This window comes from Microcaecilia unicolor, chromosome 11 (assembly GCF_901765095.1).
Source record: "Microcaecilia unicolor chromosome 11, aMicUni1.1, whole genome shotgun sequence".
NCBI lineage: Eukaryota > Metazoa > Chordata > Amphibia > Gymnophiona > Siphonopidae > Microcaecilia > Microcaecilia unicolor.
In genome coordinates, this window is record NC_044041.1 from 12175969 (window position 1) to 12421850 (window position 245882).

A 245882-nucleotide genomic window follows, 5' to 3' on the forward strand; every position below is an offset into this window, starting at 1 on the left:
CCACACGGTGCCTAAACTGGCTAGTCTAAACAAACACAGAGCACTAGCAAAGCTATACACAGGCTAACAAGCCACACGGTGCCTAAGCTGGCTAGTCTAAACAAACACAGAGCACTAGCAAAGCTATACACAGGCTAACAAGCCACACGGTGCCTAAGCTGGCTAGTCTAAACAAACACAGAGCACTAGCAAAGCTATACACAGGCTAACAAGCCACACGGTGCCTAAGCTATCTAGTCAAACATAGAAACTCACACAGAGCAAACACTGAAACAGTGTACAGAGCACTCTATACACCACGGCCCTAAATGAAATGCAAAGGCCAGGGCTGTAGTCTCTAAGTGATTAATAAAGCCCTTCCACACCAGAGGCACAGTTGCAGCAATCACCTTGCATCCAAACAGAGGCTTGACACACAGAGCAGTCAGCCCAGCGGGAGCCATCTTGGATGCTGGCATAGAGGAGTCGGCGGCAGCCATCTTGGAAAAGGCATAGCCCACACAGGTGAGGTTCAGTAGGGCAATCAGCACACAGAGCCAGAGAGAAAAAGAGACAGACACAGAGACAAGCAGAAGCCAGCACAGCCACTGACTCCCAGAAACAGGGTAAGTCTGAGGGTGGTCACGGCCACAGACGTAACATCTGCCCAGCAATAGCCCCGCCTTCCAACCACCAGCCCCGCCTCCCGATCTTGACTAAGCTCCTGAGGATCCATTCCTTCAGCACAAGATTCCTTTATGCTTATCCCACGCATGTTTGAATTCCGTTACCGTTTTCATTTCCACCACCTTCCGCGGGAGGGCATTCCAAGCATCCACTACTCTCCCCGTGAAAAAAATACTTCCTGACATTTTTCTTGAGTCTGCCGTCCTTCAATCTCATTTCATGTCCTCTCATTCTACCGCCTTCGTATCTCCGGAAAAGGTTCGTTTGCGGATTAATGCAGCAAATAACTAAATAACTGGATGGCAACCAAAAACAACCAACATTTTGCTTACTAGACTATTTGATATAGTAACAAAAATTCCCAGTTTGTATCTGAGGTTTAGTTCAGAATATTGGGCCCTTTGTTGAATGTGGACCTTTGTTCATTCGTGGTGGACAGGCTGGGAGGTTTCACTCAGTGGCGTAGCCAGGGGGGGTGCCAGGGGAGTGGCCGCTCCCCCAAATGGAGTTCTGCCAGCTCCGGCGCCTATTTTTTCCTCAATGTGTTGCACTGAAAATGTGCGCCAGCGCCGGCAGAAGGTCCGCTCTCGCTCCCCCCACGCCGTCAACCTGGCTCTGCTTATTCTGGCAAGAAATTGAAAGCAATTTAAGGACCCCTTTTACCAAGCTGTGGCAAAAGGGGGCCCTGCGCTGGCATTGATGCGTGCTTTTTGATGCACGCTGAGGCCCCCTTTTGCCGTAACAGGTAACATGTAGGTCTTTCTTTTCTTCAGGAAATGGCCTTGTGGCAAGTGAATCACGTGCTGCGCAGCCATTTCAGGGTGAAGCTCTTACCGCCACCCATTGAGGTGGCGGTAAGGGCTCCCGTGCTAACCCGGCAGTAACCGGGCAGCGCGTGGCACTGCACGATTACCGCTGGGTATACACTGGCACTACAAAAATGTAAAAATTTTGTATCGCCGGATATGACGGCACGCTGGGGGTGGGAACGCTGCTACAGGTAGTCCAGCAGTACTTCCTTTTTAGTGAGCGTTAAGCCCGTGTTGGGCCCCTAAGATTCTAAGGGGGTCTTTTACTAAGCCTTGCTAGTGTTTTTAGCTCTCAGTAGAAATCAGTTGGCGGTAAACACCGAGCTGCCCATTATATTCCTGTGGACATTGCAGCATTTACTGCCAGCTGATCTCTACCACAAGCTAAAAATGCTACCTTGGCTTAGGAACAGACCTCCTAACAGTGGTTTATAAAGCACTACATGGTGAGCTACTTATCTCTCTTGCAACTACTCTGAGACATACATAAGAACATAAGAGTAGCCATACTGGGTCAGACCAATGGTCCATCTAGCCCAGTATCCTGTTTTCCAAACAGTGGCCAAGCCAAGTCACAAGTACCTGGCAGAAACCCAAATTGTGGCAACATTCCATGTAGAACCCCAAAGAATAGCAAGATTCTGGAATGCTAAAGAGTGACAAGATTCCATGCAGAATATCAAAGAGTAGCAACATTCCATGGAGAACCCCAAAGAATCGCAAGATTCTGGAATCCTAAAGAGTGAAAAGATTCCATTCAGAATCTCAGAGTAGCAACATTCCATACTACAAATCCTTGGGCAAGCAGTTGCTTCTCATGTCTGCCTCAATAGCAGACTATGGACTTTTCCTCCAGCAACTTGTCCAATCCTTTTTTTAAACCCAGATATGCTAACCACTGTTACCACATCCTCCGGCAAAGAGTTCCAGAGCTCAACTGTTCGTTGAGTGAAAAAATATTTCCTCCTATTTGTTTTATAAGTATTTCCATGTAACTTCCTTGAGTGTCCCCTAGTCTTTGTACTTTTGGAACAAAAAAAAAAATCGATTTACATCTATTCGTTCTACACCACTCAGGATTTTGTAGACCTCAATCATATCTCCCCTCAGCTGTCTCTTTTCCAAGCTGAAGAGCCTGTAGTGGAAGTGACTTTATTGTCCAGCCAGGTTCTTATGTTGCTCACAGAAGGGTCTTCTTGAAGTTGCCATCTTTTTAACAAATATGTCTTGAAGAGTCTTGGTTCTCTCTGTTTTATGTGGCTCCACCAGCGTTGTGGATCTCATTACCGCCAACTGTGTTCAGATCATTTTCTAATTATTTGGTCTTTAGAAGATCATTGAAGACTTTTTCTTTTTTTGGAAGGTTTTCCATGATATTCTATGATTATTATCCTACGGGGCTGTTTCACAGAGTGGTGGTAAGCCCAATGCAGGCTTACCACTTACTCTTCTGGGACTACCTCCGGCCGAACACAGCCACCGACAGTAGTCTCGCCCTGAGCATGTGCCATTTCTAGGGGAAAAAGAAAATCCCTGGAAATGGCTTGCATGGCGGTAACACGGCATTGCCGCGTTCTGCCCGGTTACTGCCAGGTTAGCACAGGAGCCCGGCACCCTGACATAATAGACCATGACAAAAAAAAACCCGACCAAAAAACCCTAACAAAACAGACTAAAACCAAAACAGACCATGACAAAAAAAACCCCAAGACAAAATAGACTCTACACAAAACAGGGCAGGGAAACCTCCTTAATCAAACTGGATTATCTTGTCAAGCAGATTTATGATTCTCACTAGATACCAAGTGTGGATAGTGAAGTCAAGTGACAAGCCGTGGACTTTCTCAGTAAATCTATTTCATCAGACCCTTTTGTCAGGAGTCTATTTTGTCAGGGACTTTTATGTCGGGAACTTTTTTTGTTTGGAACTTTTTTGTCTGGTTTCTTTTGACCGGTTTCTTTTGACAGGGTGCCCAGGAGCCCTTATTGTCAACTCAATGGGTGGCAGTAAGGGCTTCCCGTCATATGGCCACATGATAAGAGTTCTCTTACCACATGGCCACATATGTCTGTGGGCTTTTTACCCGCTGTGGTAAAAAGGGTCCTGGCGCATGGGAAAAATGGCCCCGACGCTAGCGCAGGACCCTTTTTTCCGCAGCTTGATAAAAGGATCCCTTCATTTTTTGAATATTTTGTTTATTGAGAAGATTATGATATTTTATAATTTTGATATATTATTTGTTGATATTTTGCTTATACATTTTTTATGTATGTAGATTTTTGTTGCTGGTATTGTTTTTTGTTTGTTTGTTTTTTTAATTATTGTGTATGCTTAATTTGTAATCCACCTAGAATGTTAAGATAGAGTAGACTTAAATAAAATAAATAAATACATTTCCCATTTCAGGGAGTCTTTACTGAAGCTTAGCTTGAGTTATTTGCAGCAGGGCCCATTTTATTCCTATGGGCACTGCTGCAGATAACTCGAGCTAAGTTTTAGTAAAAGACCCCTTCAGACAACTCCCATCTTGGGTTTACTGTGAGGCTTCAGCCCTTTCAGCCTGTTACAGGGCCATGATTTAGCTTCCGTTGAATTAGAATTAGAATATTTATTTATATCGACTGTAGGTATAAGCTAAATCCAAATCTCTGTAGCATAGTGATTCTGAAATCTTTTCAGGATGCAAATGGATCTCTGCATATTCATTGTGAATATCCTGAAAATCTGCCTTTGAGAACCACTGCTATAGGGATTTGGATTTCGCTTGTGTCTCACCACACTATATAGATCTGGTTAAGAGCATAAGCATTGCCATACTGCGACAGACAGACCGAAGGTCCATCAAACCCAGTATCCTGTTTCCAACAGCGGCCAGTCCAGGTCACAAGTACCTGGCAAGATCCCAGAACAGTAAAACAGATTTTATGCTGTTTATCCTAGAAATAAGCAGTGGATTTTCCCCAAGTCCATCCTAATAATGGCTATGGACTTTTCGTCTAGGAAATGGGTGGAGATAAATCGCTTGTTTACTCTTCCCAGAAATACTAGTTGGGTCGAGTTGGGAGATAAGCACATAGGTTATAAAATATATACGTATCCTGCAAACCTAGGCAGAAATTTATGCCTGCCATAGATTTACTAGATGGCTTCAGGTCGTAGAGGACAGATTGAGCCAGTCCGGGTTTTACTTCCATTGCTTTCAATGGAAGTAAAACCTGCAGGGGAGCAGATGAAACTGTGTGGGAGCTTTCAGGAAAAGCACCTAGGTCAGGGGTGGGCAACCTTGTTCCTCCAGGGCAAAAACCCTGTCCTGTTTTCTGGGTTTCTCCAATGAGCCTGCATGAGAGTGGAGGAGTGGCCTAGTGGTTAGAGCACCGGTCTTGCAATCCAGAGGTGGCCAGTTCAAAACCCACTGCTGCTCCTTGTGATCTTGGGCAAGTCACTTAACCCTCCATTGCCTCAGGTACAAACTTAGATTGTGAGCCCTCCTGGGACAGAGAAATACCCAGAGTACCTGAATGTAACTCCCCTTGAGCTACTACTGAAAGGTGTGAGCAAAATCTAAATAGATGGAATGTTGCTACTATTGGAGATTCTAGATGGAATGTTGCTACTATTGAGATTCTGTTGCTACTATTTGAGATTCTACATGGAATGTTGCTATTCCACTCGCAACATTCCATGTAGAAGTCGGCCCTTGCAGATCACCAATGTGGCCGCGCAGGCTTCTGTGTCTGTAAGTCTGACGTCCTGCACGCAGGACGTCAGACTCACAGAAACAGAAGCCTGCGCGGCCGAATTGCTGATCTGTAAGGGCAGGCTTCTACGTGGAATGTTGCTAGTGGAGGAGTAGCCTAGTGGTTAGTGCACCAGTCCTGAAATCCAGAGGTGGCTGGTTCAAATCCCACTGCTGCTCCTTGTGATCTTGGGTAAGTCACTTAACCCTCCATTGCCTCAGGTACAAACTTAGATTGTGAACCCTCCTGGGACAGAGAAATATCCAGAGTACCTGAATGTAACTCACCTTGAGCTACTACTGAAAAAGGTGTGAGCAAAATCTAAATAAATAAATGAGATGTATTTGCATGGGCTGCCTCTTTTGCATGCCAATCGATCTCCTGCATATTCACTGGGGATTCCTTGAAAACATGACTGAGTTGCGGCCCTCCGGGACTGAGGTTGCCCACTCCTGACCTTTGCTGCGTAGGTTGTCTTTATATAGACACAACAAACACTCCTTATTATAGAATTACCCTCCACAACAGTAGAATTAAGCATTTTATATTTTCCTTTCAGTGTACTGAAAGATCGAATAACAGAACATCTGCGAACTCGCCAGACACATTTCACATCATTAGTTAAGCCACTGTGCCAAATCTGGCCAAAATGAGCTCATAGCAAAACTCAGATTATTCTCCAGAGAGGAAAGTGGAGAGCTTTTTTCGCGCAATAGTCCCCAAAAAGAAGGAAGTGCCTGCCAGGTTTTCTATGTGTGAGCTGCAAAGGGCCTGGTCCTGCAGATCCCTTACACAAGCAGAAAGGAAAGGCAGGGCAGACGAATCTGCTTCTGGCGCCTGAAAGGATTCAAGTCACTGAACCCACCGTTGCCCCAAGTACAAAAACTTGTGAACCCCCTAGGGACAGAGAAAGCACCTGCTTATAACAGACCACAGTGCTGACCGGGGTGACACTTCTGTAGAGAACAGAATTGTGGGCAGGCATGAGACCACTGCCTCCTGCCTGGCATGTCTCCCCCCCCCCCCCCCCCCCCCCCCCAGCCAATCGAGGGAGCCTCTTAATGCTCTTCCCTCCCCCCCCCCCCCCCCCCCACCAACTTTTAAAGCCTTTATTTCTTTATCGGCAGTGAGCAGCAACTCCGACCCGTTACTTATGCTGGCCCCGAGCCTTCCCTTTGACTTGGTCCCGCCTATGTGGAAACAGGAAGTTGTGTCAGAGGGAAGGCTCGAGGCCTGCGTGAGCAGCGGATGTGAGTCACTGTGCGCTGCAGACAAAGCAATGAAGGCTTTACAAGTTGAGGGGGTTGGGAGGTTGGGTTGAGGGGAAGGAGAGATGCCGGGAATCCTCAGCTGGCGGGGCCCGGGGATCCCTGGCAGCCACCTCACAGTTGTGCCACTGCAGAGTGGGCCTGAACCTAAAGTGGGTGGGCCTGTGCCCACCCATGGCCATGCCACTGCCTGTATTAAAGACTTGTTGGTGAGAATACTAAAAAGAATTAAAGAATTACTGGTAGTAAATGGTGGCAGATGAAGACCTACAAAGCCTATTCAGTCTGCCCAGAAAGACAACCAGTGTAGTATCTGTGACTTCGTCTTTAGGGTTGTAACTAGTGCCTGGGTACTGAACAAGTGAGTAAGGGGTAGGAGTTAAAAGCAGCATAAAAAAAGTTGTCTTTTAGCCTAGATTTGAAGACGGCCAGAGATGGAGCTTGACGTACCGGCTCAGGAAGTCTATTCCAGGCATATGGTGCAGCAAGATAAAAGGAACGGAGTCTGGAGTTAGCGGTGCAGGAGAAGGGTGCAGATAAGTGAGATTTACTCAATGAACGGACTGGGGAGGAGTGTAGGGAGAGATGAGAGTGGAGAGGTACTGAGGAGCTGCAGAGTGAATGCACTTATAGGTCAATAAGAGGAGTTTGAACTGTATGCGGAAACGGATAGGGAGCCAGTGAAGTGACTTGAGGAGAGGGCTAATGTGAGCATAGCAACACTGGCGGAAAATTGGTCGTGCAGCAGAATTTTGAACAGATCGAAGAGGAGAGAGATAGCTAAGTGGGAGACCTGTGAGAAGCAAGTTGCAATAGTCTAAACTTTGCATATTATGCTGACTCCTTTGTCTTTATTCCACATGTGTAAAGACTTGTTATCCCTAATGGTCCTGTGCTGTTTATCTGTCTTGTCTTTTTTATTTAATTTTAACTTGTTACCTGCCTGGGGTTACCCTGCGACCAGGGGCATAGCCAGACTTCGGCGGTAGGGGGGTCCAGAGCCCGAGGTGAAGGGGCACATTTTAGTCCTCTTCTCCGGTGCGGCCGCGTTGCTGATCTGCAAGGGCAGGCTTCTGTTTCTGTGAGTCTGACATCCTGCCCGCTCTTGCAGATCAGCAACGCGGCTGCGCCGGAGAAGAGGACTTCGGCTGGCGGGGGTTGGGGACCAATGCCAGCAAAGGTACCCGATGGCGGCGGGGGAGGGTTGGCGGCGGGGGAGGGTTGGCGGCGGGAGAGGGGGTTGAAGGGGTTGGCGGCGGGGGGCCAGGGCCAGATGGTGGAGGCTATTATTAAGAATAAAATTGCAGAGCATATACAAAAACATGGACTGATGAGACAAAGTCAGCACGGATTTAGTGAAGGGAAGTCTTGCCTCACCAATCTAATGCATTTTTTTGAGGGGGTAAGCAAACATGTGGACAATGGGGAGCCGGTTGATATTGTATATCCGGATTTTCAGAAGGCGTTTGACAAAGTGCCGCACGAAAGACTCCTGAAGAAATTGCTGAGTCATGGAATCGGAGGTAGGGTATTATTATGGATTAAGAACTGGTTGAAAGATAGGAAGCAGAGAGTAGGATTGCGTGGCCAGTATTCTCAGTGGAGGAGGGTAGTTAGTGGGGTCCCGCAGGGGTCTGTGCTGGGTCCGTTGCTTTTTAATGTATTTATAAATGACCTAGAGATGGGAATAACTAGTGAGGTAATTAAATTCGCCGATGACACAAAATTATTCAGGGTCGTCAAGTCGCAGGAGGAATGTGAACGATTACAGGAGGACCTTGCGAGACTGGGAGAATGGGCGTGCAAGTGGCAGATGAAGTTCAATGTTGACAAGTGCAAAGTGATGCATGTGGGTAAGAGGAACCCGAATTATAGCTACGTCTTGCAAGGTTCCGCGTTAGGAGTTACGGATCAAGAAAGGGATCTGGGTGTCGTCGTCGATGATACGCTGAAACCTTCTGCTCAGTGTGCTGCTGCGGCTAGGAAAGCGAATAGAATGTTGGGTGTTATTAGGAAGGGTATGGAGTCCAGGTGTGCGGATGTTATAATGCCGTTGTATCGCTCCATGGTGCGACCGCACCTGGAGTATTGTGTTCAGTACTGGTCTCCGTATCTCAAAAAAGATATAGTAGAATTGGAAAAGGTACAGCGAAGGGCGACGAAAATGATAGTGGGGATGGGACGACTTTCCTATGAAGAGAGGCTGAGAAGGCTAGGGTTTTCAGCTTGGAGAAGAGACGGCTGAGGGGAGATATGATAGAAGTGTATAAAATAATGAGTGGAATGGATCGGGTGGATGTGAAGCGACTGTTCACGCTATCCAAAAATACTAGGACTAGAGGGCATGAGTTGAAGCTACAGTGTGGTAAATTTAAAACGAATCGGAGAAAATTTTTCTTCACCCAACGTGTAATTAGACTCTGGAATTCGTTGCCGGAGAACGTGGTACGGGCGGTTAGCTTGACGGAGTTTAAAAAGGGGTTAGATAGATTCCTAAAGGACAAGTCCATAGACCGCTATTAAATGGACTTGGAAAAATTCCGCATTTTTAGGTATAACTTGTCTGGAATGTTTTTACGTTTGGGGAGCGTGCCAGGTGCCCTTGACCTGGATTGGCCACTGTCAGTGACAGGATGCTGGGCTAGATGGACCTTTGGTCTTTCCCAGTATGGCACTACTTATGTACTTATGTACTTATATGGGGGCCCATGCCCCCGTGGCCCCATGTAGCTACGCCCCTGCCTGCGACCACTTAGAGGGTCTATTCCCAGCACTGCTCAGGTCCACTTGTACCTGCCATTTGAGCTCTACACTAGCACCCTCCTCCCAACCACTGGGTCCAACCGCCTCTGGGTGAGTCTCCCGCTCTCCAGTTATCCCCCGTGATTTCTAGGTTTGATTTCCAGATTTGGCTTTGAGATTTTCAAATTGAAAGCAAATAATCAAGTTCTGGAATAAACTACTTTACAATTAAGCAGAGAAAAATGGGAGTCTCTGTAACAAAGCCTTGATCTATCAGAAAGAGCCTTCTTAGACTGAGAATATCCCGCATTGCCTCGCTCTACTGACAACTACCAGATCCTTGGACGGTTTCCTTACTTCCTTCACATGAAGTAACAGAATTTATACCAAATTTGCCTGCTTGAGGGTTTTTTGGTATGTTAAGCATTTTTTTTTTTTTTTGAGAAACAATCTTTTGATTAGAACCAGAGTTGCAGTGTTGATGGCTCGGCTAGGTTTCTGAGTAAAAACGTTATCAATAGAAATCAAACAAAATAAAACATGGAAAAGAAAATAAGATGATACCTTTTTTATTGGACATAACTTAATACATTTCATGATTAGCTTTCGAAGGTTGCCCTTCTTCGTCAGATCGGAAATAAGCAAATGTGGTAGCAGATAGTATATATAAGTGAAACATCCAAGCATTACTTTGACAGTAAAATAGATACTATTGGAGATTCTACATGGAATGTTCCTATTCCACTAGCAACATTCCATGTAGAAAGCTGTGCAGGCTTCTGCTTCTGTGAGTCTGACGTCCTGCACGTATGTGCAGGACATCAGACTCACAGAAGCAGAAGCCTGCGCGGCCACATTGCTGATCTACAAGGGCCGACTTCTACATGGAATGTTGCTAGTGGAATAGCAACATTCCATGTAGAATCTATAGAAATCAAACAAAATAAAACATGGAAAAGAAAATAAGATGATACCTTTTTTATTGGACATAACTTAATACATTTCTTGATTAGCTTTCGAAGGTTGCCCTTCTTCCTCAGATCGGAAATAAGCAAATGTGCTAGCTGACAGTGTATATAAGTGAAAACATTCAAGCATTACTATGACAGTCTGACAGGGTGGGAGGATGGGGGTGGGTCGGAGGTATGCATGGGGACATCAAAGCATATCATTGATATTCTAACAGGATGGGTGTGGATAGGTGAGGGGTGGGGTGATCAACAGAGACATACAGCTTTATGGTTTATAATGGGCTAGGAGTAAATGGAGTAAAAACGAGATGAAAGTTGTGTTATAATAAGAAGCAGTAGAACCTGACGTTTTTCAGACATGCAGAGTTCAGACTTTAGAAACTGTTTCGTTGTTTTGCGGTCATGCAGCACCTCTTGATGTCATTAACGTGCTTTGCTTTCAGAAAGGAGAGACGGGACATCTGAGAACCAGGGATTTCGATGGCTGCTTAACTCAAAGCCTCCTCCTGTTACGTTTCTCGTGTTGTCTCTCGTCTGTCTTGACTTTTACTAGACTGTAAAGTAAGCTCGTAAGGAGCGGAGACCTGCCAATTCTGGTAGCGCTGCGCAAACGGTAACAACAAGAAAGATGAAGACTAGACGAGGAAAGAGACAAGAAGGAGGGAGCGGAAAAAAATGGCAACGAGAAAAGCGGAAAGGAGAGCTGTCTCCCAGGTCGGATTCTGGAGTGCAGAAAACCTGAAAGCAGCCGTGTGTCCTGCACAGGGACAGAAAGGGTGGAAGGAGGAGGAGGGGGAGGAGGAGGAGGAGGGGGGGGGGGGGGAAGAAGGAGCTCACTGCAGAAACCCGTGTGATTCTTTGAGTTCTTTAATCCAGTAGAAAAAAGGGGCAGGACTGGAGCTGCCTGCAGGGTTGTCTAGTACTAACAGAGAGTGCACTGCCAGCACAACCCGGGACTCACTGGGAGCATCAGGCAGCGACGGGGCTCTTACCCCTGCGTCCCGGGGGAAGGCTGCAGTGCAGTGCAGCGCGGGGGTGGCTCTCCTGGATGCAGTGCTGCCACTCTTGCATGAAAGTGGGTCAGTGCACGGTGGTGTTTGCCTTGCTGCAGCCGGTGCTCAGTTGATGAGTTTGGGGGGAAGGGGTCCGGACTGTGCAATCGCTGGAGCTCCTCAAGGACATTTATCCACTCCGGCTGCCCTCTGTGCTGGGACAGACCTTGCCGGCCCCCGACGTCAGCAGGTGCTTTTGAACTACCTCTGATAGGTGATTTTGGGCCCCCTGTGGACAGGTGAAATCTGAACCCAGGTGCTTTTGTTTTTCCACCCTACAAGTGGACGATCTTTCAGGACCTCCTGGTCACATCATTTTGTTATCTTGGGCCATTTTGGGATTGCAATGGGGCTCGGTTGCCGAAGGAAGCTCCGGGCTCTCGTGTACCTCTTCTGGCTCCTGCCCATGGCCATCGCAACTTGGAGTCCAGCAGTCCAGTTCCAGTACAGCCCCTCGGGCAAGGAGCATCTCCTGACCAGCAGAAGGTAACAGAACACTTTGTATCGTGTCAAATATATACCTGAGCCTCTTCTGGGGGATCAGTAGGGGGTTGTGGATAGAAACCTGAATGTTAAATGGAAGAATTTGTATGTTAGATGGTGCTGTAGAGGTTGATTAAAGAATTTTGGCACAGAATTAACTGGAAAGGTTGGGTATTGGTGGACCTGGATAATCGCTGCAGAACATCTGATTTGAGACTGGGGAGCTAATTGGAGGATTTGGGCATTGAATGGGATGCTGGTTAGGGATTGTGGGATTGTTGTGGAGCTGCAGCTTGCTGTAACTTCACTCATCAGAGCCCAACAAGGGCAGTGATGATGGGAGACCTTTTTACACTCCTGTGGTCTAAAGTATAAACACCCAGAATTCCCAGGTGGCTGGAGCTTCATTCATACTCATTTCTGCTCTGCTTCTTCCTAGTACAGTTGACCTTGAATACTGCTTTTGGCTCTGGGGCTATACATTACTACTACTACTACTTATCATTTCTATAGCACTACTAGACGTAAGCAGCGCTGTACACTTGAACATGAAGAGACAGTCCCTGCTCAACAGAGCTTACAATCTAATTACGACAAACAGGACAAATAAGGGATAAGGACAAAGAGCAGCAAGATTCCGGAATCCCAAAGAGTAGCAAGATTCCGGAATCCCAAAGACTACTACTACTTATCATTTCTATAGCGCTACTAGACGTACGCAGCGCTGTACACTTGAACATGAAGAGACAGTCCCTGCTCAACAGAGCTTACAATCTAATTACGACAAACAGGACAAATAAGGGATAAGGACAAAGAGCAGCAAGATTCCGGAATCCCAAAGAGTAGCAAGATTCCGGAATCCCAAAGACTACTACTACTTCTACTACTTATCATTTCTATATCGCTACTAGATGTACGCAGCGCTGTACACTTGAACATGAAGAGACAGTCCCTGCTCGACAGAGCTAACAATCTAATTAGGACAGACAAACAGGATAAATAAGGGATAAGGACAAAGAGTAGCAAGATTCTGGAACTCCAAAGAGTAGCGAGATTCCGGAACCCCAAAGACTAGCAACATTCTGTGCAGAATCCCAGAGAGTAGCAAGATTCCGGAACACCAAAGAGTAGCAAGATTCCGGAATCCCAAAGACTACTACTACTTCTACTACTTATCATTTCTATAGCGCTACTAGACATACGCAGCGCTGTACACTTGAACATGAAGAGACAGTCCCTGCTCGACAGAGCTTACAATCTAATTAGGACAGACAAACAGGACAAACAAGAGAAAAGGGAATATTTGCCATCACTAATACAGAAATTACTGCGGTTTAGTAAGTCCCATGGCGAGAGGTGGAAAATGTTTTGTAAAGCTTGGGCACTGGCTCAACCTTTTATGAGCCAGATTACAAAAAAAAAAAAAAAAAAAAAAATGTTTGTGGCTTTTTGCCCTGTCTGCCTTTAGCCCCCTTACAGAAGGGAGCGATCACTTTTTTCTGGGCATCCCCCACTAATAACTTTTCTATTCAGTGTCTTTTTGACACCAAAGTTTCAGGGCATCAGGAATTTCATGGCATATTTTTTTCTGGCTCCACGTGATCCACGATGACACATGCACGGTGGTATAATTTGGCATTAAAGGGACTGTGGGTGATCATTTTGCAAAGGGGCCCCAGTGAAGGTATAATGACTGTAATCTACCCCAGGGGGTGGGGAGGGGAGGAAATTTGATATACTGTGTTTCTGTGGTTACAATCGAAGCAGTTTACTTTATATATTTATTTTATACCTGGGCAGTTGAGGGTTAAATGACATGGTCAGAGTCACAATGAGTTCTAGGGGGAATTGAACCTGGCTTCCTTGGCTCTCAATGGGCTATTTGACTCGGAGGCATAGCCAGACCTTGACTTTTGGGGGGGGGGGGGGGGAAGAGCCCAAAATGGGGTGGCACATTTTGCCCTGCCTCCCCACCACTCCCCACCCATGCCACAACCTCACATATTTGGGCTGGAAGAGGTCCCCAAGCCCCGCAAGCAGAAATCTTCCTGTGGCAGTATTCAGTGCCAGTGGCGTAGCTATGTGGGGCCAGGGGGGCCTGGGCCCCTGTAGATTTGGCCCTGGACCCCCTTACCGACCTGCAAGGCTTCGTTCTGTTTCTGTGAGTCTGACGTCCTGCACGTACAATGTGCAGGACGTCAGAAACAGAACGAAGCCTTCAGAGGAAGAAGAGGACCTCCTCGGCTGGCGGGGGAGGGTTGGCAGCGGGAGGGGTGTCGAGAGGGTCATTGGCAGGGGTCGTCAAAGTTGGCGGTGGCGGGGGGGTCGGCAATAGCGGGGGGGGGGGAGGTCGGTAATGGGGGGGTCGGCACCGGCGGGGGGCTAAAATGTGCCCCCTCACCTCGGGCTCTGGGCCCCCTCCTGCCGAAGTCTCCATGCCATGCTGCCTGCCCTGATTTCCCCCCCTGGCTTGCACATGCTCAATTTCATTAAAACCAAGCATGCGCGCAAGGGAAGGGGGAAGCAGGGCAGACAGCATGATGGCAAATGTTGCTGCAGGAAAGCTTCTGCTGGCAGGGCTTGGGGACCCCTGCCAGCCAAACCAGCAGTCTTTGGGGGCCCCCTGAACCCAATGTGGGGGGGGGGGCAAGCCCCCAAGGCACCCTGTGGTTATGCCACTGATTTGGCTATTCCTGTGCTCCACCGTATGTGGTTGACCCTAATAACCATGTTTTCCAACCTGTCAGGGAGTCCACGAGTATCATGACAGAAATATTTTTTTTTGGGGGGGGGGAAGGGAAGAATTCATGTATTCCATAAAAGCAAGTACCCCACATAATAACATTTTATTTTCTGTTCAGTGCATGCCTAATGCTCAGGATATGATAGGGAGGCCACAAGGAATCTGCTAGTGGTATAATTTGGGGGTACACAAATTCAAGGGGGGGGGTCTACAGAGGTATTTTAAAGGGGAAATCCACATATTTCATGAATATGCATATATAGTGATGTCACCTAATAATCTTTTGGGTTTTGTACCTGATCCACACCAGAGTTCCAGGAGAGTTCAGTAGGGATGTGCATGTTTCCCATAAGTACATAAGTAATGCCACACTGGGAAAAGACCAAGGGTCCATCGAGCCCAGCATCCAGTCCCCGACAGCGGCCAATCCAGGCCAAGGGCACCTGGCAGCTTCCCAAACGTACAAACATTCTATACATATTATTCCTGGAATTGTGGATTTTTCCCAAGTCCATTTAGTAGTGATTTATGGACTTGTCCTTTAGGAAACCGTCTAACCCCTTTTTAAACTCTGCTAAACTAACCGCCTTCACCAAGTTCTCCGGCAACAAATTCCAGAGTTTAATTATGCGTTGGGTAAAGAAATATTTTCTCCGATTTGTTTTAAATTTACTACACTGTAGTTTCATTGCATGCCCCCCTAGTCCTAGTATTTTTGTTTCATGTCATTTTTAACCCAAAGCAGGCAAAATCTACAAATGTTTGAGTTTTTCCCTATATTGTCAATAGTGAACCTTATTGCTCAATAGAGTTCACTATTGACAGCATTATCCTGAAAACCAAATATTTTTTTAAAATCTAAATTAAGAAGAAATCCTCTAAGCCACTTGAGAAACTAAACAAACCAAACATTTGTAGCCCGCACACCCTTGATTTCAGGGGTGGAGGAGTTGCATAAGGATCCACCTATGCGTAGAGAAACAGGAAGATGCCCCTCTATGAAATGTAGGCGAGAACCAACGGGAAGTAGAGCGTGACACAAGACTGTCAAGCCAGGGGAAATCCAATGCAGATTCTTTATTACGCACCAACAAGAATCCCCAAGAAATGCAAGCCCGGATACCAGGGGCCACTTCTTCATCTACCCAACTGCAGAAACACAACTACAAAACCATCTACACGGCAGGATTTAGCTACCTGGGATCCAAATGGTGGAAGTCAATACCAAAAGCCACAAGAAGCATCACTAACTGTCTTCAGTTCAGAAACGAGCTGAAAATCTACCTCTTAAAAAAAATTCTATAGTTAGCTGCATAAGCTACAGCTGTTCCTTCCGTGCCCTAACTGTAAAACGCTATTGTAACTCCACCAAAATGTAAATTCTAAGCCACTTTGAACCGAAACTTGTTTTTGGATAATAGTGGGATACGAGAATGCATAAATAAATAAATAAATAAAGGACTCGACACGGACAGCAATTTCTTTTTGTACGTCCCCTTTGGCGGGATTTCAACGCTGCTTTTGATGGTTATTTTACAGCCCTATATCATTCATAGGTACCTTTCACAGACAAATACATCTGATCAAGTTTTGTGACCCCCCGAGGCAGGTGGCCTTTTTGCCAAAACACAGTCCCATGTGGGGTCCTTCAGTTGTTGGGTCCTAATGAAGAATCTACATTGGATTTCTCCCAGCTTGAGATCTTGTGCAGGGGTGTGGTGGTAAATTTTTAACAACGGGCTCTCTCTCCAGGCGTAACCAGCCCTGCAATTTGGGGGGAGGGCAGGGGTGGACTGGCAGGGGCAATGCATGCCTCTGTCCTCCCCCCCTCACGTGGGCACACTAGGCATACCTTTGCTGGCAGGGATGCCGAGCCCCACCAGCCGATAAATGGACTGCCACTACTACTCGCCAGGGCCACCGAGAGGGGGGGCAGGGGGGCAAACTTCCCAGGGCCCAGGCCTCCAAGGGGGGCCCGGTGCCGGGGTCAGGCCGCCAGCGCTGCACTCCCCGATCTCACCTGCATGCCTCCTCGGCTCCGGGCCCCCTGCATTCAAAGCGGCAGTCGCAGATCGCCTCTCTTCTGGCCTTCCCTCCCTGTGTCCCGCCCTCATGGAAACCGGAAGTTACATCAGACGAGGGCAGGACATAGGGAGGGAAGGCCAGAAAAGATGCGATCTGCGACTGCCGCTTTGAATGAAGGGGGCCTGGAGCCGTGGAGGCAGGCAGGTGAGACCGCGGACTGCAGCGGGCGGGGAGGGGGGAGCAACGGGGGGCGGAGGTGGAGTGGCCTTTCCCTGGGCCCGGCCTAGTCTATCGGCGGCCCTGCTACTCGCTGCTTGTATCTGGCTCTGAGCAGCAAGCTGGGACCTTCTCTCGCATGCACAAGAAGCCCAGCCTGCTGGCCAGAGCTGGAAACAAGGAGCGGGGAGCAGCAGCAGTCTATTTACTTGGCTGGCAGGGCTCAGCATCCCCACCAGCAAAGTCAAAGAGAATTCAGGAGTGGGCACGAGCCAACATTTTGGGATCCAGTTGTTAAAGTAGGCATGGGGGGCCTACTGTAACAATCAGCTCCCCAAATTCTTAAATACTTTAACAAATGGCTCTCCCCCTCCGTGAAAGCCCGCTCCAGCGCACCACTGGTCTTATCTCACTCTCTGCTTCCCATTGGTTCTCGTAAGGATCTACCTAGACATTCACATGAGACTGCACTTGCATTATGGAAAGCAGGTTCCACTAGCACTTCTGGGAGGTTTTTTTTTGCTTAATTTATTTTGGTTTTAGCTTTCTCCCCCTAGCCTTTCTCTACTCCTTCTTTCTAACCTCTTCTCTTCAGTTGTCAGCCTGTGGGTAAAGATGTTCTGCCTGTACATTCCCAGGGGTAAATTCAAGCATTGATTCTATAATGGCAGCTCTGTGCAGAAGTCTCATTATAGAATATTAGTCACACTGGGCTTAGGCCATAGATTTACTCTCATTATAACACTTTTTGTGTGGTATTTCATTACTCACATTTTGCAAGGTTGTTAGCACTCAAAAGGTGGACTGAAACAGGTGTAAAAAGGTGTGATCGAATCAGTGCACTTCCACGTTAATCCAATGTAAAAAAAAGAGATGAGGTCTTCCCAGTGCAGGAAGCTGTGATGAAGCCTGAAGTGTTTAACTCCTGTGTCAAGGGTGCAGTAAAGTTTCCTCACATTTCTGATGCTATTTGAGTCTGTGACACTGTGGGGTCACTGTAGGGTAACATAGTAACATAGTAGATGACGGCAGAAAAAGACCTGCATGGTCCATCCAGTCTGCCCAACAAGATAACTCATATTTGCTGCTTTTTGTGTATACCCTACTTTGATTTGTACCTGTCCTCTTCAGGGCACAGACTGTATAAGTCTGCCCAGCACTATCCCCGCCTCCCAACCACCAGCCCCACCTCCCAACCACCGGCTCTGGCACAGGCACAGACCGTATAAGTCTGCCCAGCCCTATCCTCACCTCCCCAGCCCTGCCTCCCAACCCCGGCTCTGGCACAGACCGTACAAGTCTGTCCAGCACTATCCCCGCCTCCCAACCACCAGTCCCGCTTCCCACCACCGGCTCTGGCACAGACCGTATAAGTCTGCCCAGCCCTATCCCCGCCTCCCAACCACCAGCCCCGCCTCCCGATCTTGACTAAGCTCCTGAGGATCCATTCCTTCGGCACAGGATTCCTTTATGCTTATCCCACGCATGTTTGAATTAGGGTCCCAGACCTGGGGTTCCTGGACATGGGGATCTCAGCCTCTGATTTTCCAATCTTACTTAACACTGGAATTAAGCTGTCCCAACTTTTTTTTGATTGAGAAAAGCACTTAATTGTTCAGGTTGGAGAAAGATACATATCCATATCCACATCCATATCCAGCAGATAGCCAAGACCTGTCGCTTCTTCCTCTTTAACATCAGCAAAATTCGCCCTTTCCTCTCTGAACACACCACCCGAACTCTCGTCCACACTCTCATTACCTCTCACCTTGACTACTGCAACTTACTCCTCACCGGCCTCCCACTTAGCCATCTATCCCCCCTTCAATCTGTTCAGAACTCTGCTGCACGTCTTATCTTCCGTCAGGACCGATATACTCATATCACCCCTCTCCTCAGGTCACTTCACTGGCTTCCGATCAGATACCGCATTCAATTCAAGCTTCTCCTTCTTACCTACAAATGCACTCAATCTGCTGCTCCTCACTACCTCTCTACCCTCATCTCCCCTTACGTTCCCGCCCGTAACCTCCGCTCACAGGACAAATCCCTCCTCTCAGTACCCTTCTCCACCACCGCCAACTCCAGGCTCTGCTAATTCTGCCTCGCCTCACCCTATGCTTGGAATAAACTTCCTGAGCCCTTACTCCAAGCCCCCTCCCTACCCATCTTCAAATCCTTACTCAAAGCCCACCTCTTCAATGTTGCTTTCAGCACCTAGTCTTTATACCTTTCAGGAAATCTAGACTGCCCCAGTTTGACGACCCCTACTTGTCTGATTGTACATTTGTCCTTTAGATTGTAAGCTCTTTGAGCAGGGACTGTCCTTCTATGTTAAATTGTACAGCGCTGCGTAACCCTAGTAGCACTTTAGAAATGTTAAGTTGTAGTAGTAGTATTTAAGCCCTAGGTGTTTTAATACACATTTGCAGGGGTAATTTAAATAGAAAGATGCTCCTACAGTAGGGCTTCTTTCCTAAGGGCTAAAAAAAGCTCTTCTCCTTTCCTGAGTTGTTTTAGTAAAATCCAGATACATCCATATCTTTTTCCCATAAAACAAAGATTGTGATTTCCTAAAGCAGTGGCATAGCTACGTGGGGCCACGGGGGCCTGGGCCCCTGTAGATTTGGACCTGGACCCCCCTGCCGACGACCCTCTCGACCCCCCCCCCCTCCCTCCGTCGCCGGCTACTATTTCTGGCGGGGGACCCCAACCCCCGCCAGCCGAGGTCCTCTTCTTCCGGCACAAGGCTTCGTTCTGTTTCTGAGTCTGACATCCTGCATAGAAACAGAACGAAGCCTTGCGCCGGAAGAAGAGGACCTCGCTGGCTGACCTGCAAGGCTTTGTTCTGTTTCTGTGAGTCTGACGTCCTGCACGTTGTACGTGCAGGACGTCAGACTCACAGAAACAGAATGAAGCCTTGCAGATCAGCCAGCGGCCGTGGATGTGGGATGTGCATTCATTTGAAATAATGTTAATGATATTTCCATGTCTTTGTTTTCTGTCTCTTCTTCTTGGTTTTTTTTTTTGCCTATAACAACTGGAAAAAATACTTGCAAATAGTATATACTAGTTATAATATTGTCATGAAACAAAAAGAAAAAAAACCCTCAATAGAATGAAAATTCCTGTAAACAACACAGGACATTAAACAAAACAAAAATATTTTCTCTGCACACCCTTGGGTTTATCGGTCAAAACCCATAATCAGAAGCCCCCACATATAACCAGGGCTTTTTTTTGAGGGGATACTGAGTACCAGCACCTTTCCGTTGTCTCCTAAAATTGACCCATGATCCTCAAGTTTTAATGAAAGAGCTCAGGCTCTACAACAGTGGCATAGGAAGGGGGGGGGCTGTCCGCCCCGGGTGCACGCCACTGGGGGGTGTCGGCTCCGTGCTGGTGTACTGCCCTCTCTGCCCCGGAACAAGTTACTTCCTGTTCCTGGACAGAGAGAGCAGTGAATCAGCGCGGAGCCGACACACCCCAGCAACGTGCAGTCGGAGCGGATCGGCCCTCCCGCCCGTCCCTCGCCGCAGGTATGCGCTCCGGGGGGGGGGGTGGAGGTATGCGCTCCGGGGGAGGTTATGCGCTCCGGGGGGGGGGGGTGCGCCATGCTGCACCCGGGGGGGGGGGGGGTGGGGGGGTGCACAGCGGCGACCCGCCCCGGGTGTGAGCTCCTCTCGCTATGGCTCTGCTCTACAAGCCAATTCTGCCTTTTCAGATTCTGTGACTGGTTGCAGGGTCCTGGCTATTGTGGGGTGGGTCCCTCAGTGATTATCCCACCCCTGAAGGGTAGCCTGGCATTTGAATACCGGCACCTTTTTTGCTAGAAAACACGCACTGCATTTAACATAGGGGTGGAATAGGTTTACAGAGAGCAGGAAGGTGACAGTGAGTTCACATTAACAGAGTCACAGGAGCACAGGTGGCGGAAAGGCTCCTGAGGGAGGGTCTGTATACAGCAGGTAAGCAAGGATCACCTGTCAAACAGGATTATCTTCAGAGCAAACAGCACAGCAGGTGAACTTCATCAAAGTCTAGAGATAGCAGAATGTGTGAGACAGACTCAGCCTGGGGTAAATAAATGTTGCCATACTAGGACAGACCGAAAGGTCCATTAAGCCCAGTATCCTATTTCCAACACTGGCCAATCCAGGTCGCAAGTACCAAAACAGTACAATACATTTTAAGCTGCTTATCCTAGAAATAAGTAGTGCATTTTCCCAAGTCCATTTTAATAGTGGCTTATGGAGTTTTCTTTTCGGAAGACAGCCAAACCTTTTTTAAACCCTGCTAAGCTAACTGCTTTTACTACACTCTGGCAACAAATTCCAGAGTTTAATTACATGTTGAGTGAAGAAATACTTTCTCTGATTTGTTTTAAATTTACTACTTTGTAGCATCATTGCATGGCCCCCTAGTCTTAGTATTTTTGGAAAAAGTGAACAAGCAATTCACGCAGTGGCATTCTGACCCTAGCTGACACCCGGGGCGGATTACCGATGCGCCCCCCCCCACCCCGGGTGCAGCGCGATCCCCCCCCCCCGGCGAAATGACACCTCTTCCCCCCCCCCCCGGCGAAATGACACCCCCCCGGGTGCACGCCACTGGGAGGGGGGCCGCGGTGCGCGCTTGTTGCCCTGTTTCAGTCCAATTTCGCAATTCACATGTGTTCCCGGGGCAGACTCAGAGGGAGCAGTGAACACATGCGAATTGTGAAATCAGACTGAAACAGGGCAACAGGCGTGTGCCGCGGCACTCCCCCAGCGGCGTGCACCCGGGGCGGACCGCCCCCCCTTGGTACGCCACTGAATTCACGTCTACCCATTCCACTCCACTCATTATTTTATATACTTCTTTTTTAAATCATTTATTTATAATTTTTTCATTTTACAAGGATCACTTGCAAAACAGTAAAACAGAGATGATTGTACATTAAAACGATATTAGAAGAAAAAAACAATCTCAACAAGATAAATGGATTTTATACAATCTTTCTCTTTCTTAGACCACAAAATAAATAGGGAGAGTGAAACAAGACAAGGAGATCAATTTAAGCAACAGCAAACAAAGAAAACGTGGTATTAACCCGATTATCCCCAGTTATTATTTATCTAAATTATTATTCCACATTGATCATCTGGTTGGTTTCTTCAAGACCATAACAGTGCATAGTCCATCAGTTTCATTGGAAACATACTTATTGTCCAATATTAGTGAAAGTAATACACCTGATTTCATTTCTTTTCCCTTTTAAAACCAGAAATTGTTTAACAATACAAACCCTTGAATCTCCAATCCAATTCCCGCTGATTAAAGTAATCCCAGTTTCACAGGCTTCACTCCTTTTGAATTAATATATTAAGAGGAATCATTTCAGAGGAAAAAAAAACATTAGGAGTCATACCCGGAACTCTGGGAAAACAACAATCTCGATATTAATCATCTGTAACAATATTCATTTTGTTCAAATTTTTCTGGTCTTTTATCATTTTCAAATCTTAACCGTTTCCTACTTCAGTAGAACTTCATTTGTGTATATTCTCAAAGGATTCGATTAGATTATCCATGTGGCTCATTAACAAGACTATATCTGAAGCAAAGTCATTCTCTACCACCCTCAGGTCCTGGAGCACCCTCCAGATGACATTCAATGCAACCTCCACGGGAGCCAAAAACTCCAAGCTGATAACTCTTAAGGGTTTAGGAGTAGCACCGCCGACACGGGTTCAGCTGTAAATGACTTTCGTTTCAGCATACACTCCTGACTCACTCCTCCACTCCTTTGGGCATGGTGGTTAAATGATTTTTGAGCGATGAAGTTGTTTCTAGGTCCAAGAGCATCGACGCTCCTTCGTCGGCGCTAATCAAAGGACTCATCAACCCAGTCATCTATGGGCAGCTCGTCACACAGCGGTCCCACACTTGCTGCACAGGGGACAAAACGCTGGTCATCGGCGGCTGACCCCCCATTGTCCCCTTCCTCTGTTAAGGCAACTACAATGCAGAGAGGAAATTTCAAGTGAACAAAAACTGAACTTCAGAGGACAGCTGGGCCGTTGAGTGTACGAGCTTCAGGTCACCATCTTTCCTCTCTCCCTAATTTGGGACACTCTTTGTCTGGTTTCTCCTCAGAGGCCTGTCTGATATGGGTAACCCTTCAGCATAGCCCTCTGAGTCATTGAAACACGGAAGCCCCTCCACCACTTACAAGGTGGTGTCCCTTCGGAGGGGGTTATTTTATATACTTCTATCATATCTCCCCTCAGCTATCTTTTCTCCAAGCTGAAGAGCTTAGCAGAATGTGTGAGACCAACTCAGCCTGGGATATGAGAATGTGTGAGACCGACAGCCTGGGGTAGCAGAATGTGTGAGACCAACTCAGCCTAGAGACAACAGAATGTGTGAGACAGACTTATCCTGGGGTAGCAGAATGTGTGAGACAGGCTAAGCCTAGAGACAACAGAATGTGTGAGACAGACTCATCCTGGGGTAGCAGAATGTGTGAGACCAACTCAGCCTAGAGACAACAGAATGTGTGAGACAGACTCATCCTGGGGTAGCAGAATGTGTGAGACAGGCTAAGCCTAGAGACAACAGAATGTGTGAGACAGATTCAGCCTGGGGTAGCAGAATGTGTGAGACCGACTCAGCCTAGAGACAACAGAATGTGTGAGACAGACTCATCCTGGGGTAGCAGAATGTGTGAGACAGGCTAAGCCTAGAGACAACAGAATGTGTGAGACAGACTCATCCTGGGGTAGCAGAATGTGTGAGACCGACTCAGCCTAGAGACAACAGAATGTGTGCGACAGACTCATCTTGGGGTAGCAGAATGTGTGAGACAGGCTAAGCCTAGAGACAGCAGAATGTGTGAGACAGACTCATCCTGGGGTAGCAGAATGTGTGAGACAGGCTAATCCTAGAGACAGCAGAATGTGTGAGACAGGCTAAGCCTAGAGACAGCAGAATGTGTGAGACAGATTCAGCCTGGGGTAGCAGAATGTGTGAGACAGACTCAGCCTGGGGTAGCAGAATGTGTGAGACCGACTCAGCCTGGGGTAACAGAATGTGTGAGACAGACTAAGCCTAGAGACAGCAGAATGTGTGAGACAGATTCAGCCTGGGGTCCCTACAGACAAAAATCCAGACACTGGTACACATTAGGAACCTTATCACAGACAATACTCTCCCAATTTCCCAGACATTTACACACATTTAAGACACACAAGGCAGATGTAGACAGGACAGGGGGGACGGGTACACATCAACCTGCTACAGTTTTCACCCAGTCTTTGAGGTCTCAGGTGCTTCTATGACTTTTAGTTGGTGGTCCCCCCTATGACATCAGATTTTTTGAGAGATAGCCCAACCCTCCCCCAACACATATTCACGCGTATTCAAGGCATGTAACCCCTTCCTTTCCAGAATCATTTTTACACAAGTGGTCTTAGAAGATCTTCCTTCCCTCCATCTCCAAGAAATCTCTGACTTTAGGGAAACATAAATAGCTTCACAGCCAGGGCCATTTCCCTGACCTGAATTTTAATTGTGAATTAGCATTTCTGGCTCCAGGCAGCAGTTTCCCTGGAGTTCACGATAATGTTGGCTGATGCTAGTTGAAAAATGTGCAAGGGATGCTGTGGACGGGCAGACAGGATAGGTCTAAAGTGTCTTGTCTCCTGTCATGGCCTCTATTTTCCCTTCTATCAATGTTAGGATTCATTCAGCACAGCCCCTAAGATAGGCAGCCGAGACCCCTCGGGCTTAATGGAGTATGTGATAGCAAATAACAACACAAGTCAAGTGATTTCTTAAATGGCATAACTTGGCCGCAGCTTTATTTTAATTACAAACATCATAACCCTGGGTATACCCCAGTGGTGTAGCCACAGGTGGGCCTGGGTGGGCCAGGGCCCACCAACTTAGGGTTCAGGCCCACCCAACAGTAGCACACATTTAGTGGTAACTGGTGGGGATCCCCAGCTCCACCAGCTGAAGACCTCCCCCTGGTGGTAATGAAAATACTACTCTCCTTGATACTGGCACCTGCGCATGCTCAGTCTTCAGCATATGCCTGCTGCAGACTGCCAAGGTGGACGGAAGCATTTTCCCGCCAGCTGAGATATTTTTCTTTTGGTGGTGGTGCGGGGAGGGGGAGGGAGGGGGAGATCACTTGGTGCCCACCCACTTCTTGCCTAGGCCCACCCAAAATCTGTTGTCTGGCTACGCCCCTGGTATACCCAAGCCAATCAACCTTCAGGCTTACTTGCCAACCCAGTCCGCCGCTATTAGCAAGACTGATCGGCTAAATACATAGCTCCTCGCCGCACAGCAAGGGAGCTCAACCGTAAGCGCAGCTATCCCAGCTGCTTAGCTTACTCCTTCAGGCTTGGGTACCCCGCCAAAGCTGCGACATAATACGCATTACATAAGCTTTCTTGTCACTTTCTTTTGGGGAAGGGGGGGGGCTGGGTGCAGTCTGGTGCCCGGGCGTCGTAAGAGGACGTCCGGGCTTCCTTACTGGGGTTAAATACTCTCCCTATTCCCCACCCATCCCAGCGGGGCGCCGTCGCTCGGCGGGAAGAGTTCCCGCTAGACCTTCTCGGCACCCCACTGGGGACCCTCATGCATGCCCCCATCGTGGCACGGCGCCATGTTAGGATCGGCTCCGTGCACCCCGATGGGGACACTACGCCTTAATTTTCTCTGCCAGTAGCCGAGTATGAAGGTAGGAGGATGACTGCAGTTGCAGACGCTTGGGGCCCGATATTCAGCTTTATTTAAGAGGCCACAAGCGATGCCTGGCCAGTTATCTCTGCTGAATATTAGCATTTAGCAGCTACAATGTAGCGCTAACCTACAATGTTGCGCGTTACAAGACGTATGAGGAAAGACTTGCTGACCTGAACACGTATACCCTGGAGGAAAGGAGAAACAGGGGTGATATGATACAGACTTTCAAATATCTGAAAGGTATTAATCCGCAAACAAACCTTTTCCGGAGACGGGAATGCGGTAGAACTAGAGGACATGAAATGAGATTGAAGGGGGGCAGACTCAAGAAAAATGTCAGGAAGTATTTTTTCACGGAGAGAGTGGTGGATGCTTGGAATGCCATCCCGGGGGAGGTGGTGGAGATGAAAACGGTAACGGAATTCAAAAATGCGTGGGATAAGCATAAAGGAATCCTATTCAGAAGGAATGGATCCTCAGGAGCTTAGCGGAGATTGGGTGGCAGAGCTGGCGTTGGGAGGCGGGGCTGGTGGTTGGGAGGTGGGGCTAGTGCTGGGCAGACTTCTACGGTCTGTGCCCTGAAAATGGCAGATACAAATCAAGGTCAGGTATACACATAAAGTAGCACATATAAGTTTATCTTGTTTGACAGACTGGAAAACTCTTTTTATTGGAAAAAACTAAAAACAAATAACATACAAATCAAAACCAAGCCCCTAGCTATACACGGTCCTCCTATCTATGTACACCCCCTCCCCCTCCTCAATAGTACAGTGGAAACTGTTTATTAGAAAGACCAAAGAAAAAAACCGGACATGCAAATCAAACCCCAGGCTCCTAGCTAGACATGGTCTGCCTATCTATGTACACCCCCTCCTCAATAATACAATGGATCAACCCCCCCCCCCCCCCCCGACCCCCCACAACCCCTTCAGACAACTGGCACACAATCCCCTGGGAAGCATGTCCCCTCATGGCGGCTTAAGCCTCACGTGTCTCCACCACCTCGAAGCCACCCCCACCCCTTTTTCCACCCTTTCCCACTTCGCCGCTTCCTGCACCGCCCTTACCACATCCCAGCTGACTACCTCCGCCGGCCGGACCTCCTGGTACAGGGACACCCTGCAGCGCGCCATCCAGAGGCAGTACCGCAATATCACCGAAATCAGAAAGCGTGTTACCGGATCCCCGCGTCCCTCTCCACCCTCTGGGCCATACACCCAGTCCGCATAGCTGTAGTTGCGGAAACTGGGGATCTGCAGCAACGAGGAAACCCGGTCAGAGACCTGGACTGTAAATGGGCACCTCACCAGGAAATGCTCCATCGTCTCTTCAGTTCCAGCACATTCCTCCCGTGGGCACCCTCTATCCCGCACATTGCGATATTTCAAATTTCCTCGGACGTACAGTCTACCGTGAAAGGACAGCCACGCCAGGTCTTTATACTTCACCGGGATGCGGTTCGAAGCAATCAACCGTAACCCCTGCTGCATCCGTGGGGCCGGCGCGTCCCTCAGCGCCAGAGGAGCTGAGAACACCTGCGCCCGTACTCTGTCCATCCAGACCCCCCGTTGTCCTGCCTTCACCTCCCCCACCGTCAGCCCCCACACCCTCACCAATTTCACTAGGGTCTTGCAATAACTCACCCCCCCCGGAGCCCCCCTTCGCAGTGCCACTACCCTCCCCCCCTCCCGCCATAGGTCCCAATATCTCGGCCACCACTGCAGGACACTCCTAGCCCACCCCGGTGGCTCCCGCCCTACCGCCCTCCCCAGATTGAACTGCAGGAACAAAGCGCTGAAAAACAGGACTGGGTTTATCATGCCCACCCCCCCCTCCCTCCTAGGCAGATAGGTAACATTCCGTTTTACCGGATTCGTCCTGTTGCCCCAGAGCAGCCGGAAGAACACCCCATACAAGGCCGTGTACCGGCTCTCCGGCAGCAGGCAGATGTAACTGACGAACAGAAACAAAGGAACTAAGTGTGCCTTGATGAGCTGTACCCGCTCCCCCATGGTCATTTTCCACCCCTTCCATCTATCCACCCTCCCCTTCACTTCTTGGAGACACCTATCCCAGTTGTAGAGCCTATAATCCCCCTTCTCGAAGTATATTCCCAAGACCCGTATACGTTCCACAGCTGTAGGAAACCTACCTCCCAACTCAAATTGCAGCCCCTGATCCCCAACCCACAGGCTATTGGACTTTTGAAAATTGACCTGCGACGCTGTTGCCTGCGAGTATTCCTGGATCAGGTTCTGCAATCTACCTCCCTCCCTCTGGTCCGCTACCCACACTGTAACGTCATCTGCATACGCCACGACCCTTAACTGGTTATTGTCCCCCACCTCCACCCCTTCCAGCCCCTCCGCCCCCCCCTTCTCCAGCCGTCTTATAAAAGGGTCGATGGCGTATGCATACAACAGCGGGCTGAGTGGGCACCCCTGTCGGACCCCTGCCCCTACCTCAAACCCCTGCCCTCTCCACCCGTTAACCAGGGGAAAACACCCCGCATGCCGATAGAGTAGCTGTAATTGCTCTATCCAACCCTTCGGAAACCCATAGCGCTCCAGAATGCTCCATAGGACACCCCACTGCACTCTATCAAACGCTTTTTCCTGGTCGAGTGTTACCAACAGCCTACCATGCCCTCCCACTCTACTGCGTTCTACCCCCTCCCGCACCCACGCTGCAGCTTCCAAGACCCCTCTCCCTTTAACCCCACATGCTTGCGAGGCTGCTAGCAAATCCCCAGACACCTGCCTCATTCTCTGGAATAGTATTCGCGCAAAGATTTTTCGATCCGTATTAAGCAGTGCTATAGGCCGCCAGTTGGCCAGCATCGCCGGGTCCTTCCCCTTACTTAGTAGGATAAGAGCCGCCTCTGTCAAGGAACTAGGCAAGGAACCCTCCAACTGGGCTGCCCCCCATACCCTCACCAGGATCGGCACCAGCTGCTCCTTAAAGGCCTGGTAGAACTCAGTTGTTAGCCCATCCGGCCCCAGCGAGGTCTTCCTGTGGAGCGCCCCGATGGCTTCCTCCACCTCCTGTTCTGTCCACGGGTTCAAGAGGGCCTGAAGCTGGGGTCCCCTGTGACCTATCCCCGGGGTTCCTTCCACATAACACTCCATCTGCTCCATATCAATCTGCTGGGCTGAAAGGAACGCCGCAAAGTGGTCCCTCACTGCCCCCAGAATCCCCTCCTTGGTGTCCTGCAGGACCCCCTGTGCATCCCGCACCCCCTCCATCACCCTGCGCGCCCTCCGCTCCCGGCAGCATGCGAAGGGGTCCGGGCTACACATTTTCCCGAAGTCCCGCTCATACACCAAGGAGGTGTAGCGGTTGTACTGTACCTGCTCCAGGAGTGCTTGGAGATCATGTATTTCTTCCTCCCTCCCCCCTTGTGAAATCAATGTGTCCCTCTTTTTCTTTATTGCCATGCCCAACTTTGTCCTTTCCCTCCCCTCCCTTCTCGCCTGTCTGAGAAAGAATCCCCGCGTTCGTCTTTTCACTGTATCCCACCACTCCCCCAATGACTGAAATGCCCCCTGCACTGACACCTGATCTTCCAAAAACCGGCGGTACTCCTCCCGCACCTGCTCGCTACCTAACCACTTTAAATTTAGTCGCCATAACCCCCTCCCTGGCCTCTGCGCTGCCGCCCCCCCCACCTGAAGGAGGACCATGTGGTGGTCTGAAAAGTCCACGTCCACGGTTCGTGGACCCCCCAGACAAACCCCCTTCTTTACCAGGAATCTATCGATTCTACTTTTACACTGCCCTCGAAAGAACGTGAACCCCTCCTGTTCCTCACAGAAGGCCACATGCGCGTCTACCAGCTCCGCCTCCCGCATGATCCCTGCCAGCCTCACCCCGTCATAGCCCACCTGTACCGATCGTCCCCCACTATCCTTTTTCCGCAATATGGTGTTAAAATCTCCCCCCCAGACTACTTGGCGCGAAGTGTATAGGTAGGGCTTGATCTTCCCAAAGAGGAGCACCCTTTCCTTCTTGCTTTGGGGCCCGTACACATTCACCACCCTCAGTGCTCTATCCTCCCAAATCGCATCCACAACAAGACATCTCCCCACCCCCAGCTCCACCACTCGCTGAATATTCACCCGGTGGGACTTAAATAAGATCCCCACCCCACCATACCTCTCCCCCCGCCAACCCCCACACCGAGGGACCCCACTTCCAGGCCCGCCTTGCCCGCCTGATCACCTCAATGGACCGCAGCCGAGTCTCCTGGAGCAGGAAGCAATCTGCTTGGACCCTCGCGAACCAGTCATACGCTAAACCCTGCTTCTTCGGAGAGGCGATGCTGGCCACATTCAGCGTGGCAAATGTCAACACTAAGCCTGCCATCCTCATTGCGAGTCACGGGTCTGCTCACTCCCAACTTCTTTCCTTATCTCCTGGGATACCCCCTTCTTACCCTGAAGCAGGTCCTCTGCTATGCGGTCTACATCATCCCCTGCCAGATCCCCCTCCCCCCCCCGCAGCCGTCCTGTCTGCACCTTACCCCCCCCTCCCCCTTTCTTCCTTCCTTTCTTCTTTGCTCTATCCGGACCCACCCCCTGATCCCTCCCTCTCCCCTCTTCACCCCCGCCCCCTACCTCCTCCTCCGAGTCCTCCACCTCCCCCAAGTCCTCCAAGTCCTCCAGATCCTCCTCTAGCTCCACTCTGTCCCCCCAAGCCTGCACTTGGGCCTTCACCACCTGCCCGGCCCCCTCAGCTTTCCTCTTACTCCCCTTTCCCCTCCCTCCCTCCCTTCCCTCTTCCTCCTCCCTCACCCCTCCCCCTCCCCCCAGAGCCTTCCCGCCCTTCTTCCTACCACCAGTACCCTCCTCCAGTGCTTCCTCATATTTCCGTTTGCCCTCTCCAATCCCCCTGCCGCCCCCTCTTCCTCCATTAACTCCACCTCTTCTCCTTCCCCCTGTTCTTCCTCCTCCCTCCCAACCTCCCTATCCTCCTCCTCCTCCTCCAACACCTGAAATCTGTTCCTCCCCCTCTTCCCCTGCAGCGACCCCTCCCTGCCCACCCCTACTTTCCCCCCCCCTCCGAACTTCCCTTTCCTCTGTGGCACTTGTACCCACTCCCCTCTCCCCCCTGCTCCACTCCTGACCCAGCCCCCTGCCGCCCCCCCTCCTGCATCCCCTCCTTCTCCCCCCCTTGCCCCTCCCTGCCTATCACCCCCTGCCCTATCCCCTCCTCCATTACCCCCCCTCCCCGTCCCTTCCCCCACATATCCCACTCGTTATGGGCCGCCCTAGGGCAGTTCCGATATGCATGGCCTAACCCGCCGCAGAGGTTGCACCTGATCGCGGTGCAGTCCTCTGTGGCATGCTGATCCCCGCATCTTCCACACTTTACCACTGGGCATGACATGCTGAAGTGCCTAAACGAACCACATCTGAAGCACTGCCGCGGCTGCCCCTTGTAAAAGCACAGTATCCTGTCACGACCGATAAAGGCAGCCGAAGGAATGTGCTGGACCACATGGCTCTCCTGTCTCAATTTGACCAGGGCTCCCCAACCTCCTGCCCAAACCCTGCTTGGATCCGGTAACTTTGTAAGTGGGGATCTCAGCTCCGCGTACCTCTGTAGCCAGTAGGCTAAATCTGCCCCAGAGATAGACTCATTTCTCACGAGCAGGGTGATCTGCACCAGGTCCGGCTTGCTGACTGGAATGGCCCCGAGGTCCCGCCACTCCCCCTTTCCCCTCACCCCCTCGTACCTTTCCCAGAATATTTCCATCCCCCTCTGGGTCATGAAGCTCAAGTCATATTCTGGGATGTTGATGGGGTGTATACACGCGTAAAAGTCCTCGGGTATAAACCCCATCCCCATCACCAGCCTCAAGACCCGATCCCTGGAGGGCATTGCCCCCTCCCCTATCCATTTGAGCTGTACCACATTTCGCCGCTTAGGCAGCTGTCCACCCCCTGTCCCCGCTCCCCCCAACCCCTCCCTGGGCCCTCAAAACCACCCGATCTCCCCCCCTCCCTCCTTCCCCCTCCCTGGACTACTGCCGCAAAGGACTTGGACCCCAGCCCCCACCGCCCCCCCTCCACACTTGTTCCAGCCCTTCCCTCTGCCTCCCCCCCCTTCTGTCCCTCTGCCCCTCCCCTCATCCCTCTCCCTTCCTCAATATCCACCGCCCCCTCCCCCTCCCGTTGTCCCCCGTCCCCTTCCCTCTCAGACAAACATCCAGCAACGTCCATAGTCAGTTCTGCGGCTTGGGCTGCCTCCAACTGATTGTCCTGCCCATCACCACTTCCTGGAACGTCCCTGCTCGTCCCTGCCACTGCAGGCTCCAGCCTCTGGGCTAATCGCCTCCTCTCCTCTGTCTCCTGGCGATACTCTGGCACCTGCCCAGTCAGGTCTGCAGCTGGCGATACCAGACTCCCTGCTCGCTCTGCCCCCGAACTCCCTCCAACCTCCGGCACCAGGGGCGAAGCCTCCGGAACTCCGCCGCTCCCCTTGGCTCCTCGCTCCCAGCCGTCCTGCTGGCAGGTCTGCTCCACCACCCGCTGCACATCTGTTAGACTTGCCATGTCCACTTCTGTAGTCAACGAAAGTCTCTCAACAATCGGGTTACTTCCCTCTTGCTTCTGGTGCAGTCCCTCCTGCGTTCTCCCAATGGCTGGCGCTTCCCGGGGGCATGGCTTGTCTGTTCCTGATTCCGCCACAGGCTGGCTGTTAGCACCCCCCGATTTCACCTCTTGTAATGGACAGCTGGTCAAATGAGCTCCCAGCTGCTGCCCGCTCCTATTCCTCTCTCTCCGACCCCTCTCCTGTAAACCGCCAGCTACTCCATGCTCAGGGAAGACATCCCCTGCTCCCGGACTTCATGGGCGGGGCTTCTCCAGATGCCATGCTGCTTCGGTTTCCACTTCAGTCATTGCAGACCCGGCCAAAAATACCGGAGTCTGCCTCTGCTGACCCTTTTCCAACAGGGCCTCCTTCACGGCAACTGTCTCTGCTGTTTGCACAACTGCAGGTAAGCCCTCTGAGACTTCGACCACCACCTCTGTAGAAAACAGGCTGCTACCTGCGTCTCCCTCTGCTGCCTCCATTATCTGGAGTTTTGAAAAGTTACTGAGTTCTGTCCTCCCCTCCACAGGTAGGATCTCTACTCCAGCCCCCACCTCAGAGCCATGTCCTGCCGCTGCCTCCTTATCCTCTGGCTGCTGGGTAAGTGCTCTAGACTGTGTTGCCAACTGTCTCATGTATTTTAAAGTGGGGTCACCTCTGAACCCAGACAACTCTTTTGAGTCTAATGCTGCTGAAGACACTGAAGCTTGCTGCAACTGTAGTGTTCCTGAACCCCCAGACTGTGGTATTGAAGCCATCCTTTCTCGGTTAACATAGAGCTCCCTCAAAGGATTCACAGAGCCCTTTTTTAAACAGTTCAACAAGTGTTCTTTTTTCCCCAACAACTTTGATATCCGGGCTTCCTCTTTAACATACATTTGTCTGTGCTCCGCTGGGGCAAATTTACACATAGTTCTTGCCATTTTCAGACGTTTTCCTAGCTCCACTACTTCTTTTTCCACCAGCTTAATTCGTCTTACAATATTTACCACACTACTTGCTGGATCATCAGGGTCATAGCTCACTTCAAGGAACTCCTCATCTGACGATCCACTCTCCTCACTCTCACTCTCAGCTGCCTCCAGCAAAGGCTTCTGGCAAACTTCCATCGCCTCTTCCTTCTCCCTTCCTTGGAAGCGCCCTTCTGGGGCCTGTACTATCTTCCTCCCCCCTCCACTGTCTTCTCGCTTACCTTCCGCAAGCTGGGCCATGGAGGGGGAAATGCTCTGGTGGCCTCCACTGGGCTGCTTCTCCCTTCGGTCCACTGGACTCCTTTCCCTTCTCCCGGTAGTCAAACCAGGGAGAGAGCCACTCCTTTCGGCCTTCTGGTCCCGGGCCCCAGGAGGCCCCATAGCCTGGGACTTTCCTGAGGCCTTCTCCCCAGGGACCCTCCTCATCTTTGGGGAGGGAGCTAGGTCTCACTCCCTTTCCACTGGAAGTCAGCAGAGCTCTCTAAAACACCTCCTTCCTCCTCAGCAGACTGGATGGACCATACAGGTCTTTCTCTGCCGTCATCTACTATGTTATGTTACTATGACTTAACCGGCGCTAAATCAGTGATTTACTCTTTCCAAAAACACTAGGACTAGGGGGAATGAAGCTTCAAAGTAGTAATTTTAAAACAAATTGGAGAAAATATTTCTTCACTCAGCAAGGAGATTTGAGCGGCAGCCGGCAGGCAGCGTGTGCGAGCCGAAGGAGCTGCCTGCGATCGAAATCGCTGCTGGGCGGGCCTGCGAGGGTGAGGGTGAGGGAAGATGGGGATGAAAGTTGCGGCACGCCACAGGGGAATGGATGATGATGGGGACCGGAGCCTCCGGAATCGCTGTGCTGCTGGGCGGGCCTGACCCCAAATTGGGTGGGCCCAGGCCCACCCGGGCCCACCCGTGGCTATGCCCCTGGCTGATCTGCAAGGGCAGGCTTCTAAATGGAATGTTGCTAGTGGAGGAGTAGCCTAGTGGTTAGTGCAGTGGACCTTGATCCTGGGGAACTGGGTTGATTCTCACTTAACCCTCCATTGCCCCAGGTACAAATAAGTACCTGTATTTACTACGTAAACCCATTCCCCTTCGCCAGAATCATCCATCACAATGGATGACTTTCAGAAATTAAAGTTTAACTCTTGAGTAACCTTTTCATTTCTGTAACTCCTCTGTGTATATCCCATGACCAACACTGCCACTTCCTCAGGACCTTCTGTTAATAATCCTCTCCTGAAATCTGCATGTTCCCTCCCTACTGAGTGTGTTACATGGCTGCCATCTAATTCCAGGCCAGCAAAACAGGCTGATCCACTATCCCATTGAATGAGGGATTTGTAGCTCTCATTTTCTTTGGAAATTATATCACCCTCCGCTGCAGGGCATATACCACCAGATTCTATATATCGCATCTAGCATTCTGCACCAAAATCCAAGGGTATTCTATAACACCGTGTGTTACTTAATTGGCTTAACAAGTCAAGTCACTGGAATATCAACTAAGTGAATTCTGTATACCATGGCTAAATCTAAACACTGCTTATAGAACACACTTAGGTGAAAATTCATTCTGTTGTGATAAAGTCACATCCAGGATAGTTGGGTTAAGGCAGTTTCAGTCTGAAATACAAGTCCCAGAAGGCATTGCAGGCAAGGAGCCAGGGAGTGAGATGAGGAACCCGGACTGGACTCCTAGCTGCAATAGGGGAAGACATGGGGGTAAGCTGGCAGGATGTGTAGATTGGCTGCCACTAGGGGGAAAGAGAGATAGGAAACCCTGTGTGCAGGAGCTCATCATTAGTCTAATGCTTAACTCAGCTGGTATGGGTGTGGGGGAAGCTAATGGAAGGAGAATGATTGGTTGTGAGAGCAGAAGCCAGGGATTGATTAGGCAGGTGGGAAGGAGTCCCAGGGAGGAGAGAAGCAGTTGCAGGCTGAAAACCCTTGGGTAAGAGAGGTCCCTAAAGTACTGAAGCAGGCTGAAATCCCTTGGGTGTGAGGAAGTCCCAAAAGTATTTGCAGACTGAAAATCCTTGGGTAAGGGAGGTCCCTAAAGTATTGAATTTACTAGTGAAGTTGATGCAGGGTGAAATCCCTTGGGTATGAGGAGTCCCTAAAGTCTTGAACTCTCCTGAAGGTAAAGAGAGTAGAAGGTAGAAACTGCTGCTTGGTGATTTAACTGTGATGATGAACTGAATGAACTGCTTCTATTTGGAATTGAACTACTGTTTATTGTGCACTGGATAAAGAGCCCAGACTGGAGCTGACTGTGAGCCTGTATTGAATCCTGGTATGTGCTGATAGCCTACTGCTTAAAGGGGACTAAGTGCCACACACTTCAATCATTCACCTTCAATCTTAAGCACATATAAGCCACCTGAATGCTGCTGTTGGAACTGTGTATCAGGTCTACTAGAATAAAGTCCTTAAGATTGAAGTTGCTGGTGGACATTTATTTCTTGACTGTACCGGGAGCCTGTGGCTGGAGGAGATTGTTCTATCCTTGGCTGCACTTAGAGGTACCAGGTTATACTGTGTGGATTTTTCAGGCACCATATCTAGAATCTATCCCATAATCCTGAAGGATGGAAGGATATTTTGAAACTTTATGCTACTACTACTAATCATTTCTAGACATACGCAGCACTATATGCATGTACGTTCTCTGTCCCTAGAGGGTTTCCAATCTAAGTTTTGGTACCTGGGGCAACGGAGGATTAAGTGACTTGCCCAAGATTACAGGGAGCTGTAGTGAGACTTGAACCCAGTTCCCCAGGATCAAAGGCCACCGCACTAACCACTAGGCTCCTCCTCCACTCCATAGGGAAATGTATCATTCTTTATAACTTATTCAAAATGTTGGGGGTTGGGGTAGCCCCTTTTTATTTATTTGCTTAGTTTATGCTGTTGTTATTCTGGGTGTTGTTTTTTTTTGTTTAATATATTTTGCTGGTGTTGTTTTTAATGTGTTCCTCCTCCTCTAGCCTCTTCCTCTCATTTCCTCGCTCAAATTCTTCCCCTTCCCTTCCCCCTACTTTCTGGTCGACTTACCTTCATCTACCAACCTCTTTGGGCTACAACAGGATTGCCAATATTTTGGGTGCCGCAGGATTGATCAAAAAGAATTTTCAAGTGCATCTGGATAAGTTGCCTGTACATATTATTACTACTACTACTACTTAACATTTCTAAAGCGCTACTAGGGTTACGCAGCGCTGTACAATTTAACATAGAAGGACAGTCCCTGCTCAAGGAGCTTACAATCTAAAAGACAGGTGTACAATCTAAACAATCTAAAGACAAGTGTAGAGTCCGTCTGATAGGGCATACTATATTTCACGAAAGGTTAGGTGCCGAAAGCAGCATTGAAAAGGTGAGTTTTAAGCAGAGATTTGAAGATGGGTAGGGAGGGGGCTTGGCGTAGGGGTTGAGGAAGATTGTTCCAGGCATAGGGTGAGGCAAGGCAGAATGAGCGGAGCCTGGAGTTGGCAGTGGTGGAGAAAGGAACTGAAAGGAGGGATTTGTCCTGTGAGCGAAGGTTACGGGCGGGAACATAGGGGGAGATGAGGGTAGAGAGGTAGTGAGGGGCAGCAGACCGGGTGCATTTGTAGGTAAAGAGGAGAAGCTTGAATTGTATGCGGTATCTGATCGGAAGCCAGTGAAGTGACCTGAGAAGAGGGGTGATATGAGTATATCGGTTCTGGCGGAATATAAGACGTGCGGCAGTGTTCTGAACAGATTGAAGGGGGGATAGATGGCTAAGTGGTAGGCCGGTGAAGAGTAAGTTGCAGTAGGTAGGTTACATCGTATGAGCTCCAGAAAGAAGCTCTCTTTGGTACTAGGGTGAGCCAGTGGCGTTCCTGGTGGGGGGGGGGTGCGGTCAGCCCCGCCGGGTGCATGCCGCCGGGGGGGGGGGGGGTGCCACGTGCGCCTGTCCTCCGTTGTTCCAATGCTTCTTCTCTGCCCCGGAACAGGTTACTTCCTGTTCCAGGGCAGAGGTGAAGCATGGAACAACGGAGGACAGGCGCGCGCGGCACCCCCCCCCGGAGGCGTGCACCTGGCGGGGGGGGGGGGGGTCCGCGCTGCATCAAGGGGGCGCTGCACCCGGGGGGGGCGGGGCGCATCGGCAATCCGCCCCGGGTGCCAGCCCCCCCAGGAACGCCACTGGGGCGAGCATTAGAGGAAATTTGAGAGCCTGAGATCGTACTCCACATACGCTGGCATAGGAGTGAGGTCCATTCCTGTCATGGTATGTGCATTTGGAGAAAATTGCCCCCCCCCCCAAGACAACCCTGGCAGCCCTGACACTCTCTGCAGCTCAACTGAGTCTGCTACAAGTGCCATGAATGAGCATCTAATGACGTGGACAACCCAACAGCCGGGACTTTTACACCCTTGATGATCCTTCTTCTCCCTTGTCTCCGAGGGTGTCATTATCCCTGTGTTATAGAGAGCCTCTGTTGGCTGTGCAGCTCTGTGTTGGAGGATGAAAAGTGTCAGAGGTTGCAATCCGTCAGCTGATTGGGAGTTGCTGACAGATGCACCTCCACAGTGCAACCCTGGCAGTTCTCTCCTTTCCTGTTTAAAAGAGGGAGGGTCTGCGGTCCTTATTTGATGGCCTCTCTTCTCCTTCTCTTTCTTTTCATTCAGTCCACTCCACTTCTGAAAGCAGGGCTGATCCACAAACAATGAACTTCTGGGGCTCATTGGCCCTTTGGTAAATGCTTTTGTCTGGCTCTGTATTATTCCTTCCAAGTAATTGTCTTCATAAAAGAAACAGAAGCCTCTCTCTTTCATTGGCTGATGTGCTATTCACAGCACAGAGCTCATTATTAGAGGACTGGATGTGAAAGGGAGAGTGGGTCAGACGGACAGAGACGGAGGGACAGAACAGTTCTGAAGACCTGGGAGGAGTCCCTTAACAAAGTGTCCCACCGCCTCTTTCCTGCTAGTAGGTTTGAAAGGACAATGACATTTCAGGGTTTTTCCTGTATCTTCAATAGTGCCCACTAATCATAGCCATATTGCTCCCCAAACAATCTTTTTAAAACCTAGAGCAAAACACAATTTCCGGCATAGGGCAACATTTATTTGGGCTGCCCACCCTTCGTATATTCTTCTTGTTAGCTGCTTTCTGATGGGACCTGAGCAGGATTCGGATTGAGGGAAAAGGAAACAGTTGCTGTCTCTGTTCAAACATATTGCGTTGACGTTTTTTGTAACCATATTGGTGGTAGAAACAACTGGAGTCTTGGTAGGCTGTGATACCCCTTATTGGACTAACCTAAGAATTATCAAAAGGCTGTAGCACCTTTGGAGACTGCTTAGAACCATTTTTTTCAGAAGTGACCGCGGGTGAACTTTTGAGATTTATGCCCACTAGTTTCTCCTTTTCTTCTTCCAGTCCGTTTGGAACCAGGCTGGGGATCTAGAATCACGCTGAGGTTCTGGAGTTGTGTTGGGGTTCTAGAATCATGCTAGGGGTCTAGAATTGTGCTGGAGATCTGGCATCATGAACCTTTGTTTGCACGTACCTGGGGATTTTCTCCCTCTTATAATAGACTCCCGCTTTTCCCAGTCTGGTCTTTGCAACAATGGGCCTGAGGATAGGAGTCATGCAGCCCTATATTGTAGGCTGTAAATTTGGTCATTAGGCGTCCCCCTTAATAATAATCATAGCTGCCCCTCCTCCAAGGACAATGAATGCTGTCTCTGCAGCATCCCCAGCCAGAACTGACCCAAGGTGTAGAGAGCCCGATGTGGATTGAATGGTGGCCCCTCTGCATGGCAGGGAGCCACCAGGCTGATCATATCAGCATGTCCTTGTTTGTGTCCAGTAAAAGTTATCACAGCCAGTGTCGCAAGGCAATTCTCTGGTAACTGAGATTTCCATATGCCAGAAGCATTGCATCCTTCATGGTCCACAACCCCTTTTATGCACCTTGCTCTCTGTCCAGCCTGGCTCTGAAAATGACAATTCTCCTTCCTGCAAAATCACAGATTGTAGCCTGCTCCCAGCAGCGGCCGTTACACATCATTCTCCAGATTTTCTGTCCACAGTGAGCTGAGCATGCATCAGTGCAGGAATGCCAGTGGTGCCTGTCCAGTCCCTATGGAAATGCTGCTACCTACCATACCCCCCACCCCCACCCGCCTGGTCCCTGCTGCCATGAGCACCAATGACACGGCAGAAAAGGGTTCCAGCTATTATTGTACATAGGACCTCGATGCTCAAAGCTCTAGCGCTGAAGCAGAATAGCGCAAAACAATAGCCCTCCAATGCTCAAAGCTAATGGCATTCAAATTATTTGTGCACAGCAAAAGCAAAAGTAAGGGGGAGGAATGTGCTTGATTCACAGTAAGCGCTGCTCTTTGCGCATGCGCCAGACAAACCCAAAAGCAGCGAACCTGATATTGCGCTGGCAGTCAGCACCACTAATTGGTTAACCATACACTGTGCTCAATTAGACACACTTGGTTGTGTTCAGGGCCGTGCCTAGGGTCTCTGGCGCCCCCCTGCAGACTATCAGTTGGCGGCGGCGTGGCGTGGCGCCCCCCCGTGAAAATGATCGCTCACCACTTGCCACACTGACAGGAATTGTCAGCAATATTCTTAGAAATAAATTGCTATACATTGCAAAATAAGATAGCAGATGTAAATTCTCAACGTGGACATATTCCAAACGCTAAAATGAAAATAAAATGATTTTTTTTCTATCTTTGTTGTCTGGTGACTGTTTTTCTGATCATGCTGGCCCAGTATCTGATTCTGCTGCTATCTGTCCTCTTAACTCCGTTTCCAGGGCTTCCTTTCCATTTATTTCTTTCCTTTCCTCCTTTCTTCTTCATTTCTGGTCCTCAGCTTCTGCCTATTTTCTTCATCCATGCGCAGTTTTTCTCCTCTCTTCCTTTTCCCTCATTTCATCTCCTTCATCTCTCTTCCCTCCCCTCTATGTCCAGCAATTTCTCCTCTCTCCCTGAGCCCTGCCCTCCCAATCCATGCCCATCCATGCTCCTCTGTCCCCTGCCCCCTCCATTCATCCTTTTCCAGCAATTCCCCTCTCTCCCTTCCATGACCCCCCCCCTCGCATCCATGCTCCACTCTCTCCCATGTCCCAGCCTGGCCCGCCCTCTTCGCATCCATGCTGTCGTTTCTCCCCTGCCCTCCCGCTCCCATTGTTCAACTGCCCACCCTCTTCTCTCCCCACAACATCCCTTTTCTTTTTTTTTCTTTTTAAATTTACCTCCGTGGCGGTTCTGGCAGTGCAGCGTCAGTGAAGGAGGCGGCGCTCCCGATGTCGCTAGCCTTCCCTTCGCTGTGTTCCGCCTTCTGACATCAGAAGAAGGCGGAACACAGCGAAGGGAAGGCTAGCGACGTCGGGAGCGCCGCCTCCTTCACTGACGCTGCTGGAACCACTACGGAGGTACATTTAAAAAGGAAAAAAAAAAAGAAAAGGGATGTTGGGGGGAGGGCAAGCAAGGTGAGCATGGTGCGGCGGCGCCCCCCAGAGGGAAGCGCCCCCCTGCCATGCTTACCTTGCTTACCGTGTTGGCACGGCCCTGGTTGTGTTACCTATCAGTGCATTCCTTTATGACTTTATATGAATACATATATCTAGTGCAACCATCTGTATTGACTCCTGAGCCAGGCTCTCTGTGGCCGAAACTTGGCCCGCGTCGAGTCGACGATGCCTGTTATTAATATTAGAATAAATTATTGCATTACACCATTTGTTTACTCAGGGCTTTTTTTGAGGGGGTACTTGGGGGTACTGAGTACTGGCACCTTTTCTATTGTCTGCTAAAATTGACCCATGGTCCCCAAGTGTTAATGAAAGATTTCAGGCTCTATATAACAATTCTGCCTTGTCATAGATTCTGTGACTGGTTGCAGGGGGCCTGGCTATTGTAGGGTGGGTCTCTCAGTGATCACCCCATTCCTGACGAGTGGCCTAGCATTTGAGTACCGGCACCTTTTTTGGTAGAAAAGATGCACTGTGTTTACTGGACTTTTGTGTCACCCTTGCTGTTTGTACTTCTGTTCTTGTGTTCCAAGGCTTATTCCTCCCCTCTTTTGCTTGGAAACCCAAAAGCTAAGCACACATTGGTTCTGCACGTCTGCGCCTTTAAATATAAGCTTTTCAATTTTGTTTCACTTGAAAGTCTTATATGTAAGCGCAGAAAACAGGCGCCAATGTGTGCTTTCACTTTCGGGTTTGCTGGGACTCACACGCGTCTGTTTTTCGGTACCGGCTCTTAGAGGCTCGCACGGGCTCCCTTCCGCTTCCAAGACAAATGAAAACCAGCAGATTTAAAGAGAAAAATCACAAGAAATCCTCTTCCCAAACCCCCTCAAAGCCAGCTCCGAGCTGATGTTATTTTTCCAATGGTAAAAGCAGGGTTTGCTTGTGCGCTGTTCTCTGAGTTTTGGGAGGGAATAGCAGGTGGCCTCATTTACACCCATTTGACTATATTTAAATACAATTTGTGCCATCTCTGGTGCGCATGCTGTTTTCTGCGCTAGACCCCTCAACATTCTATGCAGTTTAGTGCCGGTGCTTGTCCAGCGCTATTTGGCTCTAACGCCAGCGTTACGTTTTGAGCATCGAGCCTGTAGATGGCAGGCTGGAGATTGATATAGGGTGGGAGTGGGGATTTATATATTTATTTATTTTTGATATAACACCTTTGCTAACAAGCCGTTCAAAACCCTGCAACACAACGAAACCAAAGCTGGTAATGGACATATAATAACTCTTCCTCTCTACGATTCCCTAATGTGTCTGTACACACGAACCTTATTCTACCACAACATTACTGTATTTGTTCATAACCGGAATTGGCGAATGCCTTTACGGTACTATGTAAGCCACATTGAGCCTGCAAACAGGTGGGAAAATGTGGGATACAAATGTAACATATCTACTATAATAAAACTCACCCTCAACGTTCTGAGGACACTGACGTCAGTGAAGCCAAGCCCTGACTTCCTTCAAAAAGGTTTGAAGGTTCGTGGTGGTGAAGCCACCAAAATCGCTCCGGGCCCCGCCCTCGAGGGCGGAGCAATGGCAGAACAATGAAGGGGTTGGCAGGGAGGGAGGCAGGGAGGCGTGGGGGGGTGGGAAATCGCTCCGGGCCCCGCCCTCGCGTCAAACATCATGACGTTGGGGGCGGAGCAATGGAAGAATAACGAAGGGGTTGGCCAGGGAGGGGGGGGGGGGTGTTGGCGACGAACACCTTGCTAGCACCCGTTTCATTTGATCTGAAACGGGCCTCTTTTACTAGTAAGATAAATAAAATAGAAACGGTTTGCAATGAAGTATAAAAGCACAGAAAATAGAATAAAGAAGGGAACTATAATAATGAATAGGAAAGAGTAGGTGAGACCATCCATACTGGCTACACGGTAACGAGACATTATCACAACAACACAGGGAAGGAGAAAGGAGGGGAGTGGAGAGAGAGTGGAGGGATTAAGGAGAGGATAGGGGTCACTGAACAGCCAGAGACACTGTACTTAATTTGTTGAAGTCAGAAATGCTTGTTGGAAAAGCCAGGTTTTCACCACAGATGAACTTTTTTTTCAAGGATAGTGAGGGGCAAGGAATTTCACAGGGCTGGAGCAGCGAAAAAGAAAGCTTGATGTCTAGTGGATTCAACAGATGCCTGTTTTGGACCAGGTAGGATAAGTCTATGATCATTTAGGGAACGGAGGACGCAGCAGAGTGAATAGGGAATCATGAAGTAGGATGGGTAGGGTGGGAAACCCGTCCTGTGCACATTAAAAGTGAGCATAAGCAATCTGAAGAGAATGCGTCGTTCGATCAGAAGCCAGTGATGAAATCTAAATACTGGGGAGATGTGATCAAAATGGCGAGTGTGGCAAAGGAGCCTCAAGACAGGGTTTTGGATGGATTGCAACGTTTTAAAAAGAGAACGACTACAACCATGATAGACGATGTTACAGTAGTCTAGTTTTGTAGTGAGTATGGAAAGAATAAGAGCGTGAAATAAGTCATGATCAAAATATTGTAGGATGGATCAAAGTTGTCTTAGAAGAAGCCTGATTTGCAAACTTGAGAGGTATGGACAGAAAAAGACAGTCAAGGTATGGGAATGTCTCAACAGGTGTAACCACAGACAGTATTGAAGAGATTTAAAGGGGCAGTGGGTGTGGTGTAGCTTCCTGAGAACCAGCAGGCCACTGCTTTTCACTTCTTAAATACTAATCTGTGATCTGAGAGCCAAGTTGAAACAGCATGAAAGCAATCTTGCAGAGGAGCAATGGAAGGAGAAAAAGGGGTTGTGGGCCAAATTTAAAGAATATTGTCAGCGTACAGATAGCAGGAAACATCAAAGGACTGTAGAGGGCTGAGGAAAAGATTAAATAGAAGTGAGGACAGAATGGAACCTTGAGGAACATCACAAGTCAAGGGTTGAAGAGAAGAGGTAGAGGAAGAGGTGACGACCCGAAAAGAACTGAGAGGAAAGGTCTGAGAGAAAGGAAGAGAACCAGGCTAGGACAGAGCCAAATATACCCAGAGAGGAAAGACGTGAAAGCAGGAGATCATGATTCATGAGATCAACAGCGGCAGAAAGGTCTAATGAAGGACAATAAGGTGTTTATCTATATAGAAATGGATTTCATCAAGGAGGGCTGTCAGTACTGTCTCGATACTAAAGTGTGGTCGAAAGCCAGATTGAGGTGGGTGAAGGGCAAGAGTCTTTTCAACAAAAGATGAAGCCTGAATGAAGACAATTTTTTCCGGAATTTCACATAGGAAACAAAGGTTGGACACTGGACAGTAATGTGCTGGGATCTGAGGATTTCCTTTTTCAGTCTGCGCATCCTCTCACTCTCTATCCCTACCCCCCCCCCCCTTTTCTCAACACCGTCTCAGCACTCTCACTAGTGCCTCCTGTCACCTGGTAATCTGTGACCACCCTGCTCACCAAATCCTAAATCCAGTCCTGGTGGCTTGTAGGACTCAGCTTCCTGGAATAACTTGTTGTACAGCAGAATCACTATTCTTCATTTAGTCTTTATTTATTCATTTATTTTCAGCACTTGATATAACCGATAACCGCCTGCGTCTGGGGTCTAGTGCAGAGACAATCATCAAATGTGTCAATCAGTCAGTAAAAAGGTACAAATCTTTCTGAGATGACGAAGGAGATGCCTGCAACCAGCACAGAGCAAAATGAAACAACAAAAGTATTCCTGCACTGACCAAACTTGTGCTCCACGCAGGTTGTAGGTGTCTCCTTTGCCCAGGACTTCTTTGTCACCTCAATAAGATTGTATGTTTTTACTGACTGATTGACACATTTGATAATCGTCTCTGCACTAAACCACAGATGCAGGCCAGTTATTGCCGAAACACAGCTCGGATTTGGTCTGTTTTAATAAAGTACTGAATCGACACCCCCCTCCCTGTTCTTGAAGGCTCCTTGTACTTTTGGGCTATTTTGCTCCGTTTGGTTCTGCTTTGGATTCCCTCTCCTACGTTTCTTGGATAATTCACTAAAAGAAAAGTCCATAAGCCATTATTCAAATGGACTTGGGAAAATCCACTACTTATTTCTAGGATAAAAACAGCATAAGATCTGTTTTACTGTTCTGGGATATTTTGTGTGTAGACTCGTGCATGCATGTGACTCTCAGTAGTTCTGCACTTTTGCTTTTTGTTCCAGCACACCTCCCCCGTAGTTGTTCTTTAAAAAAAAAGTGTTTAACTAATAACTTAGCGAGGATTTAAATGTGTAGTGCGCTAGTGTCTGTATAAGCCTTTGCACATAGTTGGCTCATGCCCATAGCCAGTTTTGCATGGGGCACCCACAAAATGGTGTGCTAGAGTCAAGGTAACCAGTGCATAAAGCCTGGCACACTTTATCGCATCTGCCCTAGAGTGCTACCCCAAGAGGGGGTTGAGAGCTCCTGAAGTCCAGCCTTTACCAACAGGAGTCCCTCTGGCATGGTCTAGCTTTGCAGGAGTTCTGTCTGGAAGAAAGTTCATAGCTCCTGCAGTTCTAGCGTCAACCAACAGGAGTCCCTCTGGCATGGTCTAGCTTTGCAGGAGTTCTGTCTGGAAGAAAGTTCATAGCTCCTGCAGTTCTAGCGTCTACCAACAGGAGTCACTCTGGCATGGTCTAGCTTTGTAGGCGTTTTGTCTGGAAGAAAGTTCATAGCTCCTGCAGTTCTAGAGTGTACCAACAGGAGTCCCTCTGGCATGGTCTAGCTTTGTAGGCGTTCTGGCTGGAAGATAGCTGTCAGCTCCTACAGTTCTAGCCTTCCATATCTAGGAAACAGTTTAAGAAGGTCAGCCGTGGGGTGTGGGGTAACTCGGAGCTTCTGCAGTTTCTTATCCCCTCCTGGCATGAGCCTCTGTAGAACAGGGTGCTTGAGGTTGTGGTGGAGCAGTGCTGGAGTCAGAAGAAAAGTAATATAGAATTATAGTATTTATCAAATGGCAGCAAACATGGTCTGACTGGTTTGGAACAGTTTGGGTTTTTTTTCTATTTCTGACCCTTGTGGGGACTTGAACACATCTTGTCCTTCTGTGGACGGACGCAGCGACTAGGAGGAATGAACCTCGAGAATAGCATCACAACCCACAAAGAAGTCTGAAATTCCATCACTGGAAAGCAGGAGTTGGTGGCCTGGCACAGAACTCCCACAAGTCACAACGTCTTGGGTCTGTTAAAGAGCAGTGGATGGGCCACTCGGATTCAATCAAAGAGTGTTTTAATCCATTGTGTGGATAAGCAGGGAGGGGGGTCTGCTCAGAGGGCTGGAGGGAGCCCTACATTCCATCCCTGTGCCAGGCTCTGTGTGGGGAGGGGGCATGCCAAACAGGGAAAGCTGTGTTTGGGCAAAAAGAGCAGTATCTCAATAGCAGACAGAATGCAAAATTGAACGGCAATCAGCATTTTATCAAAGAAACTATTGTCCTGGGAGATTGGAACTAAGTGGGGGAGGGGAGGGAGCAGGACCAGCTGATTTGATCACTGTCTGGAAACCTCAGAGCAGATGAAACCCCTGCTACCACTGTGCAAAACTGTGGAAAGGAAGGGAAACTCACATCTGGAGAACTGGGCCAGATGATTATCTGCTGTGTCCAGCTGCAGGAGGAAGCTGGATTAACCCTATGGATACTGGAAGAATAGAACTAGTTCTCTGATGTCAAATTTGATTCTGCGCTGTGCTTGAGTTGTAAATGTTAAGTAGGGAGAAGCTTAGCCGCTGTCGTTTCTTTCTCTATAATATCAGCAAAATTTGCCCTTTCCTTTCTGAGCACACTACCAGAACCCTCGTCCACGCTCTTATCACCTCTCGCTTAGACTATTGCAACTTGCTTCTCACAGGTCTCCCACTTAGCCACCTCTCTCCTCTTCAATCTGTTCAAAATTCTGCTGCATGACTAATATTCCGCCAAGGTCGTTATGCTCATATTAGCCCTCTCCTCAAGTCACTTCACTGGCTTCCTATCCGTTTCCGCATACAGTTCAAACTCCTCTTATTGACCTATAAGTGCATTCACTCTGCAGCTCCTCAGTACCTCTCCACTCTCATCTCTCCCTACATTCCTCCCCAGGAACTCCGTTCACTGGGTAAATCTCTCTTATCTGCACCCTTCTCCTCCACTGCTAACTCCAGACTCCTTTCCTTTTATCTTGCTGCACCATATGCCTGGAATAGACTTCCTGAGCCGGTAGGTCAAGCTCCATCTCTGGCCGTCTTCAAATCTAAGCTAAAAGCCCACTTTTTTGATGCTGCTTTTAACTCCTAACCCTTACTCGTTCAGAACCCTTATTTTATCATCCTCACTTTAATATTCCCTTATCTCTTGTTTGTCCTGTTTGTCTGTCCTAATTAGATTGTAAGCTCTGTCGAGCAGGGACTGTCTCTTCATGTTCAAGTGTACAGCGCTGTGTACATCTAGTAGCGCTATAGAAATGATAAATAGTAGTAGTAGTAGTAGTATTTCTGATTTCTAAGAGCAAAAATGCACCGTTAATTTAGAAGGATACCTTTACAAAGCTACCTGAAGGTCTGGTTTGTCTTCCAGAAGAGAAACACTGATGGAAAAAGCTCTTTTTTTTGTTCAGAGGATCACAATTTTGACCCTTTAACAGGTTAGGAGACTTCATCAATCCTACTTAGTAACATAGTAAGTGACAGATAAAGACCTGAACGGCCCATCCAGTCTGCCCAACAGTCACATTCAATATCAATTCAAGATTTAAATCAACAATGAATGTGATATTATATACTTGATCATGGTCTTTCTTTGGTGTTTCTGGGACATAGACCATAGAAGTCCGCCCAGCTCTGTCCTTATGTTCCAACTATTGGAGTTGCCTTTGAAGTATAAACTTGCACGGGAACGGGGTTCGCGGGATTCCCGCAGGAACAGAAGCAGTTCCTGTGGGGTTCCCGTGGGGATGGAAGCAATTCCTGTGGGGTTCCCGTGGGGACGGAAGCAGTTCCTATGGGGTTCTCGTGGAAGTGTATGCAACACTTCTGCCAGCCTCTCACCTACTGAGTACCAAGTTCTTTGAGTGCTTTTTCCTCCTCCTTGCTTTAACAGCACAGATGTGGAAAGTCTCCATTAAGGAGGTGGTAGAGACACGAATGATGATGGAATTCAAAAAGGTGTGGGATGAACACAGAGGATCTCTAATTAGAAAATGGAAGTTATAAAAAACGTAACCTTAAATGGCTGCATGTGTGTGGATGTGTTGAGTGACGCTTACATGGTGACTTTGGCTGTGGTGAACTAGGGCCAATACCGGGAGACCTGTACGGTTTGTGTCTCATATATGGCAATCTGGTTTTCGATGGGCCAGAAAGGGTTTAGACAGCAGCTTTAGTGGCTGGAACATGAGGACAGTTCTGGACAGACTTTTACGATCTGTGTCCCGCAAATGAGAAGACAAATAGACTGGAGTGGGCTTTGAGGGCAACTCCAGCAGTTGGAACATAAGGATAGGGCCAGGCAGACTTCTATGGTCTGTGTCCCAGAAATGCCACAGAAAGACCATAATCAAGTATATAATATCAGATTCATTGTTGATTTAATCATGAATTGATAATGATTGTGACTATTGGGCAGACTGGATGGACGGTTCAGGTTTTTATCTGCTGTCATTTACTATTAATCCTTTCTGCTTCCAGGCTGATGCGCAGACCTCAGCTCTGACATAAACATGAGCATCAGATGTCACCTGACCTACTGGTGCGTGCATGTGGTGATCTCTTAGCACACAGTGCCAGTGAATCAGAGAAGTCTTATATGTGTGCACCAGAGTGTTCCAGCTTCTGTTCCTTCCTTGCCTGCAGTGCTGCGGCTCAAACCCAGAGACTGAGAGAGCTGACAGGAATTTTTTTTAATGTACCATTAAATTCTTGTGGGAGAGGACAGGCTAAATTCTTGCGGGGATGGGTTAGATTCCCTACGGGGACGGCCGGGGATGGGTTAGATTCCCTAAGGGGACGAATGAGGACGGGTTGGATTCCAGTGGGGACGGGTTGGATTTCTGTCCCCGTGCAACTCTCTACTTCAAAGCCCAATCCAGCCTATCTAAATCCATCTTGTCATTTGCGGGACAAAGACCATAAAAGTCTGCCTGGCACTGTCCTCATGATCCAATCCACTGGAGTTTCCGTTGAAGCTCTCTCCAGCCCACCCTAAACCGGATCATCATATGGGGGACTCAGACCCTACAAGCCAGCCCAGCACCAGCCTTCGTTGATGCAGCCAGAGTTGCCATCTAAGGATACCTTTACAAAGCTACATGAAGGTGTGGTTTGTCGTCCATCTAAGCACCACTTGACATGCAAACACATATGCAACCCTTCAAGTGTCTGTGTTCATCCCATGCCTTTTTGAATTCCACCACAATTTTTTTCCCCACCACCTCCCTCAGGAGGACATTCCAGGCATCCACCATTCTCTCTGTGAGAGAGAATTTTCTGACATTACTCTTAAGTCTACAACCCCGCAACTTGAATTCATGTGCCCCCCCCCCCCCCCCCACCCAACAGCATCTAAGGGAATATGCATTTTATATTTTGGTGAGGCTGTGGAAGTGGGTTAGAGGACACAGACACCCTTCTTGCCTGGTGCCCCTCTGATGAGTCTCCGATGAGATGATGCTCTTATCTGCCTGCAGGGAGCACCCCAATTGGCTCTCCCAGGGTCCCAAGCACCCAATATCCCTGCCGAGCACTGACTCTTACACACAACCAACCAAAAGCACTAGATATACTTTCATTCCAAAACTTACTTTAACTGAGATACCGTATTAAACATTAGTAAAAACAGATTCATCTCTTTGTAATTTAGATTTTTAACATTTGCCAAACCAATGAATTGTTGGAAAGAACTTATACTTAAGAAGGGGTTAAGAATATCTGCTGACTGGGGGCAAAATAACTGAAAATCTAAAAGGTCAGGTTTGACATGGGGAAAAGGCACAGTTAGTTAAAAAATGGGCCAGATCGGAGAACAGAACTAGGATTAATTAACCCCCTTTATGAAGAGATTTACCCAAGAGGGCATACAGCAGGTATAACGACACAAAAATTAGAATTTTGTTAGCAGTATAACAATAGTTAAACCGATGAAATGTAAGTATGAATACAATCAATGTGATAAGCTTGAAGACAGGCAAATTGAAACCTAATAATAGGACTAACATGACGTAGAGGGGCATAATCGAAGGGGACGCCCAAGTTTTGCTGAGGACGTTCCTCGCAAAACATCCTGGTGAAGGGGCGGGGAAACCCGTATTATCGAAACAAGATGGGTGTCCATCTTTCATCTTGATAATACGGTCGGGGACGCCCAAATCTTGACATTTAGGTCATCCTTTGAGATGGTCGTCCCTAGACTTAGTCGTTTCTGATTTTTGGTGACAATGGAAACCGAGGACGCCCATCTCAGAAATGACCAAATACAAACCCTTTGGTCATGGGAGGAACCAGCATTCGTAGTGCACTGATCCCCCTGACATGCCAGGATACCAGCCGGGCACCCTAGGGGGCACTGCAGTGGACTTCAAAAATTACTCCCAGGTACATAGCTCCCTTACCTTGTGTGCTGAGCCCCCCAACCCCCCCTCAAAACCCACTACCCACCACTGTACACCACTACCATAGCCCTTATGGGTGAAGGGGGGCACCTAGATGTGGGTACAGTGGGTTTGTGGTGGGTTTTGGAGGGCTCACATTTACCACCACCAGTGTAACAGGTAGGGGGGGATGGGCCTGGGTCTGCCTGCCTGAAGTGCACTGCACCCACTAAAACTGCTCCAGGGACCTGCGTAATGCTGTCATGGAGCTGGGTATGACATTTGAGGCTGGCATAAAAGATTTTTTAAAATGTTTTTTGAGGGTGGGAGGGAGTTAGTGACCACTGGGGGAGTAAGGGGAGGTCATCTCCAATTCCCTCCGGTGGCCATCTGGTCATTTTGGGCACCTTTTTGTGCCTTGGTCGTAAGAAAAACAGGACCAGGTAAAGTCATCCAAGTGCTCGTCAGGGACGCCCTTTTTTTTTTTTCCATTATCGGTCAAGGACACCCATGTGTTAGGCAGGCCCAAGTCCCGCCTTCGCTACATCTCCGACATGCCCCTGTGAACTTTGTTCGTCCCCTCGCCGGGAAGCAGTTGGGGACGCCCAAAATCGGCTTTCGATTATGCCGATTTGGGCGACCCTGTGAGAAGGACGCCCATCTTCCGATTTGTGTCGAAAGATGGGCGTCCTTCTCTTTCAAAAATAAGCCTGCTAGTATCAGAAATAGATACATTAAAACAGCACAGTAAAGAATCATATAACAGAAATATGATCATTTTTACTAGAATTTGAAGTATACTGTAACGGAAGATTATGCACGAAGGGTTAATGCAGGGGGCAGAGAACTTGGGAATTAGGTTCAATTCCTACTGCAGCTCCTTATGACCCTGTGCAAGCCGCGTAACCTTCCGCTGCCCCAGGTACAAGACAGACTGTGAACCCACTAGGGACAGAGAAAGTGCCTGCATATATTTCTTTTTGTTACATTTGTACCCCGCGCTTTCCCACTCATGGCAGGCTCAATGTGGCTTACATGGGGCAATGGAGGGTTAAGTGACTTGCCCAGAGTCACAAGGAGCTGCCTGTGCCTGAAGTGGGAATCGAACTCAGTTCCTCAGTTCCCCAGGACCAAAGACCACCACCCTAACCACTAGGCCACTCCTCCACTGTTGCTACTATTTGAGATTCTACATGGAATGTTGCTATTCCACTAGCAACATTCCATGTAGAAGTCAGCCCTTGCAGATCACCAATGTGGCCACGCAGGCTTCTACAAGGAATGTTGCTAGTGAAATAGCAATATTCCATGTAGAATCTCCAGTAGTATCTATTTTATTTTTGTTACATTTGTACCCTGCGCTTTCCCACTCATGGCAGGCTCAATGCGGCTTACATGGGGCAATAGAGGGTTAAGTGACTTGCCCAGAGTCACAAGGAGCTGCCTGTGCCTGAAGTGGGAATCGAACTCAGTTCCTCAGGACCAAAGTCCACCACCCTAACCACTAGGCCACTCCTCCACTGTTGCTACTATTTGAGATTCTACATGGAATGTTGCTATTCCACTAGCAACATTCCATGTAGAAGTCAGCCCTTGCAGATCACCAATGTGGCCACGCAGGCTTCTACAAGGAATGTTGCTAGTGAAATAGCAATATTCCATGTAGAATCTCCAGTAGTATCTATTTTATTTTTGTTACATTTGTACCCTGCGCTTTCCCACTCATGGCAGGCTCAATGCGGCTTACATGGGGCAATAGAGGGTTAAGTGACTTGCCCAGAGTCACAAGGAGCTGCCTGTGCCTGAAGTGGGAATCGAACTCAGTTCCTCAGGACCAAAGTCCACCACCCTAACCACTAGGCCACTCCTCCACTGTTGCTACTATTTGAGATTCTACATGGAATGTTGCTATTCCACTAGCAACATTCCATGTAGAAGTCAGCCCTTGCAGATCACCAATGTGGCCACGCAGGCTTCTACAAGGAATGTTGCTAGTGAAATAGCAATATTCCATGTAGAATCTCCAGTAGTATCTATTTTATTTTTGTTACATTTGTACCCTGCGCTTTCCCACTCATGGCAGGCTCAATGCGGCTTACATGGGGCAATAGAGGGTTAAGTGACTTGCCCAGAGTCACAAGGAGCTGCCTGTGCCTGAAGTGGGAATCGAACTCAGTTCCTCAGGACCAAAGTCCACCACCCTAACCACTAGGCCACTCCTCCACTGTTGCTACTATTTGAGATTCTACATGGAATGTTGCTATTCCACTAGCTAGCAACATTCCATGTAGAAGTCGGCAAATCGGCCCTTGCAGATCACCAATGTGGCCGTGCAGGCTTCTACTTCTTTGAGTCTGACGTCCTGCGCTTTCCCACTCATGGCAGGCTCAATGCGGCTTACATGGGGCAATAGAGGGTTAAGTGACTTGCCCAGAGTCACAAGGAGCTGCCTGTGCCTGAAGTGGGAATCGAACTCAGTTCCTCAGGACCAAAGTCCACCACCCTAACCACTAGGCCACTCCTCCACTGTTGCTACTATTTGAGATTCTACATGGAATGTTGCTATTCCACTAGCAACATTCCATGTAGAAGTCGGCCCTTGCAGATCACCAATGTGACCGAGCAGGCTTCTGCTTCTGTGAGTCTGACGTCCTAGTGGAATAGCAACATTCCATGTAGAATCTCCAATACTAGCAACATTCCATGTAGAATCTCCAATAGTATCTATTTTATTTTTGTTACATTTGTACCCCGCGATCAATGTGGCTTACATGGGGCAATGGAGGGTTAAGTGACTTGCCCAGAGTCACAAGGAGCTGCCTGTGCCTGAAGTGGGAATCGAACTCAGTTCCTCAGTTCTCCAGGACCAAAGTCCACCACCCTAACCACTAGGCCACTATAACGTAAAACGCTTTAGTTGTACCACAGAAAAACGGTATATGTATCCCTAGACAAAAGAAACCAGACAAAAAAGTTCCAAACAAAAAAAGTTCCCGACATAAAAGTCCCTGACAAAATAGACTCCCGACAAAAGGGCCTGATGAAATAGATTTATTTTTGAATGGTATGAATTTGAAGGGTACAAAGAAGTGGAGGAGCCATAAATTACTGAGAAAGTCCAGGGCTTGTCACTTGAAAGTCCTGGCACCTGCCTACGGCTTGACTTCACTATCCACACTTGGTATCTAGTGAGAATCATAAATCTGCTTGAAAACATAATCTAGCTTGATTAAGGAGGTTTCCCTTCCCCTGAATCTGGATGTTTTGCAAGGATGTCCAAATCGAAACTTGGACGTCCCTTTCGAAAATGACCCTCCACATCAGTGACGATTTCAGTTGTAGTTTATTATATTTTTTTGTGATGTGTTATTTTTTTCTTAGGGGGTTGTTTTGTGTAGAGTCTATTTTGTCTTGGGCTGTTTTGTTGTGGGTTTTTTTGTATAGGTTTTTTTGTGAGGTTTTTTTTTGTCATGGTCTATTTTGGTTTTAGTCTCTTTTGTTGGGGATTTTTTGTCGGGGTTTTTTTTGTATGGTCTATTATGTCGGGGTGCCCCCTTGACCCTTTCCCTGTAGTCAGATATACACACTAATAAAACACACAGAGAGACACATGCATGTATAGACACACACAGAGGGGTTTCGAAATATTTCACATGTTTAAATGCTGAGATGCCCGTTATATTTCTGTGGATGTCTCAGCATCTAGTGACAGCTGGTTTTTAACACAAGCTAAAAATGCTAGCGCATCTTAGTAAAAGATCCCCCCACCCCAAGTAACTGAACAATTTACTAATGGTGGTTCTATATAGTGGTGATGTACAGCGGTACCTGTTCCCTTGGGACAGTGAACTGTAAAATCTAACCTTTGAAATCTTTTCAAAGTGATATCTCATAGTTTGATATATTATTCCTTACAAGTTAACAGAATATTTCAGTGCATATGAGGCAATTAATACGCCGCAGCAACGCACAAAAGAAAAACATGGCCTCATGGTTGCCACAAGAATTTTTTTCACCAGTCCTGGGCTGGCATAGCCCAACCTGACCTCCCTGCCCCGTCAACTTTCTTCACTGGCGCCCCCCACTCAGGGCTCCCCAGACCCGAACGACCCTCCCACCCCTCCTTTCTGACTTTATAAAAACAAATTCTTTGGGGTCTAGGGCACCCCTACCTATTACCCCTCTCTCCGTTCCCTTGTGTCTAGTAACACTCCTCCCTCCCCCTCCCCTCATGACCTGATCGGATTCTTTTTAGTCACTGGTGTCTAATGGGAACCCTCCCTCCTCCCCCCCCCCCCCCCCCCGACCTCTTGCTCAGGACCTCTCCAGGTTTGTACTGTAAACGAGACAGGAGCGATGCCCACTTGCTCCTGGTTTGGCGCAGTCATTTTTAAAATTGCGATGCCCTGCACCAGGAGGGACCAATCTGCTATATAAGGCAGTAGGTGCTTGAGAACCCCCAGTATTAAGTCAACTCCTCCTTCACTGTTTCAAAGCAGTGTTGAGTTTGGCACCTGAAAAGGTGTCTTCTATATTTCATATATTGCTTCATTGGACACAAAATGTTTATAAAGGATACCCTACGTTCATATTATGAGTGACCAGCAGAAACTTAACCAGCATGGAAAACTTTGTACCATTTAGTCTAGACTGAAAACATATAAACCACTTGTACATTTTTTGCTGATTGCAACGTAATATTTCATGTTGGTTAGAAAGACAAACTCATAATGATATGGTAGTGAAGACCATTCAGCATTTATGTTAGAGAACCTGCTATTTAAAAAAAACTGGATTGTAGGTTGTCTCTGAGGCGTGGAATTGCAGAGGGTCAAAGAAACAGAACTCGTCTCAGACCCAGAGTATGGAAAATATGAACTCAAGAACAACCAACAAGCCCTTGGTGCCATTCAGAGTTATGAATCCTGTTTCTTAATCTTGGCCATTGTTAGAATCGGTTGCCCTATGAAATCCAAAGTAACATTAGGGGGCCCTTTCACTAAGCCAAAATGGACTTGTCATCTGGCTACTGCATGGCTTTTGCAGTAATTTCATATTTGGCACACATCCGATACCAAGTGACATTTGACACACGTAAGATCAATACTGCCCGGTTATTTGTTGCATTTCTATCCCACATTTTCCCACCTATTTGCAGGCTCAATGTGGCTTACATTATGCCGTAGTGGCGATCGCCATTTCCGGAGTGAGAAATACAAAGTTCATACATGATAGAGTAGATTATAGAGTAAGTTAGAAACTTATAAAGTAAGTTAAACAATCAAATATAGAGAGTTCATTTCAGCATGAGAAGTAGAATGGTAGTGCGTTAACATTCATTAGTGATAGAGTGGTTGAAGCAATCATGTGTAGAAAAGTTCGGTATTGTCAAGTTTTGGTAGAGTTTCATTTTATAGTATACAAAGAGGCATATTTTCAAAGCACTTAGCCTTCCAAAGTTCCATAGAAACCTATGGAACTTTGGAAGGCTAAGTGCTTTGAAAATATGCCTCAAAGCCTACAAAAAGAACCCTTAATGACACAAATCACCACCCAACCCACCCAAGTATCAAAATACACCTCTTACACCACCTTCTCTAATCCCTTATACATCTTCTGCTTACTACCGATTGTATCTAAGATCCTGTCATGACTATGTCATAACAACACTCTGTAAGCCACATTGAGCCTGCAAATAGGTGGGATAATGTGGGATACAAATGCCCCACTCTACATGGTAAACCTAGTGGACCTACCGCCCAGAAACGCCACTACCTTCTCATACAGAAGTACACAGCTATGGAACGCACTACCCACAACCTTGAAAACCATGGATAATCTAACCAACTTTTGCAAATCTTTGAAGACACATCTCTTCAACAAAGCTTACAAAAAGAACCCTTAATGACTTAATCCTACCCAACCCACTCAAGGATTAAAATACACCTCTTACACCACCCTATAATCACTTACCTCTCTAATCCCTCATACATCTTCTGAATACTACTGATTGTATCTTAGATCCTGTCATGACTATGTCATAACAACACTCTGTAAGCCACATTGAGCCTGCAAATAGGTGGGATAATGTGGGATACAAATGCCCCACTCTACATGGTAAACCTAGTGGACCTACCGCCCAGAAACGCCAAAAGATCAGCCCGCAAATTCCTCAATTTGAATTTCCCCAGCTGTAAAGGACTCAAATATAAGCAGGCATACGCCACTACCTTCTCATTCAGAAGTACACAGCTATGGAACGCACTACCCACAGCCCTGAAAACCATAGACAATCTAACTAACTTTCACAAATCCTTGAAGACACATCTCTTCAACAAAGCCTACAAAATGAACAATTAATGACACAAATCACCACCCAACTCATTCAAGTATCAAAAATACACCTCCTACACCACCCTATAATCACTTACCTCTCTAATCCCTCATACATCTTCTGAATACTACCGATTGTTTCTTAGATCCTGTCATCACTATGTCATAACAACACTCTGTAAGCCACATTGAGCCTGCAAATAGGTGGGATAATGTGGGATACAAATGCCCCACTCTACATGGTAAACCTAGTGGACCTACTGCCCAGAAACGCCAAAAGATCAGCCCGCAAATTCCTCAATTTGAACTTCCCCAGCTATAAAGGACTCAAATATAAGCAGGCATACGCCACTACCTTCTCATACAGAAGTACACAGCTATGGAACGCACTACCCACAGCCCTGAAAACCATAGACAATCTAACTAACTTTCGCAAATCCTTGAAGACACATCTCTTCAACAAAGCCTACAAAATGAACAATTAATGACACAAATCACCACCCAACTCATTCAAGTATCAAAAATACACCTCCTACACCACCCTATAATCACTTACCTCTCTAATCCCTCATACATCTTCTGAATACTACCGATTGTATCTTAGATCCTGTCATGACTATGTCATAACAACACTCTGTAAGCCACATTGAGCCTGCAAATAGGTGGGAAAATGTGGGGTACAAATGCAATAAATAATAAGAAATAATAGTATTTAGGATGGATCTTTGTGGTATGCCTTTTTGAACAGGTTGGTTTTCAGTAGTTTTCGGAAGATTGTTAAGTCGTGCATTGTTTTTATGACATTTGGCAGTGCGTTCCATATTTGCGTGCTTACGTAGGACAAGCTAGATGCATATGTTGATTTGTATTTAAGTCCTTTGCAACTGGGATAGTGGAGATTCAGGAATGTGCGTGCTGACCGCATGAGACTTTACTGCTAGGTCAATGGTTGGCGGCAAGGCCTCAGACCCAAAATGGACATGCGCCAATTTTGATTTTGCTGCATGTCCATTTTCGGCAAAAATGTTAAAAAGGCATTTTTTTTTACAGGTGTGCTGAAAAATGATTCTGTCAGTGCCCAAAACATGCATCTACACTACCGCAGGCCATTTGTAAAAAGGACCCCTGAGTTTGCACGGCAGTAATTGATTGTATTCAAACTCTGTGCTCTCATATTGCAGATTTTGCATGGTCTCGCCCCTGACTATATGTTGCCCCTTGTTACTTTGCCTTCGCGCAATTCAGTCTTGGGTGCGAGAGACTACCCACGTCTCATTACATATGTGGCCATTTCATACATTGAAATTAGTAAAATATAACAAGCGAAATGGAAATGATTGATAACACCAGCGGGCTTGGGATTTGAGAGAGCATACAGCTACAAGAGATCCAATAGCTTGGTTTTCAACGTTTATCTGATGCATTCACTTTACCATTGTGGCTTGTTAAAAATAAATCTAAATAACAATCTGAAGCTTGTAGAGTATCACTTTGTTTACTAACCAATCAGAAAGTACAAGATTTCTACCATTGACGATGTACTAGAGTTGTCTAAGGAGGAAAAGCCTCCAATAAACGTTGGGACACTCCGTTGGTAATATAATAATCAACTTAAGGGAGGCCAACACTTTCATCAGCGGCTGAAAAACCTCCTGCTTTCATTACTACTAACTCTTCAACGAAGCTGTTAGATTAGGTATGAAAAAAGACTTATCTTTTCAGTCACCCAGTAGTCTGCTGAGACTCTAACCACTGCCCACGGCCCGACTTTGGCCAAGGTTTCGTCTCCTGCTTCAGGGTCCGTCCCTGAACGGAGTGTCCCAACGTTTTTTTAAGGCTTTTCCTCCTTAGATAACCCTAGTACATCGTCAACAATGGTAGATATCTTCTTACTTTCTAATTGGTTGTTAAAAATAAGGCAGGGTAGTCAGGCTCTCCCTTTATTCTCGCTGTTAGGAAAAGTGTCGGAGTTTTGAGCTTCTGGGCATGAGGGCTCTGGGAACAGCAGTCTTGCCCTGGAGCAGGGCTTCCCATATTGTGTTCAGTTTTGGAGGCCGTATCTTCCTAAAGATGTAAAAAGGAAGCGGGTGCAAAGAAAGGCTACAAAAATGGTATGGGATTTGCATTGCAAACCGTACGAGAAAAGGACTTGCTGACCTGAACATGTATACCTTGGAGGAAAGGAGAAACAGGGGTGATATGATACAGACGTTCAAATATTTGAAAGGTATTAATCCGCAAACAAACCTTTTCCGGAGATGGGAAGGCAGTAGAACTAGAGGACATGAATTGAGGTTGAAGGGGGGCAGACTCAGGAGTAATGTTAGGAAGTATTTTTTTCATGGAGAGGGTGGTGGATATGTGGAATGCCCTCCCGTGGGAGGTGGTGGAGATGAAAACGGTAAAGGAATTCAAACGTGCATGGGATAAACACAAAAGAATCCTGTTTAGAAGGAATGGATCCACAGAATCTTAGCGGAGACTAGGTCGCAATGCTGGTAATTTGGAAGCGAAACCCGTGCTGGGCAGACTTCTATGGTCTATGCCCTGATCGTGACTGAATAGATGTGGGTGGGCTGGAATGTAAATTTTAAGGGGTTTCGACTTTAGGTTCAGAGCTTAGTACAAGAACAGTGCTGGGCAGACGTTTATGGTCTGTGGCCTGAGAATGGCAAGGACAAATCAAATTTGGGTATAAAGTATCACGTACCATGTAAAATATCTGTCCTGCGGACCCTACAGCCATTCAGGATTTCAGGTTATCCACAATGACTATGCATGAGTTGAATTAGCATGCTGATGCTTTTGACAGCCAGCATATGCAATGTATATCATGCATATTTTTCGTTATGCTCATATTAGCCCTCTCATCAAGTCACTTCACTGGCTTCCTATCCATTTCCGCATACAGTTCAAACTCCTCTTATTGACCTATAAGTGCATTCACTCTACAGCTCCTCAGTACCTCTCCACTCTCAACTCTCCCTACATTCCTCCCCGGGAACTCCGTTCACTGGGTAAATCTCTCTGATCTGCACCTTTCTCCTCCACCGCTAACTCCAGACTAAACCCATTTGTTCACCTTGTGAAATCATGCTTTGAAGTTCCAAGATATGAATTATATATTACTAGTAAAACATGCCCGTTTCAGGCGCAAATGAAACGGGCGCTAGCAATGCTTTCGTCCCGAACCCCCCCCCTCCTGCTCACCTCTTTGGCGTTCTGAAGGCACTGACCGCCATTGTTGCGGACCTCGTCAATGCACGCCAACGCCACCTTCAATGTGCTGAATTGTTGGTTGTGAAGTCACTGACGCCATTGCTCCGCCCTCGACGTCATCACATTTGACGCGAGGGCGGGGCCCCAACACAGTGATTTCGGTGGCTTCACCACCACAAACCCTTCGAACCGGAAGGAAGTGCCCGGAGGAACTGACAGTGACGTCAATGTCCTCAGAATGTTGAGGGTGAGTTTTATTATATAGGATATTTGGATAGGATATTTAAGTTTTATTGTAAACCATTTGAAAATATATAAAAGTGGTATAGAAGAACTGGAACAGAATTGAAATTCGCTCATGAGTAAACACAGTTGTCCTCATTCCTTTAATACAAGTTGTGACCCTCAGGACCACATTGTGATGTCAGAAATTTGATTTATTGGTCCTGGCTGGCTCACAAGTAAATATGCAAATTTCTTTTCTAACCTGTTCTCCATATTCAAAGAGGAGCATTGCCTCTCCCTGCCTCATCCCCAAGGAATACCTCCCCTCCCTCCCCATCCCCCCCCCCCCTCTCTGGCTGGAAGAAGATACAGTATTTGATCTTGGTAAAAACTGAGTCAAAGTTTCATCGTCAGGTGCTTCTGTGGGTGATAACTTTGAACCCTCATTTTTCTGTTTCCCTCGCCTCCTACTCAGGATTTTTGAATTAACACCGAGTGCTCTGAAGAATTGGTGAGATGCCTGCATTGAGAATGTTTTGCATCTAATCACTGCAGTGCTTAAAGAACATAGTAATATCCAAACAAATCTTTTCCAGAGAAGGCAAAACGGTAAAACTAGAGGACATGAATTGAGGTTGTGGGGTGGTAGACTTAGGAGTAATGTCAGAAAATTTTTTTTCATGGAGAGGCAGTGGCGTACCAAGGGAGGGGGGGCGGTGGGGGCGGTCCACCCCGGGTGCACGCTGCTGGGGGGTGCCGTGGCACGCGCCTGCTCTGAGTTCGCTGACTTCGCGCGTTCGCTGCAGCTCCCCCTGCCCTGGAACAGGTTACTTCCAGGTCAGAGGGAGCTCCAGCGAACGCGCAAAGTCAGGGAACTCTGAGCAGGCGTGCGCTGCGGCACCCCCCCCCCCCAGCGGCGTGCACCCGGGGGGGTTCCGTGCTGCATCGGGGGTGGGGTGCTGCAACCGGGGGGGGGTCCACGCTACATCGGGTGGGATGCTGCATCCGGGGGGGGGGGGGGGGCGGGCGCCGCCCCGGGTGTCCGCCCCCCTAGGAACGCCACTGTGGAGAGGGTAGTTGATGCCTGGAATACCCTCCCGAGAGGTGGAAAAAAATGGTGCCGGAATTCAAAAAGGCATGGGATGAACTACTACTTAACATTTCTAGAGCGCTACCAGGGTTGTGCAGCGCTGTACAAATTAACAAAGATGGACAGTCCCTGCTCAAAGGAGCTTACAATCTAAAGGACGAAATGTCAAGTTGGGGCAGTCTAGATTTCTTGGGTAGAGGTGAGGTGCCGAAGGCAACATTGAAGAGGTGGGCTTTAAGCAGAGATTTGAAGATGGGCAGGGAGGGGGCCTGGCGTATGGGCTCAGGGAGTTTATTCCAAGTATGGGGTGAGGCGAGGCAGAAAGGGCGGAGCCTGGAGTTGGCGGTGGTGGAGAAGGGTACCGAGAGGAGGGATTTGTCTTGAGAGCGGAGGTTACGGGTAGGAACGTAAGGGGAGATGAGGGTAGAGAGGTAAGGAGGGGCTGCAGATCGAGTGCATTTGTAGGTTAGTAGGAGAAGCTTGAACTGTATGCGGTACTTGATCGGAAGCAAGTGAAGTGACTTGAGGAGAGGGGTGATGTGAGTATATCGGTCCAGGCGGAAGATAAGACGTGCAGCAGAGTTCTGGACGCAGAGGATCTCTAATTAGAAAATGAATGGTATAAAAATCAAAACTTAAAGGGTTGCATGTGTGTTTGCACGTCGCATGGCACTTAGATGGTGACTCTGGCTGTGTAGAACGAAGGCCGGTGCTGGGCAAGCGTGTACGGTCTGGGTCCCATATACGGCAGTCCGGTTTAGGATGGGCTGGAGGGAGCTTTGATGGAAACCCCAGTAATCTGGAACCTAAGGACAGGCCTGGGTAGACTTCTACGGTCTATGTCCCAGAAATGCTAAAGAGAAACAATGATCAAGTATTTTATATCGCATTCGTTGTTGGTTTAATCATGACTTGATAATGAATGTGGCTGTTGGGCAAACTGATGGATTGTTCAGGTCTTTATCTGCCGTTACTTACTATGTTGCTATGTAAAATGCATTTCATTATATCCAGAAGCGGAGCCAGGTTGAAGGCGCGGGAGGAGCGAGAGTGGACTTCCGCCGGCACCGGCGCGCATTTTAAACGCAACACATTGAGTAAAAAATAGGCGCCAGCAGCGGCGGAAGTCCGTTTGGGGGAGCGACCGTTCCCCTGGCGCCCCCCCCCCCCAGCTACGCCACTGATTATATCCTTTCATGTGACAGTTGATTGGAACATGTCATTGGTGTTTTTTTTCCCAGTTGCCCTTTGACAAAAAAAGGAAAAGATTTGCCTAATGTTTAGTTTGGAGTTCAGAGTTCGGTAGGTTTGTTAGTCCAGGAGGAAAACTGGATTCTTTGCAGATTGTGGGGTCTTTTATTGGGACCAATATAAAACTTTTCCAAAGATAGTTGTATTTTGCAGCCACTTGGGAACCTCCTTCAGATGCCTGAATGGAAGGTCGGTAGGGTCTTGCAAGGTCATGTCCAACATCATCTTTGAAAAATGATTGTGCTGGTCCAGTAGAGAAACCAAACAGCCTGCAAAGAATTTGGGTTGAAATGGTATCCCTCACAGTGGCATCTACTCCGCACACAATTTATTTATTTGTTACATTTGTACCCCACATTTTCCCACCTGTTTGCAGGCTCAGTGTGGCTTACATGGTGCCGGAGAGGTGTTGGTAGACTCCGGAGTAAACTAATACTAGATTAAGTTATGGTAGGAAAAGGTTCATGTGGTGGGAACCACATGAAGGAGAACAAGATACAGAAGGAATTGTTTGGTGGTCATTACGAACTGTAGTGTTGTGGTGTCGCGTAGTTCAGGCATTTATGTTGGGTCGGGAGCCTTTTGAAACAGGTGAGTTTTTAGTTTTTTCCTGAATTGGAGGTGATCGTACATGGTTTTCACGGCTTTTGGTAGAGCGTTCCACAGTTGTGTGCTGATGTAGGAAAAACTGGATGCGTAAGTAGATTTGTATTTTAGTCCTTTGCAGCTTGGAAAGTTGAGGTTTAGGTAATTTCGAGATGATGCGGTTGTATTTTTGGTTGGTAGGTCGATCAAGTCTGTCATGTATCCCGGTGCTTCGCCATAGATGTTTTTGTGAACCATAGTGCAGATTTTGAAGGCAATGCGTTCTTTGATTGGGAGCCAGTGTAGTTTTTCGCGTAGGGGTGTTGTGCTTTCAAATCATGATTTTCCCGCTCCCCCCGCCGCTGTAGTCCGTGGTCTCACCTGCCTGTCTCCATGGCTCCGGGCCCCCTGCATTCAAGGCGGCAGTCACAGATCACTTCTCTTCTGGCCTTCCCTCCCTGTGTCCCGCCCTCGTCTGATGTAACTTCCGGTTTCCGCGAGGGCGAGACACAGGGAGGGAAGGCCTAAAGAGAGGCGATCTGTGACTGCCGCTTCGAATGCAGGGGGCCCGGAGCTGAGGAGGCAGGCAGGTGAGACCGGGAACTGCAGCACCGGCGGCCTGACCCCAGCACCGGGCCCCCCTTGGAGGGGGGTTCTGTTCCGGTCTCTGTTGCTATTTCTTTGAGAGTCTATCGACCTGCTCGAACCTTGCGTTCATCTGATAAAGTGTTGCTTGGTGTCTCCTCATTTTATCAAACTAGATTGACTGACTGAATATCAGTCATCTATTTTTTATAAGGAAGGTGCTAAACAGTGGAATTTTTTACCTTTTTTTAATTTTATTTTATTTTGAAATTTTTATCATTACAATATTCAATCAAACTTGAATAAAATACACAATACATGTAAAATCTTCATCATGAATAGTATTAAATAAAAAAAATATTATCAAACTATTATCGACCACAACTTCTAGGAAAATTGATCCAAGAAAAGAAATTAGATATAAGCTAATACAACAAAGCTTATTCTCAAGTAAGTTAAACCAAAGACTGCGTCTTGTTCTGTTGACTTACTCCAAGCTACTATACAGTGTTACATTCAGGACTAAATTTTCACAATTACTCCCTCTTTGCTTTTTAGAGAATCCTCAAGCTGTTTGGGTTCAAAAAACTGATATTGTTTCGTTTGATGCAGTATCCTGCAAACACAAGGAAATTTCAACTGAAAGTTTGCACCCAAGGCCACTACCCTAGGATGCAATGAAAGAAATACGTTACGTCTCTTTTGGGTTTCCCTGGATAAATCCGGGAAAACCCTTACTTTTGAACCCAAAAATGTAGAATTCAGATGTCTCAGGGACAGCCTGAGTACTGCATCTCTATCTAACTCCAAAGCAAATGTCACTAACAGGAATTTTTTACCTTTTGAGTTACGCAGTATGACTTAGCTACTTCAATTTCATAAACATTTGAAAGCATTCCTTTGTATGCAAGCTTTTTCTGATGGTTAATGATGATTGGAAGGCGGTAGAACGAGACGACATGAAATGAGATTGAAGGGGGCAGACTCAAAAAAGATGTCAGGAAGTATTTTTTCACGGAGAGGGTGGTGGATGCTTAGAATGCCCTCCCGCGGGAGGTGGTGGAGATGAAAATGGTAACAGAATTCAAACATGCGTGGGATAGGCATAAAGGAATCCTGTGCAGTAGGAATGGATCCTCAGAAGCTTAGCCAAAATTGGGTGGCGGAGCAGGTGGGGGAAGAGAGGTTGGTGGTTGGGAGGCGAGGATAGTGGAGGGCAGACTTATACGGTCTGTGCCAGAGCCAGTGATGGGAGGCGGGAAATACTGCTGGGCAGACTTATACGTTCTGTGCCCTGAAAAAGGCAGGTACAAATCAAGGTAAGGTATACACATATGAGTTTATCTTGTTGGGCAGACTGGATGGACCATGCAGGTCTTTTTCTGCCGTCATCTACTATGTTATGTTACTATGATTGTTTTAATACGTTGAAGGCTACTGACTGACTTTTTTGTGCTGTGTAAGAGTCCATTTGTCATATTGAAAGTCTGTATGTTTTTATGCTTCTTTTTATCATGTATGTAACATTGTGATCCACTAAGAGTTGTAGGATTGTGGGGAATAGAATTTTTTTTTTTTTTAAATACATAAGTGGAAGTAGAAAATACAAATAAATGGTGTACTCTGACCTCTTTCAGGAACTGGTGTTCATACACAGTGACGAGGACCACGTCCTGCCATGTCCAAAACGGCACCTATCTTCAGAGAGTGTACCAGAACTGCCGCTGGCCAATGAGCTGCACTGGAGGCAGGTGAGTACTGTCTGTCCGTTCATCCTCCATCTACCATATCAATTATGTCTCTGTGCAGCTATTTATTCATCTTCTTCTCATTTTTTTATTTTTTTTAACTTACTTTATCAGCAAACAGGAAAAAGTTACAACATATGAAGCCAAAATAAAATCATAAACATTGGGCATTCAAACACTTTACAATTCAAGAGAAAATTAATACTACACAACATTAGTAAGACTAAGGAGGCTAGGGCTTTGCAGCTTGGAGACGAGATGGCTGAGGGGAGACATGATAGAGGTATATAAAATAATGAGTGGAGTGGAACAGGTGGATGTGAAGCGTCTGTTCACGCTTTCCAAAAATACTAGGACTAGGGGGCATGTGATGAAACTACAGTGTAGTCAATTTAAAACAAATCGTAGGAAATTTTTCTTCACCCAACGCGTAATTAAACTCTGGAATTCGTTGCCGGAGAACATGGTGAAGGCGGTTAGCTTGGCAGAGTTTAAAAAGGGGTTAGACGGTTTCCTAAAGGACAAGTCCATAAACCACTACTAAATGGACATGGGAAAAATCCACAATTCCAGGAATAACATGTATAGAATGTTTGTACGTTTGGGAAGCTTGCCAGGTGCCCTTGACCTAGATTGGCCGCTGTCGTGGCCAGGATGCTGGGCTCGATGGACCCTTGGTCTTTCCCAGTGTGGCATTACTTATGTACTTATGACATGATAGAGGTATATAAAATAATGAGTGGAGTGGAACAGGTGGATGTGAAGCGTCTGTTCACACTTTCCAAAAATACTAGAACTAGGGGGCATGCGATGAAACTACTGTGTAGTAAATTTAAAACAAATCGGAGAAAATGTTTCTTCACCCAATGCATAATTAAACTCTGGAATTCGTTGCCGGAGAACGTGGTAAAGGCGGTTAGTTTGGCAGAGTTTAAAAAGGGGTTAGACTGTTTCCTAAAGGACAAGTCCATAAACCACTACTAAATGGACTTGGGAAAAATCCACAATTCCGGGAATAACATGTATAGAATGTTTGTACGTTCGGGAAGCTCGCCAGGTGCCCTTGGCCTGGATTGGCCGCTGTCGTGGACAGGATGCTGGGCTCGATGGACCCCTTGGTCTTTTCCCAGTGTGGCATTACTTATGTACTTATGTAACAATAAGAGCAGGAGTCCCAAGAGTTGCCTCCTGTTGTTTTCAGTTTTCCCTCCCCACCCCCACCCCCAACCCCCCACCTACCAGGGTCCCCGAGGCCAAGTTTTCGTACTGTTGCAATACACTTTCATAGTCTCCCACCTGTATTCCTACGTTTTTCCTATTTAAAATGTTCTTTTTTACCCTTATGAAGAGTGCTTAGTGTAACCTTAGCTTCCTCACCCTACAAACATACTTGACCCATATCCAGAAAGAATTCTCTGCAGGGATGGAAGGGGAGTTTATCCTCCATCTTGCCTGAATTCTGAGTGGCTTCACGTTTTCTTGAAGCGTGTCCCAGCCAAGCATAATTTCAATATTCTTTCAGCCCTGGTTTACTCCACGCTGGTCCCTGACTGAAGGTCAGCTGCCTCCAACACCCCCTCCCCCGAGGCATCTTGAGGGTTTGGGAACCTTTTCCTCATGGAGTAAGATTGTGAGGTCAATGCAGCCATGAGACATAATATGATGACCATATAGACGCACTTCTACCACGCGTTGGCCAAGAGGGGTCAGGACTTACTCGAGCAGTAGCCAAACATGTAATAGGCGAGTAGAGAATGGACCAAATGGACTGCGTTAGCTATTCCTTTTGCTTTCAGTAATGCTGCCTATATAGCAGTCAACCTATGGACACCCCTAGGCTTGTGCCTATTGGATAATCCGATGCCAGAGGATCCATCCTGTCCTGAAAAATCTGTCAATGCCACCGACTTCTCAGGTTCCTTGTTTCTGCTTTGTGTTTGGCACCAGAACTAACACATAGTAGATGATGACGGCAGAAAAAGACCTGCACGGTCCACCCAGTCTGCCCAACAAGATAAACTCACATGTGCCATTTTTTGTGTATACCTTACCTTGATTTGTACCTGTCCTCTTCAGGGCACAGACCGTATAAGTCTGCCCAGCACTATCCCCACCTCCCAACCACCCGCCCCGCCACCCACCACCGGCTCTGGCACAGACCGTATAAGTCCGCCCAGCACTATCCCCACCTCCCAACCACAAGCCCTGCCTCCCACCACTGGTACCAGTATGAATTCACATCATGAAGGAATAAGCTATCAAATGTAATCTTGTGGGCTTTTCTCTTACAGCTACCGAACCATTGTCAGACCAACCTACAAAGTGACCTATAAAACTGTGACAACGCTGGAGTGGAAGTGCTGTCCCGGATTCTCAGGGATCTACTGCGAAGAAGGTAGGGACGGCAGCATTCCTGTCGCTTCACGGCAATTCAATCTACTGTACTGAGCGCGCAGCTGCCAAAGTGCGCCTGGAAATCATTGGAGGGTGTAGAACAGCGGTTCCCAAACCTGGTCCTGAAGGCACCTCATCCAGTCAGTTTTTTGGGATATCCACAATGAATATTCATGAGAGACGTTTGCATGCACTGCCTCTGCTGCATGCAAATCTCTCTCATGAATATTCAGTGTGGATATCCTGAAAACCTGACTGGCTAAGGTGCTTCCAGGGAAGGACTGGTGTAGGACAACTAACTGGATCTGGCCCAGGGAACTCTGGGAGTTAAAAGATGTGGAGGCAGGCCACTTCCGGTGTGCGTAAAGGGCGGCTCATGCAGGGATTCTCAACCCAGTCCTCAGGACACAACGAGCCAGGCAAGTTTGTGTTTTCTTTTCATTTGGAAGACAACAGGTACGTACAGCTTCCCTGAACAGAGGGGCAAGTCAGGTTTTCAGGATATCCACAATGAATATGCATGAGCTAGATTTGAATCCAATGGAGGAGGTGCAAGCACATCTAGCTCATGCATATTCATTGTGGATATCCTGTGAGTCTTGAGGACCAGGTTGAGAACCACTAGGCTAGAGGAATAGACTGTTTCTTCCTAGCCTGCGAGAGGGTTTGAAGAATGAAAGCAACCCCTGACCAGTGGGGAGTGGTTTGCGTTATAAACCACAGGGCAAGTCTTGATGCCCCAGTAGAGAAATGGGTGGACATGGCCGTTGCTGTTAGTCGCCGTCATCTGCAAAGAGCTTTTCTTGTTTTGCTTTCCTACAGGTTAAGGATTCTGCAGGTTATTAAAACTGCTTTGCACAATTTTCCTGCTAATATGTTATCATTGGTATTACTTATTTAGAAGAGGCTCCCTGGGCCATGCAGCACACAGCTGACAGCTCCGAGGGGGCAATGTGAGAAGGGAAGTGGAAGGGCTGAGATCTGGAGATGGTGATGTGAGTCGGGAAGGGGAAGTGGAAAGGCTGAGAGTGGAGAGGGAGCAATGTGAGCAGGGAAGGGCTGAGACCTGAGGGGACAATGTGAGGAGGGAAGGAGGAAGGGGGAAGGGCTAAGAGCTGGAAGGGTGATGTGGAAGGGGAAGGGCGGAGACCTGAGAGGGAGCAATGTGAGGAGGGAAGGGCTGAGACCTGAGGGGGCAATGTGAGGAGGGAAGGAGGAAGGGGGAAGGGCTAAGAGCTGGAAGGGTGATGTGGAAAGGGAAGGGCGGAGACCTGAGAGGGAGCAATGTGAGGAGGGAAGGGCTGAGACCTGAGGGGGCAATGTGAGGAGGGAAGGAGGAAGGGGGAAGGGCTAAGAGCTGGAAGGGTGATGTGGAAGGGGAAGGGCGGAGACCTGAGAGGGGGCAATGTGGGGAGGAGTTAGCAATGGTGAGTGGGGAGATGCTGTAAGGTGGAGATGGGAGAGTGAGGCAATTTTGCTCTTTGCTTCCCCATTCCCACACTTCTACAAGGGTTTCTATGTTTTTACTCGTATTCTGAGGAGGCATTTGATAATTAGGTTTTATACTTTTTATTATTATGGTGAGCAGAAACTAAAATGATGAAAAAGGTGCAGGAATGAAATGGGTTTTATGTGATTTTGTTTTAAAACTCAGAAATAACAAAAACTGCATGTGTACTGCTGTATTTAGGATCTTCCGAACTGTGTTAGACACAGGGAGACCCTGAGTCCACTGATAGAGCAACGAGTGACTTAGTAAAGCCAGGCTGAAATCCTCGGTCAATTGCTGAAGTAGTGGCCCTTCAAGGGCCACACGCTCCAGCACCTCATCGTGTGTTCGCTCTGCATGTAGCACGGTAGCTCATCGGTAGGCCGATGCTCAGAACTCTGGCGCTGTAAGGAACAGCGCAGAAAGAAAACTTCCCAATGGTCAACATTAATAGTATGCAAATTATATATGCGCTGTTAGCGTTGAGCATTGGGAAGTTAAGTGGGAGGAACGAGCCTGGTGCATACGCACAAGAGTGGCTCTTGTGCGCGCACTCAGTCAGAACCAGAGGCTGGAGGTGATGATGGGGATGGTATCACCAGGCAAATATTTAGAATAGAATAGAATATGTATTTATACACCATCTTTATCCAAAAAGGGGATGTGGCCATGGGCATGGGGAGTCAGGGTTATTCCTAGAATTTAAGTGCATAAGTATTCCACACAGGGACAGACCAAAGGTCCATCAAGCCCAGCTTCCTGTTTCCAACAGTGGCCAATCCAGGTCACAAATACCTGGCAAGATCCCGAACATGTTCAATGCATTTTAAGCTGCTTATCCCAGAAATAAGCAGTGGATTTTTCCCAAATCAATTTAATAATGGTCTATGGACTTTTCCTTCAGGAAGCCATCTAGACCTTTTTTTAACCCTGCTAAGCTAACCGCCTTTACCACAGTCTCTGGCAACGAATTCCAGAGTTTAATTACACGTTGGGTGAAGAAACATTTTCTCTGATTTGTTTTAAATGTACTACTTTGTAGCTTCATCGCATGCCCCCTAGTCCTAATATTTTTGGAAAGAGTAGAATAAGGCAGATCTGTGCCTAATTTAAGCACAAAGATTTACACCCGTTCTCAGTTGGTGTGAATCCCAGCTTTAAGCGCTAGTCTATAAATGACACCCAACTCAGAGTGCCGTTTATAGGATAGTGTTTAGCGCTCATTTGGAGAATTTATTCCTACATGTTTATTTTCCAATCTCTGCCTCCGGTTATAACTTTGTGAACCTCTTGTATATGATGTCTCCGTCTTTCTATAGTACGGATTTTTTTTAGTTTAGCTATTATATTATGTCTAAAACCCAGGCGAATTCCAGTACAAAACATACACAATAAAATACAACACACAAAAACCCCACACTCCCTCCTGCTTTGTATAATATTTCTTGCTGCCAAACCACATCCCTTACTCACAATCAAACACTGGCAATAATTGAGTTTTCAAAAGTTTTATAAACTGTGCAGGACCTCAACGCAATCGTAAGATTCCTGGCAGTGCATGCAGCACAAGTTTGCTCTGCCACCAAGAAAGCAGTTGTCCACACCCTGAATGGACAGCTTCAAAGTTGTCTCTGATCTTAATTGTCTGCCTGATGAATCAATGACAAAACTCTGAATTCCACCCTACTTTCTAGTGGCAACCTGTGCAGTTGTTTCAGCACGGCTGTAATAGGTGAATATTTAGAAACTCCCATCACCAGACATAAGGCATTACAGGAATCCACCTGGAGGAGTAGCCTAGTAGTTAGTGCAGTGGACTTTAATCCTGGGGAACTAAGTTTGATTCCCACTGCAGCTCCTTGTGATTCTGGGCAAGTCACTTAACCCTCCATTGCCCCTGGTACAAAATAAGTACCTGAATATACGTAAACCTCTTTGAATGTAGTTGCAAAAACCTCAGAAAGGCGGTATATCAAGTCCCGTTTCCCTTTCCCTATTTGAGATTCTACATGGAATGTTGCTATTCCACTAGCAACATTCCATGCCTGCCCTTGCAAATCAGCAACGTGGCCGCACAGGCTTCTGTGAGTCTGAGGTCCTGCACATATGTGCAGGATGTCAGACTCCCAGAAACAGAAGCCTGTGTGGCCGTGTTGCTGATCTGCTGATCTGCAAGGGCAGGCTTCTACAGGGCATGTTGCCAGTGGAGGAGCAGCCTAGTGGTTAGCGCAGCGGACTCTGATTCTGGGGAACTGGGTTCAATTCCCACTGCAGCTTCTTGTGACTGTGGGCAAGTCACTTAACCCTCCATTGCCCCAGGTACAAAATAAGTACCTGAATATATGTAAACTGCTTTGAAAGTAGTTGCAAAAACCTCAGAAAGGCAGTATATCAAGTCCCATTTCCCTTTCCCTTATGACATCACAATATCAGAAGTGTATTGGGCAATCAAGCCATTGTGACATCACTGATGAGGTTGGCTCTTATTGGTGGAATGAGTGAAGGAGTAGCCTAGTGGTTAGTGCAGTAGACTTTGATCCTGGGGAACTGAGTTCGATTCCCACTGCAGCTCCTTGTGACTCTGGGCAACTCACTGAACCCTCCATTGCCCCTGGTACAAAATAAGTACCTGAATATATGTAAACCGCTTTGAATATAGTTGCAAAAACCACAGAAAGGCAGTATGTCAAGTCCCATTTCCCTTTCCCTTACTCTGCACTATACTCTTAAAAAATCTTAACCTGTTCCGGGGCAGAGGGAGCATGAAAACGAAGAGCCGACAGGTGCGCGGCACCCCCCCAGTGGCGTGCACCCGGGGTGGACCGCCCCCCCCCCCTTGGTACGCCACTGGGCTACAGTCCTAGGTCTCACCACCCCAGATTGCAACATCTGGTCCACGGAAAATTAGAGGTTGTTAAAGCTGCACCTGTGCAGTCCAGCCATGTGCTTCATGCTATGACCTGGGCTTTGATTTCAGACATCTGCTTTCAGGCTTTCCCTGGTGAGCTGAAGGAAGGACATCCCATCCTGTTGGGCAACCACTGAGCTGTGTAAGGAGTCCCTTCCCATTCTAATGCTGGCTGCACTCTTAACACCAGCCAGCTGCAAGCTTCAGGATGCAGGAAACAAAAATTGGAATGGATAATAAAAGCAATTTTCAGAGTCTTTGCTGGCTCTAAAGACTGGCAGTGGTGAGGTAACTGCTCAGCTGCCTGATTTCTCTTTCAAAGGTTCACATCTCATCGCTTAACTGACGGAGGGGGGGGGGGGGGACAGGGGAGCATGACAGGACTGGGAAAGCAATGTTGTTAGGAAGGACAGGGCGAGTGGAATGCAGTCAGCCCTTGAAGAACTGGTGCAACCCCTGATACCCTTCGGCTGAACCAGAGGAACCTGCTTTCTGCCGTATCTCAAAAAAGATATAGTGGAATTAGAAAAGGTTCAAAGAAGAGCAACCAAAATGACAAAGGGGATAGAATTCCTCTCATAAGAGGAAAGGCTAAACAGGTTAGGGCTCTTCGGCTTGGAAAAGAGGCAGCTGAGGGGAGATATGATTGAGGTGTAGAAGTGAAACGATTTTTTACTCTTTCAAAAAGTACAAAGACCAGGGGACACTGAATGAAATTACATGGAAATACTTTTAAAACAAAGAGCAGGAAATACTTTTTCACTCAAGAAATAGTTAAGCTGTGGAACTCGTTGTCGGAGAATGCGGTAACAGCAGTTAGCGTATCTGGGTTTAAAAAAGGTTTGGACAAGTTCTTGGAGGAAAAGTGCATAGCCTGTTATTGAGATAGACATGGGGAAGCCACCGCTTTCCCTGGGATCGGTAGCATGGAATGTTGCTACTATTTGGGGTTCCAGAATCTTGTTACTCTTTAGGATTCTGGAATCTTGCTTTTCTTTGGGGTTCTACATGGAATGTTGCCACTATTTGGGTTCCTGCCAGGTACTTGTGACCTGGATTGGCCACTGTTGGAAGCAGGATACTGGACTAGATGGACCATTGGTCTGACTCAGTATGTTTATTCTTATGTTCTTATCCCTGCCTGTAGCCTCCTCACCAGTTTCTAATATGCAGAAACAAAATCCAGGGCTTCATTTCTAGGGAGTGATGCAGAAAGGTTCATCGTAGAGATGTGTGTGGATGTCAGAGCACCTGGCTATCTGAAAGCTACATTAATTCAAATTTTATGCATGGAAAATTTGCAGCCCATAATGGAGAAAGCATGCCAGATGCATGTGATCAAAGATTTTGCAGTAAGTGTGGTTTCTTGTGCGTATATCCATTGGCAGTGGCGTCGCGGGGGCGGCTGCCACCCGGGGCGGATCGCTGCTGCACCCCCCACCCCCCCCCCCCGGTGCAGACCAACACGACACCCCCCACCGGCGTGGACCAAAGAAGAAATCGCTTCGTCGGCCCTTCCCTCACTCACTGTGTCCCGCCCTCTGATGTAACTTCCTATTTCCTCAAGGGCGGGACACAGTGAGTGAGGGAAGGGCCGACGAAGCGATTTCTTCATTACAGCAGCGCTGCAGATGGATGGAGCTCGTAGGCAGGTGGGGACAGTGTCGGGGGGGAGGCGCTGCGCTGGGGGGTGGACGGATGCACCCCCCCACCCGTTGACCGCCCCCACTGCCCCGCCCTTGCTACGCCACTGTCCATTGGCACCTGTTCTTTTACTCCTAAATATGAACCTTGCAAATATTTCTTGCACAGGAAAGTTTTGTGAGGCTCATATTTAGGAGCAAAAGAACAGGCACCAATGGTGGGCTCTTCCTTTTGGTTTATGATTTATGGTTTACTGAAAATCTCATATACTGTCCTTCCTGAGAGTTACAAGAAAATCACATCAAGGAAAAGAATGTCAATGATTAAGGGCCTCTTTTATCAAACCACACTAGTGATTCCTGGCACGGCAAAGTCGACAAAGCCCATTCACTTGAATATGCTTCGTCTGTATTACCTTGTGGGAATTGCTAGTTCGGTTTGGTAAGGGAAGCCCTAGATGAGTAAAAAGTCAACAGATGACAATAAATCTTCACTTTCCCAGTTGTAAAGGTCTAAAATATAGATTAATACATGCATCCAGCTTTTCATACTTGAGTTCGCAAATGTGGAACACTTTACCACTTGACCTGAAAATAATTCACAACCTAATTAATTTCCGTAAGGCACTGAAGACATATCTCTTTAATATGACATACCATAATGACTCATAATTGGAACCGTAATTCACCATCATTTATTTAATAATCGGATAATTTTCTCCCTATATCGTATTGTCTAATTTCATTATGTAATCCACGTTCAATATGTGATACCAATTGTATGTAATCCATGTTAAATATGTGTTACCTGACTGTTCATTGTATCATCCATGTTCTATATGTATTACCAATTGTATCTGTATTCTGAAATGGCATAAGTCATGACGGAAAAATTGTAAGCTACATTGAGCGTGCAAATAGGTGGGAAAATGTGGGATACAAATGCAACAAATAAATAAAATAAATAAATAAATAAATAAAGAGAAAACAAAACCCCAGGACATAGAGTCAAATTAAATTTACCCATCCAATCCAGTCAGGTCAGTGAATTCACACCACGTCTTCATCGTTCGTCGTTGCATCTCCAAATGCTTTCTGAAACAAATATGTTTCCAATGCAATGCGAAACTTGGGATATGAAAGTTCAAGCCGAGCACTGGAAGGAAGAGCATTCCATAGCGATGGTGCAGTGCAAAAAATGCACGACCTCTACTAGCTTCAAGCATTGCAACCCTAGGAGAAGGAATCTGCAGATGAAGATCATTAAGAAAATGAAGAATCCATGGAGGCACTTGTCTGTTTTCTCTCGTCTGCCTTGGAAACGTGCAGGCTCTTTCTTCTGGTTGCAAACGAAGACAAAAATGGGCAGTTTAAATCTCAAAAAGCATGAGATCCTCTCCGCAAACCGTGCTACACTGCCTTGGACCTGTCCACAAACATTCTTGCATTGTGAATGCATCTAAAGCTCTCTGCATTGCACAGAATGCTTACATGAGCTCATTACCATACATTTTAATACAGCAGGTGGCCATGTCTTCCATGCGAGCTAACTTGCATGCTCAACCCCCTCTGCATTCTGTGCATAGCACGCACACCCACCCACGTGGTAAACACATGGCTAAGCTTTCTGCATTGGCTCCCAGAGTAGCAGATTTTGTGCAGAAGTCGTCCCCTCCTCCCCCCCCCCCCATGAAGAATGTGACACAGGAGCGAGCAGCACTGGCAGCAAGGAGAAAGCAAAAAATTAAATGCTGGGTCCTGTGTGAAAGGAGGCAGCATCGGTCACATGGGTGACAAATAGCGAGGCTTCAGTAGCAGCATCAGCCTATGTGGCTGGAATAAGAAAGCAAGGCAGGCAGGCAGTGGGGTGGTGGTGGGAGGGGGGGCTGGTTATATCCTTAGAGAACAGGCTGGGGTGGGCAGGAAGAGAGAGTGAGCCTGGAGAGCAAAGTGGGGGTAAAGGGTGCAGACAAATCCAGCAAACTGGTGATCTCGCAGGGGCTGTGGAAAATAAGAGAATGGGGGGGGGGAGGGGAGGAGGAGGATAGCAAAAGCTAGGCTGGAGAGAGAGTGGAGGAGTGGCCTAGTGGTTAGGGTGGTGGACTTTGGTCCTGAGGAACTGAGTTTGATTCCCACTTCAGGCACAGGCAGCTCCTTGTGACTCTGGGAAAGTCACTTAACCCTCCATTGCCCCATGTAAGCTGCATTGAGCCTGCCATGAGTGGGAAAGCACAGGGTACAAATGTAACAAAAAAAAAATATGGGGGGGGGGGGGTGTGACAGAGCACAAGAGAGCTGGGTGTGGTGTATGGAAGAGAGAGACTGGTTGAGCTTAAGGAAGTCAAAATGGGAGAGATGGAGCAAGACTTGTAATGAGGGAATTGTGCATAATTCATTTTTAAATTCTGGATTTTGAGTAATCCATTTTTAAATTAGTAACAACCAAAACCAGTAATTATTTTGTGTTATGTGGACAAATAAAACAGGCAGAATGTTGTAGAATTTTAAAATATTGTGCGTAGTTTGTGATTTTGTTTGCAGGAGGGGGGCAGAATTTGTGAACCAGCACTTCCCTCCCCCCATGCTTATGGGTTTCTTTGGATTTAACAGGAGCCACTTTGTCCGTCTCTAACTATAAGCACCTGTTAGGCGTGTCTAAACACCCCTGGCTATGAATGTACTGTTTTGGGCCATTTCATAGTCTCTTTTTGCTTTTGCCAGTCTAGTGCTGTGGGAAGAGATTAGTAACCTAAGGATGTCTTTGTTCATTCTTCCCTGAGATGTGTTTAGACAGTGATGGTTCTATTCTCTAAGGAGGAAGAGACATCCTGAGCATTAGATTCTCTTGTCAGCACACGGTAAATCAGAGGATATCCCCGAAGTGGTTGGAAACCACACACTGAGTAGATGCGACCTGCACATCGCAGGCGCTTTGGAGAGCTCTCTAGAACGCACATCAATTTTGAGTTACCGCCCGGCTACCGCGTGGCCCTTGCGGTAATTTCATTTTTGACACGTGTCTGCGAGGCATGCCAGAAAATATTTTCATTTTCTGGCGCATGGGCGGTAATCGGCATTTTGCGCACGTAGACCATGACCGCTCGGTTACCGCATGAGACCTTACCCGCACGTTCATTTTTGGCAAAAAAGTTTAAAAAGCCATTTTCTACAGGTGCGCTGAAAAATACACGTCTACACTACCGCAGGCCATCTTTCAGTGCGCCTTTGTAAAGGGCCCCAGAGTGACTTTTCCCCCCCAGCTGGCGAGTGTATTATGCCAAAGAAGGGTGTTGCCTGCAAGCACAGGGGTTCCATCCGCTGGAGTGGAGTTTCGACGACAGGCCAGTGCTGGGCAGACTTACTTATTTATTTAGTGCATTTTTACCCCACCTTTTCCCACAGAATGCGGGCTCAAAGTGGCTTACATTAGACTGGAATAAGTAAGCAGAAAAGTAGGCAGAGAGAAGAGAGAAAAAGAATAAAAATTAAGGAGTCCAAAATTAAGTCTTGACTCGCTGAGACACAGGAAGGTAGGTAAGCAGGACTCTACAAGCGGCCACTCGCGATCTTTGTCGAAAACAGCTGACCAGCAAGCTGATCCCACCAGCAGGACACGAAGGCAGCGAAGGTGGGCCAGGAGGAAACAGGGCCCCAGCAACTTGCAGCACACACCAGACAAAGCAGCCGACAGCACAGAGGACGACTCCCCCCCCCCGGTCCAGCAGCAAAGCCATCTGGCAAGCGGCACAGGCCCTCCTGACACCCTCCACTGCAGCCGCGGCACAAACGGTCTCCCCGCCGGTCGTCCAACGAGCCGGCTGTGAAGTAAGACGGACGGCTGCTCCAAGGCAGACTTCTACGGTCTGCGCCCCCAAAATGGCAAGGACAATTCAAGATCAAGTCTGCATATGTAGTATCGCGTATACCGTATGCTATGAGTTTATCTTGTTGGGCAGACTGGATGGACCGTACAGGTTTTATCTGCTGTCATCTGCTATGTTACTATGCGCTGTATTTTCAAAGCACTTAGACTTACGAAGTTGCATGGTAACCTATGAAATTTTGTAAGTCCAAATGCATTGAAAATGAGCTCCTTTGTAACCCTGGAGAAATTTAAAACCACACCCCTACGTGCTCACCTGGGGAAGCACTTAGAATGGACTGTCACAGTCATAGCTCTGGGCAAATGTCCTGGTATTTGCATTTTCTTGCAGAAGGAAGTCACATGAACCTGGCTTGCACTGGCTGCATGCAGCAGGCTTGTGATTATTCTGCCTGAACTGTTGTCTCCTTCTAAATTATATCCAGTTATAGTGGTCACCCACCAATAACAGGGGACAATCTAAAAATCTGTTTTCAATTGGTCTGGGAGATGCAGGGCTACATTGCAAGTAGAGAGGCTGATTTATGGTGACTTTTGCAGAGGGTGTAATGATGAAATAAAAATACTACTGGTTTTCCTAGTCCCAGTTAACATGGTCCAGACAGTAGGGTGTGGTTCTACCAGTGTCTGAATTTATTACAGGGACATACAGAAGAGTCTAGATTTCATCAGCAGACAGTAGTGTGGTTGCCATGTTTCTCAAACTGTTCAATACTCGACTGGCGGTGGTCAGCAGTTGCTTTTACTGGCCCTGGCTGCCTAAATTAGACCAGAGATTCAGTTATAAGGCCATGTCCAGGCATCAGCAATGAATATCCTGAATGACTGGACATGTTCTGGCTACCAGAACTTATGCAGGTCCCAGCTTAATATCATCCAGGACCCACATTAGGGGATCTATCAGGTCCCCATAACTCCCTCCCCCCCCCCCATCCTGCTAGAGGTTGTAGCAGCCATTTTGCAGCTGGAGGTGGCATGGTTAGGAGCGATTAGGGTTCACTCCTACCTACCTAACCTACTCCTAGACCATTAGGGAATCTAAGGTAGACCTTGAGATGCCTAAAAGAGGGTGGGGGGGGGGGGGGCTGTAGGAGGAAAGAGGCACATCAGGAGGGGGGATCAGGAGAGGGTTGTAGAGGGCAATGTTCTTGGGGGTGTTGGGAGAGGCTCATGCTTTGGAAGGGGTCAGAATGGAGGTTTGGTCTAGTGCTAAGTGTTTGGGATTGTTGAGGCTCAGGGGAGACATGATAGAGGTATATAAAATAATGAGTGGAGTGGAACAGGTGGATGTGAAGCTTCTGTTCACGCTTTCCAAAAATACTAGGACTAGGGGGCATGCGATGAAACTTCAGTGTAGCAAATTTAAAACAAATCGGAGAAAATGTTTCTTCACCCAACATATAATTAAACTCTGGAATTCGTTGCCAGAGAACGTGGTGAAGGCGGTTAGCTTAGCAGAGTTTAAAAAGGGGTTAGACGGTTTCCTAAAGGACAAGTCCATAAACCGCTACTAAATGGACTTGGGAAAAATCCACAATTCCAGGAATAGCATGTATAGAATGTTTGTACATTTGGGAAGCTTGCCAGGTGCCCTTGGCCTGGATTGGCTGCTGTTGTGGACAGGATGCTGGGCTTGATGGACCCTTGGTCTTTTCCCAGTGTGGCATTACTTAAGTACTTATGTACCTTCTCCCTGAAGAAGAGGAAATGGGCCACTAGCCAGAACTTAGGACAGCCTTTTGCACAGTCCTATCTGGTCACATATACCTCCTGCCCCAGCCCCTCAAACACCCCTCCACTGGCCAGATTTGATTTGTGGGGTGTAATCCGATATTCAATGCCACTGAATATGAACTATCAGCCCTTTGAGTATGATTTAACTGGTAGGCGCCTTTCCTGCCCAATTACATTGCTTTCAGTATTGACCCAAAGATGAAACATGTAAGTGATACCTTTTTTATGAAACTGACATAATACATTAGTGACTAGCTTTTGAAAACTATAATCCTTTCATCACTGACAGGTCAAAGGCGACTTCTGAGTGTTTTAAATTACTCCAGTGGAAAGGTATCACTACAATGTGTTTGTTTCCAATTATGTTTATATTTGACTGCATTTCACACTATGAATACAAAGCCAATCAGTTAACAACCATGGCTGAGAAGCATCAAGCAGAGGGGATACATTGTAGCAAAACAGTGCAGTAGGAAAGGAAACAGCACCCAATAAGACAATAATACCTTTATTTCTGCATAACTGGTGTAAATAATAAAGACTTCACTTTCATTCAGTAATTGAAATCATACTCTTGCTTAAGAAGCAACCAGCAGTTTTGCCTTCCTTGCTAGGATTTTTCAACCGGACCTAAGGTTCACAGCCTCAAGAGAACTTTTCTAGTCAGGCATTTTATCTTCTGTATGCACTGGGTGATACTCAAATTAAGGGTCTTCCGGAACAGTACCACTACTACTACTTATCATTTCTATAGCGCTACTAGACGTACACGACGCTGTACACTTGAACATGTAAGAGACAGTACCTGCTCCACAGAGCTTACAATCTAATCAAGACAGACAAACAGGACAGATAAGGGATAAAGACAAAGAGTAGCAAGATTCCGGAATCCCAAAGAATAGCAACATTCTGTGCAGAATCCCAAAGAGTAGCAAGATTCCGGAATCCCAAAGACTACTACTCTACTACTACTACTACTTATCATTTCTATAGCGCTACTAGAGGTACGCAGCACTGTACACCAACATGAAGACACAGTCCCTGCTCGACAGAGCTTACAATCTAATCAAGACAGACAAACAGGACAGATAAGGGATAAAGACAAAGAGTAGCAAGATTCTGGAATCCCAAAGAGTAGCAAGATTCTGTGCAGAATCCCAAAGAATAGCAAGATTCTGGAATCCCAAAGAGTAGCAACATTCTGTGTGGAATCCCAAAGAGTAGCAAGATTCCGGAATCTCGAAGACTACTACTCTACTACTACTTATCATTTCTTTAGCGCTACTATACCTTTTTTATTGGACATAACTTAATACATTTCTTGATTAGCTTTTGAAGGTTGCCCTTCTTCGTCAGATCGGAAATAGGCAAATGTTGGTAGATGACAGTATATATAAGTGAAACATCAAAGCATTTCAGTGACAGTCTAACAGGATGGGGGTGGATAGTTGAGATATGCATGGAGACAGGAGGGTGACAAAGAGAGCAGTACAACTTTATGGTTTATAATGAGCTAGAAAACCCAGATCTTTGTTAAGTCCTGTCTGGTGGGTGTCAAAATATTTAATCATTCTGACTTCAAAGGTCTTACGTTCCTGTATTGTTTTAAAGTTACCTTTCAGGATTCTTACTATGAAAACACTGGTACAGTGTTCTGGTTTTATAAAGTGCTGTCCCACTCATTATAAACCATAAAGTTGTACTGCTCTGTTTGTCACCCTCCTCTCTCCATGTATATCTCCCTGTCCCTCCTCCTGTCTCTCACCTATCCACCCCCATCCTGTTAGACTGTCACTGAAATGCTTTGATGTTGCACTTATATATATACTTTCATCTACCAACATTTGCTTATTTCTGATCTGATGAAGAAGGGCAACCTTCGAAAGCTAATCAAGAAATGTATTATGTCCAATAAAAAAGGTATCATCTTATTTTCTTTTCCATGTTTTATTTTGTTTTATTTCTATTGATTACCTTTATTTTTTTTGTATCTGGGGTAATGGACGTATGCTCGCCTCCCCCCCCCCCCCCCCCCCCCCCGACAACTACTACTAGACATATCAACTTCTCTACACTCATCTGCATTTCATATCCTCCAGTCCCATATGCACAGAGCTTTTGTCATGCTCCATGTCTGCCACTTTGCACACAAATACACAGATATACCCCCCTCCCCCGCCTCCTCTACAATTCCAATCTGGCAACATACAGCACAAAAAGACCAAAGAAGACCATGAGAAACAAAGATAAACACAGAGCACAGAACACCCAAGATCAACAACCATCAAGTATGTACAAAGTTCTTAAACACAGAGCTAGCCACAACAAAGACAACGGGCCCTTTGTCTGCAAGGCTGGCTGACCCTACACCCCCCACCATTCGCAACACTTCCTCGCTTTCTGGCAGTCAGTGCTATGCACCTTCTTTACTGCACTAACGATTGGAGAAGATTCCATAATGTATCCATAGTAATATTTTGTCACGTAGCACCTTAAAACACATCTACAGGTGCATTTGTAAGCACAAGTTCCACTATACCCCAACCATGCCAATTTTAATCTCTTTTTGGTTGTACACTGTGTCGGGCAGTAATATAGTATTAAGAAATATGTTACTGGAACCAGCATTATATTACTTTTAAAAGTAACAAGTAATTGTAGCAATTATTTTTGTGCAAATGTAATGAAATAACTCTAATCATTACTTTTCCACTATTGAGTAATATTTATTTTATTCATTCATTCATTCATTCTTGTATCCCACAATTATCCAAAAATGAGTTTCGGTTACATTTAACAATTGTTAGAGATTACATTCAGTGGTGTTCCTTTCGCCACTGTGAAGCCCCCCCTCCCCTGGGTGCAGCACGACATTCCCCTCCCCCAGGTACAGCACCCCCCCCCCCCCCAGCGCATCACCTCTAAGCCTCCCCCTCGGGTGCATTCTTCTTACCTGCTGGGGTGCTGGGAGCAGCCCACATGGCTGTCGGCTCCACTGGTCCCCTGCTCCCCTCCTGCAGTGCGCATCTGGGGCGGACCACCCCCACCGCCCCGCCCTCGGTATGCCACTGATTACATTGATTCAATTCCATTTCCAAGGTTGTAAGATGCTGTTAGTGCGTATGGAATAATCATGGGGTTTCTTGAGAAGATGTGTCTTAGTTCATGTCTTAAATGAAAAGATGCGTTACAGTTAGAGGTTGTGTTGTGTATTGTTGTTCCAGAATGATTAGTGCATATTTTACTCAGAATATAATTATGTCACGATACTTTATCTAGTCACAGTAACTTAACATTACTTTTACTAAACTAGTAACTGTAATATATTAGACTTACAAAGTTACAAGTAACTAGTACATGGAAGGACTCATTTTCAAAACAGAAATTTATTATTATTATTTGTTACATTTGTATCCCACATTTTCCTACCTTTTTGCAGGCTCAATGTGGCTTACATATAACCGTTAACGGCGTTAGCCGATTCCGGTCTGAACAAATACACGGTATGAATGAATACAAAGTGATATTGTGCTAGAATGAGGTATATGTAAGGTAGGAAACAGTTGGGGGGGGGGAACTTGGAGAGGGAAAGGGGGAAGAAGAGTCAGGTAATGTGCTTTACGGTCTTTGGTTATATTGTGTCGCAAGTGACCGGTATTTTTATGTTGGGTCATTGGGGTACGCTCTTCTGAACAAGTCTGTCTTTAGTGCTTTCAGAAAATTTAGGTGGTCGAGCGTGGTTTTTACTGCTTTTGGCAATGAGTTCCATAGTTCTGCACTTAGGTAGGAAAAGCTGGTTGCATAGGTGGATTTGTATTTGAGTCCTTTGCTGCTTGGGTAGTGGAGGTTTAGATGTGATCGTGCATCCAAAGAGTGGTACAAAGTGGCAGATGGACTTTTTTTTTTAATTTTTTTACAAAACCACCTGCTTCAGGGGTCACAATAATTTTATTTACAGCACAGACTCCTGTTACTTACTGGGTGCTGAATCCATAGGCTCAGTGAGAACCGCATTGGAGCACACCGTGGCGAATTACCAGTGTCTTTTTACTCCTCAGTTTCTAACATAGTAAATGACAGCAGATAAAAACCTGTACGGCCCATCCAGTCTGCCCCACAAGATAAACTCATTTTACATGGTATGTGATACTTTATACCCGAGTTTGATTTGTCCTTGCCATTCTCAGGGCACAGACCGTAGAAGTCTGTCCAGCAATGTTCTTGTACTAAACGTTCTGAAGCTAACATCGAAACCCCTTAAAATTTACACTCCAGCCCATCCCTATCTATTCAGTCACGTTCAGGGCGTAGACTGTAAAAGTCTGCTCGGCACCGTTTTTGCTTCCCAATTACCTGCGTCGCCATGTAATCTCCGCTAAGATTCCACGGATCCATTCCTTCTAAACAGGATTCCTTTGTGTTTATCCCACGCATTTTGAATTCCATTACCATTTTCATCTCCACCACCTCCCGCGGGAGTGCATTCCACATATCCACCACCCTCTCCGTGAAAAAATACTTCCTGACATTAGTCCCGAGTCTGCCCCCCCTTCAACCTCAATTCGTGTTCTCATTCTTGTGGAGAAATATTGGATTCAGCACCCAATAAGCAGCAGGAGTCTGTTGCTTAAATAGCTATTGTGAGCCCTGAAGCAGGCGATTTTATCACCGAAACACAGCCCTGTGTTGGGTCAGCAAATTAGAGGGGTGCTTTACTAAAAGACTTTTGTTCTTGGTCCACCCCCTACTCTCTTGTTTATCACATGGAAGTGGAGTACTCATGGTTCCCAGGAATAGACCAGAGACCTTGAGACAAGCGTTGCACAACTTTAAAAAAAAAAGATGGTTTTCAGCAGGGAATAGATTTGTACTTCAAGATAGAAAGACTGTCCTCACTTGATCAGAAATGCAAGTTTAGAATAGACTCATATGCAAACACATATTCAGGCACCTTCACTTTTTCTCCTTGGATTTTGTTTTCTGTTTTGTGGGGGGGGGGGGTGGGGAGGAGTGTGTGTCTCTCTCTCCCTCCTACCCTCTGTATATATTATGGAGGTGGGGGATGGGCCCCATAAGAAACAAGGACTATCCAGAGGAGGGAAGTTTGCAAATCACCCAAGCACTTAGCTGCCCTTCAAAAGAGGGTGTGGCCCCAGGGGAGGGGCTAGAGGACTTCAGTAGGCAGGGAAGAGGAAGGGGGAGGAAGGAAGAGCTCCAGCTGATGGACATGGATGCACCAGATTCAAGCACTGAAGGGAGGCTTGAGGAGGCAGGTGAACAGGACTGGAGAGGAAACCGCCTTAATTTCACAGAGGAAGAGATGGAACCTGAGATAGGTTCCTAAACCTTATTGGAGGGTTTCACTTGCAGAGCTCTGTCCTGACAGCTGTGTATTGTTTTAGTTTCAGTGGCTGTATGGGTGGACCAGCGCACAGACACTGCAAGGTAGGTGGCTGCCCCAGTACAAGACCCAGAGCTGGATTGTTTTTTTGGGTGATTTTTGCTGGAAAAGCGTAGGAAGATAATTTTGGAACTTTATAAGTTGCTAAGGAACTATTAATCTTGGGAAAAAAAAACAATTTTGGAGTTCATACAGAGCTGAAGGTCTGTTAAGCTACAAAAGGAAGGGTAGAGTAGACCCCCAAACTCCATAGGGGTATATGCCCCATCTCCTAGAAGGCCCTGAGAGAAGGGAACTCCCAGACAAGGCCATTTATACGGAGATGGGAGATTAGAATGCTGCAGGGAGAATCTGTCTCCGGAAGCTAAGACTGTGTTTTGTGGGAAATATCTTAATGAACTGTTCAGGTTGGGGGGAAAGTAACTAATTATAGGAGACTGTGTTGGTGGATGGTACAGCTGGGGAAGGGAGGGGTTACAGGGGTGAAGTCTTGGAAGTACTGACCTGGATACTGCAGGGTTGAACTGACTGATAGTGCTTAGGCTGTGTTCTGCAATGAGACATTATAATAAAACTTGTGTTACTCACTACTAAGGACTTGCTTCTTCAAACGTGTTGGGGGTGCAAGGAGATCATCAGCACTCTGGCCAGTCTACCCCAACAATATATTTAATTGTTTGATTGTTACATTCTGTTTCCTCCATTCTTTTACATTTTTAATGTTGTCTATTTTGGTGTCTCCACCTTTCAATAATTTGCTCGTTTTATCCCGACTTCTGTATTCTATCTGACTTTCTCCCCCTTCTATTTCTGCTTTTATCTCTCCAAACAAAGGTGTATTGAGAAACACAGCTGACATGACTTGGCTTGTGAAGGCTGCGCGTGGGGACCTGCCATTCTGCAGAGCCCACTGCGGCTGCTGTTTTGACACAGCCCCTAGCTGTGCGGATGGGGAAGACAGGCCATTGCCAGGGGGATCAAAGAGAGTCTGGCTGCTTGTCTGACCTGCAGGTGTATTTTTAGTGCATTTGCTGGAGGATCAGGGCGTCTTGATCTGGGATCGTGATAATTTCATCTTCTTTATGTATGGACTTGGAGAAATTTAAAACAGAGCTGAAGGGTACAGGGAGGATCCCCCCCCCCCCTTTTCCATACACACACATGGTATTGTTAATTGACAGTATGTGTGCATGGAGGCTCATGGGAGAGTGAGAAAGGATGGTTTTGTTTATTTATTTATTTCTGCCTGTTTAAAACCAGTCCAAAACACTGCGGTTTAAGAACAGTGAAACGAATACGTGAAAAGAGCCTTGAAAAAAAAAATCTAACTAAACAATCAACACTCCTCACTCTGCTCACCTTATCCTGATCCCATAAGCTTCCTTCTTCCACCCCCAATTTCACTCGGACAAATACTTCTTCAACAAGTAAAGACTTCAACCTCTTTTGAAAGTTCAGTTGTCCCTTTTCCTTCCCAAATCACCTGGTTGTCCATTCCAGATGCCTGATACATTGTAACCAAATGTCCTTCACAGTAAGTTCGTCTCCGGATGTTGAATGAATGATCTTTTCTTGGGAGCAGGCGGATTCTAGCCTGTATATGAATGGGCCCAATATTCAAAAAATGCTGAGCCCCCTAAATTTTGTGCTCTATTATCAGCCAAACTCAGGAGCCTTTAGCTGAAAATTCATCTTAGTTTAGGAACTTAAAAGTTATGCTTATAAATTCAGGCCTGCCATTCATTTGCCTAATTTATGACAGAAGGAGGGGGACCACAAGAAGACCATGATTAGCTGACCGAGTGAACTTGCGGGAATGATATTGCCCTTTTTCGCTGGATACATACTATTACTACTACTACTACTACTACTACTTATCACTTCTATAGTGCTACAAGGCATATGCAGCGCTGTACACCATACATGAAAAGACAGTCCCTGCTCAAAGAGCTCACAATCTAAATATGGAATGTTGCTAGTGGAATAGCAACATTCCATGTAGAATCTCCAATAGTAGCAACATTCCATGTAGAATCTCAAGTAATAGCAACATTCCAGAATCTCAAATAGTAACAACATTCCATGTTCCACTGCACTAACCACTAGGCTACTCCTCCACTAGCAACATTCCATGTAGAAGCCTGCCCTTGCAGATCAGCAATGCGGCCGCGCAGGCTTCTGTTTCTGTGAGTCTGACGTCCTGCACGTACGTGCAGGACATCAGACTCACAGAAACAGAAGCCTGCGCGGCCGCATTGCTGATCTGCAAGGGCAGGCTTCTACATTACTACTACTACTTATCACTTCTATAGTGCTACAAGGCATACGCAGCGCTGTACACCATACACAAAAAGACAGTCCCTGCTCAAAGAGCTTACAATCTAGATATTATGCAGCTGGAGGGTATTCATGATCGTTGCAAACTTAGGAGGGAGATGGGCAAAGTCTGGCTTGCCACCTGCCCTACCAAGAATAATCTTGAACTGATAAAGGTGAAGTCATTTTCCACTGAGCCAAAGTTAGGAAACCCTAGAAAATCCATGCACATGCATGGCTTTCACTTGCTATCTTGTTTCACAGGAAATGTCCCAAATACTAAAATTGTCTTATTCAATTTTCAATCTAAAGGCTTTCAGTAAACTTGACACTTGGTTTGGTCTATTTAATCTATTTCATAAAAAAACTCAATTAGTTTAGTAAATTCTGCACTCATAGGCGGTCGGTGGCCCAACTCTTTGGGGAGGCTAAAGGGGGCAGGGTTAGGGGTGGGGCCAGGGGTGGAGCTTAAATCCATAATTGTCTGATAACACACAGAAAAAAAAAAATAAAAGTCATAATTAATACCTTTTATTAAATTTAGATATTAGATATGTATCATATGTCAAAGAATAAAGTGGTTGCTCAAAGCATATTCTAAGCACAATTGCTCAACTGCAAAACACTATGCACAACTTTGTGCAAAAACACACTCAGAACCTTACTGTACCATAAATATTACACTGGGCAGAACCTAATACACCAATATACCACCCATACGGAAAATGCAGACTGTCAACAATATGAAACAAGAGATCATAATATTACAATTCTCATGTAAAGCCACAAAACACCCTAATTCATGTTTAATGTGGGATAAAATGCCATAAATAGGTAAATAAATATAAACTTTTAATGTTGAGCACCTGATTCTCAAAGTGGACATATTCCAAACAATATAATGAAAATAAAATGATCTTTTCTACCTTTGTTGTCTGGTGACTTTTTTCTGATCATGCTGGCCCAGTATCCATTCTGCTGCTATCTGTCCTCAGTGCAGGTCAGGAAGTCATCCTTAAATATCTCCCTGGCAACCCAGGACACCTCCAGCCAACCCCCCCCTGCTTTCCAAGCAGTAAGGTAAACAAACCATAAACCAATTTCTACAACTGCTAGAGGGCTTTCACTGTAGCTCCTGCTGTGAGGATGGAGGTAAATCAACAATTTAAACCCCTCAGAGCACAGTAGGGGAGGCTTAGCCTCTCCAAGCCTCTTATACCGGGCGTCTATGTCTGCACTATGATTGCCTTTCAGGAAAAAAAACTTCATCTAAAGTAGCAGAAAGCAAGGCAGCATTGTCTTCTATTGTAGCTGCTAGGAATATGTGATTTAAAAGTCAACATCATATATTTTGTTCCACCAACACACCTGCCACTCAAATATTTCTCTTCAGTACATAGAACACTGTACATTAAGCGTATAAAGGCTATACTAAAAATTAATTTCCTATACTCCATCTTTTTCATAGAAGGTGAAGTTCATGTTCTAGTCTGCAGCTTTTGACCTAGTAGATCGTTCTCTGCCTCTTTCTTGCCTAGGGGATCTGCACATCACTGGCCAGGCCTTTTCTCTCGATGCAACCTAGCATCCTTCCGGCTATGGCCACCGCTTTGTTACACAGTTTTTTTTTTCGCTTTAAGGTCCTCGAACTAGGGTTCCCATATTTGCAGAGAGAAAAATAAAAATTGTTTCTACCTTTGCTAAAGAAATATTTAATCATAGCTTTTAGTTAATGAACACACAACAAACAGTGACTTACTTACAGTACAGATTTTGACTAAGTCTGAGCCCATGCGTACTTATCAGAAGAGTGCATATCCCTCAACAACTTTGGATGGCTTCTGAGATACGTGTGAAAGGCTTTGCATGACATACCGTATTTTTCGGATTATAAGACGCACTTTTTTCCCCCCAAATTTGGGAGGAAAATGGGGGGTGCGTCTTATAGTCCGAAGGTAGCGAGGTCCGATTTCAGGATCGCCCTCCCCCCGAGTTCGGGATCGCCCTCCCCTACTCACGTCACGCGATGTTCCCTGGTGGTCTAGTGATGTCGGGGCAGGAAAGAGCCCCCTCTTTCCTGCCCAGCGCGCTGCTCTCCGTCCTCCTGTATGCTGCCTGACGGTCTCGGCGAGATTCAAAATGGCCGCCGAGAATTGAAGTCTCGGCGGCCATTTTGAATCTCGCCGAGACCGTCAGGCAACATACAGGAGGATGGAGAGCAGCGCGCTGGGCAGGAAAGAGGGGGCTCTTTCCTGCCCCGACGTCACTAGACCACCAGAGAACATCGCGTGACGTGAGTAGGGGAGGGCGATCCCGAACTCGGACAAGACGCACCGGAGCACCTAGGCTTTAGAGGAGGGAAAAAGGAAAATTTTTTTTTTCCTATTTCCCTCCTCTAAAACCTAGGTGCGTCTTATGGTCCGGTGCGTCTTATAGTCCGAAAAATACGGTATGCATAAAGTTGTAATGCACAAACAAAATTCCTTTGACAGTTTCAACTTGCAAGGGTCAGGGAACAGAGAGCAAATCAGCAATGCCTTTCTGTCTCTTTAACAGCCCCATTGACTAATAGGTCATAAATGGTTTCACTCAGTGGTGTACCAAGGGGGGGGGCGGTGGGGGCGGTCCGCCCCGGGTGCACGCCGCTGGGGGGGTGCCGCGCGCCTGTCGACGCCGCGTGCCCAAGGGCATAGGAGCCGACTTTTCAAAATGATTGGGGGTGCTGAATTTTTTTTTTTTTTACAGGTGGTGCATTCCCCCTCTCCCTCCCTGTCTCTCCCCTCTCCCTCTCCTCCGAGTTCCAGGCTGCCTTCCCTCTCCTCTGAGTTCCAGGCCCCCCTCCCTCCCTCTTCCGTTCCATGCTCCCTCTGCCCCGGAACAGGTTCCTGTTCCGGGGCAGAGGAAGCATGGAACGAGCGAAGCCGACAGGCACGCAGCACCCCCCCCCCCCAGCAGGTAAAAATGCACCCGGGGGGGGTGTCCTTTCGCTGGGGGGGGGTCGCGCTGCACCCGGGGGGGGTGGCGCATCGGCGATCTCCCCCGGGTGTCAGCCACCCTAGGAACGCCACTGGTTTCACTGTTTCACTCATTATGTGGGTAGGTGTATTGGTCATAGGCACATAAAAGAAAAAGAGGACATTTCCCTAAAAATTAAAAATCCTGGAGGACATATCTGAAGAAGCCCAAAAAGAGGGCATGTCCTCTTAAAAGAGGACATATGGAGGCATATTTTCAAAGCACTTAGCCTTCCAAAGATCCATAGAAACCTATGGAACTTTGGAAGGCTAAGTGCTTTGAAAATATGCCTCCATGATGGTAACCCTACCTTGGACACCATCACCCCAAGGTCCCTCTCCCCGTCCGTCCGTGCATATCAGCCTCTCAGCTCCTAGGACATACAGCTCCCTTGGGTTTCTACTCCCCAAATGCATCACTTTGCACTTTATTTTGCGTTAAATTTTAATTGCCAAAATGTTAGACCATTCTTCTAACTTTTGCAGATCCCTTTTCATGTTTTCCACTCCCTTTGGGGTGTCCACTCTGTTACAAATCTTGGTATCATCTGCAAAAAAGCAAACCTTACCTTGTAATCCTTCGGCAATATCACTCTCAATATATATTGAACAGAATTGTCCCCAGCAACAATATTTTTCCCTGACATCTGCGAGAGGAGCAACAGTGGCCCCCAGTGTGACAGCATTGAAAAGGGCGGATCCCCCAGATGCCGAGGAAACTGCAAAATCGAATCTTTCTCTGGAAATGTTTAAGCTCTTTCCATTACGCTAGACTCCATCGGGTCTGTGATTGAGGCACTACAAGGTATCGTTAATTGATGTTTTGATGATCTAAGAAATTTGATTAATGAAACAGAAGGAAAGTGTGATGTCTTCGATAATACTTTATTGGAACATTCTTCCAAGATTCACAATTTGGAAAAAAGTTCTGACCTTTTGATGAAACTAAGTGCAGCCCTTGGTTAAGGATAATAGTAGCATTGCTTTAAACTGGAAGTTTTGGAGAATCATCAAAGAAGGTTCAATTTAAGAATACTAAATTTGCCCAGGAGTCTGGTCATTTCAACTAGGGAAATGCTTAGGAAATAATATGCCTTTGAAGTTTTGAAAGTGACCTCAGAAGCATTCCTTCCAGTTGAGAAGATGCATTATATCCTTCTAAAAAGGTGCTTTCCTTTGAAGAATCTGACCCACAAATGGATACTTTGAGTATGTCACAAATATTACAACCTTCAATTGACTCAGATATAACATCTGCAACTTTAATTGTAGTTGTTACATTAGCTTTGGGTCGAGATATTATGTTGAAATTGAATTTTAGGAACCGAGAAACAGTATTTCAAAGTCTTAAACCCCCAGATATTTATATACTCTTCCTGTTCTAGTTCCATTATGTCATGATTTGATTTGATTTGCTTACTTTATTTTTTGTCTATTAGATTGTAAGCTCTTTGAGCAGGGACTGTCTTTCTTCTATGTTTGTGCAGCACTGCGTATGCCTTGTAGCGCTATAGAAATGCTAAATAGTAGTAGTAGTAATAGTCATCAGAGAGATGTTGTTAGTTTTGCTCAATTTTCCTCTAAGAAAGGTTGTCTTAGAATATCTATTCAAGACAGAAGTCATCCTGATGTCAAATTATCTACAAGCTGTGGTGTAACCTCTGGATCTTTCCCATTTTTAGGATTAAGGCTAAACCCCTAGTCCAAAAAATTAATAAGTGTACTCAATGGACTAAGTGCTGCAAGAGTGGCAACAGGGGAGATTGGTAGGGGGGAAAGGGAAATGGGACTTGATATACTGCCTGTTTGAGGTTTTTGCAACTACATTCAAAGCGGTTTACATATATTCAGGTACTTATTTTGTACCAGGGGCAATGGAGGGTTAAGTGACTTGCCCAGAGTCCCAAGGACCTGCAGTGGGAATCGAACTCAGTTCCCCAGAATCAGAGTCCGCTGCACTAACCACTAGGTTACTCCTCCATTAGCAACATTCCATGTAGAAGCCTGCCCTTGCAGATCAGTAAAGCAGCCGCGCTGGCTTCTGTTTCTGTGAGTCTGACGTCCTGCATGTATGTGCAGGATGTCAGACTCACAGAAACAGAAGCCTGTGTGGCCGCGTTGCTGATCTGCAAGGGCAGGCTTCTGTTTCTGTGAGTCTGACATCCTGCATGTATGTGCAGAACGTCAGACTCACAGAAACAGAAGCCAGTGCGGCTGCGTTACTGATCTGCAAGGGCAGGCTTCTACATGGAATGTTGCTAGTGGAATAGCAACATTCCATCTAGAATCTCAAATAAGGAAAGGGAAATGGGACTTGATATACTGCCTTTCTGTGGTATTTTGCAACTACATTCAAAGTGGTTTACATATATTCATGTACTTATTTTGTACCAGGGGCAGTGGAGGGTTAAGTGACTTGCCCAGAGTCACAAGGGGCTGCAGTGGGAATGGAACTCAGTTCCCCAGGATCAAAGTCCACTGCACTAACCACTAGGCTACTGTATCTTCTCCTCCCATGATTGACCTTCATGCCCTGCTTTAGAAGGTCAGATCTGGAGACAGCAGAAGCTCCTCTGGGAATGCTGGGTAATTAAAACCAGCTTGATAATGGAGCCCCCCCCCCCCCTCCTGCGCCCTGGCACCCTTGTGGTGCATCATAACTGGATTTTAGAAGCAGAAAATCGTTCTCATAGAAGCGCCAAGTATGCAAATTCCAGTGAGAGGTGGGCGGGAATAAAGCAGAGCAGTTGTCCGTGAAAATCTTTTCTGTTTCTCCTTCATAACTTTCTCATCCTTTGATTTGCCCAGTTCAATGTTCATACAATGTGTACATATTGTTATAACATTTTGAAAGCCACATTGAGCCTGCAAATAGGTGGGAAAATGTGGGATACAAGTGCAGCAAATAAATAAATAAATAAATACCAAGAGCCACAGTGCCAAGTGCCCACAGCCTTTTCTCTTCATCTTTGTCTTTCCACAGAAGGAGCATGTATACTTTGCATGCTGGCTGATTTTAATTTTCTTCACATCAAAGTAGGGTATACACAAAAAGCAGCAAATATGAGTTACTAGGAAAAAATGCCCGTTTCTGAGTGCAATGAAACGGGCGCTAGCAAGGGGCCCCCTCCCTCCGTCCCTCGGAGCCACTTGCGTTACTTGTTCGGGGTTCGCATTCGCCTCGCGTTTCGGCCCTCGAGTGTTATAGCTCCGCCCTCGACGTCATGACATTTTGACGTGAGGGCGGTGCAGACACTCCAGGGTACACCGGATATCTCGGGCGCCTCAACTTCCGTGGAGGCTTCAGAACGTTGGGGATGCCTTTTATATGATCTTGTTGGGCAGACTAGATGGACCGTGCAGGTCTTTTTCTGCCGTCATCTACTATGTTACTATGTTCACCATTTTCCTTAGAGTCGCACCATAACAGGTGCCATATTTACCAACAATTCCAAGCTGCTTGGTGCGCTTAGCCATCTTCCTGAAGAGACCCAGCAAAATGGAGTCGAGAAGTAGCCTAATGGTTAGTGCAGTGGGCTTTGATCCTGGTGACCTGGGTTCAATTCCTACTGCAGCTCCTTGTGACCTTGGGCAAGTCACCTAACCTTAGGGTTACCACATGTCCGGATTTACCCGGGCGGGTTTTGCCAATCTTCCCATTTGTCCGGATTTCTGGACAAACGGGCAGATTGCTAGCCTCCCCTCCCCTTACTCACTACTGCCCTGGTGGTCTAGTGACCTTTTCTGCCTTTCGGGGCAGGAAAGAGCCCCCTCTTTCCTGCCTGGAGCGCTGCCCTGCATGAATCCTTCCTGTTCGTGATCTTGGCACCGATTCAAAATGGCCGCCGAGAGTTGAACTGACCTCGCGAGACTTCAACTCTCGGTGGCCATTTTGAATCGGCGCCAAGATCAGCAACAGGAAGGATTCATGCAGGGCAGCGCTCCGGGCAGAAAAGAGGGGGCTCTTTCCTTCCCCAAAGAGGTCACTAGACCACCAGGGCAGTACTAAGTAAGGGGAGGGGGTGACGGGGAGGGGGTGACGGGGAGGGGGTGACGGGGTGTATGACAGGAGGGAGGGGAAATGTGACAGGGGGTGGAGCGAGGGCGTGAAGGGCTGGTGGGGTGTGAAAGGGGGCGGGGCATGTGTCCTCCTTTTTGGGGGACAAAATATAGTAACCCTACCTAACCTTCCATTGCCCCAGGGGCAGAAAAAGTACCTGTATATAATGTGTATAGTGCTGTGTACATCTAGTAGCACTATAGCAATGATTAGTGGTAATGTTACTGCAGTGCCTTAGCGAGGGCGGCTGACACCCGGGGCAGGTCATCGCTGCGCGCACCCCCCCCCCCCCCCCGGTTGCAGCACGGCGCCCCCCCTCGGCGCACACCCTCCCCCTTCCGGAGCACATTCTTACTTGCAAGAGGAAGCGAGGGGCGGGCGAGAGGGCCGATCCGCCCCCGAGTGCACATCGCTGGGAGCTGCGTCGGCTCCGCTGGTTCCTTGCTGTCTCTGCCCCGGAACAGGAAGTAACCTGTTCCGAGGCAGAGGAAGCAGGGAACCAGCGGAGCCGAAACCACCCCAGCGGTGTGCACCCGGAGCGGACCGCCCCACCGCCGCCCCCCTTCCTACGCCACTGTGTTACTGAGAAACTGCAGTTTTGTCCCAGGAACGGAAATCTGTGCAAGAGATAGACAGATGGCAGAAGAGCAGAGCGGAGATTAAGTGCAGAGGAAGACAAATGATAAGCCTGAAAGGGCTGGTGAGAGAGTGACAGAAACTGAGGAACATTAAAAAGAACCCAGACCCACAACATCAAGTTAACCCTTCATATTCAGTCTAAAACGTGGGTCCTGGTCAGAGCGAGCTGCAGCACTGCTGAAGAAAGAGCCATGGAACCTAAGACAGAGTGATAACAACAAATGGAAAATAAAATCATACCATTTTATTGCACTAACATAATACATCTTTTAACTAGGTTTCAAAAGCCAAAGCCTCCTTCCTCAGGTCACGACAATATGGGGCAACTCTAGAACTTGGCACCACATGGAAGCAGCTAGTGTGCATATTCTGTAGTGGTCATGCTTGTGATCACCAGCGTAAATTGGCATAATTGCGCCTACATTTAGGCGTGCCAACTTACCCCAGTCCTATAGCTGGCATAAATATTAGGGCCCTGTTTACTAAGGTGCATTAGCGTTTTTAACGTGCCTACAATTATCACGTGTGCTACGTAGGCGCCTATAGGGATATTATAGGCATGTGCACGGTTAACGCGCATACATGGTTAACACACATTAAAAACGCTAACGTGCCTATAACATGACTTAGTAAACAGGGCCACTCTTTAGCATGTAACTTGTAGTACAGATGTTGGCCCCGCCTATGCTTCTCCCTCAGTAAATTTATTTATTTATTTATTAGGATTTATTTACCGCCTTTTTGAAGGAATTCACTCAAGGCGGTGTACAGTAAGAATAAATCAAACATGAGCAATAGACAATTACAGCAGTAAAAATATTTGAAAACAATACAAAGTATGGCATAGTTCACTACTTACAATGTCAACATAATACGTAATCGAACATTATAATTGGTAGTGAAGGGTAAGGCAAAGTTGTAACATATAGATGGGTAAGAAAGTAGGAAGAATTAGAAAGTAAGGTGACTGATTTGAAGAAAGTTGCACATGGAGGAGTGGATAAACATGTCCCGCTGCAGTATGTGCAGCCCGTGTCACTCCTTGTGTGTGTGAGTGAGACTAACAAGTTAGTTACTTCTTCCTTAAAGGCTTGGTTGAAGAGTCAAGCTTTCACCTGCTTCCTGAAGTAGAGATAGTAAAATGCCCCCCCCCCCCTTTGCATTTGTGCACATATCTTCTAGAATACAGCTGAGATAGCACATAGGATAGAAACGTTTAAATATCTCAAGGGCATTTATGTACAGGAAGAGAGCCTTTTTCAAATGAAGGAGAGCTCTGGAATGAGGGGGCATATGACAAAGTTAAGAGGGAATAGGCTTAGGAGTAACCTAAGGAAGTATAATTTCACAGAAAGGGTGGTGGAGGCGTGGAATGGCCTCCCGGTGGAGGTGGTGGAGTCGAGGACTGTGTCGGAATTTAAAAAGGCATGGGATAAGCATGTGGGATCGCTTAGGAACAGGTAAAATTGGGGGTTACAGAGGATGGTCAGACTGGATGGTCATATGGCCTTTATCTGCCGTCATGTTTCTATGTTTCTAAGTGTGCATGTATGTGCTGGTGTTCTGTAAACATACATGTACATGGGCCTAACTCTAGGTGTCCTGATATAGAAATAGAGGGCCCCTCTTACCGCAGCAGCCCAATGGTAGCGCATCGTCATTTCCCTCAATGGGTGGTGGTAAGGGCTGCCCCCAAAATGGCGGGGCAGCAAGTGCTTGCAGCAAAGAGAGACTTCCCTTTTACCCGCTGCGGTAAAAGGGGGCCTCGGCAGGCATGAAAAATACATGCCAATGCCAGCGCAGGCCCCCTTTTGGAGTGGAGGAGTAGCCTAGTGGTTATTGCAGTGGACTTTGATCCTGGGGAACTGAGTTCAATTCCCACTGCAGCTCCTTGTGACTCTAGGCAAGTCACTTAACCCTCCATTGCCCCTGGTACAAAATAAGTACCTGAATATATGTAAACTGCTTTGAATGTGGTTGCAAAAACCTCAGAAAGGCAGTATATCAAGTCCCATTTCCCTTTCCCCCTTTCCCTTATGACATCACAATATCAGAAGTGAGCCAAGTATCGGGCATTCAAGCCATTGTGACATCACTGATGACGTTGGCTCTTATTGGTGGAATGAGTGGAGGAGTAGCCTAGTGGTTAGTGCAGTGGACTTTGATCCTGGGGAACTGGGTTCGATTCCCACTGCAGCTCCTTGTGACTGTGGGCAAGTCACTTAACCCTCCATTGCCCCTGGTACAAAATAAGTACCTGAATATAAGTAAACCGCTTTGAATGTAGTTGCAAAAACCTCAGAAAGGTGGTATATCAAGTCCCAGTTCCCTTTCCCCTTTTGCCGCAGCTTGCTAAAAGGGGCCCAGAGTGATCAGCTTGATGAAGCAGTGGGCTGAGACCCAGGGAAGCCCAGTTCAGCTCTCACTCTGGCTCCTTGTGGCTTTGGTCAAGTCACAAACTTAGCAGCCTCTTTACTAAGCTGCCTTAGCCACTAAGAAGCACTGAACAGCGGGATGCGGGATGCGCTCAGGCATCCAACCCTAAGTGTCAAATGTACGCGTGCTAACCACGCACTAAAAATATTTTTACATTTTTTTAGGGGGTGTCCAGGGGTACAGAGTGGGCCTTTCTGTGCTAATCAATTAGTGTAGCTACAGTGGCATACCTAGCTTGATTGCCACCTGGGGTGGAGTACCCCCTCCTCCAGGCACGTCACCCCCCACCCTCCCTCCCTCCAAGCAGTAAAGGGGGTACACTGAGCAGTTGCTCAGCTGCCGCTCCTCTGTCCTGGAACAGGAAGTTGACATCATATGGGGCAGGGGACCAGCAGAGCCGTGCAACTACTCAATGCACCCCCTTTACTGCCTGCACCCAGGGTGGACCCGCACCCACTGCCACAGCCTTGGTCCGCCACTGTGTAACTATGTTAGGGGTTAGTGCAGGAATACAGGTGAGTCTGTACCACCTACAAAATGGGGGATCAGTAAGCGCTCACATGCTAATTTTTTTCAATGGTTGTGAGCTAATGGTAACATTAGTACAAGAAATAGAAAAGGCCTGCAGACAGTAAAAATGGCCTTAGCACCTGCGTAAGGGTGGCTGCAGCTTAGTAAAAGGACCACTAGGGCCAGGGAAATACCTACCATACTTGAACGTAACTTGTCTTAAGGTACAACCAGTGCCGTAGCGAGGGCTAATGGCACCCGGGGCGGGTCGCCGCTGCGCACCCCCCCCCCCCCGGGTGCAGCACGGCGCGACCCCCCCCCCCCTCTGCGGTGCACCCCCCCCGGGTGCAGCATGGCGTGACCCCCCCCCCCCCCGGAGCGCAAACCCCTCCCCCCGGACCGCATTCTTACCTGCGGGAGGGCCGATCCGCCCCGAGTACACGTCACTCGGAGCTGTGTCGGCCCCGCTGGTTCCCTGCTCTCTCTGCCCCGGAATAGGAAGTAACCTGTTCCGGGGCAGAGAGAGCAGGGATACCAGCAGGGCCGGCACCCCGAGCGAGTGCACCTCCCGCCCCCCCTTCCTACGCCACTGGGTACAACTGAAAAGTATCAGAACTAAACGCAAGTAAATAAAGTGAAGCATAAAAGCTTTTTCTAATGAAAAGGGGAAAGGGAGAGTCAGGAAGGAAGTTCTGGCCTTTGAAAGCTGCTTAAAAGTGTATTTTTAGTTAAATAGAAAGGTATCCTTTCATTTCCCATGGATTAAGTAACTAGTACACTGCTTTATCCCTGGTACAGAGCGGGCACATCCTGCAGGAACAGAGGCACAGACTTTGGCAGGGAGCAGGTGCTGATTTGACTTATCTTGTTCCCACTTAGGAATGAATGATCCTAATCTCATCTAAAGGGGAACTTATTCACTGCACAAATCCCCACTGGTTGGTTCAAAGCGGCTTACTGCGGAAAAACAGAGAGACAGCAACCCTTGCAGTCACACAAACAAGTCAAACACAGCAACGGCGACCAAGAAAAGGAGCAGCCAACGATGTCCAAAATATTGTGGCTTGATTACAACATCCAAGGGTCGACACGAGTCGTGTTTCAGCCTAAAAAGGCCTTCCTCAGGAGTCTTCTATTGGATGTATGAGGATTCTAAGCCAGTTGTAATGGAATATACGTGTTTTCTGATGCCTTGCTGCTTGCTTCTATCAAATTAATGTATGAACGCTTGAATATACATCCAGTAGAAGAATCCCGAGGAAGGCCTTTTTTAGGTCAAAACATGACGCCTTTTCTTTGTCACCCTCGCTGTGTTTGACTTGTTCAAGGCGGCTTACAACATAAGAGGCCCAGAAGACAGTGTATAGGGAATGACATCAATCACAATACGTTGACCAAAAACAAAATTAATAAAATAACTTCAATTTATCAAAATAAAACGTTCAAAACATATAAAATAAAAAAGTTTGCAGTTTCCTTCGAATCTGAAAATAATTAGATTCAGTTCTGATACATTGTGGTAGATTATTCTATACAGAAATAGCATGGAAGGAAAACATTAAGGACCCCTTTTACTAAACGGCGGTAAGCCCAATGCGGGCCTACCGCTCGCTAAACAGCAGCCCAGCAGTACTGCCCACCCCTAGTGCGCCGTCATATCTGGCAGTACAAAAATACATTTTTTTTGTAGCGCCAGAGTGTACCCAGCGGTAATCGGGCAGTGCCGGGTGCTGCCCAGTTACTGCCAGGTTAACACAGGAGCCCGTATCAGCACCTCAATGGGTGACAGTAAGGGCTCGAGAGGGTAAAACAGCATACAAAATAATACAGAAACAAAAAAGCAACACTGGGCCTTCAGGATTGAGATGATCAAAGTCTCTTGTTTATTAATTGACGGTGGGGGGGTTTTAGACTGACAGTGTTGTCCATGCTGATTACGCTCTCGGAGCAATTGAGACTCTATTCCATATCAAAGGTGCTACACTGTGACAGTACCACCTACAATTTTTGATCAGGATTATCTGACCCCTGAGGCAGATGCCAGTGCGCCGAAACACGGCCCGTGTCGGGTCTATCCGTCAATTAATAAACAAGAGACTTTGATCATCTCAATCCTGAAGGCCCAGTGTTGCTTTTTTGCTTCTTTCTTACTTGCCGCACTGCCATGTCCTGCAGGAAAGAGAGACTTCCCTTTTACCCGCTGCAGTAAAAAGGGGCCTCGACGCATGTGGAAAACACATGCCGATGCCAGCACAGACCCCCTCTTGCCACAGCTTGCTAAAAGGTGCCCTAAATTCAGTGCATTTTATCTAGCGAAAAAGGTGCCAGTACTCAAATGCCAGGCCACCCTTCAGGGGTGGGGTGATCACTAAGGGACCCACCCCACAATAGCCAGACCCCCTACAACCAGTCACAGACTCTATGACAAGGCAGAATTGGTGTGTAGAGCCTGAGCTCTTTCATTAAAACTTGGGGATCATGGGTCAATTTTAGCAGACAATAGAAAAGGTGCCAGTACTCAGTACCCCCAAGTACTCCCTCAAAAAAGCCCTGCCTAAATTTAATTGATGTTTATATCATAACCCTGTAACAATACGTTACCTAAGTAAAAATGTATTAAATACCCAAAGTGAAGAAAAAAAAAACAAACGAGAGAAAAGTTTAATTAAAAGTTCTGGTGAATGAATATGTAAAATATGAAAAACGGTACATGCAATTTTGAAAATAAGTTGAGATTTTAAGGGAAGCCAGTGAAGCCTGAGAAGATACCCAGAAATGCTATCAAATTTCTTTAATCCAAACAAATCAAATGAGCTGATGTATTTTTTATCAGCTGGCGTTTTCTTAGAAGCATGGAATTTAATCCCATATACAATGAATTGCAGTAATCCAATTGGGACAAAACCAACATTTGCACCAAAATGATGCTCATTAACGTAAGATCTTATTAAACATAATTGTCGTAACCGAAAAATAGTTTTCTTCCATAAGTTAGCAACTAGTGGGTCAAAAGTGAGGAAACAATCCAGAATAACACCAAGAACATGTAATATTTTATCCTGAAACAGTGTCATTTCAGAAGGAATAGAGATGGAAGGATTCCGAAACCAGAGAACTTCGGTCTTACTAGCATTTAATTTGAGTAAATTTAGTATTTGCCCAGTTCTGAATTTTATCCGTGCAGCAAGAAACTTTATCAAAAGTGTCTTCTAGCACAGCCCGTACTGAAACCAACATTAATATTTCATCTGCATAAGAAAATAATCTTTCACCATCACCCAGTGGAATCATTTCCAGAGAACTCATAAACAAGTTGAACAAGTTGGTCCCCTGGGAGAGAAGAAGCTGTCAAGGCGCTGACAGGAGGAAGCTGTAAATTCCTTCTGTTTATTAAATCCTTCCTGGCAGGGTCAGCAGACCCATGCTCTTCCCTCCCCCTTCTGTATACGCTGCCCCCCTCCATCCCACCCACCTGTTTTCCAGAGAGAAGAAAACTGATGCCACAGAAGAGTGTTGTATGTGGAGCTTTCTGTTTCCAGGAATGCCTGTGAGAAATGTTTTAGATTCGGAGAGCATTAAGAACATAAGAGTAGCCATACTGGGTCAGACCAATGGCCCATCTAGCCCAGTATCCTGCTTCCAACAGTGGCCAATGCAGGTCACAAGTACCTGGCAGAAACCCAATTAGTAGCAACATTCCATGTAGAATCATAACAAGATTCCAGAATCCTAAAGAGTAACAAGGTTCCGGAACCCCAAATAGTAGCAAGATTCCATGTAGTATCTCAAAGAATAGCAAGATTCCAGAATCCTAAAGAGTAACAAGGTTCCGGAACCCCAAATAGTAGCAAGATTCCATGTAGAATCTCAAACCCCTACGAGAAAAACTGCACTGGCTCCCAATCAAAGAACGAATTGCGTTCAAAATCTGCACTCTGGTTCATAAAATTATCTACGGCGAAGCCCCGGGATACATGATAAACCTCATAGACCTACCAACCAGAAACACAACAAGATCAACACGCTCATAACTTAACCTTCACCACCCAAGCTGCAAAGGACTCTAATACAAATCAACCTATGCATCCAGCATCTCCTATATAAGCACGCAACTATGGAACTCTATAGTCGATGACCTAACTTATATTACAAATCACTTTATCACTCAGAAACCTATATGCAATACCATAATGTATTCCTCTGTTCCATGTATGTATGCACCTTAATGCAATACCATTTGTAAATCTGTAACCGGAAATGGCGATCATTATCAAGGCATAATGTAAGCCACATTGAGCCTGCAAATAGGTGGGAAAATAAATAAAAACTTGTTACCAAACGCCGTGAAAATAACGTATGACCTACCAAACTTCCAGAAAACACTAAAAACTAACTTGTTCAAAAAGGCATACCCTAACGATCCAACTTAAACGCCTGAATCCTGCAACACAACGAAACTAAAATTCGAAATGGACATAACTTAACTCTTCCTCCTTTCGATTCCCTAATGTGTCTGTTACACATGAACTTTACAATACCATAATATCACTCTGTATTTGTCATACCGGAATGGCGATTGCCTCACGGTACTATGTAAGCCACATTGAGCTTGCAAATAGGTGGGAAAATGTGTGATACAAATGCAACAAATAAAAATAATTTTTAAAAAAGAATAGCAAGATTCCAGAATCCTAAAGACTACTACTACTACTTATAATTTCTATAGCGCTACTAGGCTTACGCAGCGCTGTACACTTGAACATGAAGAGACAGTCCCTGCTCAACAGAGCTTACGATCTAATCAAGACAGACAAACAGGACAAATAAGGGAAACACTAAGGTGGGAATGATAAAACAAACATGGGTACTGAACAAGTGAATAGGGGTTAGGAGTTAAAAGCAGCATCAAAAAGGTGGACTTTAAGCCTAGATTTGAAGACGGCCAGAGATGGAGCTTGAGGTACTGGCTCAGGAAGTCTATTCCAGGCATATGGTGCAGCAAGATAAAAGGAACGGAGTCTGGAGTTAGCAGTGGAGGAGAAGGGTGCAGATAAGAGAGATTTACCCAGTGAAGGGAGTGGAGTGTAGGGAGAGATAAGAGTGGAGAGGTGTTGAGGAGCAGCAGAGTGAATGCACTTGTAAGTCAATAAGAGGAGTTTGATCTGTATGCGGAAACGGATAGGGAGCCAATGAAATGACTTGAGGAGAGGGCTAATATGAGCATATCGACACTGGTAGAACACGTCTATCTTTTTTTTTTTTTTTCCGAAAATACTGTTTTGAACAAGGTTTTGTGATTTGGGCGTTTTGTTTTTTGGTCCATTTTCTAAAAAAAAAAAAAAAAACAACAAAAAACGTCCAAGTACAAAATGCACAAAATCAAGCCATTATGAAGTAGGAGGAGCCAGCATTTTTAGTAGACTGGTCCCCTGACATCCCGGGAAGGCAATAGGGCACCCTATGGGACGCTTCAGTGGATTTCATAAAATGCTCCCAGGTACACCTCACCATTGCTCCCTTACCTTGTCTGCTGAGCCCCCCAAAACCCACTACCCCCAACTGTACCATAGCCTTTACAGGTGAAGGGATGCCTATATGTGGGTACAGTAGGTTTGGGTGAGTTTTGGAGGGCTCACAGTTTCCTCCACAAGTGTAACAGGTAGGGGGAGGTAGGAGCCTGGGTCCATCTGTCTGCAGTGCACTACACCCAACAGTAGACTACTCCAGGGACCTGCATGCTGTTCTAATCTGAGGATGGCACAGAGGCTGGCAAGTAATGTTTTTAATCACATTTTAGGGGGGGAGGGTAGGAGGGAGGTTAGTGACCACTGGGGGAGTAAGGGGAGGTCATTCCTGATTCCTTTCAGTGGTCATCTGGTCATTTAGGACACCTTTTTGTGCCTTATTTGTTATAAAAACAGGTCTAGCTCAAAACATCTTACTTTTAGTCCTGGATGGTTTGGTTTTGTTCCATTATGGCTGAAAAACATCCAAGTGTTAGGAACACCCAGATCCTGCCCTTAACGTGCCCCTGACACACCCCCTTGTGATTTAAACACACTTCTGACAGACTTCATAGAAAAATGTCTAAAAATTGGTTTTGAAAATACCAATTTGGACGTTTTTGTGAGGAAAAACGCCCAAATGCAGTTTTATGCCACTTTTTTTCTCTTTTGAAAATGAGCTCCACAGTGTCACATTGCTGGAAAGCTTGTGGGGGGGGGGGGGGGGGGGGGGGGGGGGTGGGGGGGGGGGGGGGTTGTGTGAGGTTTCAGAATAATGGTACATGTGTATTTTCCTTTTCAAAATTGCCGAAGACAAATGTCCCCCTCAGAAATTTGCACCTAGTTTTGGAAGAATACAAATGGCCTTGCTGTTTTAGAGGTCCTTTTACTAAGCCACGGTATCGTTTTTAGCTCACGGCAGTGGTGTAGCTAGGTGGGGCCAGGGGGGCCTGGGCCCCCGTAGATTTGGCCCTGGCCCCCCTGCCGATGACCCCCCTCGACCCCCTCCCGCCGCCAACCCTCCCCCGCCGTGGGCTACCTTTGCTGGCGGGGGATCCCAATCCCCGCCAGCCGAGGTCCTCTTCTTCCCGCAAAGGCGTCGTTCTGTTTCTGGCATCCTGCACGTCTGCAAGGCTTCGTACTGTTTCTGTGAGTCTGATGTCCTGCACATACAACGTGCAGGACGTCAGAAACAGAACAAAGCCTTTGAGGGAAGAAGAGGACCTCGGCTGGTGGGGATTGGGGTCCCCCGCCAGCAAAGGTAGGCGACAACGGCGGCGGGGGAGGGTTGGCAGCGGGAGGGGGGGTGTCAAAGTTGGTGGTGGTGGCGGCGGCAGGGGGAGGGGTCAGCAATGGCGGGGGGGTCGGCGGCGCCGGGACCCCCTCCCGCTGAAGTCTGGCTACGCCCCTGGCTCACGGTAAAAACTGGCTGGCAGTAAACGCTGAGACGCTCATAGAAATGTAACGGGTGTTGTGGTGTTTACCACCAGCTGATGCCTACCAGGAGGTAAAAATGCTACTGCGGCTTAGCAACGCTTTTATAACATTTTTATTTATTTTATTTTTGTTACATTTGTACCCTGCGTTTTCCCACTCGTGGCAGGCTCAATGCGGCTTACATGGGGCAATGGAGGGTTAAGTGACTTGCCCAGAGTCACAAGGAGCTGCCTGTGCCTGAAGTGGGAATCCAACTCAGTTCCTCAGGACCAAAGTCCACCACCCTAACCACTAGGCCACTCCTCCACTGTTTCTACTATTTCAGATTCTACATGGAATGTTGTAGTTGGAATGTTGCTATTCCACTAGCAACATCGGCCCTTGCAGATCACCAATGTGGCCGCGCAGGCTTGTGCTTCTGTGAGTCTGACGTCCTGCAGGACGTCAGACTCACAGAAACAGAAGCCTGCGCAGCCTTCTACATGGAATGTTGCTAGTGGAATAGCAACATTCCATGTAGAATCTCCAACAGTAGCAACATTCCATGTAGAATCTCCAATAGTATCTATTTTAGTTTTGTTACATTTGTAACCTGCGCTTTCCCACTCATGGCAGGCTCAATGTGGCTTACATGGGGCAATGGAGGGTTAAGTGACTTGCCCAGAGTCACAAGGAGCTGCCTGTGCCTGAAGTGGGAATCGAACTCATTTCCTCAGTTCCCCAGGACCAAAGTCCACCACCCTAACCACTAGGCCACTCCTCCACATTCAGGATGCGCAATGTTCAGACAGGCAGAAAACACATTTTGTACCTGCAGAAAATGCTATGAACATTTCCCCTTCCCATACTCATGTGATAAGAAAACTCTACGTGTGAGAGCAGTGCCTTTTAAATCTGCTTTTACTAGTCAAATTCTGCACGAGAGGACACGTGACTTTGTAAGGACATCCATTTCCCTCTTCTAAGAATTCATGTAATGAGAAAATCTTCCCTTCCCATGGCAATTAATCCTGTTCTAAGAATATTTTGTTTCCATGCTGTCTATTCCCAAGCTTGCCCATTTTGAAGAAGATTCCCCCCATCCAGAGCATGGGATGAAAGGTTGGCAGCTTTCCAGCCTGTGCCTTTTTCAGTCTGGGTTCATTTCCCTGGGATCACAGAGCTCACTTCAGCTCTTGTCTTCACTTAGGCTGACCTCCTGTCCTCTCTTACCCTGAGTAAACACCTCTCCCTCCCATAAATATTTACACTAGAAATCGAAATGACTTCCTTCTTGGAAAGGGGGTGCATTGGAAGTGGGGGGAGGGGAGCGGGGGATGATTTAGCTGTGGTTGGGTTGAAGTCTGCCGAGCTCTATGCTCTGGAAGCAGGAGAACCAGAAAGCTGAAGTTCATTTTTGTTCCCTATTCCCAATGTAAATGACATGATTCCTTGTGAATGAACTATTGCAGATAGCTATTGTAACTGTCACAATAAGGTAACAGGCAGCAAGGGAGGGAGTTATTTTTAATATGTCAGAAACTGCATATACTAATGATGAGCTGAAAAATGCTTAACTATCTTAGTCTTCATTCAAATGTGATATCCAAATAATTGCACCTTCTATATTTGTTAAAAGTGGAGAAACAACCTCAATAATCAAAGCATGGCAATCATATAATATTTATGTTTAATGCCAGCAATCACTTGATTTGGTTCTTATCATTGGTCTGTAAAGAGGCAGGGATAGTGCTGGGCAGACTTATACGGTCTGTGCCAGAGCCGGTGGTGGGAGGCGGGACTGGTGGTTGGGAGGCGGGGATAGTGCTGGGCAGACTTATACAATCTGTGCCAGAGCTGGTGGTTGGGAGGCGGGGATAGTGCTGGGCAGACTTATACAGTCTATGCCAGAGCCGGTGGTGGGAGGCGGGGCTGGTGGTTGGGAGGCGGGGATAGTGCTGGGCAGACTTATACGGTCTGTGCCAGAGCCGGTGGTGGGAGGCGGGACTGGTGGTTGGGAGGCGGGGATAGTGCTGGGCAGACTTATACAATCTGTGCCAGAGCTGGTGGTTGGGAGGCGGGGATAGTGCTGGGCAGACTTATACAGTCTGTGCCAGAGCCGGTGGTGGGAGGCGGGGCTGGTGGTTGGGAGGCAGGGATAGTGCTGGGCAGATTTATACGGTCTGTGCCAGAGCCGGTGGTGGGAGGCGGGACTGGTGGTTGGGAGGCGGGGATAGTGCTGGGCAGACTTATACAATCTGTGCCAGAGCTGGTGGTTGGGAGGCGGGGATAGTGCTGGGCAGACTTATACGGTCTGTGCCAGAGCCGGTGGTGGGAGGCAGGGCTGGTGGTTGGGAGGCAGGGATAGTGCTGGGCAGATTTATACGGTCTGTGCCAGAGCCGGTGGTGGGAGGCAGGGCTGGTGGTTGGGAGGTGGGGATAGTGCTGGGCAGACTTATACGGTCTGTGCACTGAATAAGGCAGGTACAAATCAAGGTAAGGTACACACATGAGTTCATCTTGTTGGGCAGACTGGATGGAGTGGGCAGGTCTTTTCCTGCCGTCATCTACTATGTTACTATGTTATGTGTGCAAGTAAAAGGCTCTACCTGGGATTATATATACCCCATTAAGAACAACTTAGGCAACTGCTTCAATAATCATGTTACTTAGCTTGAACACCTTCGCGAAGGTGATAGCTATCTCCTGGGTGGAGAGGGTGCAGGGGAGCGGGATGTGAAATTAACTACCAGATTTTGTATGCTCATCTATCTATCCAGGAGTGTAGAAAACAAAAAAAACACTGACTTGGATAAGGAGCACTGTCCTAGAAGTATCATGATTTATGGCTGGAATCTGAGACATATCCAAACAGTGTGGGCAAGATTAACCCTTTAGTGGGTCTCCCTATGGCTCTCACAGCAGACGAATGCTGACAAGGCAGTGGCATAGCCAGACCTTTAAATTCGGGGGGTCCTGAGCCCAAAGTAGGTGGGCACAAACCTTTGCCCCACCCCTGGTCTCTGGCCCCACTCATGTTGTCCATGCTTCCCCCCCCATGGCCCCCAACACAAACTTTAAATACCTGGGCTGATAGGGATCCCCAAGTCCACCAGCTAAAAAAGTTCTCCTTCAGCAGCCGGAAACTCCCAAATATTCATGGTCGGCAGCATTTTCCATGGGCTGCTGCTGTGCTAGCTTCTTCCCCCCCCCCCCCCCCTTGCATGCCAAGTGGGCAGGTACAGCGGCAGCCCATAGAAAGAGCTGCTGACCATGAGCATTGGGGGTTAATGGCCACTGGAGGAGGACCTGTTTCATTGAAGGACTTGGGGATCCCCAACAACCCTACCAATGGTGCTGCAATTTTGGGGAGGCCTGATCTCAATGTGGCTCCCCAGCCCCCCCTGAGGCTACATCATTAAGGCAGGGAATGAGGCTTTCACTGCTGCTGAATCATCAGGGGTGCAGGTCTCCTCTCTCACAGATGAATTACCTCTGCAGTCACTACCCCATGGCTTCTACTGACAGCAACTGTGTTTGATCTTCAGTGCCCTCCTCTGGCACCTAGCTGCCCCCCCCCCCCCCCATCCACATCTGGAGAGATAAAACTTTTTTCTTCCACTGTTTACAATATCTCCACCTCCTGTCTTTCTTCCAAAGTATACACATTTAGATCTTCAAGTCTGTTCCCATATGCTTTAGGAAGCCCTATACAAAAACCAGTGTGTTCAGATTTTCAGAAGAAAAGAGTGGCTTAATTGAATATACCTGTCTAACTAAAAGTAGGATGATTTCAAAACTCCCTTGATCTGTGATTCAAACTTGCGTTCCAAAATCGTCATACTTTGTAAGCCGCACTGAACCTACTCTATGTAATTATGCCATCTCGTTGATACATTGTTCCCAAACCTGTATTACCTCCGTGATACGTTGTACCACACCTTGTAAGCCGCACTGAACCTGCTATCGAGCGGGAAAGAGCGGGGTATAAATGCCACAAATAAATAAATACTGACCATATGTGCAGCTCAATCCTGTTTATATCTTTTTCAGGGTGCACACAGTACCCCAAATGAGGTCTCACCAGAGGCGTTACCACCTCCTTTTCCTTGCTGGCCATTGTTCTCCCTGTGTTACGTTATATATGGCTTCTATTCCGCAAACACCTACACAGTTCTATGCGGATTGCAATGTACAAGAAAGTGATCAACCAAAAATCCAGGCGTGACAATTTACAAGCCTAATACTCTCAGTTCTTAAGCAATCCATTCTTATTGAATAACCAAGTTTTTAGATTCTTTCAAAATGTCAAGTAGTCTGTAAGAACTCGTATTGAAAATGGCAATGAATTCCATGTCAGAACAACTTGATAATAAAGTAGAGAATCAAGCATTTTCCATAATTTAAGCTGCCTTACTACTACTACTTAACATTTCTAAAGCGCTGCCCGGGTTACGCAGCACTGTTCAAATTTAACAAAGGACAGTCTCTGCTCAAAGGAGCTTACAATCTGATGGAAAACGTAAAAACATCTCATTGCGAGTCCTATATATAGGACCACTGTGAAGAAGAATGATCCAATCACATAAATAAGATGACACCAAACATAATAAATCATACATAGTAGATGAAGGCACAAAAAAAACCTGCACGGTCCATCTAGTCTGCCCAACAATTTAAACTCATATGTGTATACCTGACCTTGATTTGTTTCTGCCATTTTCAGGGCACAGACCGTAGAAGTCTGCCCAGAACAAGGCCCACCCCCCCAACCACCAGCCCCGCCTCCCCCCACCGGCTCTGCCATTCAATATTTTGACAGACAATAGCGCAGAGTTTAAATTGAGCCCTGGCCGCTACAGGGAGCCAATGTAGTTCTATTAACAAGCCTCCTTCTGGCTTTCACCATTACCTTATCGACCTGTCTGGCCACTTTATGATCATCATGTATGATCACCCCCAGGACCTGCTCTTTTTTTCTTCACTATCCAAGCTGCATTGGGCTCAGATACAAATCAACCTACGGATCGAATTTTTCTTACTTAGGTACACAGATGTGGAATGCATTACCAATGAGAGTGAAAGCGACACACGACCATCAAATCTTCAAGCAAACTTTAAAGACCTATCTGTTTTGTATGGCCTACTCTATTGATTCTACTTAAATGCCGTATATTTTATTTCTTATTTCCTTGTCCCTCATTGCACCCATTGACCCCTAACCTTATCTGATCCTTTTTCCTAATTATATTTGTTTATAACCCACCATACTTGGCGTCCACCATTACGGTATTTTGTAAGCCACATTGAGCCTGCTAATGTGTGGGGAAAATGCAGGATACAAATGTTACAAATAAATAAATCTAGACCCTTAAGTTTGATTGAGAATCTTCGGAAGATTTAGGTACCTAACATAGTAACAGGGAAACTGGGAATGTTTTGAAAATTGACCCCTTGGAAAGCAAATAGTCAATTTCCATAAGTAATTGCAACCTGCAGAAATAAGGGACGGGACACAGGTCATTTTGCTTTCATTATTGCTAAACACAAAGGGGCCGATATTCAGACCGTGGGCATTAGCTGGCTGCCTCCCGCGGTCGGCGCTGAGCCCGGTTATTCAATGCCAGGACGTTCCCGGTGACCGGCATTGAATATCCGGTTAATTCTTGGCCAGTTACAACTTAACCATCCAAGTCAATATTCAGCGCTGGCCGGTTAAGTTGAAACAAGCCAAAGATAGGCTTGCTATTTCAGCGGCCCAATTTGGCCACTAAACAGCTGGTGATGGGCAGAATATTCGCAAATAGCTAACTATATCGCGTGATATAGCCGGTTATCCATTAAACGCTAACCAGAAATATTTAGTAGGAGAGAACTGGCTATCTCTTTCTAAATATTTGCAGATAGCAGGTTAAGCACTGTTTAATCGGCCAGGAGCTGTTGTTCCTGGCTAGTTAAATAGGACTGAATTTTGGGGGAAAGTTACCTGTAGACTTGCACCTGTTTTCTGTGTGAGTAATTTTCTAAGTAAAACACAAGTCTCCCGATACTCAGCAGGTGACGGTCAGTGTTTTTTTAAAGGTGGGGACAGAGGGGTTAGGTGGGGGTCATGGTCACTGGACAGCAACCTTAGGGGGTGCTGGAGGAGCTAGAAGGACAAAATAGAAAAGCGTGGGGCCTTTATTTTGTGTATGGGGAGGGGGATGCAAATGTAAGCATTGGCCCCCAGGTGCAGGAGACCAAAAGTACATGACTGCTTTCTCAACTTTGTATTTGTTATCCACCAACTGGGCAAACGCCTTTGACGGTACTATGTAAGCCACATTGAGCCTGCAAATAGGTGGGAAAATGTGGGGTACAAATGCAATAAATAAATAAATCTAATGAGACCAAAATGGTATGTGTAACATAATACAAACATCACATCACGCTGCAAACTCATCACTATGGCAAAGTGTGGGGTGGCGAAGCTTGTGATGATCAAGGGAACAATGGATGGTGCAAGGGGTCAGGTAGACCTTGGAAGAAAACTTGTTCCAGTCTGTCATATACCTGGGACTGGGGAGAAGTTTCACTTTTCAGCAGCACAATGGAAAGAATAATGGGGAGGCTCCACAAGAAGAAAGCGAGAGTCCTTGAGTGGCCCAGTCCCATCTGTATCCAATAGAAGATTTGTAGCAAGATTTGGAGATCTCAATCCATAGACAATCCTCAGCCAATCTGAAAGAGATAGCAAAGAGAAGGGCAAAAACTGCCCCATCCCAGTGTCAAGGTTGGTGGACATCGACCTATACAACTCAGGGCTGCTATTGTCACAGAAGTGGCTTGGGTCAAATTGATCTTCAGTATGAAGTTGCATGAGATGCCACCTTCATAATCTTGGTCCTCTTTTACCAGTCCTTGTCCCATTAGGAAATGAAGGGACATTTGTCAGCTGTTCAGTTGTATTTTTCAGACACATTTTTCGTGAGTGATGAGTTGAACGTCAACAGTGCACAGAAACAGTTTGACTTGTGTTTCACAGAGTTAGCTGGTCCAGTTCCCTGTATCCTTTAATTGCTGTTGAGTACTGGGAGATTGGGCGTCCAAGTGGCAGATGAAGTTCAGTGTTGACAAGTGCAAAGTGATGCATGTGGGTAAGAGGAACCCGAATTACAGCTATGTCATGCAAGGTTCTGCGTTAGGAGTCACAGACCTAGAAAGGGATCTGGGAGTCATTGTTGATAAGACGTTAAAAACTTCTGCTCAGTGTGCTGCAGGAGCTAAGAAATCACACAGAATGTTGGGTATTATTAGGAAAGAGATGGAAAACAAACACAAGGATGTTATAATGCTGTTGTATCGCTCCATGGTGCGACTGCACCTCAAATATTGTGTCCAATTCTGGTCGCCGCATCTCAAAAAAGATATAAAGGAATTGGAGAAGGTGCAGAGAAGGGCGGCGAAAATGATAAAAGGGATGGAACGACTTCCCTATGAGGAAAGGCTGAGAAGGTTAGAGCTCTTCAGCTTGGAGAAAAGGCAGCTGAGGGGTGATATAATAGAAGTCTACAAGATAATGAGCGGAGTAGAGTGGACAGATGTGAAGCGTTTGTTTACACTTTCAAACAACAATAGAACCAGGGGATACAAGATGAAGCTAGAATATGGTAGATTTAAAACAAACAGGAGAAAGTTTTTCTTTACTCAGCGTGTAGTTGGACTCTGGAACTCGTTGCCGGAGAATGTAGTGACAGCAGCTGGCCTTACGGAGTTTAAAGGGGGTTGGACAGATTCCTGAAGGAAAAGTCCATTGAACATTATTATTTTTAATGGGTTTTGCCGGGTTCTTGAAGCCTGGATTGCCGCTGTCGGAGACAGGATGCTGGGCTTGATGGACCCTTGGTCTTTTCCCAGTATGGCGGTGCTTATGTGCTTATCTACCACTGAGTTAACTTATTTACAGACTCTGGTACGATCTGGACAGCAGTCGCTGGAGCTGTGGGTGGCAGCAGAACAAACCAAGGGTAGATTCAACAGGTTCCTCAACCTGATTCTGGAGGTGTGTATTTTCCTTCGTTCTTTGAGGCAGGTGATCCTTCTGGTGCCTGTGATATATCTTCCTCTCTTTCATTTTGTTTGCTTTTGAAAAAGATTGCACCTGTTAACTTTTCCTAGAAATCATTTTGCCCTAGATTCTGGAACCAGGTGAGTGTTGAAATGAACAGTTAAAGCCACGTCATCAGGTCATGCTTTACACTCTTTCCATTTTTAGCAATTAAGAATCTGCTGTGCTTATCTCATGGCCTTTCACTTTGCTATTGTTTTAGCAAGCCACCATCCGTCCCTACCCTTTCCATGAAAAAATACATACACTAAAGATGTAAAAAGACTGGACGCGGTGTAAAGAAAGCTACGAAAATGTTATGGGATTTGCGTTGCAAACTGTACGAGGAGAGACTTGCTGACCTGAACATGTATACCTTGGAGGAAAGGAGAAACAGGGGTGACATGATACAGACGTTCAAATATTTGAAAGGTATTAATCTGAAAATGAACCTTTTCCGGAGATGGGAAGGCGGTAGATCCTCTTCTACTTCTATCCCTCTGCCTGTCGGCGTACCTCAGGGTTCTGTTCTTGGTCCCCTCCTCTTTTCTATCTACACTTCTTCCCTTGGCTCATTAATCTCATCCCATGGCTTTTCCTACCATCTCTATGCTGATGACTCCCAAATCTACCTTTCTACCCCTGATATCTCACCTTGCATCCAAACCAAAGTTTCAGCGTGCTTGTCTGACATCGCTGTCTGGATGTCTCAACGCCACCTGAAATTAAATATGACCAAAACCGAGCTTCTCATTTTCCCCCCCAAACCCACCTCCCCGCTCCCCCCGTTTTCTATTTCTGTTGATGGCTCTCTCATTCTCCCTGTCTCCTCAGCTCGAAACCTTGGGGTCATCTTTGACTCTTCTCTCTCCTTCTCTGCTCATATTCAGCAGATTGCCAAGACCTGTCGTTTCTTTCTTTACAACATCCGTAAAATCCACCCCTTTCTTTCCGAGCACTCTACCAAAACCCTCATCCACACCCTTGTCACCTCTTGTTTAGACTACTGCAATCTGCTTCTTGCTGGCCTCCCACAGTCACCTCTCCCCTCTCCAGTCGGTTCAAAACTCTGCTGCCCGTCTCATCTTCCGCCAGGGTCACTTTACTCATACTACCCCTCTCCACAAGACCCTTCACTGGCTCCCTATCCATTTTCGCATCCTGTTCAAACTTCTTCTACTAACCTATAAATGTATTCACTCTGCTGCTCCCCAGTATCTCTCCACACTCATCCTTCCCTACATCCCTTCCCGTGCACTCTGCTCCATGGATAAATCCTTCTTATCTGTTCCCTTCTCCACTACTGCCAACTCCAGACTTCACGCCTTCTGTCTCGCTGCACCCTACGCCTGGAATAAACTTCCTGAGCCCCTACGTCTTGCCCCATCCTTGGCCACCTTTAAATCTAGACTGAAAGCCCACCTCTTTAACATTGCTTTTGACTCGTAACCACTTGTAACCACTCGCCTCCACCTACCCTCCTCTCTTCCTTCCCGTCCACATAAATTGATTTGATTTGCTTACTTTATTTATTTTTTGTCTATTAGATTGTAAGCTCTTTGAGCAGGGACTGTCTTTCTTCTATGTTTGTGCAGCGCTGCGTATGCCTTGTAGCGCTATAGAAATGCTAAATAGTAGTAGTAGTAGTAGAACGAGAGGACATGAATTGAGGTTGAAGGGAGGCAGACTCAGGAGTAATGACAGGAAGTATTTTTTCACGGAGAGGGTAGTAGATACGTGGAATGCCCTCCCACGGGAGGTGGTGGAGATGAAAACGGTAATGGAATTCAAACATGCATGGATAAACACAGAGGAATCCTGTTTAGAAGGAATGGTTCTATGGAATCTTAGCGGAGATTGGGTGGCAACACCGGTAATTGGAGAGTAAAACCTATGCTGAGCGGACTTCTAAGGTTTGCGCTCTGATCATGGCTGAATAGATATGGATGGGCTGGAGTGTAAATTTTAAGGGACTTTGATGTTAGCTTCAGAACTTTTACTATAGAAACAGTGCTGGGCAGACTTCTACGGTCTGTGCCCTGAGAAAGGCAGGGACAAATCAAACTAGGATATACATATAAAGTATCACATACCATGTAAAATGAGTTTATCTTGTTGGGCAGACTGGATGGACCCGTCAGGTCTTTATCTGTTGTCATTTACTATGTTACTATGTTACTCTTTGGGGTTCTAAATGGAATGTTGCTACTAATTGGGATTCCGGAATCTTGTAACTCTTTAGGATTCCAGAATCTTCAGAACCTTTAGTAGAAGAACAGTGCTGGGCATACTTCTACGGTCTACGCCCTGATCGTGACTGAATAGATAGGGATGAGCTGGAGTGTAAATTTTAAGGGGTTTCAACGTTGGCTTCAGAACTTAGTACAAGAGCAGTACTGGGCAGACTTCTACGGTCTGTGCCCTGAGAATGGCAAGGACAAATCAAACTCGGGTATAAAGTATCACATACCATGTAAAATGAGTTTATCTTGTTGGGCAGACTGGATGGACCGTACAGGTCTTTATCTGCCGTCATTTACTATGTTACTATATTACGTAGGCAATATTATATGTGATGACATGTGTCGGTCAGAAACCTCACGTTAGGTAGAAAGAGTATCGTTTGCTATTTAACTATAATGGTGAATCTAGATTACATACATTTGAGGCAGCAATAGCAAAGCAAGTTAGGCAGGGTGGAGGCAAGCCAACCCCCCCATTTGCAAACCTCATGTACACCCTTATGGCACGGATCCTTGCTTTTCTGCATACGGTGCTGCTACGAACCTTTCTGTGTCATCACTACATGTTGTTCAAACCACAACAAGGGATTTTGGGAGCACAAGACAAGCTGTCAATTTCATGCTGTGTAAGCTGTTAAAACAAAGATAAACAGCAGATGGAGGCAGGGGCGTGCCAGGGATGTAACCTCAGTCCCACCTTCTAACAACTTCTGTACAGCAAGGGTCATTATCCCATCTTGTGGCTGGATGCAATGTGCTGATGTCAGAAGAAGTCAAGGCAAGAAAGCACAGTTCTTCCACTGGAAACCAGACAAATACTGGGATCCAGTCCCAGAATATAACGGGACATTCCCAGACTGACTGATAGAAACCAGACACAGTGGCAAAGGAGAAACACAAGAAAAGCTTTGCTAATAGAAAGGTCAGTAGCAGGTAGGGATGGGCAGCCCCAAAACGTTGATTTCATTTTATTTCCTGTGTCCTTTGAAGCATTGTTTGATTGACTTGCTTAGATTTCGTTTTCATTTCGGGGCAACATCGTTAAGAGTGGCCCTCTTTGCAAATAGTGTACACGATTCTATTACATATGCTACAAACATGTTATATAGGTCTGTGCTGGGGCTGGTGGTTGGGAGGCGGGGAAAATGCTGGGCAGACTTATACGGTCTGTGCCAGAGCCGGTGGTTGGGAGGCGGGGCTGGTGGTTGGGAGGCGGGGATAGTGCTGGGCAGACTTGTACGGTCTGTGCCCTGAAGAGCACAGGTACAAATCAAGGTCAGGTATACACAAAAAGTAGCACATATGAGTTTATCTTGTTGGGCAGACTGGATGGACCGTGCAGGTCTTTTTCTGCTGTCATCTACTATGTTACTATGTTATATGATCAGAACTCCATGTAATGCTATTAATGTAATCTTACATTTGCATATCTATATATCCTGCTATGTTCCATGTAACCAGAATGCCTTGTCTGTTCTACATCTGTTATATTGTCAGCCACATTGAACTTGAATTCTGTTCGAGATAATGTGGGATGTAAATGTCATAATTTTTTTTTAAATTAGGGTTTTTTTTTGTTCATTGAAGATGTGAAATGTTATTATTAATTTGGATTTTGCTCACACCTTTTTCAGTAGTAGCTCAAGGTGAGTTACATTCAGGTACACTGGATATTTCTCTGTCCCAGGAAGGCTCACAATCTAAGTTTGTACCTGAGGCAATGGAGGGTTAAGTGACTTGCCCAAGATCACAAGGAGCAACAGTGGGATTTGAACCGGCCACCTCTGGATTGCAAGACTGGTGCTCTAACCATGAGGCCACTCCTCCACTATCAACATTCCATCTAGAATCTCAAATAGTGGCAACATTCCATGTAGAATCTTCAATAGTAGCAACATTCCATATATTTATTTAGATTTTACTCACACCTTTTTCAGTAGTAGCTCAAGGTGAGTTACATTCAGGTACACTGGATATTTCTCTGTCCCAGGAGGGCTCACAATCTAAGTTTGTACCTGAGGCAATGGAGGGTTAAGTGACTTGCCCAAGACCACAAGGAGCAGCAGTGGGATTTGAACCGACCACCTCTGGATTGTAAGACCGGTGCTCTAATCACTAGGCCACTCCTACACTCCATATAGGAAATGTTGTTGATGACAGCCCAACCCTAGTACCAAGTCACCATTCTGTACCACAGATTAAGAGAGAGAAGATCAAGCCAGAAGAGATGCAATCAGAGGTATGAAAACCTGGAATCAGGATACCGAAATATTCACAATTGTATTGGCTGGAACTGGCCTGATAAAAAGAACTTCAAAGTGCCTCTTGATAGGTTACCTATACCCATTGCACCCTATGAATTCCAGATGGAAACTGTATCACAACGCAAGTATGAAGCAGCGACAAAGATCGTACCCAAGGTACCCTAGCTTAAGAGCGAGATTCATTCTCATGGTATACATGCAAGACAAACCCAAGATAAGTTCTGCATCCATACAAGTACCCCTTCCCCAACCCCTCTCCCCATTACAGAGCAGAGGGAAGACATTTTGCATATACAAAAAAAATATATTCAGATAGGAATTCCTAATGCTGAAACTTCTACTGACTTTCACTATTATCTATGAAACAGCTCCCATGTTATCAGAAATTAGGCAGCACCCTTCCACGCACTGGACAACATGCTTGTGCTTCCAGCTGGAGCTGGGATTCAGGGTACAGCAGGAATATTAATGGCGCCTGGACTTCTTAACCAAGACAGAAGACTCCCCAAGACCCCATCCTTTCCACAGACACCAGTGAAGTCACGAGTGCCTGCTAATTAAGTGCTTTGTTGGCTGGTTGTCTCCTTTCTTTACATTTTGGCAACTTCATGTGATTTCAGTTCCAAAAAGTCCTGTCCTGAGCTGTGGCTACAAGGAGAGTCTGTTTGCTGCTCCAGGGCTCTCATCACACACAGGCAAATGTTAACAAAGATGTGATTTAACAGCAGCTCGGGCTGCCAAACACCAGTGTTTCCCTTCCCAGTGCTGCTGACTATGTATAACTCAAACTCTCTCCTTTGCAGTCATAAATATACAAATAGTGACAGTCGGGCACACGGATAGACGTGCAATTTTTCCTTAAGTTAGTCTGTCTTATCAATTATTAAACTCCTTCTACTATGTCTTTTCTTTCTGTATCTTCCATCTTTGCTTGTCCACTTTGCTGCATGTTTTAATGAGTATTGTGTTGACATTGTCAGTGCATATTACATTATAATTGTGTCCTGTTGTTTGAATATTTTTTTACTGCTGTAATTGTTTATTGGGTATGTCCAGCTTATATTTGCACTACATTACCTTGGGTGAATTTCTTCAAAGGGGCGGTAAATGAATCTAAATAAAAGCATGTGTGAGACTCCATAAACTGAATGTGAAAGTGTTGCCACCTTAGCCCTCATTATGGCCTCAATCCCTCAGTTTAATCAGCTTCCTAGATAATATTTGTCCATTTTTTCCCTTCATCAGTAGCTCTGATGGATAGTGGAGAGGTTCAAACTGCACTGCCCAGAGACCTCCACAGGAGCCTTATGAAGTGGGGTGGGGGGGGGGGGGGGGGGGAGTTCTCAGTGTGGGCTACCGTTAAGATGTGTTATTTTAGAAGTTGTGCTATTTTAGCACAGGTCCCATTTTATGCAATGAGATTTTGTACTAAAATATCACACATTAGTGGCAAAGATGGTATATCAAGACTAAATAACCATGATGAACTCCCCCCCCCCCCCTTCAGTGTGAAGAGTTTGTCTGTTAACCAGAGCTGACATTGTGATGTCATAATGCCTCATCCACCAATGCCTGAGCCAACCTCATCAGTGATGTCACAATGGCTTGACTGTCCTATACTTGGCTCATAGCAGTGTTTAACCAGAGCTGACATTGTGATGTCATAATGCCTCAGTCCACCAATGCCTAAGAGCCAACCTCATCAGTGATGTCACAATGACTTGATTGTCCTATACTTCTCACTTTTATTACATACTAGCCGTTGAGCCCGTTAAAACGGGCTGGTATTGGGGTTTTTGAAGGTCGATGCTGGCCCCCCCCCCCCCCCCCGTGAGGTCACCGCTACTGCCGCCGCCGCCAGTCCTCCACCCGGCCCAGGCCCTCTCTCTGCTACTGAACTTACATCAATTCGCCGGAACGCAGCAGGGCAGATCAGCTGAGCTGCCGTCGGCCTTCCTTCTCTGCCTGTGTCCCGCCCTCGTGTGACGTAACGTCAGCGAGGGTGGGGCACAGACAGGGAAGGAAGGCGGACGGCAGCTCAGCTGATGTGCGTGCTGCGTTCCGGCGAATGGATGTAAGTAATCCGGCGGCGACACTGGGTGGGGGGAGTGGTAGCGGCGACCTCGGGCGGGGGCGGTAGCGACCTCGGCGGCTTTGCGCAGTTTCCCTCTCTGTCCCGCCCCCCGTCATCACGTATTGACGCGGGGCGGGACAGAGAGGGAAGTCTCTACTGCGCATTTGCGAGTGAGTCGGTCACTCGCCGTTTATATGTTTGATAGTAGTGACTTCCATTTCTAGAGACATTTCTTTTTTCTTTAATTAAGAAAGGAAGTTATTAATGTGGACTACCATTGTGTTATTTTACTGTTAACCACAGTTATTAGTAACTAGATCTCATTGCATAAAATGGGACCTGTGCTAAAATAGCAGGACTTGTAATAAAAATAACCCGTCTTAATGGTAGTCCTTATATTTGTCATCATTCTCCTTCACACTGACTATATACAAAAAGGTCCTCCATAGGGGCTGAAAAGTAGCAGCAACTTCTGTTCAAAGAATGGTATTTATAGGTCCTGGATATTCAACATAAAGCATTTGAACAGGGAAATGAGCTGGGAATGTCCCATTGTAATGTCTCTTGACCAGGCACTGTAATCTAGTACTTAATCAACAACACTGGAAAGACAGAGATGAGGAGAAGGGGGTGGGCAAAAGCCTTTTGTGTGGGTAAAATAGAATTTTAGCCACAGAAATGGTGGCTTTCATGATTGTCCAACCCATCCACTGATAGACGTACCCACATGTGGAGGCTTTTCTGTGGGCCTGAAGAGATGTTTCCCAGGTCAGAAGACGAAGTGGAGATAAGGACAATACATATATTTTTCAAGTACTTCAGGCTGATAGTCAAAACGATTTAAGCGGGTTGGAGAGGCTCTGGCCCGCTTACATTGCCTGTCCCTGCACTAAACCTGGCAATACTGCTGAATATCGCCTCTGACCGCCCCCCCCCCCAAAAAAAAAAAAAGTGGGCTGGTCGGGGCGGGCCAGGGGACATGCTGGGAAGGAGCTGGGGCTTATACAGGTGCTGGCGATATTCAGCTGACACCTGCATAAGCTTAAGTGGGTGAATTTAGGACAGTTCAAAGGCTGTCCTAAGTTCACCACTTAATCTTATCCAAGCCCCGGCTAAATATCAGGCTGGTCCTGGACCCACATAAGCTTTTTTTTTTTTAATTAAAGCCTCCCCCAGCCCCCAATGCATTACATCCCCTCTCTCTCTCCCTCCCAACCTGTGGCCACCACTCCTCCCCCAACGACCACCACTGGACCACCAGGGATTAAGGTAGGCCTGGGGGGGGGCCTACATGAACTACAGAGGGGTGGGGGTTTGGGATGAGGATAGGTGGCATTTCCAGGGTGGAGGGGGCCAAGTGGCTTGTGACCGCGGGTTGGGATATAGAGGGGATATGATGCATCAGAGGCTCGGAGGGGGGGTGGGGGGGGCTTCAATTAAAAAAATAAAAGAACTTATGTGGCAATATTGAGCTGGAGCCCACATAACTCTTATGTGAGCCTGGGCTAAGTATTGGCTGGGCCCACATAAGCTCCACTGCTCAGCCCACCCACGTGTAGCCCCCAATATTCAGTGCTGGTGCCTGGACATGAAGCCTTCACCTACACATGTGCAGTGCCCCCTAGCTGATTTTTGTGAACTGTATGTGTACTTGATATGGACTTTCTTCAGCAGTGGCCTCCTGGAGTAATCTTGAAATTGTTGAACCATTAACATTTTTCCTAGTCTCAGCCAGAGATGTCTTCACAGTGACATCAGTTCCTTTAGCATATGTCTACTGATTTTGGAGGGACACTTGATCAAGGTAGTGGCGTACTAAGGGCGGGGCGGTGGGTGTGGTCCACCCTGGGTACAGACAATAAGGGGGTGCACCGAGCAGTCTCATGACTGTGGGCTCTGCTGGTTCCCTGTCCCCTCTGATGTCAACTTCCTGTTCCAGCCAGGGCAGGGGACCAGCACAGCCGACAGCTCAGTGCACCCCCTTACTGCTTGGATGGAGGGAGGGCGAGGGGGGGGGGTGCTCGGCCCTGGGTGGTAACCAAGGTAGGTACTCCACTGGCTCAAGATATTGTCTTGATGGTGCCAAGCTCTTTCCAGCCGACAGTGCTTCAAGAGACTTTCACATACCCTTCCCCCAAGCTCTACCTTTGAAGAACTTTATTCCAAATTTCTTTTGGCAGCTTTGTATTTGTCATATTTAGACTTTGCTTCAAATTCATTTCGTACAACAGAAACAGCTTGACTTCTTCATCCAGAAGCCCTCAGATCAGCTACTGTAACTGCACACAGATGGGATCTTTTTAATGAATTATGGGTGTTGTGGAGGCAGTCTTTGGAACTGTGGCTGATTTGGGTTTGCCCCGATGAAGGGCGTAAAGCCTGATGCAATCAAGACTTTTTTTGGTATTTCTTCTTAATTAACTTTTAAATATTTCTACAGTTGTTCTTTCGTATTGAAAATAGAGCGTACGTTATGTCGGTCGATGGAATAGATTCCTATTTTACCGCATTTTTGAGTTTCATTTTTTTTTTTTTTAGAAAACATAGTTTAAAAAATGTTATAAAGCAAAGGAAGACTTTTAAAAGGTATTCTGAATCCAAAAATCAAAATATACCACTCCTGTGCTACTTCAATCTATAGGACCGCATTTTGTTACGAAATGACGCTGGCATAATACATGGGGATTTCAGGGGGTGGGGGCTTTGTTATCATAGTAACATAGTAGATGATGGCAGAAAAAGACCTGCACGGTCTATCCAGTCTGCCCAACAAGATAAATTCATATGTGCTACTTTTTATTTGTACCTGTCCTCTTCAGGGCACAAACCGTATAAGTCTGCCCAGCACTATCCCCGCCTCCCAACTACCAGTCCCGCCTCCCACCACCAGCTCTGGCACAGACCGTATTAGTCTGCCCAGCACTATCGCTGCCTCCCAACCACCAGCCCCACCTCCCAAGGCTCATAGGCACATTGTTGCCTTTATGTGATAGCTGCATCGTACGTACCCTGCCTAAGCACCCTCATAACAGTACTGTCTATTTATTTATTTGTTACATTTGTACCCCGCACTTTCCCACTTATAGCAGGTTCAATGCGGCTTACATAGTAGTAATGAAATTACAAAGTATAGTGCAGAGGAAACAGGCTAAGCTAGTAGAATATTAGAGATGTGTTAATAGGTAATATTAAAAGGGAGAGGGAGGTAGGGGGCTCTTTCTGATACTGTCATTTCAGGACCCTCAATTTCTACTATTACTAATCATTTCTATAGTGCTAGTAGATGTGCACAGCTCTATACACATTATATGCAGGTGCTTTCTCTGTCCCTAGTGGGCTTACAATCTAAGTTTTGTACCAGGGGCAATGGAGGGTTAAGTGACTTGCCCAAGGAGCTGCAGTGGGAATCAAACCCAGTTCCCCAGGATCAAAGTCCACTGCACTAACCACTAGGCTACTCCTCCACTAGCAACATTCCATCTAGAAGCCTGCCCTTGCAGATCAGCAATGCAGCCGCACAGGCTTCTGTTTCTGTGAGTCTGACGTCGTACGTGCAGGACGTCAGACTCACAGAAACAGAAGCCTGCGCGGCCGCATTGCTGATCTGCAAGGGCAGGCTTCTACATGGAATGTTGCTAGTGGAATAGCAACATTAATATTCCATGAAGAATCTCAAATAGTAGCAACATTCCAGGTAGAATCTCAAATAGTTTCAACATTCCATGTAGAATCTCCAATAGGGAAAGGGAACTGGGACTTGATATACTGCCTTTCTGAGGTTTTTGCAACTACATTCAAAGCGGTTTACAGATATTCAGTTACTTATTTTGTACCAGGGGCAATGGAGGGTTAAGTGACTTGCCCAGAGTCACAAGGAGCTGCAGAAGGAATCAAACCCAGTTCCCCAAGATCAAAGTCCACTGCACTAACCATTAGACTCCTCCACTAGCAACATTAACATTCACAGAAACAGAAGCCTGCGAGGCCGCATTGCTGATCTGCAAGGGCAGGCTTCTACATGGAATGTTGCTAGTGGAATAGCAACATTAACATTCCATGAAGAATCTCAAATAGTAGCAACAGAATCTCAATAGTAGTAACATTCCATATATTTATTTATTTGGATTTTGCTCACACCTTTTTCAGTTGTAGCTCAAGGTGAGTTACGTTCAGGTACACTGGATATTTCTCTGTCCCAGGAGGGCTCACAATCTATGTTTTGTACCTGGGGCAATGGAGGGTTAAGTGACTTGCCCAAGGAGCTGCAGTGGGAATTGAACCCAGGTTGCCAGGATCAAAGCCCACTGCACTAACCATTAGTAGTTTCAGCTTACGCCATAAACTGCCCTGGTGTTCATCACAGTCCACATTCAGCAATGTTCACGTCATCAGAGGATTTAGTCAGAAGAAAGCGAAACCCTCTTTACTAGAGTTGCACTGTAACAATGCGGATCTTTCCCCATGCTTTCGCCGGAGGTCCTCCGACAGCCACCCTGGTCCCTGTGAGCATCTGCTTGGGTGTTTCTGAAGAGCTGCAGCTGCAAAGCATGCAGGAAGCCTGCTAGGATAGCAGGAGATAAGCTGGATGCTGGCTGTTCTCAGGACCAAGAGAGCTATGGTGTGATGGAGAGAGGGGAAGCATATTTTCTTTGGGCTGAAATTCTCTGTGTGTACCTTGGAGGTTTTCTTCATATTGTAACCCCCTAGGGTCCCTGCTCTTTCAGGCAGGTGTGGGAGGGAGGAATGAGTGTTGATTTATCTCAGTCTGCCTGTCCTGGTCCTGACCTGCCTGTGAAGGATTAACCTTTGTCCCGAGCAGCCCTTCCTGAGAGGCTGAGTTCAGCAGCAGTGGTACCTGCTTTCCCCCTAATACACTCAGGTACTTTTCTTCGGTCTCACAGACCCTGAAGGGAGAGAGGAGATCTGCTTGTGGTGAGTGAGAGAAAGAGAGACAAGGGGTGATGTTGGGATTGGGGAAGAAGTAGAGAGGGAAACTGGGTCACATGGATTGCGGGGCAAGGAAAAGAAAGGGGAACCAGCGCACATGGATTGTGGGGCAGGGGAACTGGGGCACATGATAATTGGGTGGTATCAATTCCCACTGCAGCTGCTTGTGACTCTGGGCAAGTCACTTAACCCTCCATTGCCCCAGGTACAAATATATATTATCTAAACCGCTTTGAATGTAGTTGCAAAAACCACTGAAAGGCAGTATATCAAGTCCAATTCCCTAGCACAGTGCTTCCAAGAAGTCATGTAGAATCCATGATAGTATTGTTCAGAAAAGATGGTTCACAGGTTACTCAGGCCTACAAAAGGTGAGATATAGGGGATACCCCTACAGTTCTGTAACTTGTTTTTCTCTCCCACATCGCCCTTTGCCTTCCTGCCCTCTTGAATTCCTGCCACTGCTCAGCCCTTCATCAGTGTTATTTGATGTACCACAGATCTTACAATAATGATATAATAATTCTGACATTAATTAAGATGATATTTAAAGTCTATAGATGTCATTAGTTTAGAGCACAGGTATTAAGGTGCCCACCTCGTAGCCCCTCCTTTGAAATCCTTATCTCCCTCCGTCCTGTGGTTTTATTATTATTATTATTTGTTACATTTGTATCCCACATTTTTCCACCTTTTACAGGCTCAATGTGGCTTACATATAACCGTTAACGGCATTAGCTGATTCCGGTCTGAACAAATACATGGTATGAATGAATATAAAGTGATGTGGTAGAATGAGGTACATGTATGGTAGGTACAATTGGGGGGAACTTAGAGAGGGAAAGGGGGAAGAAGAGTCAGGTAATGTGCGTTACGGTCTTTGGTTATATTATGTTGCATGTGAACAGGTATTTTTATGTTGGATCAGTGGGGTATGCTCTTCTGTCTTTAGTGGTTTCCGAAAATTTAGGTGATCAAGGGGAGTTTTTATTGCTTTTGGCATTGCGTTCCATAGTTGTGCGCTTAGGTTTTCACAATTAAACTCAAAAATGATAATTATTGTCAACACTACATTCTCTGGAACAATCCTGCTTAAAAACCATAATTGAGCATCGTCCTTTTAAATATTAAACTTTGTTCTGGATATGCAAATAGCATAACAATAGTAAAATAACCAAGAATAAACATAAATACAATAAATGAAGTAAATTTCAAAACAGTAAATTAAAACCTAATAATAGAGCTACCGTGAAACAGTATCAAAAATATACATATTTAACAGCACTGGAAGTCACATATCAGAGATAAAAAAATACAATGTTAGCATAATACTAATGATACCCTTAATAAGCATTAGAACATTCAACTAACATAGATATTTATTTATTTATTTTGCTGCGTTTGTATCCCACATTTTCCCACCTCTTTGCAGGCTCAATGTGGCTTACAATATGCCGCAATGGTGATCACCATTAACGGAATGAGGAGGACAGAGTATTATTACAATTAAGGTGCATAAGATATCAAGAAAATTGGAAGTAAAGAAATAATTAATACATATTAGATAACAGTGAAATTAAAGTAGCCAAATTAAGGAGTTCGATGATATGATGCTAAAGATTTTCTACAATACGACTGACCATACAGCTGAGGGACCAAGAGCAGATATATAATGGGAACAAGATGTGTGGTATATTTGAAATGTGCCCATGTTTCTTATGGGTTAAAGCACAGGCTTATGATTTTTTCAGTTACTAAGACTGTCGGAACTATTGTTTTGCTTTAACCAGTGCTGCTTTTCACCACCCCCTCCCCCAGGGCGACCCAGGTGACTGCCTGGTATGCCTGATGGTTAGACCAGCCCCCCTGCATAGCATGACGGTGTCCCCAAGAGTGAGGAGTGAGCTGCAAGGGATAGGTGAAGGGTGTGTGGGAAACGGAGAAAATGAAGATCAAAAACCGGAGGGGGGGGGAGGGAGGCAGGAGGTTCTTTTAGGAAATTTGGGGCCCTACAGTGTGCTAACTGTGGGTGGCTCACTTTCCATATGGCCCCTGTTGTTCCTGCAGGCCAGATTCTGGCTCCCTTCCCCCGACACGCCTGCTTCTCCTTGCAAGAAGCAGCAAGTGTGGAAGAAATAAGGCGCCCGAGGGACACCCAGGCTTTACTCTTCTGCAAATTTGTTTTACCTTGACTGCATTCAATCTATTTAATGGGAGCAATTTTCACAAAGCTGCAGAACAGCCAATATGAGTTTGTACACCCCAGACGTTTGTCGAATTGCGAAGAACGGGTACAAAGGGATCCCTGCATCAGAGCTGAGGCAAGAGGATTAGACACCCTGGGCAAATCTTCAGCCTTACGCCCCTCTCAATTACCTTTGGGCCCTTACCAAGATTTTAATAATCCAGCTGAACAATCATGATTATTCCATGATTATTTTATGTTATCCTCTTGTGTCTCAGACCTGTACAGTTGTCTTTGGGTAATATTTTTGTACTAAACATTCCTTCCTCCTGTGTCTGCTGATTTTGTGTACAAACTGAGCAACTTTCTGACATCCAGATTCCTAGAACGCAGGTGTAAACTCCGACATCAATCTGTTTGGTCACAGACATGCTTTCCCTTTCTACAATGGGGAGTACAACAAGTTTATTTCTTAGTTCAACTAGTCCCACCCAAAACATACCCAGGCCATGTTCCTTTGCTATATGTACAATTTTGAGTTTCAGATGTGCCTATCCTGGCTTTCCTACATCAGGGTTTAGAAGTGTATGCACAGGGGTGGCCTCCTCCACCAGTCGTGGTCTGGCATCTCTTCCCTTCCTTTTTCAATCCCCTTCTCCAAGTCTACCTTTGCTTTCTAAAAGGCGGTGGTGGCAGCGATTCCCATTGGCTGCCCTGCTGCCGGCGCCGGCCTCTTCCCTCTACTGTGGCCCGCCTCTGAGGAAACAGGAAGTTATGTCAGAGGCAGCCCGTACTAGAGAGAAGCGGCAGGGCAGCCAATGGGAATCACTGCCACTGCCGTCTTTTAATAAACAAAGGTAGGCTTGGGGAAGGGGATTGAAGAAGGAAGGGGGGAGATGCTGCTCCCGGAAGACTGCCGCCTGAGGCCCCCATCTCATGTGGCCTAATGGTAGGGCCATCACTGTGTATGTAATATATATATCTAAATCAGTGGCGTAGCTACGTGGGGCCTGGGGGGCCTGGGCCCCTGTAGATTTGGCCCTGGACCCCCTGCCGATGACGCACCCCCAACCCGCCGTCACCGTCGCCTGCCTTTGCTGGTGGGGGACCCCAATCCCCGCCAGCCGAGGTCCTCTTCTTCTCGCAAAAGGCTTCCTTCTGTTTCTGACGTCCTGCACGTACAGCATGCAGGACGTCAGAAACAGAAGGAAGCCTTTTGCGAGAAGAAGAGGACCTCGGCTGGCGGGGGGTTGGGATCCCCCACCAGCAAAGGTAGGCAACGGCGGGTTGGCTGCGGGAGGGGGGGTTGAGAGGGGTGGCGGCAGGGGGGGCAAAGTCAGCAATGGCAGGGGGGGGGGTCGGCGGTGCCGGGGGGGGGGGGGGGCTAAAATGTGCCCCCTCACCTTGGCCTCTGTACCCCCCTCCTGCCGAAGTCTGGCTACGCCCCTGATCTAAATACTGGTTTATGAACACCTAAAACATGAATACTGCTTTTAAAATAGAGTAAAAAGGTCATGGATTTGATATACCGCCCTTCTGTGGTACAACCAAAGTGCGAATTTTGCTCCCCCACCCCTCCTCTCGGTGGCTATGTTTTACCTTGTTACTTGATTCATGTTTTCATAGCCTCTCTGTCCTTTTCTGGCTAAATGCACTGTGTGTAGTGAAACTAGGTGTCTGTGTTCAGCCAATAGTCATGAGGTGAATTTCAAGCAAAGGTCCTATTTACCTTGCTGCTTGCTAGATCCCCTTTGAAACTTGCCCTCCAAATGGTTTGCTAACTGTTTTTGGAGTGCAGCAGAGGCATTGGGGGGGGGGGAGGGGGGGAGCGGCCTCTTGGCTTGAAAGCAGACAGAGAACCAATGAAACTAGGGTTCAAATCCCACTGCAGCTCCTTAGTGCCTTCAGCAAGTCACTTGGCTCTTTGTTGCATCAGGTACAAACCTATGGGCCGATGATCAGAAGCAAATGCAGGCGCTAGAGGCTGTTAGCGCCATACTAACGCCTGCGTTTGCTACCGTGCCGTGAAACGCACTCACGGGCTCTGACCTCAACTAGCACGCAAATGTAAATGCTTAACAGGGTTCTTAGCGCAAGTAGCACACAAATGCATGCTAAACATATTCCTCCCCACTGATCAGTGGGCAGCGCATTGGCGCGCTGTTTGCGGCAAACCCTACGCCAGCTCAGAGCTGGCATTAGGGTTTGCAGACCATTGGGGAGGAATGGTGAGCCCTATCTAGCATGCATTTGCATGCTAGCAGGCCCCCAATTCCCCCCCCCCCCCCAATACAGTGCTGGCTTCAGCAGTGGCATTGTGAGGTCCTGTCAGTCATGTTGTAGCAGGGGCGTAGCTACATGGGGCCGCAGGGGCATGGGCCCCCGTAGATTTGGCCCTGCCCCCCCCCCCACCGCCAACACCTTCGACCCCTCCCTCCCACCGCCAACCCTCTCCTGCCGCCGCCGTCAGGTACCTTTGCTGGCGGGGGTCTCCAATCCCTGCCAGCCGAATTCCTCTTCTCCGGCGCGACTGCATTGCTGATCTGCAAGGCTTCTGTTTCTGTGATTCTGACGTCCTGCAAAGGTACCCGACGGCAGCAGCGGTGGGGGAGGGTTGGCAGCAGCGGGAAGGGTGGGGTTGAAAGGGTTGGCACCAGGGGGGTCAAAGGTGGTGGTGGCAGCGGCGGTCAAAAATGGTGGGGGGGGGGGGTCGGTGGCGCCAGGGGAGGGCTACAATGTGCTCCCTCACCTCGGGCTCTGGACCCCCCTCCTGCCGAAGTCTGGCTACGCCCCTGGTTGTAGGTGATTGGGGTAGGTTTTAGATTTCTTCAGCTGACAAGGTTTGGGTATCCTGACCAGCTACAGTATTTTTTTAATTGTAATTTGGAGGAGGGGAGAGGAAGGAACAAAGAGGATTTGGGTGCCTAGTGCCCACCAATATTTGCCATTGAACCCCTCCCCCCAACCTTAAAAAAAAAACAGTTTTGATGCTGGTTACTAATTGCCAATAGAGGCGGCCTAGGAGTGGAGAATGGGCTAGGTCCACAGGCAGGTTCCTCACAGGACATGACACCCTGGGTTCAGGGGAAAATAGGGTGGGGTCTTCTGTCTATAACAATCTCCTTCCCTTCAGGCTGAGCTTTTTTTTAGCCCAAACACAGAATCCAAGATAAGAACTAGAAAGGAGAGGAATCCCAAATGGAGCCATAAGCGCAAGGCTCTCCCCAACAAAGAGCAAGGCAGGAGTAAGGCCAAGGTCCAGCAGGGACTAGAGTAGGATCAAGGAATGTCAAACGATAACTAGAATTTGTTGTGAAGCAGGGCAGCCACAGCACAAGACAACGATAACTAGTACAGACCAAGCTCTGGCAAGGTAACCAAACTAACTAGGTTTATGTAGGAGTTCAGACAGAAACAAGATGGCCCCTGGCATGAAACAGCAGCCATGGTATGATCAGACATGGTCAGCCTGCCAGTGAGGCACACTGACACCATCTGGTAGGAGGCCAGAAGTTCACCCCAGAAAATTCTCCCAGGTGCTGAGCCCCCTGCAGGCTCCTCATAAAATCTCAAAAGGACTAGGATGAGGTGAAACTTAGAAGGAGGTCAGAGACTCTGTAACTACAGAAGACCAGAAGAAGAAGAAGCTGACAGTGAGAAATAAGATAGGAGCCTATAGCTCTCTGCATATTCCTCATAAAATCCTCTCTTCTGGAGGGCCAGATCAGCTCTCCCCGCCTGCTTACACTCTTCCCTGGATCAGAGCACCCCTGCAGCTCTCCCTTTCAATATTGTCTTTTGATGTTTCGCCTTCCCCTTCACACTTTTTTAGTTTTGTGCTTTTTTGCTTTGATACATATCGTTCCTGTGCTGTCCTACAGAACAGATTTTGCTCCTGCTACTGCTGCTAAAATCGTCCTTTTTATTCCCAAAGTGCCCGAGCACTGTATAGCTCAGGTCTCCTGTTGTTTTTCCTATCTGGCTTCTGCTCTGACAGCATTTACAACATCCATAAAACCACTTGAACCCCAAGGAATGTTACAAATGTCCAGTTCTGGCAGCTGGCAGCCATCCAAAAGAGCCGAGCTTTGTGATGAGGGGACAGGGCCATGTTTCACAGTATTTCATGTTTATATGAAGCCAGGGGTACAGGATGGATTGTTAACAAGCGAATGAATAATGTGTACCCCGCTCAGAGCCAGATGGAAGGCTTAATGTCTTGCAGAGAAACCCTGGCTGAGCAAGGGGCGTTGTCTGCACTCTTCCCATGAAGGTTATTATCATTTATTAGTAACCAGATTTGTGTAATGTTACCAGGTGTATGCAGTGCTGTGGAGAAACACACGGGAGTAATTCTTTTTCTGCATAAAACAGTGTTTTTCACACAGAGAGAGGTACTTGTAAAATAGTCCAGAGATATGCTAAAAAAGACGCACTTCTGACACGTAATGTACAATTATATATAGTATCCATGGATACGTTCCCGGAGGTTAGACGCAGGGCCACCGAGAGCCGGAGCCCGGGACAAGGCCGCCCCCGGGCCCCCCCCCCCTACCCGAGGTCGCCGCCCACCCGAGATCGCCGGGCCCCGCCCACCCGCTATCGGGCCAGGCCCTCAGAACTAACCTTAAGCCTCCTTTCACTTCGCAGCAAGCAGCGGCAGGGCAGACCTCTCCTCCTTCCTTCCGTGCCCCGCCCTCTCGGATGTTACTCAGGCGAGGGCGGGACATGGAAGGAAGGAGTGGCCTGACCTGCTGCTGCTTGCTGCGAAGTGAAAGGAGGCTTAAGGTTAGTTCTGGGAGTGACAGAGGGCGGGCCAGACGGCAACAGAGGGCGGGCCTGGTGGCGGCGGCGCTGGACCCCCCTGGAAGCCCGGGCCCCGGGACATTTGTCCCCCCTGTCCCCCCCTCTCGGCGGCACTGGTTAGATGGAGTTCCAAGGTATTCTCATATGCTTCTGAACGAACTTCCTCCAATGTTCTCCGCTCTCTCAGTTCTACAGTTGTTTTTTTACCTCAGGGCCGCCGAGAGACTGAGCCGAGTCCAGGGCAGGGCAGCCGTCGCCGGGCCCGGGGCAGACTCGTCATTGCCATCGTCCCCCAAAAAAAATCGTCACCGCCACCGCCCACCCACCCGAAGTACCTTGGTTGGCCCCTGGCAGCTACAGGCAGTGCAGCTCCTTCCTCTGTGCAGGATTGCCTGCCCTTGCGGCTGCTTTCCTCAGGTCGCACATGCTCAGTCTCAAAGCTGAGCATGCGCGGCCTGAGGGCCTAGCAGCTGCTAGGCAAGCAATGCAAGGGGGGGCCCGGCGCCAGAGTTTTCTCTCTCCTGCTCCTGTCGGGACGTGATCAGCTGGGTCTCATCAGGAGCAAGAGAGAGAGAGAGATCCCTGCGCCGGGCCCCCCCTGGAAACCCGGGCCCAGGGACATAGCCGCCGAGAGGGGGGCAGGGGGGACAAAATTCCCTGGGCCCAGGCCTCCAAGGGGGTCCCGGCGCCGCAGTCCCACCCGCCCTCTGTCGTCGACCATCTGCCACCGGGCCGGGCCCCCTGCATTGAAATCACAGCGCCTCTCACCTCCGTGTGAAAGCGCTGCAGGCAGCAGGGCAGCAGATCACCTCCCTTTGGGCCTCCTTCCCTCCCTGTGTCCCGTCCTCGTCTGACGTAACTTCCGCGAGGGCGGGACACAAGGAGGGAAGGAGGGCCGAAGGGAGACGATCTGCTGCCCTGCTGCCTGCAGCGCTTTCACACGGAGGTGAGAGGCGCTGTGATTTCAATGCAGGGGGCCTGGCCCGGAGGCGGACGGAGGGGGGGAGCGGCGGCGGCGACCTTGGGGGGTGGAGGGGGGAGCAGTGGCGGCGACCTCGGAGGGGGGCGGTGGGGGCGGCCTTGCCCCGGGCCTGGCTCAGTCTCCCCTGCCCAGGGAATTTTGGCCCCCTCTCGGCAGCTATATTTTACCTTGTTACTTGATTCACATTTTCTTAGCCTGTCTTTTTTTCTGTTTCTTTTTTTGTCTGGTCCTATTTTTAATATTTTATTATGTTTAATAGTGTACACTGCTCTGGTACTGCATAGCAGGTGGCAGTAGAACAAGCATTGTAATCAGGAGCGGCCCAAGGCAAGATGCCGCCTGTGGCAGGGCTGAGGTGCTGCCCCCACCCCTCCCGGGCCAAGTTCTGGCATCTCCCCCCTTCCTTCCTCTGCCCCCTTCCCCGAATTTACCTTCTTTCTCTAATTTCCAAGAGCCGACGGCTACAGCTGTTCCCATCATAGGAGCCAACTTTTCAAAATTATTGGGGGTGCTAAGCCCAATGAAAATAACCCCTCCTTGGACACATACAAGGAATTTTCTCAATATTGGGGGTGCTCAAGCACCCACAGCACCCACAGAGTCGGCTCCAATGGTTCCCATACACTGCCCTGCCGCCAGCACCAGCCTCTTCTCTACTGCGGCTGCCTCTAAAGAAACAGGAAGTTACTTCAAAGAGGTGGGCTGCAGTAAATGGAAGGGTGGGTGCCGGCAGCAGGGCAGCATATTGGAATCGCTGCCCCCAACAACTTTTAAAAAATGTAAAAAGAAGGTAAACTCGGGGAACGGGGTGGAGGAAGAATGCTGCCTGAAGCCCCCGCCTCAGGCGGCCTAATGGTTGGGCTGTCCCTGATTGTAATAAACTCAACTCAACCTTCCAAAACCAAACTCCTCGGAGCTTGGTCCAAATTGGTTTGTTTCTTTTTTTTTATTTCTTTTTCTGAAGAAAGTTTCAGTTATTTGGGCTGATATTCAGTCTCTATCCTCGATGCTGCTGTCATGGTTCTAGACAGTGCTGTTGTTGCAGGCTTCACTTAGTCGGACCTCACACGAGTTTAGTGTCCAAAAGGTGTCTTGAATGGGCCTGGAAAAATACCTAGGTACCGTGGGTTCTGCTATGTCTGTTTTCCCACCAGTTCTGATGTAAAACTTTATTCTTAATCTTTTACCATCTACTCCAATGATGGTTAACTCCAAGTGGTCAGAGGGAATAGTGGCAGGAAAGAGAGAGGAAGCCATGTTTCATCTGTTACTGAAAAAAGCTAACTTAGACACTACTAATCTGTCAGATTACCAACCAATCAAAAGACAGATTCGAGACTGGTTGGTGTCAATGTTAACATTTCCTTGATTAAAAAAATGTTTTCTACCTGAAACAATCGATGTTGATGGTCATTCCCTTGAGGAGGTTGGCGTTCCATGACTTCCCCTTAAGTAGTTGCCAATCCTATCTTACCGCACTTTCCATGTAATATATGCAAACAATCGCTTATTGGCCTTTGCAGGGTTCCATGGGGATTTATCTTGTTTCAGGGCTACAGGATCGGCCTCTATTTGTACTGATGGCCAGGGACTCTTTTGATCAAGATACTATGAGCCACTTCAATCTTTGTTTGGATGTTGTACATACGGAGCGTAGGACCCAAAAACTGAAGCTTGGTCCACATGAATATCAAGTTGTTTCATTTGCCACTTACAATTCAAGTGTCTGTCACTATGCTGGGAATCATCCTTGATAACATTTGGTCCTCAAATCTTCGCCTTGATCAATCTGTACACTAAGTTCTATCCTGGTCCTTAAGTCCTCGCAAATGTTGATACCCAAAATTGTGATCAATCAGCTGTATTATTGGACCTCTCTTTTGGGGCGTTTGCCAGAAGTTTTGAACCTGGCTTCTCTGGGTCCGGCCTGCTGCTCAGAACACTAGGCTGCAATACCACAGGGTTGGCGGGACAGTTAGCTAAAGGAAGGCCTAGGGTTACCATATGTCTGGATTTACCCGGACATGCCCTCTTTTTGAGGGCATGTCCGTGCAACCGGGCGGGTTTTGCCAATCTGCCCGTTTGTCCAGATTTCTGGACAAATAGGCAAGCTGGTGGGCGGGCCGTCCTATAGGACGTCCTATAGGACGGCCCGCCCGCCAGCCTGCCCATTTGTCCAGAAATCCAGACAAACGGGCAGATTGCTAGCCTCCCCTCCCCTTACTTACTACTGCCCTGGTGGTCTAGTGACCTCCTCCGCCTTCGGGGCAGGAAAGAGCTCTTTGAGCAGGGACTGTCTTTCTTCTGTGTTTGTACAGCGCTGCGTACACTTTGTAGCGCTCTAGAAATGTTAAATAGTAGTAGTAGTAGTAGTCTTTCCTGCCCGGAGCGCTGCCCTGAATGCATCCTTCCTGTTCCTGATCTTGGTGCCGATTCAAAATGGCTGCCGAGAGTTGAAGTGACCTCGAAAGACTTCAACTCTCGGCGGCCACTTTGAATCGTCGCCGAGATCAGGAACAGGAAGGCTGCATGCAAGGCAGCGCTCCGGGCAGGAAAGAGGGGGCTCTTTCCTGCCCCGAAGAGGTCACTAGACCACCAGGGCAGTAGTAAGGTAAGGGGAGGGGGGTGACAGGGTGTGTGACAGGGGGCGGAGCGAGGGCGTGAAAGGGGGAGGGATGTGGTGTGAAAGGAGGCAGAGTGGGGCGTGTAGTGGGGGCAGGGCATGTGTCCTCCTTTTTGGGGGACAAAATATGGTAACCCTAGGAAGGCCCTCTGTACATCCTTCAGCTATAAAGGGAAGGAGGCAGATGGTGCTGTGCAGCTAAAACACAGCAGTAGCTGCCACTGCGCCTACCAATTCCAAAGTTTCTCAGTACAATTTTCTTTTTTAAGTGGCAGGAGTAGAATTAGACCCTTCACAGCTCCTCAGTCCATTGTTCTAACCACTGGACCATTTGCTTACTTTGCAGACAGTGATGTGCAATAACATTTACAGCGATTCTGGTCGCCGTATCTCAAAAAAGATATAGCGGAATTAGAAAAGGTTCAAAGAAGAGCGACCAAAATGATAAAGGGGGTGGAACTCCTCCCGAATGAGGAAAGGCTAAAGGGATTAGGGCTCTTCAGCAGGGAAAAGAGACGGCTCAGGGGGGATGTGATTGAAGTCTACAAAATCCTGAGTGGTGTAGAGCGAGTAGAATTGAATCAATTTTTCACTTTTTCAAAAAGTACAAAGACTAGGGGGCACTCAATGAAGTTACATGGAAATACTTTTTAAAACAAAAAGAAGGAAATATTTTTTCACTCAAAGAATAGTTGAGCTCTGGAATTCTTTGCAGAGGATGCGGTAACTGCGGTTAGCGTAGCTGGGCTTTTAAAATGTTTGGACAAGTTCCTGGAGGAAAAGTTCATAGTCAGCTATCGAGATAGACATGGGGAAGCAATTGTTTGCCCTGGGATTGGTAGCATGGAATGTTGCTACTCTTTGGAATTCTGGAATTTTGTTACTTGTTGAGGTTCTGGAATGTTGCTACTCTTTGGGATTCCAGAATCTTGTTACTCTGAGGTTCTGGAATGTTGCTACTAATTGGGATTATGCCAAGTACTTGTGACCCTTTATTGGCCACTGTTGGAAGCAGGATACTGGGCTAGATGGACCATTGGTCTGACCCAGTAGGGCTATTCTTATGTTCTTATGATTCAGTAAATGTGCAAATCAGTTCAATGGCACCAAGATAGCACCTTCCGTACGGAACATCAGCTAACCTAGTATCAAAACCTGAAAAAGATTCTGATATATTATCAGAGAGATTTAACAGGAAACTCCAGATTTCAATCCTCTCAAATTTTACAGCAGATTGACTGCTACTCTTTACGCTTTTTTGTTACATTTGTACCCCACGCTTTCCCACTCATGGCAGGCTCAATGCAGCTTACATGGGGCAATGGAGAGTTAAGTGACTTGCCCAGAGTCACTGCCTGTGCCTGAAGTGGGAATTGAACTCAGTTCCTCAGCTCCCCAGGACCAAAGTCCACCACCCTAACCACTAGGCCACTCCACATTCTCACGTTAATCAGAGAAATTACGCTGTGACCGGGTTCGATCTTACTACCTCCCATTCCAGTTGTAACCGGGTAACTGTTGCCACAAACTTTGCAAATAAACTTTAAAAATAAATTTAAAAAAGACAGCACCACAGCAGGGCTGGGAATTCACTGAATCTCTCGGAGGCCCTGACTGCACACCCCAGGTACCGCATACAGTTCAAGCTTCTCCTACTCACCTACAAATGCACTCGATGTGCAGCCCCTCCTTACCTCTCTACCTTCATCTCCCCCTACGTTCCTACCCGTAACCTCCGCTCTCGAGACAAATCCCTCCTTTCATAACCCTTCACCACCACCGCCAACTCCAGGCTCCGCCCTTTCTGCCTCGCCTCACCCCATGCTTGGAACAAACTCCCTGAGCCCATACGCCAGGCCCCCTCCCTGCCCATCTTCAAATCCTTGCTCAAAGCCCACCTCTTCAATATCGCCTTTGGCACATAACCACTACACCTCTACTCGGGAAAGCTAGACTACCCCAACTTGACATTTTGTCTTTTAGATTGTAAGCTCCTTTGAGCATGGACTGTCCTTCTTTGTTAATTTATACAGCGCTGCGTAACCCTAGTAGCGCTCTAGAAATGTTAAGTAGTAGTAGTAGTAGCTTGTGAATGATTTGGAGCTTCTTAAAAGCTCTGTTAGGGGCACTTGCTACTGGTGGTACCCTCTTGAACGGCATCAAGCTTGACACTAGCTGAAGCAAAAGAAACACAGGTGTGAAGCAGTAGCATAGCTGTGGGGCCACAGGGGCCTGAGCCCCCCCCCCCCCCAAATTGGCTCTGGGGCCCCTGGTTTGGCTAGCAGGGGTTCCTGTCCCCAACCTCCGCCAGCTGAAGCGTTTATCTGTCCCGCACTGGTCTTGCACTAGCTTCCTCTCCTGTTTCCAGTCGTGCCGTGCATGCTCTCATTTTAATGACACCGTGCATGCTTGTGCATACTCAGTTTCATTCGAATGAGCGTGCAGTGCACGGCTCGCTGAAAACAGGAGAGGAAGCTAGTGCAAGACCAGTGCGGGACAGATAAACGCTTCATCTGGCGGGGGTTGGGGACCCCCACCAGCAAAGGTACCTTGTGGTGGAGGAGGGGGCGGCAGCTGGGGAAGGCGAGCTAAAATGTGTCCCCCACTTTGGGCTCTGGCCCCTCCCTCCCGTCGAGGTCCGGCTATGCTGCTGGTGTGAAGACGGGGTGAGCAACAGACGCTGCCTGCAGAGTGGCAATTCCTCAACGGAGGCAGATGGGCACAGCTGTCCATTATCAACACGCTGTTCTACTCCACTGTGGCTCCCAGTATACTGCTTTCATGACGGTGTTACCAGCGCTTATATGTCTTTCCATCACTGTGAATCAAGTTCACAGTCCAGTCCAGTGTTTACTGGTTATCTTTATTCACCAGATCTTCCTCGTTTTGTGCATATTATTTTATTTATTTATTTATGTATTAGGATTTATTTACCGTCTTTTTGAAGGAATTCACTCAAGGCGGTGTACAGTAAGAATAGATCAAACTTGAGCAATAGGCAACTACAGCAGTAAAAATATTCAAATAACAATACAAAGTATGGCATGGTAGACTACTTACAATGTCAACACAACACGTAATAGAACATTATAATTGATAGTGAAGGGTAAAGCAAAGATGTAACATATAGATAGGTAAGACAGTCGGAAGAGTTAGAAAGTAAAGTGACTGATTTAAAGAAAGTTGCACATGAGGTCAGAGTGGTGGTTAAATATTATCCCAGCTAGGGTAGGACTGGATATGGAGTTTATTTTGCGACCCCTGACGCAGGTGGCTTTGCCCACCGAAACACGGCCCGTGTTGGGTCTGTACTGCCGGTGCTTTCAATAAAGACTCTTTGACTTCATTTCCAACTGCTGATTGTCACTTGTGTCACCCTCTACTTCTCTTTGGGCTACTGTCAGATGACATCACTCATGTGTGGCTGATTTATCCTGCTGTCCGCAGAGAACCCCTATTACAGGTAAGTAACCTTGCTTTTCCCTGCATTAAGACCAGAATTCAACTATTTCCAGTTCACTGCAATTGCACCAGACAGGAAGAACCATAATACAGAAAAATCTATGAAGCCCTTCCGTCCCTCTCCATTGCAGATGGTGCTTGGTCTAGTGACCGGGAGCCGGAAGAGTTCCAGGAAATGTTGCACAGTAATAACCCTTGATGCTGGTTTTGCCGGAGGACTCTTGTGGGCTCAGTAATGCTGTACTTGTAGAATCTGTTATTATGGGAGGGGGGAGCAGGCTGTTTCCCCCCCCCCCCCCCCCTTTTCCCTGCTTTGCTTTCCCCTTTCTCCACTCTCACTCCACAGGGGTTTGTTCTGTAGTAAGCAAATCCCTTGTGGCAGGGGAAAGACTCTAAAAACAGCAGCCTGCTTTTTCACAGGGAGCTGACCAGAGGCTCTGGCAGCAATGCAGTCCAGATTTGTTTGAACTTTCATAAAATCCTGCTAGATCTGCAATGAAAGCATCCAACATAAACTCTTTGCAAACCCACACGACACATGGTGGTGGTCCGAGGAGGGAGGTGAGGACTCTCATTACCTCTTCAAACCCACAAAGTAGCAAAGCGGAGCGCCACAGTGACTGACTGAATGTAGGGTGTGCCCTGAGAAGGTCAGTGTAGAAATGTCTGAGGCCAAGGGATTCTCTGCAGTGTACGCCGGGTGCATGAGAAACCTTATCATTAAGCTACTGGGTTGTGTCATGTTCTTCAAACTACTTAGAAATTACATGGTCTAAACATAGGAAGGGGTTTGGCAGCCACCAGAGCTGGATTTAAGGTTTTGGCATCCATAGGTAATACTAGATTTAGAAGTACTGGGGCCTGGAGATCTGGGGGGTGGGGGGGGGGGGAGCAGGAGGAGGAAGAGACTGAACAATTGATAGTTTGTCCCTTAAACTGGTGCCACCTGCAGCATTAATTATTATTAATTAAATTGGATTTTGCTCACGTCTTTTTCAGTAGTAGTGTCAATTTCTCGCCCCCGTCCAACATCCCTGCTTTTTCTATCTTCCCCGTATCTCACAGATCTCCTGTCCAGCATCCTTCTCTCATTTCCTGCTCATCCTTACCTTCCCAGTTCTCACTCTTTCTTTCCGTCTTATTTATTTATTTATTTAATTTATTTATTTGTTACATTTACATCCCACATTTTCCCACCTATTTGCAGGCTCAATGTGGCTTACATAGCACCGGAGAGGCGTTACAGGCTCCGGTGTAAACAAATACAAAGTGATGTTGTGGTAAGATAAAGTTCATGTGGCACAGCCACACTAGGGAATCGTACAACGGAAGAGCTGTGTTATGTCCGTTACGTTCTTTAGTTTTGTTGTGTTGTAAAGACCAGGCATTTATGTTGGATCGGTAGGGTATGCCTTTTTAAAAAGGTTAGTTTTTAGTGTTTTCCGGAAGTTTAGATGGTCGTTCGTAGTTTTCAAGGCTTTTGGTATTGCATTCCACAGCTGTGTGCTTATGTAGGAAAAACTGGACGCGTAAGTTGATTTGTATTTGAGTCCTTTGCAGCTTGGGTAGTGGAGATTGAGGTGGGTTCGTGTTGATTCGGATGTCTTTGTAGTTGGTAGGTCGATCAAGTCTGTGATGTATCCTGGATCTTCACCGTACATAATTTTGTGAACCAGAGCGCAGATTTTGAAAGCAATGCATTCTTTGATTGGGAGCCAGTGTAGTTTTTTGCGAAGGGGTTTTGCACTTTCAAATCGCGTTTTTCTGAAGATAAGCCTAGCTGCCGTGTTTTGAGCGGTCTGAAGTTTCTTTAAGGTTTGTTCTTTGCATTCCGCATAAATTCCATTGCAGTAGTCTACGTGGCTTAGTACCATTGATTGTATCAGGTTGCGAAATGTTCCATGCGTTTGAGTTTCCACATTGAGTGGAACATTTTCTTTGTTGTGGATGTCACTTGGCTCTCTAGTGTTAAGTTGCGGTCCATTGTAACGCCAAGGATTTTCAGGCTGTCTGAGATAGGGAGGGTGTAATCTGGGGTGTTGATAATAGTGGGGTTATCCGCACTGTTATTTCTTCTTTCCCCATTTCCTCTCCTTACTGGCAGCTCCAGACTCTGTCACACGTACACAAGCAACTAAAGCGCTTCTCAAGACTTGCATCTTTTAGGCAGCTGGCAGTCAGCAGAATGCCATTCTTTGGCATGATTTTTTACAGGTGTAAAGCTCCTTTAGGAGTGGAGGAATAGCCTAGTGATTAGTGCAGCAGATCCTGATCCTGGGGAACTGGGTTCAATTCCCACTGCAGCTCCTTGTGACTCTGGGCAAGTCACTTAACCCTCCATTGCCCCTGGTACAAAATAAGTATCTGAATATATGTAAACCACTTTGAATGTAGTTGCAAAAACTTCAGAAAGGCGGTATATCAAGTCCCATTTCCCTTTCCCTTATGACATCACAATATCAGAAGTGAGTCAAGTATCGGGCAATCAAGCCATTGTGACATCACTGATGAGGTTGGCTCTTATTGGTGGAATGAGTGGAGGAGTAGCCTAGTGGTTAGTGCAGTGGACTTTGATCCTGGGGAACTGAGTTCGATTCCCACTGTAGCTCCTTGTGACTCTGGGCAAGTCACTTAACCCTCCATTGTCCCAGGTACAAAATAAGTACCTGTATATAATATGTAAACCGCTTTGAATGTAGTTGGAAAAACCACAGAAAGGCAGTTTATCAAGTCCCAGTTCCCTCTTTGTTTCAGGTGCTCTTTTCTGATCATTGGAGTGGAATGCAAAATGACCTCATTTAAATGAGCTTGACTACATTTGCATGCTATCTGCACTAAGGCATGGCACGCTCTTTTGCTGCACTAGACCCCCTCTGATCATTCTGTGCTGGTAAATGTAGGCATTAGTATAGTGCTAATGGTCTCTAGTTCCCATGTTTAGTACATAGGTGTTGCAATACTGGGACAGACTGAAGGTCCATCAAACCCAGCATCCTGTTTCCAACAGTGGCCAATCCAGGTCAGAAATACCTGGCAAGATCCCAAAACAGTACAATACATTTTATGCTGCTTATCCTAGAAATAAGCACTGGATTTTCCCCAAGTCCATTTTAATAATGGTCTATGGACTTTACCTTTAGGAAGACAGCCAAACCTTTTTTTTAAACCCCACTAAGCTAACAGCTTTTACTACATTCTCTGGCAATGAATTCCAGAGTTAAATTACACGCTGAGTGAAGAAATATTTTCTCCAATTCATTTTAAATTTACTACTTTACAACTTCATTGTGTGTCCCCTAGTCCTAGTATTTTTGGAAAGAGTAAATAAGCAATTCACTTCTACCTGTTCCACTCCACTCAGTATTTTATATACTTCTACCACATCTCCCCTCAGCCATCTTTTCTCCAAGTTGAAGAACCCAGGCCGTTTCAGCCTTTCCTCGTAGGGAAGTTGTCCCATCCTCTTTATCATTTTCGTCGCCCTTCTCTCAGCGTGTAGTTGGACTCTGGAACTCGTTGCCGGAGAATGTAGTGACAGCAGCTGGCCTTACGGAGTTTAAGGGGGGTTTGGACAGATTCCTGAAGGAAAAGTCCATTGAACATTATTTTAAAAAATGTTGGGGGGGAGGGGGTTGCCAGGTTCTTGAAGCCTGGATTGGCCGCTGTCGGAGACAGGATGCTGGGCTTGATGGACCCTTGGTGTTTTCCCAGTATGGCGGTGCTTATGTGCTTATGATGCCATTAGTTGATGCGTGTTTGTTGTTAAGTTGATTGATTTAATCTTTTAGGGGTCCTTTTACTAAAGGTGTGCTGAAAAATGCCTGCGCTAGTGTAGGCGCGTGTGTTTTGGATGCGCGCAGATCCATTTTTCAGCGCACCTGTAAAAATACCTTTTTTTTAAAAAAATTTTGACTGAAAATGGATGTGCGGCAAAAAAGAAAATTGGCACCTGTCCATTTTGGGTCTGAGACCTTACTGCCACTCATTGACCTAGCGGTAAGGTCTTGCGCGTTAACCAGACGGTAATTAGGTGTACGCATGTAGAATGCCTTTTTACCGGCCGGTAACGCTGCGCAGCCGTGCTTAGGGGACATGTTCAGAAGAATCCGCAACCAAGCGGAGAACTCGAACGCCCCACGGGAAAAGACAAGTATAAGTGAGAGTGGGATGTTTGACCATAGGAATACAAATCCTGGAGACAAGAATCTTAAAACGTTTGTTTATTGATGAAAAGACTCGACACAACTGTTGTGTTTCGGCCTTCAGGCCTGCATCAGGAGTCTATAAAAACATACATATGCAAATAAAGAAAAATTAAGTAAGAAAACATAAAACATATATGTACATAAGTACATAAGTACATAAGTAGTGCCATACTGGGAAAGACCAAAGGTCCATCTAGCCCAGCATCCTGTCACCGACAGTGGCCAATCCAGGTCAAGGGCACCTGGCACGCTCCCCAAACGTAAAAACATTCCAGACAAGTTATACCTAAAAATGCGGAATTTTTCCAAGTCCATTTAATAGCGGTCTATGGACTTGTCCTTTAGGAATCTATCTAACCCCTTTTTAAACTCCGTCAAGCTAACCGCCCGTACCACGTTCTCCGGCAACGAATTCCAGAGTCTAATTACACGTTGGGTGAAGAAACATTTTCTCCGATTCGTTTTAAATTTACCACACTGTAGCTTCAACTCATGCCCTCTAGTCCTAGTATTTTTGGATAGCGTGAACAGTCGCTTCACATCCACCCGATCCATTCCACTCATTATTTTATACACTGCTATCATATCTCCCCTCAGCCGTCTCTTCTCCAAGCTGAAAAGCCCTAAAAAAAAACCACAGTAAGCAATAACATATGGTAAAAAAAACTAATAAAATGAAAAGATAAAATGTGGGAATAACATCCTTTGCTAAACGTCATGCATCAAAACGAAATTACCGCCTAGGCCATGCGGTAGCTGGGTGGCGATCCCAAATTGACACTTGTTGGTGTGAAGGTTGCGTTTGTCTTCTATCCTATTTTGAATGGAGTTCTAAATAGTTTTAATTTGTGTGTATTTTATTGTATTAATATATAAACCATTCTGATTTGCCAAGCAATAATTGACGGTACAGTAAAATAAATAAACGATAAACGGTTAGTAAAAGGACCCCTCTGAATGTTCAGACGCAATTTGGATTTGGATTTTACCTCACACCTTTTGTCTGATGGAAGATAACAACGTATGATGATTTCTTTAATTGGTCCAAGAAATTACCTCTTATTGACAAAAGTGCCCCATTCTTCTGATGCCAGAATGTTAACAGAGCATCCTGGTGCAAGATTAAATCAAAGTGGAACCTGATTCCCCTTCCTGGCTGAGGAAAAGGTAATCGTTCTTAGAGGGCAGATCTAGAACTCGTCAACATTGTATCTTGGCAGGGACCTGGCCTTAAATGAATGGTCTGGATTCTCCCCTTGGCTCAGAAGACAATGGAAGATGGAAAGCTGTGAGGCAGAGAATATGCTTGCCAACCTTTTATTTACTCCTGTATTTATGGAGAGAGAATTGACATTCTCAGTGAGAAATTGAGTTGCACCTTGGGGTCAATTCTGAGCAGACCTCCTGGGAGCCTGGGCCTGTGGCTGAGCCAGGGAATGAGTTCATTACATTGGACTCCGCTGATTAGGGTTGGAGGGAAACGGAGATCTGTGATGTCCCAACAGGGTGGGCTTTACTTCCACATGAAAGAACTTAAGTCCCTGGAGACAGTCTGTTCCTGTTGCGTTTCCTCTGGAGATTTTTGATCTTGTCTGTTTCCCTTCTTGTCTGACTCCATCCTTTTCTTTTTCTGTCTTTCCCTCTGTTCTCTTTTCTTTTTTCCCTACTCCACTCTTTGTCTTTTTCCTCTTCTGTGGTCTCTTCTCGTTAATCCTCGTTTCTTTTCACTCTCTCCCTTCACTCCTACACTGCTGGGGAACAGATGGGGATGTCAATCCAGCCAAGCAAAAAAAAAGACAATTAATTCAGTAAATAAGTTGATTTCTTATGAGTTCTGGCCAGATGCTGCTCCAAGCTTCAGTCCCTGACCTAACCCGCTTTCTCTTTCGTTCCTCCTCCTCTTCCTCGCTAAAGTCAGAACTGACTGGAAGCCTCAGATGAGCTGGGTAACCTGAATGGTTTTCTTTTGGTTGAAACAGCAGTTGTGATTGGTGGCAGGGCTGGGTTCCCCCAGATGGTCACAGGTGTACTCAGGGCCGCCTGGACAAGGCCTCCCCTGGCCCCCCCCCCCCCACCTGATGTCACCGGGGCCCCCTCCACCCGCCACCAGGCCGAGCCCTCTGCATTGAACTCATAGGGCCTCACCTTCGAAAGCACAGCAGAACATAGTAACATAGTAGATGACGGCAGAAAAAGACCTGCACGGTCCATCCAGTCTGCCCAACAAGAAACTCATATGTGCTACTTTTTGAGTAAACCCTACTTTGATTTGTACCAGCCCCGCCTCCCACCACCGGCTCTGGCACAGACTGTGTAAGTCTGCCCAGCACTACCCCCGCCTCCCAACCACCAGTCCCGACTCCCACCACCAGCTCTGGCACAGACCGTATAAGTCTGCCCAGCACTATCCCCAGAAGCAGCAGCAGATCACTCCCTTCGGGCCTCCTTCCCTCCCTGTGTCCCGCTGTCATGGAAGTTACATCAGGCAAGGGCGGGACACGGAGGGAAGGAGTGGTCTGCCGCTGCTTGCTGCGCTCTCGAAGGTGAAGCGCTTTAAATTCAATGCCAGGGAGCGACGGAGAGCGGGCGGGCTGGACTGCGGCAGCGCTGGGCCCCCCTGGAGGCCCGGGGAATTTTGTCCCCCCCCCCCCCTCTTGGCGGCCCTGGGTGTACTTTTTGCAAGGACAGATCCTTCTATGAAGACTACAAAATCCACTCTGCAATGTATCCCGGAAGATATGAAATAAATGTCCATCTCTCCTCAGTTTTTATTTCCATTTCCTCCGGCATCATCATTATTCTTTTTCCTTCTCTACTTTCCTTCCTCTCCCCTCCTCTCCATCCAGTGGCGTTTCTAGGTCAGCTGCCACCCAGGGCATATCACCACTGTGCACACCCCGGCACATCACCCCCCTCCCAGCGCATCACCTCCACTCCCACCCCACCCCGGTGCATCGTTCTTACCTCCTGGGGGTGCAGGGAGCAGTCACGCAGCTGTCGGCTCCGCCGGTTCCTTGCCCCGGAACAGGAAGTAATGTCAGAGGGAGCATGGAACTGGCAGAGCCCATCTCTAAGGTCGGCGATCTCAACATTTAGGTCAACCTAAATGTTGAGATTTTGGCGTCCCCGACCGTATTATCCTCCCCCCCCCTTGGAGGCCCGGGGAATTTTGTCCCCCCCTTACCCCCCCCCCCCCCCCCCCTCTCGGCGGCCCTGCCCCCGGGCAATGCATTCCCCTCTGGCACAAAATAATCTTGCATCCATGCTATTTTTCAAAGAATTGCTGATCACAAAGCATTTTAAAATGGCCAATACCTGGTCAAATCAATAGATGAGATGCTCCCCGTGAACTGAGATCACGTGCCACACACTGACCTGATAATGATCGTTGTCTATGGGAATGAGTAGGATGCTAAAGAAATCTTCCAACTAAATAAAAAAAAACATAGTAACATAGTAGATGACAGCAGAAAAAGACCTGCACGGTCCATCCAGTCTGCCCAAGCTAAACTCATATGTGCTACTTTTTGTGTATACCCTACCTTGATTTGTACCTGTCCTCTTCAGGGCACAGACCGTATAAGTCTGCCCAGCGCTATCCCCGCCTCCCAACCACCAGCCCCACCTCCCAACCACCGGCTCTGGCACAGACCGTATAAGTCTGCCCAGCACTATCCCCGCCTCCCAACCACCAGCCCCGCCTCCCAACCACCGGCTCTGGCACAGACCGTATAAGTCTGCCCAGCACTATCCCCGCCTCCCAACCACCAGCCCCGCCTCCCAACCACCGGCTCTGGCACAGACCATATAAGTCTGCCCAGCACTATCCCCGCCTCCCAACCACCGGCTCTGGCACAGACCGTATCAGTCATTCCCTAAAAATATATATTCATGGAAGGAATAATTACCTTGCTTGTACGCTTATACACCATAACACCAGGGCCAGAATAAATTACAAACCATAGTTTATAGAAGGTTTTCCACAAAGGCAGGAATGGTAGGAAACTCCTTTATGTTTTCAGGTCTGTATTATCCTGACAAATATGACCAATCAAGTAGTGAAAAGCCTTCTTAATTAGGATGGTCCTGTAGCTGGAGTTTTTTCTAGTGCAATTCAGTCTCCATCTGTTTGGTTTTTCTTTTTTTAAATTAATTATGATTTGTGCTACTGGAAGAGTTACAGAGTTTCTGGTTTTACTCTCAGCTACTAATGTAATATTTTATTTCATTTCCTCCAATATAGTTCATGAGAGATTGGAACCTCCTTCTATCTTTTCTCTGATTTCCCTCTCAGAAGCCTCCAGATGTTGACGCATGGGCTGTAGAGAAGTCAGCTCTGCCTAGATGCTGTCTCTGGGGTGACAGTGCAGCCTGTGAGAAATTAATATGTGGGACAGTGAAATCTGGGATTCCCAGATCCAAGTCCCACCCCTAGGCTGTCTACTTTTCAAGCAATCGAACCTATCTAGTGTAAGCCAAGTCTCCATTCTGGAGCTCCTCCGCACCAAGTGTCCTTCAAACTGTCTGGGAACAGTGGAAGCCCCTGGCGAACATTTAAATCCAGCTCTTGTTCTATGGCCTGTTCAAATGAAACACAAGAGTGGAAGAAGCCAAACACAGTCCTCAAGTGGATCGCAAAATTTGTTTATTCATCCAAAGTTGAAAGACTGAACACTTCCCAATTCTGACAGACTGAACCCAACAGGGGCCGTGTTTCGGCACCCAAAGCCTTTGTCGGGGGCTTTTCTAAACCAGTGGGATTACCAAAGAATATGCATGAGTGGTAGGGTTACCATTTTTTGTCCTCATAAAAAGAGGACACTTGCCCCGCCCCATTTTACGCCCTCGCCCCGCCCCTTTCACGCCCTCGCCCTACCCCTTTCACGCCATCACCCCGCCCCTTTAACGCTATCACCCCACCCCTGGTCACCCCCTCTTCCCCCATCACCTTCCCTCCCCCCTGTCACCTGCCCTCCCCCCTGTCACCTGCCCTCCCCTTACGCTACTATTCCTGGTGGTCTAGAGGTACCTCTTCGCTCGGGGCAGGAAAGAAAGAGCTCCCGCTTTCCTGCCCAGAGCGCTGCTGCTAGCTGCCCTGCTATATCCTGTGTGAGTCCGGCTCTCGGCGTTTCAAAATGGCTGCCGAGAGTTGAAGCAGCCTCACGAGACTTCAACTCTCGGTGGCCATTTTGAAACGCCGAGAGCCGGACTCACACAGGATGCAGCAGGGCAGCTAGCAGCAGCGCTCCAGGCAGGAAAGAGGGGGCTCTTTCCTGCCCCGAGCAAAGAGGTACCTCTAGACCACCAGGGATAGTAGCGTAAGGGGAGGGGAAAGGAGTCCCGTGCCCACCTCTGCTCCCGCCCCCGCCAGCCAGCCCGTTTGTCCAGAAATCCGGACAAACAGGCAGGCTGGCCAAAATCCGTCCGGACGCCCAGACATGTCCTCAAAAAGAGGACATGTCCGGGTAAATCCGGACGTATGGTAACCCTAATGAGTGGTATACAGCTTTTATAAAAGTTTAATCAACCGAAATCAGTCATCGGTAACTCAGTAAGAAGACACTTGTACTCAAAGCTGAAGATAGCATTTGCCGCTTTGAGAACAAGCGTCTTCTTACTGAGTTACTGATGACTGATTTTGGATGACTAAGCTTTTATAAAAGCTGTATATACCATTCATGCATATTCTATGGTAATCCCACTAGTTTAGAAGAACCCCTAACGAAGACTTTGGGTGCTGAAACACAGCCGTGTTGGGTTCAGTCTGTCAGAATTTGAAAGTGTTTGGTCTTTCAAAAAGGTGGCCGAAATGACCAGATGACCACCGGAGAGAATCAGGGATGACCTCCTGTTACTCCCCCAGTGCTCACTAACCCCCTCCCACCCTCAAAAAACATCTTTAAAAATATTTTTTTGCCAGCCTCAGATGTCATACTCAGGTCCATCACAGCAGTATGCGGGTCCCTGGAGCAGTTTTAGTGGGTGCAGTGCACTTCAGGCAGGCGGACCCAGGCCTATCCCCTTCCCTACCTGTTACGTTTGTGGAGGAAACAGTCAGCCCTTCAAAACCCACCAGAAACCCACTGTACCCACATCTAGGTGCCCCCTTCACCCTTAAGGGCTATAGTAGTGGTGTACAGTTGGGGGTAGTAGGTTTTAGGGGGGTTTGGGGGGCTCAGCACACAAGGTAAGGGAGCTATGTTCCTGGGAGTAATTTATGAAGTCCACTGCAGTGCCCCCTAGGGTGCCCGGTTGGTGTCCTGGCATGTCAGGGGGAACAGTGCATTACAAATGCTGGCTCCTCCCACGACCAAAGGGCTTGCATTTGGTCATTTCTGAGATGGACATCCTTGGTTTCCATTATCACCGAAAATCAGAAACAACCAAGTCTAAGGATGACCTAAATTTCAAGATTTGGGCGTCCCCAACCGTATTATCGAAACGAAAGATGGACGTCCATCTTTTTTCGATAATACGGGTTTCCCCGCCCCTCCATCGGGACGTTTTGCGAGGACATCCTCAACAAAACCTGGGCGTCCCTTTCGATTATGCCCTTCCTGTTTGTACTGACAATGTCTCCCTGTGCACCGACTGTCCTACAAAATATCTCGGGGGAACAGTGGAAGCCCCTGATGAGTATTTAAATCCAGCTGTTTTTCTAGTCTTAGGATGAAAGTCCTGTTGTCTAGAAAACAATGATTTATTTAATAGAGAACTGAGCATGCTTACAATTCACTACAAGAAATAAATATTGTTTAATTTCATGAATGTTTGATCACTTTGGGAGGCGGGTGAAACAGAACAAGTCCAATGCCAGATGTGATATATCGTCTGAAACATGATGCGTGTTGCATTGTCTGGGAGGTGTAAGAGGGGAGGATTGTTCTGGAGTGAGAAGGGGTCAAGACGTAAAGGCTAAGGTCAGTATTGCTAGTTCTGTATCATGAGGTTTATGGCTAAGAAGCTATAAGGGCAGTTGCCAGTAAAGTCTCTTCTACTCTGTGTCATTTTTAATCAGTTCCTACTGCTCTCACTGATCCTGGCTGGGGGGTGGAGTGGGAAACCTAAACACTAACAGCTGGACCTTGTCTACAAAGACCAAATCAAGGGGGAGCAGAGAGATGACAGAGGTTTCTCATTATCTAGCTGTTTGGAGCAGAACAAGAGTGTAGGTTTCACAAGAAGGTGTAGAGGAGGAGGACGGAAGAGAACTTGAAAGCCAGGGAAATAGAAGATGCCGGATCCCATTGCTGAGAAAAGTCACTGATCACCGCAGCATTTCATGGAATGAAAGCCCAAAGCATATCATTAGGGCTTAGTTCTGGTTTGCCTGTAGCCCAGAATATGAATATCTCAGCCTGTTCTTCACTAATAAGTAACGATAGTAACATAGTAAATGACGGCAGATAAAGACCTGAACGGTCCATCCAGTCTGCCCAACAAGATAAACTCATTTTACATGGTATGTGATACTTTATACCTGAGTTTGATTTGTCTTTGGCATTCTCAGGGCACAGACCATAGAAGTCTGCCCAGCACTGTTCTTGTACTAAGTTCTGAAGATTCTGGAATCCTAAAGAGTTACAAGATTCCGGAATCCCAATTAGTAGCAACATTCCATGTAGAATCCCAAAGAGTAACATAGCAACATAGTAAATGACAGCAGATAAAGACCTGTACGGTCCATCTAGTCTGCCCAACAAGATAAACTCATTTTACATGGTATGTGATACTTTATATGTATACTGGAGTTTGATTTGTCCCTGCCTTTCTCAGGGCACAGACCGTAGACATCTGCCCAGCACTCTTCTTGTACTAAAAGTTCTGAAGATTCTGGAATCCTAGAGTTACAAGATTCCGGAATCCCAATTAGTAGCAACATTCCATGTAGAACCCCAAAGAGTAGCATTGTAAATGACGGCAGATAAAGACCTGAATGGTCCATCCAGGCTGCCCAACAAGATAAACATAGTAACATAGTAGATGACGGCAGAAAAAGACCTGCACGGTCCATTCAGTCTGCCCAAGAAGATAAATTCATATGTGCTACTTTTTATTTGTACCTGTCCTCTTCAGGGCACAGACCATATAAGTCTGTCCAGCCCTATCCCCGCCACCCAACCACCAGCCCCAGCACAGACCATATAAGTCTGCCCAGCACTAGTCCCGCCTCCCAACCACCAGCCCCGGCACAGACCGTATAAGTCTGCCCAGCACTAGCCCCGCCTCCCAACCACCAGCTCTGCCACCCATTCTAGGCTAAGCTCCTGAGGATCCCTTCCTTCTGCACAGGATTCCTTTATGTTTATGTGCCCATTTTACATGGTATGTGATACTTTATTTGTATACCCAAGTTTGATTTGTCCTTGCCTTTCTCAGGGCACAGACCGTAGACATCTGCCCAGCACTGTTCTTGTACTAAAAGTTCTGAAGCTAACGTCGAAGCCTCTTAAAATTTACAGTCCAGCCCATCCCTATCTATTCAGTCACGATCAGGGCGTAGAAGTCTGCCCTGCACTGGTTTTACTCTCCAAATACCGGTGTCGCCACCCAATCTCCGCTAAGATTCTGTAGATCCATTCCTTCAAATAGGATTCCTTTGTGCTTTTCCCACTTGTTTCCATTCCATTACGGTTTTCATCTCCTCTACCTCCCGCGGGAGGACATTCCATGTATCCACCACCCTTTCTGTGAAAAAAAAAATCTTCCTGATATTACTCCTGAGCAGTGCCGTAACGAGGGCGGCTGACACCCAGGGCAGGTCGCCGCTGCGCACCCTCCCCCCCAAAATGCACCCTTACCTTGCATTGGAAAGTGGAGGGCAGGCGGGAGGGCCGATCTGCCCCCAGTGCACATCGCTGGGAGCTGCGTCGGCTCCGCTGGTTCCCTGCTGTCTCTGCCCTGGAACAGGAAGTAACCTGTTCCGGGGCAGAGGGAGCAGGGAACCAGCTGAGCCGACACCCCCCCCCCCCCCCCCCCAGCGGCATGCACCCGGGGCGGACCGCCCCACCGCCCCCCCCCCCCTTCCTACGCCACTGTTCCAGAGTCTGTGTGACATTAGCAGTTTTTGGTACCCATATTGAGGTCATTTTGGTATCGAAGACCACCATATCATAGAAGTTTGTGGAAGGGAATGATGTGATTGGGAGGGTGATGGTCTTTCTCTGAGAATGCCAGCTTTGAGCAGGAGGATTGGAATGATTAGGCAGAATTTGGTGAAATAAATGCAGAATGAAAGAGAGGCAGGAACTGAATGTGTCTTTAGAAGAATGCGAATGTGAGCCTCAGTTGTGGTTCCTTAATTTGGGGGTCCCTCTTCATGTGAAAAATGAAGGACACAATGGTGAATTGGAGGATTCCAACTTACCAAGCTTTGGTTGATTGGTTTGAGGCCATTTTATGATAGCTTCTGATAAACTCTCTCAGAAGATAGTGAACTCAGACTGCCGTACAGATATCCCACGTTAAAGTGATAAGGTGGTCCGGGTTGGCGTTAAGCTGTTATCTGAGGAAATTGGAGCTGCCCTTTCTCATTTAAGCTCCTCATGTTATTTGACCCTTGTTCAGCTTAGCTTATTAAAGCCACCAAGGGCTGTAGCGTGAAATTACTGTCAACAGTTACAAATTCCTACTTAGCAGAAGGACACATTCCTCAGGATCGAAAACAGGAGAGAGTGAGTTCACTTTTGAAGAAATCTTCAATGTCATTTTTGGATCCCGTCAATTACTGTCCTCCTTGTCCATTTTGACTAAGGTTTTGGAGAAGATGGTGTTGGGACCGCTCCAAGATTTTTTGAAGGTTAATGACGTTCTAGATGTGTATCCGTATGGGTTCAGAACGCTGCTTCACAGCTTATCTTCCGCCTGGACCGATATATATTCATATCACCCCTCTCCTCAAGTCACTTCACTGGCTCCCAATCAGATACTGCATATAATTCAAGCTTCTCCTATTAACCTACAAATGCACCCGATCTGCAGCCCCTCCTTACCTCTCTTCCCTCATCTCCCCTTACGTTCCTACCCGTAACCTCCGCTCTCAAGACAAATCCTCCTTTCAGTACCCTTCTCCACCACCCCCAACTCCTTGCTCCGCCCTTTCTGCATCGCCTCACCCCATGCCTGGAATAAACTCCCTGAGCCCATACGCCAAGCCCCCTCCCTGCCCATCTTCAAAGCCTTGCTCAAAGCCCACCTCTTCAATGTCGCCTTCGGCACCTAACCACCATACCTCTATGCAGGAAATCTAGACTGCCCCAATCCTTTAGATTGTAAGCTCCTTTGAGCAGGGACTGTCCTTTTTTGTTAATTTGTACAGCGCTGCGTAACCCAAGTAGCGCTCTAGAAATGTTAAGTAGTAGAAGTTCCGAAGAGGGCATAATACAGATATTTACCGCTATTTGAAGTGGATTGTTTTTGGTAAGGATTGATGTGTACGTGGTTTACTTGTTTGTATTATTAAGGTACATTTTTAGTGTTTGACACCATTGATCATCTGATGTTACTGCAGAAATTGCACGATAATTTTGAAACATTGTTTATGGGATCAAAAATTAGAGTTTTTCCTGATTTAGCTAGAGAGACGCAGATGAGGCGGAAGACTTTTTTGGCCTTTCGGCTCAGAGTTCAAGCCTTGGCTTAGGGGCTGATTTTGTGTTAAGATTTACTTGTTTATGCTTTGTGGTACCTGAGGCTAAACAATTTCAATTTTTTGATCCCAAGCAATTGAAAGAATTTTTGATAGCCAAAGAAGAAGTGAAAATTGTGATGAGAATCCATACGCTCACTGCTGAGGGTTGGCTGATAGAGGGGACTTGGAAAACGTTCACCTTAATGTAATCTGCTCTTTCTCGAAGAAATGTTTTTTTTCCTCTTTTATCTTGGATCCAACTTTCTTCACTTGTGGTTGAAGTTGATATTATTATTATTATTTGTTTGGGATATTTAATTTCCTTTGTTCTCAGTTTCTGAATTCTAATGTATCCTTTGTAGGAGGTTACTTCTGTTATATTATAAAATGATAATTAAAAAAGAAATTGCATAATAATTGGATTATGTGGGACTATGTTTATATAGTTTTCTTCTCTGGAAGATATTATGTGACAGATTCAGGGGTCCTTTTACTAAGGAGTGGAGGAGTAGCCTAGTGGTTAGTGCAGCGGACTTTGATCCTGGGGAACTGGGTTCAATTCCTGCTGCAGTTCCTTGTGACTGTGGGCAAGTCACTTAAACCTCCATTGCCCAGGGTACAAAATTAGTACTACTACTACTACTTATCAATAGACACAAAAAAGACAGTCCCTGCTCAAAGAGCTTACAATCTAGATAAGACAGGTAAACAGTCAGAACAATAAGGAAAGGGAAAAAAGAGGTGAGGATAAAAGGACAGGGCAAGTGAGTAGTGGTTAGGAGTCAAAAGCAGTGGTAAAGAGGTGGGCTTTAAGTTTGGACTTGAAAACGGCCAAAGACGGGGCTAGACGTACAGGCTCGGGTAGTCTATTCCAGGTGGTGGGAAACGGGACTGGTGGTTGGGAGGCAGGGATAGTGCTGGGCAGACTTATATGGTCTGTGCCAGAGTCGGTGGTTGGGAGGCAGGGCTGGTGGTTGGGAGGCGGGGATAGTGATGGGCAGACTTATACGGTCTGTGCCAGAACCGGTGGTGGGAGGCGGGGCCGGTGGTTTGGAGGCGGGGATAGTGCTGGGCAGACTTATACGGTCTGTGCCCTGAAGAGCACAGGTACAAATCAAAGTAGGGTATACACAAAAAGTAGCACATATGAGTTATCTTGTTGGGCAGACTGGATGGACCGTGCAGGTCTTTTTCTGCCGTCATCTACTATGTTACTATGTTACCTGTATATATGTAAACCACTTTGAATGTAGTTGCAAAATACCAGAGAAAGGCAGTATATCAAGTCCCATTTCCTCTAAGGTGCACTGAAAAATGGCCTGTGGTAGTGTAGACATGGGTCTTGGGTGTCCTTTCAGCACACTGGTAAAAAAGGCCTTTTAAAATTTTTTGCCGAACATGGATATGCGGCAAAATGAAAATTGCTGTGCGTCCATTTTGGGTCTGAGACCTTACCGCCAGCCATTGACCTAGCGGTAAAGTCTCACACGGTAACTGGGCAGTAATGACCTATGCGCACGTCCGATGTGTGCGACAGAAAATAAAAATTATTTTTTGGCCACGCGCATAGGCCGCACACCAAAAATAAAATTACTGCACAAGTCATACAGTAGCCGTGTGGTAACTCCATTTTGGTGCACGTTGGACATGCGCAGATGCTTACGTGGCTTAGTAAAAGGGCCTCTCAGAGCCCTGTTTACTAAGCAATGTTATAGGTGCATTAACATTTTTAACACGCATTAACCATGTACACGTGTTAACCATGTACCTGCTTACAATATCCCTATAGGTGCCTACATGGTTAGTGCGCACGCAAGTGTAGGCATGCTGAAAACACTAACGCACCTAAGTAAACAGGGCCCGCAGGTTTGGTGGGGCAGTTGTGGAGCCTTCCATGCTCTACCCTAGTAGGGGTCAACATTGTAGACTACCTTTTTAGAAACATCTATATGGTTCCCCTATGCATGAAGTTAAGAGAGTTGCATGTAAAATACTGACTATATATAGATGATGATCAATTCTTTTATTCCAGAGCCGATGGTGGGAGGCGGGGCTGGTGGTTGGGAGGTGGGGATAGTGCTGGGCAGACTTATACGGTCTGTGCCAGAGCCGGTGGTGGGAGGCGGGGCTGGTGGTTGGGAGGTGGGGATAGTGCTGGGCAGACTTATACGGTCTGTGCCAGAGCCAGTGGTGGGAGGTGGGGCTGGTGGTTGGGAGGCGGGGATAGTGCTGGGCAGACTTATACGGTCTGTGCCCTGAAGAGGACAGGTACAAATCAAGGTAGGGTATACACAAAAAGTAGCACATATGAGTTTAGCTTGGGCAGACTGGATGGACAGTGCAGGTCGTTTTCTGCCGTCATCTACTATGTTACTATGTTACTATGATGTGCTGGTTATTGTTGTTGTCGAGGCGGAGCAGTGTGTAACTGCTATTAATTTGTGGATGTCTCAGCATAAAAAGGTGCTGAACCTACAGAAAACAGAAATTCTATATTTCAGACTTTCAGACTTGTAAGTAGATAAGCATCACCATGCTGAGACAGATCGAAGGTCCATCAAGCCCAGGATCCCGTTTCCAACAGTGGCCAATCCAGATCAGAAGTACCTGGCTGGATCCCAAAAGAGTAAAACAGAATTTATGCTGCTTATCCCCAGAATAAGAAGTGGATTTTCCTAAATCCACCTTAATAATGGCTTATGGACTTTTCCTTTAGGAACTTGTCCAAATCTTTTTTTAAACCCTGCTGTGCTAACTGCTTTTACCACATTGTCTGGCAACAAATTCTACAGCTGAATTACACATTGAATGAAGAAATATTTTCTCCGATATGTTCTAAATGCACTACTTAGTAACTTCGCTGCATGTCCTTTTACTTTTGGAAAAAGTAAACAATGATTCACGTCTACCCATTCCACTCCACTCATGATTTTATAGACCATGCTTAATTTTTGTTATTTTTGTGTTATTTCTTATAGTTTTTGTACCTCACTTAGCACTGGGGATAGGTGGGCTGGATGATTTTAGAAAGGCTAAGATTAAAAAGGCCAAGATCACTGCTGCAGAGTTGCCAAGGGGTCTATTCCAAACAGTGGGATTTATTGCTCCAGTGACGAAGACAGAAAACCAAGCCAGAGGTTGAGATATTTCTAGTGGTGTGTCCAGGGTATATATCTGGAAAGAGCTGAATGTTGTATTGTTCTGCAAAAGAAAAAAAAAGCAATCGAAAATAAGATTTATTTTTTTTCTGTTAAATTTAAATTGTAATTTTTTAAATCCCCTATGAAAGGAAGGATATGGGACATGCAAAGAGAAGCCCATTGTTCACTACACAGACCTTAGGGAACATAAAATTCATGTTTACAATACAGAGACTGGTGGCAATAAATTTATTGAGGCATGAACTTTGGAGAACAAGAGTCTATTTCATCAGATGCTCCGTCATAAATATTAAATTTCGATGGGAAATCATATGCAGGGGCAATTTTCCAACATTCCACATTGGTCTAAGATTGTATGGACTGTTTTACCTGTAGGCTTTGCACTTGTTCTCAATGCAAAAGTCTGTGTGTAGTGCATTGAAATGTGTTACATATAAGTCGTTGGTGAGGCCCCACCTGGAGTATTGTGTTCAGTTTTGGAGGCCGTATCTTGCTAAGGATGTAAAAAGAATTGAAGCGATGCAAAGAAAAACTACAAGAATGGTATGGGATTTGCGTTACAAGATGTATGAGGCACCTAAAAGTGGGCAGGACCATGATGGGGTAAAGTAAGGGTTTAGCACTGAAATCACTGCTGGACTTCTAACTTTGGTGGACAAATTGCCATTTGCAATTTTCTTTAATGTACCAGGGCACCTAACTTTGTTTCCCAGTTGCAACCAAGAGGTCTGGATGAACCCTGTAATTCACGACTACAACCCTTATACACAGTGGTGTGTTGGTACATTTTTAACAACAGGCTCTGTCTCCGGGCATAGCCAACCCTGCAATTTAGGGGGGCCTAGGGATGGACTAGGGGGCAATGCATTCCTCTCCCCCCCCCCATGCGGGAGCACTAGGCATACGTTAGCTGGCAGGGAGGCTCAGCCCCGCCAGCCAAATAAATGGACTGCCACCGCTACCTGCTGCTTGTTTCTGGCTCTGAGCAGAGGAGTGTGGTAGCCGTGTTAGTCCACTCTTAAGGTTATCAATAGAAATCAAACAAAATAAAACATGGAAAAGAAAATAAGATGATACCTTTTTTATTGGACATAACTTAATACATTTCTTGATTAGCTTTCGAAGGTTGCCCTTCTTCCTCAGATCGGAAATAAGCAAATGTGCTAGCTGACAGTGTATATAAGTGAAAACATTCAAGCATTACTATGACAGTAAAATAGATACCATTGGAGATTCTACATGGAATGTTACTACTATTGGAGATTCTACATGGAATGTTGCTATTCCACTAGCAACATTCCATGTAGAAGGCTGCGCAGGCTTCTGTTTCTGTGAGTCTGACGTCCTGCACGTACGTGCAGGACGTCAGACTCACAGAAGCAGAAGCCTGCGCGGCCACATTGGTGATCTACAAGGGCCGACTTCTACATGGAATGTTGCTAGTGGAATAGCAACATTCCATGTAGAATCTATAGAAATCAAACAAAATAAAACATGGAAAAGAAAATAAGATGATACCTTTTTTATTGGACATAACTTAATACATTTCTTGATTAGCTTTCGAAGGTTGCCCTTCTTCCTCAGATCGGAAATAAGCAAATGTGCTAGCTGACAGTGTATATAAGTGAAAACATTCAAGCATTACTATGACAGTAAAATAGATACTATTGGAGATTCTACATGGAATGTTGCTATTCCACTAGCAACATTCCATGTAGAAGGCTGCGCAGGCTTCTGTTTCTGTGAGTCTGACGTCCTGCACGTACGTGCAGGACGTCAGACTCACAGAAGCAGAAGCCTGCGCGGCCACATAGGTGATCCGCAAGGGCCGACTTCTACATGGAATGTTGTTAGTGGAATAGCAACATTCCATGTAGAATCTATAGAAATCAAACAAAATAAAACATGGAAAAGAAAATAAGATGATACCTTTTTTATTGGACATAACTTAATACATTTCTTGATTAGCTTTCGAAGGTTGCCCTTCTTCCTCAGATCGGAAATAAGCAAATGTGCTAGTTGACAGTGTATATAAGTGAAAACATTCAAGCATTACTATGACAGTAAAATAGATACCATTGGAGATTCTACATGGAATGTTGCTACTAGTGGAGATTCTACATGGAATGTTGCTACTATTGGAGATTCTACATGGAATGTTGCTATTCCACTAGCTATAAAACACTATCACAGATACTCTACAATCAATACAGATAATCTCAATGTGTATAAAGCAGAGTTGTTTGTCTATGAGGGAAAAGTCTCAACCGCTACAGCTATATTGTATACACCTAAGTGTTCATTTTATAGCCTGTAGAAAAAGTCATCATAGACTTGAAAAAACCCTCAATTTTTTACTTATATAGAATTTTATTTGCTTTGTTTTATCAAAAAAGTAAAATCATCACTTATCTTGCCAAATGTTTCTTTTGAAAAGGCGCTTAGTCCGATTAAATAATGAAAATGCAATGGTTCCTACGGTCCCGTTTCGAGTGTCTTCGTCAGGGAACCTCCTTGCACCTAAAAATATTGCGCCAAAATAATTAAGTCAAAAAGCAGAAAAAATTCAAATTCAAACAGTGTAAACTAATATTATAGTAATAATACCTCACAGACAAATCATGTCATCGTACCTTTGTTCAAAATCTTTGTTCAACATCTGAATTAGTTTTTCTCTAAGGAAGATCGTGTCTTCTGTGAAGAAATTTGTTGGCGTCCTCACCTGACTTGGTTGGGCAATTAAAAGAGAGTTTTACCCAATCGAGCGTTAGAACGTCATATGCTGCACTGCTGACTCAGTCCAATCACGGACTGACGCGTCACAGCTTAACCAAATAGTTTTAATTGGTCAATTGACAAATTGACCAATTAAAACTATTTGGTTAAGCTGTGACGCGTCAGTCCGTGATTGGACTGAGTCAGCAGTGCAGCATATGACGTTCTAACGCTCGATTGGGTAAAACTCTCTTTTAATTGCCCAACCAAGTCAGGTGAGGACGCCAACAAATTTCTTCACAGAAGACACGATCTTCCTTAGAGAAAAACTAATTCAGATGTTGAACAAAGATTTTGAACAAAGGTACGATGACATGATTTGTCTGTGAGGTATTATTACTATAATATTAGTTTACACTGTTTGAATTTGAATTTTTTCTGCTTTTTGACTTAATTATTTTGGCGCAATATTTTTAGGTGCAAGGAGGTTCCCTGACGAAGACACTCGAAACGGGACCGTAGGAACCATTGCATTTTCATTATTTAATCGGACTAAGCGCCTTTTCAAAAGAAACATTTGGCAAGATAAGTGATGATTTTACTTTTTTGATAAAACAAAGCAAATAAAAATTCTATATAAGTAAAAAATTGAGGGTTTTTTCAAGTCTATGATGACTTTTTCTACAGGCTATAAAATGAACACTTAGGTGTATACAATATAGCTGTAGCGGTTGAGACTTTTCCCTCATAGACAAACAACTCTGCTTTATACGCTATTCCACTAGCAACATTCCATGTAGAAGGCTGCGCAGGCTTCTGTTTCTGTGAGTCTGACGTCCTGCACGTATGTGCAGGACGTCAGACTCACAGAAGCAGAAGCCTGCGCGGCCACATTGGTGATCTACAAGGGCCGACTTCTACATGGAATGTTGCTAGTGGAATAGCAACATTCCATGTAGAATCTATAGAAATCAAACAAAATAAAACATGGAAAAGAAAATAAGATGATACCTTTTTTATTGGACATAACTTAATACATTTCTTGATTAGCTTTCGAAGGTTGCCCTTCTTCGTCAGATCGGAAATAAGCAAATGTGCTAGCTGACAGTGTATATAAGTGAAAACATTCAAGCATTACTATGACAGTAAAATAGATACTATTGGAGATTCTACATGGAATGTTGCTATTCCACTAGCAACATTCCATGTAGAAGGCTGCGCAGGCTTCTGTTTCTGTGAGTCTGACGTCCTGCACGTACGTGCAGGACGTCAGACTCACAGAAGCAGAAGCCTGCGCGGCCACATAGGTGATCCGCAAGGGCCGACTTCTACATGGAATGTTGTTAGTGGAATAGCAACATTCCATGTAGAATCTATAGAAATCAAACAAAATAAAACATGGAAAAGAAAATAAGATGATACCTTTTTTATTGGACATAACTTAATACATTTCTTGATTAGCTTTCGACTGACGAAGAAGGGCAACCTTCGAAAGCTAATCAAGAAATGTATTAAGTTATGTCCAATAAAAAAGGTATCATCTTATTTTCTTTTCCATGTTTTATTTTGTTTGATTTCTATTGATGTCTCTAAGCAGCATGCTGGGACTTCTGAGCATGTGCAAATTTCGGGAGCAGTTGTTAAAGTAGCCACGGGAGGGGGGGGGGGTGCTATTTTAACAACCGGCTCCCAAAATTCTTAAAAACTTTACAAACTTCTCGCAAGCCGGTGTGAGTCGGCTCCAGCACACCACTGCCTATAGAGTAGCCGTGGAATGAGGTAGCTTAGCTCCTTTCCTTCACATCTGAACTCAGACTTGCCGATCGGCAGAATTGCGGAGAAATTGCAGTGATTCTTCTAAATGTTTTGCAGATGCTGCAGCCCCCAGCTATGCCGAAGTACAAGATGCTGTACGTCCAAGCGCTGCGGGACGGAGGCTCCCAACCCGATCAGGAACCTTTTCAGGTGGGTTTTGGGGTAATCTGTTCCCTTCGTCACACAGGAGCCTATTCCACGGATTTACATAGTAACATATAGTAACATAGTAGATGACGGCAGAAAATGACCTGCACGGTCCATCCAGTCTGCCCAACAAGATAACTCATATTTGCTGCTTTTTGTGTATACCCTACTTTGATTTGTACCTGTGCTCTTCAGGGCACAGACCGTATAAGTCTGCCCAGCACTATCCCCGCCTCCCAACCACCAGCCCCTCCTCCCAACCACCAGCTCTGGCACAGACCGTATAAGTCTGCCCAGCACTATCCCCGCCTCCCAAACACCAGCCCCTCCTCCCAACCACCGGCTCTGGCACAGACCGTATAAGTCTGCCCAGCACTATCCCCGCCTCCCAACCATCAGCCCCGCCTCCCAACCACTGGCTCTGGCACAGACCATATAAGTCTGCCCAGCACTATCCCCGCCTCCCAACCACCAGCCCTGCCTCCCACCACCGGCTCTGGTACAGACCGTATAAGTCTGCCCAGCACTATCCCCGCCTCCCAACCATCAGCCCCGCCTCCCACCACCAGCTCTGGCACAGACTGTATAAGTCTGCCCAGCACTATCCCTGCCTCCCAACTACCAGTCCCGCTTCCCACCACCGGCTCTGGCACAGACCGTATAAGTCTGCCCAGCACTATCCCTGCCTCCCAACTACCAGCCCCGCCTCCCGATCTTGACTAAGCTCCTGAGGATCCATTCCTTCGGCACAGGATTCCTTTATGCTTATCCCACGCATGTTTGAATTCCATTACCGTTTTCATTTCCACCACCTCCCGCGATTGAGTGTTATAGTTTCACTTTGACAGAATTGTCAAGAGTCTTATTATCAAGAGGAGACTGGGCTTCCAGGGGTAATCTTAATAACAGGCTGCCTATGTCGGTATTGATAATACACTGAAACCTTCTGCTCAGTGTGCTGCTGCGGCTCAGAAAGCGAATAGAATGTTGGGTATTATTAGGAAAGGTATGGAAAACAGGTGTGAGGATGTTATAATGCCATTATATCGCTCCATGGTGCGGCCGCACCTTGAGTATTGTGTTCAATTCTGGTCGCCGCATCTCAAAAAAGATATAGTGGAATTGGAAAAGGTGCAGCGAAGGGCGACTAAAATGATAGCGGGATGGGACGACTTCCCTATGAAGAAAGACTAAGGAGGCTAGGGCTTTTCAGCTTGGAGAAGAGACAGCTGAGGGGAACCCTCCATTGCCCCATGTAAGCCGCATTGAGCCTGCCATGAGTGGGAAAGCGCAGGGTACAAAAGTAACAAAAACAAACATGATAGAGGTATATAAAATAATGAGTGGAGTGGAACAGGTAGATGTGAAGCGTCTGTTCATGCTTTCCAAAAATACTAGGACTAGGGGGCATGCGATGAAACTACAGTGTAGTAAATTTAAAACAAATCGTAGAAAAGTTTTCTTCACCCAACGCGTAATTAAACTCTGGAATTCGTTGCCGGAGAACGTGGTGAAGGCGGTTAGCTTAGCAGAGTTTAAAAAGGGGTTGGACGGTTTCCTAAAGGACAAGTCCATAAACCACTACTAAATGGACTTGGGAAAAATCCACAGTTCCAGGAATAACATGTATAGAATGTTTGTATGTTTGGGAAGCTTGCCAGGTGCCCTTGGCCTGGATTGGTCGCTGTCGTGGACAGGATGCTGGGCTCGATGGACCCTTGGTCTTTTCCCAGTGTGGCATTATTTATGTACTTATGTGGAGCTTTCAAAAAGGTACCTATTGTAAACTTACTTTATGGAAACAACATAGGCCCTTTTAGAAAACAGGAGCCCAGAACCAACCCCAACTGCATCTCTTGGGGTGGAGGAGTAGCCTAATGGTCAGTGAAGAGCAGGGGTTCTCAGCCCAATCCTCGGGACACACCTAGCCAGTCAGGTTTTCAGGATATCTACAATGAATATGCATGAGATAAATTTGCATACTGTGGAGGTAAGGCGTACAAATCTATCTCATGCATATTCATTGCGGGTATCCTGAAAACCTGACTGGCTAGATGTGTCCCGAGGAGTTGACATTATTGGAAGTGTGCGCTAATAACAATATTGCTGTCAAAACAAAACAAAAATTAAAATATCAAAACTGAATAAAACATAAGTTCCTGTGAATGACACAAGGAACTAAATACAATGAAACTGTTAGGGCATAGACACCTCCTCACGTAAACCTGATCATTACGTGTGCATTACATGTGCCCTTCTACCCCAAAACTGGCCTTGCCTGAGGGTGGAAACCTTTGTGTGACTGAATGGCACCGGAGAAGGTCTGGACAGCAGTGCCAGGGGAACCTCTGGCCTAATCTCAAACAGTGGGGTTCTTTAAGACCTCTCCTTCCTCCCAAGCTCCCAACACACAGGCCCTCCCTGTACTCTGCCCATGCTTCTCGAGAAAGAAGTGACTGCCACATGGGAACCCATATTTCCAGGATGATGGATTAACCTTGTTAAACATGTCACACTTCCAAAGTCAGAGGAACCCCCAGGGGAGGAGAGCTGTGAAAACAAAAGGTTTAGCCAAGGAAGAGGTGGCTTTCAGAAACCCAACATCCATTAGGAAACCCACATGCTTCACAGTTCAGTGATTGGAAGAAACCATGACTGACTTGTCATCTCCACTCGGGTAAAAATCTGCAAAGTTAGAAATGAAACAGGAAATGGAGGTGAGGAATGACCAAGGGCAGGGAATGAAAGAGACCGAAGAGAGAGTTTCACTCAGGCTGAAGTATGAACATCCAGATACAGCAGGGGGTGAACAACACTAGTCCTTGAGGGCCACAACCCAGTCAGGTTTTCAAGAATTCCACAATGACTATACATGAGATTGATCTGCATTAGGGTTACCATATGTCCGGATTTACCCGGACATGTCCTCTTTTTGAGGACATGTCTGGGCAACCGGGTGGGTTTTGCCAATCTACCCGTTTTCCGGATTTCTGGACAAACGGACAGGCTGGTCGGCGGGCCGTCCTGATGGCCCGCCCGCCAGCCTGCCCGTTTGTCCAGAAATCCGGACAAACGGGCAGATTGCTAGCCTCCCCTCCTCTTACTTACTACTGCCCTGGTGGTCTAGTGACCTCTTCTGCCTTCGGGGCAGGAAAGAGCCCCCTCTTTCTTGCCCGGAGCGCTGCCCTGCATGCATCCTTCCTGTTGCTGATCGCGGCGCCGATTCAAAATGGCCGCCGAGAGTTGAAGTGACCTCGCGAGACTTCAACTCTCGGCGGCCATTTTGAATTGGCATCAAGATCAACAACAGGAAGGATTCATGCAGGGCAGCGCTCCGGGCAGGAAAGAGGGGGCTCTTTCCTGCCCCAAAGAGGTCACTAGACCACCAGGGCAGTAGTAAGGGGAGGGGGTGGAGCGAGGGCGTAACGGGGCGGAGTGAGGGCGTGAAAGGGGGCATGGTAGGATGTGTGGTGGGGCGGGGCATGTGTCCTCCTTTTGGGGGGACAAAATTTGGTAACCCTAATCTGCATGCAATGGAAGCAGTACATGCAAATCAATCTCATGCACATTCATTGTGGAAATCTTGAAAACCAGCCGGGTTGTGGCCCTCGAGGACTGTGGTTACCCACCCCTCAGACACAGGTAATCTGCTGTTGAAAAGAAATCTACTGCTTATGTACCCTACACTTTAGTACAGGCTTATCTAAGCTCAGTTCTCGAGGGCTACAAACAGGCCAGGTTTTTCAGATATTCCTAATAAATATGCATAATGATTTGCATGCCCGCTACCTCCATGCATCTCACTGCATATTCATTAGGGATTTCCTGAAAACCTGGTCTGCTTACAGCCCTTGAGGACTGAACTTGGACAAGCCTGCCTCAGTAAAATCCCTGCCAAGTTTACCCTGCTCTGAGAGAGAGGCTTTAGACCAGCAGTGACGTAGGAAGGGGGAGGGGCGGTGGGGCGGTCCGCCCCGGGTGCACGCCGCTGGGGGGGGTGTCATCTCCGTTGGTTCCTTGCTCCCTCTGCCCCGGAACAGGTTACTTCCTGTTCCGGGGCAGAGAGAGCAAGGAAGCAATAGAGCTGACGCAGCTCCCAGCGACGTGGACTCGGGAGCGGATCGGCCCTCCCGCCCGTCCCTCGCTTCTAAAGCAAGCAAGCAAGAAAGAATGCACTCCGGGGGGGGGGGGGGGCGTGCGCGCCGGAGGGGGGGCGCCATGCTGCACCCGGGGGGGGGGTGCGCAGCAGCGATTCGCCCCGGGTGTCAGCCGCCCTCGCTACGGCACTGTAGACCAGTCCTAGATTTCTGACAATCCTATCCGGCTGCATTATGGGACCTGTAGTGCTGATTTCAATGGATAGACTAGGGGACTACAATACGATAAAACCACTGATCAAAAAAAAATCTCCTGGAACTCAGTAACTTGGCAGCTCTGTTAAAAACCCGAGAGCTCCCCCTTGAGCCTCAGACCCTTTCCCTGGAGATGAAGGAAAAAGAATTGAGAACCTTCTGTGCTCCTTGGCTCGTCTTCGAGATCTCCCCAGTGGTATAAGACGCACAGAGCAGAATTTGTTTTTTGTCGACAAAGAATGGGAACAATGTTATTAAATAAAGCCCTTAAAGAAAAAAAAGCATTCTTGTACTGGGTCAGACCGAAGGTTCATCAAGCCCAGTCCCCTGTTTCCAGCAGTGGTCAATCCAGGTCAGAGGTAAATGGAAAGGGGATGGGATTTGATATATTGCCTTTCTGTGGTTACTATCAAAGTGGTTTACATATTATATACAGGTACTTATTTGGGTTAAGTGACTTGCCCGGAGTCACAAGAAGCTGCTGTGGGAATCGAACCCAATTCCTCTGGTTCTCAGGCTGCTGCACTAACCAAGTACCTGGCAGGATTCCAAAAGGCACATGGATTCTATGATGCTAACCCCAGGGATAAGCAGTGGATTCCTTGTCCACCCTAATAATGGCTTTGTAGACTTTACCTCCAAGAACTTGTCGTGAGTTGCTCATATGAAGTCAACTGACCAATATTTTCCATGCAGACTAATCAAGTCTTGGCTTTACCACATCGTTTGCATGGAGGCATAATTCTGGTTGAAATGCAGAGAAAAACCAGGACAAGACGGACCTGTCTGGAAAACATTGAAACCAGTGGGTTACCTTAAATCAAGGATGACCATGGAACAGCGGTTTGTACTTGAATACGCTCAAAAAAAATCCAGTCTGCAAGGAGCCCAAGCAGGGAGGTCTTTGAGTAGTCTTGAATTTCTGACATTGTAGTGAGGTGAGGTTTACCTCTGAGGGTTCACAAAAATAGTTGAAACCTCAAAATAAGGGGTTCTGGTAGCTGGGGAAGGGAGATGCCCCAAGACCTTAACTGTTTGGTATTACCTGCAATAGCCTTCCTTAGCATTTTAGACAAGTAACTGTACTTCTAATAAGCAAAGTGCCAAAGCCTCCTCAAAATGACCACCTCTGGAGAGAGACAGGATAGGAGGATTTACTTTTCCTCCACAAAACACAAAATACAAAGATAAAAAAAACTTTTAAAACACTTGTAGCTGATTACCAGACCACGTGAGCCGTGGGTGGCCCTTGGGTGGGTACACACATTAATTTTTCAGTGTCTGTGGCTAAATTCTCAAATCTTAAGAACATAAGAGTAGCCATACTGGGTCAGACCAATGGTCCATCTAGCCCAGTATCCTGCTTCCAACAGTGTCCAATCCAGGTCACAAGAACCTGGCAGAAACCCAATTAGTAGCAACATTCCATGTAGAACCCTTCAAAACCCACCCAAAACCCACTGTACCCACATGTAGGTGCTCCCTTCACCCCTTAGGGCTATGGTAGTGGTGTACCATTGTGGGGAGTGGGTTTTGGGGGGGTTGGGGGGCTGAGCACCAAAGATAAGGGAGCTATGCACCTGGGAGCAATTTGTGAAGTCCACTGCAGTGCCCCCTAGGGTGCCCGGTTGGTGTCCTGGCATGTGAGGGGGACCAGTGCACTACGAATGCTGGCTCCTCCCACAACCAAATGCCTTGGATTTAGTCGTTTCTGAGATGGACACCCTTGGTTTCCATTGTGGCCGAAAACCGGGGATGACCATCTCTAAGGTCGACCATCTCAACATTTTGGTCGACCATCTCTAAGGCCAAACTAAATGTTGAGATTTGGGCATCCCCAACTGTATTATCGAAACAAAAGATGGACGCACATCTTGTTTCGATAATACGAGATGCCTCACCCCTTCACCAGGACGTCCTTAGAAATGGGCGCTCTTAGAGATGGTCGTCCCCGTTCAATTATGCCCCTCCACTTGACGCGCTCAGGCATCCTGTGGTAACTGTCAAATGTGCTCAGACACATGCTAAAAAAGAATGTATTTTTGAGGGGGCCCATCAAGGGCAGTGAGTGGTCCTTCCTGCACTAATCAGCGCAGCTCCATTACCAAGTACTAACTGGTTAGCGCACAGATACCACTTGAGCCGTTATCACCTACAAAAATGAGTGGCAGTAAGTGTGGGGGGGGATGGGCCTGGGTCCACCTGCCTGAAGTTCACTGCACCCGCTAAAAACTGCTCCAGGGACCTGCATACTGCTGTGATGGAGCTGGCTATGACATTTGAGGCTGGCATAGAGGCTGGAAAAAAATGTTTTAAATTTTTTTTTTTGGCTGGGAGGGGGTTGGTGACCACTGGGGGAGTAAGGGGAGGTAATCCCTGATTCCCTCTGATGATCATCTGCTCAGTTGGGGCACTTTTTGGAGGCTTGGTCGTGAAAAAGAAGGGACCAAGTAAAGTCGACCAAATGCTCGTCAGGGACACCCTTCTTTTTTCCATTATTGGCCGAGGACGCCCATCTCTTAACCACGCCCCCGTCCCGCCTTCGGTACACTGCTAACACGCCCCCGTGAACTTTGGTCATCCCCACGACGGAAAGCAGTTGAGGACGCAAAAAAATCGGCTTTCGATTATGCCGATTTGGGCGACCTCGCCAGAAGGACGCCCATCTCCCGATTTGTGTGGGAAGATGGGCGTCCTTCCCTTTCGAAAATAAGCTAGCTAGTCACCTCGGGGATCACTTGCGGTGTATCAAGTAGTGAAAATAAATTTAAAAAAATAAATACACGGCATAGATAGGCCTTTTGGTCTTTCTCTGCCTCCATTTTTCGCTGTTTCTATGTGCAGAATCCTCTGGGGCTCAGCATCTCTGAGTCGGTCCTGCCCGGGCTCTGGTTGCCATGGATACAGCCGAGGGATGCTGCAGAGACAGAGCAGGAATGAAACAGGATAATTATAAACATCTTCCGTTCTCTGCTGTAATTACAAGTCAAAATAAGATGCGCAGGAGACAACTCGTTTGGCAGGTTCTCCCCAAAAGTTAAAACTTAATGTCAGTCTGGGTGACACAGTTTGGAAAAACAAATAATCAGTAATGACTTTAGTTAATAATTAAGCATTTAAACCCAGCAGAGAGGTCGTTTACAAAGCCCTCACCAAATGCCTAGGGGGTGTCATAAAGCTGATACCCAAGTAAATCAGTGACCTGAAAGGACCTTCAGTGTAGGAGAAGTGGACTTTTAACATTTATGTTTACTTATGCCCTGCACTCCCAGTTGTTACAATGGGAAGTCCATCAAGGTATAGGAAGGAGAAAGAACTAACTTTTAGGGGTTGACGTTCAAAGCGATTTCACCAGCCAGAAATGGATCCTGGCCACTAAAAATGCTGCCAACCCCTTCAACCCCCCCTCCCGCCACCAACCCTCCCCTGCCGCCGCCATCAGGTACCTTTGCTGGCGGGGGTCCCCAACCCCCGCCAGCTGAAGTCCTCTTCTCCGACGGGGCCGCATTGCTGATCTGCAAGGGCAGGCTTCTGTTTCTGTGAGTCTGACGTCAGGCTTCAACATAGAATGTTGCTAGTGGAGGAGTAGCCTAGTGGTTAGTGCAGCGGACTTTGATTCTGGGGAACTGGGTTAGATTCCCACTTCAGCTCCTTGTGACTCTGGGCAAGTCACTTAACCCTCCATTGCCCCTGGTACAAAATAAGTACCTGAATATATGTAAACCGCTTTGAATGTAGTTGCAAAAACCTCAGAAAGGCGGTATATCAAGTCCCATTTCCCTTTCCCTATTTGAGATTCTACGTGGAATGTTGCTATTCCACTAGCAACATTCCATGTAGATGCCTGCCCTTGCAGATCAGCAACGTGGCCGCGCTGGAGAAGAGGACTTCAGCTGACCCCCGCCAGCAAAGGTACCCAATGGTGGCGGTGGGAACAGGGGGTCGAAAGGGTTGGCGCTGGGGAGGGGGGGGTCAAAGGTGGTGGTGGCAGCGGGAGGTCAAAAATAGGGGGGGGATAAAAATGGGGAGGGGGGAGTCGGCGGCGCTGGGGGGGGGCCTAAAATGTGCCCCCTCACCTCGGGCTCTGGAACCCCCTCCCGCCGAAGTCTGGCTACGCCCCTGGACACACATAGGAATATAATGTGCATCTTAGCGTTTAGCGCACACTAATTTTTAATGCGTGCTAAAAATGCTATCATGCCTTTGTAAAAGGGGCCCTTAACCTCATAAGAGATAGCTGTTCGCATAAACCCGGATATAGAATGTCAGTTCCCAGAGATGTTCCGGAATTGAATAGGAATAACGCTGGTGGCGGCTAAAAAAACACCCGCTGACTACCACGGCAGAATATGTATCCCTTAAGGTCTTGCGATCACTGAGCAGGATACTGTATCATAGTCTCACAAACAATAAATAAATAAATAAATAAACCCATAGATCAGAGGTGTCAAACCAGGGGCGTATCTGCGTGGGGCCATGGGGGCCTAGGCCCCCGCAGATTTAGCCCTGGATCCCCCTACCGCCAACAACCCTCCCCCTGCCATCGCCTGGGCTACCTTTGCTGGTGGTGGTCCGCTTCCTCCTCCTGCTGCTGCTTTTAAAAATATTCCTTCAGCTGGCTGGGGACCCCAACCCCCGCCAGCCGAGCCGAGGTCTTTTGTTCTTCTTCGCCCTCCGTGTCTGTGCTGTTCAAAGGAGCTACTAAATCCAGTTTCAGAGTCTGACGTCGCTGCACGTTGTACATGCAGGACGTCCTGCACGTACAACGTGCAGCGACGTCAGACTCCGAACTGGATTCAGCAGCTCCTTTGAACAGCATGGTCGGACACGGAGGTCGAAGAAGAACTAGGAAATCCGACTGCAACGTTTGCATTTCAACGCAGAAGGACGGGAGGGGGTGGAGCGGAGAAAGAGCTGAAATTTTTTTTTTTTTTTTTTTTGCTTTCGCGTTGCACAAAGTTTAGACTACTTCGGTGAAAAGCCAAGCTACAAAAAGAAAAGGGAGGCTCTGAACCAGTTTACTCGGGGGCGTATCTGAAGTTCGGCGGTGGGGGGAGGGGCTATAATGTGCCCCCTCACTCTGGCTCTGGCCCCCCCTACCACTGAACTTCAGATACGCCCCTGTGTCAAACTCATTAATAAGTACATAAGTGTTGCCATACTGGGACAGACCAACCAGCTTATTTTCGAAAGAGAAAGACGCCCATATTTCGACCCAAATCGGGAGATGGGCGCCTTTCTCTCATGGGCGCCCAAATCGGTATAATCGAAAGCCGATTTTGGGCGCCTCCAACTGCAGTCTGTCGTGGGAACGAACAAAGTTGACGGGGGTGTGTCAGAGGCGTGGTGAAGGCGGGACTGGGGCGTGTTTATCAGCCGAGGAGAGATGGGCACGCTCAACCGATAATGGAAAAAAGAAGGGCGCCAGAAGCGAGAATTTGGGTCACTTTTTCTGGACCCTTTTTTTTCACCAACAAGTCCCCAAAAAGTGCCCCAACTGCCCAGATGACCACCGGATGGAATAGGGGATGACCTCCCCTGACTCCCCCAGTGGTCACTAACCCCCTCCCACCAAAAAAAAAAGAACTTTAAAAACTTTTTTTGCCAACCTGTATGCCAGCCTCAAATGCCATATCCAGCTCCATCACAGCAGTATGCAGATCCCTGGAGCAGTTATTAGTGGGTGCAGTGGACTTCAGGCAGGTGGACCCAGGCCCATCCCCCCCACCTGTTACACTTGTGCTGGTAAATGGGAGCCCTCCAAACCACCCCCAAAACCCACTGTACCCACATCTAGGTGCCCCCCTTCAGCCATAAGTACTATGGTAATGGTGTAGAGTTCTGGGGAGTGGGTTTGGGGGGGGATTTGGGGGGCTCAGCACCCAAGGTAAGGGAGTTATGGACTTGGGAGGTATTTGACTTTTTTTTTTAATTGTTACAAGTGCCCCCTAGGGTGCCCGGTTGGTGTCCTGGCATGTGAGGGGTACCAGTGCACTACGAATCCTGGCCCTTCCCACGACCAAATGCCTTGGATTTGTTCGTTTTGGAGCTGGGCGCCTTCGGTTTCCATTATCACTGAAAACCGATACCGCCCAGCTAAAATCCGCCCAAATCCGATGCATTTGCCCGGCACAAACCGTATTATCGAAACAAAAGATGGACACCCATCTTTTTCGAAAATACGGTCTGGCCCGCCCCTTCGCGGACCCGTCCTCGGAGATAGACGCCCACGGAAATGGGCATTCGCATTCGATTATGCCCCTCCAAAGGTCCATCAAACCCACTATCCTGTTTCCAACAGTGGCCATTCCAGGTCACAAGTACCTGGCAAGATCCCAAAACAGTACAATACATTTTATGTTGCTTATCCCAGAAATAAGCAGTGGATTTGCCCAAGTCCATTTCTTTTTTGAGATGAGGTGACCAGAATTGCACACAGTATTCAAGGTGCGGTCGCACCATGGAGCAATACAAAGGCATTATAACATCCTCATTTTTATTTTTCCATTTCTTTCCTAATAATACCTATTTGCTTTCTTTGCCGCCGCAGCACACTGAGCAGAGGGTTTGGCGCTGGGTTTGAATCAGAATAATGTTCTGTAAGAGAGCCCTCTGTGTTAGCCTTTGGGGGATATATTTTTGTATAATCGCTTTCTAGATAGATGGGATCACACATTACTATAATAAATTCAAGGTAAGGTATACACATATGAGTTTGTCTTGGGCAGACTGGATGCACCATGCAGGTCTTTTTCTGCCGTCATCTACTATGTTACTATGTATGTTACTTCGGAACAGACATAGCTATCTCTGGGGTGGGTGACCTTGCAGTGCATGTCTGGTCTCAGGTTTGCATGGGATCACATTCTTACTTTGGATATACTGAGGCACAGGGAGATAACACAGCTTGTCTGAATACTTGCGGCAAGGCAGTGGCAGAGAAAATTGAACCTGTAACAACCTGGGGTTGTCTCTTGGCTCCTGGTGCATGAAATGCCAGGTTGAAATGAGGCTACCCAATGTCCTTGATTGACTCCATGACATACATCAGTCCTGCTAAATGTGCTTTGCTTTTTCAGGTTGTTTAAACTGTACCGAGGTATTGAAACTGACTGAGCGTCTCAGTTCCTTGGAGACAAAGGTAAGTGCCTTTCTGTTTAGCAAAGAGCCAATCCTTCCCCTCCCCCTGCCCTCAATGTGATAGCCATTGAGGCCAACAGTACCAAGATGCAAAATTGAAGTGAACTTTGACAGCAGCTTCAGAAGTGGAGTGGAGGAGTAGCCTAGTGGTTAGGGTGGTGGACTTTGGTCCTGAGGAACTGAATTCGATTCCCACTTCAGGCACAGGCAGCTCCTTGTGACTCTGGGCAAGTCACTTAACCCTCCATTGCCCCATGTAAGCCGTATTGAGCCTGCCATGAGTGGGAAAGCGCAGGGTACAAATGTAACAAAAATAAAATAGATACTATTGGAGATTCTACATGGAATGTTGCTACTGTTGGAGATTCTACATGGAATGTTGCTATTCCACCAGCAACATTCCATGTAGAAGGCCGTGCAGGCTTCTGTTTCTGTGAGTCTGACGTCCTGCATGTACGTGCAGCAGGATGTCAGACTCACAGAAGCAGAAGCCTGCGCGGCCACATTGGTGATCTGCAAGGGCCGACTTCTACATGGAATGTTGCTAGTGGAATAGCAACATTCCATTTAGAATCTCAAATAGTAGCAACAGTGGAGGAGTGGCCTAGTGGTTAGGGTGGTGGACTTTGGTCCTGGGGAACTGAGGAACTGAGTTTGATTCCCACTTCAGGTGCAGGCAGCTCCTTGTGACTCTGGGCAAGTCACTTAACCCTCCATTGCCCCATGTAAGCCGCATTGAGCCTGCCATGAGTGGGAAAGTGCAGGGTACAAATGTAACAAAAATAAAATAGATACTTTTGGAGATTCTACATGGAATGTTGCTACTATTGGAGATTCTACATGGAATGTTGCTATTCCACTAGCAACATTCCATGTAGAAGGCTGCGCAGGCTTCTGTTTCTGTGAGTCTGACGTCCTGCACGTGCAGGACGTCAGACTCACAGAAGCAGAAGCCTGCGCGGCCACATTGGTGATCTGCAAGGGCCGACTTCTACATGGAATGTTGCTAGTGGAATAGCAACATTCCATGTAGAATCTCAAATAGTAGCAACCGTGGAGGAGTGGCCTAGTGGTTAGGGTGGTGGACTCTGGTCCTGAGGAACTGAGTTTGATTCCCACTTCAGGCACAGGCAGCTCCTTGTCACTCTGGGCAAGTCACTTAACCCTCCATTGCCCCATGTAAGCCGTATTGAGCCTGCCATGAGTGGGAAAGTGCAGGGTACAAATGTAACAAAAATAAAATAGATACTTTTGGAGATTCTACATGGAATGTTGCTACTATTGGAGATTCTACATGGAATGTTGCTATTCCACTAGCAACATTCCATGTAGAAGGCTGCGCAGGCTTCTGTTTCTGTGAGTCTGACGTCCTGCACGTACGTGCAGGACGTCAGACTCACAGAAGCAGAAGCCTGCGCGGCCACATTGGTGATCTGCAAGGGCCGACTTCTACATGGAATGTTGCTAGTGGAATAGCAACATTCCATGTAGAATCTCAAATAGTAGCAACAGTGGAGGAGTGGCCTAGTGGTTAGGGTGGTGGACTCTGGTCCTGGGGAACTGAGGAACTGAGTTCGATTCCCACTTCAGGCACAGGCAGCTCCTTGTGACTCTGGGCAAGTCACTTAACCCTCCATTGCCCCATGTAAGCCGCATTGAGCCTGCCATGAGTGGGGAAAGCGTGGGGTACAAATGTAACAAAAAAAAAATAAGATGCACTGTACTGTTGGAGGCACTGTCCTAATTCAGACAGTGTGGGGCTTCATCATTGGAGGGAGAGGGTGCCCATTTCGTTTCAGAGCTTAAGTGCAGCTCAGAAAGTAGGAATTATGGGTCACGCGACCTTCAGGTAGGTTTACCATTTGGCTCCAGAAAAAGGAGGACACATTGATCCAGTTTGGGTTTTGCTTCCATTTGAAAGCAATGGAAGTAAAACCCAGACTGGCTCAATCTGTCCTCCTTTTTCTGGAGGCATAGGGTAACCCTACCTTCAGGAGAATAGCCACAGGTAGGCCTAGGCCTGTCCACTCACTCACTTCAGGGCCACCCAGCAGAGGCATGCCACTGGTGTGGTTGGTGGGAAACTGCAGCCCGCTGAAGTGCCAAAACCCTGTCAGAAAACCGTGGCAATCAGTGGCAGTGCTCTGACCACTGACACTGGTACCGCAGACATGCTTAGTTCTCGCACATGCTCAGTTCATGTGCAAGAACTGAGCATCATGGGTAGCTCAGAGTGCCACTGCCGACTACCATGGTTTTCTTACGGGGGCTGCAGATGTCTACAGGTTGTGGGGCTTGGTGATCCCCACAACCTAAGGTATTTAATATTTAAGTTTGGTGGGGGAGTAGGGAGGGTGGAAGTGTGTGCTCACCCGTCCTATCTGTTGTCCCCTCAGAAATGACTTTTTGGGTACACCACTGGTATCGACACAGGAAGAGTGGCAGCATGTGCCACAGTGAAAGCGTGGCTCACTCCCAGGCCAGCACTCACTCATTTATACGCATTATATATACCCTGAAATTAAGCTAATTCCAATTCACAGCACTGTAAATAAGCGGCAAGGCTAAAAGAGGGGTTTCTGACGGTACTGGTAAGACTGGAAAGGAAAGGTATTACCATTTTCACCACATCTGTGTGTCTTGAGTCAGAATATAACTTACCCAGATCCAGAACATAAGAACAGCCACACTGGGTCAGACTAATTGTCCATCTAGCCCATTATCCTGCTTCCAGCAGTAGCCAATCCAGGTCACAAGTACCTGGCAGAAACCCAAAGAGGAGCAACATTCCAGAACCTCAACAAGTAACAAAATTTCAGAATCCCAAAGAGTAGCAACATTCCAGAACCTCAACAAAATTTCAGAATCCCAAAGAGTAGCAACATTCCAGAACCTCAACAAGTAACAAATTTTCAGAATCCCAAAGAGTAGCAACATTCCAGAACCTCAACAAAATTTCAGAATCCCAAAGAGTAGCAACATTCCAGAACCTCAACAAGTAACAAATTTTCAGAATCCCAAAGAGTAGCAACATTCCAGAACCTCAACAAAATTTCAGAATCCCAAAGAGTAGCAACATTCCAGAACCTCAACAAATTTTCAGAATCCCAAAGAGTAGCAACATTCCAGAACCTCAACAGGTAACAAATTTTCAGAATCCCAAACAGTAGCAACATTCCATGCTACCAATCCCAGGGCAAGCAGTGGCTTCCCCCATGTCCATTTCAATAACAGACTATGGACTTTTCCTCCAGGAGCTTGTCCAAACCTTTTTTTTTAAATCCAGATACGTTAACTGCCGTTACACATCCTCCAGAAGTAAGGTTTAGGCCAGCCCTGGATTACTGAGAACTCCTTCCTGATGAATTCTGGTACTGACAATACTAATTTCAATTAGCGATGCCAGTTGGCTCCAAATCCAGTTCTGTTTGTACCCCCCCCCCCCCCCCCCCCCCGCATGCACTGGCTTGTACTTTGCTTTCTTTATGGAATTCAATAGGCAGATCGGAACTACAAATCCCTGAATGCAATAGGATAAAACCATGGAATGGATCAACTAGTTCTGACAATTTGGAGCTAGTTGGCAAACTAATTTCAAGGGGTAGAATTGGGGACCACAAATACCATCATTCAGTGCAATGCAATTTCAAAATTAGAACTGGCCAAAATCCTAGGCGTCGGTAAGTGAAAGCTCCATAACTATTTAAGCTTGTGTAGAGAGCCGCCATGACCACTCGGGAGTGGCAGGAATCTCCCCTCTCAAACGGAAAGAGAAATAATTTCATTGCAGACTCTCCTTAACATCTGCTTTCTTCCTGGATTTTCTCTCACAGGTGGCTCAGTTTTCCACTTCGGACTCTGTGACTCCTCTTTCACCCCACGGGCATATTTTGGCCAAGGGGACTGCTGCTTCTTCCAATTCATTCCAACTCTGGGGATCTCCAGCTGCTCAAGGGAGTCCAGGAGATGAAGGTGTGAAAGGTAAGAATCGCATGGACTTTGCATGTCAGAGGGGGTGGGGTACGTGTGAAATGGAGACAAGCTGAGCCCCCACCCTTTAATAGGAGCTCATTTTGCCCTTCTAGTTCTCTCTGTTATCAATAGAAATCAAACAAAATAAAACACGGAAAAGAAAATAAGATGATACCTTTTTTATTGGACATAACTTAATACATTTCTTGATTAGCTTTCGAAGGTTGCCCTTCTTCGTCAGATCGGAAATAAGCAAATGTGCTAGCTGACAGTGTATATAAGTGAAACATCCAAGCATTACTTTGACAGTCTGACAGGGTGGGAGGATGGGGGTGGGTAGGAGGTATGCATGGGGACATCAAAGCATATCATTGATATTCTAACAGGATGGGTGTGGACAGGTGAGGGGAGGGTGATCAACAGAGAAATACAGCTTTATGGTTTATAATGGGCTAGGAACCCCAGATCCTTGTTAAGTCCTTTCTGTTGGGTGTTAAAATATTCAATCATTCTGACTTCAAAGGTCTTACGTTCTTGTATGGTTTTAAAGTTACCTTTCAGGATTCTCACTGTGAAGTCACTGGTACAGTGTCCTGGTCCTGTAAAATGTTGACCAACAGGCTAATCAAGAAATGTATTAAGTTATGTCCAATAAAAAAGGTATCATCTTATTTTCTTTTCCATGTTTTATTTTGTTTGATTTCTATTGATAACCTTAAGAGTGGGCTAACACGGCTACCACACTCCTCTACTTAGTTTTCTCTGGAAAGACGTCCCCATAACAGGCTAGAAATTTGTTTAAATAAAAGAAATGTTGGCCCTTCTGTTAACAGTCTCAGCAGAAGGCAGAGGAATAGAGACTAAAGAAAAGGATACACTGCTCACTTCCCCCCTCTCCTCCACAGCATCTGCACTCCGGTCTCTGAACCCCTTCCCTCCCCGGTGTCAGTACAGGTGTCCTCAGCGCCTGCAGGGATTTATTCTTGCTGCTTGTGCCGCCCCAGCAGGCTTCCATCTGCCGCATTCCACCAGACAGGAAACAGGCAATGTGTTAGGAGGGAAGAGTCTGCTAGGTACGGACGGGGAGAGGGATCTTGGGGTGATAGTATCTGAGGATCTGAAGGCGATGAAACAGTGTGACAAGGTGGTGGCCGTAGCTAGAAGGTTGCTAGGCTGTATAGAGAGAGGTGTGACCAGCAGAAGAAAGGGGGTGTTGATGCCCCTGTATAAGTCGTTGGTGAGGCCCCACCTGGAGTATTGTATTCAGTTTTGGAGGCCGTATCTTGCTAAGGATGTAAAAAGAATTGAAGCGGTGCAAAGAAAAGCTACAAAAATGGTATGGGATTTGCTTTACAAGACGTATGAGGAGAGACTTGCTGACCTGGACATGTATACCCTGGAGGAAAGGAGAAACAGGGGTGATATGATACAGACGTTCAAATATTTGAAAGGTATTAATCTGCAAACGAACCTTTTCCGGAGATGGGAAGGCGGTAGAACGAGAGGGCATGAAATGAGATTGAAGGGGGGCAGACTTAAGAAAAATGTCAGGAAGTATTTTTTCACAGAGAGGGTGGTGGATGCTTGGAATGCCCTCCCGCGGGAGGTGGTGGAGAGGAAAACGGTAACGGAATTCAAACATGCGTGGGGTAAACATAAAGGAATCCTTTTCAGAAGGAAGGGATCCTCAGGAGCTTAGCCTTGAATGGGTGGCAGAGACGGTTGGGAGGCGGGGCTAGTGCTGGGCAGACTTATACGGTCTGTGCCAGGGCTGGTGGTTGGGAGGCGGGGATAGTGCTGGGTAGACTTATACGGTCTGTGCCAGAGCCGGTGGTGGGAGGCGGGGCTGGTGGTTGGGAGGCGGGGATAGTGCTGGGCAGACTTATACGGTCTGTGCCCTGAAAAAGACAGGTACAAATCGAGGTAAGGTATACCCAAAAAACTAGCACATATGAGTTTATCTTGTTGGGCAGACTGGATGGACCGTGCAGGTCTTTTTCTGCCATCATCTACTATGCTACTATGTTACTATGATGTGGTTGTTAGGAAATAGGTGGAGATAGGTGAAATGGGCAGGGGATGTAGGGGTAGGAGAGGTAGGAGTGGTGTAGAGTGGGTTCATAGGTTAAATCTGGTCATTTGGGTAGACTAGTTTGAAGAGGTAAGTTTTTAGCAACTTCCAGAAGGGTAGATGGTCGCTAACTGTTCGAATGAGTCTTGCTAAGGCATTCCAGAGTTGGCTGCCTATAACGGAGAAGTTGGATGCGTAGTACGTTTTGTGCTTGAGACCTTTGCAGTTGGGAAGGTGTAGATTGAGATATGTTCGAGAGGATTTTGATCCGTTTCTAGCTGGCAGGTCAATTAGGTTGGTCATGTAGCTTGGAGATTCTCCGTAGATAATCTTGTGAATCAGTGATTGGACTTTGAAGTTTATCTGATCGCCGCATCTCAAGAAAGATATAGTAGAATTGGAAAAGGTGCAGTGAAGGGCAACTAAAATGATAGCGGGGATGGGACGACTTCCCTATGAAGAAAGACTAAGGAGGCTAGGGCTTTTCAGCTTGGAGAAGAGACGGCTGAGGGGAGACATGATACAGGTATATAAAATAATGAGTGGAGTGGAACAGGTGGATGTGAAGCGTCTGTTCACGCTTTCCAAAAATACTAGGTCTAGGGGGCATGCGATGAAACTACAGTGTAGTAAATTTAAAACAAATCAGAGAAAAGTTTTCTTCACCCAACGCATAATTAAACTCTGGAATTTGTTGCCGGAGAACATGGTGAAGGCGGTTAGCTTGACAGAGTTTAAAAAGGGGTTAGACGGTTTCCTAAAGGACAAGTCCATAAACCACTACTAAATGGACTTGGGAAAAATCCACAATTCCAGGAATAACATGTATAGAATGTTTGTACATTTGGGAAGCTCGCCAGGTGCCCTTGGCCTGGATTGGCCGCTGTCATGGACAGGATGCTGGGCTCGATGGACCCTTGGTCTTTTCCCAGTGTGGCATTACTTATGTACTTATGTACTATATTTCTAGATATGCCCTCAATGGAAAATTGTTTTCTCCAGAGATTAGAAGTGCACAGAAAAGTGTCACTTAACATGCATAAGTGCAGTACATGAGTACCTGCATAGGGGCTTATACTCTGGTGGAGAATGGCTGGGACATGGGTGTGTCCGTCACTTGCACACATAGGGCTAGACTCTATAGTGGAGGCGTGGCCTAGTGGTTAGAGCACCAGTCTTGCAATCCAGAAGTGGCCGGTTCAAATCCCGCTGCTGCTTCTTGTGATCTTGGGCAAGTCACTTAACCCTCCATTGCCTCAGGTACAAACTTAGATTGTGAGCCCTCCTGAGACAGAGAAATATCCAGAGTACCTGAATGTAACTCACCTTGAGCTAAGACTGAAAAAGGTGTGAGCAAAATCTAAATAAAAAATATAATGGCACCTGTAAATTCTATGTGGAAAAAAAAAGCCTAGGCATATTCTGTAAAGTACACCTACATTTTATAGAATAGGCTTAAATTTCCACGTGGTATATAGAATAACACCAAGCACCTCTCCACGTGACCAAATCCAGTAGCGGCCATTTACACTATGTTTTACTTGGCATAAATCCTGATGCCTAAATTAGACGCAGAGCGGGTGTATTTATAACAGAGTGCATAGATTTTAGAAACGCCCATGCCCTGCTTATGGCCACGCCCCCCCTAAAGATAAGCGACTTAGAATTTAGGAGCACCACGATACAGAATACGCTTAGCAAGTTGTGCACGTAAATCTTAATTAATGCAAATTAGTGCTGACAATTGCTTGTCAACATCCATTTAACAGCGCTGATTAGCTAGTTAACCAATTAACACGCACATTGTTATAGAATACGCTTCAGTTTCTGCATGGAATTTCACGCGCCATATATATAGAATCCCGGGGATAAGGTGGAGTTCTACATATGTTGACTAAAGTTGTGCATGCAAACAGTGGCGATCCTAGGTTGGCTGCCACCCAGGCGGATCGCCGCTATGCACCCCCCCCCCTCCGGGTGCAGCATGACACCCCCTTTCCTGGCACATCAAGCCCCCCCTCCCTGGTGCAATGACACCCCCCCCCCCAGCGCATCAAGCCCCCCCCCCCCCAGGTGCAGAGAGCAGCCGCGCGCCTGTCGGCTCCACTGGCTCCCTGCTCCCTCTGCCCCAGAACAGGAAGTAACCTGTTCCTGGGCAGAGGGAGCAGGGAACCAGCGGAGCCGACAGGCGCACGGCTGCTCTCTGCACCCTCCAGCAGCGTGCACCCGGGGCGGACCGCCCCCACCACCCCACCCTTGCTACGCCGCTGCATGCAAATTTGGCAGTGCGGCCAAATTATTTCACGTGCAACTTAATTGACTAACAAGCCAATCGGTGCCAATAATTGGGCATTGACAAGCAATTATCAGCACTAATTGGAATTTAGAATTAAAATTTACGCACGCAACTGTAAAGTGTTCTGTGTAAATTCTAAAGTGTGGATCTCAAAAAGGGGTGTGGCCATGAGAGGGCCATGAGCGGGACCATGGGCGTTCCTAAAAATTATACGCAGTGTTATAGAATACACCCAATCCGCATCTGTTAGTCACAGGGATGGGCGTACGTGTATTCTATAAAGCACGCCTAACTGTAGGCGAAGTTTATAGAAGAGCTCTAAGTGTGATTTTTTTTCAGTGCCATATATAGATTTCTCCCATAAAACAGAATACTTTAATTTACATGTGTGGCATGTGACGCTTAGATGCCCATTTATGCGTGCCATTCACCCGGCGTAAGTGAGCGCATCTAACAGATGCAGGGCTACGTCTCTAAGACCTGCCACTCTTTGTGTCAAACTAACTCCAGCTTATGCTGGGATTCCAGTTCAGTTAACATTTAGATGGAATTTACAACACCGGGACTGAAATCTCTAATGTTACAGGACTGCAGGAACCAGAACGTGCTGGGATGAGGTATAGGAAAACAGGACTAGATCCAGATGTCTTGACTGAAATTCTTCCATCAGGATAATAAGGTCCCAAATGAATGAAAGAGATGAGTTTGAAATCTAAAATCACCTGGCTTGGATTTAGCTTGGTAAGCCGGTGTCTGGAACTGCTGCTCCTGTAGATGGGTCATTCCTTCAGGGTGGGGGAGAAGTGAGTTGGTTGAACAGAGGAAGGCAAAAAAAATGTAAATATGGCATTCCGTCTCATGTCAGCTTGGCCTTGCTCAGCTGTGTGCTGGAAAGAGGTGTATCTGAAGGCCAAACAAATCTGATAAGATCATGGGCATTTCTGTGAGCAGAAACTTGGAGGCAGGAGGAAAAGAATACCCCCCCCCCCCCCACACACACACACACACCGCCATATGCACATGGAGACACAACACATTCTCATTTTAGACGAGAAAGGTAGGAGGGACAAAGGATGACAGGAAAACATCTCTATATATAAAAGGCACCACCAATGTTCTATGAAGCCTCCAGCCGGAAGTGTGAAGGGGGAGAGATATCCGGTTTTCCCATGAGTGAAGGAAAACAGCACAGCACGAAATCCCTCTCTCTGTAACAGTGAAGGACTCAGAGGGGGGAGGGGAGAGAGACGCCCTCACTCTCTCTGTAACACAAACACAGCACAGCAGGAAACTTAACATTGAAGGACTGGACTCAGAGGGGGGAGGGGGAGGGGACAGACAGCACAGGGGAAGGGAGAGAGGGCAGAGGGCAGGGACACACACACTCCCACATGCACACTCTGAAGAAAACCCTGCTAGCCCCCGTTTCATTTGCATCAGAAACGGGGCTTTTTTACTAGTATAACATAATGGATACTAGAGATGAGCTTCTAGAAAGCTATTTGCAATTAAGTTTTCTTCCCTTCTCCATAGCAGAGACCAGTGCCAGCCTGGAAATTTACTCCTCAGAAACACCAAGGATGGGTCCCTTTCAAACAGTGAAGTAATACCAGACAATAAGTGAAACTGAAGGCCAGTGCATTTAGGGTATAAATTTGGAAAGATCTGCCTGTTGTCTTCCTTTCCTAGCATCTCCTTTCACTCTCTCCCCCCTTCAGTCTAGCATCTCCCCATCTCCTTTCCCTTCCCTCCACCCCCATGGTCCAGCATCTCCACTAACTTCAGTCCTCCATGCTTAACACATGGGCGTTCTCGGCCGATAATGGAAAAAAAGAAGGGCGTCCCTGACGAGCACTTGGCCGACTTTACTTGGTCCATTTTTTCTTGCGACCAAGCCTCAAAAAGGTGCCCAAACTGACCTCCCCTTACTCCCCCAATGGTCACTAACCCCCTCCCACCCCCCAAACAAACTTTAAAAATATTTTTTGCCAGCCTCAAATGTCATACCCAGCTCCCTGGCAGCACTATGCAGGTCCCTGGAGCAGTTTTAGTGGGTGCAGTGCACTTCAGGCAGGTGGACCCAGGGCCCATCCCCTCCTACCTGTTACACTAGTGGTGGTAAATGTGAGCCCTTCAAAACCCACCACAAACCCACTGTACCCACATGTAGGTGCCCCCCTTCACCCCTTAGGGCTATGGTAGTGTTATACAGTTGTGGGGAGTGGGGTTTGGGGGGGCTGGGGGGGCTCAGCACCCAAGGTAAGGGAGCTATGCACCTGGGAGCAATTTCTGAAGTCCACTGCAGTGTCCCCTAGGGTGCCCGGTTGGTGTCCTGGCATGTGAGGGGGACCAGTGCATTACGAATACTGGCTCCTCCCACGACCAAAGGGCTTGGATTTGGTCGTTTCTGAGATGGGCGTCCTCTGTTTCCATTATCGCCGAAAACCGGGGACAACCATCTCTAAGGACAACCATCTCTAAGGTTGACCTAAATGTTGAGATTTGGGCGTCCCCGACCATATTAGTGAAACAAAAGATGGATGCCCATCTTGTTTCGATAATACGGGTTTCCCCGCCCCTTCGCCGGGACGTCCTGCGAGGACATCCGCAGGAAAACTTGGGCGCCCCCATTCGATTATGCCCCTCCACATCTTTTTTGAGATATTTGTGGTTTATGGTTGGGGGGAGGGGGCACGTGTGCATGGAAGGGCCCATCCAATTTACCTCTGGGTCCATCCAAAATACCGAGTCTGGCTACGCCTCTGCTTCGAAATTACAGAAAATTGGCAGACTTTAACGAAAGAATTGTGAGAAATCGTTTCTTCAAACATCCAAACGTGTGCTCCGAGCTAGCGTTACGTTTTCAGTGGTAAGGCAGCTTTGTTTTGTGTGCATTAGGAGAGAACAGAAAATGACCTCATTAACATCTGTTGGACTGCATTTGCATGCTATTTGCGTTGATCTTTGGCATGCTCGTTTTACACGCTAGAGCCTCTGAGCATTCTGCGCTCCTTAATGGCCTCTAGCACCCGCATTTGGTTCTGAGCATCAACCCACCAGATATTCAATGCCAAGGCATGCGCAATTCCTGGCACTGAATATGCAGGTTAGTGGGCTGACCCAGAAGTTAACCAGGCATGGGGTCCTTTTACAAAGGTGCAGTAACGTTTTTAGTGCATGTGTCTTTGTAAAAGACACCCTAAGTTAGCACAACCTTTTGATTCCCTAACTATATGTGCTTACATAGCTGCTTAGCTGCCCAGGGCCGCCAAGAGGAGGGGGGGACAAAATTCTCCGGGCCCGGGCCTCCGGGGGGGCCCGGCACCGCTGCCGCAGTCCGGCCCGCCCGCCCTCCGTCGCTCCCTGGCATTGAATTTAAGCGCCTCACCTTTGAAAGCGCAGCAAGCAGCGACAGACCACGCCTTCCTTCCGTGTCCCGCCCTCGCCTGACGTAACGTCCGTGAGGGTGGGACATGGAAGGAAGGAGTGGTCTGCCGCTGCTTGCTGCGGTTTCGAAGGTGAGGCGCTTAAGGTCTGTGCAGAGGGCCCGGGGGTGGAGAGAGGGCCCGGTGGCAGGTGGAGGGGGGCCTGGCGATCTCGGGTGGGGGGGCCCGGGGGTGGCCTTGTCCTGGGCCTGGCCCAGTCTCTCAGCGGCCCTGTAGCTGCCCAGTTAAACCCTTTTGAATATCGAGCCCATAATTTTTATGTGGCTAAACATGGTTTAAAATTGTCATTCCCCCCCCCCCCCCCCCCCGCCAGTGGATGAAATATGCATGTGTGTATTTTTTACTGTAGAGAAGTGCGCGACCAAAAACCAATTCTGTTCATTTTTGTTTTTCTTGGTTTTCAGGTAGTGTTTTTGGTTCATTTTATGCGTTTGCTTTTTTAATGCACACGTTTTATGCATGCTACAACTTTTGTACATGTGCAAATCAATTGTATGCATGTTAATTCATAGATATAAGTGCACACAATACGCCAGCACTATGATTTTTCAGACATGCAAACAAACGAAATATGTTCTCTTAGGCTTCCGTGACTGGCGACATGATAGTTGCAGTTGTCCAGGTCTTGCCATATCTGAATAAGCAGCTATCGTGCTGTGGCTCCTTCAGTGCATGCTGTGTTTTAATCTAGGGTTCAGAGACCCCTAGGTTCTGTCTGGTACTGGAGCTCAGCTGTCCAGTGGCAGAGAGAGCCCCCAAGAAGGCTGGAGTGACCTTAAATCTGACTCCATCTCTAAATAGCACTAGTACTGGGGTAATCAAGAAGTTGTGAAGTTCTAAAAGGAATTGCCACTGAGAGAGACGTTAGGTCTAAGGAAAAGATACCAGCCTTATGACAAACTGGATTTAGATTACAAGTTATACAATGCAGCGAAAGAGAGCCTGATACAGCAAAAGCATTTATACTTACAGCCTCTGATCATAAAGTGAAGTCCACAGAACATCATTTGGGATGAGGAGTTTATTTACCAAGGTTCAAGTCAAATCAGTGATTGACAACAGGCACGTACAATCAATTAGTTATAGGAATATAATAATCCAGCTGCAAACAGGTGTTAATTAGTTCCTAATCTTTTATAATTTCTTTTACCAATTAAAGGTTTTACAAGGGAAAGTAATTAGGTAATTTGTCAATTCTGCTGGTCACATTGGTTTCCCTTGGAGAGAGAGAGTGGCAACCCTTCTCTCTAGCTTAAACCAGGAAATACCCTGATTTTTATAGGTGCCCTCAGGATATGAATAATATGAGAGTAGATATACCTGATTGGATCTATGCTAATGTCATGGTTGTCACTGATTGGCTCATGCTAATGAGTAGCTTTTATCATGCTAACATGGTTTTGTCTTTAGCTCGCTTGACCACAAATCTTAAGACCATGGCCGACCACATTATACAGAATTTAAAACTGCGATCAATGAATTTTCCTGCCAAAATTCAAATTTGTGTCCAAGGGATTTTCCCACTGAAATCTCCTGCCTTCCTGAGAAAACCACCCACCTCAAACCCCAGCCAATCAGGTTTGAGAAACCACTATTTAAAGACAGACTGCAGAACTCACACTGGGTTGCCAGCACCACAGTTTTCTCGAAGGATTGGGCAGGATTTTTTTTAGTAGTCGCGAGAAGTTTCCAACGGTCACAGGTTGCGACCTTTGGGGCAGGTTTTGGGCAGCCCCACTGGTAGTTCAAATTTGGAGCCAGAATGAGGCTTGGTACATCTGAAGCCTCATTCTGGCTCCAAATTTGACCAATAGGAGAGTGATGAGGTCATCAGAAGCAGGGAGAGAGGCGGAGGTATCGCCATTCTTCACATTGCTCCAAGGAGAACCTTCCGCCCCCCCCCCCCCCCACTCCTCACATCAATTTGCATGCTCCTCATGGGCCATTTGTGAGCTGGTTTGGGGGCACAGCTTGGGTGGGAAACTTTTTTGCCATCTGGTGACCCTGCCTCACAGCAAACCCTGAAGAAAGCCACAGTGTGATGCCTGAAACGTTGGTTCCACTTACTCAGATGCGGCAAGACTCAGACAACTGCAACAACCGAATTAAATATGTGCTCATGAATGTACATCCCTAAAAGAGCGGGTGAAATTTAGTCAGGGTAGAGTAGTTCGCTCCATGATTACCTTCTCAAATAGTTGCTTGTTCTTTGCATGTGAGTCCCATTTGGGTGCTTTCAATAGGGAAACACTGCATGGCGAGATTTACTTTTCACAATTCACTTGCAGGATCTCCAAGTTCCCCCTCCTTAATGTTGAGGGAACAAAAAGGGCCTGGGACTGCGTCAAAGTTCCAGTTGGGCGGGTTTTCGCCAGCGGCGGCGGGAAAATTTCGCCGGCCGCGGGATGCGGTTTTTTGGGCGGTTTTCCTGTCGCCGCTGTGCGAGTTCGGCGGTTTTTTCTGGGGCTTCTATTGGTCCAATTCGGTCCAATAGAAGCTTTTCCGGGGCTTGTATTGGTCCAATTTGGACCAATAGAAGCCTTTCAGGGGCGGGGTTGACATCAGGGATGACGTAGGAGGCGGGGCTAGTGACGTGGGAGGCGGGGTTAGTGACACGGGAGGCGGGGTTAGTGACGCAGGGGCGGGGTTACATTATGCAGGGCGGGGTTGGTGACACGGGGGCGGGATTCGGTGACGCGGGAGACGGGGATTGGCTACCGGTGGCTTTCGGGCGGGTTTACGGCTCATTTGGGGCTGGGAAAATTTTTCCCAGCTGGCAACCCTGCTGAAATCCTCAGAAACAGGTTCAGCGTGATGCAGGGAGAAGAGCACCCCCTGCTGAGTCTCCACACTGCTTCTTCCAGAAGCGTGTGCTTTGTCTTACGCAACTGCTGACCCTGGTTAGCTCTTAAGTTCCCCAGCTGCTTTAGGCACAGACATCTGGCCCAACATCACAGGGAACATTTTATAGCCACACTATAACAAACGATATGCAGAAAGGAAGTTGTTGCATTGCTGAATTACTTTTGAAAATGTTACAGGAGATAGAGTCAAGATAGCTCCCATCATGTGCTTACACTGGAGAGATGAGTCAGTGTCCAGTTAAAGGTGAATTACTGTATTTTTACACAGCTATAATGCGCGCTTTACCGGTTAAGTTTTCTAAGACACTCTAACTACAAAACGAACACATTTGTTTTTAAGGGCTTCTTCTTTTTAGGTTTTTGCAGGCATAATTAGCACACGAAACCTGCAAAACAGCTAAAAAAGGAATTTTGCAATTAGCTCATCTTAGTAAAAATACACTGGTTTCGTGTGCCTGTGCATATAGCATGCAGGGGGTGCGTGCAGTTTGTAAAAACACATATAACAACTACTACTACTACTATTTAGCATTTCTATAGCGCTACAAGGCGTACACAGCGCTGCACAAACATAGAAGAAAGACAGTCCCTGCTCAAAGAGCTTACAATCTAATAGACAAAAAATAAAGTAAGCAAATCAATTAATGTGTACAGGAAGGAGGAGAGGAGGGTAGGTGGAGGCGAGTGGTTACAAGTGGTTACGAGTCAAAAGCAATGTTAAAGAGGTGGGCTTTCAGTCTAGATTTAAAGGTGGCCAAGGATGGGGCAAGACGTAGGGGCTCAGGAAGTTTATTCCAGGCGTAGGGTGCAGCGAGACAGAAGGCGCGAAGTCTGGAGCTGGCAGTAGTGGAGAAGGGCCATTTACTACTACTACTATTTAGCATTTCTATAGCGCTACAAGGCGTACGCAGCGCTGCACAAACATAGAAGAAAGACAGTCCCTGCTCAAAGAGCTATGTAGTAAAAGTGAGCCAAGTATAGGACAATCAAGCCATTGTGACATCACTGATGAGGTTGGCTCTTATTGGTGGCCTGAGGCATTATGACATCACAACATTAGCTCTGGTTACAAGAGACTACTAACCTACTATTTATCACTTCTATAGCACTACAAGGCGTACGCAGCGCTGCACAAACATAGAAGAAAGACAGTCCCTGCTCAAAGAGCTTACAATCTAGTAGACAAAAAATAAAGCAAACAAATCAATTAATGTGTAGAGGAAAGAGGAGAGGAGGGTAGGTGGAGGCGAGTGGTTACAAGTGGTTACGAGTCAAAAGCAATGTTAAAGAGGTGGGCTTTCAGTCTAGCGTGTTATATGGAGCTCGTGCCACAGCCAGGATTAGAGGATCTCACTGTACCTCTGTAAGCCAGCACATTTCAGGCTTTAAAAAAAATGGATATGCTATTCTTAAGGTCTGAGGTGCTTAAAGGTTGTTTCCTTGAGATTCTACACCCCCCTCCCCCCCACTCGCTCCGCATCGCTGTAGAATCTAGGATTCGGGAGCGAACTGACCATTCAGACAACTGGGCAGTGCCCGAGAGCCCAGAGGCTCTGCTCAGATGCCTGCCACAAACTACTGCCTTCCCCGGTCTTACCTTTAAAGGCGTGCCGCTGGTGATCTAGTGGCCTCTGCGGGGTGGGGGTGGGGAGAAACATGCTCTTTCCTGCCCATTGTGCTGTCGCTATTCCCCCTGCCTGGCACTGCGGTACTTTAAAAATGGTGGCCAAGACTCCTTGCGGAAGTCTCCCGATACTGTCGAGACCCGCGACCACACTACCACGGGAAGTCTCGGCCGCCATTTTGAAAACACAGCGGTGCCAACAGGTGGGGGAATAGCAGAAGTGCAGCTGGCAGGAAAGAACATTCTCCCCCTCCCCCCCCCCCCCCCCCCCCCCCCCGCAGAGACTACTAGACCACCAGGGCCCTTCAGGTAAGATCAGGGATGCGGGGGCATCGGCTGTGGCGGTAGGGGGGCAGCAGTGCGGCAGTAGGGGGGTGTCGGGCAGTGGCTGGGTGGGGGGCCCAGACCACCCTCAGTCCGCCCCTGTTAGGGCTCATTGGGGTTATGTTGAAAAGTGTGTCAGTGTAATACATGCAGAGAAAGGTTGTAAAATTATACAGAAGCAGACACTCCTACGAGAAGTACACGCTCTTTACGCACCATGGGGGAAATTCCATAAAGAGCATCTAAAGTTAGGTGCTACTTCCATACGGAAAAGTGTTCCAATGGATGCAAGGCACTGAAACTGGGATGAAATGGCAGATCGACGCATTGTACGATAGCGCCTAAATGTATTCGTCCACAACTGTGAAAGGGGTGTTCCCATGAAAAGGGCATGGGCAGGTCAGGGCAGTATTCTGGAATACCACTGATGTATACCAGGCAGTGGCGTAGCAAGGGCGGGGCAAGGGGGGAGGGGCGGTCCGCCCTGGGTGCACTCCGCTGGGGGGGGGGTGTCAGCTCCGCTGGTTCCCTGCTCCCTCCTGTTCCGGGGCAGAGGAAGCAGGGAACCAGTGGAACCGACACCCCCCCCAGCGGCGTGCACATGGCAGGCAAGAATGCACTTGGGGGATGCGCCGAGGGGGGGGAGGTTGATGTGCCGAGAGGGGGGGTTGATGTGCCGAGGGGGGGGGTTGATGCACCAAGGGGGGGGGGGGTGCGCAGCAGCGAACCGCCCCGGTTCGCTATGCCACTGATACCAGGATTTACACCTGGTTTCAGTAGGTGTAAATCCTGGCACCCAATGCTATTCTGTAAAGAGCACCCATCCCGGATCGCCCTTTCTAGAACACTGCTGGATGTCGATTTTATTTTTTGGCTCCCATATTTGGCTGCCACTTATTGAATCTAGCCCCTTATGCATTCCTGGTAGCTGTTCCTTGGATATTCAAGATAAGAGCTCCATTCTGCTGCAATATTTTGAATTCTTACTTACTTTGAAAAGTTTCTCATGAAACCCTGATAAGAGTTCTAGATATAAAGACTTCTTGCAACGCACTTTAAAAGATATGAAAACTACTTGGACCTATGACGATTTGTGGTGAGCCAGGAGTGATAAAGCTCATGTGAATTCCGCCACCTCTGATGGTCCGAAAAAAAATGATTAAGAAAAAATATGCAGCAGTGTACAATAGATAATCAAAGGTGCTTGGGTTTTATTTGTGATGTGCATTCTTGCAGCATAGTTTGAGTACAGCAGGGGTAAATTTGCAACATACATATCTACTGTATAAGATGCACAAATCACAAAATATCGTCACCAAATCTGTGTGTATAGTTCAATGGATGTCACCCGTTTACATCTGAGAACAAAGCCTCAGAATCGGAAGGGTGCTAGTACTATGCTCACCAACATGTCTCAATCACTGGCTTAAAAAACTTCCCAAAAATCTTTAATGTCACTTTTTTTGAATTTTATAATTTTTTATAAAAAGTCACTTAACTTTCATATTGTTGGAATGTAATTGTATTTTACATGCATTGCCTGTCACCTATTATTTCTCTGTGATTACTCTGTGACCTCTGATGTGAATTACTTAGAGAGGTCACACAGCTATGCAACTTCCTGTTGGAGGTTAGACACAGCACATGCAGCACATGGAGCACATGGAGCTCATGATCTCTCCTAACCTGAGAGGATCTATGGTGTGAGCATCCATTACCATCTAAGCACATGGAAGGAGCTGATAAGACAAATGTATAGTAATATGTAAATATAAGCCTGTCTGATTATAATCTAACTGCAAACTGTGAGTAAACAGATGTTTTGTTACTTCAACTTTAAAGTGACTCAGCAGTGATTTATTCAGGGGTGAATGAGAGAGAGATGAAGAAAGAAATTAACATTTCTAAAGCTGAAGCTGTGTGTACTAAAATCTGCTAATTATTTACTACAAATAATCCAACAAAAGGGTTATGGGCCCAGGGCTCAGGAATTGAAAAAGAAGAGAAATATTACCAGGCAGAAAAAAAGGCCACATTTTTCTCTTAAGTTTTAAAGGAAAGATTCAGTCTGTCTCTCTCTCCCCCCACACAGCAGACAGAAGGCTAAGAAAATGGCTGAGGGAAGAAATTCACCATTGTTCTATTCTCTCAAGGTGCCTAAATTAACTGAGTTTAATTATCGGCAGTGGGAACTAAGATTCATATGTCTCCTTCGAGCAAAAAGATTAAATATATGCTTAGACCAAGACAGAACAGCTGAAAATATGGCTGAATGGGACAATGCAAACTATTATGTGAAGTGCATGCTTTTGGAAGCTCTCTCAGAGAAACAAGCCATATTAGTGGAGGGAAAAGATACACCAAAGGACATTTTATATAAACTGAGAACTATGTATGCAACTACATATGCAAAGCAGCAACCAATTTGGCTAGCAGAGTTGAATGAAACCAAATTAAGGGATAAAAGTAAATGTAATGATCACATTATGCATCTTATGTCTTCATTTCAAAAGTTAGAACTTTCTGGAATTCCCATGTGTGATGCATTGAAAAGAGCATTTCTTTTTACCTCACTATCAAAGAAGTTTGATGTTTTTAGGTCTGTAAATGAGGCCATTGAAGGGCAATCTTTTGAACAGGCAACATCAAAACTAAGGCAGGAATGCATAATAAATGATTCTGAGGAGATGTGTTCTCAAAGTCAGTCAGAGAGAAATGAAACAAATTTCTTGGCAAAGAACAGAGGAAGGCGGAGCTATGGGAAAACTCCACCCAAGGGCAAGCTGATTTGCTACTCATGTGGAAAGGAGGGACATGTATCTAAATGGTGTAAGGAAACACAAAACACTCCCTCTAGCTCACCTAAGCCAATGGAACTAAAGAATTTTCAAACCAGGAAATGTATGAAGGACAAAGATAAACACAAGGGCTTTCTAATGGCAGAAAAATCTTTGACTATGGTAAATAATAATTCAAATGAAAGTACTTGGATTTTGGATTCAGGGAGCACATGCCATTTAACCAATTGTAAGGATTTCTTTCAGGAAATGTGTCCAGAGGAAGGTATTCTTAAAACTGCAAACGCAGGGACTGCTAAGATCCAAGCAAAAGGTATTGGATTCTTAAAATGCAAAGTGTCTAATGAAGTTAAAGAAATTCCTGTAAGTGATGTCTTGTATATTCCCCAAGCAGTTTGTAATATGCTTAGTGTATCTACATTAGATAAGAAGGGATTTGCGATTCATTTTGAAAACAGTAAGTGCACAATCTCTAAAAATGATGAAGTGTATGCTGAAGCTTTTATGCATAATGATGTTTATAAACTGAGCATTTCAGGTGAAGCCTCACATATGGCGCAAGTAAGGAAGAATGATGGTAAATGTAGTCTGGAAATCTGGCACCGCCGCCTGGGACATCGTGATTTTAAGGTGATCCAGGATCTTTACAGTAGGCAACTAGCCACCGGCATTCAGATAAGTGCAGATGCTGGTAAAATGGAGAAATGCATAGACTGTGTTACTCAAAAAGGTGTAAGACCCTCATTTCCTGCATACACAGGAAATAGGAGTAATAAAGTACTGGACTTAATACACAGTGACTTATGTGGACCGTTTAATATCCCATCATTGGGAAATAACAGATTTGTGCTAATATTCTTGGATGATTTCTCTAGATATTGTGTGGCCTATTTGCTGAAAGAAAAAAGTCAAGTCACAGACATGCTGAAGAAATACGTAGCCATGGTGAGCAATAAATTTGAAAGAAAACCAAAGGTTCTTCAGACCGACAATGGTGGTGAGTTCACTTCACAAAGCATGCGCACATTTCTAGAACAAGAAGGCATTCAGCATATCACAACAGTAGCTTATACACCAGAGCAAAATTCTGTTGCAGAGAGAAAATTTAGGTCACTTGTGGAAATGACCAGATGTATGCTGTCAGATAGCAATCTCCCTAAAAGACTATGGGGGGAAGCCATTCTCACAGCAGTGTACCTACAAAACAGAATGCCAACTAAAGGCGCTGAGCGCACACCACATGAGACATGGCATGGTAGGAAGCCAAACCTGTCACACATAAGAACATTTGGAAGTACAGCATATGCTCATGTACCAAAGCAAAGAAGGCATAAGCTGGATTCCACAACAGAAAGGGGCATTTTAGTTGGCTATGCTCCAGGACACAAAGGATATAGAATTTTGAATCTGAAAACTGGCATTGTTGGCATAAGACATGTTACATATTTTGATGAAAACAAGAGGGTTGATAAAGGCTGGATTATCCCAGATGAGCCTTATCATCCAGAATATGAAACTAGAACCATAATAGACATGCCAGTGTATATAAATGCCATACCAAGGCAGATGTCTGAAAGCAACTCACCTGTATCTAACGAGGAACAGGCAGAGGAAGCAGACACAGAAAGGATCATTGAAGAAGACAGTACAGTTGGAGAAGGGGAATCAATTGGAGAAGAACTCTCAGATTTAGAGGATGCGGAAAGGTCAGACCAACCTGTTGTCAGACGCTCATCCAGGGAAAACAAAGGTGTTCCACCCCCAAGACTGTCTTACCTAACAAAGTCAGCAGAAGCTCAAGAGCCCTTAACATGGGATGAGATTGAGAAAATGCCAGCAGAAGAAGCTGCTGAATGGCATAAAGCTGCACAAGAAGAAATTGATGCATTGGATAAAAATAATACTTGGATTCTTACAAAATTACCTCCTGGCAAGAAAGCTATAGGATGCAAATGGGTATTCAAGTTAAAAAGGAATGCACAAGGAAAAGTGGAAAGGTATAAAGCCAGATTAGTGGCAAAGGGATATCTTCAAAAATATGGAGAAGATTTTGATGAAGTGTTTGCACCTGTAGTGAAACACACGACAATCAGAACACTTCTGAGCATTGCAGTCTCAAAAGGCATGCAAGTCAACCACATTGATGTGAAAACAGCATTTCTTCATGGAGAAATAACTGAAGACTTGTACATGGAACAGCCAACAGGTTTCATAAATACAAAACAAAGACAGCTAGTGTGTAAATTAAACAAAGGTCTTTATGGATTAAAGCAAAGTGCAAAATGTTGGAATGAAAAATTGCATGAAATATTAACAAATTTAGGATTTAAGCAAGGTGAAGCAGATAAATGCTTGTACACTAGGTGCAGAAATGGACAATATGCATACATTTTAGCTTTTGTTGATGATCTGCTCATTGCAAGCGAAAGTGAGCAAGAGTACAAGGACATTGTAAAATATTTAAACCACAATGTTGAGATAAAAGAACTTGGTAATGTGTCATACTATCTTGGTATAGAAATTGAGAAACAAAATGATGGTTCTTATCTTCTAAGCCAGAAGCAGAAAATAAATGAGCTTATTGAAAGTTTAGGTATGCAAGATGCCCAAGTTGTAAGCACTCCCATGATCACTGATTTTCTGAAGGATGAAACAGTAAGAGAACCTTTACCAGATAACATCCAATATAGATCAGCCATAGGTAAGCTTTTATATCTAGCTACCACATACAGGGCTGATATAGCAAATGCAGTAGGAATTTTGAGCAGAAGGGTCAGCTCACCTACCAAATCAGATTGGACTGCAGTTAAAAGGATGGTAAGGTATTTAAAGGGTACCATTGATTGTAAATTAAAGATTTCAGCCAATAGTAATCCAAAACTAATATGTTACTGTGATTCAGATTGGGCAGGGGATCATTCTAATTATAAATCCACAAGTGGATATGTGTTTATGTATGGAAATGTACAAATTTCATGGGCCAGTCATAAACAAAGTATTGTGAGTCTGTCTTCTACAGAAGCTGAATACGTGGCCGTATCGGAAGCGTGCAGAGAACTGATGTGGATTGAAAAACTTTTGCTGGATTTCGGAATAGCTGAAAAGAGACCAATCCAGATAATGGAAGATAATCAGAGCTGCATCCGACTGTCACAGAATGACAAGGTTCAGTCACGCACCAAGCACATCGCAACGAAATACCACAACGTGCGAGAGTTGGCGAAAGAAGGGGTCATCAGTCTACACTATTGTCACACCAGTGAGATGACAGCTGACATCATGACCAAACCGTTACCCAGAGAACATTTTGTGAATCTGCGTATAAAGCTTGGACTTTGTATGAATAAATAATTGCATGACAGTTATGCATGAGAAGGGGTTTGTTGGAATGTAATTGTATTTTACATGCATTGCCTGTCACCTATTATTTCTCTGTGATTACTCTGTGACCTCTGATGTGAATTACTTAGAGAGGTCACACAGCTATGCAACTTCCTGTTGGAGGTTAGACACAGCACATGCAGCACATGGAGCACATGGAGCTCATGATCTCTCCTAACCTGAGAGGATCTATGGTGTGAGCATCCATTACCATCTAAGCACATGGAAGGAGCTGATAAGACAAATGTATAGTAATATGTAAATATAAGCCTGTCTGATTATAATCTAACTGCAAACTGTGAGTAAACAGATGTTTTGTTACTTCAACTTTAAAGTGACTCAGCAGTGATTTATTCAGGGGTGAATGAGAGAGAGATGAAGAAAGAAATTAACATTTCTAAAGCTGAAGCTGTGTGTACTAAAATCTGCTAATTATTTACTACAAATAATCCAACACATATGACTAGACAAAGTCGCTCCAAGGTATAAGATGCACACGTACATTTACACCTGCTTCAGAGACAGGATTTGGGAGCTCATTTGATATAGACTCTAGGTGCTTATCCAGCTTATTTTCGAAAGAGATCGCCGGCCACCTTCCGACACAAATCGGGAGATGGACGGCCATCTCCTGAACCCGACCAAATTGGTATATTCGAAAGCCGAATTTGGCCGGCGCCAACTGTGTTCCGTCGCGGAGCCGGCCAAACTTCAAGGAGGCGTTTTGGCAGGGTAGCGAAGGTGGGATGGGGTGGAATGGGGTGTGGTTACAAGATGGCCGTCTTCGCCCGATATTGGAAAAAAGATGGCTGGCTCTGATGAGCATTTTGCTGGCTTCACTTGGTCCATTTATTTTTAGGACCAAGTGTCAAAAAAGTGCCCCAATTGACCAGATGACCACCGGAAGGAATCGGGGATCACCTCCCCTTACTCCCCCAGTGGTCACCAACCCCCTCCCACCCAAAACAAAAAAACAACTTTTTTGCCAGCCTGTATGCCAGTCTGAAATCTCATACCCAGCTCCCTGACAGCAGTATGCAAATCCCTGGAGCAGTTTTTAGTGGGTGCAGTGCACTTCAGGCAGGTGGGCCCAGGCCCATCCCCCCCTACCTGTTACATTTGTGGTGGTAAATGGGAGCCCACCAAACCCTCCCCAAAACCCACTGTACCCACATCTAGGTGCCCCCCTTCACCCATAAGGGCTATGGTAATGGTGTAGAGTTGTGGGGAGTGGGTTTTGGGGGGGATTTGGGGGGCTCAGCACCCAAGGTAAGGGAGCTGTGCACCTGGGAGCAATTTTTGAAGTCCACTGCAGTGCCCCCTAGGGTGCCCGGTTGGTGTCCTGGCAAGTCAGGGGGACCAGTGCACTACAAATGCTGGCTCCTCCCACGACCAAATGCCTTGGATTTGGCCGGGTTTGAGATGGCCGGCATCGGTTTCCATTATCGGCGAAAACCGATGCTGGCCATCTCAAACCCGGCCATCTTTGACATTTGGCCGGCCCCAACCATATTATCGAAACGAAAGATGGCCGGCCATCTTTTTCGATAATACGGTTCAGGACTGCTTTTTGCGGCGCTGGCCAAATAGATGGCCGGCGCTGTTCGATTATGCCCCTCTCTGTGTCTTTTATAAAAACAGGCATAAAATAAATGCTTTTTTTGGACATTTCTGTAGTCTCAATAAAGTAGGTTGAGTGTCAGGAGGTCAAAGCAGAGACCAAAAGGTCAAGGTAAAAGAAACCCCCATTTGTAGTCCAATAGCCAAGTACAGGAGAGTAGGGGTGGACCAAGAAATCTCATCAGCCCAAAGGTGAATCAAAGCACCTTTATTCAGCACTAATTTATGAATTTCATGACCAAATTAATTAATAAACATTAACATAAACATGATGTTTTTGAACCATTGCAGTCGATGGCATGTTTGCAGAGTTACAGCCTCTGAGGGATAAAGTAGTGTTGAGGCCGCATTTTGCAAGGGACCTTTCTTTTGTGTCTTGTTATGTAATTAAGTGCGATCATGTCTTGTGTCCTTCTCCCTTGTGGACTTACTGGGTATATACATGATATTATTTTTGGGAGGTGAGTTGGGAGGTTTTGTTTTTCAACTGTTGTATAATTTCTGTTTTCTTTTAATTTTATTGATTTCTGTCTTGAGTTGGAAATGAATAAAATAGAGATTAAAAAAAATAAATTGGGTGTTATACAAATCTGAGGAACCTCTCTTTTGTAGGAAGTCCTCAGGAGAGGGTAAAGGGCGTCATTCCTGCTAAAGATGGTAAGTAGCCTATCTCTTCAATAGAACATATCACAACGACCCATCACTTGAACTTTAGTACATTACCGTTTTAATTGTTACTTCATTATTGATTTCGTTATACCCAATGCTTTATCTCACTCTGTTACTCATAATCATGTGTAATTATTAATTGTATCTTTACTCAGCTATGGCGATCACCATTACGGCATAATGTAAGCCACACTGAGCCTGCAAATAGGTGGGAAAATGTGGGATACAAATGCAACAAATAAATACATAAATATCTACAGCTAGAAAAGACCATCCACTGGCCTGCCATCCCCTTTGTGCATCAGTAGCTGTTTGTGACCAGTAAGCTGTCAAATGCAATAACCAGTGGCGTAGGAAGGGAGGGGTGGTGGGGCCCCAGGTGCACGCCGCTGGGGGGGTGTCGTCTCCGCTTGTTCACTGCTCTCTCTGCCCCGGAACAGGTTACTTTCTGTTCCGGGGCAGAGAGAGTAGGGGAACCAACGGAGCCGACGCAGCTCCCAGCGACTGCACTCGGGGCGGAGTGGTCCTCCCACCCGCCCCCCCCCCCCCTTGGTAAGACTGCGCTCCGGGGGGGGGGGGTTGCGTGCTCCAGGGGGGTGCGTTCACGCTCTGGGGAGGGGGCGCGCTGTGCTGCACCCAGGGGGGGGGCGCAGTGGCGAACCGCCCCGGGTGTCAGCTGCCCTCGCTATGCTTCTGGCAATAACCACAGGGAATTTTGAGTGGCATGGGGGGGAGGGCTCAAAAGAGGGTCTAGTGGACTGCCTCGCGAGCCCCCCCCCCCCCAATGCAACTCAAAAAACCCTGTGCTGGTTCAGTGACCCCCCTCCTTGTCCAGAAAATCCGTAGCTTAAACAGAGCCGTTTGATTGTAAACCCTTCAAGAGTGGAGGAGTGGCCTAGTGGTTAGGGTGGTGGACTGTGGTCCTGGGGAACTGAGTTCAATTCCCGGCACAGGCAGCTCCTTGTGACTCTGGGCAAGTCACTTAACCCTCCATTGCCTGCTGCGTTGAGCCTGCCATGAGTGGGAAAGTGTGGGGTACAAATGTAACAAAAATAAAATGGATACTATTGGAGATTCTACATGGAATGTTGCTACTATTGGAGATTCTACACGGAATGTTGCTATTCCACTAGCAACATTCCATGTAGAAGGCTGCGCAGGCTTCTGTTTCTATGAGTCTGACATCCTGCACGTACAGCAGAAGCCTGCGCGGCCACATTGGTGATCTGCAAGGGCCGACTTCTACATGGAATGTTGCTAGTGGAATAGCAACATTCCATGTAGAATCTCCAATAGTAGCAACAGTGGAGGAGTGGCCTAGTGGTTAGGGTGGTGAACTTTGGTCCTGAGGAACTGAGTTCGATTCCCACTTCAGGCACAGGCAGCTCCTTGTGACTCTGGGCAAGTCACTTAACCCTCCATTGCCCCATGTAAGCCACATTGAACCTGTCATGAGTGGGAAAGCCCAGTGTAGAAATGTAACAAAAAAAAAAGCCTTGAAATAACAGTGAAAAGTGTGAGCTAAGGCTCTGGTGGGGATGACCTGGGGGATTTCCTGACCCTTCCCGATTTCTCTGAGATAAGTCTGATCCATAATGGCTCCCGACACTCAGAAACGTCTTAACTATTCCTCTGGCCTACCAGCATTTTTATGTATTTATTTGTTGCATTTGTATCTCACATTTTCCCACCTATTTGCAGGCTCAGTGTGGCTTACATTATGCCGTAATGGTGATCGCCATTTCCGGGTAGAGAATTACAAGTGATGTTGCATTAAGGCGCATAAATGGTAGAGTAGAATAATACGGTGGTATTGTATTGAAGTTTCTGAATGACAGACCACCTTATAATTGAAAGAGAAAAACGCCTAGATTTCGACCCAAATCGGGAGATAGACGTTTATCTCACAAAAACGAATAAATCGGTATAATGGAAAGCCGATTTTGGACGTTTTCAACTGCACTCCATCGCGGAAGCGTACAAAGTTGACAGGGGCGTGTCGGAGGCATGGCAAAGGTGGAACTGGGGCGTGGTTATCGGCCGAGAGATGGGCGCCTTTCACCGATAATGGAAAAAAAGTATGCGTTTGTAGCTAGAATTTAGGGCACTTTTCCTGGACCCTGTTTTTTCACGAATAAGGCCCCAAAAAGTGTCCTAAATGACCAGATTACCACCAGAGGGAATCGGGGATGACCTCCCCTGACTTCCCCAGTGGTCACTAACCCCCTCCCACCACAAAACATGATGTTTCACAACTTTTTATTTTCACCCTTAAATGTCATACCCACCTCCCTGGCAGCAGTATGCAGGTCCCTGGAGCAGTTGTTAGGGGGTGCAGTGGACTTCAGGCAGGTGGACCCAGGCCCATCCCCCCCCCCCCACCTGTTACAATTGTGCTGCTTAATGCTTAGTCGTCCAACCACCCCAAACCCACTGTACCCACATGTAGGTGCCCCCCTTCACCCCTTAGGGCTATAGTAATGGTGTAGACTTGTGGGCAGTGGGTTTTGAGGGGGATTTGGGGGGCTCAACACACAAGGGAAGGGTGCTATGCACCTGGGAGCTCTTTTACCTTTTTTTTTGTTTTTGTAAAAGTGCCCCCTAGGGTGCCCGGTTGGTGTCCTGGCATGTGAGGGGGACCAGTGCACTACGAATCCTGGCCCCTCCCACGAACAAATGCCTTGGATTTATTCGTTTTTGAGCTGGGCGCTTTCATTTTCCATTATCGCTGAAAAACAAAAACGCCCAGCTCACAAATTGTCGAATAAAACATGGACGTCTATTTTTTTCAAAAATACGGTTCGGTCCGCCCCTTCATGGACCCGTTCTCAGAGATAAACGCCCATGGAGATAGACGTTTTCGTTCAATTATGCCCCTCAGAGTGAATTATAAAAGTAGTTATATAATCAGCTATAGAAAGTTCGTTTCGGCATGAGACATAATGTGGTAGAGCGTATTGCGTAACTTTCAGTAGTAGCAACGAAGGTTATCAATCTAGTGTAAAGAGTTCAGTTTTGTCTAGTTCATGTAGAGTCTAGTTATCTAGTATTTAGCATAAGGTTTACATTTTGTGTCAACTGCAGATCCTTTCTCTACTTTTTTTCTTTCATGTGCACCAGGATCTCAAGGGCCACAGGGTCCAAGGGGAGAACCCGGAAGCCGTGGCGCATCAGGGATTCCTGGAGCTAAGGGACCCCCCGGGCCTCCCGGTGAGTGATGCATATTCTCTATGTGAGTGTACATTCTGGATGTGGACAGAGGGACGTAGATGAGAAGCCTGTGAGAGGAAAACAGGAGCATAGGCAGAAGAGGAAGAGAAGCAGGTGAGAGAAAGGAGAGAATGAACCTAAGAAAACGAGTGAGCCTGGAGAATGGAGAGACTGAGAGCAAGGGACGAGAGAGTGAGTGAACGTATGGAGAGTGAGAGGGGGAAGATTCAAAGCACAGTGGGGGGGGGGGGGGGGGGGGGGTTAGGGAAAAGTGAGGACACCAGAGTGGTGGAGTGGAGGAGTAACCTAATAGTGAGCCTGGTGACCTGGGTTCGATTCCCACTGCAGCTCCTTGGGACCTTGGGTGAGTCACTTAACCCTCCATTGCCCCAGGTAAAAAAACAAAACAAAACATTAGATTGTGAGCCCTTTAGGGACAGAGAAAGTACCTGCATATAAAGTGTACAGTGCTGCGTACATCTAGTAATGCTATAGAAATGATTAGTACTAGTAGTAGGGTGGCTGGGAGGAAATGAACACATGAGAGCAGAAGAGACTGAACGAATGTATGAAATCAAAGGACAGGGGGGAGTGAGGAGGAGATCCAATGCCCAGGACTGGGGGGTTAGGGCAGAGTGAGGACTCCAGAGTGGTGGGGATGGGGGGGGGGGGGGGGTGGGAGGAAATGATCATATAGAGTGGTGGAGTGACCTAGTGGTTAGAGCACCGGTCTTGCAATCCAGAAGTGGCTGGTTCAAATCCCACTGCTGCTCCTTGTGATCTTGGGCAAGTCACTTAACCCTCCATTGCCTCAGGTACAAACCTAGATTGTGAGCCCTCCTGGGACAGAAGAATATCCAGAGTACCTGAATGTAACTCACCTTGAGCTACTACTGAAAAAGATGTGAGCAAAATCTAAATAAATATATGGAATGTTGCTACTATTGAAGATTCTACAAGGAATGTTTCCACTTTTTGAGATTCCGGAATGTTGCTACTATTTCAGATTCTAGATGGAATGCTGCTAGTGGAGGCGTGGCCTAGTGGTTAGAGCACCAGTCTTGCGATCCAGAGGTGATCGGTTCAAATCCCATGCTGCTTCTTGTGATCTTTGGCAAGTCACTTAACCCTCTGTTGCCTCAGGTACAAACTTAGATTGTGAGCCCTCCTGGGACAGAGAAATATCCAGAGTACCTGAATGTAACTCACCTTGAGCTACTACTGAAAAAGGTGTGAGCAAAATACCAGAGCAGCAGAGACTGAGTATGACATCAAAGGACAGGGGGGAAATGAGGGGGAGATTAAATGCCCGGGATTAGGGTAGAGTGAGCGTGCTGGGGATGGCAGGTGGGGAATGAACACATGACAGCAGGAGAGAGTGACCGGAGCAGTTGCTCTTTGCATCTGGCCTTGCCGTCTCTCTGGGTCCCTAAAATGTTAACTGTATTTGCAATGTGTTCAGGGTGCCTTAAGCTAAATGTTTCCATCTCTCCCTAGACAGCTGCTGTTAATTTCTAAAACTGGAACTTACCAGAGTCAGCCTGTAGCTCACTTTCACGTTTCCTAACATTACAAAAGCCCAAATAACGCGTGTATAAATGCCACTAATATTCCAGAGGTCCTGAGGGTGGGTGTTGGATCCCCCCCCCCCCCCCAGCCCACCTCCCCTCGGTGTCAGCCTGGGCCTTGAGCCCATGCAAATGGCCATCAGGCATTTCTTCTCTTTCTTTCCTTCCCCCCCCCCCCCCCCCCCCCCCCCCCACCAATGTGTTTCACTGGAGAAGAAAATCTACTGTATAGACAGTCAGGAGTTGTGGTGAAAACTCCATCCTAGCACTGTTCTAATAGCACATAAGTAAGTTAAACCATCTGTTCTGTCCTTTAATTAGTAACATAAAAAGAGTATAATTCAGAACTACATCGTAAAACATGAAAAGGAAAAACAGAAACAGCTGGAGATGGTCCTTCTTCCCTGTGGTGTAAGATGCAGTGAGATAGGAGGGATAGAAGTAAGTACCTCGAGGTGGTCTTTCTTCCCTACATCATGTGATTCAGTGATCTAGAAGGGATAGGACCGTTGGAGCTCAAAATGAATTGTAAAGGAACCCTCAGACTGCGTCCTAAAACTAACACATAGTTTGAAAATTGCACTCTCTCTCTCCCCCACCCCAACCCTTTAAAGAAAGTAAGAAGACCCACAAAGGCATGGAAAAGAAACAGGCAGGGACCATCATGACCTATTGTCCGTAGGCCTGTTGACGTTGGGGCTTGTTTCATTGGTCTATTGAGGCATTCTGTTCTTTTTAAGCATACAACCCAGACTGCAGCTCCACTCAAAACCCTGAAATAATAGCAATCTGGCTGGAATTTCATGGAGGGAGAGGGAATGAGGGAGGGACTGCAGCCACCTAACAGTTAAAGACCTCTGCTCTTACCGTTGTATATTCAACTGCAGCTACTGTGTATCAGCCAATTGATCAGCCACCTAATTCCACGCAGCACATCACTACCGCCACTTCCCATCAGTAAATGTCCTGTGGCTACAGGACTGAGCGATATTCCTTCTCTTCCCTACCCCACCTCTCCTCAATACACCAGAAGGCTGGCTGCAGTAGAAAGGCTTCTGCAGAAGGTCAGGCCTGCCCACCGACAATGCCTCCTCCTTCCCTACCCTCTCTCCAAGCCCACACAAGAAAGGACCCCCTGGAATCTCCCAACATCCAGGTAGCCCCCCCCCCCCCAGGAATGCAGTCCCTCACTCCTGCCCAGTGGCGTACCGAGGGTAGGGCGATGGGGGCGGTCTGCCCTGGGTGCACACCACTGGAAGGGTGCAGAAAGCAGCCACGTGGCTGTTGAACTCCGTTGGTTCCCTGCTTCCTCTGCCCCGGAACAGGTTACTTCCTGTTCTGGGGCAGAGGGAGCAGGGAACCTACGGAACCGACAGCAGTGCAGCTGCTCCCAGCAGGTAACAATGCACCCGGGGGGGGGGGGGCGGGGGAACAGATGCCGCTGCACCCGGTGGGGGGGGGGGGGGGGGGGCGCAGCAGCGATCCGCCCCAGGTGGCAGCTGACCAAGGATTGCCACTGCTCCTGCCCCTTGCAGTTCTATTCTAAAATGGCTGCTGTGATCTCTCGCAGCAGCTTGCAGTACCATGAGCTGCCACAAGAGGTAGTGGTAGCCATTTTAGAATGGAGTCAGAAGGGGCAGGAGCAAGGGGGCTGCGCTCCTGCCCCCAACGACTAACACTAGACCACCACGGTACAGGTAGGCCTGGGGGGGGCCTACCTAGATATAGGGGGATTCCGGGAGGGGGCCTTTCTCGTGTGGGCTTGGGGAGGGAAGGAGGGGGCTTGGGGGTATTTTTACAAAAAAAAGCAGAGTTATGAGGGTCCTGGCCCGATATTCAGCTGGGCCCCGCATAAGCGCTTTGTGGCCCAGACGTCCAAAATTATCCTCTGATCTTCAGGGCCGGTGCCCGGATATGGTTCGGCACTGAATATCGGGATAATTTATCCGGCAACAATCAGCATTTTAAAAAACGCTGACCACTGCTGGCTGAATGTTAGGAGGCCTGTCTCCACAGCATCCCCTGTGCCAGCCAACCTTAGAGATGCCAAGTTACCCAGTTCCAGGCTGGAGATTTTTGGCCAGTCTTGGCTTTCAACTTACATCCCAAAGCAGTGTAAGATTTGTAGTGCCTTATCCTGACCATTGAAATCAGTTGCTGCAAGTCCCATAATGCAGCAGAAATTCAGGCCTGTCCTAGCATCTCCATCCCGGAACTGGGTAACTTGGCATCTCTGCAACCACTGACTGGAAGCCAGGTTCCTCTTCTCTGATGCCCAGCTCTTACCGGAAAGCCACCCAGACCAGGCAATGCTAATTCTTTTTTCCTTCCTGCTTTTTCTGTGGCAGGTCCCCCGGGGAAACCTGGACGAGATGGTACTGCTGGTGTTCCTGGAGAGAGAGGTTTCCCTGGTCCACAGGGACCTCCGGGACCTCCCGGCCCCCACGCCCCACTTGGCTCAACAATTCCTCAAATATATGATCACAGTAAGTAGATCTGACTACTTACTTCAGAACGGAGGTGTGTGATAGTGTCTGCAGTGCTGTTTCAGTTCAGGTCAGTGTGTGATAACACGTTGTGCAGTCTGTGGTCAGGAGATACTTAAAATTCCGTTTTACAATGTATTTTTCTCTTCCATAAAGTTACAGTACAGAGTCAGGGCTGGTTCAGCCATTAGACAGGACTACCCAGTCACCTAGGAAGGCAGCGTCTGTGGAGAGTTGGAGGGGGGGGGGGGGGAGGATGCACCAAGGAAGGAACAGCTGCAGTCAAAGTTAACCGATAGGGGGCTAATGACCACACAAAGAAATAACAGGGAGACATTTTCACAGGAGCCGACTCTGTGGGTGCTTGAGCACCCTCAATATAGAGAATATTCATTGAATGTGTCCAGGGAGGGGTTATTTCCACTGGGCTTAGCACCCCCAATCATTTTGAAACGTTGGCTCCTATGGACATTTTCAAACTGCTCATTTATCCATTGTGATTTTGGGGGGGTCCAAGGGGCCTGAAAGTTAATAGGGAGTGGGGTAGAAGGCTGAAGGTTGGTTAGTGTGTCTAGTAGCCTTGCACCGGCCCTGTACAGAGTGGACATCTTTTTCTCTTTTGCCTTTCTGGAAGGTGTTTCCTTGGTCTTTATCTCCACAACTGAAGGACCAGCCAAGAAGAGATGCAGGACCTTAAGCAAACTAGAGAGGAAATGAATGATCCTTTTTTTCTGAGTTTTGGTTTGCAGAACAAAATGTCTCTTTTGAGTCTCTTGAGATCCGGGCTTTCCTTCTCCTTACTGTGGGGGTCCCCAGGGTCTTCCTAGTCCTTTGTTCCTTGTTGTGAGACAGGCAGCTCTAATAAATACCAAATGAGACCAGGAAGCCCTGGGAGCCATGCCAAGACTTGAGCAAGGCTTCTGGCTTGGAACTACCCCTGTCTCCCCATCCAGTTCATGTGCTTCAGAATGGGTTAGGTTTCACTTACAGCTTCTCTTGCCATCTAAACAGCAGTGTGGGGAAATCCCCGGCAGAACCAGGGCAGAGAATCCTCTTCCTCAGTCTCCCACAAGACTTCCTTCAAATCCATTTAGTCACTCTGCACATTGATACTGCCACCTACCTTGCAGGCTTCTCCAGCTATTTACTCACAGCTGCCCTCACAGTCCTTCCTCCTCCCCCACATCCATCCCATGCACATCTTCCTATGTGCATCCACCTCACACACTCCTCCTTTTATTCATGTGCATCTTTATGTTTCACTTGATTTACCACCTGTACAAAACAGGTCAAAGCGGTTAACAGTAAAAATCCAAAAATCACTGAAAAAAAAAGGGGGAGGGAAGGGAAATACAGTACACATAAAGGTCTGACAGAAAGCCACTAACAGGCAAGACAAGACAAAACATCTACCTTGCACAGCACCTTCTCTGTTACACGTTTATCTTGTGCATTTCCTGTTACACAGTCATTTCGTGCACCCCTCTGTTACACAGTCATTTCGTGCACGTCCTCTGATACACAATCATCTTGTGCACTTCCTCTGATACACAATCATCTTGTGTACTTCCTCTGTTACACCGTCATTTCGTGCACGTCCTCTGATACACAGTCATCTTGTGCACTTCCTCTGATACACAATCATCTTGTGCACTTCCTCTGTTACACAGTCATCTCATGCACCTCCTCTGTTACACAGTCATTTCGTGCGCGTCTCTGATACACAATCATCTTGTGCACGTCCTCTGATACACAATCATCTTGTGCACTTCCTCTGATACACAATCATCTTGTGCACTTCCTCTGTTACACAGTCATTTCGTGCATGTCCTCTGATACACAGTCATCTTGTGCACTTCCTCTGATACACAATCATCTTGTGCACTTCCTCTGTTACACAGTCATTTCGTGCACGTCCTCTGATACACAGTCATCTTGTGCACTTCCTCTGATACACAATCATCTTGTGCACGTCCTCTGTTACACAGTCATCTCATGCACCTCCTCTGTTACACAGTAATTTCATGCACGTCCTCTGATACACAATCATCTTGTGCACTTCCTCTGTTACACAGTCATTTCGTGCACGTCCTCTGATACACAGTCATCTTGTGCACTTCCTCTGATACACAATCATCTTGTGCACTTCCTCTGTTACACAGTCATCTCATGCACCTCCTCTGTTACACAATCATCTTGTGCACTTCCTCTGATACACAATCATCTTGTGCACTTCCTCTGTTACACAGTCATTTCGTGCACGTCCTCTGATACACAGTCATCTTGTGCACTTCCTCTGATACACAATCATCTTGTGTACTTCCTCTGTTACACAGTCATCTCATGCACCTCCTCTGTTACACAGTCATTTCGTGCACGTCCTCTGATACACAATCATCTTGTGCACTTCCTCTGATACACAATCATCTTGTGCACTTCCTCTGTTACACAGTCATTTCGTGCACGTCCTCTGATACACAATCATCTTGTGCACTTCCTCTGATACACAATCATCTTGTGCACTTCCTCTGATACACAATCATTTCGTGCACGTCCTCTGATACACAATCATCTTGAGCACTTCCTCTGATACACAATCATCTTGTGCACCTCCTCTGTTAAAGCCAAACAACCAGGGGTGGACTGACAGTGATATGGGCCCCTGGGCAATGAGGATCATTGAACCCCCCCCTCCCTTGGTCCTGTTGCCTTCTGCCCCCCCCCCAAACGGTCCTGTTGCCTCCCTTTCCCCCTGCCTTCAGTGCCACTGACCTTGTTCTTTAGGCCGGCCGCTGACACTAGAACTTCCCTGTGCTGCAGCCCACCCTTGTGGAAGAAGGAAGTTACGTCAGAAGTGGGGGTGGGCCATGGCAGAGGAAAATTCTGGCATCAGCAGCAGACGGCCAACGTAGCTGCTGGTGCCCCTGCCTGCATGGAGGAAAGGGAGGGTTCAGAGATGGGAGTGTGGGAGGGGAGGAGAGAGGGGGTATACTGATCCAGGTCCCAGTCTCGGTCATAGAGGGGAGAAAGGGATGTCGGGTACGTGGGAGGGAAGTACTGGGCCCTTGGGCACTGCCCGGTTGCCCGTCAGTCTGCCCCTGCAAACAACAAAGTGCAATGGGCATCCAAGAGTGGGTTTGTAGCCAAACTTTAATGAGGGTGTCATGTCCCCTACCTCAACGCAAGCGGTGTCCTCAGGCTGTGCAGGGTCCCATCAACACACACACTTCACTGGCACAGCCCTGAGTCTTGTGTGTGTAGTTCTTCTCTGGCTGCAGGCTACTTGATTGCTTTGCTTCCATGCACCTGTTTCTGCTCTTCCTCTGCCTGGCTTCCCTTGCTTCTCTCCTATTGGTCTTGCGGTTCCTCCTTCCCCTGCTCTTGTCCTATGGCTGTGCCCCTTCTCCCTGCTGATGTCAGACGCCAGCACTTTATCAGCTGAGCTCTCCCTAGACTCCTTGCTTCGGCTTCTACTTTGGTAGGTGTTACTTGCTCAGTAGTGTGCTTCTCCTCTACTTTGCTCTTCGTTACTGGCCTTGCCTGTACCAGGATTACTCTCGTGTCTGCTGCCTGCCTACTGACTCTGCCTGTACCTGGATTACTCTCTATAACATTAGCAAAATTCGCCCTTTCCTCTCTGAGCACACCACCCGAACTCTCATCCACTCTCTCATTACCTCTCGTCTTGACTACTGCAACCTACTCCTCACTGGCCTCCCACTTAGCCATCTATCCCCCCTTCAATCCATTCAGAACTCTGCTGCACGTCTTATCTTCCGCCTGGACCGATATACTCATATCACCCCTCTCCTCAAGTCACTTCACTGGCTTCCAATCAGATACCGCATACAGTTCAAGCTTCTCCTACTAACCTACAAATGCACTTGATCTGCAGCCCCTCCTTACCTCTCTACCCTCATCTCCCCTTACGTTCCTACCTGTAACATCCGCTCTCAGGACAAATCCCTCCTCTCAGTACCCTTCTCCATCACCGCCAACTCCAGGCTCTGCCCTTTCTGCCTCGCCTCACCCCATGCGTGGAATAAACTCCCTGAGCCCATACGCCAGGCCCCCTCCCTACCCATCTTCAAATCCTTGCTCAAAGCCCACCTCTTCAATGTCGCCTTCGGCACCTAACAACTATACCTCTACTCAGGAAATCTAGACTACCCCAACTTGACATTTCGTCCTTTAGAAATGTTAAGTAGTAGTAGTAGTGTCTGCTGCCTGCCTACTGACTCTACCTGTACCTGGATCACTCTCTTCCCTGCTGCCTGTCTGGCCGTCACGTTAGTAATTTTAACTCTTTTATATATATTTTTAATATATATTTTTATATTTTCTAAATTATTTGTATTTCGAGTTGTACCCTTGTACTTGTTAGTTGTTTATATGTTTATTTTAATAGACTCCTGATGCAGGCCTATCCGGCTGAAACACAGCTGTGTCGAGTCCAGAACAATCTACAAGAAACTGTTTTCACTGTTTGGAATTTTGTCCGCTTATCCTTGTGTCATCTTCGCTGTCTTGCCACACTTCCTCTATCCCTTGCATCTGGGCTTTGTTTTTCTGGCTCTCTGATATGCTCCTACTTCCCACTTCTCCTCCTCCTCCTCTTCCTCTCTGCAGAGATGTTGTCTGGCTTCAATATTCTCTGTGCTCACACACATCTTATCCCTACAGCTGGAAGCAGCAAAATGAGTTCAAGGCCTCTATAAGGGAAGAACAGGTGACTAAAAGTGGGTAGGAGAGAGAAATACAGAAACAGACGCAGGTTTCTTGCACACTCTGCCGGTCTCCAGCATCCCTGCCATTATCCGTGTTCATAGAGTCCCTGACATTTTCAATAATGGAGGATTCAGCAAATTCCACAGCAGTTGTAGCAGACTTCTAGGAAATCCCTGGTACTGGGGAAGTTGTCAGCTCAGCAACAGCAGGCAGCCTCCTCTCCTGCTTTAAATACAGGATGCAACAGAAACCGCAATCGTATACCGCTGCCTCCCTCACAGGCAGGACTAGGTTGGTGCATCCCCCAGCATTTGCTGCATGCCTAGACAGAAACGCCAGGGCAGGGACTGTGGTTTCATGTTCTAACCACTTTCCTCTCTTTGTGTGTTAACTTTATGTTTGCCTCAGTCCCCAAATTCAGGGTTAGTGCATTGTCTGTAGGCACAAAGTCTTGCTAAACCCAATTCTCTGGTACCTGACAGGAGTTTCACACCGGTCGTGCCTTGTGAAACTTATTTAGGCAGTAACTTCATTCAAATAGGATCCAAACAGGCTTTAAGATGGTTCCAAAATGTGTTTACAGACACCCACAGGGTGAAAATTCAGGCAGTCAGTTTTCCTGATAGATCTGCATGGCTGTGTGCAGAAGGGAAGATTAGTCTGAAGGCCCAGTTCCATAAACTGAGGTGCAGGATGTGAAAGCACCTGACAGGAGTTTTGTCAGAAACGTTTCTCTCCGTGCATGAGTTTTCAGGATGTTAAGATAAGAAATTTTGGGCACGACGATTTCAACACCTAATTCAGTGAAGCTGGAAGTATCTAGAGAAAGGGATGCCCTATGTCCAGTGGCGAGCCAGACCTATTAGTTTGGGTAGACCCACGTTTAGGATGAGTAGGCCTCCCAAAACTTCCCTCCTTTCCCTTTGTCCTGCATCTCTTTCCCTCTCCTCTGATCCCAGATCCAGCATTAGCCCAGCACCCCTCCCCCGGTGAACCTCAGCATCTTCGCTGAAGCTGCAGTGACGCACCTCCATTGCTTGCGCTGGCCTTGCAGGCTTCCCTCTGCTGTGTCTAGGTAACAGGAAGTGACATCAGTGAGAGCAGGATGTGGCAGAGGGAAGCTTATGAGGCAACACAGGTAGCAGAGGTGTGAAATAGGTCAGAGGGCGGTAGGGGAATGGAGTTGCCAGGCCACAGGAAAGGAATGCCAGATCCAGGGGCAGGAGTGAGGACAGCAAGGTGGTTGCTACTGAATTTGTCTGGTGGGCCTGTGCCCACCCAGGCCTACGGTTATCCTTCCCAATGTTTCCCTCAAGTCTATCAAAGTTGTGTTTTGTTCTTTTTCTTCTCATTTGACAATGTTTGCGTTATCGTAACCTGGGTGTAACATGCATAAACGGTTGTCATTGCTGGGCAGTGAAAATGTATTACTGATTGCTGTTGACGAACAAATGCGTTATATTAACCTGTGTGTGACCTGGTTTTCTGGGGACATCTGTAGAACAGCTGCATGGTAACGTGCATTTGGCTATTGTAGGTGACCCGCTACTTTCCAACACATTCACTGAATTGGGGGGCACTGGATTACAGGGGTCCCCTGGACCACCGGGACCACCTGGACCAATAGGTAAGTTTCCTGTCATTTCTCCAGGACTCAAACTCTTTAAAGGTCAATATTGAGCAGTCCGGCCGCTGTATAACTTTAAATGTATAACTTTTACCTTTAAAGTTAAATATATTTTTAGTGGGGCACAAGGTATAAGTGATGCTGCTGAACATTCATTTATAGCTGTTAACAGATCCTTATCTGATTCAAGTTATTCCCGCTCTTCAAGTAGCTTAACTTAGACGTATATCATGTCCAGTAGCAAAATTTTGCTGCTGAATGTATAAGTTTCTTCCCACCATTATTCTATCCCAAAATCACTTCCTTTTTTTGGATAAATAACTTTGCATGTCCAGCGACTTATTCATCCAAAGTTATACATATAACTGCCACTAATTATAAGTTTCAAGTTTATTTAGAATTTACTATCCTGCCCAACACATTACAGTCTAAAATAAAGGATTACAGCAAAACCCCTTATGCGGTCACACTAACTGCAAACAGGAAATGCTGAACCTTGGTCTTCACTCCTAATCCTCAAGGGCCATTAACAGGTCAGGTTTTCAGGATATCCTAATGAATATGCATGAAGGAGATTTGCATGCCCATTACCTCCATTGTATGTAAATCTCAGTCATACATTTTCATTAGGGATGTCCTGAAACCCTTGAGGACTGGGAGTGAAGAGACCAAGACTTGTGAATATCGACCTGCTAAAGTCTAAGGTAATGACTTAATAAACCTTTTCTTCCTTATCTTTCAGGCCCTAAGGGTCCAATGGGGTTTCCAGGCCCTCCTGGACCAATTGTGAGTTGGATAAAGCACATTTCTTCTGTTGTTTATTATCATTTCATTCTAATTTTATTCCGGTTTCCTTGCTGGATCCACCTCTCCCTCAAGCTAAGTTAATGGATGTATTGAAGGCCAGAATCAATGCAGCTGTGCGGTCACACACACCAAGACCATGTATCTGGGATGCAAAACAGTTCTTTCTAACAAGCAACTTAAAACTAGATGATGTCAGCATCCCAGGTGCAGTGGATAAAGCAGAGGTTTTCAACCCAGTCCTCGGAGCACACCCAGCCAGTCGGGGGTTTCCGGATATCCCTTTTGAATTCAATGGGGATAACCTGAGAACCCCAACTGGCTGGTTGTGCCACAAGGACTGGATTGAAAACCTATGGGGTAAAGGAATGCATGACGGGATGGTTATGTTGTAGTCAAGAGTTTGGTTCTTAGGCTTCAATTAGGCTAATTCTCTCAACTCAACCTGCGACCCAAATCCCCAGCACTACAGACACGGTTCAAAAGACCTTACTACTACCAATAGTTCCAGCAGTTTTACCCTTGACAGCGGAATCAACCGTACTTCACACCTCCACCCCAATGTCAGGCTACCCAAAGCTATACTCAGAGGCAGGGGCGAACTGACCATATGGGCAGTGCCCGAGGGCCCAGAAGCTCTCCCCCCCCTCCCCCAACACACACACTACAGCTCCCCGAGCCTCAGTAGGCCCTCCCTTGGCCTACTTTGAAGGGTCCTGGTAGTCTAGTGTCCCCCTCAGGGGCAGGAAAGAACCCCACACTTTCCTGCCCGCTGTGTTGTTCTGTCTAGCACCGCTGCATCTTCAAAATGGCTGCTGAGACCCGCAAGACTGCTGCAGGGATTCTCGGCAGCCATTAAGAAGAAGCGACAACGCCAAGTAGAGTAGCGGCAGCAGGCAGATAGGAAAGAGTGGGGTTTTTCCTGCCACCCAAAGAGAGCACTAGACCACCATGGCTCTTCAAGGTAGGCCTGGGGGGGCTGTAGTGTGCAGGAGGGGTGCTGGAAACAAAGGTGGGGGCGGCAGCGGGGGCCCGGGTGGGAGCCCAATGACCCTCTCTGCCTGGGAGCCCAGATCACTGTCAATCTGCCCCGAAGCATCATGACAGCTCGTTGTGTTCTCAGCGTAATCTCACAGGGTTACAGATTGAATTTTACCAGGATCCCATTAAAATATGAACAAATAAAGAAGCTGAATATTCCTCATCGGCACATTGAAATATTAGCAGAAGAGATCACCACAGTTGTCCATGCAAGAACTATAGAGGAGGTACCTCTAGCCTAATGGGGGTCAAAGCTTCTAGTCAAGATTCTTTCTCATTCCAAAAAAAAAGTCAAGAGTCCTGCAACTTATCATTGACCTAAGCCATAGGAGCCGACTCTGTGGGTGCTGTGGGTGCTTGAGCACCCCCAATATTGAGAACATTCCTTGTATGTGGCCAAGGAAGTGTTATTTCCACTGGGCTAAGCACCCCCAATAATTTTGAAAAGTTGGCTCCTATGACCTAAGCAACCTAAATCTGCATAAAAGAAAGGAAAAATTCCAGATGAATTCCTTAACCACAATACTTCCGCTTTTGGGCAAAAATGATTGGCTTGCGTCCATGGATTTGAAGGATGTTTATACCCATATCAAAACACTGAAACATAGAAAATGATGGCAGATAAAGACCATATGGCCTAGCTAAGTCTGTCCATTCATAACATCTACTAATCTCTAGTATCCCTTCCTTTTCCTTAGAGATCTTCTGTTCTTGTCCCATTCTTTCTTTAATTCAGATAGTCTTCATCTCCACCACTCTTTCCTTGAGTCTGTCCATTTTCACCTTCACCCTATGCCGCCTTGTTCCAGAGCTTCCTTTCAACTGAAAGATATTTGCCTCCTGTGCATTTATACCATGGAGGTATTTTAACATCTCTAGCATATCCCCTCTCTCCCGCCTTTCTTCCGAAGTACATAAGTACATAAGTAATGCCACACTGAGAAAAGACCAAGGGTCCATCGAGCCCAGCATCCTGTCCACGACAGCGGCCAAACCAGGCCAAGGGCACCTGGCAAGCTTCCCAAACGTACAAACGTTCTATACATGTTATTCCTGGAATTGTGGATTTTTCCCAAGTCCATTTAGTAGCGGTTTATGGACTTGTCCTTTAGGAAACCGTCTAACCCCTTTTTAAACTCTGCCAAGCTAAACCGCCTTCACCACGTTCTCCGGCAACGAATTCCAGAGTTTAATTATGCGTTGGGTGAAGAAACATTTTTCTGATTTATTTTAAATTTACTACACTGTAGTTTCATCGCATGCCCCCTAGTCCTAGTATTTTTGGAAAGCGTGAACAGACGCTTCACATCCACCTGTTCCACTCCACTCATTATTTTATATACCTCTATCATGTCTCCCCTCAGCTGTCTCTTCTCCAAGCTGTATAGCCCTAGCCTCCTTAGTCTTTCTTCATAGGGAAGTCGTCCCATCCCCGCTATCATTTTAAAAGCCCTTCGCTGCACCTTTTCCAATTCCACTATCCACCTTATAATTGAAAGAGAAAAATGCCTAGATTTCGACCCAAATCGGGAGATAGACGTTTATCTCACAAAAACGAATAAATCGGTATAATGGAAAGCCGATTTTGGACATTTTCAACTGCACTCCATCGCGGAAGCGTACAAAGTTGACGGGGGCGTGTCGGAGGCGTGGCGAAGGTGGAACTGGGGCGTGGTTATCGGCCGAGGAGAGATGGGCGCCTTTCACCAATAATGGAAAAAAAGTATGCGTTTGTAGCTAGAATTTAGGGCACTTTTCCTGGACCCTGTTTTTTCACGAATAAGGCCCAAAAAGTGCCCTAAATGACCAGATTACCACCAGAGGGAATCGGGGATGACCTCCCCTGACTCCCCCAGTGTCACTAACCCCCTCCCACCACAAAAAATGATGTTTCACAACTTTTTATTTTCACCCTCAAATGTCATACCCACCTTCCTGACAGCAGTATGCAGGTCCCTGGAGCAGTTGTTAGGGGGTGCAGTGGACTTCAGGCAGGTGGACCCAGGCCCATCCCCCCCTACCTGTTACAATTGTGCTGCTTAATGCTTAGTCGCCCAACCCCCCCCCCAAACCCACTGTACCCACATGTAGGTGCCCCCTTCACCCCTTAGGGCTATAGTAATGGTGTAGACTTGTGGGCAGTGGGTTTTGAGGGGGATTTGGGGGGCTCAACACACAAGGGAAGGGTGCTATGCACCTGGGAGCTCTTTTACCTTTTTTTTTGTTTTTCTAAAAGTGCCCCCTAGGGTGCCCGGTTGGTGTCCTGGCATGTGAGGGGGACCAGTGCACTACGAATCCTGGCCCCTCCCACGAACAAATGCCTTGGATTTATTCATTTTTGAGCTGGGCGCTTTCATTTTCCATTATCACTGAAAAACAAAAACGCCCAGCTCACAAATTGTCGAATAAAACATGGACGTCTATTTTTTTCGAAAATACAGTTTGGTCCGCCCCTTCACGGACCAGTTCTCGGAGATAAACGCCCATGGAGTTAGACGTTTTTGTTCAATTATGCCCCTCTATATCTTTCTTGAGATGCGGCGACCAGAATTGAACACAATACTCAAGGTGCAGTCACACCATGGAGCGATACAACGGCATTATAACATCCTCACACCTGTTCTCCATACCTTTCCTAATAATACCCAACATTCTATTCGCTTTCCTGGCCACAGCAGCACACTGAGCAGAAGGTTTCTGTGTATTATCAACAACGACACCCAGATCCCTTTGTTGGTCCGTAACTCCTAAAGTGGAACCTTGCATGACGTAGCTATAATTCGGGTTATTTTTTCCCAAATGCATCACCTTGCACTTGCTCACATTAAACGTCATCTGCCATTTAGCTGTCCAGTCTCCCAGTCTCGTAAGGTCCTTCTGTAATTTTTCAAAATCCTGTCGCGAGTTAACGACTTTGAATAACTTTGTGTCATCAGCAAATTTAATTACCTCGCTAGTTACTCCCATCTCTAAATCATTTATAAATATATTAAAAAGCAGCGGTCCTAGCACAGACCCCTGAGGAACCCCACTAACTACCCTTCTCCATTGAGATCTTTAAGTCTGTCCCTAAACGTATTATGATGAAGACCACTGGCCATTTTACTGTCCATGCTCTGGACCGAATCCATCCTGTTTATATCTTTTTCAAGGTGTGGTCTCCAGAATTGTAGACGATACTTAAAATGAGGTCTGACCAGAGACTTAAACAGAGGTACTGTTACTCTTTTCCCCCCGTTTTGCCCATTTCTCTCCCAAGTGACTTTTGACATTGCATTTTCTATCTGCTTGGCTACCTTAAGATCATCAGATATTTTATTTCTTATATACCATCTAGAAGCCCAAAAGCTATCCAAGGAGGGCTCACAATCTACATTTGTACCTAAGGCAATGGAGGGTTAAGTGACTTGCCCAAGATCACAAGGAGCAGCACAGAAGTACTTCATCCCTATACTGCACCTTACTCTTGGGTTTTTGCAACCCAAATCCGTGACCCTGCATTTCTCAGCATTAAATCGTAGCCACCAAATTCTACTTGTTAAGCAATTTCACTTTATCCTTTTCAACTTTTACCTATGCCTCCCCTTCACCCTTAAGTCTTACAATGCCTCTTCTGTACTTCTTCCTATCACTATCGTATCTACAAAAATTCTTGTCCACATAACCCCTCCCCAGCAGAGGAATATAGCCATACTCACCCCCCCCCCACCCCACAAAAAAATATAATTAAAAGAAAAAGAGGAAAGCACAAACGTGATACTGTTAAGAACTTGCTGGAAGGGGGGAGGGGATGAATGGCAGCACAAGAACCTCTATGCAGGCTCAGCTGACATCATAGGGGCTTTCCCCCAGCGATTGGCCGTCTGCTTGTTTGTCCGCCCCCTCCCAGCTGACATGATGGTGGCAGACAGCCAGTCTGCTGGGAAAAGCCCTTATGATGTCAGCTGGGAGGGGGCAGAGAAACAAGCAGACAACCAATTAGCTGGGGGAAGGCCCCCATGATATCAGCTAGAGGGACTTTCAGCAAGGAGGAGATTCCCAAGCGGGAATCTGAGGGAAGGCAAATAAGCTACAGGAGGAAGGTGGAGCCACTGCAGGGAAAAAGAGACAGGGGACATGGGGGGGACAGTGGAGCCAGCAAGTACTGCAGGGGAAAGGAGAGAGTACAGCGGTGGGATTCCCGGGCATGCGCAGAACATGGACATTTACCGAGAGACTGTTCTGCGCATGTGCTAGGCTGTTTCCCTACCGAGCTGCTCACTAAATTCACATGAATCTCATTTGCATGTGATTTCCTTTGAACATCGCTGCTATTTCAAAATTGGCAACTTCTACCATGGATCTAAACGGACACGGTTTTTAATAGGGACATTTGAGCATCGGCCCCTAGGTCTGCTTTCTCCTTTGTTCTCCCAGTTTGTCTGTCTGAAATTCTCTCTGCCTGTCTGTATCTTGCTGTCTGTTAAGACTCTTCATTCCTTACCATCCTGATAGACCAGTCCAGACATGTGGGTTTATGCCATCCTGCCAACAGATGGAGACACAAGACCAAATCTTTTCTGTGATGTCATCACTGTGATAAAGGTGTGGTGCAGACGAGACACATGCCAGTATACTCTGTCTCCAGCAGGAGGTGGCACATGCTAGACTGGTGCAGTAGGGCTTCTTGTCTCCCAGGACAATGGTCTTTGGACTACCATGTGGCTAAAAGAGAAGTGGTTTGATACCAGTGAGATGATGAGGGAAAAATAGGATTAATGGGAGAAGGAGCTATTCCACGCTGCTATGCTGACTGTTGGAATTTATGTTCTGTTCTTGCTTATTACTCTCCAGGGTTTACCTGGCACACCTGGAACTCCTGGAACTGATGGCCAACGAGGGGAGAAGGGAGACAGAGTGAGTCAGACTATGTCTTGTTTGTACGATGTGCACTTTATGACGGGCTCCGACTTCTTCTAATTTTGAGGTGGAGAGGAGACCAGGAAAAGATCTACAAAATCAGTCCATGCAGGCAAAAGCAGACACTGACCGAGGGAGGCACAGAGAATGACAGACAGTAGCTCAGGCAGCGAGAGAGATACAGTGACAGATAGGCCCCAACCCAGACACACAGGTGGATCCCAATCAAGACAAAGACCCTGAGAATGAAAGACAGACAGACACAAGCCTTGCTAGGTAGGCTCTCTCTCACTCCAGCCTTTGTCTTGTTATATGCAGGGGCCTCCTGGATATCCCGGAGAACGAGGACTCAGAGGAGAACCTGTAAGTGCCAAGCTCTCATCCTGTAACACTTAGGCCTCGGTCTTTAGGCCTTACCCTCCAGCACTCCACATTCAGTACTGGGCTCTGGATTATCCTGATTGCAGAGCTCACACACACACATACATACATTGCATGCACACACAGACACAGGGGCATGTACATACACGTACACACGCGTTTACGTGCACACACACACTCAAACACATAACAGGTGATCACCCTTCTGCCATTAGCACATCACTTTATGACCAGTAATCACAAGTAAATTAACTAATACAGCTGAATAATGAATGTACCACATAAATATTAAACAGCTACAGAAGATACCAAATTTACAGTATTACAAAACCAAACCAGGATCTCCACTATAAATACAAAAGATTGGGTTCCCTAATCCTATATAATAATTTGCACCTCCATCTGGATGCCTGGGTTCGTAACACCTGGGTTCGTAACACAGTTCCCATTGGTCCGCCCTGAGGATGACGTCACAGGGCGGACCAATGGGAAGTGAGAGGGAAGGAAGAGAATCCAGCAGCAGGCACCGGAGGTGAGTAAACAATCGCCCCCTCCCTCCCTCCCCCGCCCTCCCCTTCCAAGTTGCAGGACGCCCCCCCTCCCCTTCAAGTTGCAGGACGCCCCCTCCCCGCCTCCCTCCCTCGAAGTGCAAGCAGGACCTGTCCTCCGGCAGCCCCTCGCCTTCCTGCATGCCGGTTCTAATTTAAAAATTGTTACCTTGGGGTCTGGCGTCAGCATTGAAGGTGAGCAGCGCTTCACACTGCCTTCCCATCTGTCTGGGCTCTGCCTCTGGTCCCGCCCTTCCAGAAACAGGAAATGAGGGCGGGACCAGAGGCAGAGCTCAGACAGATGGGAAGGCAGTGTGAAGCGCCGCTCGCCTTCAATGCTGACGCCGGACCCTGAGGTAACAATTTTTAAATTAGAGCCGGCATGCAGGAAGGCGAGGGGCTGCCAGAGGACAGGTCCTGCTTGCACTTTGAGGGAGGGAGGCGCGAGGGCATTGAACGCGGAGCAGAGGGGGGGGCTTGGAACTCAGAGGGGAGGGGGGCATCCTGCAACTTGAAGGGGAGGGGGGGCGTCCTGCAGCTTGAAGGGGAGGGGGGCCGTCCTGCAGCTTGAAGGAGAGGGGGCCATGGAGCTCGAAGGGCAGGGGAGGGGGGTCCTGCAACTTGAAGAGGAGGGGGCCCTGGAACGTGGAGGAGATAAAGGGAGGGAGGGAGGGGGGCTGAAACTCAGAGAGGGACAGAGGGAGGGGGCCATGGAACTCGGAGGGGAGGGGGGCTGGAATTCGGGACGACAGACAGGGAGAGAGGGAATGTAGGGAGGGGGGGTGTGGAACCTTGCTAGCGCCCGTTTCATTCTTCTACGAAACGGGCCTCTTTTACTAGTTCACTTATAAAGTCAAAGAAATCATGGACTTAGCAGTTTCCTCCACTATTTTGGGCTTCCTATTCAAGCCACATTAGCCTCAATTAGGTCTTCAATGCCATAAGCACAGTTCCCTGGTATTCCCTCCTCAACCCCAAACCCAGAGACAGCACAGGCAGGAGCGACTGGGGATTGATCCTGCTCGTGCTGGCTTCAATCTCAAAATGACTGCCACAACCTCCAGTGGCAGTCTCAAAAGACTGCCTCTAGAAATCATGGCAACCCTTTTGGCAATGGAGAGGACATGGTCAGGAGCGACTGGGGATCGTTCCTGCCCCAACTAGCCACTAGACCACCCAGGGGATGTATGGTAGGGCCGGGGAAGCCTCTGGGTGGGTCCAGGAGGTGGGCTTGTTCTGTTCTTCGGGGCGAAGAGGGTGTGAAAGTTTGTTCCGTGTGCAGGGTGGGGGAAGGAGGGTGTGTGGGGGGGGGGGGCTTATTCTGTGCAGGGGCCGGGCCCTAGAGGGCATTTTCAGGTTTGGCTTCATCTGAATCTGAACAGCAGATTCAGTTTTAGTCACCCTCTAGAGGGACTGTATCTATTCTTTCTAGTCTTCAGAGTCCTCTCTGTCCCACACAGGGCTGGGGGGGGGGGGGGGGGGGGGGTCTGTCTCTGTCTCCCAATGGAGGCATGCTTTCTCAATTCCTTTCCCCCACAACTCCCTCTCTCACACTGGGTGGGGTCTATCTCTATCCCTCATTGCTGACATTGCAAGTGAAGCTGTCTCTATCCCTCTATCCCCCCGCAGCTTCTTCTGTCCCACACTATCCATTCCTAGAACTATGCTGTCATCCGTCCCCTGATTTTCGTTGTGCCATGATCTGGATTTCTCTCTGTTTTTCTCCTAGGGTGATCCTGGTCTGAAGGGAGAGCCTGGAGAAAAGGGGCAACCGGTAAGCTCTGTGACTCTTAATGGATACTCCAGATCCAGTCTTGCCATCAGGAATTAGACCCCTCACCCTGCAGGACCAGTCACAGAGGATTCCCTTCCCAGCTCTTTTCATTTCTGTCTTCCTTTCTGCTCATAGCTACACTTGAATGTGCCTGAATGAATCAGATGGAGAGAAAGTGGTTAAGAAACAACACAGGACGTGTAGCAGTTAGTACACACCTGTTAAAAGCTCCTAAGTACCTTCTCTAATTTCTTCCTGCTAAAATCTGACTTCTCTCTTCCCCTTAGAGTCCCTAGTGCCAGAATTAGATGTGAAACCACACTGTTGGCTGACATTACAAATGAACACGTGTTGTATTGTAAGGATGCGTTTTAACTTCAAATTAAGCAGCGGTTAGAAGAAACAAAAAACCATGACCCTACAGATTTCCTTTCTAGCTCAGAAATTTGGATTTTGATATCATTTTTACCATTTCCTACTTCCTGTGTGAATCACTGAGTTCATTTTCAGCCAAGCTAGTGTAAGCGGTTCCTCAATACAACTCCAAATAAATACAGCAAATACAGAGTAGGAAATTTAAAAAAAAAAAAAAAAAAAACCAGGGTATGGCTACAATGTAAAGTAACATGATTAGGAGCAGCAGCCGAAAGAACCGAGACAAGAAGCAGACAGATTAATCTAAGGAGGGACCAGTGGCGTAGCTACGGGTGGGCCTGGGTGGGCACAGGCCCACCCATTCTTGGCTCAGGCCCACCCAGCAGCAGCGCCACACTGTTCTCTTCCCCCTGTACTCCTCGGCATCCTGGCATCTGGGCTCCTGTCTCTGAACCCCTTCCCTCCCCAGTGTCGGTATAGGCGTCCTCGGCGCCTGCAGTGATTCATTCTCACTGCTTGCGCTGGCTACGCAGGCTTCCGCCTGCCACGTTCTGCCAGACAGGAAACAGGCAACGATGTCAGCGAGGGTGGGATGTGGCAGAATGGAAGCCAAGTGATGCATGTGGGAAAGAGGAACCCGAATTATAGCTACATCATGCAAGGTTCCACGTTAGGAGTCACCGACCAAGAAAGGGATCTAGGTGTCGTCGTTGATGATATGTTGAAACCTTCTGCTCTGTGTGTTGTTGCGGCTAAGAAAGCAAATAGAATGTTAGGTATTATTAGGAAAGGAATGGAAATCAAAAATGAGGATGTTATAATGCCTTTGTATCGCTCCATGGTGCGACTGCACCTCAAATATTGTGTTCAATTCTGGTCGACGCATCTCAAAACAGATATAGTGGAATTAGAAAAAGTGCAGAGAAGGGTGACGAAAATGATAAAGGGGATGGAACGACTTCCCTATGAGGAAAGGCTAAAGTGGCTAGGGCTCTTCAGCCTGGAGAAAAGGTGGCTGAGGGGAGATATGATAGAGGTCTATAAAATAATGAGTGGAGTTGAACAGGTAGATGTGATGCATCTGTTTACGCTTTCCAAAAATACTAGGACTAGGGGGCATGCGATGAAGCTACAATGTAGTAAATTTAAAACGAATCGGAGAAACTTTTTCTTCACTCAACGTGTAATTAAACTCTGGAATTTGTTGCCAGAAAATGTGGTAAAGGCAGTAAGTTTAGCGGAGTTTTAAAAAGGTTTGGACAGCTTCCTAAAGGAAAAGTCCATAGACCATTATTAAATTGGATTTGGGGAAAATATTTCTGGGATAAGCAGTTTAAAATGTTTTGTACTTTTTTGGGGATCTTGCCGGGTATTTGTGACCTGGATTGGCCACTGTTGGAAACAGGATGCTGGGCTTGATGGACCTTTGGTCTTTCCCAGTATGGCAATACTTATGTACTTATGAATGAATTAATCGCAGACGCTGAGGATGCCTGTACTGACACAGGGGAGAGACAGGGTTCAGAGACAGGAGCACAGATCCCAGGACACCACAGAGGAGAGAGTGGAGATGTGGGGTAGGTGGAAAAAAAAATCCGTGCTCTTGAATTATATCTCCTGGAAGATATTTGTAGTGTGGGGTGGGGTGGCACATCCACGTGGAAGGGGCTCATCCAGTTTACCTCTGAGCCCATCCAAAATACCAAGTCTGGCTATGCCTCTGGGAGGAACACTGCTTTAAGAAGAGAATTGGGAGCACTTGGCTAGTGAAAGAATTTGATTGACACTAAACATCTGTGGTACCTTATGTTATGTTAAATTGGCATTTTAAATTTGACAATTCAAATGAGGTGGCTGCGTACAGATTACAGGTGAGGCATGGAGTTTAAGTAGCCTAAGGGAACACCAAGGAAGAGGGAAAGGAGCAAGAAAGAGCTGAAGGGTTTAGATAACAGACAGTGTTGCTGCTTCTAATGCTAATTTTGATCACAGAGATAATGGTAGCGATGCTGCTGACGAGGGGATGTTCATAGTGAAGATGGTGATTGTGATACCGATGATTGTGTTGATAATGATCCTAATGATGGGGGCTGATGGTAGTGATGATCATAGATATTTGATGATGATTGTGTTGCTAATTACCATAGTGAAGGTAATGATAGTGCTTATAGGAATTATAGTGATGATGTTGATTATGATCACAATTATGGTGATTCCGGTGATGGTGATTGTATTGATAATAGTCCTGAGAATGACAGTGATTGTAGTGGTTTAGATAATGGAGGTGATGCTGCTGCTGACGACAGTTTTGTGGAGATGGTGATGATCATAGCAATGGTGCTAATTATGATGACGATAGTGATAATGGTAATGGTTATAGAGATGGTGGTGGTTCTGTTACTGATGATAGTGTTTATTGCAGTGATGATGGTAATAGTGATTATGGTGGTGATGTTGCTGCTTCTGGTAGTGATGAGTTTAATGATGACCGTGATGATCATCGTGATAGTGGTGGTTGTGTTGATAATGATCAAAGTGATGATAGTAATGATTATAGAGAGTGGTGTTGCTGCTGTTGGTGGTAGTGATGACCGTAGTATAATGTTTGTGGTGATTGTGTTGATAATAATCATAATGATAATAATGATCACAGAGATGGTGGTGATGCTGCTGCTGCTGCTAATCGTGGTGATGATCATTATGATGGTGGCAATTGTGTTGGTAATAATGAAGATGGTAATGATTACAGAGATAGTGATGATACTGTTACTGCTGGTAGTGATGGTTGTAGTAGTGGTGGTGGTCATGTTGATAATGATCATAGTGATGGTAGTGACAGGAATACTGCTGCTGATGATGGTAGTGATGATAATAGTGCTGATCTAGTTGTGCTGATAATAATCAAAGTGATATTAATGATCACATAGATGGTAGTGATGCTGCTTTTGATGGTAGTGATGATCCTAGAGATGATGACGATGGTGGTTATGTGCTGGTAATGATCATAGTGATGGTAATGAAAGGAATCGTGCTGGTGCTACTGATAGTAGTGATGATAATAGTGATAATGGTGGTTGTGTTGGTAATGGCCATAATGATGGTAATAATAGCAATAGTGATGCTGCTTTTGATGGTAGTGATGATCCTAGAGATGATGATGATGTTGGTTATGTGCTGGTAATGGTCATAGTGATGGTAATGAAAGGAATGGTGCTGCTGCTGCTGCTGACAGTAGTGATAATAGTGATGATGGTGGTTTTGTTGGTAATGGTCATAGTGATGGTGATAATAATGGTAGTGATGATCCTAAAGATTATGATGATGGTGGTTGTGTTGATAATGGCTATAGGGATCAGAATGATCAGGGTGGTGGTGGTGACGGTAATGGTAATATTGCTGGTTCTGATGTGATTGTTTTCCGGAAGAAGGGGCTGAATAAGTTGAAGGGTATGGTGTGTTTTTAATTCGACATGTTCTTCGGTCTGTTAAATCTTCATATTGCTCTCTCTGAATCCAGCCCTGGACCTTTCACCTGGTTCCCCTGTGGCATTTGGGGATGGTGGCTGGCTGGCTGGTTGGAAATACTGGCACCTTCCACTTTTACGTCTTAAAAACATTTGGAGCTAGATTTACTCAAGTAAATAGGTGAGTTCTGCAGTAAATAACATGCAGTAACACGGTAATGCACTTGAGTAAATGTAGCTTTTAAATTTCTATTTGCTGTAATTTGATGAGAGACATTTCCTCACAGAAATAAAATAGTACAAATCTGACTAGACTGCAGTGTCCAAGGGGAGCCCCTTCCAAGCTGGTGCCTTTTTAGGTTTACCAGTGCAGAGTACACTCCTTTTCATGTCACCACTCACTTGAAAATGAAAACACGAGCTTTGCAGTTTGTCGTGTACATTTAACATATAGTACACACAAGCTGCATTTTATGGTTGTTAGAAATATTCATATTAGCCATAGAGAATTAGAGTGGGGTCCAGGAGAAGAATGGGGACCAAGGAGGACTGAAGTCGTATGGTTAAGAAAAGTGGAAAGTGCCACATTCCCCACAAATATATTTCCTCTTTGTGGTGGTCAGTGATCGATACAGCTGTGGAGACTGCCTGAAACTCTTCTCTCCTCTGTCCTTCCTTCTGCATCTGTGGTGCTTACCTGCTTGCATTTAACACACTGCATCCCCCTCCCCTTCATCCCCATCCCTCACTCTTCTTTGTCACCTCAGTTTCTGGTAACAAACCAACCCACCAGTGGCAGGGGTACAGGGCTGTCACCTCTTTCCCTCTGGGTCAAGAGAAAATCGGCAGCAAACGCTGCTAAAAGGATTCTCTGGGGAACCAGGGAGAGGTTTGAAACAGGGAAAGGACAACTCCTGCCCTCCCAGGAGCAAATTTTTTGTTCTCCAGTGGCTGGCCTCTGCTGTTATTTGCTCTCTGGGATGCTGTTTCTACCTTCCCTGCCCTGTTCTGAATGTATTACTTTTAAGTGAACACCCTGGAGCCTTTAAAAATATTCATATTTCTACAGTTAATTAGGGATGGGCTGTCATTTGAAACGAATGCCGACCACCAGTAATATTATGTCCTCTTCTTAAAGAGTGCACACTATCTCACTAATTCTATAAAACTTATCAAAAATTGGGTGTGCCCACAATTTAACTGAATAACGAGCCAATTAGTGCCAGTAGAAACAGAAACAGAGAAACATGACGGCAGATAAAGGCCATATGACCCATCCAGTCTGCCCATCCTCTCTAACCAATTTTACCTGTTCCTAAGCGATCCCACATGCTTATCCCATGCCTTTTTAAATTCTGGAACAGTCCTCGACTCCACCACCTCCACCGGGAGGCCATTCCATGCCTCCACCACCCTTTTTGTGAAATAATACTTCCTTAGGTTACTCCTAAGCCTATTCCCTCTTAACTTTGTCATATGCCCCCTCATTCCAGAGCTCTCCTTCATTTGAAAAAGGCTCTCTTCCTGTACATAAATGCCCTTGAGATATTTAAACGTTTCTGTCATGTCTCCTCTCTCCCTCCTCTCCCAGCGTATACATGTTGAGGTTCATAAGCCTGTCCCTATAATTTTTGCATTCAAGACCACTTACTAATTTCGTAGCCGCCCTCTGGACCGACTCCATCCTGTTTATATCTTTCCGTAGGTGCGGTCTCCAGAACTGCACGCAGTACTCCAAATGAGGCCTCACCAGAGACTTATACAACGGCACTATCACCTCCTTTTTCCTGCTGGTCATGCCTCTCTTTATGCACCCGAGCATCCTTCTGGCTTCGGCCGTCACTTTTTCTACCTTTTTGAAAGCTTTAAGGTCATCAGACACAATCACCCCCAAGTCCCACTTTCCTTCGCACACTGAAGCACTTCACCCCCTATACTGTACCGTTCCCTCGGATTTTTGCGACCCAAGTGCATGACCCTGCATTTTTCGGGATTGAACCTTAATTGCCAAATATCAGTCCATTCCTCTAGCTTCGCTAGGTCCTTCCTCATGTCATTCACACCCTTCAGGGTGTCCACCCTGTTGCAGAGTTTAGTATCACCCGCAAAGAGACAAACCTTACCAGACAGCCCTTCCGCAATATCGTTCACAAAGACGTTAAAAAGAGCTGGCCCTAGGACCTATCCCTGCGGTACTCCACTGGCGACCTCCTTTTCTTCAGAGCAAGCTCCGTTTACCACCACCCTCTGTCTCCTACCAGTCAACCAATTTTTAACCCAATCCGTTACTCTAGGTCCCATATCGAGCAAACATTCATGAGCAGCATGACCCCCCCTCGCCTCTCCATCCCCTTCTATCCATGTGCTGCATTTCCCCCTTTTCCCTTCCATCCCCTCTCCTCCATGTACAGCATGTTCACCTCTCCTCACCCTTCCCTCCTATCCACAAGCAGCTTTCTCCCTTCTCTCTCCCTCCCATCCACATGCATCATCCCCTCCCCTCCTGGGCCTACCTTGCAGTCCTAGTGGTCTAGTGACCTCTTACAGGCAAGAAAGGACCCCACTTTTTCCTGCCCACTGCCGCTGACCACCCTTGCTGCCGCCGCTTCTTGAAAATGGCGCCGAGACTTCAAGTGGTGGCCTCGCAAGGCTTCCGTAAAGTCTCACGAGGCTGCGGCTTGAACTCTTGGCAGCCATTTTCAAGAAGCGGCGGCAGCAGCAGGCGGAAAACCGTGGAGTTCTTTCCTGCCCTGAAGAGACCATTAGACCACCAGGGTGCGCTATGGTAGTTGCAGGTTAGCAGAGACGTACTCAACCAGTCCTGCTTTCACGCTATTCCATCTGTGTTCTTCTCAGAGAAAGAGGAATTACAATTCTCTCTGGAGTTAAAGCAGGACTGGGTCACTCTGTTCTAAGTGACCTGGAACCATTTGGTCATCTAGCAGGACTAAAGAACAGCTCGTATTTCGTCCTAACATCCTTACCAATGCGAAATGTAGTCAAACTAGGGTTGGTGAAATATGGAAAAGGACGCTAAAGAGAGAGAGAGAGAGAAAGCAATCTTCAAATTTTAAAGCAAGGGATGAGTTTCCTGTTGACTTGAAAAGTCCTTTCCACTCCCCTCTCCCTGTCCTGACATGTCCTGCTCGCGGCTGCTTGAATGTGGCTGCTCCAGCCCTGGGCAGCTGTCTGCATGTGACTTATTCCTGACTATGTTATGTGTGTCAAGATAAAATTCTTACTCCATAGAAATTACCAGCGCTTCCAAGGGAGTGGGAGGGAGGGTAAGCACGGTGAGTTGGGCTGTTGGAACATGGAGGAAAGAGACACAGTTCTGAGGCTCTAAGAACCTGGCTGTTCACTAAATTGGCTGAATAGCCCTTGCCAAGCCCATCACTATACACTCATGTAGCCAAGGTGCTGCTGTTCTGTTCTTCATCAGAAGCTGAATGGGCGTGATGTCAGAAGATTAGACAAAAGACAGAGACAAGGTCATAATGTACAGTGCGCCCTTGTGTACCAGGTAATGGCAAAGATAAAGGCATCAGAATCACTTCAAAATAGAGAAGAGGCCTATGAGTAAGAACAGCAAATTTTACAAGTTGAAAATTTGAGGTGTACAACTAGTACAGTTTATACTATAGCTTTAGAGAGGCAGAGAGGGGATTCAGCTGTGCCCACTCATCCCCAGAACTTACACATACACCCCCACCTAGTGGAGGTATCCGGCATTGCAGGGAAATGTGTTATTGCATCCAATCAGATGCTGAGGCAAATAGGCCACTGAGTACCCTCAGAAACCCTAGAGCAATGGTTCCCAAACCTGGTCCTGGACGCACCCCAGCCACTCAGGTTTCGGGATATCCACAATGACTATTCACGAGAGATTTGCATGCAGTGGAGGCAGTGCATGCAAATCTCTCTCATGAATATTTAATGTGGATATCCTAAAAACCTGACTGGCTGGGGTGCCTCCAGGACCAGGTTTGGGAACCACTGCCCTGGATACATGCTTTTTGCTTGCTCACAATGTGCTGCTCAGTGGTTCTGTGATACTATGGAATGCTGCAATCTCATTGGTCAGATAAATAAGCATGCTGTGGCAGACAGGGGGGCCCGATGGTTTTTTTCAACAAAAAAACAGTCCTTGACCTCCTCCTGATTGAGATGATGATCCCTACAAAGTTTCATTGTATTTGCTCCTGCTGTGTCCAAATGCCAGGTACCTTCATTTATATACACATGCACATCAATACACGCACACATCTAACCTGCCAAATGACCTAGTTGCAAGAGGAGGACTTTTTGACCTGTTTTTGAACTTAAGATCCCAAAGGCAGTGCAGAATTTCTAGTCCTTGAGATCAGTGCTGTGGGCCCCATAATGCACCTTGGCAGGATTACCTGAAATCCAGGGCTGGCTAAAATGTCCTTCTTGGAACTGGGTAACTTGGCAGCTTTACACTAGTGCAGTGGTTTCCCAAACCTGGTCCTGGAGGCACCCCCCAGCCAGTCAGGTTTTGGGGATATCCACAATGAATATTCATGAGAGAGATTTGCATGCACTGCCTCCACTGCTTGCAAATCTCTCTCATGAATAGTCGTTGTGGATATCCCGAAAACCTGAGTGGCCGGGGTGCCTCCAGGACCAGGTTTGGGAACCCCCCTGCACTAGTAGAAGAGGATTTTCTGCATTTCCTCTCAGACCTGTGTCTCTTCTACTGTGGTCCCTTACTGCTGCCGACTTGTTCTTTCCTTCGGATTTGGAATGGCTGGTGCTAGGCAAATGTTGGAATGATGTGGGCAGAAAGTTCCCCCCCTCCCTGCATGGTGCTCTTGGACTGACCCTGCAGCGCCTGGCATTTTGGCTGTTCGCCTGCTGAATGCCGATACCTCCCCGAAGGCGCTTGATCCCTTTTTTTCTGATCTGGGGTTTTGGGGGGGAGTGGGGTGGAGGAGAAGAGGAGTCCCTTCTGGTTAAGCTTCTGGCATGAGCCCGGCTCGGGCTGTTTTCCTTCACGGCTGTATCTGTCTCTCTCGTCTGCAGGGGGAGGGGATGCACCAGCTTCGAGAGGCGTTGAAGATTTTAGCTGAAAGGGTTTTAATCTTGGAAACAATGATTGGGATCCATGGTGAGTAGAGACAGGTAGACAGAAGGCGAGACTGGAAAAGGGAAGGAGTTACACAGGCTGCTGGAAGGAGAGTCCCCTGCCTTGCCACAAAATGCCAAACTGATAATCTGCTGCAGTTGCTCCACACCAGCCTGTTAAAAAGATGAATCTCATAAAGAATCGATAAAGTTTGGGAGCAGCATCTGAGGAAAGATTGATTGATTGATTTTTGTGGCATTGAGGAATAGTAACCTTTCAGCAGCCCATGTGAACTCTGGCGACAGCAGAGGGTCCCGCAGCGATGATATCATCACAAAGTATTAATGGTGTTACAGCTAATTCCAGGCTCCAACTGATGACATCATGGCAGTGTCTGCTGTGCTGACGTCACAGGGCCCTGAAACCCCAGACGCCTCTGACATGCTGAAGAGTGCTCCGAGTTAACGGGCCAGTTTGGGGAACCAGGAATGCAACGACAGAGGAAGAGGATGAAAGCAGACCGCAGTAGCTAATCTCGACAGGATACCAGCCAGGGCCAGAACCTGCAAGAGAGGTCCATGGTGTGATAAAATCAAGAAAATTAAAACAAAATAAAAATGTATTTTTAAAAACAAGCTGGGACTTGTAAGATGGTGGAAGATCCTCTACACAAAATACCAAACTTGAAATGTCAAAAGCACAAAGTCTATCCCTGTCTTGTCAGCACTCACGTTCTCTGCTTATTGATATTATAAAAGAGCACTCCTTGTCAGAAGTCACAGTGTAAAAATGAGACCTTCAAGTGCGTGTGCCCCATACTTCCCAACAGAGGTGGTCCCTGTCTCCTGTCTAGAGTTTGTAATAAATCAGTGTTCTGCACCTCCCAACCTGCCCAGTCACCAATGACGAAAGGTGTCCCCTATATCCTGTCCTGAGTTTCTAGTGAGTATATTCTGTTCCTCCTGTCCTGCTGAGTCTTTGCATGAGGGCATCCCCATACTTCTGAACTTGATTATTGAGTACATCCTGTACCTCTATACCTGCTGAGTCCCCAAGGCAGTAATGTTCTGTAGCTCCAGCACATCAATAGCTGAATTTACAAAGAAGTGACATTGCATTTACCATGTGCTAACGTGTTACTGCATGCAATTTACCAGAGGTCCCATTTTATACAATAGGACCTTTTAGTAATAATTGCGCCAAAGCCCACTTTAGTAAATCGAGCCTCTCTGACTTGATTATATGAATCATATTATCATTTTTGATCATTATATTTTACTGCTTCTTAGTATGAGTTATGTAAATCATTCTACAGACATATCTTCCTCAATTCTTGTATAATAATATGTTAAATTAGAACAAACCTCTTACTCTGTTCATAATGAGATCTTTTGCAATACAATGTAAGCCTGCAAATAGGTGGGATAATGTGGGGTACAAATGCAGCAAATAAATAAATATATATATAAATAATCTTGAGCACCCTTAAATTTTCAAGCGAATATGCTATTAATCTAACTTTAGTAACATTTAAATCCTGAATCTTTATTGCAGAATTAAGGTTCACACCTGAACCAGCACATTGATTACAAAACGTTACACGTAATATCAATATATCAAGAATGATTCTTTCATTTGTATTCCCTTTAATACTTTTATTGTTGCTATCAAATTTTCACGGGTAATTTTACGGCACCTCATCTCACTAAAGCCCAATCTAGTTACAAGTCATAGGCATGGGAGGAGGTGGCACCCCCCCCCCCCCCCCCCCCATCGAGCAAATAGATGCCAAAACCCCAAATACTGAGCAAGTTCCTTCATTTATGTCAGGAGGGGGGGGGGGGGTCATTTGTATTGTTTCACATCCCCAATGACTTTGAAATGTAGGTACCTATAACTGGCTTGATGGACCTTTGGTCTTTCCCAGTACTTATGTAATCTTCCTGCTGTCAGTGTCACTTTTTACCCTTTGCCCCTCCCCTCAAAGTAGTTAGGCAAACTATGATCTATGATATAAACTCCCAGTCAGTGAATACTTGAACTAATAAGCCCTCTTTTTAGGGACACCCAAACTACAGATCCTAGTAGGCAATGGGACAGAACCTTCCTTGCTGTTCAAACCAATAAACCAGAGAAGCTGGAAAATAAATACAAATTATTATTATTTGTTACATTTGTATCCCAAATTTTCCCACCTATTTGCAGGCTCAGTGTGGCTTACATAGTACCGTAGCGGCGTTCGCTGGTTCCGGTCTGAACAAATACAAAGTGTGCACAAGTACAAGGTGTGGTTGTGGTAGAATAGGATCCATATATGATAGATACATTGGGCGACATTAAACACTTTAGCAACGTAAACTTTTTCAAGACATCTGGAGGAAACACCCGCCCTAATTTGGATGATGAGAGTCATGACATAAACATGGATTTCTTTAACGCATGCCTTTCTCCACTACTAGCATAGGTACAATGCTGTGTGCAGTGATGGTACCTTAAAAATAATAATTCAAGGGTCCTTTTACTAAACTGCAGGAAAAGGGGGCCTGCGCTGGAGCCAGCATGTGGTTTTGATGTGCGCTGAGGCCCCCTTTTAACACAGCGGTTAAAAGGCTTTTTTTTAAATGGCTGTGTGGCAAGTGAAGCACTTGCCACGTCAGCACACAGCCGGGTTAGCGCAGGGGCCAGTAAAAAGAGCCCCTGCGCTAACCTGGCGGTAACCAGGCAACACACAACACTGCCCAATTACCTCTGGGTAAACACCGGCGCTACAAAAATAAAAATATTTTTCTAGTGCTGGAAATGGAACACACTGGGGGTGGGAACTACTGCCGGGCTGCTGCAGTAGCCCGGCAGTACTTCCGGTTTATCGAGTTGTAAGGCTGGGTTGGGCTTACCACCGCTTAGTAAAAGACCCCCTCAGTGAGGTATCATTTTTATACTGTGATGATGACTATGACGATGACACTGGAAATGCCAAGGTTTTTTTTTTTTGTAGAGCGATAGCACCATCTTGTGTTCATATGACATAAGGAACCGGATAGTTCAGGGTAGGTGGGGGAATTCATTAACATCCCCACAGTTGGTAGCATCCTGGTTCCCTGGCTGTGCCCTTCAGCAAGTGGCACTGTTATCCTCCCCTCTACCCCGCCTCCTGCTGTGGGTGATCGTATTCGCACTCTGCTCTTCTCGATCTCCACCAGGACGTTAGCTTAAAATCGTTCGTCCAGCTGCAGGATCAGCTGGATATCCTGATTAGAAGGGTCACCTTGCTGGAAGAAATCATCTGGCCAGGTAATGAATGAGCTCCATTTCCTATTATTAACCATTATTATGTACTAGCCATTACTATCAATGCTGCGTTTCTTTTGGAATTATTTCCATAAGTTTTGGTGACTGATGAGACAAGAGACCATACAGGTGGCCATGTCTTTTGCCCTCCAGAAGCAGGAGACTGCTGTTGCCTTCTGCCTCCTGTAGGATGCTCCCTAAGTCCTTGCAAGTGACGCAGCTTGCGCTGGGACCCCATGATGCTCATCAGTAAGATTTCAAGGAGTACATTTTTCTCTGCATCTCCTCATGCTTGCACAGGGCTTTTTGATTGTTGGTAGTTGCAGGCTATGGAGGGGAAAGTTCTGTCGTGGCCTGGGTTTACACCCTTGCTGCAAAGCCTTGCTTCGCTGTCCCTCGTGCACAGAATAATTGTTGTAACCCAGATTGTCTTATAGGCTGAATGCATCGGTTCTACTGTTCCTCACAGCGGTGCCCTAATGATGCCATCTGGGAGCAGCAGTATGAGCACCTGCATAGCAGTGCCCTATCAGTACCAGCCTGGGACCCTACAATATAGCATCCTTAGTGGCCCCTGATTTGGTGTCCATGCAGCAGTGTCATGGGTTCCTGCTGAGATGGGTGCTTGTGAGAAGCCAGCATCTAACTGCCAGATCCCTCCTGTTTCCCCTTTGAGAAATGAAAAACTTTGAGCTTTAAACCTGGCAAGTTTGAAAAGTATGTCTCTATATCTACTGCTGGTGAGTATTAGCAATCGCAGAACTTTTCCCACACCATAAGCACTTTAGAAACGTTCACAGAGACCATCTGCACACCGGTGCACACCCTGTGCATATTTTTCAAGGTTTTCACCAGTAATGAAAGCAACAGTCTACGCAGACTTTTGCTCTGATTATTGTCCCCAGGAAAATTACTGCAGGTCTTTTTTTTCTGTTTAAATAATGCATGTCACGTTGATGGTACTTAGGGCTTCTGATTCTAACTGCTCACAAATCATACATTTAGGTGTTTAATTTTGGGCACTTAAGTGTTTTGGCAGGAAATTAAAAAAAATGATATGCATTTTTTTTTTAATCAGATGTGGAAGCATTTCAGAAATGGAATCCACCAAAAAATCCACACACATATTTGAAAGGTTTTTCCATGTGCAAAGCCCATTTTAAAAGTGAAAAAAAAGCTTTCCTAAGCTTGCACAATTGCATACAGTGGGGGAAATAAGTATTTGATCCCTTGCTGATTTTGTAAGTTTGCCCACTGACAAAGACATGAGCAGCCCATAATTGAAGGGTAGGTTATTGGTAACAGTGAGAGATAGCACATCACAAATTAAATCCGGAAAATCACATTGTGGAAAGTATATGAATTTATTTGCATTCTGCAGAGGGAAATAAGTATTTGATCCCCCACCAACCAGTAAGAGATCTGGCCCCTACAGACCAGGTAGATGCTCCAAATCAACTCGTTACCTGCATGACAGACAGCTGTCGGCAATGGTCACCTGTATGAAAGACACCTGTCCACAGACTCAGAGGCTCATTTTCAAAGCACTTAGCCTCCCAAAGTTCCATAGAAACCTATGGAACTTAGCCTCCCAAAGTGCTTTGAAAATATGCCTCTCAGTGAATCAGTCAGACTCTAACCTCTACAAAATGGCCAAGAGCAAGGAGCTGTCTAAGGATGTCAGGGACAAGATCATACACCTGCACAAGGCTGGAATGGGCTACAAAACCATCAGTAAGACGCTGGGCGAGAAGGAGACAACTGTTGGTGCCATAGTAAGAAAATGGAAGAAGTACAAAATGACTGTCAATCGACAAAGATCTGGGGCTCCACGCAAAATCTCACCTCGTGGGGTATCCTTGATCATGAGGAAGGTTAGAAATCAGCCTACAACTACAAGGGGGGAACTTGTCAATGATCTCAAGGCAGCTGGGACCACTGTCACCATGAAAACCATTGGTAACACATTACGACATAACGGATTGCAATCCTGCAGTGCCCGCAAGGTCCCCCTGCTCCGGAAGGCACATGTGACGGCCCGTCTGAAGTTTGCCAGTGAACACCTGGATGATGCCGAGAGTGATTGGGAGAAGGTGCTGTGGTCAGATGAGACAAAAATTGAGCTCTTTGGCATGAACTCAACTCGCCGTGTTTGGAGGAAGAGAAATGCTGCCTATGACCCAAAGAACACCGTCCCCACTGTCAAGCATGGAGGTGGAAATGTTATGTTTTGGGGGTGTTTCTCTGCTAAGGGCACAGGACTACTTCACCGCATCAATGGGAGAATGGATGGGGCCATGTACCGTACAATTCTGAGTGACAACCTCCTTCCCTCCGCCAGGGCCTTAAAAATGGGTCGTGGCTGGGTCTTCCAGCACGACAATGACCCAAAACATACAGCCAAGGCAACAAAGGAGTGGCTCAGGAAGAAGCACATTAGGGTCATGGAGTGGCCTAGCCAGTCACCAGACCTTAATCCCATTGAAAACTTATGGAGGGAGCTGAAGCTGCGAGTTGCCAAGCGACAGCCCAGAACTCTTAATGATTTAGAGATGATCTGCAAAGAGGAGTGGACCAAAATTCCTCCTGACATGTGTGCAAACCTCATCATCAACTACAGAAGACGTCTGACCGCTGTGCTTGCCAACAAGGGTTTTGCCACCAAGTATTAGGTCTTGTTTGCCAGAGGGATTAAATACTTATTTCCCTCTGCAGAATGCAAATAAATTCATATACTTTCCACAATGTGATTTTCCGGATTTAATTTGTGATGTGCTATCTCTCACTGTTACCAATAACCTACCCTTCAATTATGGGCTGCTCATGTCTTTGTCAGTGGGCAAACTTACAAAATCAGCAAGGGATCAAATACTTATTTCCCCCACTGTACTTGTGTATAACTATGTGCCCAGACAGTACTGAGTGTATGCGTATGTGGGCTTAGTTTGGGTGGAGTTGCAATTTACAATTACAATACAATTATTACAACTAACTTATATTCCGCTACAAACCTTATTTTACATATGTGCACACAATTTCTTCATTTGTGACTATTGGGGCTGCTTCCAGGTGCTTATTTTACAAAGATTCATTGTGCCTATGTTGCTTTTATGAAATAGATACCATTGTTCACAGTTTATCCTCCTAATTTCCTAAAATTACTGGAATCAGAAGCCCTAATCATACTTTGATTCTAACTATTGTTGAGTACACAATTTACACAGTGTTTCATTTTTTTAAATAAATTTGCATATTTACATTATGAATCTAAGAACATAAGAACAGCCATACTGGGTCAGACCAATGGTCCATCTAGCCCAGTATCCTGCTTCCAGCAGTGGCCGATCCAGGTCACAAGTACCTGGCAGAAACCCAAACAGCAGAAACACTCCATGCTACCAATCCCAGAGCAAGCAGTGGTTTTCCATTGTCTATCTTAATAGCAGCAGGGGCATAGCCAGACTTCAGCAGGAGGGGGGGTCCAGAGCCCGAGGTGAGGGGGCACATTTTAGCCCCCCCCCACCATTGCTAACCCCCCCACCAACTTTGACCCCTCCCGCCATTGCCAAACCCCCCCCCCCCCCCCACCGATGACCCGACAACCCCCCTCCTGCTGCTGCCTACCTTTGCTGGCGGGGGACCCCAACCCCCGCCAGCCGAGGTCCTCTTCTTCCCAATCCCGCGCAAGGCTTTGTTCTAGTCTGACATCCTGCACATTGTACGTGCAGGACGTCAGACTCACAGAAACAGAACGAAGCCTTGCAGAGCAGCCAGCGAGGTCCTCTTCTTCCGGCGCAAGGCTTCGTTCTGTTTCTATGAGTCTGACGTCCTGTACATACAACGTGCAGGACGTCAGACTCACAGAGAAACAGAACAAAGCCTTGCAAGGACGTCAGACTAGAACTAGAAACAGAATGAAGTCTTGCAGGACGTCAGACTCACAGAAACAGAACAAAGGACCTCGGCTCGGCTGGCGGGGGTTGGGGTCCCCCGCCAGCAAAGGTAGGTGGCGGCGGGAGGGGGGGTCGTCGGGTCATCGGCAGGGAGATCCAGGGACAAATCTACGGGGGACCAGGCCCCCGTGGCCCCATACTGGCTATGCCCCTGAATAGCAGACTATGGACTTTTCCTCCAGAAACTTGTCCAAACCTTTTTTTAAACCCAGATACACTAACCACCGTTACCACGTCCTCCAGCAGCAAGTTCCAGAGCTTAACTATTCTATGAGTGAAAAAAATATTTTCTCCTATTTGTTTTAAAAGTATTCCCATGCAGTTTCATTGAGTGTCCCCTGGTCTTTGTACTTCTTGAACGAGTGAAAAATCAATTTACCTTCACCCGCTTCAAACCACCCAGGATTTTGTAGACCTCAATCATATCCCCCCTTCACCGTCTCTTTTCCAAGCTGAAAAGCCCTAACCTCTTAAGCCTTTCCTCAAATGGGAGAAACTGTGTTAAAGAGAGAAAAGGGTGAACTAGTTCTAGGAACTCTGCTACATAGGAAAAAGGGGCTATCCACAAGAGGTTTTTTTTTTTTTACTGTAATTACATATGCACGCAGTGGGATGAAAGCAGGACTTGCTGACATGAAGCAGGTTGATGTACTTGCTTCAGTAAAGGGCCAGGTTCATGTCCTTAAGCCTGTGCTTTTCTCCTAGCCCTTAGGGAAGAGGGCAACAGGTGTCCTTGTAAAGATATTACCAAAGACAAGGGGACAGCCCATGAAGTTCCATGGTAAAAGTTTTAAAACAAATGAGAAAATATTTTTTTCACTCAACCAAGTCAAGCTCTGGAACTTTTCCCAGAGGATGTGGTAAAAGCAGCTAGCATATCTGGGTTTAAAAAAAAAAAAAAGGTTTGAACAAGTTTCTGTGCCGGGCAAACTTCTACAGTCTGTGCCCTGATCGTGGCTGGACAGATTTGGATGGACTGGAGTGGGGCTTCGATGACAGCTTCAGTAGTTGGGGAACAAGGGCAGTGGTCAGGCAGACTGTGACCTGAAAACGGCAAAGGCCACCAATCAAGATCATGTTTCCATATGTAGCATCACATTATACCTTATGCTTTGAGTTTATCTTGTTGGGCAGACTGGATGGGCAGTACAGGGTTTTTTTTCTCTCTGCCGTCATCTACTATGCTACATGAGGTAAACCACTACTTATCCCTGGGATTGGTAGCATGAAACCTTTGCTAATTATTTGGATTCCGGAATCTTGCTACTCTTTGGAACTCTGCCAGGTACTTGTGACCTGGAGTGGCCACTACTGGAAACAGGAGACTAGGCTAGAAGGACCTGTGTTCTGACCCAATATGGTAATTCTTATATTCTTCAAGGTTATCAATAGAAATCAAACAAAATAAAACATGGAAAAGAACATAAGATGATACCTTTTTTATTGGACATAACTTAATACATTTCTCGATTAGCTTTCGAAGGTTGCCCTTCTTCGTCAGATCGGAAATACCATTTGCTTATTTCCAATCTGACGAAGAAGGGCAACCTTCGAAAGCTAATCAAGAAATGTATTAAGTTATGTCCAATAAAAAAGGTATCATCTTATTTTCTGTTCCATGTTTTATTTTGTTTGATTTCTATTGATAACCTTTAAGAGTGGACTAACACGGCTACCACACCTCTCCACTTATATTCTTCAAAGAAAGGTATCAGGGCTGGTCAAACCCGGTAAGCGGGGTAAGCGCCGCAGGGGGGCGCCTGCCTTCAAGGGCGCTGCCCTTGGTGCTTTAAATCTTTAATTTACTTCCGTTCCAGCAGCCGCATCATTTGAAAGCCCTGCCCCATCTCTACCCTTCCCTCCCTTCGTGAGTTCGTTCCACAGTCCCGCCTTCTGACGTCATTTCCTCGAGGGCGGGACTGCAGAACGAACTCACGGAGGGAAGGCTAGAGACGGGGCAAGGCTTTCAAATGACGCGGCTGCTGGAATGGAGGTAAATTAAAGATTTAAAGCACCAAGGGTGGCGGGGGATGGGACGAAGGAGAATCGCTGGACAGGGGCAGGGTGGGAGAAGAGAGAAAGGAGATGCTGGGGGGGGGGGGGCGCAGGTGCCGGAGGGGGGCGCCAGAGACTCTAGGACTGGCCCTGAATGGTATTACACTCATGTCATGGAGACCTACTGAGCTCCGAGTTACCTAATTCCATGAGATTTTTGCCCAGTCTTGATTTTCAACTTCTAATGTGTGGTAAGTATAGTTTCCTGATTTTACCCATTGAAATCAGTGCTGCAGGGCCCATAAGGCACCAGGATGGGTGTGTTAGAAATCCGGGACCTACTACTTAGTATTTCTATAGCGCTGCTAGGGTTACGCAGCGCTGTACAATTTTAAACAAGGGGAAGGACAGTCCCTTCTCAAGAGAGCTTACAATCTAAAGGTAGTAAACTATGTATTGTAGGACCGGCCTACAATCACCCTCCTGGACTGAGTTACTTGGCAGCTCTGAAAATGCACGCTTAAATGTCTTTCCCCTGTAAGTTCTGTTCTCATTCTGACAGGGGCAACAGTACAGTTAAGCTTCCCCCTACTCTCCGTCTTAAGTTTTTAGTTCACATTCATTTGCTATACCGGCTATCATAAAAAAGCTAAGTGTTTTGCAGTATTGGGTAAAAGGATAATGGCAGTGCTTCTCGATCCAGGCCTGGAGGCACACCTAGTCCCGTTAGGTTTTCAGGATATCCACAATGAAAATGCACGAGATGGATTTACATACCAAGAAGGCAGTGTGTGCAAATATATCTCATGTATATTCAACGTGGATATCCTGAAAACCTGATGGGACCAGATATGCCTCAAGGATTGGGTTGAGAAGCAACGGGCTAAGGATTTAGTAAAGGGGGCAGACCGGGGGGGGGGGGGGGGGGGGAAAGAAGAAGTGAGGAATGCACAAAAGGGTAATCATTTTCTACAGGCTTAGTTGGGGTAATTGAAGAAGGAATGTTGCTATTCCACTAGCAGTACATGTAGAAGTCGGCCCTTGCAGATCAGCAATGCGGCCGCGCAGGCTTCTGTTTCTGTGCAGGACGTCAGACTCACAGAAACAGAAGCCTGCGCGGCCGCATTGCTGATCTGCAAGGGCAGGCTTCTACATGGAATGCTGCTAGCGGAATAGCAACATTCCATGTAGAATCTCAAATAGTAGCAACAGTGGAGGAGGGGCCTAGTGGTTAGTGCAGTGGACTTTGATCCTTGGGAACTGAGCTCAATTCCCACTGCAGCTCCTTGTGACTCTGGGCAAGTCACTTAACCCTCCATTGCCCCATGTAAGCTGCATTGAGCCTGCCATGAGTGGGAAAGCGCAGGGTACAAATGTAACAAAAATAAAATAGATACTATTGGAGATTCTACATGGAATGTTGCTATTCGACTAGCAGGCTGCGCAGGCTTCTGTTTCTGTGAGTCTGACGTCCTGCACGTATGTGCAGGACGTCAGACTCACAGAAGCAGAAGCCTGCGCGGCCACATTGGTGATCTGCAAGGGCCGACTTCTAGTGGAATAGCAACATTCCATGTAGAATCTCAAATAGTAGCAACAGTGGAGGAGTGGCCTAGTGGTTAGGGTGGTGGACTTTGGTCCTGGGGAACTGAGGAACTGAGTTCAATTCCCACTTCAGGCACAGGCAGCTCCTTGTGACTCTGGGCAAATCACTTAACCCTCCATTGCCCCATGTAAGCCGCATTGAGCCTGCCATGAGTGGGAAAGCGCAGGGTACAAATGTAACAAAAATAAAATAGATACTATTGGAGATTCTACATGGAATGTTGTTACTATTGGAGATTCTACATGGAACGTTGCTAGTTCCACTAGCAACGTTCCATGTAGAAGGCTGCGCAGGCTTCTGCTTCTGTGAGTCTGACCAGACTCACAGAAGCAGAAGCCTGCGCAGCCACATTGGTGATCTGCAAGGGCCGACTTCTACATGGAATGTTGCTAGTGGAATAGCAACATTCCATGTAGAATCTCAAATAGTAGCAACAGTGGAGGAGTGGCCTAGTGGTTAGGGTGGTGGACTCTGATCCTGGGGAACTGAGTTCGATTCCCACTTCAGGCATAGGCAGCTCCTTGTGACTCTGGGCAAGTCACTTAACCCTCCATTGCCCCATGTAAGCCGCATTGAGCCTACCATGAGTGGGAAAGCGCGGGGTACAAATGTAACAAAAATAAATAGACGAACCAGTGCCCCTTGCTGCCCAGGAGACTCACAGTTAACTACAGACCCTCAGTCTTCATTCCCAAGTCCCACTTCAGAAGAAGAAATTAGAGGGACCCAGTAAGTGTAAGTTATCTGCACTATGGGGTATAATTTTACAAGCCTATTTTAGAAAGACACAGACACCGAGGTTGCCTTTATAACATAGGTGCCTTTTGAGAAATTTCTATAGGCCACTACACTAATGAACACGCAGGTGCGGATTAACAAAATGACGCAACAAAAATCACACACTAAAAATGCCAATGATGAAAGAGCAAGAGACCGTTTAGATCCTTTCAGCTCTTCAAATCTTTTTCAGATTTTGAGCTTTTTTCTTTCACTTTTTTATGCACATTGCTTATTTTTCACTGAGTGGAATTTTTAGTGTGAAATTTCTACCCCCTTTATATACTACTTTTGCAACATATGTACTGTCAGGCCGATGAAGTTATCTGAATCTAATTTCCAAAGGCAATCGTTGACCAAGACAGCAAAACAGAAAACAAAGATCCCATATTAGCACAGGTGCCAGCTCTGGGGGTACTTGAGCACCCCCCAATACTGAGCAGATGTTTTCAGTCTGCCAGGGAGGTGTCAATTGTGATGGGTTTAGCACCCCCAATCATTCTGAAGAGTTGGCTCCGTTAAGGAAACAAAGATTTTGTGGGTCCTTCGCTGTAGAGTTTCCTGAAGGTGGCAGTATAGCGCTGCGTGAGTCTGGTAGCGCTTTGGAAATGTTGAGTAGTAGTAGTAGTAGAGCTGGTGGGGGGAGGCGGGGCTGGTGGCTGGGAGGCGGGGCTAGTGCTGGGCAGACTTATACGGTCTGTGCCCTGACAATGGCAGATACAAATCAAGGTAAGTTATACACAAAACATGGCACATATGAGTTTATCTTGCTGGGCAGACCGGATGGACCGTGCAGGTCTTTTTCTGCCGTCATCTACTATGTTATTGCTGACCCTGTATTGTGTAGACTAAGAATTGTTATGCTTAATATCATCTTCCTCTGTGCTTCCTTCCATTAGAACCAGACTCAGGTTCCGGTGCTGGCCCATTCTCAACCAGTTCTCCCAGCTTCTACCGAAGAAAGCGCAATGGGCCAGATGACTACAGGATCATTTCGTGGACTCTGGCCCAGAGGGATAACGAGGAGGGTCACTGACAAGTTACCCTCCCCTCCACCTGTCTGGGTGCAGGCAGCATGAGGGGCTTCACTCCTACAATACTGCGTCATACTGCCACCCGGACCTGAATCCTTACAGGACAGTATTTCCTCCCCCTTTGCTGATAAGAGCAGAACCATGAATGCATCTAGCCAAGGAGAGACGGCAGTGCTGGCAGGGGTGCCACGAAGTACTATCTCCAGTCTGTATTTGTGTAAAGCGCAGGAGGAAAAAGCCTTCATTTAATTTTGGACTGAATGCGAGGGAAAGAGAAATGTCTGGTCCAGCACTTTACAGTCATGGGTTTGAAAACCGCATACATGGAGCCTGGTGGCAGAGCCCCGTTCTTTCCGCTCATGAACATGTGATCCAGTGAGGGATGGGGGGGGAGGACAAAGGTGATGAAGAGAAGATAACTTAAGAAATGTTTTATTGTTCTTGGTGCTATTGGGAGAGAAGGGAATCTGTGCCAGATCCCTCCACAGAAATGTATTATGTGAATTCTCCAAGCGTCTGTCCAGTAATAAGGGAAGAAAGTGGCCTCTGGCTGGGAGGACCTGGCTTCTCTCATCCATCTGCTTCCATCTCCCCAGTTTTCTCTCTCCAGTTGAGGAGACTCTGCATTTCTTTCTCTCTTCAATACTTTGCTCTGTCAGAGGGGTTGGTTTTATGCTCCAGCCCCAGCGATCCAATCAGTGATAATGTCAGATAATGAGAGATGCACACCTCCTTGGACACTGTCCTTGGGTTCACTTCGGTTCAGTAAAGCTGAGCAGGTCTTGGCTACACAAGAACACAGGGGACCATTTATAACCATCAAATCGGAATGCCTGTCAACAGATTGTCATGGGATCAGTGTCAGCTTGGCCTAAGCTTGCTGGACATAGAAGGCCTATTTCATGAGGCTGGCCAAGTAGCACCTGATAATCAAATAATTCTGAGCATCTGGCCACCTGACTGCCTGTCCCAGCCTTCAGCGGCTAGTAATGTACAATTCCTTAAATGGTCACTGCAGAAAAGTATGGATGCCTTGTTGTTTTTTTAGCGCAAATGGCTTTTGGCATTGGTGTCACTGTTCAGGACACATTTTAATATCCACACACCTGCATTTACACAGCATAAGTAAGTTCTTCCATTCTCCCTGGTTTTTTTTTTTCCCCTACATCTCCAAGCCTTAGGAAAAATGGTTTACGACGTGGCCTAGGCAGGACATCATTAATAATGAAAAGCTTCCAATACTTCTCCTCCTCCCAAACGCTGCTGGTGAGACTCATTCATGCTAACCATGCACAACAGCAGAAAGTATGAATTATGAAACCCAGGGGCGTAGCTACGGGTGGGCCTGGGTGGGCCCAGGCCCGCCCAGTTTGGGCTCAGGCCCATCCAGAGAAACTCCCAACACCTCCGGCCCCGACGTGTCTCCTCACACCCTCTCCCACCCCTACCGTAGCGCTTCCCTTTAACGCTATCGGCGCTGCCTCCTCACCTCACAGTCTCCGTTTTCCACCCCCGCGGCAGCGCTTGCAATTTGCTATCGTCAGCACGCTGCCTGACACAGCTGACAGATGCAGCGTGACGTCCTACTCCGGGACCTTCCCTCTGCCGCGTGCGTTCCGCCCTGCGTAAACAGGAAGTTGAATTAGCGCAGCAAAGGGAAGGCCCCCGAGCAGGACGTCGTGCTGCGTCTCTCAGCTGTGTCAGGCAGCGCCGACGATAGCAAATTGCAAGCGCTGCAGCGGGGGTAGGACACGGAGACTGTGAGGTGAGGAGGCACTGGACTTGCAGGAGGGAGGTTGCAGGGAAGGGGAGGAGAGGTGCTGGATTTGCAGGGGGGAAGGGGAAAGGAGCTGCATGTGGGCGGGCGGGGGGTTGGAGGGAAAGGGGAGGTGAGGTGCTGGACATGTAGAAGGGGGGCTGGGATAGGTGCTGGATATGCAGGGAATTGGGGATGGCTGAAGGGAAAGGAGAGAGATGTGGACCATGTGGGGAGTAAGGTAGAGGTCCAGCATGGAGTGGGGTAGGGACAGAGCATGGGTGCCCACCCATCCAACCTGCTGGCCCACCCAAAAATTGCTTTCTGGCTACGCCACTGATGAAACCTCCAAAATACAGAAACCTTTGATGTGCCCTGCAGTGGGTACAAGAAAGTAAGTCCACTTACATTCAAACATAAGTTAAAGGCCTAGTGGTAATCTAAGAAGTATGTCCCATTATAATCTATATAGGACTTCCGCATCACCCCTCAGGATCCCCAATATTTCAGAGGCAAACCATCCCTGCAGACCCACTATAGTCTTACAAATGCTGGTCATATAGGATAGGAAATGTACCCCCCACTACAGGCAGAGGTTGCAGCCAGAAGATTAAGACTTCCCAGCCTGCTGCAAGGCACAGGAATCTGCATACCATGGGCATTCCTTCTTCCCCTAGGGAGAAGAAAGCCAAAACAGGGTGAAGTAGAAGTCGACCAAATGACGAGCCAACTCAGAAGATGTTGCCTGAAAATCTTTTTTTATTCAAAGCACCAGGATAAGGACCCAACGTGGGCCGTGTTTCTGCGGATGGTGTCGTACCAGTATTCTAATAACAAAAAATAGATCATATACTTAAAAATAACATTCTAAAATATACTAGAAACATATTAAAACTCATATTAAGAACGTACAAAAAAAACAAATATAACCATAATTAAAAAAAAAAAAATTGCACATTAAAATAAGTGACCAGTGGGCTGCAAAAAAAACATATACCAATATGTATGGAAATGAAGAAGACCGTCTCAGAAATGACAGATGAATCAAGGGATGTGTCTGTAGACATAGAAAGCTAACTAAATAAAATGAACTATTGAGAAACTTTGAGGATATACAGATGCAAACAGAGGTGAGGGGATATCAAAATAATGCACTGATAAAGTGAATAAACAAAGGAGCCTAGAGCAACTGGTTGTATGGCTGGTAGGAACAGCAGTATCAGATGAGAAGCGGCAATTACATATTAGTATACTAGTAAAAGAGGCCCGTTTCTGGAGCAAATGAAACGTGCACCTACCGACCCCTTTCTCGTTCTGTCGCCATTGCTCCGCACCTCCTGAACGCACCGTACCCCATTGCTCCGCCCTCGGTGTGTTACGCCATTGCTCCGCCCTCTACGTCATCACGTTTGACGCGAGGGCGGGGCCCCGAGACGGCAATTTCGGTGGCTTCACCACCACGAACCCTTCGAACCCGTTTTGAAGGAAGTGACGTCAGTGTCTTCAGAAGGTTGAGGGTGAGTTTTGTTATATAGAATTAGTATGGTGCATACCCAGATAATATTGCGTAAGGTTAAAAAAGGAAACTATGAAATGTAACTATGAGTTACATTCAGGTACCCTGGATATTTCTCTGTCCCAGGAGGGCTCACAATCTAAGTTTGTACCTGAGACAATGGAGGGTTATGAAAACTAAGAACCGAGTTGGCTCATCAGTTGGTCGGCCTATTTCACCCCGTTTGGGCTTCCATCTTCCCCCAACATGAAAGTGAAACTCTGCAGTTGCCCTTTCTGGCCACCATTAAAAACTTACTGGCATGGACTAGGAGACCTGCTTAGCAAGTGCTCCCTGGGGAGAGAACGGCATACATTCTGTATTGGGTATGCTTAAAATTTGAACCAATTTGCAAATACATTTTTGTATAAATAAAATTAATTACATTTTTAATTCAGATTTCTGGTCTCTCTTTTCTGTGATGGACAGTGCAGTGCGTTCAGTGGCTGTGGGCAAAGACAGACCAAGAGTTAGATACAGGGACTGCCTGGGGTACCAAATCCTGAAGTCACCAGGTTATCTGGGCCTGAA

At 46.9% G+C, this 245882-nt stretch overlaps 1 protein-coding gene across 4 annotated transcripts; it reads left to right on the top strand.

Moving 5' to 3' along the window:
- The first annotated feature begins 11094 nt into the window (after positions 1–11094).
- On the top strand, positions 11095–243542 carry EMID1 (EMI domain containing 1). 4 transcript variants are annotated; one of them, XM_030218123.1, is made up of 16 exons: positions 11095–11732; positions 65034–65147; positions 67436–67539; positions 160747–160839; positions 172268–172329; positions 176162–176309; positions 197337–197381; positions 200514–200603; positions 204520–204657; positions 210923–211012; positions 211755–211798; positions 217691–217753; positions 218075–218119; positions 220415–220459; positions 232588–232678; positions 241906–243542. In XM_030218123.1, the coding sequence occupies exons 1-16, from the start codon at positions 11593–11595 to the stop codon at positions 242040–242042; spliced, it is 1449 nt and encodes a 482-aa protein (XP_030073983.1). In that variant the 5' UTR covers positions 11095–11592; the 3' UTR covers positions 242043–243542. The 4 variants fall into 4 exon arrangements, with proteins under 4 accessions (XP_030073983.1, XP_030073986.1, XP_030073984.1 ...); XM_030218126.1 differs by lacking the exons at positions 232588–232678; positions 241906–243542 and adding exons at positions 229345–229429; positions 229744–230136; XM_030218124.1 differs by lacking the exon at positions 232588–232678 and adding an exon at positions 229345–229429 and having other exon boundaries at positions 11096–11732.
- Positions 243543–245882: the final 2340 nt, after the last annotated feature.

Excerpts from the sequence above, each read along its gene's own strand:
- EMID1 (XM_030218123.1), top strand. The coding sequence starts at position 11,593 with ATGGGGCTCGGTTGCCGAAGGAAGCTCCGGGCTCTCGTGTACCTCTTC. Across the intron at positions 200,604-204,519 it reads GGGACCCCCCGGGCCTCCCG|GTCCCCCGGGGAAACCTGGA; the intron begins GTGAGTGATGCA and ends TTTCTGTGGCAG. Across the intron at positions 232,679-241,905 it reads GGAAGAAATCATCTGGCCAG|AACCAGACTCAGGTTCCGGT; the intron begins GTAATGAATGAG and ends TCCTTCCATTAG.